The sequence below is a fragment of the Coturnix japonica genome, chromosome 24 (genome assembly GCF_054131305.1).
Source record: "Coturnix japonica strain WE chromosome 24, WE-NBRP24, whole genome shotgun sequence".
Classification (NCBI taxonomy): Eukaryota; Metazoa; Chordata; class Aves; order Galliformes; family Phasianidae; genus Coturnix; species Coturnix japonica.
This window is the reverse complement of record NC_140686.1, coordinates 7,525,440-7,789,002: the sequence shown is the minus strand read 5'-3', so window position 1 is coordinate 7,789,002 and position 263,563 is coordinate 7,525,440. Positions and strand designations below refer to the sequence as shown.

At 46.8% G+C, this 263,563-nt stretch overlaps 29 protein-coding genes and 23 pseudogenes across 48 annotated transcripts; 26 read left to right on the top strand and 26 right to left on the bottom strand.

The window, feature by feature from the left end:
* Positions 1 to 474: 474 nt before the first annotated feature.
* Positions 475 to 10,220, bottom strand: LOC107325031 (gametocyte-specific factor 1-like). Of its 2 annotated transcripts, none has more exons than XM_015885504.2 (7): positions 10,091 to 10,220; positions 5,619 to 5,710; positions 4,276 to 4,402; positions 3,268 to 3,354; positions 2,755 to 2,815; positions 1,821 to 1,909; positions 475 to 1,104 (listed from the first exon to the last, which is right to left on the bottom strand). In XM_015885504.2, coding segments are annotated over exons 1-7 (480 nt in total). In that variant the 5' UTR covers positions 10,113 to 10,220; the 3' UTR covers positions 475 to 1,102. The 2 variants fall into 2 exon arrangements, with proteins under 2 accessions (XP_015740990.1, XP_015740991.1); XM_015885505.2 differs by having other exon boundaries at positions 1,821 to 1,903.
* An 89-nt stretch (positions 10,221 to 10,309) lies between these two features.
* On the top strand, positions 10,310 to 30,652 carry LOC107325032 (feather keratin 1-like). Of its 2 annotated transcripts, none has more exons than XM_085523740.1 (2): positions 10,310 to 10,476; positions 29,618 to 30,648. In XM_085523740.1, exons 1-2 carry the CDS (start codon positions 10,438 to 10,440, stop codon positions 29,951 to 29,953), a joined length of 375 nt encoding a protein of 124 aa, XP_085379866.1. In that variant the 5' UTR covers positions 10,310 to 10,437; the 3' UTR covers positions 29,954 to 30,648. The 2 variants fall into 2 exon arrangements, with proteins under 2 accessions (XP_085379866.1, XP_085379867.1); XM_085523741.1 differs by lacking the exon at positions 10,310 to 10,476 and adding an exon at positions 26,649 to 29,254 and having other exon boundaries at positions 29,618 to 30,652.
* On the bottom strand, positions 14,179 to 16,320 carry LOC107325033 (feather keratin 1-like). Its single transcript, XM_085523743.1, has 2 exons — positions 16,305 to 16,320; positions 14,179 to 15,956 (listed from the first exon to the last, which is right to left on the bottom strand). Exon 2 carries the CDS (start codon positions 15,933 to 15,935, stop codon positions 15,630 to 15,632), a length of 306 nt encoding a protein of 101 aa, XP_085379869.1. The 5' UTR covers positions 15,936 to 15,956; positions 16,305 to 16,320; the 3' UTR covers positions 14,179 to 15,629.
* On the top strand, positions 16,456 to 23,241 carry LOC146757273 (feather keratin 1-like). The gene is made up of 2 exons (XM_085523742.1): positions 16,456 to 19,145; positions 19,490 to 23,241. Exon 2 carries the CDS (start codon positions 19,511 to 19,513, stop codon positions 19,814 to 19,816), a length of 306 nt encoding a protein of 101 aa, XP_085379868.1. The 5' UTR covers positions 16,456 to 19,145; positions 19,490 to 19,510; the 3' UTR covers positions 19,817 to 23,241.
* LOC107324987 (feather keratin 1-like) lies at positions 24,543 to 26,649 on the bottom strand. Its single transcript, XM_085523739.1, has 2 exons — positions 26,434 to 26,649; positions 24,543 to 26,097 (listed from the first exon to the last, which is right to left on the bottom strand). Exons 1-2 carry the CDS (start codon positions 26,614 to 26,616, stop codon positions 25,762 to 25,764), a joined length of 519 nt encoding a protein of 172 aa, XP_085379865.1. The 5' UTR covers positions 26,617 to 26,649; the 3' UTR covers positions 24,543 to 25,761.
* A 2,066-nt stretch (positions 30,653 to 32,718) lies between the features above and the next one.
* Positions 32,719 to 35,290, bottom strand: LOC107324998 (feather keratin 1-like). The gene is made up of 2 exons (XM_085523678.1): positions 34,320 to 35,290; positions 32,719 to 34,045 (listed from the first exon to the last, which is right to left on the bottom strand). The coding sequence occupies exons 1-2, from the start codon at positions 34,500 to 34,502 to the stop codon at positions 33,710 to 33,712; spliced, it is 519 nt and encodes a 172-aa protein (XP_085379804.1). The 5' UTR covers positions 34,503 to 35,290; the 3' UTR covers positions 32,719 to 33,709.
* Positions 35,291 to 37,090: 1,800 nt separating this feature from the next.
* On the top strand, positions 37,091 to 38,414 carry LOC107324997 (feather keratin 1-like). Its single transcript, XM_015885433.3, has 2 exons — positions 37,091 to 37,357; positions 37,721 to 38,414. The coding sequence occupies exons 1-2, from the start codon at positions 37,160 to 37,162 to the stop codon at positions 38,054 to 38,056; spliced, it is 534 nt and encodes a 177-aa protein (XP_015740919.2). The 5' UTR covers positions 37,091 to 37,159; the 3' UTR covers positions 38,057 to 38,414.
* Positions 38,415 to 42,811: 4,397 nt separating this feature from the next.
* On the bottom strand, positions 42,812 to 44,600 carry LOC146757272 (feather keratin 1-like). Its single transcript, XM_085523677.1, has 2 exons — positions 43,868 to 44,600; positions 42,812 to 43,593 (listed from the first exon to the last, which is right to left on the bottom strand). Exons 1-2 carry the CDS (start codon positions 44,048 to 44,050, stop codon positions 43,258 to 43,260), a joined length of 519 nt encoding a protein of 172 aa, XP_085379803.1. The 5' UTR covers positions 44,051 to 44,600; the 3' UTR covers positions 42,812 to 43,257.
* Positions 44,601 to 45,980: 1,380 nt separating this feature from the next.
* On the top strand, positions 45,981 to 47,943 carry LOC146757271 (feather keratin 1-like). The gene is made up of 2 exons (XM_085523676.1): positions 45,981 to 46,910; positions 47,256 to 47,943. The coding sequence occupies exons 1-2, from the start codon at positions 46,713 to 46,715 to the stop codon at positions 47,589 to 47,591; spliced, it is 534 nt and encodes a 177-aa protein (XP_085379802.1). The 5' UTR covers positions 45,981 to 46,712; the 3' UTR covers positions 47,592 to 47,943.
* A 1,722-nt stretch (positions 47,944 to 49,665) lies between these two features.
* Positions 49,666 to 50,733, bottom strand: LOC146757270 (feather keratin 1-like). Its single transcript, XM_085523675.1, has 2 exons — positions 50,717 to 50,733; positions 49,666 to 50,444 (listed from the first exon to the last, which is right to left on the bottom strand). The coding sequence occupies exon 2, from the start codon at positions 50,421 to 50,423 to the stop codon at positions 50,109 to 50,111; it is 315 nt and encodes a 104-aa protein (XP_085379801.1). The 5' UTR covers positions 50,424 to 50,444; positions 50,717 to 50,733; the 3' UTR covers positions 49,666 to 50,108.
* A 2,862-nt stretch (positions 50,734 to 53,595) lies between these two features.
* On the top strand, positions 53,596 to 54,713 carry LOC146757269 (feather keratin 1-like). The gene is made up of 2 exons (XM_085523674.1): positions 53,596 to 53,650; positions 54,014 to 54,713. The coding sequence occupies exon 2, from the start codon at positions 54,035 to 54,037 to the stop codon at positions 54,347 to 54,349; it is 315 nt and encodes a 104-aa protein (XP_085379800.1). The 5' UTR covers positions 53,596 to 53,650; positions 54,014 to 54,034; the 3' UTR covers positions 54,350 to 54,713.
* A 2,215-nt stretch (positions 54,714 to 56,928) lies between these two features.
* On the bottom strand, positions 56,929 to 57,682 carry LOC146757268 (feather keratin 3-like). The gene has a single exon (XM_085523672.1). It carries the CDS (start codon positions 57,663 to 57,665, stop codon positions 57,351 to 57,353), a length of 315 nt encoding a protein of 104 aa, XP_085379798.1. The 5' UTR covers positions 57,666 to 57,682; the 3' UTR covers positions 56,929 to 57,350.
* A 3,147-nt stretch (positions 57,683 to 60,829) lies between these two features.
* LOC107325002 (feather keratin 1-like) lies at positions 60,830 to 61,883 on the top strand. Its single transcript, XM_015885438.3, has 2 exons — positions 60,830 to 60,844; positions 61,190 to 61,883. The coding sequence occupies exon 2, from the start codon at positions 61,211 to 61,213 to the stop codon at positions 61,523 to 61,525; it is 315 nt and encodes a 104-aa protein (XP_015740924.1). The 5' UTR covers positions 60,830 to 60,844; positions 61,190 to 61,210; the 3' UTR covers positions 61,526 to 61,883.
* An 8,085-nt stretch (positions 61,884 to 69,968) lies between these two features.
* LOC146757267 (feather keratin 1-like) lies at positions 69,969 to 70,997 on the bottom strand. Its single transcript, XM_085523671.1, has one exon. The coding sequence runs from the start codon at positions 70,792 to 70,794 to the stop codon at positions 70,396 to 70,398; it is 399 nt and encodes a 132-aa protein (XP_085379797.1). The 5' UTR covers positions 70,795 to 70,997; the 3' UTR covers positions 69,969 to 70,395.
* A 3,908-nt stretch (positions 70,998 to 74,905) lies between these two features.
* LOC146757266 (feather keratin 1-like) lies at positions 74,906 to 75,630 on the top strand. Its single transcript, XM_085523670.1, has one exon. The coding sequence runs from the start codon at positions 74,930 to 74,932 to the stop codon at positions 75,242 to 75,244; it is 315 nt and encodes a 104-aa protein (XP_085379796.1). The 5' UTR covers positions 74,906 to 74,929; the 3' UTR covers positions 75,245 to 75,630.
* Positions 75,631 to 82,039: 6,409 nt separating this feature from the next.
* LOC146757265 (feather keratin 1-like) lies at positions 82,040 to 83,054 on the bottom strand. Its single transcript, XM_085523669.1, has 2 exons — positions 83,034 to 83,054; positions 82,040 to 82,665 (listed from the first exon to the last, which is right to left on the bottom strand). The coding sequence occupies exon 2, from the start codon at positions 82,642 to 82,644 to the stop codon at positions 82,330 to 82,332; it is 315 nt and encodes a 104-aa protein (XP_085379795.1). The 5' UTR covers positions 82,645 to 82,665; positions 83,034 to 83,054; the 3' UTR covers positions 82,040 to 82,329.
* Positions 83,055 to 84,633: 1,579 nt separating this feature from the next.
* Positions 84,634 to 85,648, top strand: LOC107324996 (feather keratin 1-like). The gene is made up of 2 exons (XM_015885432.3): positions 84,634 to 84,654; positions 85,023 to 85,648. Exon 2 carries the CDS (start codon positions 85,044 to 85,046, stop codon positions 85,356 to 85,358), a length of 315 nt encoding a protein of 104 aa, XP_015740918.1. The 5' UTR covers positions 84,634 to 84,654; positions 85,023 to 85,043; the 3' UTR covers positions 85,359 to 85,648.
* Positions 85,649 to 92,078: 6,430 nt separating this feature from the next.
* Positions 92,079 to 93,149, bottom strand: LOC107324994 (feather keratin 1-like). Its single transcript, XM_015885431.3, has 2 exons — positions 93,124 to 93,149; positions 92,079 to 92,779 (listed from the first exon to the last, which is right to left on the bottom strand). Exon 2 carries the CDS (start codon positions 92,756 to 92,758, stop codon positions 92,444 to 92,446), a length of 315 nt encoding a protein of 104 aa, XP_015740917.1. The 5' UTR covers positions 92,759 to 92,779; positions 93,124 to 93,149; the 3' UTR covers positions 92,079 to 92,443.
* Positions 93,150 to 96,690: 3,541 nt separating this feature from the next.
* LOC146757264 (feather keratin 1-like) lies at positions 96,691 to 97,607 on the top strand. The gene has a single exon (XM_085523667.1). It carries the CDS (start codon positions 96,894 to 96,896, stop codon positions 97,290 to 97,292), a length of 399 nt encoding a protein of 132 aa, XP_085379793.1. The 5' UTR covers positions 96,691 to 96,893; the 3' UTR covers positions 97,293 to 97,607.
* Positions 97,608 to 105,250: 7,643 nt separating this feature from the next.
* Positions 105,251 to 105,565, bottom strand: LOC107324999 (feather keratin 1-like; annotated as a pseudogene).
* A 1,137-nt stretch (positions 105,566 to 106,702) lies between these two features.
* LOC107324985 (feather keratin Cos1-1/Cos1-3/Cos2-1 pseudogene) lies at positions 106,703 to 107,800 on the bottom strand (annotated as a pseudogene). The gene is made up of 2 exons (XR_014937107.1): positions 107,788 to 107,800; positions 106,703 to 107,433 (listed from the first exon to the last, which is right to left on the bottom strand). The product of XR_014937107.1 is annotated as a feather keratin Cos1-1/Cos1-3/Cos2-1 pseudogene (transcript).
* Positions 107,801 to 120,793: 12,993 nt separating this feature from the next.
* LOC146757263 (feather keratin Cos2-3 pseudogene) lies at positions 120,794 to 122,011 on the bottom strand (annotated as a pseudogene). The gene is made up of 2 exons (XR_014937092.1): positions 121,847 to 122,011; positions 120,794 to 121,519 (listed from the first exon to the last, which is right to left on the bottom strand). The product of XR_014937092.1 is annotated as a feather keratin Cos2-3 pseudogene (transcript).
* A 10,914-nt stretch (positions 122,012 to 132,925) lies between these two features.
* Positions 132,926 to 137,838, bottom strand: LOC107324984 (uncharacterized; annotated as a pseudogene).
* A 1,458-nt stretch (positions 137,839 to 139,296) lies between these two features.
* LOC107324981 (feather keratin Cos1-2-like) lies at positions 139,297 to 140,549 on the top strand. Its single transcript, XM_015885421.3, has 2 exons — positions 139,297 to 139,407; positions 139,784 to 140,549. Exons 1-2 carry the CDS (start codon positions 139,309 to 139,311, stop codon positions 140,105 to 140,107), a joined length of 423 nt encoding a protein of 140 aa, XP_015740907.1. The 5' UTR covers positions 139,297 to 139,308; the 3' UTR covers positions 140,108 to 140,549.
* Positions 140,550 to 150,481: 9,932 nt separating this feature from the next.
* LOC107324980 (feather keratin Cos1-2) lies at positions 150,482 to 151,654 on the top strand. Its single transcript, XM_015885419.2, has 2 exons — positions 150,482 to 150,516; positions 150,888 to 151,654. Exon 2 carries the CDS (start codon positions 150,909 to 150,911, stop codon positions 151,209 to 151,211), a length of 303 nt encoding a protein of 100 aa, XP_015740905.1. The 5' UTR covers positions 150,482 to 150,516; positions 150,888 to 150,908; the 3' UTR covers positions 151,212 to 151,654.
* A 4,228-nt stretch (positions 151,655 to 155,882) lies between these two features.
* Positions 155,883 to 157,055, bottom strand: LOC107324982 (feather keratin Cos1-2 pseudogene; annotated as a pseudogene). The gene is made up of 2 exons (XR_014937106.1): positions 157,009 to 157,055; positions 155,883 to 156,633 (listed from the first exon to the last, which is right to left on the bottom strand). The product of XR_014937106.1 is annotated as a feather keratin Cos1-2 pseudogene (transcript).
* Positions 157,056 to 159,998: 2,943 nt separating this feature from the next.
* Positions 159,999 to 161,156, top strand: LOC146757262 (feather keratin Cos1-1/Cos1-3/Cos2-1 pseudogene; annotated as a pseudogene). Its single transcript, XR_014937105.1, has 2 exons — positions 159,999 to 160,020; positions 160,417 to 161,156. The product of XR_014937105.1 is annotated as a feather keratin Cos1-1/Cos1-3/Cos2-1 pseudogene (transcript).
* A 2,218-nt stretch (positions 161,157 to 163,374) lies between these two features.
* Positions 163,375 to 164,526, bottom strand: LOC146757261 (feather keratin Cos1-1/Cos1-3/Cos2-1 pseudogene; annotated as a pseudogene). The gene is made up of 2 exons (XR_014937104.1): positions 164,505 to 164,526; positions 163,375 to 164,129 (listed from the first exon to the last, which is right to left on the bottom strand). The product of XR_014937104.1 is annotated as a feather keratin Cos1-1/Cos1-3/Cos2-1 pseudogene (transcript).
* Positions 164,527 to 164,970: 444 nt separating this feature from the next.
* Positions 164,971 to 166,171, top strand: LOC146757260 (feather keratin Cos1-1/Cos1-3/Cos2-1-like). Of its 2 annotated transcripts, none has more exons than XM_085523665.1 (2): positions 164,971 to 165,063; positions 165,448 to 166,171. In XM_085523665.1, the coding sequence occupies exons 1-2, from the start codon at positions 164,971 to 164,973 to the stop codon at positions 165,772 to 165,774; spliced, it is 420 nt and encodes a 139-aa protein (XP_085379791.1). In that variant the 3' UTR covers positions 165,775 to 166,171. The 2 variants fall into 2 exon arrangements, with proteins under 2 accessions (XP_085379791.1, XP_085379790.1); XM_085523664.1 differs by having other exon boundaries at positions 164,971 to 165,090; positions 165,460 to 166,171.
* A 1,226-nt stretch (positions 166,172 to 167,397) lies between these two features.
* On the top strand, positions 167,398 to 169,318 carry LOC146757259 (uncharacterized; annotated as a pseudogene).
* Positions 169,319 to 170,509: 1,191 nt separating this feature from the next.
* Positions 170,510 to 171,355, bottom strand: LOC146757258 (feather keratin Cos1-1/Cos1-3/Cos2-1 pseudogene; annotated as a pseudogene).
* A 4,301-nt stretch (positions 171,356 to 175,656) lies between these two features.
* On the top strand, positions 175,657 to 177,029 carry LOC146757257 (feather keratin Cos1-1/Cos1-3/Cos2-1 pseudogene; annotated as a pseudogene). Its single transcript, XR_014937103.1, has 2 exons — positions 175,657 to 175,673; positions 176,062 to 177,029. The product of XR_014937103.1 is annotated as a feather keratin Cos1-1/Cos1-3/Cos2-1 pseudogene (transcript).
* A 3,188-nt stretch (positions 177,030 to 180,217) lies between these two features.
* LOC146757256 (feather keratin Cos1-2) lies at positions 180,218 to 181,407 on the bottom strand. The gene is made up of 2 exons (XM_085523663.1): positions 181,364 to 181,407; positions 180,218 to 180,989 (listed from the first exon to the last, which is right to left on the bottom strand). The coding sequence occupies exon 2, from the start codon at positions 180,966 to 180,968 to the stop codon at positions 180,663 to 180,665; it is 306 nt and encodes a 101-aa protein (XP_085379789.1). The 5' UTR covers positions 180,969 to 180,989; positions 181,364 to 181,407; the 3' UTR covers positions 180,218 to 180,662.
* Positions 181,408 to 185,156: 3,749 nt separating this feature from the next.
* Positions 185,157 to 185,854, top strand: LOC146757255 (feather keratin Cos1-1/Cos1-3/Cos2-1 pseudogene; annotated as a pseudogene). The gene has a single exon (XR_014937102.1). The product of XR_014937102.1 is annotated as a feather keratin Cos1-1/Cos1-3/Cos2-1 pseudogene (transcript).
* Positions 185,855 to 188,113: 2,259 nt separating this feature from the next.
* LOC146757254 (feather keratin Cos1-1/Cos1-3/Cos2-1 pseudogene) lies at positions 188,114 to 189,286 on the bottom strand (annotated as a pseudogene). Its single transcript, XR_014937101.1, has 2 exons — positions 189,242 to 189,286; positions 188,114 to 188,867 (listed from the first exon to the last, which is right to left on the bottom strand). The product of XR_014937101.1 is annotated as a feather keratin Cos1-1/Cos1-3/Cos2-1 pseudogene (transcript).
* A 421-nt stretch (positions 189,287 to 189,707) lies between these two features.
* Positions 189,708 to 190,906, top strand: LOC146757253 (feather keratin Cos1-1/Cos1-3/Cos2-1-like). 2 transcript variants are annotated; one of them, XM_085523660.1, is made up of 2 exons: positions 189,708 to 189,800; positions 190,184 to 190,906. In XM_085523660.1, the coding sequence occupies exons 1-2, from the start codon at positions 189,708 to 189,710 to the stop codon at positions 190,508 to 190,510; spliced, it is 420 nt and encodes a 139-aa protein (XP_085379786.1). In that variant the 3' UTR covers positions 190,511 to 190,906. The 2 variants fall into 2 exon arrangements, with proteins under 2 accessions (XP_085379786.1, XP_085379787.1); XM_085523661.1 differs by having other exon boundaries at positions 189,708 to 189,827; positions 190,196 to 190,906.
* A 4,942-nt stretch (positions 190,907 to 195,848) lies between these two features.
* On the bottom strand, positions 195,849 to 196,409 carry LOC146757252 (feather keratin Cos1-2 pseudogene; annotated as a pseudogene).
* A 4,730-nt stretch (positions 196,410 to 201,139) lies between these two features.
* Positions 201,140 to 202,191, top strand: LOC146757251 (feather keratin Cos1-1/Cos1-3/Cos2-1 pseudogene; annotated as a pseudogene).
* Positions 202,192 to 205,298: 3,107 nt separating this feature from the next.
* On the bottom strand, positions 205,299 to 206,428 carry LOC146757250 (feather keratin Cos1-2 pseudogene; annotated as a pseudogene). The gene is made up of 2 exons (XR_014937100.1): positions 206,407 to 206,428; positions 205,299 to 206,048 (listed from the first exon to the last, which is right to left on the bottom strand). The product of XR_014937100.1 is annotated as a feather keratin Cos1-2 pseudogene (transcript).
* Positions 206,429 to 216,725: 10,297 nt separating this feature from the next.
* Positions 216,726 to 217,463, top strand: LOC146757249 (feather keratin Cos1-1/Cos1-3/Cos2-1 pseudogene; annotated as a pseudogene).
* Positions 217,464 to 219,675: 2,212 nt separating this feature from the next.
* Positions 219,676 to 220,435, bottom strand: LOC146757248 (feather keratin Cos1-1/Cos1-3/Cos2-1 pseudogene; annotated as a pseudogene).
* Positions 220,436 to 221,275: 840 nt separating this feature from the next.
* Positions 221,276 to 222,647, top strand: LOC116654448 (feather keratin Cos1-1/Cos1-3/Cos2-1-like). Of its 2 annotated transcripts, XM_085523658.1 has the most exons (2): positions 221,276 to 221,395; positions 221,764 to 222,647. In XM_085523658.1, exons 1-2 carry the CDS (start codon positions 221,276 to 221,278, stop codon positions 222,076 to 222,078), a joined length of 435 nt encoding a protein of 144 aa, XP_085379784.1. In that variant the 3' UTR covers positions 222,079 to 222,647. The 2 variants fall into 2 exon arrangements, with proteins under 2 accessions (XP_085379784.1, XP_085379785.1); XM_085523659.1 differs by lacking the exon at positions 221,276 to 221,395 and having other exon boundaries at positions 221,757 to 222,646.
* A 3,258-nt stretch (positions 222,648 to 225,905) lies between these two features.
* Positions 225,906 to 227,046, bottom strand: LOC146757247 (feather keratin Cos1-2 pseudogene; annotated as a pseudogene). Its single transcript, XR_014937099.1, has 2 exons — positions 227,025 to 227,046; positions 225,906 to 226,666 (listed from the first exon to the last, which is right to left on the bottom strand). The product of XR_014937099.1 is annotated as a feather keratin Cos1-2 pseudogene (transcript).
* Positions 227,047 to 230,414: 3,368 nt separating this feature from the next.
* On the top strand, positions 230,415 to 231,554 carry LOC146757246 (feather keratin Cos1-1/Cos1-3/Cos2-1 pseudogene; annotated as a pseudogene). The gene is made up of 2 exons (XR_014937098.1): positions 230,415 to 230,437; positions 230,814 to 231,554. The product of XR_014937098.1 is annotated as a feather keratin Cos1-1/Cos1-3/Cos2-1 pseudogene (transcript).
* A 2,213-nt stretch (positions 231,555 to 233,767) lies between these two features.
* On the bottom strand, positions 233,768 to 234,943 carry LOC146757245 (feather keratin Cos1-1/Cos1-3/Cos2-1 pseudogene; annotated as a pseudogene). The gene is made up of 2 exons (XR_014937097.1): positions 234,902 to 234,943; positions 233,768 to 234,527 (listed from the first exon to the last, which is right to left on the bottom strand). The product of XR_014937097.1 is annotated as a feather keratin Cos1-1/Cos1-3/Cos2-1 pseudogene (transcript).
* A 424-nt stretch (positions 234,944 to 235,367) lies between these two features.
* LOC146757244 (feather keratin Cos1-1/Cos1-3/Cos2-1-like) lies at positions 235,368 to 236,586 on the top strand. The gene is made up of 2 exons (XM_085523656.1): positions 235,368 to 235,460; positions 235,851 to 236,586. The coding sequence occupies exons 1-2, from the start codon at positions 235,368 to 235,370 to the stop codon at positions 236,175 to 236,177; spliced, it is 420 nt and encodes a 139-aa protein (XP_085379782.1). The 3' UTR covers positions 236,178 to 236,586.
* Positions 236,587 to 239,477: 2,891 nt separating this feature from the next.
* Positions 239,478 to 240,232, top strand: LOC146757243 (uncharacterized). The gene is given in 3 exon segments (XM_085523647.1): positions 239,478 to 239,744; positions 239,746 to 240,093; positions 240,095 to 240,232. Coding segments are annotated over 3 exon segments (753 nt in total).
* A 1,609-nt stretch (positions 240,233 to 241,841) lies between these two features.
* LOC146757242 (feather keratin Cos1-1/Cos1-3/Cos2-1 pseudogene) lies at positions 241,842 to 242,589 on the bottom strand (annotated as a pseudogene).
* A 4,416-nt stretch (positions 242,590 to 247,005) lies between these two features.
* LOC146757241 (feather keratin Cos1-1/Cos1-3/Cos2-1 pseudogene) lies at positions 247,006 to 248,681 on the top strand (annotated as a pseudogene). The gene is made up of 2 exons (XR_014937096.1): positions 247,006 to 247,022; positions 247,411 to 248,681. The product of XR_014937096.1 is annotated as a feather keratin Cos1-1/Cos1-3/Cos2-1 pseudogene (transcript).
* A 3,096-nt stretch (positions 248,682 to 251,777) lies between these two features.
* LOC146757240 (feather keratin Cos1-1/Cos1-3/Cos2-1) lies at positions 251,778 to 252,609 on the bottom strand. The gene has a single exon (XM_085523654.1). It carries the CDS (start codon positions 252,518 to 252,520, stop codon positions 252,215 to 252,217), a length of 306 nt encoding a protein of 101 aa, XP_085379780.1. The 5' UTR covers positions 252,521 to 252,609; the 3' UTR covers positions 251,778 to 252,214.
* A 2,917-nt stretch (positions 252,610 to 255,526) lies between these two features.
* On the top strand, positions 255,527 to 256,663 carry LOC107324979 (feather keratin Cos1-1/Cos1-3/Cos2-1 pseudogene; annotated as a pseudogene). Its single transcript, XR_014937137.1, has 2 exons — positions 255,527 to 255,542; positions 255,931 to 256,663. The product of XR_014937137.1 is annotated as a feather keratin Cos1-1/Cos1-3/Cos2-1 pseudogene (transcript).
* A 6,050-nt stretch (positions 256,664 to 262,713) lies between these two features.
* On the top strand, positions 262,714 to 263,189 carry LOC107324976 (feather keratin Cos1-1/Cos1-3/Cos2-1-like). The gene has a single exon (XM_015885416.2). The coding sequence runs from the start codon at positions 262,735 to 262,737 to the stop codon at positions 263,038 to 263,040; it is 306 nt and encodes a 101-aa protein (XP_015740902.2). The 5' UTR covers positions 262,714 to 262,734; the 3' UTR covers positions 263,041 to 263,189.
* The last annotated feature ends 374 nt before the right edge of the window (positions 263,190 to 263,563 follow it).

The following is a 263,563-nucleotide window of genomic DNA, read 5'->3' as shown; positions in this document are numbered from 1 at the left end:
GACACGAAAGCCCTTGGCCCTGCCACTTCAGAATAGGTGTCATTTAACACACTTCTTAAATATTCCTTGCCCTGTGGTAAACACAAAATAATCAGAAAGAGCTTCATCCCAACAATCCATACTTAGATTTTAAATAATCTTAATGCTGGAGGTAAGGGAACCATGCTGTTTTATACCCTTACACAGCTAGTTAATCTTGCCTTCCCAAATCACTAGAGGGAGAGGGAAAATGACAGCTTTCCTGCTTGTTGTGGTTTAGGGTAAGGGAGTTACAGCACAAAGTACTGCCAGCCTTCCACCAAATGACAAATGAGCTCCTTTATCAAACAGAACACACATTAATGGGGATGAACTAGGGCATCTGTCTGTAAAATTACAGATGGCTTCCTGTGTAAATACCTGCTTACTCAACAGAACAAGAGTACAGCAAATACTACAGTTGCATTTTAGAAAGATAAAACAGATCCAAGGCCATGCGATTCAAAATCTTTTTATTATGAACTATCATTCTGAACAACAAGAGTATTAACAGAAGCAATCCTAATTTTGCACATTATGCTAGACAACATACATTATTTTACACTGGCAGTAATGCTAATGGTAAGAAGTCAGTATTTTTGAGGATCAACTTTTTCAAAACATCAGTGACATTAACTTTATTCTAGGCAAATACCTTGTGTTGTTTCTTACTTTTCTGTGCTTGTAATTTAGGTCTTATTTTGCACTTTGCATTCATTTTTTAGAAACATATTGTTTAATCCAAACAATTCCACAGTCCCAGATGTACTGATAGTGAATTAAAAGGAAAGAACTGTTACATTAGAGCTTTCAAACATGCTGTAAGCATTAGAAAACTTTTCTCTAAATAAGAACTGCAAAACCCCAATGGAAACTTGACAAGTACTTAAGCCTAGATTTCAGCTGTGTACGTGCATATTGTAAGGACTGCATAATTGCACGCTGTAAGGGTTGCATATTATAATTGCATGTTGTAAGGGGTTCACGGAGGATTTTCCATTACTGTATGAATTGAAGCACCATGCACCCACATGACGAAGTGACAGCTTATGGCTTGAAGATGCAATGACACGATCATGATGTTTTCTAGAAAGAATAAAACCCAGATTTATCCTTTGTGGACACAGTCAGATGCTGACAAGATAAAAAGCAGAAAGTGCATGCACAGAAATATACTTCTAGGTAAAGATCATTTGCATCAAACTACAGAATCACCAACCTTGGAAAAGACCTACAACATCATCCAGTCCAACCATCTTCCTATCATCAATAGTTCTCACTAAACCATGTCCTTCAACACAACATCCAAGCGTTCCTCGAACACCTCCAGGGCTGGTGACTCCACCACCTCCCAGGGCAGCCCATTCCACTGCCTGTCCACCCTTTCAGAGAAGTAGTATTTACTAACGTCCAGCCCCTGGCGCAGCTTGATCTTTATGCGGAGATGCAATAAGTCTCAGCCTCCTTCAAGGCCGAAGAAACTCCCACAACATACTTTATGTTTTGCTGGCTATTAAAGACCCTCAAATATGACTTCACTAACCACAGATCTTATGACTGCTGGTCATAAAATAAAAAAACATACAAAAAATAAAATAAAATATACAAAGGATGCTTCAGAGAAAGGATACAGAAGATAATCCAAACATCAGATTCCTTAGGAAAATTTCAAGAATAATATTATATAGTATCTCTCCTGTCCATGTAGTTGCCACAAAGAATTGCTAGCTATAGCCAGAAATTTTATTAGCTGTCACTGTCTACAGAAGTTACAGCACCCAAACCACATGCACTCTACTTACATTCTTTCCATGATGCAGTATATGGGAAGGACTCAGGAGCACGTACACTTGAAGGAAGGTAATTCTTCTGTCCAGAGGTGACACTGCAACTGAAAGAATTTAATTACTCCTCTTGACTAAAGTGCAAATTTATACACTTTAATAAAGTATGGACCAGAACAGGGACACAAGGAGATGGTACTTTGTCACCTGGCAGTGGTGACATTTAGAATATCTATATATGCTCTAAACACTAGAAAGTCTTCTGGAGATTGTTATGAGTGAAACTAGACAGCACTGTTGAAACCTTTTACGGGAGAACTATATCATGCTCGAGCCCATATATAACTGCAGGGCTGCCAGCTGGAAAACTGTTTCTGCACACTGTCTTAGACAAACCTTAAAACATAATTTAGCGAATCTGGTGCGGTAATCACACCTCATATACAGCCTGCAATAGCTATCTACTGTTGGCTCAATGATGCCAGGCAAGGCAGTTCCATCAAGTGCACAGCTGTCCACCACACTTCTTCATCTCAACCTATACTGTGATTACACTTTACAATGGGCAAGAGGCCATTTCTATTAACCCAAGGCCCTTATGCCAGCACATCTGCCAAGTACAGAGTGACAAGAGGTCACTCCTCCAAAGTGAGGCATCAGGCCACATTTCCAAGTCAACCTCTTGGCACATCTCTTATACATTGGCCAGATATCCAGCAGAACTGCACACTGGCCAGCCCCTCAGTGTCCTCATCTAAGGGCCAGTCAAAAGAAAGAAGGTAACAATGAACCAGCAGCATAAAAACATCCACTGTTAGTGTTTTCCCTCTTCCCTGGGTCTGTACACCAGCAAAGCCAGCAAATGTCCAGTAATCAAGGCTGGACTGGAAGTAGGCTGCAATATTTTTCTTTACAAAACACTGTTGTAACTTATGAAATATGCACTCCTTACCTGTTCATGCCAGAGTTGGTCATGCCCCAAACAAAAGGGGAATTTGGCTGCTCTAGCAACTCTGCAAAAGTAAACAGATGATGTGGCTCAGCACTAAGAAACTTTAGTAAGAAACAATTACATCAGATTGGGAGAGTCTTTGTCATTATTTTGACATGCTCAAGAGGGAATAGTAGTTGATCTTGGTAAGTGTTTGTTTCACTGTTATTTAATTGAGGAACATAAAAGTTATCATGCTTCCATTTTTATCATTGCAGAGAAGGTAGAATAGCTTTTATGGAAAAGGGTGGATGTTTGGAAATGTATCTCCAAGTCAATCACAGCAGGCATGCCTCCATGCCAAGAAAAGCCTGATAAGCCAAAAGATGAACATTTAACAGTAAAGAGCATAAGCAGAGTGTCGTACAAACAAAGCCTAAGTGAATGGCACCTTTGAACTCATGGTGTCCCAAGTAGGATGGAGGACAGAATCTGAAAGAAGGTCGTAGAGCGGAGGAGGAAGAAGTTCCCCACCTGTTTCCCAGTCTTCATCACATGGAGGCGCCTGCCATGTGCTTACAGCATTCACCTCATCTCTTTGTAAGCCAGAGGAACAACATGCTTCAGGAAGAGAGAAAAGATCAGTGACTGTAGTCTGTCCTGCTCCAGAAGTGTTAAGTACATTGGATCAAACTGCAAAATAGTTCTTCGCTTTACAGGAAACTCCATGTAATTCAAACAGGTAAGTTATGCCCAGGAGCCAAACGCTGATCTGATTTTTCAAAGAGCAAGAGATGGCTGCATTCCCTGGGAGTTGGCAGCAAGAATGCTTAAGTGGAGAGGAAACCTGTTAACATGAATGCTGGCATGACTGTTAGCCTCACTGCAACTCTACAGAAGGTGGAAAGCTAACTGCTTTTTAGTGTGACAAAAGCTGAAGAGGCACTGCAGAGAACTGAAAAGACACTGTGTAGCACACTATGCCATTCTAAATAATCTGGGACAGAGCCACCTGTGCTGTCTCACTTGGGCAGGAGACAGGAATTTTAATGTTATGGCAGACAAAGCAAATCAATAACAGAAAACCCTGGAAGAGGAGCAGACCAACCTCTCAGTGGGAATAAATGACTCAGGTTGCCCCAGCTGCAGGGATTTTCACAGCATCTATTTATGGAAATCTACTTTTCACCTGGCACCAGTACTCAAGCCTGAGTTACAGGAGATCATCTGTACTGTCCTTCTAGTAAGCAAAACATCACAGCTCCTGGCAGTGGTATGTCAATATGCAGTCTTGGACACAACCATTTTGTTCAAAAAGCCTGGGAACAAAATACATGCAAGGCCTATCTTGCACATCTGCAGTGTTGTAATGAACCTATTCAATAAACTCAATCAAGTAAGACTCAGGTTTCTGAAGGCTGCTATGCCTTGCAAAACTACAGACATTAAATGACTCTTAGTTTTGTTTATCATATGAAGCATCTGAACAAACAGGAGACCTTCAGTCCCTAAGGTGAACCTGCATCTCAAAATCTCTCTTACCTATATCATACTCAATGAACACTTTGTCCCTGCACTTCGATATGTGATCAGCGAGGTCGGCTTGAGGAACTAGATGGCGAGCATTGAACGGGCATGTGGCCAATAACTTTGCAACTTCTGGGTGGCTCTGGAGAAGGAAAAACAAAAATCATGTGCCAGATCAACCAAGTTCACTTTTCCTTGTGTTTTCCACAGATTAGCAAGAGACAGTGATTTGGTGGGTGGCAACCCTGCCCACGGCAGGCAGGTTGGAACTATATGATCCTTCCAACTTGAGCCATTTTATGATTCTACAATAACTAATGATGTTGCTTTAAAAAAAGACTAAACAAGGAATGGTAAAATACCAGCCAGATACTTACTATGACCGCAAGATGAAGCTGTCTAACAGACTTATTTAAAACACAGTTCATTAGAAAAAAACAACAAAGAGATCTGATTCAAATGAAAGTCACCCTCAGACACAGCCTACAATTTGCTGCAATGCTGGCAATAGGGCCACATGGTTTAAAGCACGGATGAAGCTATTTCAAAAATAACAGGGAGGAGATGTTAGGTAAATCTAAACCATTCAGATATTTCAAAGCAAGTCAGCACACAGCCAGAGAAATTCATTAACTCTTTCAAAACACGTATTCGTAGAATCACAGATTATCCTCAGTTGGAAGGGACCCACAGGAATTATTAAGTTCAGCTCCTGGCACCATACAAGATTACCCAATATTCTGAGAACGGAACATTCACCCTACAGCTGCATCCACTGGAGCACATAGCACTGCTATACTGCTTTGAAAAAAATACATTTGATAACTTTACTGGTAAGCTGAAAGAGGAACAATTCTCAGCAGAAACCAATGCTCAGATAGTAGCATTTGATAGGTTAAGTAAAACAAACCTTGAGGGTACAGAGGAAAATAAAAGATGGAATGCTTCCTATTACACAATTTGTATTCAAATTATATATAATAGATGGAGAGGTAAAAAAAAACCCAAACAACTCTCTCCCATACATGCTGAAATCAGGATGTCTAGTTTCTGCACATATGCACATTAAATACCTATTAGCAACATTAAAAAAAAGCTATACAGCAGCACTTCTATCACTTAACAAACTGCAACATCCAACCACTTCTAATGAGACAGATGAGGTGCACATAACTCAGCCTGAATTTTCTCTTGAACTTTAATAATAATAATAAAAAAATAAATATATAAACACTAAATGGGATTATTTGTAAAAAACTTACTCAAGTCATCCAGACAACACAATGAGTGAGAATAAGCATGCTGTTTTTACACGCACACAACCCCCATCTGGTGCTTTGTTCAGCAATTCAACTTACCCTCCTGCACTTTACAAGATGATAGGGAAATCGACAGGCTCTGATTTGATGCTGCTTGTCATATGGACACTGTATTAATCTCTCTGGATCATCTAATAGAATTGAAGAACAGAGAGGAAAAAAAAAAAAAAGAACAACTATTAATAAAGACAAGATGTAACATCAGTAACAGTGAAGCAGAAAAGACACACCACCACATCAGGGACGTCATTTCAGGAAGTTAAAGGAGTTGTTCTTTCTTTGAAACTCATTGTTAAGGCAGACGCCTGCTTTGTGTAATGAAACAAATCAATCTGCAAGTTTGGGGTGACTGGGACATTGTCAAAAAAAAAAGAGGTCATCAGGTACAGTGCATAACAGCTTCTTAAGATGCCTTATTAGCTAGGTAACCACAGGTACTCAAAATTAAAAAGACAACAGTACTTCTCCAGCGATCTTAGATGAGACTCTCTGAGATGATGACACACCCACCAGGGCCCTCAGGAACTTCTCAGCCAAGTCTTTTTTGATGAACGGCCAGATTTGCTGGAGGAAGGATTCCAGACAATTTAGTTTAATTTCTGAGGAAGCAGCATGCTTAATATAATGGAAGAGACTTTCAAGTGAAACTTCTCCCTAATCAAGGAGCTAAGAAGTTACCAAAACACCTAATACAGGCAATGAACAGGGAAGCATAAGTACATACATACTACTGCTGTTTAGCCTCTCTGCTGTCATCGTATCCTCTTCTGTCACACAATTGGTGTTCAGTTGTCTCAAGAGCCAGGTCAGGGAGCTGTTGTAGCCCACAGGCTGACAGCTTGTCAAGATGCTTTTCCCAAATCACACTGAGCTGACTTCATGTTCTGAGCCACTAGGAAAGAAGAACCTAATTCTTCTTTGCCAGCCAGCTGTGCAGCATTGCTTATGTCAGCACCTCACTGCCATTAGCACTTTAGGGTCATTACAAATGCTGAAAATCAAAGACTTCATCATTAAGATGCTCTGTCAAGCTTTATACTGGTTCAGATTTGCCTCAAATTATAGAATGGCTTGGGTAGGAAGCGACCTCAAAGAACATCTAGTTCCAACCTCTCTGCTGTGGGCTGGATGCTAACCACCACATCAGGTTGCCTCGGGGCCCATCCAGCCTGGCCTTAAACATCTCCAGGGATGGGGCATCCACACCTTCTCCGGGTAGTCTGTTCCAGCACCCAACCACTCTCTCAATGAAAAACTTCCCGACACCTCATCTAAATCTCCTTTCCTTTAGCTTTAAACAATTTCCCCTTGTCCTGTCACTACCTACCCATAGAGGCCCCAGATCTGGATGCAGTACTCCATACGGGGTCTCACAAGATCTGAGTGAAGGTGGACAATTACTCACCCGCTGTCACCTCCCCCATTGATGCAGCCCAGGATACTGTTGGCCTTTTGGGCTGCATGCACACACTGCTGGCTCATTCTAAGTTTTTTTCTGCTACCAGGATCCCTAAGTCCTTCTCTGCAGGGCTGCTCACAAGGAAATCCCCCAGTCTGTATATGCATCTGGGACTGCCCCAGCCCAGCACCTTACTCTTGGTGTTCTTGAACCTCATTAGGTTTACGTGGGCATTATCAGCACAAAGAAGAAAGCAAGGATGATTACCTGATGGAGAAGAAAGGGAGCCCTTACTACTACATCAAACAGCAACCACAAAAGTCACACAGCTGGACTGGCCAGGTAAAAAGATGCAGTTATTAATCCAAAGACTCCAGTAAACACGGGCTCTGGTTCATGGAAACCACGCAGAATGCCACCCTAGTAAGCACTGAGCTAATGGGATGCTCCTTGGCTCTGTTACTGCACAAGTCCAGTCTGAATAAAACCCATTAAGACCAATGTGGTATTAAGAAGCAGACATTCATTACAGAGATTATATACACACATGTAGATATTCAGTCAATTTCCACAAAGTACCCACCTAAAAATTGCTCATAACAGTCTCACAACAGCAGGATAGGGAACCCATCACACAACAAAGCATGTCTGTGGCACCAGAAGCTCATGATCCCTTTTACCAGACATCCTCCATATATATACCCATACCTCAAAGGCTGTTTGCCCTAGAGCTCCTGAGACTGGCTCCGGAGCCCAGCCACTGGGCTGCACTCCCATCCTGCAGATAAAAAAAATGGAGAAGCTGCTTGCAGAATCCAAGCTTTTTCTTATGTTGTAGTATCTTTCCACTAGTCTGTACATCCACTGACAACTTATATTTTGATTGCAAAACAAAGCAATGAGGTGAGTGGTTTTGAACCCATCAATGTGGTGACAGGAAGCAGCAGGACACTAATTCAACTTGGCAGTAAAAGATGAGGTTTTTTTCCCTCACATATCACAGAATGACCCAGGTTGGAAGGGACCTCAAGGATCATGAAGCTCCAACCCCCTTGCTGGCAGGGCATCACCCCATCATATCACCCCAAGAGCAGGATGTAAAACCATGGCTTTAGCTCTCAGCCGCCACTCACTCACCAGGACAGCATGGTGTGTGGCCCTGCTGCACCCCCACCCACCTTCCAGCTCCATCCTGCCACCTGCTTTCTGCAGATCTTTCAGGGCTAGGACACACTCTTCTCCCATGATTTCTGGACCCATTTTGGGCACTGATGATGAGGAGGGTCCATAATGGCATCACCTGAAGCACTGTGAAGTCAGGAAGTGTCACCAAAATCTGGGAATGAATCTCACCAGCCTGAATGCCAGGTTAGATAGCCAACAATACTTTATTGCAGTACTGGTGTACATGGGTTGCCCCATCTAATGTGCATACATAGGAGCCGAAGCACACAGATTGTATTACATTCAGCATGTCTGAATACTCATACAAAGTGCCCACCTGCTCCAAGAGTTGCTATACATATTAAAATCTCATACCACACACAGAAAAACCCTGTGTGCTGTCTAGGTTTCTAACACACTGATCTTGCTCTTGTTCCTATATCAGGCACATGTAACTCGTGGCAGTAGAGGACGGACCTTCCCACCACTATTCCATTACATTTGTTGCCATGTGACAGATGGCAGCGCAAATGCAAACTAACAAAATGGCACCTGACACGCACACGAAGCAAAGATGTGGAACAGAACTCCTCCATGCAGAAAAAATGTCACCCAATGACGTTCACACACACTTAAACGACATTAAAGGAGACCAAAAAGTGGATGTGAGCACAGTGAGGCAATGGCTGGTGCATTTCATAGAACCACAGAATCACCAAAGTTGGAAAGGATTTCCACCTAGTTCAATTGGCCACTTACTACCAATATTGTCCCACTAAATCATGCCCCTCAGTACAAAATCTAATATTTCTTGAACAGCACCAGGGATGGTGACTCCACCACCTCCCTGCGCAGCCCATTCCAGTGCCTGACCATTCTTTTAGAGAAGAAATTTTTCCTGAATCTCCTCTGGTGCAACTTGAGGCCATTCCATCTCATCCTACTGCTAGTTACACAGGAGAAGACACCAACCCCCACCTCACCACAACCTCCTTTCAAGAAGTTTTTGTCTAGACTAAACAATCCCAGTTCCCTGAGTCAACCACACAAGACTTGTGCTCTGGACCCCTCATAGCCCCACTGTCTTTCTCTGGACATGCTCCAGGACCTTGATGTGATTCTTGTAGTGAGGGGCTCAGAACAGAACACAGTACTTGAGTTGCTGCCTCACCAGAGCTGAGAATAGAGGAATCATTACTTACTTCTGTGCTCCTGCTAGCAACAGTACTTCTGATACAAGTGATGCAATTGGTGACGTGATTCTTTACACTGGAAGCAATGGTGAAAGCAACAGCGTGACACCTCTGTTGGCACAGAGTTTTGAGAAGCACAAATACACTGTTTTCTTTACTAGTGAAAATCCATAGCAAGTGGTGTTGACTATGTCCAAAATCAGGTTCTTTTTATAGCTGTGAACGTACACTATTGAACAGCGTTATTGTGCTCTTCGTATCCACTGTGGTTTCCAAGAAAATAAATAAGAGGCAACACTTTTGGTGCAACCTATGTATATGTGGCCCAGGCAAAACAAAAGGCGGGCCACCAGGCACCCGTATTACCAATCCTAGCAGGGTAGTGCACCTCACAGCCTGCAGGATGCTGAGACTCTGCTCCTAAGCTCCTGCTGATGTTCCCAGCATCCCAAATGCTCTGAATTAACTGCAGCAACAATGCAATTCACGGGCACAAAACAATCGCATGCAGCAAGCATTAGAGAAGCTGCAGATCTCCCTCTGCTCGATTCGCGGTGTCAGCTTAGTCACACAGAGACAGAACCAGCCTGTAACACCCCCTGTCAGCTCGCAGCAGGCCCAGCTCTCTGCTTTGGGATTCCGGACGGGACAAGGAGGGGAAGGAGAGCAGAGCAGGGTAGGCCGGACCGGGCCCAGACTGCAGCACCAAGCGACCGCCTCTCCCTGCCACCCGCCGACCCCACCTCGAGCCTCACCCAAGTCATCCTCTGCTTCCATAGCGGTGAAAGGCTGCGGTACCGGGCGAAACGGAGCCGAATCGAACCACCCCTCCTCACGGCCTCGGCCTAAAGCGACCCGCCGCTCTGCCACGCTGCCGTGCTACCCACTCCGCGCATGCGCGACGTCTCCTAGCAACCACTTCTCCCTCCCGCGCCTGCGCGGTGTCTCCTAGCAACAACCTCTGCTCCCTGTGCGACGCCATCTTGCCAGGCCTCGGCGCCGTCTTTGTGTCATCGGATGCCGTCTTTGTTCGCATGCTGCCGTTGGTACCTGTCAATAAATTGAGTTTTAAGTAAGTAATTCGAAGTATTGAAGGCAAGAGATGGGCGTGGCTGAACCAGAACCTACTGATCAAACTCAGGTACTTCCTTGGGCATGTCGTGACTTGTGTTCTGGTTTGATAAATCTCATACAGGTTATTCTTGCAATGTGTATAACAAAATATACATATATACACCTACATTCTGACTTTGTATTCCTGGGGAAGGTTCATCTAGAGAATAAGTGATGCAAACTATCAGAGTCTCTCCTCCCCCACCCAGTAAAGTAGAATGACTCCCAAAATGGCAGCGGAGACCATGAAATAATAATAATAATAAAACCTTATTCTAATGCAGAAACAGCATTTGATTCCCACAGGTACTCCATTTCCTTTGAGTGGATGGTTTGGAAGGTAGGCACTGGGTTAGCAATGTCCCTCCTTCTGTAAGCAAAGATCAGGAACCTGAACATCCACACATCTATGGGTCCTACTGAGATGTATCCCATAGGCCAACGTAGCAGCCAAGCCACTGTCAACGATATTTGAAAAGTCATGGCAGTCAGGTGAAATCCTTGGTGACTGGAAGTAAGGCAATATCATATCCATTTTTAGGAAGGGTAATGACCCAGGGAACTGCTGACCTGTCAGCCTCTGTACAGGGAAAGGTCATAAAGCAGATCCTCTTGGCCTCTGTGCTAAAGCACACAGAAGAGCGTGAAGTGGTACAAGAGAATCAGCATGACTTCACGAAGGACAGGTCTTGCCTGACCAACCTTGTGGCTTTTTATGATCTGGTAAGTGTCAGTGGTCAAGGGAAGAATGACTGGTATCATCTATTTGGACTTCAGCAAGACCTTTGACGTGGTCCCCCACAACATCCTTCTCTCTAATTTGGAAAAATATTGATTTGACAAGTGGACTGTTTGTTGGACGAAGATCTGGTTGCAAGATTGTACCCAGAGAGTGGTAATCAATGGTTCAATATCCCAGTGGAGATCAGTGACAAATGGTGTCCCTCGCAGGTCAGTAAAGAGACAGATGCTCTTTAATATCTTCATCAGTTACATTGATGGAGGGGTTGAATACAACTTCAGCACATCTGTGGATGTCACCAAGTAGTGTGGTGCCTTTCCAGGTCAAAAATTCTGAAGCCCTTAATGTTAACAAACACAAAATCAGGAAGATTAGACTAGACTTTTGTAAGAGCTGTTTTGCAGAAAAAAATACCACTGGCTTCACAGTCACACCTTATTCTCATCATTGCTTTTTGGAAGTATATATATTTGTGCAGTATTTTCAAGGACAAAGTATGGAAAGAGTAAAATTTCACCAAAAATCTCTGACTAGCACACTGAGCAGCTTCATGGCAGTTTCCTGGTAAAAACAGGAGGTAAAAACATAGCATGAGGATGCAAATGGGGCACTTGTTATTTTTTATTGTTTTGTTTTGGTTTTTTTGCTCTCTTTTTTATATCATAATAATTAAAAAAAAAAAAAAAAAAAAAAAAAAAAAAAGAGGTACTTATATAAGTTAATTATATTATATACTTCATATGTGGCTCCAGAAAATTCCTCCTCACTCAGTGAGGACAAGGAAAGTCAGAGGGTTGGACATCTGTGATTGAATGCATTCCAAAATGATGTTTGCTGTGTTGGCTGCCAGGGCATACTGACAGCTCATTCTGTACCTACTGCTGAGCAGCATGGCCAAATTCCTTTCTTCTGAGCTGCTCTCTAGTCAGTCATCTCCCAGTTTGTACCTTTGTCTGTCACTGATCTGTCCCATGTGCAAGTTCCAGCATCAACCTTTGTTGAACTTCTTTCCATTAATGACTACCCAATTCTCTAATATATCTAGATTCCCTTGTAAGGCCTCTTATCCCTCTTATCTTATCTTTGAGGGCAAAGAAAGGTGCATACAAGCTCTGGCACAAGGCCGTGTCACCTGGGAAGAATACAGAGATGCTGTCCAAGCTTGCAGATGTGGGATCAGGAAAGCCAAGGTGCAGGCAGAACTGAACTTGGTGAAGGACGTTAAAAACAATATGAAGAAATTCTACAGGTAAATTAGCCAGAAGAGACAGGCCAAAGTGAGTGTACCTCCTTTGGTAAATGTAAAAGGAGAACTGGCTTCAATGAATGAAGAGAAGGATGAGGAACTGAATGAGTTCTTCATCTCGATCTTCACTGGCAGGTAGGACTCTAGTATTTCTCGCATCCCTAAACCTCAAGGTGGGGAATAGGGGAGTAAATCCCCCCTCACTGTAAGGGCAGAGCAAGTCCGAGACCACCTCGTGTGACTGAATACGTACAAGTCTATGGGGCATGCATCCCAGGGATCTGAAGGAACTGGCTGATGTGTTTGCTGAGCTGCTATCCATGCATACCTGGAAAGCAGAATAGTATCTGGAGGAAGACAAATTCCGTTTCCTCCCATTTCCAACTGAATGTGTGGCTGAAAACCTCCAGTGCATCCAGCAGAATTGACTGCTTAATCAAGGCCAGCAGTGACCAAGCAAGATGCACTTTATGTCTGAGGGGACACATCAGAACAGAGAGGCAGCAAAGATGGGATTGAAATCCAGAGACACTGTGGGACTGTTGAGCAACATCCACATATGGGAATGATGGTGCTTTCCCACACAGAGGCAAAGGCTGGGATGCAGCAAAACTTTAATGAGTCAGAAGAGGGAAGTGAGATCACTGGGAGGGAAGGCTCTGCTGCAGAAAACATTTGGGACAGTTGATAGTCTGTGCTGCGTGACCATGATGGACATGCCACCAGCTGTCCATCTGCCCTTTGCGCAGAGGGAGAAGGGCCATCAGGTCCTCCCTATGCTAGCTTTGTGGGACTGACTGTCCAGGGGAGTGGATAGTGAGCAGCAATGGCACAGGATGGCAAAGAGAGAGTGGGAAAGGGGAAAGGCAAAAATGGACCATGTCTTCTGAGAGCACAGGCTGAACTCCAATGCTGTGTCTCAGTTCTGTTTCCAACTTCTGGGTCCCTGGGGTCTTTTTTCCAGGGTCATAACCATCAGCTTTAGCAGGGGAAGAACATGCTGCTGTAGTGGCTGCCAGAGCTGGAGAGGCCAAAGTCTCCAAAGGAGATGGGCATACCTCCAGAGCTGAGGAAGCCTTTTTTCTTGCCCTTAATGTCCTCTGCCAAACTGAATTCTGTCAGGCTTTTATCTTTCCCCACTTTATCCCTGTCTGCACGGACACTATGGCTGTATTCCTCTCAGGTTACCTGCCCTTGCTTCCATCCTCCAGAGACTTCATGTTTTTGTATTTGAGTTTGACCAAGACTTGTCTCCCCATGCAGGCCTCCTGACACTTTTATCTGATGTTCTCTTTCTTTTGATGCCTCACTCCTGACATTCCAGGAGTTGTGATCCTTGTGAATTAACCAGCTTCCTTGGGCTCCTCTTCCTTCCAGGGTCTTATCTCATGATAATCTATACAGTAGGTCCTTGAAAAGGACATTTTCTGCTCTCCTGAATTCCAGCACTGTGAGATTACTGTGTTCACTTTGCTGCCTTTAGGATATTCAGCACTACCATCTCATGGACACTGAGGCCAGTGCTGCCTTTCACATTCACATTCAGCACAAGACCCATACAGCACACTCCTCATTTGTCTGTCATCTGGAGAAAGAAGCTCCACAGAAAATGAATCTCCTCATTTGCTTATGGCCTGCTAAGTTGTTCCTCCAGCAGATACCGTGATGACTGGAGGTTTTCATCTTGTTGCACAATGGCCAGAGACTGTCAGATCTGAGAGAGAGGGAAGGAATAGAAACAATTATGTAGCATGTCTGTAAGGAAGAGAAGCCTTAGGCGTACAGCTGCAGATTTTAGTGCTGTGAGAAGTTGGTTCTATTTCTATTAAGAGAGTTGCCATCCATTCCTCCTCCAGAGACTCCCAAGCCATGCCCTGTCCGCTGACTGAACACAACTGCTCCTTCATTCTCTGCTCCTATTCTGTTGATGGTGATGTTGCTGTACTGGTATAACACTTGGGTCACTTACACCAACACTTGAAAGAAGTTACCTGGGCAAAGTAGACATGTCAGAAATGAAGAAATGAAATTGCTGAGTTGAGGGAGACAACACCACAACCTGAACCAGTAGGAAGGATTATGTGCATTTGAGATGATTCTCTTGGAAAATTACTGCCTTAGTGGAGCTATTATAGGCCTGAGGCAGTGGTGGAACAGCATAAAATTGTGTCCATCTCCTCATTCTCTCACCCATTCCTTGCTTCCATCTCCCTGTAAACGAGGTGAGTCCAAATCCCTTCCATCAACCTCTCATCCTCAGGTATTTCTCTATGTCTGCAAGTGCCTTCATCCAAGCACAAGGCTGCCTAGGCAGGCAGCTGTTGCAAATTGGGCAGTACCATTGGAAACAAGGGGAAGTAAAAAAAACCCTTGCCCAGGACTTGCCTGTAATTTTCAATCCTCAGCAAAATTTGAGGCAATAGTGCAAAAGCATGGCCTCTTACAGGCAGGGGCTTGGAACCTGATGATCTGTGTGGACTCTTCCAACTCAATCCATTATGTGATTGTATGATCTTGTGACAGAGAGGCAGCAGAGCTGGGCATGAATGCCAGGGAAACTGTAGGCCTGGAGGACCCTTCTTCAAGTGGTAGTGGCAGATTTCTCCAATGAGAGCTAATTGCTCTTTCATCCAGGTTATTCCTGATGGGGAAAAGGCGATGGGTGCACAAATGCCTCAAACTTTCTCTGAGGTCTCCAGAGAAGCTGATATCTGCTGGCAGCAGGACTGTTTGCAGAGTAGAGTGAGTGATGCTGAGGCACAGACTGAGATACAACACATCTTTATTGAGTCAAAAGAGGGGAACAGAATTGTTCCAAAGGGTGATAAACATGCAGGAAGAACCAGGGATAGAGTCGGCACTCTGGCCATGGTGGATGTCTGACCAGCTGTCCATCTGCACTTTCCACAGAGGGAGATGGGCCATCATGTCCTCCCTAGTCTGGATTCCTGGGTTTGACAGACCACAGGGGCACAGGTGACAAAGAAGGCATCAGGAGGAAAAGGACTGAGCAGAAGAGGGGAAGGGCAAACATGGACAAAGCTTCCCGAGAGATCATGCTGGACCTATTCCGTTGCAATTGCTGGTGGCATTGTTTGGACCCTGTAAAAACAAGATTCCAGTGCTCCGCTGCAGGACTACTACCAGCTTCTGCGTCCAGGGCAGTCTTTGTCCAAGGGCAATGCCAGCAGCTTTAGCAGGGGAAGAACCTCCTGCCACTGTAGCGGCTGCCTAAGCCAGAGAGGCCAAAGCCTCCAGAGGAGATGGGCACACCCTCAGAGCTGAGGATGCTGCCAACCGCAGCGGAGGTGGAGGATCCCACGGCGGTGTTCTGCGGGAAGGAGCTGAGGATGGGTCCGGGCAGGGTCACCACCACGGGAGAGGGCTGGATGAAGACGTTGGAGTCCTGGCACTGCCTGACACAGGGCTCATTGCAGCTGTTGGCCAGCGGAGTCGGGCCGCAGGGCTGGCAGGGCAGGCACTGGTTGTAGCAGGACATGTCTGCTGTCTGGAGGGGCACCTGTTGGGACAGAGGGTGATGGAAATGAAGGGGAGAGTGAGCAGCAGCCTGCCATCCCATCAGGAGAGAGCCAAAGCACAGAGTTGGCTGCGGATATGGAAGCTGTGTAAGGAAGTTAATTATCTTCTTCCCTATCTCGCCACTGTCCCTGAGAAGGGCAGACCAGTACATTCAGTTTCCTGCTTTGCCTGTGGCTCAGGAGACCTCCCTGACTACACACCTCACTTGCTGCCCTCTTCCCTCCCCCAGATCTTTCCGCCATGACAAGATGCAACATAGGATGAAGACTCTTGCATGAACAGAGAAATTATGGAGGAAGAGGGGCTGGTGAAAGGGCTGTGGACTCACCTTGTTCCCAGGGAGACAGAGGAGAGAGGAGTGGATGAGAGAGAGAGCAGATGGGCCCACTTTTATACTGCTTGTGCACTGCCTCGGGCCAGCAGTCACTCTAAGAAAGCAGTAATTTTCCAAGAGACACACCTCAAATGCAAATAATCCTTCCTAATGGCACAGGTGCCATCAACTCTGCCATTTCATTTCCTCATTTCTGTCATGACAATTTTGCCAGGGTAACTTCTTTCAAGTGCTTGTGTGAGAGATCCAGGAAATATTTGGCAACTCTTTTTTGTTAGGTGGGAAGCATCTCCTCTCAGCACTAAAATCTGAAGCCATACACCTGTGATTTCCTTTCACGTGGGCTACATGGTTCTGACTCCCATTCTTTCTTTCTAATCTCACATTGCCTGGCCATGTTGCAGTAAGATCCAAATGTCCAGCCACCATGATATCTGCTGGACCGACTACTTATCAGGGCATTCACAAACCAGGAGTTTTGTTGTCTTATTTGTCACTAGCTTCATTCTCTAAATGACAGAAGATCTCTGAAAAGGGTTGTTTTTCAGTACCCCATCCTCCCTTAGTAGGGCGGGCTTGCGTTGAATGTGAATGTGAAAGGCAGCACTGGCTTCAGTGTTTGTGAAATGCTGGTATTCAGTGTCCTGAAGGCAGCATGGAGAACACAGCAAGCTCAGAACCTTTGACTTCTGGAGAGCTACTCATGAAGTAGCTTTGGCTAATAGTCTGAGATAAGATCCTCGAGGGAAGAGGAGCCTGAGGAAGTTGGTTAATACTCAGGGATCACCTCCTGGAAGCTCATGAGTGATGTGTCCTGAGAAAAAGGCCTGTATTATGGAACAAAAAAATGCTTTACAATCTCAGTCTCAGGACTATGAAGCTTCTGGAGGATGGTTGATAATGTGTAATCTGAGTAGAAAACAGCCATAGTGTTTGCACATGGCTAGGGACATGAAGTGCAACAAAAAATTTTTCTACAAGGATCTTAATTTTTAAAGGAAAATAAAGGAATGTGTGAGTGTTCTCCCCATTGAAATGGGAGTCCCGCTTAATTGAGCACTGAAAATGCTGGTGCACTGATTGTCTTCTCTGTTTCTTTCTTAGCTAGCATGAGTGGTCTTTGGGAATCCCATGGCTCAGAGGTCAGGATAAAAAACTGGAGCTATCTATTTGTACCATTTGGACAAGGAAAGCTTGAGCAAACTGGATATTTTGTCCTATGATGAGATGCACCCACGAGTGCTGAGGAAGCTGCTCACTCTTGATAAACATATGTTGGTGACTGGGAGAAGTATCCCAGAGTCTGGGGGAAAAGTGAATGTCTGACCTGTTATGACCAAGCAGGAGCGAGAAAACTACAGGACTGTACGTCTCAGTCCTATGGAGCTGCTGTAGCTGTGCATCATGCAAATCATTTCCTGGCACATGAAAGTTGAATATATCAGATGCAGTAAACAGCATGGATTTACTGTGGAGAAGTCATGGTCTGATCAAGCTGGGAAGTGTCTACAAAAAATACAAAGCCTGGTGGACGGGATGAATGGTGGATCTTTCCTGGTGGAAGAGAATGGGATATGTTCTTGCTGGAGTTTAGTAAGGCTTTTGAGGCTGGCCTCAATAAGATGATCATTCTGGTCTGAATGTGCCTTTCTTAGCCTTGAGAAAATGCAGCTTTGTTGGAGCGATATGTGTCCTATCCTCTAATGAGTCGGGACTTCTGGGTACTGATGCTGTAGGTTAGCTGGGGATGTTCTTGGACTGGAGGTGATCAAGAAGGGTACATAGTGACAAGAGTTCTCCCTGACCCCAAGAAGCAGTCAAGTTATCCTTGCTGAATGAAGAAAACACTTTCCTGCCCTGCAGACATGGGGACAGCTGGGACATGTTCTGAAAGTGCAAGTAAATATCAATAGAAGCCAGGCATCATGAAGGGTATCTACTGAGAAATGTCAATTTTGAATCTGATTTTGGATTAGCCATGAGCCGCCATATTGGTATGAGGCTTCCCCAGCAGGCGTGTTGTTTGCAGGCCTGAAGACCACACTGGGAAGAATCCTACTCAAACATGGAAAATCCTTGCCTGAGAAGAGGAGAATTTAAGCTCTGTCCACAAAACCAACATGGCCATATACTGTAGAGACCAGTTTCCATGGGGCTTTTTGGGTAATAACAGGGCTCAGGAAGGCAATGTTCTACTTATGTCAAACAGCTGATGCCGTGGGCTGGCTGATGACCCCAGACACTGTTAAGAGATAGGAATCATCAAGCAAATATTCAAACATGCTCCCAGAACAATTGCCTTGGCGTGCAAAGACATTTGAAAGCAGCAGAACTGCCCACCTTCCTCTTCAGAGAGATGAGCAAGGAGGAAAAAAGTATTTCCAGAAAAAGAAGGCTCTGGACAGGGCTGCATTTACAGGAAGATATGCCGTCCTTGCTGATAAGGTTACTACAAAAAAGGTTATGACATTTTCTCTGATACATGTGTTGTGCCTGTAGCACAGAATCCCTCCAGCACTTGGGATGTGTCTTGAACTCATAGTGACGTGTTTCTGCAGGGAAACTCTTTGTAATTCTCATCATAGAACATGAAAGGTGTCCCCACGGCCGACTTGTGAAGGTCAGAAAGAAGGAAATGAAATGTCACAGTTGACAGAAATCAAAAACCCAACCTGTGACATTAGGAGTGAAAATATGCATTAGAGGTGTCATACATGTATAATTACAGTCTGTGCAGAGTGAGTGTGGGCCTGGGGCAGTACTGGAGTGGTATAAAAGCGGGTCCAATTCCTCACTGTCATTCACTCCACTTGCCTCCATCTCCCTGGGAACGAGGTGAGTCCAAAGCCCTTTCACAACCTCTTCTTCTTTTGGGATTTCTTTGCACATAGAAGTGCCTCCATGTTATGTTGTGCTTTGTGAGAGCAAGCCGTTCTGTTAGTGGGAAAGGGGAAGCACATGCATCTTGGAGAGTTGCTGGGTCTTGCCAGAGGTGTCTCCTGACCTGTTTGTGCCTGGCTATTCTGGTCTGTTTTTATGCAGTGGGGAAGGAGAAGACCATGGGCTTCCTCACAGAGCCTCCATATCCTCAGCCAGCATACTGCCTTGGCTCTCTCCTGCTGGGATGGCAGGCTGTTGCTCACTCCCTTCTCTGTCCTCCTGACCCACTGTCCCAACAGGTGCCCCTCCAAACACCAGAAATGTCCTGCTACGACCAGTGCCTGCCCTGCCAGCCCTGCGGCCCGACCCCGCTGGCCAACAGCTGCAATGAGCCCTGCGTCAGGCAGTGCCAGGACTCCAACGTCTTCATCCAGCCCTCTCCCGTGGTGGTGACCCTGCCTGGACCCATCCTCAGCTCCTTCCCGCAGAACACCGCCGTGGGATCCTCCACCTCCGCTGCTGTTGGCAGCATCCTTAGCTCTGAGGGTGTGCCCATCTCCTCTGGAGGCTTTGGTCTCTCTGGCTTAGGCAGCCGCTACAGTAGCAGGAGGTTCTTCCCCTGCTAAAGCTACTGCTGATGATCTTGGAGGATGATCCCCAGTGTTCACAAAGTCTTTGAGGGACTTGAAACAGAGCACTGGAACCATCTCAGTCACACTAACATCTTTGATCCATGACTGCCTTTCCCCTCTTCCATCTCATTTTTCCTTCCTTTGCCATTACTGCTCACCATCAGCTTTCCTGAGCAGTCATTCTTACAAAGCCTGTGTAGGCAGCACCTGCCTGTCCTTCTCCCTCTGTGGCAGCTGGACAGACAGCTATACATCTACCAGCTTCACACATTGCCAACTGTCATCTGTTGCTGGTGATTCCTGCATGAGCCACCACCATGTTTTTGCTTCATTAAATATGATTGCATCTTAATCAGTCTCTGTTTTCTCCATCCTCCTATAAAGACTGTGCGATGATATCTAAGCAGTGAGGTGTTTCTCTGTGGTTATTCTTGTAAGTGGTTCTGAGTGTTGTTTTGAACAATTGGTAAGACATCTCAGGAGTTTTTACATGTACCAACCACAACTTTTTGTCCTGTTTTTCACTGATGTGTAGTGTGGTTGAGTAACCCTCCACAAGGCTGATCATCACAATACAAAAAATCTAAAGATGTTCAGTGACTATGATTCTCTGTTCTTAATCCTTCCTGATCATCTCAGTAGTAGCAAGGAAGGTGGAGGCTGTAGATTCCAGGGAGGAAAACTCTTCCTGTTATGAGAGCACTGAAGAACTTGCTCTACGCGCTCAATGTCTTCCTTCTAAATGAGTCCACATCTGAGTACAGTGTTCCAAATTCTGTCATCTGAGAAGTGAGCAGATGCAGAATGCCGTAGCACCTGAATTCCTGAGTACACTCCTGCTCTTCTATTCCACGATGCTTTTTGTGTTTTTGTTGTCTTTCTATGTCAAAGAGAGTCACATTTTTTGGTAGAGGTTATCTTTATATTGGTTCTGTTTTTGGGTCTATTCTGTTATTGTACAAAAGATGTATGTGCCGTGAAGTCTGTGAGGCATCAAGCCAGCTGCCATGTGGACACTGGCAAAACATGTGTGATGTTATACAGCTGCTTCCTGTGACTATTCAGCAGCTCCTCTTCCTTGTTTGCAACTGTCTCTGCAGCCTTTGCTGATGGACACTGCACTTCCTTGGAGAGCTCCTGAATGGCCCTATAAGCCAGCACATGTCCCTGGTATGCAAAAAGGAACCCACCAGAGTCTTGGTCACTCCTCACCCTCTGTGATACAGAGATTACAATAGGGCTAGGACAAATGAGATGAACTCACATGTCAAGATGATCCCGAATAGAGTATCCATCACATAATCATGCAAATAGAAATAAGAAGTCCTTTCATTAGGAATAACTTAAGAACAGCCGTTCTACTCACTCTGTGGACCCACTCAATAGAAACTGGAATGTTCTGGTTACTAATTTTCAGTGCAGTTCTTGTGCTCTGACTTCTATTGCTGATGCAGATTATTCAGCCCACTGCCACATGTATTTCCTGTAGCCACACAGATGAAGCCATGTGCTCTACACCTGTGATACTCTGTTGTCATGGTTTTATGATTTTATGCCATTGACATCTGTCTCTTGCGCAGAAAAGCACTGTCTCATTACATAGCATACTGGTCTGTATAGGCAAAGAGGAATACTCGTTTTCTTTAAGGCTGGCAGCAGTTTATCAACACGTGAGATGCAAGCATGTGGGATGATACAGAGATTCTCTTCCTATGGCTGGATTTGAATGACCACTACGATCGCTGCTTGTATGGTGTACTTTCTGATTTATTTATATGATTTTCTTCTCCCAGTTTTACTGTCATGGCTCATTGGGTAGTGTAGCTCTTTCATTCCTCTGTCCAGCTTCCTTCATCAAATGAGCTGACTTCAACTTGCAGTGCTTTCTCTTGCCTCTACTGGTGAGAGATCCTGTTGAGAGCTGTCTCTCAGATTTAGCTTCCGTGTCTGTTATCTGGTCATCAAATCCTGAGATCTTTTCCTCCCCTTGATGATTCTTCATGGTGTTAACTATAATGTGTTTGGGGCAGGCCGGGTCCCTGTACTATGTGGAAAACTGGAACACTCTGGCATTGCTGCAAAAGTACCAAACGTGAATATTAGAGATGAAGCTTTGGAACAGGAAGTTTGCGTAGATTGTGGAGTTTCCTCTGCTGGGGATATTCCAGACCTGTCTGCACCTCTAGCAGTACTACCTGCTTTAAAGAACATGCTCACATGGGACAGCTGATCTTGATGCCCTCTAGTGGTCCCTTCCAATCTCTACAATGCTGTGGTAATATTATTCTGTGAATATCCTCATTCAGAAGGAGCCCAGCGTCACAGCATACTTCCTTCAACCATTCTATCAGTGTTCAAGGATTCCATACTTGTTTGGGGTGAAGTTCAAAACTATGGGAGGAGACAGCGGTGGCACACACCTGCCCATATCCTCCCACCCACCTTGCCATCTTCCACACTGCCCTGGGACTGGTTCTTGGGTGGTGCTCTTAACTAATTGTTTAACCATAGATAAATAAAGCAATACCTTCTTGAGAAGAAGCAACAGGTGAATGTTGGATTTCCAAGGATATTCAGAATAGTGAAAAGGAGTTGTAATTGGCCTAGATGGAAAGGTGGGGAAGTTACCATGCCTTCTGTTTTCTATTAATCAACTGCCAGAGGAGAAAAACAAGACTGTAGTTGTTAATGTACTCCAAGTGACGGTTCTGGAAATCCTTGCCGTATAGGATGCAAGAGACAAACTGGGTTCTGGACCGCTGCTGACGAAGACAGACACAAGCTCTCAGATTGGACACTTGGGAAATGAGAGAGAATGTGGAGCTGATCACAGAAAACTGGATGGTAGAGAACAATCTCAAGAGCAGGCCTACTCAGATTGTGATCAGCAACTGTTAAAGAAATGTGATATTTGTAATTTTCCCCTCTAGTGTGTACAAATCCATACTGATCTCAACCTACATCACAGCACAAACTGTGTTGTCGTGAGGAAAGTTAAGTCCATCCCAGTAAGATCGAAGCCTGCTCTGTGGGGTTGCAGAGTGGGAAACAGAGAGGGAACTGATGCTGTGCTAAAAGTGTGATGTGTTCCTGCAGCTGTTTCAGCCACAACTTTAGAAGGAAGATGGCACCATTTTGTCTCTGGTCTAGAAAATTATCTTTGGGTAAGACTGATACAGAGAAGTCTGAGGCAGTCTTAGAGTTCATTGCCTCAGTCCTCACCGGACAGAATTCTCATATTTCTGATGTCCCTGAGGCTCATAACCCTGGGCCTCTAGGTGGGAACTGGGGGAGTAATTCCCCTCTATCTGTAAGGGCAAAGCAAGTCCAAGAGCCCCTCATGAGAGTGAAGGTGTACAAGTCTATGTGACCAAATGACGTACATCTCAGGGTCCTAAAGGAGCTGTCTGATGTGGTTGCTGAGCCACTGTCCATCATACTTGAAAAGTATGCTTGATCACATAAAGAACGAGCATGTGATCCGAGACAGCCAGCATGGCTTCACCAGGGGAAGGTCATGCTTAACTAATCTTGTGGCCTTCTATGATGGAGTGACGGCGTTGGTGGATGAAGGGAAGGTGACCGATGTCATTTACCTGGACCTGAGCAAGGCCTTTGACATGGTCCCCCATCACATCCTCATCTCCAAATTGGAGGGAGGTGGATTTGATGGGTGGACAACTAGATGGATAAGCAATTGGTTGAAAGGCCGCAGACAGAGGGTGGTGGTCAATGGCTCTATGTCCAGGTGGAGGCCGGTAACGAGCGGTGTCCCTCAAGGGTCTGTCTTGGGACCGGTGCTCTTTAACATCTTTATTAATGACATCGATGAGGGAATGGAGTGCACCCTCAGCAAGTTTGCTGATGACACCAAGCTGAGTGGTGCAGTCGATACGGTGGAGGGAACGGATGCCATTCAGAGGGACCTTGACAGGCTGGAAAGCTGGGCTCGGGTGAACCTAATGAGGTTCAACACGGCAAAGTGCAAGGTTTTGCACTTGGGCTGGAAGAACCCCAGGCACCTGTACAGGCTGGGAGGAGTTGTCCTTGAGAGCAGCTCGGCAGAAAAAGACCTAGGGGTCCTGATAGATGAGAAACTTAACATGAGCCAGCAGTGCGCTCTGGCAGCCCGGAAAGCAAATGGGATCCTGGGCTCCATCAGGAGAGGGGTGGTCAGCAGGGATAGGGAGGTGATCGTCCCTCTCTACTCTGCTCTTGTGAGGCCCCATCTGGAGTACTGTGTCCAGGTGTGGAGCCCTCAGTACAAAAAAGATATGGAGATTTTGGAAAGGGTCCAGAGGAGGGCCACAAAGATGATCAGGGGGCTGGAGCACCTCCCCTATGAGGACAGGCTGAGGGAGTTGGGTTTGTTCAGCCTGGAGAAGAGAAGGTTGCGGGGTGACCTCATTGCAGCCTTTCAGTACCTGAAGGGAACTTACTCCCAGGAAGGGAGTAAACTCTTCGAAAGGGCTGATAATAGCAGGACTAGGGGAAATGGTTTTAAGTTGAAGGAGGGAAGATTTAGGTTGGATGTTAGGGGAAAGTTCTTTACTAGAAGAGTGGTTAGGTCCTGGAACAGGCTGCCCAGTGAGGTTGTGGATGCCCCATCCTTGGAGGTGTTCAAGGCCAGGTTGGACGGGGCCCTGGGCAACCTGATCTAGTAAAGGTGTATGTTTGGTGGCCCTGCTAGGCAGGGGGGTTGGAACTACATGATCCTTGAGGTCCCTTCCAACCCGGGTAATTCTGTGATTCTGTGTGATTCTGTGATTCTGTGTAAAAGTCATGGCTCTTGGGTGATGTCTCTCAGGACTGGAAAAAAGGAAACGTCACTCTCATTCACAAGAAAGTGAGGAAGGAGGACCCAGAGAAGAAAAGGCTGGTGAGCCTTACCTCTGTGCCTGGGAAGATTGTGGAATGGATCCTCGTGTAAGACATGTCAAGGTACATGAGGGATGTGCGAGTGATGTGAGACAGCCAACATGGCTTTAGCAAAGGAAAGTTGTGCCTGACCATTCTGGTGGCCTTCTGCGATGGAGTGATGATGTTGGTGGAGAAAGGGTGAGTGACTGATGTCATCTACTTGGGTTTGTGCACAGCATTTGACATGGTTCTTCACCATATCCTTCTCTCTAAATTGGAGAGATACAGACTTGTGTGGGGGACTGTTCAGTGGGTAAGGATCATGGAACAGATGCACCTATAAGACATGCAAAAATACATGAGCTGGAGGCAGATTGTTAGCAATGTCCCCCCTGGGCCTTCTTGGGACAGGTGCTCGTCAGCATCTTCATCATTGACAATTATGATGGGCTTGAGTGCATCCTAAGCAAGTTTGTCGATGGCACCAAGCCGAGTGTTGTAGCTGATATGTGAGAAGGAAGGAAAGAAATCCAGAGGGACTTTGACAAACTCAGACGATGGGCTCGCTATCTCTGAAGTCTCCAGAGCAGCTGATATCTGCTGGCAGCAGGACTGTTTGCAGAGTAGAGTGAGTGATGCTGAGGCACAGACTGAGATGCAACACATCTTTATTGAGTCAAAAGAGGGGAACAGAATTGTTCCAAAGGGTAGTCAACATGCAAGAATAGCCAGGGATGGAGTCAACACTATGGCCATGGTGGATGTCCCACCAGCTGTCCATCTGCATTTTCCACAGAGGGAGGTGTACCATCATGTCCTCCCTAGTCTGGATTCCTGGGGTTAAGAGACCACTTGGGCATGGTTGACAAAGAATGCACCAGGAAGAAAAGAAGTGAGAAGAAGAGGGGAAGGGCAAACAGAGACAAGACTTCCCAAGAGTTCGTGCTGGACCTTTTCTTTTGCAGGTGGTGCTGGCATTGCTTGGACCCTGTAAAAACAAGATTCCAGTGCTCTGCTGCAGGACTGCTACCAACTTCTGCATCCAGGGTGGTCTTTGTCCAAGGGCAATGCCAGCAGCTTTAGCAGGGGAAGAACCTCCTGCTACTGTAGCGGCTGCCTAAGCCAGAGAGGCCAAAGCCTCCAGAGGAGATGGGCACGCCCTCAGAGCTGAGGATGCTGCCAACAGCAGCGGAGGTGGAAGATCCCACGGCGGTGTTCTGTGGGAAGGAGCTGAGGATGGGTCCAGGCAGGGTCACCACCACAGGAGAGGGCTGGATGAAGACGTTGGAGTCCTGGCACTGCCTGACGCAGGGCTCATTGCAGCTGTTGGCCAGCGGGGTTGGGCCGCAGGGCTGGCAGGGCAGGCGGGGCAGGCACTGGTCGTAGCAGGACATGTCTAGTGTCTGGAGGGGCACCTGTTGGGATAGAGGGCCAGGAGGACACACAAGTGAATGAGCAACAGCCTGCCATCCCAGCGGGAGAGAGCCAAAGCACAGTGTTGACTGGGGATATGGGGGCTGTGTAAGGATGCCCATGATCTTCTTCCCTATCTTTCCACTGACCCTGAGAAGGGCAGACTAGCACATTCAGTTTCCTGCCTTGCCTGTGACTCAGACAAGACACCTCACTTGCTGCCTTCTTCTGTCCCCTAGTTCTTTCCGCCATGACAAGATGCAACATAGGATGAAGAATCTTGCCTGAGCAGAGAAATTGTGGAGGAAGAGTGGCTGGTGAAAGGGCTGTGGACTCACCTTGTTCCCAGGGAGACAAAGGAGAGAGGAGTGGATGAGAGAGAGAGCAGATGGGCCCACTTTTATACTGCTTGTGCACTGCCTCGGGCCAGCAGTCACTCTAAGAAAGCAGTAATTTTCCAAGAGACACACCTCAAATGCAAATAATCCTCCTAATGGCACAAATTCCATCAACTCTGCCATTTCATTTCCTCATTTCTGTCATGGCTGTTTTGCCTGGGTAACTTCAAGTGCTTGTGTGAGAGATCCAAGGAATGGTTGGTAACTCATTTTGTTAGATGGGAAGCAACTCCTCACAACACTAAAATCTGAAGCCATCTACCTGTGATTTCTCTTCCATTCACATGTGCTACATGTTTCTGATTCCCATTCTTTCTCTCTAATCCTACTGGCCATGATACTGGCCATGTTGCTGCAAGTTCAAATGTCTAGCCACCGTGGTATCTGCTGGACCAACTACTTGTCAGGGCATTAGCAAACGAGGAGTTTTGTTATCTGATTTGACACTAGCTCCCTTCTCTAAATGATAGAGGAGCTCCGAGAAGTGGTGTTTTTCAGAACCCCATCCACACTGAGTAGCGTGGGCTTCTGTTGAATTTGAATGTGATTGTGAAAGGCAGCACTGGCTTCAGTTTTTGTGAAATGCTGGCATTCAATGTCCTAAAGGCAGTAAAGAGAACACAGCTAGCTCTGAAACTTTGACTTCTGAGGAGCAGACTTTGGACTTTTCAGGAATTTACTTGGTTGAATATTCTGAGATAAGATCCTGGGGGGAAGAGGAACCCTAGGAAGCTGTTTAATACTCAGGGATCACCTCCTGAAAGCCAATGAGTGAGATATTTTGAGAAAGTGACCGTCAGGCAAAAGTGTCAGGAGGTCTAGAATAAAACACTTGATGAACAAAACACTTCAAAACGTGATCTCAAAATTAAGAAGCTTCTGAGGGATGGTAGCAGAGATGTGTATCAGACACTAGCCATAGTGTCTTCACATGGCTAGGGACATGAAGTGCAACAAAAATGTTTTCTACAAGGATTTATATGGTTAAAGGAAACTAAAAGAATGTGTGATTGTTCTCCCCACTGAAATGGGAGTCCTCCTTAATCAGACACTGAAAATGCTGAAGCCCTGATTGTCTTCTCTGTTTCCTTCTTAGTCAGCATGAGTGGTCTTTGGGAATGCCATGGCTCAGAAGCCAGGATGCGTCCATGAGTGCTGAGGGGGTTGCTCACTCTTGGTAAACGTAGGTAGGTGATTGGGAGAAGTGTCCCAAAGTCTGGGGGAAAAGTGTATGGCATTCCTGATTTTGATGACCAAGGAGGAGCAATGGAGCTACAGGACTATACATCTCAGTCCTATGGAGCTGCTGTAGCAGTGCATCATGAGAATCATTTCCTGGCACATGAAAGTTGAATGTACCAGATGCAGAAATCCGCATGAATTTACTATGGAGAATTCATGTTCTGATCAAGCTGACAAGTGTCTGCAATGAAATTGAAAGCCTGGTGGACGGTGAAGAGAATGGGATATATTCTTGTTGGAGTTCAGTATGGCTTTTGACACTGTCTTCATTAGGATGATCATAGTGAAGCTGTTAAAGAATGGTCGGAATGTACCTTCCTCAACCTTGTGAAAAAACATCACTGTTGGAGCAAGATGTGTCCTCTCATCAAATGAGTTGGGACTTCTGGGTCCTCACCATGTTGGGTAGCTGAGGCTGTTCTTGAACTGGAGGTGATCAAGAAGGACGTAGTCACAAAAGTTCTCTTCGACACCAATAATCAGGGAAAGCATCCTTGCTGCATGAAAAAAACATTGTCCTGCCCTGCAGACATGGGGGCAGCTGGGACATGTTCTGAAAGTGCAAGAAAATATACATAGAAGCCAGGCATCCTGAAGAATCTCTCCTGAGAAATGTCAATTCTGAATCTGATTTTGGATTGCCCTTGAGCCACAGGATTGGCGTGTGGCCTCCCCAGCAGGCATGTTGTTTGCAGGCCTGAAGACAACACTGGGAAGAATCCTACTCAAACATGGAAAATCCTTCCCTGAGAAGAGGAGAATCTAGGCTTGGTTCACAAAACCAGCACAGCCATCTACTGTAAAGACTGGATACCATGGGGTTTTTTGGGTAATAACAGGGCTCAGGAAGGCCGTGTGTAGTCGCATCAAATAGCTGATGGCATGGGTTGTTGATGACCCCAGACCCTGTTACGAGAGAGGAATCATCAGTCAATCAAACATTCAAACATGTTCCCAGAACAATGGCCTTTGTGTGCAAAGGCATTTGAAAGAAGCAGAACTGCCCACCTACCTCTTCAGAGAGATGAGCAAGGAGGAAAAAGGGCAGAATGGGTACCCAGACAAAGAAAGCTCTGAATGTCCTTTACAGGGCTGCAATGACAGGCAGATGTGCCTTCGTTGCTGATAAGATTGTTACAAATAAGGTCCTGTCATTTCCCCTGATACAAGTGCTGTGCCTGCAGCACAGAATCCCTCCAGCACTTGGGATGTGTCTTGAACTCATAGTGACGTGTTTCTGCAGGGAAACTCTTTGTAATTCTCATCATAGAACATGAAAGGTGTCTCCACAGCCAATTTGTGAAGGTCAGAAAGAAGGAAATGGAATGTCACAGTTGACAGAAATCAAAAACCCAACCTGTGACATTAGGAGTGAAAATTTGCATTAGAGGTGAGTCTCATGGATAATTACAGTCTGCATACAGTAACCGTGGGCTTGGGACAGTGCTGGATTTGTATAAAAGCAGGTCCAACTCCTCACTCAGTCATCCACTCCACTTGCCTTCATCCCCCTGGGAAGGTGAGTCCACAGCCCTTTCGCAGCCTGTTCTTCTTTTGGGATTTCTCTGCATGTACACGTGCCTCCATGTTATGTCGTTCTTTGGGAGATCAGGCAGTTCTGTTAGTGGGAAAGGGGCAGCACGTGTGTCATGGAGAGATGCTGGTTCTTGCCAGAGGTGTCTCCTGAGCAGTAGGCTAGGCACTGACCTGTTTGTGCCTGGCTTTTCTGGTCTGATTTTATGCAGTGGGGAAGGAGAAGACCATGGGTTTCCTCTCGGAGCCTCCACATCTTCAGCCAGCATACTGCCTTGGCTCTCTCCTGATGGGATGGCAGGCTGCTGCTCACTCATTTCTGTGTCCTCCTGGCCCTCTGTCCCAACAGGTGCCCCTCCAGACACCAGACATGTCCTGCCTTGACCAGTGCCTGCCCCGCCTGCCCTGCCAGCCCTGCGGCCCGACCCCGCTGGCCAACAGCTGCAACGAGCCCTGTGTCAGGCAGTGTCAGGACTCCAATGTCTTCATCCAGCCCTCTCCCGTGGTGGTGACCCTGCCCGGACCCATCCTCAGCTCCTTCCCGCAGAACACCGCCGTGGGATCCTCCACCTCCGCTGCGGTTGGCAGCATCCTCAGCTCGGAGGGTGTGCCCATCTCCTCTGGAGGCTTTGGTCTCTCTGGCTTAGGCAGCCGCTACAGTAGCAGGAGGTTCTTCCCGTGCTAAAGTTGCTGCCGAAGGCCTTGGAGGATGATCCCCAATCTGCACTAAGTCTTTGAGGGACTTGAGACAGGGCAATCCAACCAGCTCAATTACACCAACATCATTGATCCATGACTGCCTTTCCCCTCCTCCCTTTCGGTTTTCCTTCCTGTGCCATTAATGTTCATCATCATCTTTCCTGGACAGTTACACTCATAAAACTCGTGTAGACAGCACCTGTCTGTCCTTCTGCCTCTGTGGAAAGAGCAGCTGGACAGACAGCAGTCCATCTACCAGTTTCACACATTGCCGACTGTCATCTGTTGCTGGTGATTCCTGAATGAGCCACCACCATGTTCTTGGTTTATTAAATATGACTGCATCTAAATCATTGTCACTGTGTTGTCTATTCCCTTATATAGGCTGTGCCATGATATCTAGGGAGTGAGGTGTTTCTCTGCTGTTATTCTTGGAAGTGATTCTTAGTGATGTTTTGAACAAATGGTAAAATAGCTCAGGAGTGTTTACTTGAACCAACCACTGCTGTTTGTCCTGTTTTTTTTTAATCGTCTTGGGCAGTGGGGTTGAATAACCCTCCACAAGGCTCATTATTACAATACAGAAAATCTGAAGTTGTTCAGTGACTACGATTCACAGAATCGCAGAATCACAGAATTGTAGTGCTTGGAAGGGACCTCTCGAGATCATCAAGTCCAACCCCCCTGCCAAAGCAGGCTCCCTACACCATGTCGCAAAGGTAGGCGTCCAGGCACGTCTTGAATATCTCCAGAGAAGGAGACTCCACCACCTCCCTGGGCAGCCTGTTCCAGTGCTCCATCACCCGCACTATATAGAAGTTTTTCCGCTCATTCTTGTGGAACTTCCTATGCTGTAGTTTCATCCCATTACCCCTAGTCCTGTCCTGCACTACTGAAAAGAGACCAGCCTCACCACTATGGCTCCCACACCTCAGGGATTTGTAAACCTGGATCAAGTCCCCTCTCAGCCTTCTTTTCTCAAGGCTGAACAGACTCAGTTCCCTAAGTCTCTCCTCATAGGGGAGATGCTCCAGGCCCTTCACCATCTTAGTGGCACTCTGCTGGACTCTTTCCAAGAGATCCCTATCTATTTTGTACTGGGGAGCCCAGAACTGGACACAGTATTCCAGATGAGACCTCACCAGGGCAGAGTAGAGGGGGAGGATCATCTCCCTCGACCTGCTGGACATGCTCTTTTTAATGCACCCCAGGATGCCATTGGCTTTTTTGGCTACAAGGGCACACTGCTAGCTCATGGCCAATCTGTCGTCCACCAGGATGCCCAGGTCCCTCTCAGCAGAGCTCCTCTCCAGCAGCTCTCCCCCCAGCCTGTACTGGTGCATGCAATTATTTCTACCCAGGTGAAAGACTCTGTACTTGCTTTTGTAATTACCTGGGTCTTCCTTCTTGCCCTTTTTGAAGACCAGAGTGACATTGGACATCCTCCAGTCTTCAGGCACTTCCCCACTTCTCCAAGACCTCTGAAAGATTACAGAGAGCGGCTCAGCAATGACCTCTGCCAGCTCTCTCAGCACCCGTGGATGCACCCCATCAGGTCCCATGGATTTATGGACCTTAATGTTTCCTAGGCACTCACAGACCACCTCTTCCCTGACTAAAGGGAAATCTCCCATTCCCCAGACTGTCTCATCAACCTCCAGGGTCTGGGAATTCTGAGGGAGAGCCCTTTCAATAAAGACAGAAGCGAAGAAGGCATTCAGTATTTCCGCCTTCTCAGCATCCCCAGTTACCAGAACGCCCCCCTCACTTAGTATGGGATCCACATTCTACCTAGCCTTCCTTTTCCTGTTAATGTACTTAAAAAAGCCTTTTCTTTTATCCTTTATCTCCTTAGCTAGATTCACTTTGCAGTTCATAATCATTTCTGATCACCAGTAACAAGGAAGGTGCAGGCTGTAGCTTCTGAGGAGGAAAACTCTTCCTGTTATGAGAGCACTGCAGAACTTGCTATAATTGACTGATGTCTTTCTTCTAAAAGAGTCCACATCTGAGTACACTGTTCCAAATTCTGTCATCTGAGAAGTGAGCAGATGCAGAATGCCGTAGCACTTGAGCTCCTGGATACACTCCTGCTCTTCTATTCCAGGATGCTTTTTTTGTTTTTATTGTTTTTCCATTTCAAAGGGAGACACATTTTTTTTGGGAGGGGATATCTTTAGATTGATTCTTCTTTTGGGTCTATGCTGTTTAGGGTAGAGAAGCTGTATCAGCCCTGAGGTCATCAAGACAGCATCAAGCCAGCTGCCAAGTGGGCATTGGCAGAACCTGTGTGATGGTGGCCAGCTGCTTCCTGTGGCTATTCAGCAGCTCCCCTTCCATGTCTGCAAGTGTCTCTGCAGCCTTTGCTGATGGATGCTGCTCTTCCTTGTAGAGCTCCAGAATGGCCCTATAAGCCAGTGTAATGTCCCCGTTATCCAAACAAGATCCCTCGAGAGTCTTGGTAACTCCTCACCCTCTGTGATACAGAGATTACAATAGGGCTAGGAGAAATGAGAACTCACATGTCAAAATGGTTCTGATTAGAGCATCCATCACATAATCATGCAAATGGAAATATGAAGTCCCTTTGTTCGGATCAGACGTAAGAACAGGCCTTCTACTCACTCTGCAGACCCACCAAATCTAAATTGGAACCTTCTGGTTGCTAATTTTCAGTGCAGTTCCTGTGCTCTGACCTCCAGGGCTGATGCAGGTAATTCAGCCCACTGCCCCGTGTACTCCCTGTAGCCACACAGATGAAGCCATATTCTGTACACCTGTGGTTCTCTGTTGACATGGTTTCATGATTTTGGTTCACTGGCATCTGTCTCTTGTGCAGAAAGGCACTGTCTCATTACATGGCATACTGGTCTGTATAGGCAAGGAGGAAGACCCGTGTGATTCTGTGATTCTGTTTTCTTCAAGGTTTACAACAGTTTATCAACACATGAGATGCAAGTATGTGGGATGATAGAGAGGTTCTCTTCCTATTGTTGGATTTGAAAAATCCTACAGTCGCTGTTGGTATGGTGTACTTTCAGATTCATTTATATGGCTTTTGTGTCTTTTTTCTTCCAGTTCTACTTTCATTTTGATGGCTCATTGAGCACTGCAGCTCTTTCATTCCTCTGTCCTGAGATTCATTTGTGAAAAAACACTAATGGCATGGTTGCTGATCCCTCTTTTATTCTTTTTAATTTTTTTCCTGCCATCATAATATTCCTGGATGCTTGCATAAGAATCATGTGCAGCACCGCCTTGACTTGGCCGTCTTCCTCAGGATAAGCCCACACAAAGGAACACTTCTCGATCATTCATCTGCACCACAACTTTATTGAGTCAAAATAGAGAACAAGAATTATTCAAAAGGGTGGTCAACATGCAGGAATATCCAGGGATGGAGTCAACACTATGGCCATGGTGGATGACCCACTAGCTGTCCATCTGCATTTTCCACAGAGGGAGGTTTACCATCTTGTCCTCCCTAGTCTGGATTCCTGGGGTTAAGAGACCACTTGGGCATGGTTGACAAAGAATGCACCAGGAGGAAAAGAAGTGAGAAGAACAGGGGAAGGGCAAACAGAGACAAGACTTCCCGAGAGATCATGCTGGACCTATTCCGTTGCAATTGCTGGTGGCATTGTTTGGACCCTGTAAAAACAAGATTCCAATGGTCTGCTGCAGGACTGCTACCAACTTCTGCATCCAGGGTGGTCTTTGTCCAAGGGCAATGCCAGCAGCTTTAGCAGGGGAAGAAATTCCTGCTACTGTAGCGGCTGCCTAAGCCGGAGAGGCCAAAGCCTCCAGAGGAGATGGGCACACCCTCAGAGCTGAGGATGCTGCCAACAGCAGCAGAGGTGGAAGATCCCACGGCGGTGTTCTGCGGGAAGGAGCTGAGGATGGGTCCGGGCAGGGTCACCACCACGGGAGAGGGCTGGATGAAGACGTTGGAGTCCTGGCACTGCCTGACGCAGGGCTCGTTGCAGCTGTTGGCCAGCAGAGTCGGGCCGCAGGGCTGGCAGGGCAGGCGGGGCAGGCACTGGTCGTAGCAGGACATGTCTGCTGTCTGGAGGGGCACCTGTTGGGACAGAGGGTGATGCGAAGGAAGGGGAGAATGAGCAGCGGCCTGCCATCCCATCAGGAGAGAACCAAAGCACAGTGTTGGCTGCAGATATGGAAGCTGTGTAAGTTAGACTATGATCTTCTCCTTCCCTAACTAGCCACTGACCCTGACAAGGGCAGACCGGCACATTCAGTATCCTCCCTTGCCTGTGGCTCAGGGGACCTCTCAGCAAAGACACCTCAGAGGAATTGTGGAGGAAGAGAAGCTGGAGAAAGAACTGTGGACTCACCTTGTTCCCAGGGAGATGGAGCCGAGAGGAGTGGATGAGAGAGAGAGGAGATGGGCCCACTTTTATACTGCTTGTATGCTGCCTCAGGCCAGCAGTCACTCTAAGAAAGCAGTAATTTTCCAAGAGACACACCTCAAATGCAAATAATCCTCCTGATGGCACAAATTCCGTCAACTTTGCCATTTCATTTCCTTATTTCTGTCATGGCTGTTTTTCCAGGGTAACTTCTTTCAAGTGCTTGTGTGAGAGATTCATGGAATGGTTGGCCACTCATTTTGGTAGAAGGGTTGTACTTCCTCACAGCACTAAAATCTGAAACCATACAGCTGTGATTTCCTTTCATATTTGCTACATGGTTCTGATTCCCATCCTTTCTCTCTAACCCCACAATCAGTGGCCATGGTGCATCAATTTCCAAATGTCCATCCCCATGATATCTGCTGGACCAACTGCTTATCAGGGCATTAGCAAACCGGGAGTTTTGTTATCTGATTTGACACTAGCTTCCTTCTCCAAATAATAGAGGAGCTCTGTGAAGTGTTGTTTTTCAGTACCCCATCCACACTGAGTAGGGTGGGCTTACGTTAAATGTGAATGTTGAAGGCAGCATTGGCTTCAGTGTTTTTGAAATGCTGGCATTCAGTGTCCTAAAGGCAGCAAAGAAAACTCAGCTAGCTCATTACCTTTGACTTCTGGAGAGCAGGTATTGTCCTTTTCAGGAATTTGCTTTGTTGAATAGTCTCAGTTAAGGTCCTGGGGGGAAGAGGAGCCTGAAGAAGCTGGTTAATACTCAAGGATCACCTTTGGGAAGCTCATGAGTGAGATATCCTGAGAAAGTGGCCTTCAGGTGAAAGGGCCTGTATTGTAGAACAAAACACTACCAAATACACTCTCAAAATAATGTAGCCTTTTCAGGAATTTGGTTAGTTGAATATTCTGGGATGATCCTGGAGGGAAGAGGAGCCCAGAGAAGCTGGTTAATACTCAAGGATCACCTCCGGGAAGCTCATGAGTGAGGTATCCTGAGAAAGAGGCCTGTATTGTTGATGAAAAAACTGCTTTCCAATCTCATTGCCAGGACTATGAAGCTTCTGGAACATGGTAACAGAAGTGCTATCTGGGATGAAAACAGCCATAGTGTCTGCACATGGCTAAGGACATAAAGTGCAACAAAAAAAAAATTCTACAAGGATCTTAATGTGTTCTCCCTACGGAAATGGGAGTCCTAGTTCACTGAGCACTGAAAATGCTGATGCACTGATTGTTTTCTTTGTTTCTTCCTTAGCCAGCATGAGTGGTCTTTAGAACCCCGTTGCTCAGGGGCCAGGATGAAAAACTGGAGCTATCTATTTGTACCATTTGATAAGGAAATCATGAGGAAAATGAATATTTGTAACTCATTAGCCTTATTTGTCCTGTGACGAGATGCACCCACGAGTGCTGTGGGAACATTCCACTCTTGAAAAACGTATGTTGGTGGTTGGGAAAAGTGCCCCGAAGTCTGGGGGAAAAGTGCATGGCAGTCCTGTTTATGATGACCAAGGAGGAGCAGAGGAGCTACAGGACAGTACGTCTCAGTCCTATGGAGCTGCTGAAATAGTGCATTGTGAGAATTGTTTCCTGGCACATGAAGGCTGAGTGCATCAGACGCAGTAATCAGCATGGATTTACTGTGGACATATCATGGTCTGACTAAGCTGTGAAATGTCTACACCAAAATACATAGCCTTGTGGATGGGGAAGAGAATGGAAGAAATTCTTGCTGGAATTTAGTATGGCTTTTGACACTGTCCTCAATAAAATGATTATAGTGAAGCTGTTGAAGAACCGCCTGAATGTGCCTTCCTCAGCCTTGTGAAAAGCAGCACTGTTGCGGTAGTGTGCTCTCCTCTAATGAGCATGGAATGCTGGGTCCTGAAGCTGCTGGCTAGCTGGGGTTGTTCTTGGACTGTAGGTGATCAAGAAGGGCATAGTAACATAAGTTCTCCCTTTACACCAAGAAGTAGGCGAGGTATCCTGGCTGGATGAAGAAAACACTGTCCTGCCCTGCAAACATGGGGACAGCTGGGACATGTTCTGAAAGTGCAAGAAAATATCTATGGAAGCCAGGCATCATGAAGGATCTCTCCTGAGAAATGTCAATTTTGAATCTGATTTTGGATTGGCCATTAGCCACTGTATTGGCATGAGGCCTCCCCAGCAGGCGTATAGTTTGTAGGACTAAAGACCACACTGGGAAGAATCCTACTCAAACATGGAGAATCCTTCCCTGAGAAGAGGGGTACCTATGCTCTGTCCACAAAACCAGCACAGCCATCTACTGTAGAGACCAGATTCCATGGGGCTTTTTAGGTAATTACAGGGCTCGGGAAAAGTATGTTGTACTTGCATCAAATAGCTGATGGCATGAGTAGGTTAATGACCCCAGACCCTGTTACGAAAGGCATCATCAGTCAATCAAACATTCAAACATGTTCCCAGAACAATTGCCTTTGTGTGCAAAGGGATTTGAAAGCAGCAGAACAGTCCACCTTCCTTTTCACAGAGATGAGCAAGGAGGAAAAAAGAGTTTCCAGAAAAAGAAGACTCTGAATGTCCAGGACAGGGCTGCATTGACAGGAGGATATGGCTTCCTTGCTGATAAGATTGTTACAAATAAGGTCATGTCATTTCCCCTCATACGCGTGCTGTGCCTGCAGCGCAGAATCCCTCCAGCACTTTGGATGCATCTTAAACCCACGATGATGTGTTTCTGCAGGGAAACTCTTTGTACTTCTCATTGTGGAACATGAAAGGTGTCTCCACAGCCAATTTGTGAAGGTCAGAAAGAAGGAAATGAAATGTCACAGTTGACAGAAATCAAAAACCCAACCTGTGCCATTAGGAGTGAAAAATTTGCATTAGAGGTGAGTCTCATGGATAATTACAGACTGAGCAGAGTGAGTGTGGGCCTGGGGCAGTGTTGGATTCGTATAAAAGCAGGTCCAACTCCTCACTCAGTCATCCACTCCACTTGCTTCCAACTCCCTGGGAACAAGGTGAGTCTACAGCCCTTTCGTAGCCTGTCCTTGTTTTGGGATTTCTCTGCATGTACAAGTGCCACCATGTTATGTTGTGCATTGGGAGATCAGGCAGTTCTGTTAGTGGGAAAGGGGCAGCACGTGTGTCATGGAGAGATGCTGGTTCTTGCCAGAGGTGTCTCCTGATCAGTAGGCTAGGCACTGACCTGTTTGTGCCTGGCTTTTCTGGTCTGTTTTTATGCAGTGGGGAAGGAGAAGACCATGGGTTTTCTCACATAGCCTCCATATATTTAGCCAGAATAATGCCTTGACTCTCTCCTGCTGGGATGGCAGGCTGTTGCTCACTCACTTCTCTGTCCTCCTGACCATCTATCCCAACAGGTGCCCCTCCAGACACCAGACATGTCCTGCCTTGACCAGTGCCTGCCCCGCCTGCCCTGCCAGCCCTGCGGCCCGACCCCGCTGGCCAACAGCTGCAATGAGCCCTGCGTCAGGCAGTGCCAGGACTCCAACGTCTTCATCCAGCCCTCTCCCGTGGTGGTGACCCTGCCCGGACCCATCCTCAGCTCCTTCCCGCAGAACACCGCCGTGGGATCCTCCACCTCTGCTGCGGTTGGCAGCATCCTCAGCTCTGAGGGTGTGCCCATCTCCTCTGGAGGCTTTGGTCTCTCTGGCTTAGGCAGCCGCTACAGTAGCAGGAGGTTCTTCCCCTGCTAAAGCTGATGGCCCTGGAGGAAAATCCCCAGTGTTCACGAAGTCTTAGAGGGACTTGAGACAGAACACTGGAACCAGCTCAGTCACACCAACAGCTCTGATCCATGACTGCCATTTCCTTTTTCCATCTTGTTTTTCCTTCCTGTGTCATTACTGCTCACCATCTGCTTTCCAGGGCAGCCATTCTCTCAAAGCCCGTGTAGGCAGGTCCTGCTTGTCTTTCTCCCTCTGTGGAAAGAGCAGCTGGACAGACAGCAGTCCATCTACCAGCTTCACACATTGCCCTCTGTCATCTGTTGCTGGTGATTCCTGCATGAGCCACCACCATATTTTTTGTTTATTAAATATGACTGCATCTTAATCATTGTCTCTGTGTTCTCCATTCTCCTATGTTGGCTGTACCATGTTATCTAGGGAGTGAGAAGTTTCTCTACGGTTATTATTGGAAGTAGTTCTGAGTGTTGTTTTGAACAGTTCATAAGACAGCTCAGGAGTGTTTACTTGAACCTACCACTACTGGTGGAGGCTGTAGCTTCCTGGGAGTAAAACTCTTCCTGTTATGAAAGCACTGTAGAACTTACTATTAATGACTGATGTCTTTCTGATAAGAGAGTTCACATCTGAGTACATAGTTCCAAATTCTGTCATCTGAGAAGTGAGCAGATGCAGAATGCCGTAGCACTTGAGCTCCTGGATACACTCCTGCTCTTCTATTCCAGGATGCTTTTTGTGTTTTTGTTGTTTTTCCATTTCAAAGGGAGTCACCATTTTTTTTGGGAGGGGTTATCTTTAGATTGATTCTTCTTTTGGGACTCTGCTGTTGAGGGTACAAAAGCTGTATGTGCCGTGAGGTCTGTGCGTCATCAAGACAGCTTCTAAGTGGGCCCTGGCAGAACCTGTGTGATGGTGGCCAGCTGCTTCATAGTCTCGTGCGGGTTGGAAGGGACCTTAGAGATCATCGAGTCCAGCCCCCAGGATTCGAGCCTCTGTGTAGCAGAGCGGCACTTACACCACTTGCGCCACAGGGGTGATTCGAACTCCGGGCCCCAGTGTTGCAAGGCGGTGTCCTTAACCACTGCGCCACCAGGGCACACTGTGCTTCCCGTGTCTGTTCAGCAGCTCCACTTCCTTGTTTGCAAGTGTCTCTGCAGCCTTTGCTGATGGACGCTGCACTTCCTTGTAGAGCTCCTGAATGGCCCTATAAGCTAGTGCAATATCCCCATTATCCAAACAAGATCCCTCGAGAGTCTTGGTAACTCCTCACCCTCTATGATACAGAGATTACAATAGGGCTAGGTGAAATGAGACGAACCCACTTGTCAAAATGATCCCGATTAGAGTATCCATCACATAATCATGCAAATGGAAATATGAAGTCCCTTTGTTCGGATCAGACATAAGAACAGGCCTTCTACTCACTCTGTGGATCAGCTCAGTAGAAACTGAGAAACTGTGACCTTCTGGTTACTAATTTTCAGTGCAGTTCCAGTGCTCTGTCCTCTAGGGCTGATGCAGGTAATTCAGCCCACTGCCACATGTACTCCCTGTTGCCACACAGAGGAAGCCATGTGCTGTACATCTGTGGTTCTCTGTTGTCATGGTTTCATGATTTTGGGTCATTGGCATCTGTCTCTTGCACAGAAAGGCACTGTCTCATTACATGGCATACTGATCTGTGTAGGCAAGGAGGAAGACTTGTTTTCTTCAAGGTTGGCAACAGTTTATCAACACGTGAGATGCAAGCTTGTGGGATGACAGAGAGGTTCTCTTCCTATTGTTTGATTTGAAAGATCCTACAGTCGCTGTTGGTATGGTGCACTTTCAGATTCATTTATATGATTTTTGTGTCTTCTTCTTCCAGTTTTACTTTCATTTTGATGGCTTGTTGAGCAGTGTAGCTCATGCTATCCTCTGTCCTGAGATTCCTTATGTGGAAATCTGGCTTCCCTCTCCAAATGACCTGTTCTACTTGAACAGCTTTCTCTTGCCTCTTCTGGTGAGAGATCCTGTTGAGAGTTGCCTCTGAGGTTTAGTTTGTGTGTCTGTTATCATGGTGGTCATCAAATCCTGTTAAATTTTCCTCCTGTGGAGTGTGCAAAATGGTGTTAACATTCATTTGTTAGGTGCAGGCCAGGATCCTGCACAGTGTGGGAAACTGGAACTCTGGCATTGCTATGGAAGTACCAAAAGTATGAATATTGTTGATGAAGCTGTGGAACAGGCAGTTTGTGGAGGTTGTGGAGTCTCCTTCTGTGGAGTTATTCAAGACCTGTCTGCACATCTAGCTGTACTACCTGCTTTAGGGAACATGCTCACATGGGACAGTTGGTCTTGATGCTCTCTAAAGGTCCTTTCCAACCTCTACAATGCTGTGTTTCTGTGATTCTGTGAATATTCTTACGTAGAAGGAGTCCAGCGTCACACCTTCAACTATTCTATCAGTGTTCAAGGATTCCACGCTTTTTTGTGTTGATGTTTGAAACTATGGGAGGAGACAGTATTAGCATACACCTACCCATACCCTCCCACCCACCATGCCATCCTCCACACTGCCCTGGGACTGGTTCTAGGGTGTTGTTCTTAACTAATTGTTTAATCTTAGAAAAATAAAGCAGTACCTTCTTGAGAAGAAGCAACAGGTGAATGTTGGACTTCTAAGGATATTCAGAACACTGAAAAGAAGTTGTAATTGGCCCAGAGGGAAAGGAAGGGAAGTTACCACGCCTTCTATCTTCTATCAATCAACTGCCCGAGGAGAAAAACAAGACTGTAGTTGGTAATGTACTCGAATTGATGGTTCCAGAAATCCAAAGATGATAGCCATGTAGGACGCGAGAGCCGGACTGTGCTCAGGACTGCTGATGAGGAAGACAGACACAAGATCTCAGATTGGGCACATGGCAAGTGAGAGAGAATGTGGCGCAGATCACAGAAAGTAGGATGGTAGAGAACAATCTCAAGAGCAGGCCTACTCAGATTGTGATCAGCAACTGTTAAAGAAATGTGATATTTGTAATTTCCCCCTCTGGAGTTGTAATCAAATCTGTACTGACCTCAACCTACATCACAGCACAAACTGTGTTGTCGTGAGGAAAGTTAAGTCCATCCCAGTGAGATCGTAGCCTGCTCTGTGGGGTTGCAGAGTGGGAAACAGAGAGGGAACTGATGCTGCCCTGAAAGTTCTAAAAGTGTGATGTATTCCTGTGGCTGTTTCAGCCACAGCTTTCAAAAGAAGATGGCACCATATGGACTTTTGTCTAGAAAATTGTCGGAGACGGCGTGAGAAAAGCAAACTACCATACCTGTCATTGACATATGATCAGCTAATCTTGTTTATTGCTTCGGCTACGTGTACATTTATAATGCAGATAATTAGCTCATACATAGTGCAAAAGCAGAGCTCATAATTGGTTCCCAATTACATGCTACCCCAACTATCTTTGTAACTTGTAGTTATTATCCCGATAGCTACTCCCTTGCTGAGTTCCCAAAGCCCTGCCCAACTTCTCACCACCATCACACATCCCATTGTTCTCGTTGTCCTTGCAAGTGGCATGGCTGCTTGGTCAGCTGCACAATGTGTACGTGACCCTTCTCATCTAGGCAGTTGTCAATAAAACTCTCCACAGAAAATTATCTCTGGCTATGACTGATATGGAGAAGTCTGAGGCAGTTGTAGAGTTCATTGCCTCAGTCCTCACTGGTAGACAGGTTTCTCATATTTCTGAGGAAAGGTAGGAAGAAAGCAAGAACTGCGTAAAGCAGTGACAGTCACAACCCGGATGCAGCAGTGTCCCATCACATGTCATTCCATTGGTCCAAGGCAAAAGCACAGGGGAGAGCAGCAGCAGAAGGAACAGCAGAGTGGCTGTCCACAAGCAGCAAGCCGGTGCAGCGCAGAGCAGGTGGAGGAGGGAGAAGCAGAGTCTCACACAGCAGGCCTAGAAGAGTATGCTGGTAGCAGAGCTGCTGCGAAGGATCTGAAGCCAGATACCTTCTTGTTCTTCTTCAGCACACAAGCATCATGTTTTTTAGAATCTGATGGCAGAAACCTTTCTTGTTCTTCAGCAAGCAGACATCATCTTCACATGCAGGTGTCCGGTCATGAAGCATCTGATGTCAGAGACCCCTCTTGTTCATGATGTGAGGAATCTGATGTCAGGAAACCTAACTGCATGTTTGCTGACCCCTCTTTTATCCTCCTTTTTGCTGCCTATGTGACATTCCCGGTAAGAGTCATGTGAGACACACCACCGAAATGGCCATCTTAGGATAAGTCCACTCAAAAGACCAATTCACAGCCATTCATCTGCAGCTTCTCTCTCTCTCCTTGCCCCTGACCTTGTTCATCTGTGTCCCTCAGACAGAGGATTTCTCATCCCTTGCCCAGGACTTGCCTGGACTTGTCCATCCTGTGCAAACTTCGAGGCAATAGTGCAAAAGCATGACCTCTTAAGGGCAGGGGCTTGGAACCTGATGATGTGTGTGGACCCTTCCAACCCAATCTATTCTGAGATTGAATGATTCAGTGACATAGAGACAGCAGGGCTGGGCATGAATGCCAGGGAAACTGTAGGCTTCAAGGACACTTTCTTCAAGTGGTAGTAGCAGTTTCATCCCACAGGAGCCAACTGCTCTTTCTTCCAGGTTATTCCTGATGGGGAAATGAGATGGGTGCACAAATGGCTCACACTTTCTCTGAGGTCTCCAAAGCAGCTGATTTCTGCTGTGAGCTGGAGTGTTTGCAGAGTAGAGGGAGTGATGCTGAGGCACAGACTGAGATACAACACATCTTTATTGAGTCAAAAGAGGGGAACAGAATAGTTCCAAGGGGTTGACAGCACGCAGGAGTAAACAGGGATAGAGTCAACACTATGGCCATGGTGGATGCCCCACCAGCTTTCCATCTGCATTTTCCACAGAGGAAGATGGGCCATCATGTCCTCCCTAGTCTGGATTCCTGGGTTTGACAAAGCACAGGGGCGTGGGTGACAAAAAAGGCATCAGGAGGAAAAGAAGTGAGCAGAAGAGGGGAAGGGCAAACATGGACAAAGCATCCCGAGAGATCTGCTGGACCTGTTCATTTGCAATTGGTGCTGGCGTTGCTTGGACCCTGTAAAAACAAGATTCCAGTGCGCCTCTGCAGGACTGCTACCAACTTCTGAGTCCAGGGAGGTCTTTGTCCAAGGGCAATGCCAGCAACTTTAGCAGGGGAAGAACCTCCTGCTACTGTAGCGGCTGCCTAAGCCAGAGAGGCCAAAGCCTCCAGAGGAGATGGGCACACCCTCAGAGCTGAGGATGCTGCCAACAGCAGCGGAGGTGGAGGATCCCACGGCGGTGTTCTGCGGGAAGGAGCTGAGGATGGGTCCGGGCAGGGTCACCACCACGGGAGAGGGCTGGATGAAGACGTTGGAGTCCTGGCACTGCCTGACGCAGGGCTCATTGCAGCTGTTGGCCAGCGGAGTCGGGCCGCAGGGCTGGCAGGGCAGGCGAGGCAGGCACTGGTCGTAGCAGGACATGTCTGGTGTCTGGAGGGGCACCTGTTATGAGAGAGGGTGATGCAAAGGAAGCGGAGAATGAGCAGCAGCCTGCCATCCCATCAGGAGAGAGCCAAAGCACAGTGTTGGCTGCAGATATGGAAGCTGTATAAGTTAGACTATGATCTTCTCCTTCCCTAACTAGCCACTGACCCTGACAAGGGCAGACCGGCACATTCAGTATCCTCCCTTGCCTGTGGCTCAGGGGACCTCTCAGCAAAGACACCTCAGAGGAATTGTGGAGGAAGAGAAGCTGGAGAAAGAGCTGTGGACTCACCTTGTTCCCAGGGAGATGGAGCCGAGAGGAGTGGATGAGAGAGAGAGGAGATGGGCCCACTTTTATACTGCTTGTATGCTGCCTCAGGCCAGCAGTCACTCTAAGAAAGCAGTAATTTTCCAAGAGACACACCTCAAATGCAAATAATCCTCCTAATGGCACAAATTCCGTCAACTCTGCCATTTCATTTCCTCATTTCTGTCATGGCTGTTTTTCCAGGGTAACTTCTTTCAAGTGCTTGTGTGAGAGATTCATGGAATGGTTGGCCACTCATTTTGGTAGAAGGGTTGTACTTCCTCACAGCACTAAAATCTGAAACCATACAGCTGTGATTTCCTTTCATATTTGCTACATGGTTCTGATTCCCATCCTTTCTCTCTAACTCCACAATCAGTGGCCATGGCGCATCAATTTCCAAATGTCCATCCCCATGATATCTGCTGGACCAACTGCTTATCAGGGCATTAGCAAACCGGGAGTTTTGTTATCTGATTTGACACTAGCTTCCTTCTCCAAATAATAGAGGAGCTCTGTGAAGTGTTGTTTTTCAGTACCCCATCCACACTGAGTAGGGTGGGCTTACGTTAAATGTGAATGTTGAAGGCAGCATTGGCTTCAGTGTTTTTGAAATGCTGGCATTCAGTGTCCTAAAGGCAGCAAAGAAAACTCAGCTAGCTCATTACCTTTGACTTCTGGAGAGCAGGTATTGTCCTTTTCAGGAATTTGCTTTGTTGAATACTCTCAGTTAAGATCCTGGGGGGAAGAGGAGCCTGAAGAAGCTGGTTAATACTCAAGGATCACCTCGGGGAAGCTCATGAGTGAGATATCCTGAGAAAGTGGCCTTCAGGTGAAAGGGCCTGTACTATAGAACAAAACACTACCAAACACACTCTCAAAATAATGTAGCCTTTTCAGGAATTTGGTTAGTTGAATATTCTGGGATATGATCCTGGAGGGAAGAGGAGCCCAAAGAAGCTGGTTAATTCTCAAGGATCACCTCCGGGAAGCTCATGAGTGAGGTATCCTGAGAAAGAGGCCTGTATTGTTGATGAAAAAACTGCTTTCCAATCTCATTGCCAGGACTATGAAGCTTCTGGAACATGGTAACAGAAGTGCTATCTGGGATGAAAACAGCCATAGTGTCTGCACATGGCTAAGGACATAAAGTGCAACAAAAAAAATTCTACAAGGATCTTAATGTGTTCTCCCTATGAAAATGGGAGTCCTAGTTCACTGAGCACTGAAAATGCTGATGCACTGATTGTTTTCTTTGTTTCTTGCTTAGCCAGCATGAGTGGTCTTTAGAACCCCGTTGCTCAGGGGCCAGGATGAAAAACTGGAGCTATCTATTTGTACCATTTGATACGGAAAGCATGAGGAAAGTGAATATTTGTAACTCATTAGCCTTATTTGTCCTGTGATGAGATGTACCCACGAGTGCTGTGGGAACATTCCACTCTTGAAAAACGTATGTTGGTGGTTGGGAAAAGTGCCCCGAAGTCTGGGGGAAAAGTGCATGGCAGTCCCATTTATGATGACCGAGGTGGAGCAGAGGAACTACAGGACGGTACGTCTCAGACCTATGGAGCTGCTGAAACAGTGTATTGTGAGAATTGTTTCCTGGCACATGAAGGCTGAGTGCATCAGATGCAGTAATCAGCATGGATTTAGTGTGAAGAAGTCAAGGTCTGATCAAGTTGAGAAGTGTCCACAATAAAATACAAAGCCTTGATGACGGGGAAGAGAATGGGATATGTTCTTGCTGGAGTTCAGGCTTTTGACACTGTCCTCAATAATATGATCATAGTGAAGCTGTTGAAGAATGGCCTGAATGTGGCTTCTTAAGCCTTGTGAAAAAACAGCTCTTTTGGGGTGGCATGTGTCCTTTCCTCTATTGAGCATGGAATGCTGGGTCCTGAAGCTGCTGGCTAGCTGGGGATGTTCTTGGACTGGAAGTGATCAAGAAGGACATAGTGAAAAGAGTACTCCCTTTACACCAAGAAGCAGGCAAGATATCCTTGCTGTGTGAAGAAAACACTTTCCTGCCCAGCAGACAGGGAGGCAGCTGGGACATGTTCTGAAAGTGCAAGAAAATATCCATAGAAGCCAGGCATCCTGAAGGATCTCTCTTTAGAGATGGCAATTTTGAAACAACAAATTTTGGATTGGCCATGAGCCACTGTATTGGCGTGAGGCCTACCCAGCAGGCGTATAGTTTGTAGGACTAAAGACCACACTGGGAAGAATCCTACACAAACATGGAGAATCCTTCCCTGAGAAGAGGGGTACCTATGCTCTGTCCACAAAACCAGCACAGCCATCTACTGTAGAGACCAGATTCCATGGGGCTTTTTAGGTAATTACAGGGCTCGGGAAAAGTATGTTGTACTTGCATCAAATAGCTGATGGCATGAGTAGGTTAATGACCCCAGACCCTGTTACGAAAGGCATCATCAGTCAATCAAACATTCAAACATGTTCCCAGAACAATTGCCTTTGTGTGCAAAGGGATTTGAAAGCAGCAGAACAGTCCACCTTCCTTTTCACAGAGATGAGCAAGGAGGAAAAAAGAGTTTCCAGAAAAAGAAGACTCTGAATGTCCAGGACAGGGCTGCATTGACAGGAGGATATGGCTTCCTTGCTGATAAGATTGTTACAAATAAGGTCATGTCATTTCCCCTCATACGCGTGCTGTGCCTGCAGCGCAGAATCCCTCCAGCACTTTGGATGCGTCTTTCTAAGCATAGTGAGGTGTTTCTGCAGGGAAACTCTTTGTACTTCTCATTGTGGAACATGAAAGGTGTCTCCACAGCCAATTTGTGAAGGTCAGAAAGAAGGAAATGAAATGTCACAGTTGACAGAAATCAAAAACCCAACCTGTGCCATTAGGAGTGAAAAATTTGCATTAGAGGTGAGTCTCATGGACAATTACAGTCTGCATACAGTAACCGTGGGCTTGGGGCAGTGTTGGATTCGTATAAAAGCAGGTCCAACTCCTCACTCAGTCATCCACTCCACTTGCCTTCATCTCCCTGGGAAGAAGGTGAGTCCACAGCCCTTTCGCAGCCTGTCCTTGTTTTGGGATTTCTCTGCATGTACAAGTGCCACCATGTTATGTTGTGCATTGGGAGATCAGGCAGTTCTGTTAGTGGGAAAGGGGCAGCACGTGTGTCATGGAGAGATGCTGGTTCTTGCCAGAGGTGTCTCCTGATCAGTAGGCTAGGCACTGACCTGTTTGTGCCTGGCTATTCTGGTCTGTTTTTATGCAGTGGGGCTTCCTCACAGAGCCTCCGTATCTTTAGCCAAAATAATGCCTTGACTCTCTCCTGCTGGGATGGCAGGCTGTTGCTCATCACTTCTGTGTCCTCCTGGCCCTCTGTCCCAACAGGTGCCCCTCCAGACAGCAGACATGTCCTGCCTTGACCAGTGCCTGCCTCGCCTGCCCTGCCAGCCCTGCGGCCCAACCCCGCTGGCCAACAGCTGCAATGAGCCCTGCTTCAGGCAGTGCCAGGACTCCAATGTCTTCATCCAGCCCTCTCCTGTGGTGGTGACCCTGCCCGGACCCATCCTCAGCTCCTTCCCGCAGAACACCGCCGTGGGATCCTCCACCTCCGCTGCTGTTGGCAGCATCCTCAGCTCTGAGGGTGTGCCTATCTCCTCTGGGGGCTTTGGCCTCTCTGGCTTAGGCAGCCGCTATAGTAGCCGGAGGTTCTTCCCGTGCTAAAGTTTCTGCTGATGGCCCTGGAGGAAAATCCCCAGTATTCACGAAGTCTTTGTGGGACTTGAGACAGAGCACTGGAACCAGCTCAGTCACACCAAAATCACTGATCCATGAGTGGCCTCTTCCATTTCGCTTTTCCTTCCTGTGCCATTACTGCTCGCCATCTGCTTTCCTGGATAGTCATGATCACACAACTTGTGTTGGCAGAACCTTCTTGTCCTTCTGCCTCTGTGGAAAGGGCTGCTGGACAGACAGCAGTCCATCTACCAACTTCACACACTGATAACTGTCATCTGTTCCTGGTGATTTCTGCATGAGCCTCCACCATGTTCTTGTTTCATTAAATATGATTGCATCTTAATCATTGTCTCTGTGTTCTTCATTCCCCTATAAAGGCTGTGCCACGATATCTTTAGAGCGAGGTGTTTCTCAGCAGTTATTCTTAGAAGTTGTTCTTAGTCTTGTTTTGAACAGTTGGTAAGAGAGCTCAGGAATGTTTTCTTGAACCAACTACTGCTTTTTTTCTTATTTTTCAATGACATGGGTAGTGGAGTTGAGTAACCTTTCAAAAGACTGATTATCACAGTACAAAATATTCCCTAGTTGTTCAGTGACTATGATTCACTTTGCAGTTCTTAATCCTTTCTGATCATCTCAGCAGTAGCAAGGAAGGTGGAGGCTGTAGCTTCCGGGTAGGAAAACTCTTCCTGTTGAGAGAGCACTGCGGAACTTGCTCTAGATGATTTATGACTTTCTTGTAAAAGAGTCCACTACTGAGTACAGCATTCCAAATTCTTTCATCTGAGAAGTGAGCAGATTCAGAATGCCGTAGGACTTGAGCTCCTGGATACGCTACTGCTCTTCTATCCCAGGATGCTCTTTGTGTTTTTGTTGTTTTTCAATGTCAAAGGGCATCATATTTTTTGGGGGGAGGGGATATCATTACATCAGTTTCTCATTTGGGTCTCTGCTGTTGAGGGTACAAAAGCTGTATGTGCCATGAGTTCAAGCCAGCTGCCAAGTGGGAATTGGCAGAAACCGTGTGATGGTGGGCAGCTGCTTCCTGTGGCTATTCAGCAGCTCACTTCCTTGTTTGGAAGTGTCTCTGCAGCCTTTGCTGATGGACGCTGCACTTCCTTGTAGAGCTCCTGAATGACCCTATAAGCCAGTGCAATGTTCACAGTATGCGAAAAAGAACGCACCATAGTCTTGGTCACTCTCACCCCCTGTGATATAGAGATTACAATAGGTCTAGGACAAATGGGAAGAACTCACATGTCAAAATGGTCCTGATTATAGTATCCATCACATAATCATGAATATTGATATAAGAAGTCATTTCATTAAGAATGAAATATTAAAATATGAAATATTAAGAATATGAACAGGCTTTCCTACTCATTCTGTGGACCCACGCAATAGAAACTAGAACCTTCTGGTTACTAATTTTCCATGCAGTTCCTGTGCTTTGACCTCTAGGGCTGATGCAGATAATTCAGCCCACTGCCACATGTACTCCCTGTTGCCACACAGGTGAAGCCATGTTCTGTACACCTGTGGTTCTCTGTTGACATGGTTTCATTTTAGTTCACTGGCATCTGTCTCTTGCGCAGAAAAGCACGGTCTCATTACATGGCATACTGGTCTGTATAGGCAAGGAGGAAGACCCGTTTTCTTCAAGGTTTACAACAGTTTATCAACACATGGAATGCAAGTATGTGGGATGATAGAGAGGTTCTCTTCCTATGGTTGGATTTGAAAAATCCTACAGTCGCTGTTGGTATGGTGTACTTTCAGATTTGTGTATTTGATTTTTGTGTCTTCTTCTTACACCAGTTTTACTTTCATTTTGATGGCTCATTGAGTAGTGCAGCTCTTTTATTCCCCTGTCATGAGATTCCTTTGTGATGATAACCTATATGTGTGGTTGCTGATTCCTCTTTTATTTTTTTTTTTTTTTTTTTTTTTTTTTTTTTTTTTTTACTGCCAACATGACATTCCAGGTTACTTGGGTAAGAGTCTTGTGCAGCACCACCTTGAGATGACCATCTTCCTACGGAAAAGCCAACACAAAAGAACACTTCACGACCATTCATATACATCACAAATTTATTAAGTAATAAGAGGGGAAGAGAATAGTTCCAAGGGGGGGTCAACATGCAGGAATAACCAGGAATAGGGTCGGCACTATGGCCATGGTGGATGTCCCACCAGCTGTCCATCTGCATTTTCCAGAGAGCGAGATGGGCCATCATGTCCTCCCTAGTCTGGATTCCTGGGTTTAAGAGACCAATTGGGCACAGGTGACAAAGAATGCATCAGGAGGAAAAGAAGTGAGCAGAAGAGGGAAAGGGCAAACATAGACAAAGCTTCCCGAGAGATCATGCTGGACCTGTTCATTTGCAATTGGTGCTGGCGTTGCTTGGACCCTGTAAAAACAAGATTCCAGTGCTCCTCTGCAGGACTGCTACCAACTTCTGAGTCCAGGGAGGTCTTTGTCCAAGGGCAATGCCAGCAGCTCTAGCAGGGGAAGAACCTCCTGCTACTGTAGCGGCTGCCTAAGCCAGAGAGGCCAAAGCTTCCAGAGGAGATGGGCACACCCTCAGAGCTGAGGATGCTGCCAACAGCAGCGGAGGTGGAGGATCCCACGGCGGTGTTCTGCGGGAAGGAACTGAGGATGGGTCCGGGCAGGGTCACCACCACGGGAGAGGGCTGGATGAAGACATTGGAGTCCTGGCACTGCCTGAAGCAGGGCTCATTGCAGCTGTTGGCCAGCGGAGTCGGGCCGCAGGGCTGGCAGGGCAGGCGAGGCAGGCACTGGTCGTAGCAGGACATGTCTGGTGTCTGGAGGGGCACCTGTTATGAGAGAGGGTGATGCAAAGGAAGCGGAGAATGAGCAGCAGCCTGCCATCCCATCAGGAGGGAGCCAAAGCACAGTGTTGTCTATGGATATGGAAGCTGTATAAGTTAGACTATGATCTTCTCCTTCCCTAACTAGCCACTGACCCTGACAAGCGCAGACCGGCGCATTCAGTATACTCCCTTGCCTGTGGCTCAGGAGACCTTTCTGACTGGATTCCTCAAAAATTATGGAGGAAGCGGAGCTGGAGAAAGGGCTATGGACTCACCTTGTTCCCAGGAAGACAGAGCTTAGAGGAGTGGATGAGAGAGAGGAGATGGGCCCACTTTTATACTGCTTGTAAGCTGCCTCAGGCCAGCAGTCATTCTAAGCAAGTAGTAATTTTCCAAGAGACACGCCTCAAATGCAAATGGCACAAATTCTGTCAACTCTGCCATTTCATTTCCTCATTTCTGTCATGACTATTTTAACTTCTTTTCAAGTGCTTGTCTGAGAGATCCAAGGAATGGCTGGCATCTCATTTTGTTGGAAGGGAAGCATCCCCTCACAGCACTAATATCTGAAGCCACACACCTGTTATTTCTCTTCCTTTCACACGTGCTCCCATGTTTCTGACTGCTGTCCCTTTTCTCTAATCCCACACTCACTGGCCATGGTGTAGTGAGTTCCAAATGTCCAGCCACCATGGTATCTGCTGTGCCATCTATATGTCAGGCCATTAGCAAATGAGGAGTTTTGTTATCTGATTCGACATTAGCTTCCTTCTCAAAATGACAGAGGAGCTCTGATAAGTCGTGTTTTTAAGGATACCATCCTGCTGAGTAGGATGGGCTTATGTTGAATTTGAATGTGATTGTGAAAGGCAGCACTGGCTTCAGTGTTTGTGAAATGCTGGCATTCAATGTCCTAAAGGCAGCAATGCGAACACGGCAAGCTTGTTACCTTTGACTTCTGGAGAGCAGACTTTGGCCTTTCCAGGAATTTGCTTTGTTTAATATTCTGAGATAAGATCCTAGAGGGAAGAGGAGCCCAAGGATGCTGGTGAATACTCAAGGATCACCTCGGGGAAGCTCATGTGTGAGGTATGCTGAGAAAGCGGCCATGAGGTGAAAGGGTCAGGTGGCCTGTATTGTGGAAGAAAACACTGTTGGCCAAACACCGTCTCAATATTGTGAAGTCTCTGGGGTCAGGTAACAAAAATGTGTTATCTGAGGGGAATAGAGCTATTGTGTCTGCCCAGCCAGAGATGAAGTGAAGGGAGCTAAAAGCGTGATATAATTGAGTCTGGCAAAAGATATGAAGGAGAAAAACAAGGCTTCTGTAAGGATCTTAACGGTTAAAGGAAAATTAATAATGTGTGAGTGTTCTCCTCATAGAAACAGGAGACCTGCTTAATTGGGCACTGAAAATGTTGTGGCACTGATTATGTTTTGTTTCTTTCTTAGGCAGCATGAGTTGTCTTTGGAACCCCATTGCTCAGGGGCAAGGATGAAAAAATGGAGCTATCAAGATGTATTTTTTGGACCAGGAGATCTTGAGCAAACTGGATATTTCTAACTCATTAGGCTGATTTGTCCCATGATGAGATGAGCCCATTAGTGCATAGAGAAGGCTCAGTCTTGATAAACGTAGGTTGGTGATTGGGAAAAATGTTCCAAAGAATGGGGGAAAAGTGCATGAATGTCCTGTTTATGATGACCGAGGAGGAGCAGGGGAGCTGCAGGACGGTACATCTCAGACCTATGGAGCTGCTGAAACAGTGCATTGTGACAATTGTTTCCTGGCACATGAAGGCTGAGTGCATCAGATGCAGTAATCAGCATGGATTTAGTGTGAAGAAGTCAAGGTCTGATCAAGTTGAGAAGTGTCCACAATAAAATACAAAGCCTTGATGACAGGGAAGAGAATGGGATATGTTCTTGCTGGAGTTCAGGCTTTTGACACTGTCCTCAATAAAATGATCATAGTGAAGCTGTTGAAGAATGGCCTGAATGTGGCTTCTTCAGCCTTGTGAAAAAACAGCTCTTTTGGGGTGGCATGTGTCCTTTCCTCTATTGAGCATGGAATGCTGGGTCCTGAAGCTGCTGGCTAGCTGGGGATGTTCTTGGACTGGAAGTGATCAAGAAGGACATAGTGAAAAGAGTACTCCCTTTACACCAAGAAGCAGGCAAGATATCCTTGCTGTGTGAAGAAAACACTTTCCTGCCCTGCAGACAGGGAGGCAGCTGGGACATGTTCTGAAAGTGCAAGAAAATATCCATAGAAGCCAGGCATCCTGAAGGATCTCTCTTTAGAGATGGCAATTTTGAAACAACAAATTTTGGATTGGCCATGAGCCACTGTATTGGCGTGAGGCCTACCCAGCAGGCGTATAGTTTGTAGGACTAAAGACCACACTGGGAAGAATCCTACACAAACATGGAGAATCCTTCCCTGAGAAGAGGGGTACCTATGCTCTGTCCACAAAACCAGCACAGCCATCTACTGTAGAGACCAGATTCCATGGGGCTTTTTAGGTAATTACAGGGCTCGGGAAAAGTATGTTATACTTGCATCAAATAGCTGATGGCATGAGTAGGTTAATGACCCCAGACCCTGTTACGAAAGGCATCATCAGTCAATCAAACATTCAAACATGTTCCCAGAACAATTGCCTTTGTGTGCAAAGGGATTTGAAAGCAGCAGAACAGTCCACCTTCCTTTTCACAGAGATGAGCAAGGAGGAAAAAAGAGTTTCCAGAAAAAGAAGACTCTGAATGTCCAGGACAGGGCTGCATTGACAGGAGGATATGGCTTCCTTGCTGATAAGATTGTTACAAATAAGGTCATGTCATTTCCCCTCATACGCGTGCTGTGCCTGCAGCGCAGAATCCCTCCAGCACTTTGGATGCGTCTTTCTAAGCATAGTGAGGTGTTTCTGCAGGGAAACTCTTTGTACTTCTCATTGTGGAACATGAAAGGTGTCTCCACAGCCAATTTGTGAAGGTCAGAAAGAAGGAAATGAAATGTCACAGTTGACAGAAATCAAAAACCCAACCTGTGCCATTAGGAGTGAAAATTTGCATTAGAGGTGAGTCTCGTGGATAATTACAGTCTGTGCAGAGTGAGTGTGGGCTTGGGGCAGTGTTGGAATCATATAAAAGCAGGTCCAACTCCTCACTCAGTCATCCACTCCACTTGCCTCCATCTCCCTGGGAACGAGGTGAGTCCAAAGCCCTTTCACAACCTCTTCTTCTTTTGGGATTTCTCTGCATGTACAAGTGCCTCCATGTTATGCTGTGCATTGGGAGATCAGGCAGTTCTGTTAGTGGGATAGGGACAGCACATGCATCATGGAGAGATGCTGGGTCTTTCCAGAGGTGTCTCCTGAGCAGTAGGCTAGGCACTGACCTGCTTGTGCCTGGCTATTCTGATCTGTTTTTATGCAGTGGGGAAGGAGAATACCGTGGGCTTCCTCACATTGCCTCCACATCTGCAGACAGCATACATCCATGGCTCTCTCCTGCTGGGATGGCAGGCTGTTGCTCACTCACTTCTGTGTCCTCCTGACGCTCTGTCCCAACAGGTACCCCTCTAGACAGCAGACATGTCCTGCTACGACCAGTGCCTGCCCCGCCTGCCCTGCCAGCCCTGCGGCCCAACCCCGCTGGCCAACAGCTGCAATGAGCCCTGCTTCAGGCAGTGCCAGGACTCCAATGTCTTCATCCAGCCCTCTCCCGTGGTGGTGACCCTGCCCGGACCCATCCTCAGCTCCTTCCCGCAGAACACTGCCGTGGGATCCTCTACCTCCGCTGCCGTTGGCAGCATCCTCAGCTCTGAGGGTGTGCCCATCTCCTCTGGAGGCTTTGGCCTCTCCGGCTTAGGCAGCCGCTACAGTAGCAGGAGGTTCTTCCCGTGCTAAAGTTTCTGCTGATGGCCCTGGTGGGAAATCCATAGAGTTCACGAAGTCTTTGTGGGACTTGAGACAGAACACTGGAACCAGCTCAGTCACGCCAACACCTTTGTTCCATGACTGCCTTTCCCCTCTTCCATCTCTCTTTTCCTTCCTGTGTCATTACTGCTCACCATTTGCTTTCCTGGGAAGTCATGGTCATAAAGCTCAGGTTAGCAGGTTCTGCCTGTCCTTCTCCCTGTGTGGAAAGGGCGGCTTGACAGACAGCAGTCCATCTACCAACTTCGCACATTACCTGTTCTCATCTGTTCCTGGCGATTTCTGCATGTGCTACCACGATGTTTTTGCTTCATTAAATATGATTGCATCTGAATCATTGTCTCTGTGTTCTCCATTCCCCTATAAAGGCAGTGCCACGATATCTTTAGAGCGAAGTTTTTCACTGCAGTTATTCTTGTAGCTGTTTCTGAGTGCTGTTTAGAACAATTGGTATGACAGCTCAGGACTTGAACCAACCACTGCTATTTTTCCTATTTTTCACTATCATGGTCAGTGGGGTTGAGTGAACAACACAAGGCTGATTATCACAGTACAATGAAATATGAAGATGTTCAGGGACTACAAATCACTGTTCTTAATCCTTTCTGATCATCTCAGCAGTAGCAAGGAAGGTGGAGGCTGTAACTTCCAGGTAGGAAAACTCTTCCTGTTGAGAGAGCACTGCAGAACTTGCTCTAGATGATTTATGACTTTCTTGTAAAAGAGTCCACTACTGAGTACAGCATTCCAAATTCTTTCATCTGAGAAGTGAGCAGATTCAGAATGCTGTAGGACTTGTGCTCCTGGATACGCTACTGCTCTTCTATCCCAGGATGCTCTTTGTGTTTTTGTTGTTTTTCCATGTCAAAGGGCATCATATTTTTTGGGGGGAGGGGATATCATTACATCAGTTTCTCATTTGGGTCTCTGCTGTTGAGGGTACAAAAGCTGTATGTGCCATGAGTTCAAGCCAGCTGCCAAGTGGGAATTGGCAGAAACCGTGTGATGGTGGGCAGCTGCTTCCTGTGGCTATTCAGCAGCTCACTTCCTTGTTTGGAAGTGTCTCTGCAGCCTTTGCTGATGGACGCTGCACTTCCTTGTAGAGCTCCTGAATGACCCTATAAGCCAGTGCAATGTTCACAGTATGCGAAAAAGAACGCACCATAGTCTTGGTCACTCTCACCCCCTGTGATATAGAGATTACAATAGGTCTAGGACAAATGGGAAGAACTCACATGTCAAAATGGTCCTGATTATAGTATCCATCACATAATCATGAATATTGATATAAGAAGTCATTTCATTAAGAATGAAATATTAAAATATGAAATATTAAGAATATGAACAGGCTTTCCTACTCATTCTGTGGACCCACGCAATAGAAACTAGAACCTTCTGGTTACTAATTTTCCATGCAGTTCCTGTGCTCTGACCTCTAGGGCTGATGCAGATAATTCAGCCCACTGCCACATGTACTCCCTGTTGCCACACAGGTGAAGCCATGTTCTGTACACCTGTGGTTCTCTGTTGACATGGTTTCATGATTTTAGTTCACTGGCATCTGTCTCTTGCGCTGAAAAGCACTGTGTCATGGTTTAATAATTTTGTAATTTTGCTATCAGTATTCCACATCATAACATCATATATAGCATGAATAATTTTACTGAATCTGCAACTTACAGAAGAAGACTACATATCCCAGAGAACAACATGATAGGTCACGGGACCTGGACTCTATATTAACTCGGTTGCAGACTAGACTGAGGTCTTTCGAGTTCTGGCGTTCAGGGGAGTGTGTGGGAGCCTTCACCGTTTCGCCTAAATTTCACAGTAGGATTCTCGGTTACGGGACTCATACTCTCTCCTATTTTGCTTGATTTGTTAGCTCAATTTTCAATTATATTGTATTATATTGTGTTATCCTATATTTCGATATAGTATTTAGTAAATAAGTGTGCCTCCTTAGATCGTTGCCGCTGTTTTCTTTTCCTAATTAACTTTTTCCTTTCAGCCTAGGGCCCCTGCGGGGCCCACGGCCCCCTGTCACAGACATAGGTGGATTTTTTGTTCAAACCGTGACACACTGTCTCATTACATGGCATACTGGTCTGTATAGGCAAGGAGGAAGACCCTTTTTCTTCAAGGTTTACAACAGTTTCTCAACATGTGGGATGCAAGTATGTGGGATGATAGAGAGGTTCTCTTCCTATGGTTGGATTTGAAAAATCCTACAGTCGCTGTTGGTATGGTGTACTTTCAGATTTGTGTATTTGATATTTGTGTCTTCTTCTTACACCAGTTTTACTTTCATTTTGATAGCTCATTGAGCAGTGCAGCTCTTTCATTCCCCTGTCATGAGATTCCTTTGTGATGAAACCCTAACTGTATTGTTTTTGATTCCTCTTTTCTTCTTCTTTTTTTTTTTTTATTTTTTCCTGCCAACATAACATTCCAGGTTGCTTGCATAAAAGTCATGTGTAGCACCGCCTTGTGATGGCCATCTTCCTAAGGATAAGCCCACACAAAGGAACACTTCATGACCATTCATCTGCACCACAAATTTATTGAGTCAAAATAGGGAATGAGAATTATTCAAAAGGGTAGTCAACATGCAGGAATAACCAGGAATAGGGTCGGCACTATGGCCATGGTGGATGTCCCACCAGCTGTCCATCTGCATTTTCCACAGAGGGAGATGGGCCATCATGTTCTCCCTAGTCTGGATTCCTGTGTTTAACAGACCACAGGGCATGGTTGACAAAGAATGCATCAGGAAGAAAAGAAGTGAGAAGAAGAGGGGAATGGCAAACATGGACAGGGCGTCTTGAGAGTTCATGCTAGATCTGTTCCGTTACAAGTGGTGCTAGCATTGCTCGGACCCTGTAAAAACAAGATTCCAGTGCTCCTCTGCAGGACTGCTACCAACTTCTTAGTCCAGGGAGGTTTTTGTCCAAGGGCAATGCCAGCAGCTTTAGCAGGGGAAGAACCTCCTGCTACTGTAGCGGCTGCCTAAGCCGGAGAGGCCAAAGCCTCCAGAGGAGATGGGCACACCCTCAGAGCTGAGTATGCTGCCAACAGCAGCGGAGGTGGAGGATCCCACGGCGGTGTTCTGCGGGAAGGAGCTGAGGATGGGTCCGGGCAGGGTCACCACCACGGGAGAGGGCTGGATGAAGACGTTGGAGTCCTGGCACTGCCTGACGCAGGACTCATTGCAGCTGTTGGCCAGCGGGGTTGGGCCGCAGGGCTGGCAGGGCAGGCGAGGCAGGCACTGGTCGTAGCAGGACATGTCTGGTGTCTGGAGGGGCACCTGTTGTGAGAGAGGGTGATGCAAAGGAAATGGAGAGTGAGCAGCAGCAGGCGAGAGCCAAAGCACAGTGTTGGCTGCAGATATGGAAGCTGTATAAGTTAGACTATGATCTTCTCCTTCCCTATCTCGCCACTGGCCCTGACAATGGCAGACTGGCACATTCAGTATCCTCCCTTGCCTGTGGCTCAGGGAACCTCTCTGACAGGATACCTCAAAAATTGTGGAGGAAGCAGAGCTGGAGATAGGGCTGTGGACTCACCTTGTTCCCAGGGAGACAGAGCCGAGAGGAGTGGATGAGAGAGAGAGGAGATGGGCCCACTTTTATACTGCTTGTATGCTGCCTCAGGCCTGCAGTCACTCTAAGCAGGCATTAATTTTCCAAGAGACACACCTGAAATGCAAATAATCCTTCCTATTGACACAGGTTCCGTCAACTCTGCCATTTCATTTCCTCATTTCTGTCATGACTATTTTTCCAGGGTAAATTCTTTTCAAGTGCTTGTATTGGAGATTGAAGTAATGGTTGGCAACTCTTTTTTGTTAGATGGGAAGCATCTCCTCACAGCTCTAAAATCTGATGCCATACACCTGTGATTTCTTTTCCTTTCACATGTGCTAGATTCTGTCTACTTCCATCCTCCCTCTTTATTCCCACACTGCCTGGCCTGTATGCAGCAAGTTGTCCAGGCGCTATGGTATCTTCTGGACCAACAACTCATCAGGGCATTTGCAAACCAGGAGATACATTGTCTGATTTGACACTTGCTTCCTTCTCCAAATTATAGAGGAGCTCTGAGAAGTAGTGCTTTTTAGTACCCTGTCCTCACCGAGTTGTGTGGGCTTATATTGAAAGTGAATTTGAAAGGCAGCACTGGCTTCAGTGTTTGTGAAATTCTGGCATTTGGTATCCTAAAAGCAGTAAAGTGAACACAGGAAGCTCAGAACCTTTGACTTCTGGAGAGCAGACTTTGGCCTTTTCATGAATTTACTTGGTTGAATATTCTGCGATAAGTTCCTGGAGGGAAGAGGAGCCCAAGGAAACTGATTTATACTCAAGGATCACCTTCTGGAAGCTCATGAGAGAGGTATCCTGAGAAAGAGGCCATCAGGTGAAAGAGTCAGGAGGTCTGCACTGCGGAACAAAACACTGCTGGCCAAAAACTGTCTCAAGATTTTGAAGCCTCTGTGGGATGGTAGCAAAGATATGTAATCTGAGAGAAAAATAACCATAATTTCTACAGATGGCTAACGACACAGATTGCAACAAAAAAGGCTTCTAGAAGATTCTTGATGGTTAAAAGAAAATAAAAGAATGTGTGATTGTTCTCCCCATTGAAACGGGAGACCTGCTTAGTTGGACTTTTGTAATGCTGAGGCCCTGATTGTCTTCTCTATTTCCTTCTTAGCCAGCATGAGGGGTCTATGGGAACTCCATGGCTCACAGGCCAGGATGAAAAACTGGAGTATCAGTTTGTACCTTTAGGAAAGGAAACCTTGAGCAAACAGGGTATTTGTAACTCATTAGGCTTATTTGTCCCATGATGAGATGTGTCCATGATTGCTGAGGGAGCTGCTCACTCTTAATAAGTGTAGGTTAGTGACTGGGAGAAGTGTCCGAAACTCTGGGAGAAAAGTGTATGGCAGTCCTGATTATGAAGACCAAGGAGGAGTGAGGGAGCTACAGGACTGTACGTCTCAGTCTTATGGAGCTGCTGTAGCAGTGTATCTTGAAAATCATTACCTGGCACATGAAGGGTGAATGAATCAGATGCAGTAATCAGCATAGATTTACTGTGAAGAAGTTGAGGTATGATTAAGCTGCAATGAAATACAAAGCCTGGTGGACAGGGAAGAGAACGGGACATATTCTTGCTGGAGTTCAGTAAGGCATTTCACACTGTCCTCATTGAGATGATCAAAGTGAAGCTGTTGAAGAATGGTCTGAATGTGGCTTCCTCAGCCTTGTGAAAAAACAGGTTTGTTGGGGCTCCATGTTTCCACTCTTCTATTGAGCAAGGAATGCTGGGTCCTGAAGCTGCTGGCTAGCTGGGGATGTTCTTGGACTGGAAGTGATCAAGAAGGACATAGTCAAAAGATTGCTCCCTTTACACCAAGAAGCAGGCAAGATATCCTTGCTGTGTGAAGAAAACACTTTCCTGCCCTGCAGACATGGGGGCAGCTGGGACATGTTCTGAAAGTGCAAGAAAATATCCATAGAAGCCAGGAATCCTGAAGGATCTCTCTTTAGAGATGGCAATTTTGAAACAACGAATTTTGGATTGGCCATGAGCCGCTGTATTGGCATAAGGTGTCTCACCAGAAGGTGTGTAGTTTGTAGGACTAAAGACCACACTGGGAAGAATCCTACACAAACATGGAGAATCCTTCCCTGAGAAGAGGGTTACCTGTGCTCTGTCCACAAAACCAGCACAGCCATCTACTGTAGAGACCAGATTCCATGGGGCTTTTTAGGTAATTACAGGGCTCAGGAAAAGTATGTTGTACTTGCATCAAATAGCTGATGGCATGGGTTGGTTGATGACCCCAGACCCTGTTACGAGGGGCATCATCAGTCAATCAAACATTCAAACATGTTCCCAGAACAATTGCCTTTGTGTGCAAAGGCATTTGAAAGCAGCAGAACTGTCCACCTTCCTTTTCACAGAGATGAGCAAGGAGGAAAAAAGAGTTTCCAGAAAAAGAAGACTCTGAATGTCCAGGACATGGCTGCATTGACAGGAGGATATGGCTTCCTTGCTGATAAGATTGTTACAAATAAGGTCATGTCATTTCCCCTCATACGCGTGCTGTGCCTGCAGCGCAGAATCCCTCCAGCACTTTGGATGCGTCTTTCTAAGCATAGTGAGGTGTTTCTGCAGGGAAACTCTTTGTACTTCTCATTGTGGAACATGAAAGATGTCTCCACAGCCAATTTGTGAAGGTCAGAAAGAAGGAAATGAAATGTCACAGTTGACAGAAATCAAAAACCCAACCTGTGCCATTAGGAGTGAAAATTTGCATTAGAGGTGAGTCTCATGGATAATTACAGTCTGCATACAGTAACCGTGGGCTTGGGGCAGTGTTGGATTCGTATAAAAGCAGGTCCAACTTCTCACTCAGTCATCCACTCCACTTGCCTCCATCTCCCTGGGAAGAAGGTGAGTCCACAGCCCTTTCACAACCTCTTCTTCTTTTGGGATTTCTCTGCATGTGCAAGTGCCTCCATGTTATGTTGTGCATTGGGAGATCAGGCAGTTCTGTTAGTGGGAAAGGGGCAGCACGTGTGTCATGGAGAGATGCTGGTTCTTGCCAGAGGTGTCTCCTGATCAGTAGGCTAGGCACTGACCTGTTTGTGCCTGGCTATTCTGGTCTGTTTTTATGCAGTGGGGCTTCCTCACAGAGCCTCCGTATCTTTAGCCAGAATAATGCCTTGACTCTCTCCTGCTGGGATGGCAGGCTGTTGCTCATCACTTCTGTGTCCTCCTGGCCCTCTGTCCCAACAGGTGCCCCTCTAAACAGCAGACATGTCCTGCCTTGACCAGTGCCTGCCTCGCCTGCCCTGCCAGCCCTGCGGCCCAACCCCGCTGGCCAACAGCTGCAATGAGCCCTGCTTCAGGCAGTGCCAGGACTCCAATGTCTTCATCCAGCCCTCTCCCGTGGTGGTGACCCTGCCCGGACCCATCCTCAGCTCCTTCCCGCAGAACACCGCCGTGGGATCCTCCACCTCCGCTGCTGTTGGCAGCATCCTCAGCTCTGAGGGTGTGCCTATCTCCTCTGGGGGCTTTGGCCTCTCTGGCTTAGGCAGCCGCTATAGTAGCCGGAGGTTCTTCCCCTGCTAAAGCTACTGCTGGTGGCCCTGGAGGAAAATCCCCAGTATTCACGAAGTCTTTGTGGGACTTGAGACAGAACACTGGAACCAGCTCAATCACACCAACAGCTCTGATCCATGACTGATATTTCCCTTTTCCATCTTGTTTTTCCTTCCTGTGTCCTTACTGCTCACCATCTGCTTTCCAGGGCAGCCATTCTCTCAAAGTCCGTGTAGGCAGGTCCTGCTTGTCTTTCTCCCTCTGTGGAAAGAGCTGCTGGACAGACAGCCATACATCTACCAGGTTCAAACACTGCCTACTGTCATCTGTTGCTGGTGATTCCTGCATGAGCCACCACCGTATTCTTTGTTTATTAAATATGACTGCATCTTAATCATTGTCTCTGTGTTCTCCATTCTCCTATGTTGGCTGTGCCATGTTATCTAGAGAGTGAGACGTTACGGTTATTCTTGGAAGTAGTTCTGAGTGTTGTTTTGAACAGTTCATAAGACAGCTCAGGAGTGTTTACTTGAACCAACCACTGCTTTTTTTCTTGTTTTTCATTGTTGTGAGTAGGAGTTTTCAGTGAATCTCTACGAGGCTGATTATCACAGTAGAAAAAAAACCTGTAGTTTTTCAGTGACTACGATTCATTTTGCAGTTCTTAATCCTTTCTGATTATCTCAGCAGTAACAAGGAAGGTGGAGGCTGTAGCTTCCAGGGAGGAAAACTCTTCCTGTTGAGAGAGCACTGCGGAACTTGCTCTACATGCTCGATGTCTTCCTTTTGAAGGGGTCCACAACTGAGTACATTATTCCAAATTCTGTCATCTGAGAAGTGAGCAGATTCAGAATGCCGTAGCACTTGAGCTCCTGGATACACAACTGCTCTTCTATCCCAGGATGCTTTTTGTGTTTTTGTTGTTTTTCCATTTCAAATGGAGTCACATTTTTTTAGGGAGGGGATATCTTTAGATTGATTCTTCTTTTGGGTCTATGCTGTTTAGGGTAGAGAAGCTGTATCAGCCCTGAGGTCATTGCAGCATCAAGCCAGCTGTCAAGTGGGTACTGGCAGAACCTGTGTGATGGTGGCCAGCTGCTTCCTGTGGCTATTCAGCAGCTCCCGTTCCATGTCTGCAAGTGTCTCTGAAGCCTTTGCTGATGGACGCTGCACTTCCTTGTAGAGCTCCAGAATGGCCCTATAAGCCAGTGCATTGTCCCCGTTACCCAAATAAGATCCCTCCAGAGTCTTGGTAATTCCTCACCTTCTGTGATATAGAAATTACAGTAGGGCTAGGAGAAATGAGAACTCACATGTGAAAATGGTTCTAATTAGAGCATCCATCACATAATCACTTCCTTGGAGATCTTCTGAATGGCTCTATATTGAACACAATGACCCTTGCATGCACAGAAGTATTAACCATTTTCTTGGTTTCTTCCCACCCACTGTCATTTTCAGAAGTTACTAGGAAGTGGAAGAGTGAGAAGAATTCACATGTTGATATAAGTACACTGTAAGACGAGAAGGGAAATGTAACTGAGATAAGGTAGGAATGTGAAAAACACTTTGCAGATCCTAACATGAGACTGATGCTCAGCCAACCTGTCTCTCCCCCATTTAAATGTTGTGCACAATTTGACGTGGCCTGCAGAACTCCTAGATTTAATTCAGGTTGGCCTTTAATGCTTTGTCTCATCATAGTCTTCTGCCCATTGTGGTGGGTTCAGAATGATTGCCAACAAATTTTGACTACGCTGTGCTGTGTCTGATGCACGGACTCTGATGTGAATGATCCGTATAGTTTATTACAAGTTCTCACATTACTTACATACCTTCACAAGTTTTCTCAGCTTTCCCATTCTCCTTTACACGTCAGCAGAACATCCACAAGCATTTCTTCAACTGTTCATGTGGGCACTTATCCAATCAGAGCCACAAGCTGTTCTTTCTTCCTCTAGAGGTGTCCTTCGTTCTCATGTTGTTTATCTTGCTCCACAGCTGCTGCTCCATACAGTCCTTCTTGTATTTCCACAGTGCTGCTCTCTCACTCTCTCTTGAAAGGATCAAGGGACTAGGAAAAACTGATAGAAGGAAAGGATTAATGGGTTGAGATAGGATGATGATAATTAAATGAGAGTGAAAAAAGGAAAACAAGCAGAGGCTGCATAGAAGTACAGGGAGAGAAAACAAGCTTTGTCTACTTCCCATCACCAAGTGATATTCAGTCGTGTCTTGGGATGCAGGAAGTCCACAGTCATAGACGTCTGGGAGGATGGATATTTTCACAATGAGACTCCCTGGTCCTCCTTCCCTTCCCTTCCCTTCCCTTCCCTTCCCTTCCCTTCCCTTCCCTTCCCTTCCCTTCCCTTCCCTTCCCTTCCCTTCCCTTCCCTTCCCTTCCCTTCCCTTCCCTTCCCTTCCCTTCCCTTCCCTTCCCTTCCCTTCCCTTCCCTTCCCTTCCCTTCCCTTCCCTTCCCTTCCCTTCCCTTCCCTTCCCTTCCCTTCCCTTCCCTTCCCTTCCCTTCCCTTCCCTTCCCTTCCCTTCCCTTCCCTTCCCTTCCCTTCCCTTCCCTTCCCTTCCCTTCCCTTCCCTTCCCTTCCCTTCCCTTCCCTTCCCTCCCTCCCCTCCCCTCCCCTCCCCTCCCCTCCCCTCCCCTCCCCTCCCCTCCCCTCCTCTCCCCTCCCCTCCCCTCCCCTCCTCTCATCTTTTCTTGCTGAATGTAATGTCATATGGTCTAGAATATTCCTTGGGTCTCTTGGGGTCAGCTGTCCTGGTGATGTCTCCTCCCACAGCTTTCCTTCCACCAACATACAGGTTTTTATTGAAGAGGAGTTGGGAAGAGCCTTGATACAATATGATATCAATCACAGAATCACAGAATTGGAGGGGTTGGAGTGACTTTAACTTCCCTGACATATGCTGGGAGTATGACATGGCTGAGAAGGAGCAGTCTAGGAGGTTCCTGGAATGCATAGAGGATAGCTTCCTAATGCAGCTGGTGAGAGAGCCCACGAGAGGAGCTGCCCCGCTAGACCTGCTGTTCACAAACAGGGAAGGTCTGGTGGGAGATGTGGAGGTTGGAGGCTGTCTTGGTCAGAGTGATCATGAAATGGTAGAGTTCTTGATTCTAGGTGAAGCATGGAGGGAGAATAGCAAAACTGCCACCTTAGACTTCTGGAGGGCAGACTTTTATTTGTTCAGAAGACCAGTAGGGGCAGCCCCCTGGCGTTCAGTAATAGCGAACAAAGGGGTCCAAGATGGCTGGTTGCTCTTAAAGAAGGAAGTCTTGAAGGTGCAGGAGCAGGCAGTCCCCCTGAGCCACAAAATGAGCCGGCGGGGAAGAAGACCGGTGTGGATGAATAGGGAACTGTTCTTAAGGTTGCAGGAGAAGAAGAGAATCTACCACCTCTGGAAGGAGGGAAGAGCAACTCAGAATGACTGCAAAGAGGCTGTCAAGATGTGTAGAGGGAAAATCAGAGAGGCAAAAGCCCAGCTTGAATCTAAGCTGGGCGCTGGGGTGAAAACAAGCAAGAAACTCTTTTACAAACACATCAACTGTAAGAGGAGGACAAAGGGGAATCTCCATTCTTTACTGGATGAGGCTGGGAACATGATCACAGAGGATAAGGAAAAGGCAGAGGTTCTGAATGCCTTCTTCTGTCTTTAAAAGTCATCTTGGTTATTCCCAGGGCTCCCCGTGCTCTGACTTGGTAGTCTCGGCTGGGGAGCAGACTGAACCCCCTGTGATTCTTGAAGAAGAGGTCAGGGAATTACTACTCCAACTGGACTGTCACAAGTACATGGGTCCGGATGAGATTCACCCGAGAGTGCTGAAGGAACTGGTGGAGGTGATCGCTGAGCAGCTTTCTGTTATCTTTCAGAGCTCCCTGTTAACGGGTGAGGTCCCGGAAGACTGGAGGCTTGCCAATGTGACTTCCATTTACAAGAAAGGCTGTAAGGAGGATCCAGGGAACTACAGGCCTGTTAGCCTGACCTCGGTGCCAGGGAAGGTAATGGAACGGATTGTCTTGAGGGAGATCACGTGGCAGGTGTGGGATGAACAAGAGATCAGACCTAGACAGCATGGGTTCATGAAGGGCAGGTCCTGCTTGACCAATCTGATCTCCTTCTACAATCCTGTGACCCGTCTGATGGATGAAGGAAAGGCTGTTGATGTGGTCTACTTAGACTTCAGCAAAGTCTTCGACACTGTCTCCCATGTTATTCTACTGCAATAGCTGGCAGCCCATGGATGGATACACTCTCGGCTGGGTAAGGAGCTGGCTGGAGGGCTGGGCCCAGAGAGTGGTGGTAAATGGAGTTAAATCCAGTTGGAGACCAGTCATGAGTGGTGTTTCTCAGGGGTCGGTGCTGGGGCCTGTCCTCTTCAACATCTTTATTGATGACTTGGATGAGGGCATTGAGTGCACCCTCAGTAAGTTTGCAGATGACACCAAATTGGCAGGGAGTGTCGATCTGCCTGAGGGTAGCGAGGCTCTGCAGAGGGATCTGGATAGGCTGGAGAGCTGGGCTGAAGCCAATGGGATGAAGTTCAACAAGACCAAATGCCGGGTCCTGCACTTTGGCCACAACAACCCCAGGCGGTGCTATAGGCTTGGGGTGGAGTGGCTGGAGGATTGTGTGGAGGAAACGGACCTGGGATTATTGATTGGTGCTCGGCTGAACATGAGCCGACAGTCTGCCCGGATGGCCAAGAAAGCCAATGGCATCCTGGCTTGCATCAAAAACAGTGTTACTAGCAGGAACACGGAGGTTGTTGTCCCCCTGTACTCGGCATTGGTGCGGCCGCACCTCGAGTGCTGTGTTCAGTTTTGGGCCCCTCACTGCAAGAAAGACATTGAGGCCCTGGAACATGTTCAGAGGAGGGCTACAAAGGTGGTGAGGGTTCTGGAGCACAGGCCTTATGAGGAGAGGCTGAGGGAGCTAGGATTGTTCAGCCTGGAGAAGAGGAGGCTCAGGGGAGACCTTATTGCTCTCTATAACTTCCTGAAGGGAGGTTGTAGTGAGCTGGGGGTTGGCCTCTTCTCATAGTCTCATAGTCTCACAGTCTCGTGCGGGTTGGAAGGGACCTTAGAGATCATTGAGTCTAACCCCCCGGGATTTGAGCCTCCTGTGTAGCAGAGTGGCACTTCTACCACTTGCACCACAGGGGGGATTCAAACCCAGGGTCTCCGGTGTTGCAATGCGGCATTCCTACCACTTGCGCCACCGGGGCACACTCATGTAATCGATGATAGAACTAGAGGGAATGGTTTTAAGTTGCACCAGGGGAGATTCAGGCTGAACGTTAGGAAGTATTACTTCTCGGAAAGGGTAGTCAGGCATTGGAATGCACTGCCCGGGGAGGTGGTGGAGTCACCGACCATGGGAGTGTTCAAGAAACGTTTGGATGTTGTATTGATGAATATGATTTAACTGGGAAGTATTGGTAATGGTTGGACTAGATGATCTTCTAGGTCTTTTCCAACCTTGATAATTCTGTGATTCTGTGATTCTGTGAATTGTCATGTGGAGCAATATAGCAGAAGAAGTTTTGGAGAAAGAATTAAAAATAATCCAAACCCTTCTGCAAGTTGGTTTCACTATTAAGTGAAGCCAAGGCACCTGTCCAGGAAATCCAGTTCCTGGGAACAAAATGGCAAGATGAACGTTGTCACATCCTTATGGATGTGATCAACAAAATCACTACTACATCCCTGCCTACTAGTAAGAAAGAAATATTATCTAAGTGCAGTGGGTTTCTGAAGAATGCATGTCCCAGATTACAGTCTCATTGTGAGCCTTCTCCATCAAGTAACAAGAAAGATCACTTTTGTATGGTGCCATGAACAGAAACAAGTTTTGAGACAATGAAACAGGAGATAGCCCGTGCAGTAGTTCTGGGACCAGCCCATACAGAACACGATGTAAAAAACTTGTTCTATACTGCAGCCAGCTGGAATGACCCAACCTGGAGCTTTTGGCAAAAGAAAGTAGGGGAGGCTGGAGATCGACCCCTTGGGTTTGGGCATCAAGGATACAGAGGATCTAAAGAGTGCTACTCTTCAATTGAAAAGAACATAATAGCAGAATATGAGGGATATCATGCTACTTCATAAGTGATAGGTACTGAAGTGCAGCTCCTTTTAACACTTTGACTACCAGTACTAAATTTGATGTTTAAAGGGAAGGTCCCTTCCACACACCATGCTACTGATGATACTTGGAGTAAGTGGACTGTACTGATTACACAGCAGGCCCAGATAGGAAATCCCAGTCACTCAGGAATTTTAGATTTGATCGTGAACTGGCCTGAAGATAAAAATTTTGAAATATCACTGGGGGGAAGTAATGCCTGCTGAAGAGGCCCCACCATATATCAGATTATAAATAAATGGAAATAAACATGCCTTGTTCACTGATGCGTCCTATCTCATTGTGGGGAATTATTGGAGATGGAGGGCTTTTGTGTGAAGCCCTATGCAGCATGTTACAAAGGCCACCTAAGGAGAAGGAGAATTGAGACAATTTGCAGAGGTGAAGGATGTTCAACTGGATCTAGATGTTTCCATATAAGAGAAGTGGACAATGAATCTCAGAATCATAGAATCACCAAGGTTGGAAAAGACATCCAAGATCATCCAGTTCAGCCATCGACCTACCAATATTTCCCAATAAAACATGTTCCTTAGTACAACATTTAAATGTTGCTTGAACAACATCAGGGATAGTGACTCCACCCGCTCCCCAGTAAGCCTGTTCCAGCGCCCAACCACTCTTTCAAAGAATAAGATTTTCCTAACTTCCAACCTGAATCTCTCCTGGCACAACTTGAGGCCATTCCCTCTAGTATCATCTCTAGTTATGTGGGAGAAGAGGCCAATCCCCATATCACTGCAACATCCTTTCAGGTACCTGTAGAAAACAAAGTATCCCCTGAGCCTATTATTCTCCAGTCTAAACAATCCCAGTTCCTACAGCTACTCCTCATATGACTTGTGCTCCAGTGAAATCAAAGCAACTGGTAGCACGGAAGCAAAAAAAAAAAATTGGGACTGATGAATTGTAAAAAAAACATCGCTACCCAAGTAGTGAATATGGCCATCAAGGTGCATTATGTAGATGTTCATGTACTCAGGAGCCAGGACGCTGAACATAAAGGCAATTAGCAGGTAGGTGGGGCCTCTAGAATTGATATAGAATCATAGAATCATAGAATCACAAGGTTGGAAAGGACCTGCAAGATCATCTAGTCCAACCATCCTCCCTTAACATTGCCACCACAAGCTACTAAACCATATCTCATAGCTCCTCATCCAGATGCATATGGCACAGATGGCTCATCAATCCACATATGGCTCAGATAGATTTATACTAACAATATGACAGTGAGTTATTTGAAGCTCAATAGGCTCAGGTCACCAAAGAAGAGGTGCAACATATAAATGGGCTTGAGATCAAGGGGTGAACTTAATCGTGGATGACACTATTATGCAAATTATTCATGAACGTGAAACATGCTGCAATTAAGCAGTCCAAGTGAATGAAACCTCTCTGGTATGAAAAGTGGTAGAAAAAATATAAATATGGCGATGTCCCTGCCTATAGTAGGAGGGCTGGAACTAGATAATTTTAAAAGTCCCTTCCAATAAAAAACATTAAATGATTCTGTAATTCTATTATTCTATGATTCTTTGATTCTGTGATCATATTCCCAGTCCTGCACCAGCTTCCAGAAAATTTGAAAGACACAATAGATAGTTAAAAACTCTGTGGAAAGCAATGTGTGTTGGAACATTCAAGCATCAGGATAAATATCTAGCAGAAGCCACTGGATTAATCAGTACTTGGGGATCTGTAAATCAAGATGGCCTTGCGCAATCCAGTCTCTTTTGTACTGTAGAAGGGGATAAAATTTGTGTAGTACATATGAAAAAATGTACTAGGGAAAATGGTTAGGGTTATACCTGCCTTGGGCAAGGACTACAGTTCTCAGAATGCTTAGTGATAGAACAAGTGGGAATTACTTGAAACTAAAGGGAGTTTGAAACAAGATGATCCTTTTCAACCCAGGACACTGAATGATTCTATGATTCTATGACATTATGTGATAACTACAACCTAAAAGAACACAACTCCCAGATTGGTTTTAAGACATTAAAGACACAACATTGATCCTGGAATTCAAGAGCAGGAATACACACAGGAGGTCAAAGGGAATAGCTGACCCACTCCTCTTCATTCTAATATAACTAGGCCTGTTGGTCAAAGACACTGCAGGACTTGTGGACACAGCTCAGATGTGGGAGTGACAGTGCTCTGCCACGGGAGTCAGCAGTACCAGACTACCACTGATGGGGAAAAGGTGATGGGCCCTATGTGTCACACATACTTGCTGAAGTCTCCAGAGCAGCAGACATCCTGCTGGCACATGGAGTGTTTGCAGGGAAGGGATGCAGAGGCACAGACTGAGATGCACCACAATTTTATTGAGTCAAAAGAGGGAAAGAAAGTTGCTCTGAGGGGAGGAAACCAAGCAGAAAGCAGCAGGGACAGCATCTGCACTGTGTGGTCATGGCGGATATCCCAGCAGTTGTCCATCTGACATTCTTCCACAGAGGAAAAAGGCCATCAGCCTCTCCCTCAGCTGGCTGTCTAGGTCTGATGGACCAGAGGAGCAGAGGTAACAAACAAGGCATCGGGAGGAAAAGAGGAGAGTGGAAGAGGAGAATGGCAGACATGGCCTTGCATTCTGAGAGTCCATGCTGGCCCCATCTTTTTGCAAGACGTGTTGGTGTTGCTTGTTCCCTCTGAAAAGCTCCCAGTGCTCCCTCTCAGGGCCACTACCAACTTCTGGGCCCCGGGAGGTAATCCTCCAGGACCACGGCCAGCAGCTTTAGCAGGGGAAACACCGCCTGCCGCAGAAGCGGCTGCCGAAGCCGGAGAGGCCAAAGCCTCCAGAGGAGATGGGCACGCCCTCAGAGCTGAGGATGCTGCCAACGGCAGCGGAGGTGGAGGATCCCACGGCGGTGTTCTGCGGGAAGGAGCTGAGGATGGGTCCGGGCAGGGTCACCACCACGGGAGAGGGCTGGATGACGACGTGGGAGTCCTGGCACTGCCTGACGCAGGGCTCATTGCAGCTGTTGGCCAGCGGGGTCGGGCCGCAGGGCCGGCATTGCAGGCGAGGCAGGCACTGGTCGTAGCAGGACATGTCTGGTGTCTGGAGGGGCACCTGTTGGGAGAAAGGGCGGAGCAAAAGGAGGGTATAGTAAGAAGCAGCCTGCCTTCCCAGCATGTGAGTTTCAAGTCTCAGTGCTGGCTGGAGATATGGAGCCTGTGTAAGGAATCCTGTTGTCTTCTCCTTACATCTGGCCCCTCCAAGAGTGAGCAGGCACAGTGGTCACAGGTGCTGTCTAGCCCATAGTTCAGGAGACACCTCAGGCAAGACCTAGCATCTGTTGACACCACACCTGCTGCCCTCTTCCCTCTCCCCTCACAAGCTGCCTTCCCAAGACCCAACAGAGGATAAAGGCACTTGTAAATATAGAGAAATCCCAGAGGAGGACAGAGTGATGAAAGGGCTTCAGACTCACCTTGATCCTGGGGTGACAGAGGCAAGAGGAGTGGATGAGAGAGAGAGCAGATGGACCGACTTTTATACTGCATGGACATCACTCCAGGCTAACAGTCACTCCATGTGAGCAGCAATTTTCCTAGAGACTCACCTCAGATGCAAATTATGCTGGTCAGTGGTGCAGGTTGTGGTTTTGTTTCCCTCTGCTCATCCATTTCAATTCCTCATTTCTGAAATGCCAGTTCTGTCAGGCTGACCTCTTTCAGGTGTTGGTATGAGAAACCTAAGGATTACACCAGGACAACAGCACCAAAACGAACAGAAAAGGAAGAAGAAAATGCTGTTGGCCAAACTCAAGCACAGTAATAGGAAGCCTCTGGAGGATGGAAGCACAGACAGGTAATGTGAGAGGAATGCAGCCATAGTGTGTGTGCAGCCAGGAATCAAATGAAGAAAGCTAAAGGCCTGATAGAGTTCAGTCTGTCAAAGCACATCAAAGGCAACACGAAGGGCTTATACATGGATCTCAATGATAACTGGAAAATAAAAGTGTATGTGGGAATTCTCCTGAAGTGAACAAGAGACCTGATTACTTGGGACAGCAAAAATGTTGAGGTCCTGATTGTCTTGTTTGTTTCTTTCTGTCATGGGTTACCTAGATCTACCTGTGCCTGTGAAAGAGGGCAGCTGCCCCATAGGGTCCCAGGCCTGAAAGGGAAGGGAAAAGGTGAATGGAAAGAGAGAACAGCAGCGGCAATCTAAGGAGGAAAACTTATTTTACTAAATATGATATCAGAATACAAGATAACACAATATAATACAATATGATTGAGGCTAATAATTCGAACAAAACTGAGAGAGAATCCCCGAAAACTGAGAGGCCTACTGTGAACTCTAGGCAACATGGCTGGAACGCTTCCCACTCCCCAAGACTCTGAGAGAGAGAACTCCAGCCTGGGAGCAAGATTATATACGTCCTCCTCCCATGACTTATCTCTGACTGCAAAGTCCTCTGGGATACGTAGTTTTCTTATGAGAGCTGAGTATTTGGGACGTTGTTATTCCACAGAACTGGAGTGTGAAATTTTTAATGATCCATACTGCACATGATGTTATGATGTGGAATATTGACAGCAACATTACAAAACCATGACACTTCCTTATTCAACAAGTGTAGCTTTCAGAAATACCATGGCTCAGAGGCCAGGCTGAAAAGCTGGAGCTAACAAGATGTACTGTTGTGTCAGGGAAACCTTGAGAAAACTGGATGGTTGTAACACACTGCTCTTATTTGTTCCATGAAGCGATGCACCCATGAGTGCTGAGGGAGCTGTCCACTCTTAATCAAGAGTGGTGACTGGGAGAAGTGCTCCAAAACTGGGGGAATGTGCATGTTACTCCTGTTTAAGAAGAGCAAAAAGATGGAAGCAGGGAGCTAGAGTAGCAGGGGCTTCAGGTCATTTTCTTGGTAGGAGACATAACAGTGCATCCTTGAAAAAGCTAGACCCTAGAAACCATTTCCATGCTTGTGGAGGATGAAAATATCTACAGCATTGCACTCAGCATGGATTCACTATGGAAGAGCCATGTGTCGATGAAAATGATTCATCACAAAGAAATAACAATCCTGAAGGATGTGGGAAGAGGACTGTATACATTCTTGCTGGAGTTCAGCAAGTCTTTTGACATTGTCCTCCATGAGATGATCATAGTGAAGCTGTGGAAGTATGGGCTGAATGAGTGCTCCTTTGTGTGGAGAAGAAATACAGCTCAGCTGAAGAGGCAAGAAAGCTCCCCACAAATGAACGAGGGCTGGTGGGCCCCAGAACTGTCAGGTGGCTGGGGATGGTCATGAAATGGAAGTGAACAAGAAGGGCGTAGGCTTGCAAATTTCCCCCAGATACAATCAAAGAGAATGAATCCTTGCTGCATGAATAGAACACTCTGCCCTGCTAACATACAGGGAGTTGTCTTGTGGTGCAAAGGTGCTAGATAATATCTTTATTCCACTGCAAGCTTCCTGAGGAGATTCTCCCTGTGCATGGTAATTTACAATCTAATTTTGCGTTGGCCACGAGCCACACTTCAGGCATGGTTCCTCCCAGCTGTGTGTGCTTTCTTCAGGCCTGAGCATCACTCTCACCAGGTAATTCCATCCCATAGAGGAGGAGAAGCAAATCACTGTTTCAGACGTCAACTCAAAAAGAGGGACCTTATTCCATGGTGCTTGTTATGTAATAAGAGGGCTCAGGAAGGCAATACTCTCCTTCCACAAAACGGCTGATGGTATGAGATTGTTACTGTCCCTGGAGACTGTTACAAGAGTGGACAATGCCAAGTAAACATGGAAATGTCTTTCCAGAACAATAAGCTGTGGGTGAAGACGTTTGCAAGCAGCAGAACATCCCACCTGGCTTTTCAGGGAATGAACAGACTCATGGAGTAGCCTGAGAGACAAACCTCGAGGGAGAAGGAACAGGGAAATAATTGTCCCCCTGTACTCAGCACTGGTGAGGCCGCATCTTGAGTACTGTGTCCAGTTTTGGGACCCTCTCTGCAAGAAAGACATCAAGGCCCTGGATCAAAGAAGGGTAACAAAGCTGGTGAGGGGACTGGAGCACAGGCTTATGAGAAGCAGCTGAAGAAGCTGAGATTGTTCAGTCTGGTAAAGGGGAGGCTCGGGGGTAGCCCTCTATAGCTACCTGAAGGGAGGCAGTAGTGAGCTGGGAGTCGGCCTCTTCTCTTGTGTAACTGGTGATGGGACTAGAGGGAATGAGTTCAAACTGTGCCAGGGAAGGTTCAGGCTGGATGTTAGGAAATACTACTTCTCTGAAAGGGTGGTCAGGCAGTGGAATGGGCTTCCTAGGGAGGTAGTGGAGTCACTGACCCTGGAGGTGTTCAAGGACCATTCGTGTGTTGTGTTGAGGGACATGGTTTAGTGAGAACTATTGGTGATAGGTGGATGGTTGGACTGGGTGATTCTGTGGGTCTTTTCCAATCTTGGTGATTCTATGATTCTGTGACTCAATGAAAATGAGTCCCCAGGCAAAGAATGTCCAGGGTATTCAGAAGTAGGCCACACTGACACGAGGATATGCCTGCCTTGCTGCAAAGGTGGTTACAAATAAGGTCCTGACATTTCCCAAGACACACAAGCCATGCCTGAAGCACAGAATACGTCTTCTACCCGCACTGACGTATTCCTGAAAGGAAACTCCTTGTGCCTTTCATCCTGGAACTTGAAAGGTGCCTCTGTGGACAAATTGGGAAGGTCAGAAACGAGGAAATGAAATGACAGTGTTGACGGAGACTGAAACCTCAGCCTGCACCATTAGAAAGGATAATTTGCATTTGAGGTGAGTCTCTTGAAAAATTACTGCCTGTGTACCAGTGACTGTGGGCCTGCGGCAGTGCACAAGCAGTATAAAAGAAGGCCTGTCTCCTCTCTCTCAGTCATCCACTCCTCTTGCCTTCATCTCCCTGAGAATAAGGTGAGTCTGAAGCACTTCAACCATCATCTACTTCTCTTGGGTTTGTCTGCATGTACATGTGCCTTTATCCTTGGTTGTATCTTGAGGAAGCAGGTAGCCGAGAGATAGAAGGGGGCAGACAGTGTGGCATGATGCTGGACATTACATGGGCTATCTCCTGAGCTATGAACTAGTCAAGGACATAGCTGTGCCTGGTCACTCTTTGCAGGATGGGGTCAAATGGAAGGAGAAAACCATGGGCTTCCTGACACATCCCTAGTCAGCACTGTGCCTTGGCTCTCTCCTGCTGGGATGGCAGGCTGCTCCTCACTTACTTCTCATCTCCCAACTCTCTGTCCCAACAGGTGCCCCTCCAGACAACAGACATGTCCTGCTATGACCAGTGCCTGCCCCGCCTGCAATGCCAGCCCTGCGGCCCAACCCCGCTGGCCAACAGCTGCAATGAGCCCTGCGTCAGGCAGTGCCAGGACTCCCACGTTGTCATCCAGCCCTCTCCCGTGGTGGTGACCCTGCCCGGACCCATCCTCAGCTCCTTCCCGCAGAACACCGCCGTGGGATCCTCCACCTCCGCTGCTGTTGGCAGCATCCTCAGCTCTGAGGGTGTGCCCATCTCCTCTGGAGGCTTTGGCCTCTCTGGCTTTGGCAGCCGCTTCTGCGGCAGGCGGTGTTTCCCCTGCTAGATCTGTTGCCATGGTCCCGGAGAAACACCTCCAGAGTCTGTGAAGTTTGAAGCAGACCTGAGAGAGAGCACTGGGGCCAATCTCATCTCTCAGAAAATGTGTTCCATGAGTTGTTTTCCCCTCTTCCATCATTTTTTTAAAATTTTTTCCTGTGTCCTTCCTGCTCACCATCAGCTTTCCTGTACTGTGAGTCCCACCAAATCAGCCTTAGAGAGGACCGACTAGCCCTGTGCTGCGTGTACAGAGGGCAGATATACAGCTGGAGGCATGGCTGCCATGGCCATGTTGTGCGGACTCTCTGCCCCTGGTGCTTCTGGCACCTGGGCCTCCCCTTGCACTGAGCTTGTTTCCAAATTTCCACTCATTAAATATCTAATGCATTTGAATCTGCACCTCTGTGTTATCCTTTCCTTTACAAAGGCTGCCCAGTGGAGGGTGGGGGAGAGATGTTCCTGAATGTTGGTTTGGGGAAAGGGTTCCTTAATTGCTAAGCTTATTGGAAAAAAGGAAATAGTGTGTACAGCAAAATGGATAGCAATCACTGAACTGCACTGGATACCTTTATGCAGCCATAATTTGTCTCCTAGTTGTACAGCCAATCCCACTGTTCATGGCTCTGAGAAACTTGGGAAAAAGCAGTGGTGAAAATACAGACAGGTGAGATTTCTCACTATTTATTCAGAAAACCTTTCAGAAGCACCTCCCAAAACCCCTGCTGAGAAACATTTCTCTCCTCACTCTTCATCGAAGAGCCTTTGAGAGGGAAGGAATAACACAGAGTTGTGTTGTGGTGAAAAGGTGCTAGATAATATCTTTATTCCACTTCAAACTTCCTGAAGAGACTCCATGTGCATGGCAGTTTACAATCTAATTTTGCATTGCCCGCAAGCCACACTTTTGGCATGGGTCCTCCCCAACTGTGCGTGCTTTCTGCAGGCCTGAGCATCACTCTCACCAGTTAATTCCATCCCTGAGAGGAGGAGGAGCAATGCACTGTAAAAAAAAAAAACAAAACAGCACAACCATCAATTCAAGAGGTCTGACCTTATTCTATGGGACTTTAGAGTTAATGTTAGGGATCAGGAAATTAGTGTTGTCCTTCCACAGAACAGTGGATGGTGTGAGGTCGTTACTGTCCCCAGAGACTATTATGAGTGTGGACATTGCCAAATAAGCATAGAAATACCTTTCCAGAACATTAACCACCAGAGAGAGTTAGATGTAATACAATGGAGTCCTGGCTCTGCCTGACACAGGGCTTGTTGCAGCTGTTGGCCTGAGTGGTTGGGCTGCAGGGCTGACACGACTAGCATGGCAGGCACTTGTTTTAGTAGGATATGTCTTGCATTTGGAGGGGCAACTGTTGGTAGAGAGCACTGGGAGGAGCACTGGGCTTAGTGAAGAGCAGCATTCCATCCTCGCATAGGAGTATGAAGACACTTACTAGCTGGGAAGACTAGACTTTGTAATTTTTACTAGACTTTGTAATTCTATCCACAAGAGTTCTCCTTTCCTCTCATCCCAGTTTTCCCTAACAATAGTTGCTAGTCCCAACTATTTGTCCTCTTTGGTCATAGCTCAGGAGAAACCTCACAAATTGCCAGGATCTCTCCATGACACACCTAATGGCCCCTTCTCTCTCCCAATACTAGCAGGCACCTCAGTACCCAAAGGAAGATTGAGGCTGAAGGATGAGCTAAAAACCAAGAGGAGAACATTCTTCAGACTCATCTCTTCCCAAGAGAGATGGAATTAAGGAAATGGATGAGACTGTGAGAAGACTGGCCTGCTTTAAAACTGTCCTGGGCCCAAAATAACTTTTTGAAGGCAGTGATTTTCCAAAAGATTTACCTGAAATGCAAATTATGCTTCATAGTGACACAGGTTGTGTTCTACTTTCGGATCATCTCTGCCGTTTTATTTTTTCTGACCTGCTCTTTGAGAGTCAGGTGCTCCTTTCGTGTTCCAAGATGAGAGGTGCAAAAATTGAATGAGTAGGGACAAGCCAGTATGGGCAGAGCATGTGTTCTAAGTGCTGGAAAAAAAACCCTGCAGGAATGAAACATATCTGGGAAATGCAAGACCTGTCTTAGCAGCTTCCTTTGAAGATACATAGCTTTCAGCTACTGTAGTTCCCATCTATATGCTAAAAATCTCTTGTGCTCATGAACAAGACAAGTTCTCTTTCCCCAATTGACTTCCAGCTTGCTCCTCCAGACAATGCTTATCTGCACAGGCAGGTGTGCTGCTGTGTTCATACATGTTCACCCAAGGCTTCCCCTTCTAGGGGGAAACTGCCTGTTTGTCTGACCTCATCCCATCTTGTTGAAACTTTGAGTTCATTTGACAATTCATACTGTGAGCTGTTTTTTGAAAGGTTAATGTTGTCATCCAAAATCCATTGAATAATCATAGAATCATAGAAAGGTTTGTAAGGGACTTTTAAGATTATCTAGTTCCAGCCCCCTGCTATAGGCAAGGACATCTCCCTCTAGACAAGGTCGCTGAAAGCTCCATCCAGCGTGGCCTTGAATGTCCCCAGGGAGGGGGAATCCACAACCTCACTGGGCAACTTGTTCCAGTGTCTCATCACCCCCACAATGAAGAAATTGTATTAGTTAAGTTTTTTCAATAATTTCCATGCCTGATCCTGCTCTACCTAGAGCAGTTTTCCTTGCTCCAGATTTGCAGTGTTTTGAGGAGCTTGTCTTCTTCCTACAAAAGAAGTCACCAGATATTACCCTATAGCCCACTAAGCCCTTCCCTGTTTCCTGCTTTAATGCAACCATCCCAATACCTGAGGCTCCTTTTTGTGCTGATACTTGTAGGATTGTGATGTGTACTTCCTGCGTTTCTCATGACATCACTAGAAAGAAAATAGCATAGCCAGATAGGCATGTTAGAAATGAGGAAACGAAATGGCAGAAGTGATGAAAAACAGAAAAAAATTGAAAACCCCACAACAATGACACTGTGCCATTAGGAAGGATAATTTGGAGCTGAGGTGTGCTGGAAAATAATGTCAGTGTAGAGTGACTCTGGGACTGGGGTGGTGCCAGAGTGGCAAAGATGGCAAAGGTGGTTACAATTTAGGTCATGACATTTCCCTAGGCAAATGTCCCCTGCCTGCAGCACAGAACCCCTATAGCACTTGGGAAATGTCTTCTACCCATACTAACTTGCTTCTGTAAGGAAAGTCCTTGCACTTCTCATTCTGAAACTTGAAATGAGTCGTTGTGGCCAATCTGGGAAGGTCAGAAATAAGAAAAAGAAATGGCAGGATTGACAGAATCAAAAACCAAACAAACCTGTGCCACTAGGAAGGACAGTCTGTATTTGAGATGATTCTCCTGGAAAACTACTTCTTGTGTGGAGTGACTGTAGGCCTGGGATGGTGCTGGGGTGGTATAAAAGTGGGCCCATTTCCCTATTCTTTCTTTCACTGTTCTTGCCTCCATCTCCCTGTGAACAAGGCGAGTCTGAAGCCTTTTCACCAGCCACTCCCCCCCTAAGATTATCTGCACTTATGAAACCCTATGAATAGTCTTGGAATTATAGCTTGCCCTGTTAGAGGGAAGAAGTCAGCTGTTGTGTGGCATCAAGTGATTCTGGATCTTGCATGAGGTGTTTCCTGTGCCTGGTTGTTCTTGGCAGGGTCAATGGAGCCAAAGGGAAGGAGAATACCATGGGATTCCTTACACAGCCTCCATATCCCCATCCAGCACAGTGCCTTGGCTTTCTCCTGCTGAGATGGCAGGATGTTCCTCACTCTCCCCTTCCTTGGCATGGCCCTCTATCCTAACAGGTGCCTCACCAGACACAAGACACGTCCTGCTATGACCAGTGCCCACCGTGCAGGCCATTCTGGCCCTCCTCCTCTGCTGCTGTTGGCAGCATCCTCAGCTCTGAGGGCGTGCCCATCTCTTCTGGAGGCTTTGTACTCTCTTGCTTTGGTTTCTCCAGATTCAGTAGCCTCAGCTGTGGCAGGGGATGCTTTCCCTGCTAAAACTGTTGGCAACTGCTCCCAGTAAAGTTCCCCCATGGTCCCGGAAGTTGGTAGAGGACTGGGGCCAAAGCTTTGGAATCTTGTTTTCTGTGGGTTTGTTGATACATAGCACCCCTTGCAATAGGAAAAGGATAGGTCTAAGTCTGAGCTAGGAAGAAGCAACTGGCCTTTCTCCTTCTGTGGACTGGGCAGGTGAATAGCTGGCTATATAGCTCAGGCTCTTACCATTCTGTGGTGCCTCTCTCACTGGGGTCTCTGAACACAGGAAAAGTTTTACTTCTTTCAGTTAATTAAACTTCTGCTGCATATTACCCCGGGCGTCAGTATTTATTTTTCCCCTTTAAGACACTCCCTTACTTAAGCCTGTGGAAAAACAGATTATTTTTCAGTAGTTCTGGAAGTGGGCTGATGGCACTGGTTTTGCTGAGCAATAGTTAACACAAACTTGCATTGAGTGTGCTTAGTCATGCATACACTTTACTCTCCTTTTTTCCTAAAAATGACTTCCAATGCAGATATCACATGTGTCAGTATTGGGACCAATAAATTTCATAATATTTGTCAGTGACATCACTGGATTAAGCGTACATTTCACCAAATCTATAGATGCAAACCTCTTTGGAACTTTTGTTGCTGGAGTTTGTACTATTTGGGAGAGCTCCTGGATGCCCCATTGACACTGACCCTGTACCTCCTCCTGCCTATAGACTCTTCCTTCCCTCCTCTGCCCATAGTTTTTGCTAGGATGCCCAGGCAGAGATGGAAGTAGCAGGACATGAATTCTCAAAATGATTCAAACAGCCTTAGCTGAGAAGCAAGTGGTATATCAGTATAAAGAAGACTGGGCAGAGTTTTGAGAAACATTGCCTAGTAGCTAGGACTGACCTTAGCTGCACAACATCATGCTCCCATTGCATATAGAAGTCTAGTAATCCCTGAATCCATTCCTTTCCATAATTGACTACCTGTCTACATCCTTGAAGAGGCACACAATTTCTTGGGAACAGTAAATAATGCATACACTTGGTGCCTTGTAGCTGTAATGCAGTCTCAGTTACAGATCTCAGAGTGACTGGTTTAGAAGATGAGGGAACACTAGATAATAGATGCCAATGTGTTTGCACAGAGGAGGTAAGCTGAAGTGAGGCATCTGCTAAACTGAGCGTTACTCAGGAGTAATTATTGCCAGTTCGTCAGAGGTGTCAGAGGCATCAGAGACCTGTTGACAGCTTGATGTGTGCTGGCTAATAGCTCTTGTGGAACAAGGATGTTGCTAGGGAAGTTTCCTTTACTGATACAAGAAGTACCTCACTGTTTGGGATTTAGCATCGATGTGCCAAGCAGCGTCCGTGAAATACTTCTCTCCTTCAAAGCCCTGTTGCCTCCTCACACACACACAAGGCTTTCTCTCAACCTCTGTCCTGAATATGTTCCTCCTCATTCTCCTCACTTTTCCCTTCTCTCTTGAAAGTTAAAAGAATTAATCTTGCTGCATTTTACCTCTGATACAAAAACCAGAGTGGGAGGTAACATGGAAAGCAAGCTTAAACCAGCTCTGCAGTGAGACCTAAGAACAGGGCTTTTTTGCCAGGCCAAAGTTTATCTCACATCATTTGGTGTGAGTAGCAATTGCATAACTTCAAGGTATGATGGCAAGCTAAACTCTGTTCTCTCACTCCCCCTCCCAGCTTCCCCATTATTATGATAAGGATAGTTCAATTAAAGGAAAATAAAAACAAACAAAATATTTGTTAAGAATTTTTTTTTTTTAAATAAATAAATAAATAAATAAATTGGCCACACAGAAGTAAAGGAAGAAAGAAGTCATTTTCTACTTACCTTTAGAAGAGCATCTCTCCTACAAATAAAGGCTGAGGCAGCTGTGCTTGTTCAGTATGTAGAAGAGAAGCCTACAGGAAGATGTCAGTGCAACTTCCCAGGACTTGTGGAGAGATTACAAACAGGAAAGATACTGATTTCTTACATGGTCTGAAAGTAATGAGACCGTAGGGAATTTTTACTTAAAAAAAGTAAAAGAGGGAAGATTTAGATTAGATATTAGGAGGAAAATCTTCAGTCAGGGGGTGATGAGACACTGGAACAGGTAGCTCATACAGCATCCGTGCTGTATGTCCTCTAAGTCCCTTTCTGACCCTTACTCTGCTCTGTTTGGGTGCAGGATGGGGAGCAGAAAAGGCCTTCATGCTGTGCTAAAACTTCATTATGTTACCTCTACTGTTTAACTACGCCTTTGTAACACAACATCACATGGGCCGTGGTGAAGAAAAATGTCTCTATCTCAGCCTGTCCCAGTACTGCCCAGTTCACAGACTCCCCCTACTGAGACCATTTTCTGCCCAGCACCACTGCGTCCAGAGCAGAGGGAACTGCTGCTCCTGCTCTGCTCTCTCTCCTGCTGTCCCCTTCAGCAAGCTTGTGGAGCTGCTGCACTCCCAGTTTCTCCTGCAGCTCTGGCTATACAGTCAAGGCCAACAGTGAACACCTTCTGCATGGTGTACATCGTGGCTGAGGAGGCATGACAGGACAGAGAAGCAAAAAGGTAGTTCTGAAGGCCAGGGATGCTACCGGATTCATGGGCACCCCCCTCATGAGTAAGCAACAGTGATTTCCTAAGGGATCAACCAGCAGTGTTGCAACCTTCAGGAAAAGTGCAGTGTTCCAACGTGCAAGGACACCTGCTGAAATCCATAGAGCAACACCTTTCCTCCAGGCAGTTGTTGTCTGGAGTGTCCCATGGGGAAGGACAACGCAGAGGCACAGGCTGGAATGCAATAAAACTTTAATGAGAAAAAAGAAGGAAACCAGGTCACTCTGAGGGGAGGTCCTGGTGGAGGAAGCAGCAGGGACAGATGACAGTCTGCACTGTGTGGCATGACAAACGTGCTGACAGTTGTCCATCTGCCCCTTCCACGGAGACAGAAGGACCACTAGGTCCTTTTTGAAACAGATGCTCACATTGCTTGGCCCTCTGGGAAACAAGATCGAAATGCTCTGTTCCCGGGATGTTACCGCCTTCTCAGTCTCTGGGAATCTTCCCCCAGAACCACGGCCAGCAGCTTTAGCAGGGGAAGCACCGCCTGCCGCAGAAGCGGCTGCCGAAGCCGGAGAGGCCAAAGCCTCCAGAGGAGATGGGCACACCCTCAGAGCTGAGGATGCTGCCAACGGCAGCGGAGGTGGAGGATCCCACGGCGGTGTTCTGCGGGAAGGAGCTGAGGATGGGTCCGGGCAGGGTCACCACCACGGGAGAGGGCTGGATGACGACGTGGGAGTCCTGGCACTGCCTGACGCAGGGCTCATTGCAGCTGTTGGCCAGCGGGGTCGGGCCGCAGGGCCGGCATTGCAGGCGAGGCAGGCACTGGTCAAGGCAGGACATGTCTGGTGTCTGGAGGGGCACCTGTTGGGAGAGGGATCCAGGGGAAGCCTGGAGCTGAATGAGGAGTAATCTGCCAGCCCTCAGTCAGAGAGTTAAGGCACATGTTAACTGTGGAACTGGTGGCCATGAAAGGATGCCAGCAGGTCTTCTCCTACACTTCAGTTCTCATTGTCTTGGCCTATATCTATCGCTTCCAGGTAGGTTTCCTTCTAGACCATAGGTCAGGAGACACTCCAGTGTTTCTCCGTGACACACCTGCTGCCCCCTCCTTCTCCTCTACTTAGTTGCCACCCCAATACCCAAAGTGAGATCAAGGCACAAGAGTGTGCTGAGAAATCCCCAGGGATCATGGTGAGTAGAAAGAGGAGGAGTATGGCCTTCAGACTCACCTGGTTCCCAGATCAGTGGAGGCAAGTGGAGTGGATGTGAGAGGAAGAAGGGCCTGCTTTTATACTGTTCTGATACTGCCTCATGTCTGGAGTCACATTACGTGGGTAGTAATTTTCCAAAAGACTCACCTCAAATGCAAATTATTTTTCCTAATGGCGTAGTCTTTTCATTGCTTTTCTGACGACTTTGTCATTTCATTTCCTCATTTCTGACCTGCTCATTTGTACACAGAGAATCCTTTCAAGTTCTAGGATGAAAAGTGCACGGGTTTACCAGGCAGCAACACACCAATCTGGGCACATCTCATAACCCAAGCCTTTAGAGTGTTCCCTTGCTGGTGTTAGATGTCTGTGGAAATATCTGGCACACATTCTCTGGTCCATTTATAGTAGTCTGTTCTGGATACTCAAGGGCTTCTTTTGGGGATTTGAGGCTCTGTGTAGCAGAGCGGCACTTCTACCACTTTGGCCAGGTTGAGTTCACTAAGGGCTCTTGCCTTTCTGATCTTCTCTCTGCGCATCTTAACAGCTATTCTGTATTCTTTCTGAGTCGCCTATCCCTTCTTCCGCAGGAGGTAGATTCACTTTTTCTCCCTGAGCCTCAAGAATTGCTCCCTATTCATCCACGCTGGTCTTCTTCCCTGCCGGCTCATTTTGCAACTCATGGGGACAGCCTGCTTTTGTGCCTTTAAATCTTCCTTCTTGAAGAGTGACGAGTCATCTTGGACCTCTTTACTTGCTAAGAATGAATCCCAGGGGACTCCCCCTGCTAGTCTTGAATGTCAGAGTGAGGGATCTGGACAGGCTGGAGAGCTGGGCTGAAGCCAATGGGATGAGGTTCAACAAGACCATAAGCTGCTTCCTGAACTTTGGCCACAACAGGCTCACGCAATGCTACCAGCTTGGGGCAGAGTGTCTGGAAGACAGTGTAGAGGAAACAGACCTGGGGGTATTGATTGATGATTGATACTCAGCTGAACATGAATCAGCAGTTAAGCAGTTTGCTCAGGTGGCCAAGATAGCCAAAAAAAAAGCCCTTGAGTATCCAGAACAGACCACTATACATGGACCATGTACTGTGCCCCGGTGGTGCAGGTGGTAGGAATGCCGCATTGCAACACCGGAGGCCCTGGGTTCGAATCTCCCCTGTGGCGCAAGTGGTAGAAGTGCCGCTCTGCTACACAGAGCCTCAAATCCCCAAAAGAAGCCCTTGAGTATCCAGAACAGACTACTATAAATGGACCAGAGAATGTGTGCCAGATATTTCCACAGACATCTAACACCAGCAAGGGAACACTCTAAAGGCTTGGGTTATGAGATGTGCCCAGATTGGTGTGTTGCTGCCTGGTAAACCCGTGCACTTTTCATCCTAGAACTTGAAAGGATTCTCTGTGTACAAATGAGCAGGTCAGAAATGAGGAAATGAAATGACAAAGTCGTCAGAAAAGCAATGAAAAGACTACGCCATTAGGAAAAATAATTTGCATTTGAGGTGAGTCTTTTGGAAAATTACTACCCACGTAATGTGACTCCAGACATGAGGCAGTATCAGAACAGTATAAAAGCAGGCCCTTCTTCCTCTCACATCCACTCCACTTGCCTCCACTGATCTGGGAACCAGGTGAGTCTGAAGGCCATACTCCTCCTCTTTCTACTCACCATGATCCCTGGGGATTTCTCAGCACACTCTTGTGCCTTGATCTCACTTTGGGTATTGGGGTGGCAACTAAGTAGAGGAGAAGGAGGGGGCAGCAGGTGTGTCACGGAGAAACACTGGAGTGTCTCCTGACCTATGGTCTAGAAGGAAACCTACCTGGAAGCGATAGATATAGGCCAAGACAATGAGAACTGAAGTGTAGGAGAAGACCTGCTGGCATCCTTTCATGGCCACCAGTTCCACAGTTAACATGTGCCTTAACTCTCTGACTGAGGGCTGGCAGATTACTCCTCATTCAGCTCCAGGCTTCCCCTGGATCCCTCTCCCAACAGGTGCCCCTCCAGACACCAGACATGTCCTGCCTTGACCAGTGCCTGCCTCGCCTGCAATGCCGGCCCTGCGGCCCGACCCCGCTGGCCAACAGCTGCAATGAGCCCTGCGTCAGGCAGTGCCAGGACTCCCACGTCGTCATCCAGCCCTCTCCCGTGGTGGTGACCCTGCCCGGACCCATCCTCAGCTCCTTCCCGCAGAACACCGCCGTGGGATCCTCCACCTCCGCTGCCGTTGGCAGCATCCTCAGCTCTGAGGGTGTGCCCATCTCCTCTGGAGGCTTTGGCCTCTCCGGCTTCGGCAGCCGCTTCTGCGGCAGGCGGTGCTTCCCCTGCTAAAGCTGCTGGCCGTGGTTCTGGGGGAAGATTCCCAGAGACTGAGAAGGCGGTAACATCCCGGGAACAGAGCATTTCGATCTTGTTTCCCAGAGGGCCAAGCAATGTGAGCATCTGTTTCAAAAAGGACCTAGTGGTCCTTCTGTCTCCGTGGAAGGGGCAGATGGACAACTGTCAGCACGTTTGTCATGCCACACAGTGCAGACTGTCATCTGTCCCTGCTGCTTCCTCCACCAGGACCTCCCCTCAGAGTGACCTGGTTTCCTTCTTTTTTCTCATTAAAGTTTTATTGCATTCCAGCCTGTGCCTCTGCGTTGTCCTTCCCCATGGGACACTCCAGACAACAACTGCCTGGAGGAAAGGTGTTGCTCTATGGATTTCAGCAGGTGTCCTTGCACGTTGGAACACTGCACTTTTCCTGAAGGTTGCAACACTGCTGGTTGATCCCTTAGGAAATCACTGTTGCTTACTCATGAGGGGGGTGCCCATGAATCCGGTAGCATCCCTGGCCTTCAGAACTACCTTTTTGCTTCTCTGTCCTGTCATGCCTCCTCAGCCACGATGTACACCATGCAGAAGGTGTTCACTGTTGGCCTTGACTGTATAGCCAGAGCTGCAGGAGAAACTGGGAGTGCAGCAGCTCCACAAGCTTGCTGAAGGGGACAGCAGGAGAGAGAGCAGAGCAGGAGCAGCAGTTCCCTCTGCTCTGGACGCAGTGGTGCTGGGCAGAAAATGGTCTCAGTAGGGGGAGTCTGTGAACTGGGCAGTACTGGGACAGGCTGAGATAGAGACATTTTTCTTCACCACGGCCCATGTGATGTTGTGTTACAAAGGCGTAGTTAAACAGTAGAGGTAACATAATGAAGTTTTAGCACAGCATGAAGGCCTTTTCTGCTCCCCATCCTGCACCCAAACAGAGCAGAGTAAGGGTCAGAAAGGGACTTAGAGGACATACAGCACGGATGCTGTATGAGCTACCTGTTCCAGTGTCTCATCACCCCCTGACTGAAGATTTTCCTCCTAATATCTAATCTAAATCTTCCCTCTTTTACTTTTTTTAAGTAAAAATTCCCTACGGTCTCATTACTTTCAGACCATGTAAGAAATCAGTATCTTTCCTGTTTGTAATCTCTCCACAAGTCCTGGGAAGTTGCACTGACATCTTCCTGTAGGCTTCTCTTCTACATACTGAACAAGCACAGCTGCCTCAGCCTTTATTTGTAGGAGAGATGCTCTTCTAAAGGTAAGTAGAAAATGACTTCTTTCTTCCTTTACTTCTGTGTGGCCAATTTATTTATTTATTTATTTATTTAAAAAAAAAAAATTCTTAACAAATATTTTGTTTGTTTTTATTTTCCTTTAATTGAACTATCCTTATCATAATAATGGGGAAGCTGGGAGGGGGAGTGAGAGAACAGAGTTTAGCTTGCCATCATACCTTGAAGTTATGCAATTGCTACTCACACCAAATGATGTGAGATAAACTTTGGCCTGGCAAAAAAGCCCTGTTCTTAGGTCTCACTGCAGAGCTGGTTTAAGCTTGCTTTCCATGTTACCTCCCACTCTGGTTTTTGTATCAGAGGTAAAATGCAGCAAGATTAATTCTTTTAACTTTCAAGAGAGAAGGGAAAAGTGAGGAGAATGAGGAGGAACATATTCAGGACAGAGGTTGAGAGAAAGCCTTGTGTGTGTGTGAGGAGGCAACAGGGCTTTGAAGGAGAGAAGTATTTCACGGACGCTGCTTGGCACATCGATGCTAAATCCCAAACAGTGAGGTACTTCTTGTATCAGTAAAGGAAACTTCCCTAGCAACATCCTTGTTCCACAAGAGCTATTAGCCAGCACACATCAAGCTGTCAACAGGTCTCTGATGCCTCTGACACCTCTGACGAACTGGCAATAATTACTCCTGAGTAACGCTCAGTTTAGCAGATGCCTCACTTCAGCTTACCTCCTCTGTGCAAACACATTGGCATCTATTATCTAGTGTTCCCTCATCTTCTAAACCAGTCACTCTGAGATCTGTAACTGAGACTGCATTACAGCTACAAGGCACCAAGTGTATGCATTATTTACTGTTCCCAAGAAATTGTGTGCCTCTTCAAGGATGTAGACAGGTAGTCAATTATGGAAAGGAATGGATTCAGGGATTACTAGACTTCTATATGCAATGGGAGCATGATGTTGTGCAGCTAAGGTCAGTCCTAGCTACTAGGCAATGTTTCTCAAAACTCTGCCCAGTCTTCTTTATACTGATATACCACTTGCTTCTCAGCTAAGGCTGTTTGAATCATTTTGAGAATTCATGTCCTGCTACTTCCATCTCTGCCTGGGCATCCTAGCAAAAACTATGGGCAGAGGAGGGAAGGAAGAGTCTATAGGCAGGAGGAGGTACAGGGTCAGTGTCAATGGGGCATCCAGGAGCTCTCCCAAATAGTACAAACTCCAGCAACAAAAGTTCCAAAGAGGTTTGCATCTATAGATTTGGTGAAATGTACGCTTAATCCAGTGATGTCACTGACAAATATTATGAAATTTATTGGTCCCAATACTGACACATGTGATATCTGCATTGGAAGTCATTTTTAGGAAAAAAGGAGAGTAAAGTGTATGCATGACTAAGCACACTCAATGCAAGTTTGTGTTAACTATTGCTCAGCAAAACCAGTGCCATCAGCCCACTTCCAGAACTACTGAAAAATAATCTGTTTTTCCACAGGCTTAAGTAAGGGAGTGTCTTAAAGGGGAAAAATAAATACTGACGCCCGGGGTAATATGCAGCAGAAGTTTAATTAACTGAAAGAAGTAAAACTTTTCCTGTGTTCAGAGACCCCAGTGAGAGAGGCACCACAGAATGGTAAGAGCCTGAGCTATATAGCCAGCTATTCACCTGCCCAGTCCACAGAAGGAGAAAGGCCAGTTGCTTCTTCCTAGCTCAGACTTAGACCTATCCTTTTCCTATTGCAAGGGGTGCTATGTATCAACAAACCCACAGAAAACAAGATTCCAAAGCTTTGGCCCCAGTCCTCTACCAACTTCCGGGACCATGGGGGAACTTTACTGGGAGCAGTTGCCAACAGTTTTAGCAGGGAAAGCATCCCCTGCCACAGCTGAGGCTACTGAATCTGGAGAAACCAAAGCAAGAGAGTACAAAGCCTCCAGAAGAGATGGGCACGCCCTCAGAGCTGAGGATGCTGCCAACAGCAGCAGAGGAGGAGGGCCAGAATGGCCTGCACGGTGGGCACTGGTCATAGCAGGACGTGTCTTGTGTCTGGTGAGGCACCTGTTAGGATAGAGGGCCATGCCAAGGAAGGGGAGAGTGAGGAACATCCTGCCATCTCAGCAGGAGAAAGCCAAGGCACTGTGCTGGATGGGGATATGGAGGCTGTGTAAGGAATCCCATGGTATTCTCCTTCCCTTTGGCTCCATTGACCCTGCCAAGAACAACCAGGCACAGGAAACACCTCATGCAAGATCCAGAATCACTTGATGCCACACAACAGCTGACTTCTTCCCTCTAACAGGGCAAGCTATAATTCCAAGACTATTCATAGGGTTTCATAAGTGCAGATAATCTTAGGGGGGGAGTGGCTGGTGAAAAGGCTTCAGACTCGCCTTGTTCACAGGGAGATGGAGGCAAGAACAGTGAAAGAAAGAATAGGGAAATGGGCCCACTTTTATACCACCCCAGCACCATCCCAGGCCTACAGTCACTCCACACAAGAAGTAGTTTTCCAGGAGAATCATCTCAAATACAGACTGTCCTTCCTAGTGGCACAGGTTTGTTTGGTTTTTGATTCTGTCAATCCTGCCATTTCTTTTTCTTATTTCTGACCTTCCCAGATTGGCCACAACGACTCATTTCAAGTTTCAGAATGAGAAGTGCAAGGACTTTCCTTACAGAAGCAAGTTAGTATGGGTAGAAGACATTTCCCAAGTGCTATAGGGGTTCTGTGCTGCAGGCAGGGGACATTTGCCTGGGGAAATGTCATGACCTAAATTGTAACCACCTTTGCCATCTTTGCCACTCTGGCACCACCCCAGTCCCAGAGTCACTCTACACTGACATTATTTTCCAGCACACCTCAGCTCCAAATTATCCTTCCTAATGGCACAGTGTCATTGTTGTGGGGTTTTCAATTTTTTTCTGTTTTTCATCACTTCTGCCATTTCGTTTCCTCATTTCTAACATGCCTATCTGGCTATGCTATTTTCTTTCTAGTGATGTCATGAGAAACGCAGGAAGTACACATCACAATCCTACAAGTATCAGCACAAAAAGGAGCCTCAGGTATTGGGATGGTTGCATTAAAGCAGGAAACAGGGAAGGGCTTAGTGGGCTATAGGGTAATATCTGGTGACTTCTTTTGTAGGAAGAAGACAAGCTCCTCAAAACACTGCAAATCTGGAGCAAGGAAAACTGCTCTAGGTAGAGCAGGATCATGCATGGAAATTATTGAAAAAACTTAACTAATACAATTTCTTCATTGTGGGGGTGATGAGACACTGGAACAAGTTGCCCAGTGAGGTTGTGGATTCCCCCTCCCTGGGGACATTCAAGGCCAGGCTGGATGGAGCTTTCAGCAACCTTGTCTAGAGGGAGATGTCCTTGCCAATAGCAGGGGGCTGGAACTAGATAATCTTAAAAGTCCCTTACAAACCTTTCTATGATTCTATGATTATTCACTGGATTTTGGATGACAACATTAACCTTTCAAAAAACAGCTCACAGTATGAATTGTCAAATGAACTCAAAGTTTCAACAAGATGGGATGAGGTCAGACAAACAGGCAGTTTCCCCCTAGAAGGGGAAGCCTTGGGTGAACATGTATGAACACAGCAGCACACCTGCCTGTGCAGATAAGCATTGTCTGGAGGAGCAAGCTGGAAGTCAATTGGGGAAAGAGAACTTGTCTTGTTCATGAGCACAAGAGATTTTTAGCATATAGATGGGAACTACAGTAGCTGAAAGCTATGTATCTTCAAAGGAAGCTGCTAAGACAGGTCTTGCATTTCCCAGATATGTTTCATTCCTGCAGGGTTTTTTTTCCAGCACTTAGAACACATGCTCTGCCCATAATGGCTTGTCCCTACTCATTCAATTTTTGCACCTCTCATCTTGGAACACGAAAGGAGCACCTGACTCTCAAAGAGCAGGTCAGAAAAAATAAAACGGCAGAGATGATCCGAAAGTAGAACACAACCTGTGTCACTATGAAGCATAATTTGCATTTCAGGTAAATCTTTTGGAAAATCACTGCCTTCAAAAAGTTATTTTGGGCCCAGGACAGTTTTAAAGCAGGCCAGTCTTCTCACAGTCTCATCCATTTCCTTAATTCCATCTCTCTTGGGAAGAGATGAGTCTGAAGAATGTTCTCCTCTTGGTTTTTAGCTCATCCTTCAGCCTCAATCTTCCTTTGGGTACTGAGGTGCCTGCTAGTATTGGGAGAGAGAAGGGGCCATTAGGTGTGTCATGGAGAGATCCTGGCAATTTGTGAAGTTTCTCCTGAGCTATGACCAAAGAGGACAAATTGTTGGGACTAGCAACTATTGTTAGGGAAAACTGGGATGAGAGGAAAGGAGAACTCTTGTGGATAGAATTACAAAGTCTAGTAAAAATTACAAAGTCTAGTCTTCCCAGCTAGTAAGTGTCTTCATACTCCTATGCGAGGATGGAATGCTGCTCTTCACTAAGCCCAGTGCTCCTCCCAGTGCTCTCTACCAACAGTTGCCCCTCCAAATGCAAGACATATCCTACTAAAACAAGTGCCTGCCATGCTAGTCGTGTCAGCCCTGCAGCCCAACCACTCAGGCCAACAGCTGCAACAAGCCCTGTGTCAGGCAGAGCCAGGACTCCATTGTATTACATCTAACTCTCTCTGGTAGTTAATGTTCTGGAAAGGTATTTCTATGCTTATTTGGCAATGTCCACACTCATAATAGTCTCTGGGGACAGTAACGACCTCACACCATCCACTGTTCTGTGGAAGGACAACACTAATTTCCTGATCCCTAACATTAACTCTAAAGTCCCATAGAATAAGGTCAGACCTCTTGAATTGATGGTTGTGCTGGTTTGTTTTTTTTTTTTACAGTGCATTGCTCCTCCTCCTCTCAGGGATGGAATTAACTGGTGAGAGTGATGCTCAGGCCTGCAGAAAGCACGCACAGTTGGGGAGGACCCATGCCAAAAGTGTGGCTTGCGGGCAATGCAAAATTAGATTGTAAACTGCCATGCACATGGAGTCTCTTCAGGAAGTTTGAAGTGGAATAAAGATATTATCTAGCACCTTTTCACCACAACACAACTCTGTGTTATTCCTTCCCTCTCAAAGGCTCTTCGATGAAGAGTGAGGAGAGAAATGTTTCTCAGCAGGGGTTTTGGGAGGTGCTTCTGAAAGGTTTTCTGAATAAATAGTGAGAAATCTCACCTGTCTGTATTTTCACCACTGCTTTTTCCCAAGTTTCTCAGAGCCATGAACAGTGGGATTGGCTGTACCATTAGGAGACAAATTATGGCTGCATAAAGGTATCCAGTGCAGTTCAGTGATTGCTATCCATTTTGCTGTACACACTATTTCCTTTTTTCCAATAAGCTTAGCAATTAAGGAACCCTTTCCCCAAACCAACATTCAGGAACATCTCTCCCCCACCCTCCACTGGGCAGCCTTTGTAAAGGAAAGGATAACACAGAGGTGCAGATTCAAATGCATTAGATATTTAATGAGTGGAAATTTGGAAACAAGCTCAGTGCAAGGGGAGGCCCAGGTGCCAGAAGCACCAGGGGCAGAGAGTCCGCACAACATGGCCATGGCAGCCATGCCTCCAGGTGTATATCTGCCCTCTGTACACGCAGCACAGGGCTAGTCGGTCCTCTCTAAGGCTGATTTGGTGGGACTCACAGTACAGGAAAGCTGATGGTGAGCAGGAAGGACACAGGAAAAAATTTTTAAAAAATGATGGAAGAGGGGAAAACAACTCATGGAACACATTTTCTGAGAGATGAGATTGGCCCCAGTGCTCTCTCTCAGGTCTGCTTCAAACTTCACAGACTCTGGAGGTGTTTCTCCGGGACCATGGCAACAGATCTAGCAGGGGAAACACCGCCTGCCGCAGAAGCGGCTGCCAAAGCCAGAGAGGCCAAAGCCTCCAGAGGAGATGGGCACACCCTCAGAGCTGAGGATGCTGCCAACGGCAGCGGAGGTGGAGGATCCCACGGCGGTGTTCTGCGGGAAGGAGCTGAGGATGGGTCCGGGCAGGGTCACCACCACGGGAGAGGGCTGGATGACAACGTGGGAGTCCTGGCACTGCCTGACGCAGGGCTCATTGCAGCTGTTGGCCAGCGGGGTTGGGCCGCAGGGCTGGCATTGCAGGCGGGGCAGGCACTGGTCATAGCAGGACATGTCTGGTGTCTGGAGGGGCACCTGTTGGGACAGAGAGTTGGGAGATCAGAAGTAAGTGAGGAGCAGCCTGCCATCCCAGCAGGAGAGAGCCAAGGCACAGTGCTGACTAGGGATGTGTCAGGAAGCCCATGGTTTTCTCCTTCCATTTGACCCCATCCTGCAAAGAGTGACCAGGCACAGCTATGTCCTTGACTAGTTCATAGCTCAGGAGATAGCCCATGTAATGTCCAGCATCATGCCACACTGTCTGCCCCCTTCTATCTCTCGGCTACCTGCTTCCTCAAGATACAACCAAGGATAAAGGCACATGTACATGCAGACAAACCCAAGAGAAGTAGATGATGGTTGAAGTGCTTCAGACTCACCTTATTCTCAGGGAGATGAAGGCAAGAGGAGTGGATGACTGAGAGAGAGGAGACAGGCCTTCTTTTATACTGCTTGTGCACTGCCGCAGGCCCACAGTCACTGGTACACAGGCAGTAATTTTTCAAGAGACTCACCTCAAATGCAAATTATCCTTTCTAATGGTGCAGGCTGAGGTTTCAGTCTCCGTCAACACTGTCATTTCATTTCCTCGTTTCTGACCTTCCCAATTTGTCCACAGAGGCACCTTTCAAGTTCCAGGATGAAAGGCACAAGGAGTTTCCTTTCAGGAATACGTCAGTGCGGGTAGAAGACGTATTCTGTGCTTCAGGCATGGCTTGTGTGTCTTGGGAAATGTCAGGACCTTATTTGTAATCACCTTTGCAGCAAGGCAGGCATATCCTCGTGTCAGTGTGGCCTACTTCTGAATACCCTGGACATTCTTTGCCTGGGGACTCATTTTCATTGAGTCACAGAATCATAGAATCACCAAGATTGGAAAAGACCCACAGAATCACCCAGTCCAACCATCCACCTATCACCAATAGTTCTCACTAAACCATGTCCCTCAACACAACACACGAATGGTCCTTGAACACCTCCAGGGTCAGTGACTCCACTACCTCCCTAGGAAGCCCATTCCACTGCCTGACCACCCTTTCAGAGAAGTAGTATTTCCTAACATCCAGCCTGAACCTTCCCTGGCACAGTTTGAACTCATTCCCTCTAGTCCCATCACCAGTTACACAAGAGAAGAGGCCGACTCCCAGCTCACTACTGCCTCCCTTCAGGTAGCTATAGAGGGCTACCCCCGAGCCTCCCCTTTACCAGACTGAACAATCTCAGCTTCTTCAGCTGCTTCTCATAAGCCTGTGCTCCAGTCCCCTCACCAGCTTTGTTACCCTTCTTTGATCCAGGGCCTTGATGTCTTTCTTGCAGAGAGGGTCCCAAAACTGGACACAGTACTCAAGATGTGGCCTCACCAGTGCTGAGTACAGGGGGACAATTATTTCCCTGTTCCTTCTCCCTCGAGGTTTGTCTCTCAGGCTACTCCATGAGTCTGTTCATTCCCTGAAAAGCCAGGTGGGATGTTCTGCTGCTTGCAAACGTCTTCACCCACAGCTTATTGTTCTGGAAAGACATTTCCATGTTTACTTGGCATTGTCCACTCTTGTAACAGTCTCCAGGGACAGTAACAATCTCATACCATCAGCCGTTTTGTGGAAGGAGAGTATTGCCTTCCTGAGCCCTCTTATTACATAACAAGCACCATGGAATAAGGTCCCTCTTTTTGAGTTGACGTCTGAAACAGTGATTTGCTTCTCCTCCTCTATGGGATGGAATTACCTGGTGAGAGTGATGCTCAGGCCTGAAGAAAGCACACACAGCTGGGAGGAACCATGCCTGAAGTGTGGCTCGTGGCCAACGCAAAATTAGATTGTAAATTACCATGCACAGGGAGAATCTCCTCAGGAAGCTTGCAGTGGAATAAAGATATTATCTAGCACCTTTGCACCACAAGACAACTCCCTGTATGTTAGCAGGGCAGAGTGTTCTATTCATGCAGCAAGGATTCATTCTCTTTGATTGTATCTAGGGGAAATTTGCAAGCCTACGCCCTTCTTGTTCACTTCCATTTCATGACCATCCCCAGCCACCTGACAGTTCTGGGGCCCACCAGCCCTTGTTCATTTGTGGGGAGCTTTCTTGCCTCTTCAGCTGAGCTGTATTTCTTCTCCACACAAAGGAGCACTCATTCAGCCCATACTTCCACAGCTTCACTATGATCATCTCATGGAGGACAATGTCAAAAGACTTGCTGAACTCCAGCAAGAATGTATACAGTCCTCTTCCCACATCCTTCAGGATTGTTATTTCTTTGTGATGAATCATTTTCATTGACACATGGCTCTTCCATAGTGAATCCATGCTGAGTGCAATGCTGTAGATATTTTCATCCTCCACAAGCATGGAAATGGTTTCTAGGGTCTAGCTTTTTCAAGGATGCACTGTTATGTCTCCTACCAAGAAAATGACCTGAAGCCCCTGCTACTCTAGCTCCCTGCTTCCATCTTTTTGCTCTTCTTAAACAGGAGTAACATGCACATTCCCCCAGTTTTGGAGCACTTCTCCCAGTCACCACTCTTGATTAAGAGTGGACAGCTCCCTCAGCACTCATGGGTGCATCACTTCATGGAACAAATAAGAGCAGTGTGTTACAACCATCCAGTTTTCTCAAGGTTTCCCTGACACAACAGTACATCTTGTTAGCTCCAGCTTTTCAGCCTGGCCTCTGAGCCATGGTATTTCTGAAAGCTACACTTGTTGAATAAGGAAGTGTCATGGTTTTGTAATGTTGCTGTCAATATTCCACATCATAACATCATGTGCAGTATGGATCATTAAAAATTTCATACTCCAGTTCTGTGGAATAACAATGTCCCAAATACTCAGCTCTCATAAGAAAACTAAGTATCCCAGAGGACTTTGCAGTCAGAGATAAGTCATGGGAGGAGGACGTATATAATCTTGTTCCCAGGCTGGAGTTCTCTCTCTCAGAGTCTTGGGGAGTGGGAAGCGTTCCAGCCATGTTGCCTAGAGTTCACAGTAGGCCTCTCAGTTTTCGGGGATTCTCTCTCAGTTTTGTTCGAATTATTAGCCTCAATCATATTGTATTATATTGTGTTATCTTGTATTCTGATATCATATTTAGTAAAATAAGTTTTCCTCCTTAGATTGCCGCTGCTGTTCTCTCTTCCCATTCACCCTTTCCCTTCCCTTTCAGGCCTGGGACCCTATGGGGCAGCTGCCCTCTTTCACAGGCACAGGTAGATCTAGGTAACCCATGACAGAAAGAAACAAACAAGACAATCAGGACCTCAACATTTTTGCTGTCCCAAGTAATCAGGTCTCTTGTTCACTTCCGGAGAATTCCCACATACACTTTTATTTTCCAGTTATCATTGAGATCCATGTATAAGCCCTTCGTGTTGCCTTTGATGTGCTTTGACAGACTGAACTCTATCAGGCCTTTAGCTTTCTTCATTTGATTCCTGGCTGCACACACACTATGGCTTCATTCCTCTCACATTACCTGTCTGTGCTTCCATCCTCCAGAGGCTTCCTATTACTGTGCTTGAGTTTGGCCAACAGCATTTTCTTCTTCCTTTTCTGTTCGTTTTGGTGCTGTTGTCCTGGTGTAATCCTTAGGTTTCTCATACCAACACCTGAAAGAGGTCAGCCTGACAGAACTGGCATTTCAGAAATGAGGAATTGAAATGGATGAGCAGAGGGAAACAAAACCACAACCTGCACCACTGACCAGCATAATTTGCATCTGAGGTGAGTCTCTAGGAAAATTGCTGCTCACATGGAGTGACTGTTAGCCTGGAGTGATGTCCATGCAGTATAAAAGTCGGTCCATCTGCTCTCTCTCTCATCCACTCCTCTTGCCTCTGTCACCCCAGGATCAAGGTGAGTCTGAAGCCCTTTCATCACTCTGTCCTCCTCTGGGATTTCTCTATATTTACAAGTGCCTTTATCCTCTGTTGGGTCTTGGGAAGGCAGCTTGTGAGGGGAGAGGGAAGAGGGCAGCAGGTGTGGTGTCAACAGATGCTAGGTCTTGCCTGAGGTGTCTCCTGAACTATGGGCTAGACAGCACCTGTGACCACTGTGCCTGCTCACTCTTGGAGGGGCCAGATGTAAGGAGAAGACAACAGGATTCCTTACACAGGCTCCATATCTCCAGCCAGCACTGAGACTTGAAACTCACATGCTGGGAAGGCAGGCTGCTTCTTACTATACCCTCCTTTTGCTCCGCCCTTTCTCCCAACAGGTGCCCCTCCAGACACCAGACATGTCCTGCTACGACCAGTGCCTGCCTCGCCTGCAATGCCGGCCCTGCGGCCCGACCCCGCTGGCCAACAGCTGCAATGAGCCCTGCGTCAGGCAGTGCCAGGACTCCCACGTCGTCATCCAGCCCTCTCCCGTGGTGGTGACCCTGCCCGGACCCATCCTCAGCTCCTTCCCGCAGAACACCGCCGTGGGATCCTCCACCTCCGCTGCCGTTGGCAGCATCCTCAGCTCTGAGGGCGTGCCCATCTCCTCTGGAGGCTTTGGCCTCTCCGGCTTCGGCAGCCGCTTCTGCGGCAGGCGGTGTTTCCCCTGCTAAAGCTGCTGGCCGTGGTCCTGGAGGATTACCTCCCGGGGCCCAGAAGTTGGTAGTGGCCCTGAGAGGGAGCACTGGGAGCTTTTCAGAGGGAACAAGCAACACCAACACGTCTTGCAAAAAGATGGGGCCAGCATGGACTCTCAGAATGCAAGGCCATGTTTGCCATTCTCCTCTTCCACTCTCCTCTTTTCCTCCCGATGCCTTGTTTGTTACCTCTGCTCCTCTGGTCCATCAAACCTAGACAGCCAGCTGAGGGAGAGGCTGATGGCCTTTTTTCCTCTGTGGAAGAATGTCAGATGGACAACTGCTGGGATATCCGCCATGACCACACAGTGCAGATGCTGTCCCTGCTGCTTTCTGCTTGGTTTCCTCCCCTCAGAGCAACTTTCTTTCCCTCTTTTGACTCAATAAAATTGTGGTGCATCTCAGTCTGTGCCTCTGCATCCCTTCCCTGCAAACACTCCATGTGCCAGCAGGATGTCTGCTGCTCTGGAGACTTCAGCAAGTATGTGTGACACATAGGGCCCATCACCTTTTCCCCATCAGTGGTAGTCTGGTACTGCTGACTCCTGTGGCAGAGCACTGTCACTCCCACATCTGAGCTGTGTCCACAAGTCCTGCAGTGTCTTTGACCAACAGGCCTAGTTATATTAGAATGAAGAGGAGTGGGTCAGCTATTCCCTTTTACCTCCTGTGTGTATTCCTGCTCTTGAATTCCAGGATCAATGTTGTGTCTTTAATGTCTTAAAACCAATCTGGGAGTTGTGTTCTTTTAGGTTGTAGTTATCACATAATGTCATAGAATCATAGAATCATTCAGTGTCCTGGGTTGAAAAGGATCATCTTGTTTCAAACTCCCTTTAGTTTCAAGTAATTCCCACTTGTTCTATCACTAAGCATTCTGAGAACTGTAGTCCTTGCCCAAGGCAGGTATAACCCTAACCATTTTCCCTAGTACATTTTTTCATATGTACTACACAAATTTTATCCCCTTCTACAGTACAAAAGAGACTGGATTGGGCAAGGCCATCTTGATTTACAGATCCCCAAGTACTGATTAACCCAGTGGCTTCTGCTAGATATTTATCCTGATGCTTGAATGTTCCAACACACATTGCTTTCCACAGAGTTTTTAACTATCTATTGTGTCTTTCAAATTTTCTGGAAACTGGTGCAGGACTGGGAATATGATCACAGAATCAAAGAATCATAGAATAATAGAATTACAGAATCATTTAATGTTTTTTATTGGAAGGGACTTTTAAAATTATCTAGTTCCAGCCCTCCTACTATAGGCAGGGACATCGCCATATTTATATTTTTTCTACCACTTTTCATACCAGAGAGGTTTCATTCACTTGGACTGCTTAATTGCAGCGTGTTTCACGTTCATGAATAATTTGCATAATAGTGTCATCCACGATTAAGTTCACCCCTTGATCTCAAGCCCATTTATATGTTGCACCTCTTCTTTGGTGACCTGAGCCTACTGAGCTTCAAATAACTCACTGTCATATTGTTAGTATAAATCTATCTGAGCCATATGTGGATTGATGAGCCATCTGTGCCATATGCATCTGGATGAGGAGCTATGAGATATGGTTTAGTAGCTTGTGGTGGCAATGTTAAGGGAGGATGGTTGGACTAGATGATCTTGCAGGTCCTTTCCAACCTTGTGATTCTATGATTCTATGATTCTATATCAATTCTAGAGGCCCCACCTACCTGCTAATTGCCTTTATGTTCAGCATCCTGGCTCCTGAGTACATGAACATCTACATAATGCACCTTGATGGCCATATTCACTACTTGGGTAGCGATGTTTTTTTTACAATTCATCAGTCCCAATTTTTTTTTTTGCTTCCGTGCTACCAGTTGCTTTGATTTCACTGGAGCACAAGTCATATGAGGAGTAGCTGTAGGAACTGGGATTGTTTAGACTGGAGAATAATAGGCTCAGGGGATACTTTGTTTTCTACAGGTACCTGAAAGGATGTTGCAGTGATATGGGGATTGGCCTCTTCTCTCACATAACTAGAGATGATACTAGAGGGAATGGCCTCAAGTTGTGCCAGGAGAGATTCAGGTTGGAAGTTAGGAAAATCTTATTCTTTGAAAGAGTGGTTGGGCGCTGGAACAGGCTTACTGGGGAGCGGGTGGAGTCACTATCCCTGATGTTGTTCAAGCAACATTTAAATGTTGTACTAAGGAACATGTTTTATTGGGAAATATTGGTAGGTCGATGGCTGAACTGGATGATCTTGGATGTCTTTTCCAACCTTGGTGATTCTATGATTCTGAGATTCATTGTTCACTTCTCTTATATGGAAACATCTAGATCCAGTTGAACATCCTTCACCTCTGCAAATTGTCTCAATTCTCCTTCTCCTTAGGTGGCCTTTGTAACATGCTGCATAGGGCTTCACACAAAAGCCCTCCATCTCCAATAATTCCCCACAATGAGATAGGACACATCAGTGAACAAGGCATGTTTATTTCCATTTATTTATAATCTGATATATGGTGGGGCCTCTTCAGCAGGCATTACTTCCCCCCAGTGATGTTTCAAAATTTTTATCTTCAGGCCAGTTCACAATCAAATCTAAAATTCCTGAGTGACTGGGATTTCCTATCTGGGCCTGCTGTGTAATCAGTACAGTCCACTTACTCCAAGTATCATCAGTAGCATGGTGTGTGGAAGGGACCTTCCCTTTAAACATCCAATTTAGTACTGGTAGTCAAAGTGTTAAAAGGAGCTGCACTTCAGTACCTATCACTTATGAAGTAGCATGATATCCCTCATATTCTGCTATTATGTTCTTTTCAATTGAAGAGTAGCACTCTTTAGATCCTCTGTATCCTTGATGCCCATACCCAAGGGGTCGATCTCCAGCCTCCCCTACTTTCCTTTGCCAAAAGCTCCAGGTTGGGTCATTCCAGCTGGCTGCAGTATAGAACAAGTTTTTTACATCGTGTTCTGTATGGGCTGGTCCCAGAACTACTGCACGGGCTATCTCCTGTTTCATTGTCTCAAAACTTGTTTCTGTTCATGGCCCCATACAAAAGTGATCTTTCTTGTTACTTGATGGAGAAGGCTCACAATGAGACTGTAATCTGGGACATGCATTCTTCAGAAACCCACTGCACTTAGATAATATTTCTTTCTTACTAGTAGGCAGGGATGTAGTAGTGATTTTGTTGATCACATCCATAAGGATGTGACAACGTTCATCTTGCCATTTTGTTCCCAGGAACTGGATTTCCTGGACAGGTGCCTTGGCTTCACTTAATAGTGAAACCAACTTGCAGAAGGGTTTGGATTATTTTTAATTCTTTCTCCAAAACTTCTTCTGCTATATTGCTCCACATGACAATTCACAGAATCACAGAATCACAGAATTATCAAGGTTGGAAAAGACCTAGAAGATCATCTAGTCCAACCATTACCAATACTTCCCAGTTAAATCATATTCATCAATACAACATCCAAACGTTTCTTGAACACTCCCATGGTCGGTGACTCCACCACCTCCCCGGGCAGTGCATTCCAATGCCTGACTACCCTTTCCGAGAAGTAATACTTCCTAACGTTCAGCCTGAATCTCCCCTGGTGCAACTTAAAACCATGCCCTCTAGTTCTATCATCGATTACATGAGTGTGCCCCGGTGGCGCAAGTGGTAGGAATGCCGCATTGCAACACCGGAGACCCTGGGTTTGAATCCCCCCTGTGGTGCAAGTGGTAGAAGTGCCGCTCTGCTACACAGGAGGCTCAAATCCCGGGGGGTTGGACTCAATGATCTCTAAGGTCCCTTCCAACCCGCACGAGACTGTGAGACTATGAGACTATGAGAAGAGGCCAACCCCCAGCTCACTACAACCTCACTTCAGGAAGTTATAGAGAGCAATAAGGTCTCCCCTGAGCCTCCTCTTCTCCAGGCTGAACAATCCTAGCTCCCTCAGCCTCTCCTCATAAGGCCTGTGCTCCAGAACCCTCACCACCTTTGTAGCCCTCCTCTGAACATGTTCCAGGGCCTCAATGTCTTTCTTGCAGTGAGGGGCCCAAAACTGAACACAGCACTCGAGGTGCGGCCGCACCAATGCCGAGTACAGAGGGACAACAACCTCCGTGTTCCTGCTAGTAACACTGTTTTTGATGCAAGCCAGGATGCCATTGGCTTTCTTGGCCATCCGGGCACACTGTCGGCTCATGTTCAGCCGAGCACCAATCAATAATCCCAGGTCTGTTTCCTCCACACAATCCTCCAGCCACTCCGCCCCAAGCCTATAGCACCGCCTGGGGTTGTTGTGGCCAAAGTGCAGGACCTGGCATTTTGTCTTGTTGAACTTCATCCCATTGGCTTCAGCCCAGCTCTCCAGCCTATCCAGATCCCTCTGCAGAGCCTCGCTACCCTCAGGCAGATCGACACTCCCTGCCAATTTGGTGTCATCTGCAAACTTACTGAGGGTGCACTCAATGCCCTCATCCAAGTCATCAATAAAGATGTTGAAGAGGACAGGCCCCAGCACCGACCCCTGAGAAACACCACTCATGACTGGTCTCCAACTGGATTTAACTCCATTTACCACCACTCTCTGGGCCCAGCCCTCCAGCCAGCTCCTTACCCAGCCGAGAGTGTATCCATCCAAGCCATGGGCTGCCAGCTATTGCAGTAGAATAACATGGGAGACAGTGTCGAAGACTTTGCTGAAGTCTAAGTAGACCACATCAACAGCCTTTCCTTCATCCATCAGACGGGTCACAGGATTGTAGAAGGAGATCAGATTGGTCAAGCAGGACCTGCCCTTCATGAACCCATGCTGTCTAGGTCTGATCTCTTGTTCATCCCACACCTGCCACGTGATCTCCCTCAAGACAATCCGTTCCATTACCTTCCCTGGCACTGAGGTCAGGCTAACAGGCCTGTAGTTCCCTGGATCCTCCTTACAGCCTTTCTTGTAAATGGAAGTCACATTGGCAAGCCTCCAGTCTTCCGGGACCTCACCCGTTAACAGGGAGCTCTGAAAGATAACAGAAAGCTGCTCAGCGATCACCTCCACCAGTTCCTTCAGCACTCTCGGGTGAATCTCATCCGGACCCATGTACTTGTGACAGTCCAGTTGGAGTAGTAATTCCCTGACCTCTTCTTCAAGAATCACAGGGGGTTCAGTCTGCTCCCTAGCCGAGACTACCAAGTCAGAGCACGGGGAGCCCTGGGAATAACCAAGATGACTTTTAAAGACGGAAGTAAAGAAGGCATTCAGAACCTCTGCCTTTTCCTTATCCTCTGTGATCATGTTCCCAGCCTCATCCAGTAAAGAATGGAGATTCCCCTTTGTCCTCCTCTTACAGTTGATGTGTTTGTAAAAGAGTTTCTTGCTTGTTTTCACCCCAGCGCCCAGCTTAGATTCAAGCTGGGCTTTTGCCTCTCTGATTTTCCCTCTACACATCTTGACAGCCTCTTTGCAGTCATTCTGAGTTGCTCTTCCCTCCTTCCACAGGTGGTAGATTCTCTTCTTCTCCTGCAACCTTAAGAACAGTTCCCTATTCATCCACACCGGTCTTCTTCCCCGCCGGCTCATTTTGTGGCTCAGGGGGACCGCCTGCTCCTGCACCTTCAAGACTTCCTTCTTTAAGAGCAACCAGCCATCTTGGACCCCTTTGTTCGCTATTACTGAATGCCAGGGGGCTGCCCCTACTGGTCTTCTGAACAAATCAAAGTCTGCCCTCCGGAAGTCTAAGGTGGCAGTTTTGCTATTCTCCCTCCATGCTTCACCTAGAATCAAGAACTCTACCATTTCATGATCACTCTGACCAAGACAGCCTCCAACCTCCACATCTCCCACCAGACCTTCCCTGTTTGTGAACAGCAGGTCTAGCGGGGCAGCTCCTCTCGTGGGCTCTCTCACCAGCTGCATTAGGAAGCTATCCTCTATGCATTCCAGGAACCTCCTAGACTGCTCCTTCTCAGCCATGTCATACTCCCAGCATATGTCAGGGAAGTTAAAGTCACTCCAACCCCTCCCAGGGAAGGGAAGGGAAGGGAAGGGAAGGGAAGGGAAGGGAAGGGAAGGGAAGGGAAGGGAAGGGAAGGGAAGGGAAGGGAAGGGAAGGGAAGGGAAGGGAAGGGAAGGGAAGGGAAGGGAAGGGAAGGAGGACCAGGGAGTCTCATTGTGAAAATATCCATCCTCCCAGACATCTACGACTATGAACTCCCTGCATCCCAAGACACGACTGAATATCACTTGGTGATGGGAAGTAGACAAAGCTTGTTTTCTCTCCCTGTACTTCTATGCAGCCTCTGCTTGTTTTCCTTTTTTCACTCTCATTTAATTATCATCATCCTATCTCAACCCATTAATCCTTTTCTTCTATCAGTTTTTCCTAGTTCCCTGATCCTTTCAAGAGAGAGTGAGAGAGCAGCACTGTGGAAATACAAGAAGGACTGTATGGAGCAGCAGCTGTGGAGCAAGATAAACAACATGAGAACGAAGGACACCTCTAGAGGAAGAAAGAACAGCTTGTGGCTCTGATTGGATAAGTGCCCAGATGAACAGTTGAAGAAATGCTTGTGGATGTTCTGCTGACGTGTAAAGGAGAATGGGAAAGCTGAGAAAACTTGTGAAGGTATGTAAGTAATGTGAGAACTTGTAATAAACTATATGGATCATTCACACCAGAGTCCGTGCATCAGACACAGCACAGCGTAGTCAAAATTTGTTGGCAATCATTCTGAACCCACCACAATGGGCAGAAGACTATGACGAGACAAAGCATTGAAGGCCAACCTGAATTAAATCTAGGAGTTCTGCAGGCCACGTCAAATTGTGCACAACATTTAAATGGGGGAGAGACAGGTTGGCTGAGCATCAGTCTCATGTTAGGATCTGCAAAGTGTTTTTCACATTCCTACCTTATCTCAGTTACATTTCCCTTCTCGTCTTACAGTGTACTTATATCAACATGTGAATTCTTTTCATTCTTCCACTTCCTAGTAACTTCTGAAAATGACAGTGGGTGGGAAGAAACCAAGAAAATGGTTAATACTTCTGTGCATGCAAGGGTCATTGTGTTCAATATAGAGCCATTCAGAAGATCTCCAAGGAAGTGATTATGTGATGGATGCTCTAATTAGAACCATTTTCACATGTGAGTTCTCATTTCTCCTAGCCCTATTGTAATTTCTATATCACAGAAGGTGAGGAATTACCAAGACTCTGGAGGGATCTTATTTGGGTAACGGGGACAATGCACTGGCTTATAGGGCCATTCTGGAGCTCTACAAGGAAGTGCAGCGTCCATCAGCAAAGGCTTCAGAGACACTTGCAGACATGGAAGGGGTCCTGCTGAATAGCCACAGGAAGCAGCTGGCCACCATCACACAGGTTCTGCCAGTACCCACTTGACAGCTGGCTTGATGCTGCAATGACCTCAGGGCTGATACAGCTTCTCTACCCTAAACAGCATAGACCCAAAAGAAGAATCAATCTAAAGATATCCCCTCCCTAATAAAATGGGACTCCCTTTGAAATGGAAAAACAACAAAAACACAAAAAGCATCCTGGGATAGAAGAGCAGTTGTGTATCCAGGAGCTCAAGTGCTACGGCATTCTGAATCTGCTCACTTCTCAGATGACAGAATTTGGAATAATGTACTCAGTTGTGGACTCTTTCAAAAGGAAGACATCGAGCATGTAGAGCAAGTTCCGCAGTGCTCTCTCAACAGGAAGAGTTTTCCTCCCTGGAAGCTACAGCCTCCACCTTCCTTGTTACTGCTGAGATAATCAGAAAGGATTAAGAACTGCAAAATGAATCGTAGTCACTGAAAAACTACAGGTTTTTTTTCTACTGTGATAATCAGCCTCGTAGAGATTCACTGAAAACTCCTACTCACAACAATGAAAAACAAGAAAAAAAGCAGTGGTTGGGGATTTTCCTCCAGGGCCATCAGCAGCAGCTTTAGCAGGGGAAGAACCTCCTGCTACTATAGCGGCTGCCTAAGCCAGAGAGGCCAAAGCCTCCAGAGGAGATAGGCACACCCTCAGAGCTGAGGATGCTGCCAACGGCAGCAGAGGTGGAGGATCCCACGGCGGTGTTCTGCGGGAAGGAGCTGAGGATGGGTCCAGGCAGGGTCACCACCACGGGAGAGGGCTGGATGAAGACATTGGAGTCCTGGCAATGCCTGAAGCAGGGCTCATTGCAGCTGTTGGCCAGTGGGGTTGGGCCGCAGGGCTGTCAGGGCAGGCGAGGCAGGCACTGGTCAAGGCAGGACATGTCTGGTGTCTGGAGGGGCACCTGTTGTGAGAGAGGGTGATGCAAAGGAAAGGGAGAGTGAGCAGTAGCAGGAGAGAGCCAAAGCAAGTATATGCATTATTTACTGTTCCCAAGAAATTGTGTGCCTCTTCAAGGATGTAGACAGGTAGTCAATTATGGAAAGGAATGGATTCAGGGATTACTAGACTTCTATATGCAATGGGAGCATGATGTTGTGCAGCTAAGGTCAGTCCTAGCTACTAGGCAATGTTTCTCAAAACTCTGCCCAGTCTTCTTTATACTGATATACCACTTGCTTCTCAGCTAAGGCTGTTGCAGTCATTAATTTGAGAAACGGAAAAATAATAAAATTCAGTCTGGAATCATCTAGGTCTGCCTGCTCAGATCTAATCAACACCTGACAGTCACACCTGGGCTGCCCTGAAGAGCCATGCTCCAATGTGGCCTGCAGAGGGTGCCAAGTCATCTTCCAGAAAGGGGAAGTGAAGTTTGCGAGTTTCCATCTTCTCTTTTGGCATTCAACTTCAAGTAATTTTGAAACCTCAATCCCAAAGGTGGAACAAAACCATCTTCTTGCTACTCAGTCAGAGCTACTGGGACTCACTGTACTCTGCGTTTATGTGGCTTCACCTCAAGTACTGCGTGCAGTTTTGGTCAGGATAGTGAAAGGTCTACAGGAGAAGTTGAATGTGGAGTGATTGAGGCCGCTTGCCTTAATTATTAACTATTAGAGAAAGCTGAGACATGACTTCATTGCAGTCTACAGCTTCTCCATGAGGGCAAATTATGATGGAGCTTCTGCTCTCTTCCCTCTTGTGACCAGCAATAGGAACTGAGAGAACAATGTAAATCTGCACTGGGAAGATTCAGTCTGGATATTAGGAGAACATTCTTCATTGAAAGGGTGTTGTAGGATCAGAAAGAGGAGCTGCTGACAGAGATCAGTGAGGACACCTGACATTAACACCACCTGCTTGCACCCCAACAATTTGGTCACTACCCATTGGTACCATCTGTTCCTGGTCTGACCACCCCAGTTGACAGCACCAGTTGTCCAAGGCACAAAACTGGCTGAAACTCCACCAGGGTGGCTCTTGGTGGCAGAATACAGTGGGAAGAAACAGCAAAAGTCCAAAGTGATATGCAGAAATCTTTAATGAGTGTTCAAAGAGGAAAATGAAGTCAATCTAAACAGAGGTTCCACAGTACAGGATTCACCTGATCCCATGGTAAATTTCCTGCTGGGCATGTGCCTGGCTTTCCAGCAGAGCATTGGGTGCCTCAGAGTAGTCCCAACACCCAGAGGAACATGGAGAGGGTGGGGTGTGGGGGGGGAGGGGGTAGAGGAAGAGAAAATGGAAAGAGGTAGATGGGGGAATGGAAGAAGAGACATGAGACCGGCTTTTTAAAAAGCCATGTTTTCTTCTTCCTGCCAGCATTTGCTAGAATAGTTGAGGGTGGTCAGGAAAGCAGTAGCCTGAAAATTCCTCCTTTATCTGGTAGTTTTTGGAAGAACTTTCCCAGAACCATGGTCAGCATCTTTAGCAAGGCTAGCGCCTTCTGCTGCAGTAGCGGCTTCCAAAGCCAGACAAGTCAAAGCCTCCTGAGGTGATGGGCACACCCTCTGAGCTGAGGATACTGCCAACAGCAGCAGAGGTGGAGGATCCTACAACAGTGTTCTGTGGGAAGGAGCTGAGGATGGGTCCAGGCAGGGTCACCACCACAGGAGAGGGCTCAATGACAACATTGGAGTTCTGGCACTGCCTGACACAGGGCTCATTGCAGCTGCTGGCCAGAGGGGTTGGGCCGCAGGGCCGGCATGGCACACACTGGGAGTAGCAGGACATGTCTTGGTACTGGAGGTAAACCTAGGAGAGAGTTAGGAGGAAACACAGTACATGACTATGTGAAGAGCAGCTGGATACCCTCTCACAAAGGAGCCAAGGCAGCTACTATGGGTAGAGATGAAGACTGTGACAGCATGTCACTTCCCTTCATTGTGCCAGGGCACTACAAAGAGCAGCCTGACCCAGAGAGGCTCTCACAGAGTGCATAAATCATAAGCCATGTGAGCCATGTCCCAGCCTCTCTCTGCAGACCATATCCGCCTCCCATAGCAAGGAGCCCCAATCCCCAGCATAGGACAGAATAACTATCTGAGAACAAGGCCACTGAAGCAAAATCTTGCTTAGCAAGAGGAGGAGAGAGGGCTTTACACTTACCCGGTTCCCAAGGAGAGCGAGGCAAGAGAAGTTGATGGGAGAGCTGGGAATTGGGCTGCCTTTTATACTGGTCCTTCGTTGCTGAAGGCCCAGAGGTACCCTTAGCAGAGGTAATAATTTTATGGCAAGCTCACATTGAATGCAAGACATCCCTGCTAATGATATGAGTTGTGCTTTGGTTTCCTGCAGTGCTGCCTTTTCATTTCCAGATTTATGCCATGCCCATCCTCTAATGAAGGCTTTTTTGAGTGCTGAGATGAAAGGCCCAAGGATTTTTAGGGCAGGATTGCATTAATGAGACAGAAAACAGCTCAAATGATGGACCAGTCCTAAGCACGTAAGTGTCATCAGCTTGGTTTACTGCAGAGGGGTAGTTTGAAGTTCCATCCTCAGGATACTTTCCAGCAAGTATCATCTGGATACCCAAGTCTTCCTGTGCATGAGAACGTGTCATGTCCTTTTTATTTATTTATTTTTTCCCCCCTGTCTCCTCATCTTGCTTTGATGGCCGTTTTTTTTTTTTTTTTACCTTCCCATAGGTGTAGGTTTCCTGCTGTTTTTTTACCTCATCCCATGTAACACTCTGGAAAAGAGTTCTTGACTCTTTTGACTTGTCCCCTCTTTATGCTATCTGTGAATTCACAAAAAAATCCCACAGAATCATAGAAGAGTTTTGGATGGAAGGGATCTGAAAGATCTCTAGTTCCAACCACCTCCATAAGCAGGGATACTTTCCTCAAGATCACGTAGCTCAGTCCTATACAGCACGACCCTAAATATTGCTAGGGATGTGGCATCCAAAGCTACTCTGGGCAACCTGTTTCAGTGAAGAACGTACTCCTAATATCTAACCTAAATCTACTATTTTTTACTTTAAAAATATTATACACCTTCCCCTATCATTACATAAACTGATACCACACTGCACTTATAGAAGAGAGGCTATATTTATGGATATAATATAGATAAAATATAAATATAAAATATAGTGATTTAATAGAGCTTTGTTGTAACTAAGGCAGCAACTTAACAAGACTCGAGATGGCAGAATGCACTTAATTATTTACTGCACAGAGTGTGTTCAAAACACATGTACATCTATCTGTGAACAGTGCTTTTGTCATACTAAATCCTATTAGTGCTGCAAAGAGTTGGCTCTGGAAACAACTGTTCTGGAAGCTGACTCAATTAGTCATTATGGCTTCTAAGATGTTTTAACTGAGTTTTTCATTCTGCTGGAGTGAAAATCTAGTGGAGAGGTATGGATTTGAAGGATGGACTGTTCAAAGGATTAGGAATTGGTTGGCTGGATGCAGCCAAAGTGTTGTGATTAATGGTTCTGTGTCAGGGTGGAGGCCAGTCACAAGCGGTGTCCCTCAGGGGTTGGTCTTACAACCAGTGCTCTTCAATGGACAACAGAGAGAGGGAGGTGCTTGTACCCCTCTACTCAGCTACTGTGAGGCCCCATCTGGAGTACTGCGTCCAGGCCTGGAGCCCCCAGTATAGGAAAGATATGAAGCTCTTGGAATGAGTCCAGAGGAGGGCCAGATTATCAGAGGACTGGAGCACCTCTCCTATGAAGAAAGATTGAGGGAAGTGGGCTTGTTTAGCTTAGAAAAGAGAAGGCTCTTTGTGGCTCTCCAATTCTTGAAGAGAGTGTATAAACAGGAGTGGGAATGGCTTTTTACGAGGATGGATAGTGATAAGACAAGGGAGAATGGTTTTAAACTGAGGCAAGGGAAGTTTAGATAAGATATTAGGAGGAAGTTTTTCACTCAGAGGGTGGTGACACACTGGAACAGATTGCCCAAGGAGGGGCAATGCCCCGTCCCTGGAGGCATTTGAGGCCAGACCGGATGTGGCTCTGGGCAGCCTGGTCTAGACGTTGGCAACCCTGCCAATAGCAGGGGGGTTGAAACTAGATGATCACTGTGATCCTTTTCAACCCAGGCCATTCTATGATTCTATAATTCTATCATAGTGAAGGTACATCAGAAGAAGGGACAGAGCAAGGGAACATCAGAAGGAAAAGTGATTGAAGAAAGGGGATTGTCTGTTCCTGAGAGGGATGAGAAGGTGGAAAAGTAGTTCCATTCAAAGTTCAAGCTGTTTTGGGGGCCACTGGGAGGAGGATTTTAGTTTTGTCCTCATGCTTGAAAATTAACAGATGTGTAAGAGAAGGTTCAAGGATTTGAGAAAAGCAGGAAATATAGTAGACAAAAATATATGTTTGTTGGTTTGTAGATACACTACTAAGTCATTCCAAAATGATGAGTTTTTATTTTTCTAGCTGTGTTACATACTGATAGTGACTATCTGTGAGATTAATCTTTACCTCTTCCTTCATGTTTGTTACATCCCAGGTGTCCCAAAAAACAAATGCCATTACTTAGGTTGCTAAAGACTGGGAGACCCACTGAAGACCTAGCTGTCACTAAGGGTGAAGACAAAGGGTCTACATTATCCTTCTCTTTAAAAGGCTTACATCTAATGTGCTTCCATGTCTACTCTTACAGCTGGAAAGTTGGATATATGTAGTGTCTGCAGAGAAGTTAGGTTGTTTTTTTTTTCCACATGGCCATCTGCAGGTTCCCAGAACTCCAAGGTGTCCTCCATAAAGAAGCTCATAGTGTTGTTGACTGAGGGACCAAAATTAGTCACTGCCAGAGCAGGCAGAACCAGAGGGGGAGTGTCTGAGGTATAAACTTTTATCTTTCCCATTTCTTTCTTAGCAAGGGTAACCTCCTTGCTAAGTCATTTCCAGCAACTCTTCTCTTGAGGAAGGTGGATTTCTTTCTCTCTCATATACCAACAGTTGAATTGGTCTCAGCCTTCACCTCAGATCATTGTTGAGTCCACCCATCACGTCAGAAGGGAACTGTGCTATGGACTCAATCCCAATTCTGTATTTTACCACTGCCCAGAGCCCCCCCAAACAGCTTGTAGTGTTTGGACCTCACATGCTAAAATCAAGACACATCCAGAGGGATGAGGGACACTATAGGAAAGTAACATTCCACATTCAGTTCCCTGCCATCTCAGACGGATAGTTTCTTTGTCCCTGAATACACACTTTGGGACTCTGACTTCCTTCTGTACATCTTAGCATTTTAATCAGCAAAGCTTATCGTGGGGATATATTTCCTAAATTAGTGGCACAGATTTACTCTCCATTATCTTGACACAGATACTGTGACTGTGAGTTCTGCTGGAGAACAAATTCCCCATGGAATAAAACTCCATTATCCCAGAAAAAGTGAGAAGATGGAGATTTTCTCACTCTGGCAAATTCCCCAGTGCCAGTTCTGCAGTCTCAGTCTCAGTGAAATCTTTGTCTCTAAGAACAGAAAAATGGTGCCCAGGGCCTAGAGAGTTGAGTAGAGATGGTGGCTTTTATCTGAACCATAGCAGAAGGAGTGTGAGGGGAGCATTGCCTAGTGCATGGGATCCTGCATGCCTGAGCTCTTATTTCAAATTCAGCAGTGCCTTCAGGAATTCCTTCTCTGCACTGAAATTGGTGGTTCCCTTAGGATGACAAACATTTTAATCACTACCTTGGAAGCAAATTAGTATGATTGAAGAGAATACTAAAATGTTGATGCTAATAATGAAGCTGTATGTCTTTCATACAAACTCAGGGAAGATGAAAATGAGAAGACAGAAGTCATGAAGCTGCAGAAAGCAGTGGGTTGTTTTGGGGTACCACTTGGGCTATAATTCTCCCAGAGAACAACATGTAAACTGACCAAAAAGTGGGGATTTCTTGCAGGGATGCACAGGGAACAGGTGCTTTGTGCAGCTTAGGACATGCAAAGCTGTGATAGATCCTAAAATTATGGTACTACAGGGTATATAGGTTCAGTGCCTTGACCTCTTCATTGCCCTGCCTCACCACTGTGCAATTTGAGGTCACCTGCATTTCACAAAACAGGTTTAGCAAAGCCAAGATGTAGTACATGGGTATCCAAAATTTTGGCTCGTCTGGGCCATACTGAATGAAGAAGAATCATCTTGAACTGCACATAGAAGACATAATAGAGTTAATGTTATAAGTAACAAAATTATTTTTGTATATTTTTTTCTTAAAATAAAAAAGAGGGCAACAAAAACATAAAACCGGTGGGAATTTGATCTCATTTTCATGAAACTAATGCATAAATGTCTGGTTCTATGGAAATGGCTGCAGTTCTTAGTGAGTTCTCAAGGTGCTTATCAGAGAATTTTGATCTTATTTTACTCTTCCTGTTCTCCATCCTTGACAATAGTTGCTCACAAATACATGTACTGCCAAAAAGTGGTGACATTAATGAAGTGAGGGATATTTCCCTTTGGTAAGACAGGACTTATAAAAGTCTAGTAAAGATACATGATCAAATTTTTGAGTTGAATATCTGATTGTAACTCTAAACATTCCATTTGAAAATTTGTATGTTTATGTTGACTGAAGATGGAGTTGCAAATATACAAGAAAAACTGATTATTTTTTGTCTGTCTTGAAACCTATTCACAAATTCCTTTATCAAAATGGGAAGTGAGGCAATTATAAATTAATAATAAAATGAGAAAACCTACATTTCTGCTTAATAACAAAAACATATCTTCACAGACACACGTGTGTAAGTCAATTGAAATATTATTATCACAGTGTTTTACTCACTAAGTGGCATTAGAGCATATAACATATAATACACGTGGGTTTTGATTTGACTGAATGTTTGTGGTGAGTGCAAGAGGTGGAGTTAATACTGCACTGCACCTCTCCTCACTGCATTCTGCTGCCATCTATGTAATCCATACTCAAGCTATGGGCAATCAACACATAAAAATGGGTTTTGTTTTTTCCTCTAGTGAGTCCCAGAACTCTCAATGTGTGTGTGTGCCTCAGTGGTCGTTCCTAGGCAAAACCTCTGATATGCCCAGGAATCAGCCCAGATGGTGCCCACAAACACCAGCCATTGTAAGAGTGACCCAGCAGAGAGTAGGGTTTATCCGGCCAGAGAAGCAGCTCAGCAAAGGGAAAGACCTTTTTGTCTATTGCCTATTGACTGCGGAATAACCAGGGATATCCTTCTGGACTTGAATGAACAGAGCACAAAAGACAGTCCACTGCAGTGTGTCCCTTATTTTGGGAATAATGAAGAGTCCCCTTGTACACCTAAACTATTCCTCTCTAAAAAGCTGAATTGTTTTTCTGAGTAGATTTGCCACATAGGGAATTAGGATTGAGGGAAAAGAGTTGGAGGAAAGACAACTTTAATGAGTCTAAATATGGAAAGAAGATGTACTGTAGGCAGCAGCTAGTGTGGTGGTATTCCTGCAGGGTGTCCATCTGCCTTCCTTACACAGAGAGGGAGGTCGTCAGTTCTCTTCCTAGGGTGGTGCTGGGAGGTGGAAACAGTAGAGGAAGGAGAGAAAGAAAAGAGCAGAGGGAAACTTAGACACTGACCATGTTTTCAGAGAGCCCAGACTGGTCAGTTTCTGCAATCCTTTGCAGGTGAATCCAGGAATGAATATCTATTCTAAATACAGTGCTCTAAAGCTCTATCTTCTGTCATTGATCACTTTCTGGATTCCTGATGTTCCTTCTCTGGGATCTCCTCCAGCAGCTTTAGCAGGGGAGGCATTTTTTGCTACAGTAGCAGCTACCAAAGCAGGAGAGACTGTAGCAAAACTGACATAGCTGCCACTTGTTTGAGCAGGACATGTCTGGTTTCTGGAGGTGCACCTGGGACAAAGAAGGGGGAAGCATATGAGAGGCTAAGCCATGGGAGAAGAGATGGCACCTACTGGTTTAGCATGCACTGCCTAGCTCAAAGCCCAGGATCCATCTCAGATAATTCCTAACCTCATACTGTAGAATACCTTCTCTCCTCTTCCCTGTTCCGTGTGAGGAAGATGCCATTTCCCGGCTAGGACAGCTGGTATCAGGTTAGACATTCATTAGGAGAGTGGTGATCTTGAAGGAGGAGTAGAAATAGCATCACATATGCCTCATCTCCAAGGAGAAGGAGGCAAGAGAATTGGATGAGACTAGAGAGGAGCCAGCTTTTATAGCAGTCCTGTACTGCCCCAGGCATAGAGTCACTCTTTGTAGAGGTAATTATTTTCTGAGTCTCATGTCAAATGTGAAACAGCTAATGATATGGGTTGAGTTTTGGTTTCCGGCATTGTAACCTCTTCATTTCCTGGCTTATGCCACATGCTTTCACATAAGAAGACTTTTATAAATGAAAGAGAAAAGGCCCGAGGACTTCTGGCACAGAAACACATCAATGCAGGCAGCTCAAGTGCTGATGATAACAAAATTACAGAGATCATAATCAGCTCCATCTTCTCAATGCTGAATTGCTAAATTTACTTTAAAATATTCTACAAAGGGCAATGACTGTGTGTTTGGAGTATTTTTTCTACATCTTAAATTGTCAATAATAATGCTATTTCTTTTGATATCATTCAGAATTTTCTTTTAGAATTCTTTACTGAAGCCTGAACTGCTTCTTTTATGTCATTAAAAATAAAATAAAATACAATAAAATAAAATAAAATAAAATAAAATAAAATAAAATAAAATAAAATAAAATAAAATAAAATAAATTCTACCTAGTTTTGCTTCCTAATCCATTGAACCACTATACTGGGTTCATATTGTAAGTTTTCTGCAGCAGCTTCAGGGATGGCCTCTGTGAAAACAATCCAGGGGCTGCCCCTATTTCAGAAAGAACTAGTTACAACTGATTCCAAACAAACAAGCTGCTGGTATCTGGCAGATACTGGGATAGCTAGAGTCCTTCCTGAGAACCAGGGATTGTGATCATGAGGCTACTTTCATTTGCCTACAGAAGGCTTCATTGACTCCCCCTTCCTGATTAGGTGGCCTATACTACACACCTGTAACACTATCACCTATGTCAACCTGCCCTAAATCTTTACCCACAAGCTTTCAATTCACTCTTCATCTACCCTTAGGCAGAACTCAATACATTGCAGTTGCTCTGTCACATGAAAACAACTTAATCCCCTTGCCTTCCAGGCTTGTCTTTCCTGAAAAGCACACAGCCATCTCTGACAGCATTCCAGTCATGCAAGCCATCCCACCATGTCTCTGTAATTGAGAATGAGATCATAGACCTGTGACTGCATACAGATCTCTAATTCTTCCTGTTTATTCCTCATGCTGTGTGTGTTGGTGTACAGGCATTTCAGAGATGTAAATGAACATGCAGGTTTGCCCATAGCATTGAAAGATCTTCCACAGCTGTGCCCTATATGCATTTCTTTGTCTGCTTGCACCTGCTGGAAGCAACCCAGTTTAAGCTGTATTTTGCTGACTACATATGTCTCTACATATCCTTCCCCCACCTTTCCTAGTACCGCTCTTCTTTCCAGGCTGGCCAACCTGTTGGCTAAGACACATGTGCTCTGCTTAGAAAGGTAGATCTCATCTCTCTCCATCAGGTGTCAGTTTTCCAGCGGGGCCCCCTGGTCATAGAAACCAAAATCCTGTTGCCAACACCTTGTGTTTCCAACATACAACAAATGCCAACAACCATTAGTTAACTTGGAAAATCCTCCTCCTCCTCCCATCCTTCCTCCTTACAGAAAGGACTAAGTAGAAAATTACTTGAACTCCTGAATCCTTGGTTGTCTTATTTTCTCTTTCCGTCCTGTTGAGGTTTAGTGAGAGAGGTGGATATATGGCAATCAGACAAGGTCAGATCACCACAGTGACTTCTCCATTTCTCTTTGTATTTGCAATGACTATGATAAGTAAAATTTCCATGGGTATCTGTGACTTAAATTCTTTACTGTGTTTTATATCTGTGCTACCAGGAGTAGTCTCTTTCTTTCAAAGCTGTTCCCCTTTGAGCTTTTTTATACGGGTGCTAGTAGCCCATTTACAGCCACAGGCAGAGCACAGCCCAACCTTCTTCCATAGCCTCAAATAAGCAAGGATGACATCAGATCCATGCAGAAAGAAAGCTGTAAATGGGAGCTGCTATGCTGATAACCTTTCTTCAGCTCTTCCTGGCACTGTTAGAAAAGATCATGCGTGAGATCTGGCAACAGAGAAGAAACATTTACTCTCTTGATGACCTCCGACCCTTCACCAGAATTTCTTTCCCTAGTTCTCCAACCCTCATTGTCTCTTTTATATACTGACAATCCCCAGTGCTTCACAGGTAAACCACCAGAGAAAATATTGGCTGTTTTCAGTCTTTGCAAACCTAAATAACAGGATTTTTAAAGTGAATTTCTCAATCTCTATCCTGTCTAGCTCATGTAATACTGCATGCCATAGACACCCATTTTCACCTCTATATTAGCACTGTGTCATGTTTTAACCCTTGTAAGGGAATAACCACCCTAGTGCTGGTGCTATTTTCATATATTAGTACTACTGCAGTTAACACATTTATCAGTAACAATCCCAAACCAATTATGTGTATTGCTTCAATAAATCATCTTTCTTTTTAAATGTTTTTCTATCGGTCCAGTGAAAGCCCTTGTGTCTGGGGAGCTCTGTAAGGTAAAGTCAAACTACACTTGTAACATGGTAATTATAAACATTATTTTCCTTGAAAATCTGAAACAACACCATTCCAGCCACTATGAAGAAAAGTAACTCTATTCCAGCCAGGTTGGGATGTTATCTCTGTAATAACATCCACTGACATGTAGCATAGGCCAGTAAAGGCTGTTTCAGTGTTCCCTCACATTCCCTTACAGTGGTACTCATACAATTTTAGGAGCTTCTCAGCCTCTAATTGTAAAGCCTGAAGGAATAGACATGGGTTACACAAGCCCACTAATTCCTTGAGTACGGTAGTTTTTGCCAAGTTCCCAATATTGCACAGACTATTTTTCCACTGAATTTCTTGATACTTCCTTTTTCCTCTGTTCTCAGGAACAGGTCACAGCCAGGTAGGGTGTGTACAGCCAAGAAGATGTTGTTGTTAGCTCAGAAGATCTATGATCTGCACCCTGAGAGAGGGACTGAGTGAGGAGCAGAAAAAGACTGTGGCATGGCATGAGGCTTATTTCCAAGGGTCCATGTTGCTGTCACTGTTAAGTTGGTCCTCATTGCTGGTAGAAGATTTGGAACCTGAGATTTGATCACACCAGGTGTACTGACAACACCCTTTCCCCCCTTTTTGTTGAAGCAATTTTTACTTTTGCTCACTTCCTATGAATTCCCAATTGTCCTTATCCTGATATCTCCGTTGGTGGCAGACAACCTCCCATTGCTCTTTCTCCAAATTTTTCTTGCAGTAAGTCCACATCAATGTCTTCCTTTCTTTCCAACTCACCTGTAAGGAAGGGGACAGCACTTGTATAAAGTGTAGCCAAAACACCATGTCTGCAGCCACAGTGATAGGAACAGCCCCTTCTTTTTTGGATTGTTCTGGAAAGTAAATTTGTTGCAAATATAACCTATACTGGCTTCCTAGAAATGATTGAAAGACTTCAGGTGTTATCTGACTTATCTGAGGCATCTCCTCAGATACCTACCGTGGTAATCTCAAAGCATACCTACTGTGGATTTACAGGTCTGGAGCCAAGTTTGTTCTTTTGAGGCTGCTTCAGTGCTTGTGTTGGGCTGGCCCTGGCTGGCAGCTATGTGACAACACAGCCACTTGCTCACCCAGTGGGACAGGAGAGAAAATAATTAGCACAAGAGCAAGCAAACTTGTGGGCTCAAATAAAGTCAGGGAAATCAGCAGTTATTGCTGCAGTCAGAATAAACTTGACCTGGGAAATCTAACATTAAATACTTAGATATTGATTGGGAAACAAAGATGACAATCATGTACGCACTCAAGAGAAAAACATCTTGCATTCTTGCAAGAAACAACTTCACTTCCACCTGACTAGTATCCTTTGCCCTTGTTAGCACCACACGTTATGCTCAGTCCCTATGATTAGGGAATAGGCAACGCAGGGGGCTGGGTTCCAGCCATTAGAGATTATTTTTTACTCTGCTTGTTCTTTTATCTTTTATTCTTCAGTTTCTTCCTTCATGTTTCCTTGGCTCTAGCATGAGTTCTGCACAGAATGCAGTCCCTTCAGGGAACTACACCCTCCAGTGATTGGTTACTCATGACGCACAGTCCTCTGGGAACTGTAACCAGCTATGCTATCAGTCTCCCTTTATTGACTGCTCTGTCTTTGTTGTTCCTTCTCTATATTTATGATCTTGTCATAAATATATTTTCTCATTTTCTCCACAAACCCTGTTTGAGTCAGAGGTGTTACCAGCTTCCCTGAATGACTCAGTTGAACAAACATAGCTTAGGACTGGAATATGTGAATATGGAGCTCCCAGCTGATTGTGAAGAACAAAAGAAATTACAAGGAAGGTGGAATAAGGAGCAGGTTGTCTGAGAGTAGTACAGTGGCACTATGTGCACATGTGGGAATTGGATAAGAAATGCGAGTGATCTGTCAGTGTTGAAACTATCAAGGGAGTTGAGGGACAAAAACAGAGATGTCTTCATGTCCTTTGGCAGCAGAAAGAAAGCTAAAGAGAGTGTGGACCCATTGCTCTGAGGGTAAGGGCACAAAGTGGTAAGGGATGGGGAAAAAGCTGATATACTCAATGCTTATCATTTTTCTTGGTTTTCATTAGCAAAAGTTTGTCCTCAGACCTCCACATCCCTGAGCCTGTCAGCAGTGTGTCTGGAAATAAAACTGCACTCACAAGAGAGGAAGAAAGAACTAAGGAAACATTAACAAAGTGTGGAGACACATGAGTCCATAGAACCAGGTGAAAGGCATCCAGTCATTTCATGGTCATTCTATTCTCTTTGAAAAATAAAAGGAATAAGTTTCTGAAGATTGTAAAATTGCCTCCACATTTGTAAGTGCAGAGAAGAGGGATGAAGTGCAGGCCAGTCATCCACCCCTCAGTTCCTGGAAATGCTAAGGAGTAAATGACTCCAGGAAAATATTTCTGAACACATAATAGACAAGAAGGTAATTGGGAGCAGTCAGTGAGTGTTTAATGAGGTCAAACCATTCCTGATCAACTTCATTGCCTCCTGTGATGAGCTGACTGTCACTGCAAACAATGGGAGGACAGTGAATGTTGTGTACCTTTATTTTAGCAAGTTCTTCAGTGCTATCTCCTGTAGCAGTTTATCGACAAATTATTGAGATATAGCTGGCGAAATGGATGATATGCTGAGGACTGCCATGCTCAAAGAGCCATGACAAGTGATGCAAATTTTACCTGGTAGGTAGTAATTAGCGTGGCACTTCAGTGATCAATAATGAGGTCACTACTGTTTAACATTTATATTAACACTGGGAAAAATGGAATGTAATGCACTTTTGGCAAATTAGTGGAGAACACCAAATTAAGGGGAGGAGGCAGTATGTTTTAGTACAGGTCTGTTAGTTAGAGGGACCTAAATAGACTGAAGAAATGGGCTGATTAGAACCTCAACAAGTTCAATAAATGCAGTGCTAAGCTCTTGGACCTTGGGAGGAACAAATCCATGCACCAAAGCTGACTGAGGGCCAACTATCTTGGAAGAAGGTCAACAGAAAAATATGTGGAGTCCTAGTGGACAAGCTGAACTGGAGTAAGGAATGTGCCCTTGCTGCAGAGAATGCGTACTATATCATAAGTTATATTAGTCAGAGTGTAGCCAGAATGCTGTGAGAAGTGATCTTCTCCTTTTGTCTGGGACTTATGACACTGCATCTGGAGTACTGCATCAATTTGAGGGCTTTCCAGTACAAGAATATTCTTGACAGACTGCAGCAGAGGCATCTGTGAGAGGTTCAGGGGTGAAGAACATGAAGTGCAGGCAGGCTGATAAGGCTTGCTCATTCTGGGGAAGAGAAGGCTGAGGATTTACAACTGCCTTATCAGAAAAGAAAAAAAAGACAGACAAGGTATCTGAAAGTTCTAAAAAGAGAATTATATGCAATGAAATATAATCTAGCTCATGAGGAAAACATCCTCAGACATACTGGGGGAATTCTTGCATTGATTTCCACCTGATCCATTTGTCCTGGACTACTCTCACTTGGGTATAAAAAGGGCTGGGTGACCCTGTCAGATTTGGAGGACGGGGGTCCCTGCAAATCTTGAAGTTAATGGCCCATGTTAACACAGGCCCATGTTCCTCAAGATCACAAACTTGACCAGGGCATGGTCACTGCAGCCCAGGATGCCTCAGATCTTAACCTCTTTAATGATCTCTTCCACACTGGTGAGTACCAGGTCCAGCAGCACTTCACCTCTTGTCAGTCTGTCCAGTATGTGGACCAGAAAGTTGTCAGTGGACTCCAGGAGTCTTCTGGGTTGCTTGCAGCTCACCATATTGTTTTCCCAGCAGATATCTGGGTGTCCAAAATCTCCCATCAGGATGAGAACCTGTGAGCATGACACCTCTTGCAACTCTAACATCAACAGGCTCCCTTTGATTGGGCAGTCTGTAGCAAACCCTGACCACCAGATGTTCTTTATTGGTCCAGTCCCTAATTGTAATCCATGAACTCTCAAAATGTTTGTAACTGTTTATCAGAGACTGCTTTTTGTAGTCTATCCCCTTCTTAACACAGAGGAAATCTCCTTCACCTCTCCTACCTTGCCTATTCCTTCTAAACCGTATAGCCCTAAATCATGGTCTTCCAATTATATGAATCATTCAGCCATGTTTCTGTGATAGCAATAAGATAGTTCTCCAGTCCTTGGACTCCTCATCTGCACATCATGCTCTGATTTCAGGGAAATATTTCTGGGCCCAAATGCAGCAAGGGAAAGGTGATTGTCACTGGCAATAAATAGCCTGAAGTACCATCCTCAGCTCTAAGGAACAGTGCCATAAAGGGATTGAATGCACTAAGTCCCATCATTTTCCTCAAGGAATGATGAAGAGGTGCCTTTGTGACCCTTTTTACCTCTCCCAAAGTAATTCCTTTCTACTTGGACAGCTTCAGAGAGTGCCCACAGATGCAAGGATCACACAAAGCAACAGTCTGTGATGCAGCAGAGTTTAATGAGTCTAGTGGGAAAAGCGATGTCTCCAAGGGGAACCCTCAGAAAAAAAGGTTGCCATGGACAGGTGAGAGAAAAAGGAGTTCCCACAGGATAGCCAGCTGGCATCCCTGCAGAAAGAGGGAACCTCATGGCCAGAGGAGCAGTAAACAATGAAATAAAAGGAGGGAAAAAAGAGAGTAAGGGAAAGAGAGGCACTGGCCATATTTTCAGAGAGCCCAGGCTCATTCTTCTTAATGAACGGCCACCATCTGTAGAAAGAGCAGGGGATAATCGGCCTCTCTTGAAAGCAATGACCAACATCTCAGTTGTCAATCAGGCATCATCTTCTGGGTTCCTTGTATGTAGGTGTCCTTCTCTGAGTTACCAGTCATGGCTTTAGCAGGGAGGGCACCTTCTGCCATGGTAGCAGCTGGTAATAGAGGAGAGGTCACAGCATCCAGAGTTGATGGGGACTCCGTCACAGCTGAGGATGCTGCCTACAGCAGCAGAAGTGGAGGATCCCACAACAGTATTCTGTGGGAAGGAGGTGAGAATGGGGCCAGGGAAAATCACCACCACAGTAGGGGGCTCGAGAACAACAGTAGAAGACTGGCACTGTCTGACACAGGGCTCATTGCAACTGCTGGCAAGAGAGGTTGGGCCACAGCTCAGACATGGCTGACAGGGCTCACATGGCTGGCACTTGTCAGAGCAGGACATGTCCTGGGACTGGAGGTACACCTGAGGATGAAGGAAGAGAATAAACAGAGCGCAGGATTACTTAAGGAACAGATTGCAACCTACAGCAGTTAGAGAGGAAAGGTAAAGACTGAGCAGCATGGCATGAGGGTTTCTTTGTCTGAGCCCACCACAGTCCTTCATATAGCAATGAGGCCCAGGAACGTTTCTGCCCAGAATCAGCCTTTTTACTCTACAGGTGCTCTCTTGTCTTCCCTCTCCCCTGACCAGGATCTCAGAGCACTAACAGAAGATCAAGGATCAGCTATTGCCTAAGATGTCCTTGAAGGCTAGAGAAGGAGGTGAAGGACAAAGGAGATTCCAACTCACCTGGTTCTGAAGGAGAAGGAGGTGAGAGAAGTGGTTGAGAGAATAAAGAGCTGGGCTAGCTTTTATACTGGTCCTGCACTGCCTCAGGCCCAAAGGCAGTCTTTGCATAAGTGACAATTTTGTAATACGCTCATAATGAACGGAAAACTTCTCAGTTAATGACATGGAATGTGCTGCTGTTTCCCTCTATGCTGCCTTTGCATTTCCTGGTTTATGTCATGCCCATTCCTTCATGCACAATGAGAAGCACAAGGATTTCCGGGACATGGATGCGTCAGTGTCGTCACTGTAGTCAGAAGACATGGACTGAACACTAAAGATGTCCAGAGATGTTTGGTCTCTGGTAGGGCTATTTGCTATTCTGTTCACAGTAAAGAGTCCAGATGGTCCCAGCCCTGCAATGATCATTTGGTCACATGAGAAATTACACTGGTTCCAAATCAGAACCAGAGCATAAAAAAGAAATAACACTTTCTGCATTACTTTTTATGGTTTCAAACACTTTTTCATGTGTTATTTTTACATCATTCTTTAGAGAAAGAGACAACTTCTATGGAAGAGATCCTACTGTGTTCAGACCTTATATCCCAAAATAATTAAATGAGTTTTAGATAGGTAGGAGGGAACAAATCCTTCTAAGTCATGCAAAGAAGTCTAGGTCATTGTAAAGATAGATGAAATACTGCAGAAGGCCCAGGAAGGAATTATGGAGAAAATATTTTATAAGAAGCATAAGAAGGAGAAGCATGAAAACTTACCCCTCCTTCATATGAAAAACTGGCTGCTATACTCTATCAGTAGCAGATGTAGAGATAACCGATGGAGTAAATGACTGCTGAGACACGGCTGAAAGCAGTATAAACTGGCAGACAGTTGTATGAGTTTTGACACAAGACTACAATACATGTCATGGATCAGATTTTTTTATTTTTTTATTTTTTTTTTTTAGATTATAAGAAGTGAGATGGACGGTGGGGAAAGGGAAGAGCTGATAAAGAGGGGGATGTATAGTCAAGCAGTGTAAATATGAGTTTCTGGCTTCTCATATCATGCACAGAAATAGTCCCATTCTCAACACAGTCATCTTGGGGTGACTACATAAATGATGCAATTAAACTTCTCCAGCAACAGCTCCAGTCCCTGTTCTAATGACGCATGTTCTGATACACCTGAGTCCGCCAGGTACCTGGGCCCCTTAAGTACTATTGCTGGTGGATAGCCACCAATCCAGATTCAGATCTAGGGTTGGATTTAGTGAGGTACTTCTTCACACTGTCTGCAGAGAACGCCATGTTACTTCCCTATGTGGAGGATGCCAAGTTCCAATTTAACACTGTCTGTCTCTGTAAGATGAGCCCACATAATTGCCTGTAGCATGTAACACAAGGGTACCTTGGGAGTGGTTATGTCTCTGCTTGACTGACTGTATCTCTGGTGAGTCTGGATCTCTGCATCCCACCCTGTGCAGCAGAGAGATCTATCATTAAGAACACCCCATGTGACTTTCACAGCTGAAATAAGACTTGAAGTCTGGGGAAACGAGCAGAATGATCCAGCAAAACTGGCATGGGTTCAAAATGAGATTGAATATGGGGAAACTGATGATTAGTGCTGGAGAAGAGGGTCCTTGGTAGGAGATATGTTAGTGTTTGTACTTTCCATCCTTCATATTCCAACCTTCTCAACATAACCCAAGGAGGGGAAATATCTTCCTGGACCTGCATGGGAGGATGAACTAAATCCTCAGCAGATGAGTAAGACCCATGAGCCAAAGAGGTGAGAAGATTCTCTGCTGAAACCCTGGAGCTATTACATATCTCTCCTCCAGCTCTGGGTAATCACCATTTCTTTGTGGGAAGATTTCCTGTGTTCTTGACTTCTGCCCAAGAAAAAACAGATGGTTGCCCAGAGGACCATTTATATTTCTCTCTCCACACAGCTCCTGTGTTGCAATGCCTACTTCGGGAACTGAAGAGCTATCCCTGGAGAGCAGCTGTGGTGGAAGCTGAGAAATCCAAACATGGTCCCTGAAAATTTTTCTTCCCTGAGGGAATAGATATGAAAGTATTTACAGTGAGACATTCTGAGATGAGGTATACCTATTTGTGCTGAGGATGGTGTGAGTATTGGGGAGAAATGTCAGAAGGAAAAACAAGACATTCAAATACAGAAGCAAGCAAAGCATGAAAAGAAGAAAGAGGGTCTGTGCCTATGGGGGATGAGACTCATAGAATCACCAAAGGTTTGAAAAGATCTAAAAAATCATCCAATCCAACCATCCACTGATCACCAATAGCTCCCACTAAACCATGTCCCTCAACACATCTAGTCTTTCCTTGAACACCCTCAGGGTTGGTGACTCCACCACCTCCCTGGGCAGTCCATTCCAGTGCCTGACTACCCTTTCTGAGAAGTAATACTTCCTAATGTCCAGCCTGAATCTCCCCTGCCATAGCTTGAAAACATTTGAGAAGGTGGACAAAGTGAGAAAATGAACATTTGCATCTTAGTGGGATGTTAATTTTGGTTCTTTCCTTGTGCTTGGGAAACACAAGAAGACAACAAGACATCAGGATTCAGAGTTTTCAAAGAAAAGCCAACTCAATGGTATATAAACTGGAATATGTGGGCAATGCTAATCCTCAGTATGATGATACTTTTTATAGTTCCAATGCTTCTTGTACTCAGAGTACCTGTGATTAAGAATTGTGGAAGATGTTTATCTTTCCCTGTTCATTGACCCTTATAATTTCCTGAATAAATAAATGCCTTAGTACTACTGAAGATTTTAGTGGGAGACCACTCAATGGCTTTTCAGTCATGGAGTACTGTGGGAAAAAGGTATGGAAGAACCTGCTCAGTTAACATGCTCATTGTTTCTGTTTGCCACAGTTGGGCTGGAGAGCTGGAACAATCTTGCAGCTAAACGAAACTCAAAGATGAGTTCTTTGTGAGCACATGAACGTGACTGCTGCCACAAGTTGCCGTGAATGGATTATCTTGCCAGATTAGCAGTGAAAATTGCTGACCAGAGGTCAATGGCTAGAATTTTTGTCAACATATGATTTTGAATAAAGTGGGAGACTGCTCAACACAGTGCTATCCTCTGAAGGTCTGACTCAAGAGACATGATTTTCTCTGGGGATGGTTACCTTTCATCTTTTGCAGCTGCTTTAGGCAGCAGGAGAAGAGGAATTGAAGACAGCACTCCTTGAGAAGTATTCCTGTGGGAGGTAATGGGTATCATTTTATTATGGATCTATGCTAATCTTTAGTCTCAGACTTCCAAAGAAACCAACACTGCTTTGCTGTTTCCATTCCCGGGACTTTTGCTGTAAACCAAAGATCCAGGATCTTTCTCTTTCACCACCTTGTATCTCCTCTTGATTTCCCTGCACAGGTGTTAAATTAGGTTTTTTCCAAGGTGCCGTGGAGTTGAACATCACCACCCAGCAAGAAGGACAAATTATAGTAGAGGGACACCTTTCATACCATCTGTACCTATCAGCTCTCTAACATTAATAACTTGCTCAGAAGGCTTCCAACGGGTCCTGCAGTTTGAATGAATAGTTTATAATAATAACATCTTTTTGGATGTTTGTAGGTGTGCAAAGGACAAATACTTGTCAGACATTGGAGTTTTAATCCTGACTGGACCAGTGTGTGAATGCACCAGACCTGACTGGAATGTCTGGGGAGCATCTCTTTCCTCAGAAGCAGATCTCAGCTGAGCAGGGCTTTTGTTACCATGGAAATTTTACTGACAACTCAAAAGTGATGTAGAGGGCAGCATGGCTGGATGAGGAGCTGTAGAGTATTCTGTGCATGCAGGGAAGTTTCCCAGGAAGTACCTTCCTTCACTTACTCCCAAGCTTGTCCTTCAAGTTGCTGGGGAACTAGTGATCTGATCCTTGAATATCCCTAGAAAGGAACTGCTCCCTTGCACTGTCTGCAGAGAAGCTTAGCCCTTCTCCTACTGAAGCCCCTATTTTCACCTTTATCTTGCCACAAGGGCTTTTGTTAACACCATGGGTTATGTGGCTAACCAGCTCTGGGAGGTGATGAGCAATGCAGGAGGTAGGGGTCATGTATATGATGATTACTCTATGCTTCTCATTACTTTCTGATTTCCCCTGCTGCAGTGTTTTTGCATGTTTTCTTACTGGTGTGTCTCCCGGCATATCTGTTCCATTATGCCACTCAAAGGTGACACTTAACAGGAATACAAAAATCAAAAAGAACCTGCAGTACTCCTCCCTGGAATTACCTAGTTACAAAAACTTGGGTTAATTCTCCATATCAACATGTGGGCTGCTACTGCATGGCCATGTGCTGGGAGGGTGTTTTTTTCTCCTGCCCTGCCTCCTGGGGCTCCCCCAGCTCTGCCTCACTTCTTTTGCAGAGACACCAGTCTGTATGACTCTATCAAGGACCTCAGCGGGGGGTCAGATGACCTGGTAGAGACTGACCACAGGCCCACAGAAGAAAAGAGCTGGATTCAGGGAAACTGCTTCATGCCTGGGAAAAGCCAGACACCATAGGTCATCCATGATGGAGTTCAGAGAAGCACAGAATAACAGAATTGTAGGGATTGGAAAGGTCCTTTAGAGATCATCAGGTCCACCCCTCCTGACAGAGCATTTTCCCTACAGTAGGTCACACAGGAAAGTGTCCAGACAGGTCCTGAGTCTCCAGAGAAGGAGAGTCCACAGCCTCTCTGGGTAGCTTCTCCCAGTGCTCTGTCACTCTCACAGTAAGAAAGTTCTTCCTTGTGTGGCTTGAGCCTTGGATACTGTCTTGGATGGCCCTGTCTGATAGGAGCTGGGTGTGTGCAAGGGGAGTGAAGGCCCTGTGTGTAATCTGGATGGCTAATTTCAATGTCAGTCTGTGAGTCCTTTATGCTCTGCAACACTAATTGACTTCTGGGCTGTGCAGGGTACACTTTGGGGTTTGGAGGGTACATTGAATCATAAAATCACGTAGAACTGTAGAATGGCTTGAGTTGAAATTTACCTTAAATATTATCTAGTTCTAACCCTCCTGTCATGGGCAGGGTCTAGATCAGGTTGCCCAGGACCCCAGTTACCTTGGCCTTGAACACCTCTATGGATGGAACATCCACAGTTTCTCTCAGAAATCTCTTCCAGTGTTTCACCACCATCTGACACTATCCCTTCCTTCCTTGCTCTCAGGTGCAAACCGTGCCTCCTGATTCTGCATAGGTACTGGAGGATGAGGAGAAGTTAGAGACCATTGTAAATGCTGTCTCTCATGCCTTCTACAATCCTGGATCATATGATGCTGTATTATGACCTAGTCTGTCTCCCCAGCACAATGCTGTTTAGAGCAGAATTCCCTTCTGCACAAGCTTGTGATCTGCTGATCTCTCAGAGCCTTCAGCAGCATTAGGCTCTCCACATGAGGTTAGCAGAGGTTGAGCTCACTCTCTTCAGGATATGGGTCTACAAGCCAGGGGTCTTTATCCAGGCAGAGAAGCCTGAAGTCAAGTCCTTGTCACCACTGGCTCTGGTGGAGCTGGAGAAGTCTTCCTGAGCTCCAAAGGACAGTGGTTGAAAGGGTTCTACTGCCATGTGTCCCACTGCTGTATACCTCCAGGAATCATAGAACTGTAAAACAGTTTGTGTTGGAAAGGAAAACACATTACCATGGGTACGGAAACCTTCCTCTAGATCATGCTGCTTAAGGAGCGCCTCTTAAACCAGTCAAGGTTCTTCTGAGTGGCAGCCTTTCTCTCTAGCATATCAATGATACCACAAAGATTGGTGTTGTCAGCAGTCTTGCTGGAGCTGCCCTCCATCCCCACAGTCCAGTCCCACTGACAAGTAGTTAAATAACACCAGTCCCAGAATAGGCAGCTGTGGAACACCACTTGTCACTTCTTTCCACCTGGATATTAAGTTGTTTATCACATTTTGAGTGCAACCATCTATCCAGTTCCTTATCCACAGAGTGGCTCATCTGTTAAATCCAAGTCCCTTCAATTTAGAGATGAGGATGTTGCATAAGACACAAATGCTTTGCACAGCATAAAAGACCTCCTTGTATTCTCACCTTGCCCCCTGCCAGAAAGAACATCTTTCGTTTCTGGTAACTTGAGGCCACCATTAAAGGGTGACTGAGGCTGAGGCTGGGGCACAAAAATTTAGTGATAGTGAGAAAGGAAATGAGTTCACTTCAAGAAGGTGGCTGTCAGTACAGGCAGCACTGAGGGGGGACAAAACTGCACCAACCACACATGGTGGAGATGCCACGGATCATCCATCTTCCTGCTCCACAGAAAGAGACAGCAGATCTCTCAGGTTGCATCTGGGAGCCTTACAGTATGGAAGTACAGAAGACAGAAGAGACTGGAGACAGTAACAGATACAGAGACAAGCTTAGGCTGTGATTACACAGAGTTCAGTCTTCCCTCCTTTGGAAAGGGAACACTGGAAGTTCAGCCTTTCTGATCAATGACCAGGATCTCAGTCCTCAGTCCAGCATGAGCTTCTAGGTTCCTGAGGTTCCTTGTTTGGGCTATCCCCTGTAGTTTCAGTGTAGGAAAGACCTTCCTAACTGCAGGTTGGGGATGACCTACTGGAGAGGAATTCTGTGGAGAAGGACCTGGTGGTCTTGCTGGATAACAGGTTGTCCATGAGCCAGCAGTGTGCCCTTGTGGCCAAGAAAGCCAGTGGTATCCTGGGGTGCATTAAAAGGAGTGTGGCCAGCAGGTCAAGAGAGGTGATCCTCTCCTCCATACTCAGCTCTGGTCAGGCCTTACCTGGAGTATTGCATCCAGTTCTGGGCTCCCCAGTACAAAAAAGAGGGATCTCCTGGAAAGAGTCCAGTGGAGGGCCACAAAGATGATAAAGGGCATGGAGTATCTCCCTGTGAGGAAAGGCTGGGTGGCCTGAATCTGTCCAGCCCTGCGAAAAGAATACTCAGAGGGGGATCTTATTAATGTTTATAAATATCTTAAGTGTGGGAAACAAAGGGACATGGCCAACCTCTTTTCAGTGGTCTGTGGGTACAGGGCAAGGGGGAAAGGCCATAAACCGGGGCATAGGAATTTCCTGACCAATATGTGAAAGAACTTCTTCATGGTGAGGGTGATGGAGCACAAGGCTCACTGCAGCTTCTGGCCAGCAGGCTTTGGCGCTGGTTGTGGCAAGACATATCTTGAGAATGGTGTTGCATTTAGGAGGGAGAGAAGGGAGAAAGCAGAGCATAGGGATATGTATGGAACTGTTCCTCAACTTGCCAAGTCACATCCCAGAACAGCAAATCTAATCTGTACAGAGAGGCAAAAGGGTGTTTTTTGTGTTTTTTTTTTTTTTTTTTTGCTTTATCCAGACATGACTCTAACAGAGAGGCTAGGTTTAACAAGGCTGCTACCTCTCTTTAGTGGATATCTCATGCTGGCATACCCCCAGACACTCTGAGTCAGACCTTCTCCCTCCTCCCCCTACCATTAAACATAGCACCAGGATCCAGCATGGCAAGAAAAGGATAAGGGGAAAGGCCTTCAGACACACATGGTTCCCAAAAAGAATGAGGTAAGAGAAGCAGATTAGAGAGGGTTGAAGACTTGGCATGGATTTTTTAGTGACCCTGCTCTGCCCCAGCCCAGAGTTAGCCTCTACAGAAGTGACAATTTTCCAGGCAGCTCAAGATGAATAGAAAACATCTCAGCTAATGACATAGACTATGTGGTTCTTTTCCCTTACACTGACACTTCATTTCCTGACTTATGCTGCACTCATTCCCTCATGGAGGCTTCTTCTGAGTGTGGGGATTGAGAAGCCCTAGGAATTCTGGGCAAGGAATGAGTCAGTGATGGCAGAGGACTCAGCTGCAGGGAATGAATCAGTGATGGCAGAGGACTCAGCTGCAGTGTCAGATGGGTCCAACAAAAGCAAGTAATGCTGGCCTTGGGGCACTCTGGAGGCATTGTTTCTGGCCACAATAACAGCAAGGGCCCAGCAGCTCCCAGCCCTGCAATCCCTGACTTAACACATAGGAGCTTCCCTGCATTCTGTTGTGCCATAACTGTTTTCACCTCCCTCCCAACTTGCTCTAGGAATCACCTGTGGACCTGTGGTTGGCTTCCCAGGCAGTTGGGTGGACTCTTGGTGTTCATTTCTCTTCCTCCTCCAGTTGCCCTCTGGAGAAATTGCTTGTCATCCTTGGACTCCTCTGAGCAGTCCCTACACTTTCACAAACTATATTGTCAGTTCACCTGGAGGCTTGTCCTGCTCAGAGCATTGCAGACTTGCCTTGACTGAAAGGTACCCAGTATTTACTCAGTCAGCTCCCAATGGTGTCCATCCATTCCTGTGAGTGCTTATGCGTACCTTATGTGTGTAGGTGTGCACATGCATGAGGTCATGTTTCTGTGCACACATTGTTTACATATGCATTTGTGAGTGCGTTGATGTAACTACACCTGCATGCAGGCACAGGTGTATTTTGTACTGCCTGTGTATCTGAGTGTGCAATGTATATGCACACACAGTATGTGCTAGTGCACATGTGCACAGAATTACCTTGATCCTCTGCCCAGCACAAGACCCGGGACCTGCACTGTCACCTCTCTGTGCTGGTGTCAGGTGCTGGTGCAAACTCAGCCTCTCTTAGTTTGACAGGATGGAAGAAAGGTTGGAGTGTTTAGATTTCATCTAGCCTTTCTCTGGTGCCCTTCCAGCAGTTTCCAGAAGCTAATCTGTTTCCATGAGTCCACCCCAGCTCCTGGCAGATCTGAAAGGACTTTTCTACAAGATTCTGCTGGTTCCCAGAGGTGTAGTAGCTTTGAGGTTCAGAGGGCCCTTTGTCAGGGAATTCAGCAATTAGGAGAAAAGGGAATGCCTAGAGAGACAAACAGGAGGGAGGTGGTGACACTGCATCTGGGATCAATGGCTTCAAAGTAACAGCAGTGACGCTGTAAATGTCCTGAGACAACTCTAACTGCAAAACCATCCAAATCCAGGACTACCATCATCCCCCAAATGCAACCTCATAAAAGTCTTTCCAGTGGAAGGCTTTCCCCATTGTTCAGTCTTGGGTGAAGAGGAGGAAATCTGGCTGCAGGATCCTACTGCCCAAGGGAAAGAAAGGGAATTCAGTATCAGTTTACATCACCCCACAGGAAGAAACATACATATGCTGTACTTTGAAAAGATTTCATTAAAAAAAAAGAAGTATTGAGACAAAATGATTTGATGTTTGCCTCATTTAATATTTCCTTTGAGAACACTGTGTTTTCTATATCCAATGTGATCCACTACTAAGACCAGTTAGCTTTTACCAAGTGTGTTTGGAAAAATTTCAGTTTCTCTGTGAAGTGTAGATCTGGGCAGAACTGCAGAAAATCTCTTCTACACAAACCTGTGATCAGCTGCTCTCAGGCCTAAGCTGAGAGGTGAGAATGGGGCACAAACCAAGGGCAAACCCTGAAGTGACCTGGCTAGATTCAGCGACTGTCCCAAACTACCAAGGAGCCTGGCAAGGCCCTGTGGACAACAGGAGACCTCCAAACTAAAAGGAACACATGCAGCAGGTCTGCAGCAAGGCTGCTCTAGATATGGCCTTGACTGAAGGATGAATGTCTACAGGGTGCCCCACTCTCCAGTGCATAGGAGAGAGATGGATTTGTGCTAATTCCCACCAAAGCAAGAGTTTTCTCATGGAATCATAGAATAACCAAGGTTGGAAAAGACCTAAAAGGTCATCCAGTCCAACCATCCACTGATCACCAATATCTCCCACTAAACCATGTTCCTCAACACAACATCCAATCGTTCCTTGAACACCTCCAGGGTTGGTGACTCCACCACCTCCCTGGGCAGTCCATTCTAGTGCCTGACCACCCTTTCTGAGAAGTAATACTTCCTAATGTCCAACTTGAATCTCCCCTGCTGCAGCTTGAAACCATTCCCTCTGGTCCAATCACTAATGACACATGAGAGAAGAGGCCGATCCCCAGCTCACTACAACCTCCTTTCAGGAAGTTGTAGAGAGCAATAAGGTCTCCCCTGAGTCTCCTCTTCTCCAAGCTGAGCATTCCCAGCTCCTTCAGCCTCTCCTCATACGGCCTGTGCTCCAGACCCCTCACCAGCTTTGTTTCAGCTCTTCTGAACACGTTCCAGGGCCTCGACATCTTTCTTGCAGTGAGGGGCCAAAAACTGGACACAGTACTCAAGGTGCGGCCTCACCAGTGCTGAGTACAGGGGGACAATTACCTCTCTGCTCCTGCTGGCTACACTGTTTCTGATGCAAGCCAGGATGCCGTTGGTCTTCTTGGCCACCTGGGCACACTGTTGGCTCATGTTCAGCGGAGCATCAATCAATACCACCAGATCCATTTCCTCTGGACTGTCTTCCAACCACTCCACCCCAAGCCTGTTGCATCACCTGGGGTTGTTGTAGCCGAAGTGCAGGACTCGACATTTGGTCTTGTTGAACCTCATCCCATTGGCTTCAGCTCAGCTCTCCAGCCTATCCAGATCCCTCTGTAGGGCCTTGCTACCCCCAGGCAGATCCACTATCCCAGCCAATTTGGTGTCATCTGAAGCCTTACTGAGGGTGCACTCAATGCCTTCATCCAGACTATCAATATAGATATTGAAGAGCACAGGCCCCGGTACAGACCCCTGGGGAACACCACTCGTGACCGGTCATCAGCTGGATTTAAGTCTATTCACTACCACTCTCCGAGCCCAGCCCTCCAGCCAGCTTCTTACCCAGCCAATAGTACCTGTTCAAGCCACGGGCTGCCAGTGTCTGCAGAATACTGTGGAAGACAGTGTCAAAGGCTTTGCTGAAGTCTAGGTAGATCACATCAACAGCCTTTCCCTCATCCACCACATGGGTCACTAGATCATAGAAGGAGATCAGGCTGGTCAAACAGGACCAGCCCTTCATGAGCCCATGCTGGCTAGGCTTATTCTCCAGTCATCCTGCACATGCCACGTGATCTCACTCAAGACAGTCTGTTCATCTGAGCATAGTAAACAGAAGTACAAAAAGTCATAAAGAGACACAACGAATGATGCAGCAATGGTTTATTGAATCAAAGGAGGGAAATGATGTCACTCCAAGTGGAGGCCCAGAATGTGGGAAGCAGTAGGGGCAGACAAGAATCTGTTCACCCTTTGCTATGGCAGAGTTGCCACACAACAGCCATCTAAGTGCTCATTAAAGGAGAGAGGCTGGCAGATCACTCATGTGGTTTCTGGGACCTTCACAGAGTTTTGTGGAGAGCAGAAGACAGCAAAGAGAAGAGTGAGAAAAAGTGAGTGGAAGAGAGTATTGGTTGACAATGGCCATGTAGTCAGAAAAGCCAGTCTGTCCCTTTCTGTCAGTCCTTACAGGGCAAGCCAGACATGGTCATCTACTCTGAAAACAGCAGCACAAAGTCTGTTCCTCTGTCCGGAGCCATGCTCTGAGATCGTGGGGGTCCTTGTCTGGGATCAGTGTCTAGCACCTTTAGCAGGGGCACCTTCTGCCACAGTAGCGGTTGGAAATGCAGGAGAGATCAAAGCCCCCAGAGGTGATGGGCACTCCCTGACAGCTGAGGATGCTGCCAACAGCAGCGGAGGTGGAGGATCCCACAACAGTATTCTGTGGGAAGGAGCTGAGGATGGGTCCAGGCAGGATCACGACCACAGGAGAGGGCTCAATGGCGATGATGGAGTCCTGGCATTGCCTGACACAGGGCTCATTGCAGCTGCTGGCCAGAGGAGTAGGGCCACAGGGCTGGCATGGCACACATGGGTTGCAGCAGGACATGTCTTGGAGCTGGATGTGCACCTGTTGGGAGAAGGGACCAAACAGAGGAAGAGTGTGGAGCAACCTGTCATCCTACTTTGAGGGAACCAAGGCACATGCAGTGCAGGGAACTGAAGCCATTCTAGAGAGGGCCAAGGTTATCTTGGCCTCCTCTTGTCAAGACCCAGATAGACCGTCCATTGTCTATTCAGCTACTACCGAAACCCTAGCCCAGAAACCCCCTGAATGCAGGCCCAGGCACCCTCCATGTCAAACTTTCTCCCATCTTCCCTCCTCAGTGACAAGCAGCTCCAAGGTTTCTCCCAGAACAATCCTGATAACAAATAAAAGGTCCCCTGAGCTCAGGCCTCTATATGGAAAGCATGAGAGACAGGAAGGAACTTGACACTCACCTGATTCTAAAGCAGTTGAAAAGTGTAGTGGATGAGATGGCGAAGAGCTGGGCTCCCTTTTATACTGGACCTAAGATGTCCTATATCCAGAGGCAGTGCTTATAATAGTGATTATTTTCTGACAAGTTCTTCTTTAATGCAGATCATCTTGGGTAATGATATGGGCTGTATGTTTTCTTCCTTTGCTGCTGTGTTTCATTTCCAGCTTTAGATCATGCCCATTCCACACTGAAAGCATTCATTGAGTAGAATGTAGGGAGGCCCAAGCATTTCCGCACAACAAATATCAGTGTGGGCAACAGACACAGCAAACGTGCTGGAAGAGTCCATTAAAGGCAAATGATGTCAGCCTGGGTCACTCCTTAGGGACTCTTAGTTTCCTTTCTGGCAAGAATTGTAGCAGGTCCTGGGTGTGACTCTAACCTACTTGTCACTTCTCAGTGGATTATTTTTCTGCCCAGCTGTTTTTCCACTTGTTTTACTTCAGTGATCTTAGTATGAGGCAAGAATTTGTGCAGATTCTTTTCCACATCTCAAAAGAAAGGCCCAACAACAAATGGTTTAACAAAAGGGCTGTTTTAGTAAGAAAGCTGATCCAAGCCAGCCATCACTGCTTCATTAAGAACAGACCATTTCTGTCCAAGAAAGAAGAAGAATATCCAGAATATTAGTTAGAATACCCTAACCAGCTTATCTTACATTCCTGTAGGTAAGAGTGAGTCTGGTGCAAAGATGATTTCCTCATGTTTGAGAGATTTCAGAGATCATCTAGGCAAAATTAATGTGCACAAGCCCATGGACCCCAATGGAATTCATCCATTAGCGATGGAGTGAACCTTCCAGCTCTCTAGAGCTGGTAGTTTGCAAAACTACTTTCTATCATCTTTGAAACGTCTTGGAGAATGGAAGAGGTGCCTGAAAACTGGAGAATAGCCAGTGGCACTCCAGACTTCAAGTCAAGAAGGACAATTCAGTGAACTGTGGATAAATTAGCTTCATTCACGTCCATCCTTGAAGATGATAATAGAGCAACTTGTTCTTGTCATATCTGAGCAACTGAAAGAAAGGAAGCACTTGATGTCCTGGGCATGCAAGATTTTTACTCAACTATGTGGGACCACCCATGCTACTATCCTAGCAGCTCTTTTTTTCTTCCTTGCCCTTCTTGAAACAATCTGCTCATGCAGTTTTGTGGACTGTGATCTCAGAAGGATTTACTTTCCTAAACTCTTCAATGTTTGATTCCTCCTAGACATTACCAAGCTATCCCAAGCAAGACATATTTTGCCCTTTTAGTAATATAGGCATAGTCAAGCATGGAAATGCTGAGTGAGAGAACTAGGAACATGGTTGGGCCTAATCAGGGTACATTAACCTTTCCTTTTCAGAAGCAGAATACTGAAATTTATGTTGGAAAATCTAACAAATAGACAAAAAGGAACCCAAAGATGAACATTATCACTCTGAATGAAGAGATACATGTTTAAAACCATTGTCCCATCCTTCCATCCCAGCCTTCCAGCAACCCAATTCAGTAATAGCTGAACTGAGAAAAAGAATAAAAGTTGTAGCTTAATCCAATATGCAGTTGAACGAATGTTTGTATTTCCATCTGTATGGAAGAAGAGAGAGAGAATGAGAGAAGACAGATGGAAAATGAGACAGGCAGCAGTCAACAGAGACTGTGGGAAAAGAGATACAGGACAGACAAGGGCTTCATCTTTAAAGCTTACTGGTGCCTTTATTGCAGTACTAATCCTTGCTCTGACACCGTCCCTTTCTGAAATCTTGGACCCATGGCAAATTAGAGCAAGACGTTTGTATCTGAATTCATACTCCTGGTCTTAATGGAACATTCCAGGTGGCACATGGTCCTGTTTGTCATTACGTTCTCCAGATCTCTCCTAATCTTGATGGAACTTGCCTCACCTTTATAACTGTAGGAAGGTACCAAATGATCTCAGTGTATTTCTTTTTTGATGTGTAAAGAGTCAGTACCAGGTACATCACTGACCATTTCTGTTTTGATTCTGAGCCTCTTCTAGCCTGGCATGCAGAGGCAGAGTGCTGACTGAAGTCCTTGACTTTATGGTATCTGTTCACAGTATCACAGTCTCGTGCGGGTTAGAAGGGACCTTAGAGATCATCGAGTCCAACCCCCAGGATTTGAGCCTCCCGTGTAGCAGAGCGGCACTTCTACCACTTGCACCACAGGGGGGATTCGAACCTGGGCCTCTGGTGTTGCAAGTGGTGTTCCTCCCACTGCGCCACCGGAGGCGCCCTAAACCCACGCCTCCATTCGGAAACCAGAATGTTCTTATCATCTAGAGTATTCTGCCATGTGTAGCTTCCTACACATGCATTATTTCCACAATTCTTGTTCCCTCACTTTTCACTCACCAGAAGGTGATTATTCCTCCCAGTTCACCTCAGTTCACATTTTCTAAGGATTTTTCAGGAAATACGAGCTGGATAACATGTTACGTACCATCTTGCCTATCTGTGTTTTACTCACATTGGCCTAAGTCAGTGGTTGCTATGAGTGCTGCAGTCTTTACACTAGAGAGTTCACAGAGGTGCACCCTAGTCAGGATGGAATTTGGCTGCACTGGATGTAGAATTCCTCTGAAGGCCCAGACAGGACTGTGCTGCTACCAACAGCCACTCTGCTGGAACTAGCACCTCCTTGGAGCCTTTAAGGTCACTCATGAGGAATGCAAGGCCTTGATGTTGGAGCTGACAGTACCAGTGGATGTAATTACTGGACTGTATGTTGGGAAGTGAGTAGGTGATACTGATGCCACTGCCCTCACTGGTCTTGGCTGGCAGCTCCCACTGCACTTGGGCTTAGTTCACAGCAACTGCTGAGAAGACAAGGCTTCTCTTTGTAAGGTCCAAGCATGACAAAAGGATAAGACTTAGTGTCACAGTCTCCACCTCCTTCTTAAAAAGATGCCATGGCTCCCTTAGGAAAGAATTCCAGGATTCTCTGCACATACCCATCTGCTCTGTTTCCTCCTAACACTCTCTCTTAGGCAACAAACAATGGTGTAGTGCTCTGGATCTCTGGATGCTCATGACATGGGTCAGAGCAGGATAATTCAGAATGACACAGGTCACCCAGCACTACTCTAAGTGCCGAAACTCAATCACAGGAATGGGTTCTATGCTATGGCCCATGACACAGTGCACCTTCTCATGTGCTTATGAAGGGAATAATTAAAAAACCTGCACCCACAGACATGTGCACAAATTCAGCACACAGAAAATGTGAATGCATGCTAATGACCCCATATATGTTAATGTGCTTATACGACTAGAGTGATATTGGCTGTCCTCCAAAGTTTAGGCACCTATCCCATTCTCCAAGACCTTTCAAGGGTGATAAAGAGCAAGTTACCATTCACTCCTGCCAGTTCTCTAATCCCTCATGGGGCCCATGGATTAGTGTGTATTGATTTTGCTGAGATGATTTCTGAGCAGCTCCTCCTCATCTATGGGGAAAGCATCCCTTCTCCAGACTGTCTCTTACCTCCATGGTCTGGAATGTCCAAGGGGCAGTCTTAGAAGTGAAGACTGAAGCAAAGTAAGTATTCATCATCTCCACCTTCTCAGCATCCCCTGTTACCAGGGCACTCACCTTGTTAAGCAGAGGACCCACATTTTCTCTCATCTTTCTATTGCTGTTGACATACTTGAATAAGCCTTTTGTATTTTCTACCTCACCAGATTTAATTCTATGTGGACCTTAACCTTCATCACTGTATCCTTGCCGTCCCTGATACCATTCATACTTTTGCCCAGGTTGCCCATATTGCTCCCATGTCCATACTGCATAGACTTTCGTATTCTCCCAGTGTTTCTCCATGAGCTTCTTTTTCATCCATGCAGATCTCCTGCCATTTTTGCTCAATTTCTTAATGAAGCTGGATTGAAATGTGACTGCTGGGCAAATCTGCACAGCCAGTGCTTTGTCTGCTGTAAGCTGTATTCTTCCCACCATGCAGCACATTTTGGGTTACAGCTATGTGTGTAGACAGCTGGAGGATTATTGCAGAATTCCTTTGGCAGAACTGAAGGCATCTGAGCATCTGCAGCATTCCCAACAAAGAGGGGCTGGAAGGACAGAAGAGAGAAAGAATAAGATGGGATGAGGTGGTGTTGCTGAGCCCTGGTCCCTTGATTGTGCCTGATGTGGGTGAGAGTACAGTGAGCTGCCATGCAGGCCACTTGGCACTACAGCAGACCTGGAAAATCAGTGGCAATAAGTCATGTGATGCAGCCTGGGACATGGGGCACCTGCTCATGCCCACGAGGAAGGAATCATGCTAAAATCTGCACTCGCAGACATTTGCACAAATCCAACACAGAGAAGGCACAAGTGTATGCTAATATCCCTATATCTGTTAATGAAATTGCATGGTACTCAGAGACTGAACAGAGAGGAAAGGTGCACTGGCAGACCTGAAGAAGACGCTGAAGCCACTGATAAGACAAGACAGGTTTGCTCTATTGGGCCATCCATTTGAGCTGTGCTTACCTGTGTTGAGTACTGCTGGGAATAATTACAGAAATAAGTTAAGGAAAATATGTACAGTATATTCTTGTACAAAAAATAAAAGGCACCATGATATGGAAATAAAGAAGGAGCTCTTTGTGGATGTGTTACACTATATAGAGTAATTTCAGAAAAATCCACTTCCTCCTGCACAATTGCTCACAAAGTCAGCGTTCCCATCCCCAGACAGGATATAAGATTCACCCACTGGGTGTATGGCTCCTCTTACTCTTTCATATTGAAGCAGGCCCTTTGTTATGCCATTTATTGTTGGGTTATTCTTAAAAAACTGGAAAGAGTACTGCAAAACTATTCTTGCCTAATACCAAGAGCTCAGAGACTAAAAGAGAGGAAAGAAAAGAGGAAAGCAGAATATTCCACAAAGCCCTGTCAAGTCGGATAGAGTCACACCCAGTACCTGCTACAATTCTTTCCAGAAAGGAAACTAAGAATCCCTAAGGAGTGACCCAGGCTGACATCATTTGCCTTTGATGGACTCTTCCAGCAGGTTCCCTGAGTCTGTTGCCCACACTGATATTTGTTGTGCGGAAATGCTTGGGCCTCCCTACAAGCTATAAGTGGATGCCTTCAGTGTGGGATGGGCAAAGTCTGAAGCTGGTAATGAAACACAGCAGCACAGGAAGAAAACACAGGGCCCATATCATTATCTGGGATGATCATGCATTCAGGAGGAGCTTGTCAGAAAATAATCACTGCTATAATTGATGCTTCAGGATATAGGGCATTATAAGTCCATTATAAAAGGCAGTCCAGCTCCTTGCTTTCTCACCCACTACTCTAGCCACCTTCTTCTTCAGAACCAGGTGAGTATGAGTCCCCTTCTTGTCTTTCTTATTCTCCAGAAGGAGGCATGAGCCCTGTGAACCTCTCATCTGATGTCAGCTGTCTTCCAAGACAGATCATGGAGCTGCTTGTCCCTGAGGAAGGAAGAGGGAAAGAAGTTTTTCTGGGAGAGACCCTGGGCTTGCATTCAAGGGGTTTCTGGGCTAGGGCCTCGGAAGTAGCTGAATGGGCAGTGGAGGGTCAATCTGGGTCTTGACAGGAGGAGGTCAAGAGAGCCTTGGCCCTCTCTAGAATGGCTTCAGATCCCTGTACTGAATGTGCCTTGGTTCCCTCAAAGTGGGATGACGGATTGCTCCACGCTCTTCACTTTCTTTGCCCAACCCTCCTTCCCAACAGGTGCACGTTCATCCCCAAGACATGTCCTGCTGCAACCCGTGTGTGCCATGCCAGCCCTGTGGCCCTACTCCTCTGGCCAGCAGCTGCAATGAGCCCTGTGTCAGGCAATGCCAGGACTCAACCATCGCCATCGAGCCCTCTCCCGTGGTGGTGATCCTGCCTGGACCCATCCTCAGCTCCTTCCCACAGAACACTGTTGTGGGATCCTCCACCTCCGCTGCTGTTGGCAGTATCCTCAGCTGTCAGGGAGTGCCCATCACCTCTGGGGGCTTTGACCTCTCCTGCATTTCCAACCGCTACTGTGGCAGAAGGTGCCCCTGCTAAAGGTTCTGGACACTGCCCCAGACAAGGATCCCCACGATCTCAGAACATGGTCCTGGACAGAGGAACAGACTTTGTGCTGCTGTTTTCAGAGTAGATGACCATGTCTGGCTTGCCCTGTCAGGACTGACAGGATGGGACAGCCTGGCTTCTCTGACTACATGGCCAATGTCAACCAATACTCTCTTCCACTCACTTTTTCTCACTCTTCTCTTTGTTGTCTTCTGCTCTCCACAAAACTCTCTGCGAAGGTCCCAGAAACCACATGAGTGACCTGCCATCCTCTCTCCTTTAATGAGCACTTAGATGGCTGTTGTGTGGCAACTCTGCCATAGCAAAGGGTGAACAGATTCTTGTCTGCCCCTGCTGCTTCCCACATTCTGGGCCTCCACTTGGAGTGACATCATTTCCCTCCTTTGATTCAATAAACCATTGCTGCATCATTCGTTGTGTCTCTTTATGACTTTTTGTAATTCTGTTTACTATGGTTCTATGAGAAAACTCTTTCTTTGGTGGGAATTAGCACAAATCCATCTCTCCCCTATGCACTGGAGAGTGGGGCACCCTGTAGACGTTCATCCTTCAGTCAAGGCCATATCTAGAGCAGCCTTGCTGCAGACCTGCTGCATGTGTTCCTTTTAGTTTGGAGGTCTCCTGTTGTCCACAAGGCCTTGCCAGGCTCCTTGAGCATTTTCTGAATGGAGAATTCAGCTTCATCACTACACAGTCTGCCTTTGATTGCGGCCTAGTCCAGGCTCTCACCATGGATCTGAGTCAAACTACATATAACACACATCCTGCCTTCACTGCAGCAGTAATTGACAGATGCTTCTCATATGGAATTAATTATTCTTGTCCACGCTTGACAGAAAGAATTCTCAGTGGGCCTTAGCATTCCTCATTACATCCCTTCAGACCTTGTCACTATTCATATTCTTCTCCCAAATGTGTAGGTTTTATTTCCACCTTTTATGGACCTTCTTACCTTTCAATTTATCCACAAACTCCCTGGTGTGTGCCCCGGTGGCGCAGTGGTTAAAGATGCCGCCTTGCAACACTGGGGCCCGGAGTTCGAATCCCCCCTGTGGCGCAAGTGGTAGAAGTGCCGCTCTGCTACACAGAGGCTCGAATCCCGGGGGCTGGACTCGATGATCTAAGGTCCCTTCCAACCCGCACGAAACTATGAAACTCCTTGCTCGTCCATGCATGTCTCCTGCCATTTTTGCTCAATTTCTTAAAAAAGCTGGACTGGGTTGTGCAGCTGGTCACCTGTTTTCTCCTCAGATTAAAGACCTGTTGCAGCCATTCCCCAGCTCTCCATGCACAAGGGCTGTATCTCAAACTGTGCTGCCAGATGAGAAGAGCACATCTCACAGTAGACAATGTTGTACCTGGAAAGCGGAGCTCAGTACTCACACTCCAGTCCAGCTTCTGCTGTCTTCTGCTGCGCTGCTGTTTAGACTCCCTCAGCACAACTTCCCTGATTCTCAAGCCCTGATGAGAAAGGACCAGGACTGGCCAGGGACTTCCGTCTTCACCCACCATGCAGAACATTCTATTTGACCCTCAGGATCAAGACAAAGGCTTGGAAGAACTGCTGTGGTAGATGTGTATACAGCTGCAGGAAGTTCTCTCAGTATAAGCCTATGATCTGACCACTCAGATCCTTCTCTTGGCCTTTGCTTCTGCTCCACATATTCTGTGGGCACGAGCACATGTGCATGCGTTCATCTCTTTCATCAACATGGAGAAGGACAAATAACACCTTAATCCATCTCTATCGTTCACGTTCTATCGTGATTTTCCCTGTAGCTCTAGCTCAAAGTCCCATGTCTCATTCGGAGAGCTTCGGGGGACTAGACATCTGCACAGGAATGTCTGAGCTTGTGTTCAGATTGTAGCATTGTTAGTATTGCACAGGAGCATGATGCATGAACTTGCATCTCCTGTCCTTTCCCTGCTCTGCTGCCAAGCACTGGATGAATCATGAAAGGTTTCAGCATAACTGCTAAATATTTCAGGTCTCCCATACCACTACCATAGCAGGTATTTCTGCTAGAACACCTCCATTGTAATTGAGCACACTCCCATGGTGGTGACCTTGCCTGGAATACTGCAGTGGGATCCTCCACCTCCGCTGCTGTTGGCAGCATCCTCAGTTGTCAGGGAGTGCCCATCACCTCAGGGGGCTTTGACCTCTCCTGCATTTCTAACCTCTACTGTGGCAGAAGGTGCAAACCCTGCTAGACGTGCTGGACACTGATCCCAGGCTAGGTCCCCCTGGAAATCACAACATGGCACAGGACAGTAGGACAAATGTTGTGCTGCTCTTTTTGCCCTGCAAGACAAAGGGTCACATGGGCTTTGCTGACAAGATGGAGAAAGTCTACCAGAATTCTTTTTAGCTCTCTCTTCCTATCTAATATCTTGGTTGTTTTTTTGCCTCAGAGATCTTTGATAGTACCCTCAAAACCAGCCACAAGTGACATGAAAGCCTCTTTAAGCCTCTCATACTTTCTTGGCCAGTATGCATGGGCCTTCTGGCAATGCTGTTGTAGGACTGGGGAACAGAGTAATCTCTGTACCTGCTGCTCACTACACTTGCCATCTGCATTTCCAGTGATATCATGTTCTTCATCCGATTCATTATATACTTGCTGCATCCTTTACTGTGTCCTTCAGTGTTTCTATTCTCGTCATTTGCTCACAGATGTCTAAAGGAGTGGTTGTTGTGCGAATCAGCTGGGGAGACTCCATCACTGTTCGAGATGTTAGAGGCCAGTGCACATCTCAGAGATGTCATCTTTCAGGCACTGTCTTCTGAAGCTGAGGCAAGCACCCTGAGTTACTTCATAAGCAATGACTGTCCATGCTTGCCTTGATGTATCTCTGCTTAGACATGTCTTCTAGAGCCTGATGCATGTCATGTGAATGGGAATCTTGACCAATGACAGCCTGAGTCTGGCCTGGCCTTCTGTTGACCTCCTGGCTTGGCCAGGATCCCTGCTGGTCCACTGTGGTTACTGGGTGCAGCCTTCAGCCAAGTCCCTCTTGGGTCTGGCCTTGTCCTGGATGCCAGCTCCTGCTCTCACCCATCTACACATTACAAGCAACGTGGGCTTGTAGCCCAGAAGACCAACAGTACCTTGGGTTGCAACAAAAAAGGGGTGGCCAGCCGAGCAAAAGAGTTGATTCTCATACTCTGCCCTTCTGAGACCCCACCTGGAGTACTGCATCCAGACTAGGATCCCCAACACAAGAAGGGTATGGAGCTGTTTCAGTGAGTCCAGAAGAAGACCAAGAAGGTCTGGATGGGCATTGGTAGTGGATTAACATCTAGGAATATCTTCCTGTGCTTCGAGAGACAGTATCTGAAAGACGAAAATTTACAGTGTGAACTGGCCTCCTCTCCAAGGAGCAAATAAATACTAACTCCCTCGAGGTGCTAGAAACCCCATATTTGTGTGGTATTGAGTAGAACCAGTGGAATTTGCTCAAGTCACACTGTGCAGACCATTTCCATAGAGAGCTCTTTCCTCCCCCATCGTAGAAACTGATGGCTGAGGTCATGACACCAACAAGTATGGTTAAATCCTGCCAACTTTATTACCCCAAAAGCCATACTTTTATAGCAAACAGACAAGGGTGTTGAAAAATCATACACACTTATTGGTGAAAAGCTTCTACAATAACAACCCTGAGCCACCCTCTCCATAGCCGCAAGTCATTCTTTCTTCTCCTAGAGGTATCCTTGGTTCCATGCTATTTATCCTGCTCCACAGCTGCTGCCTTGTAAAATCCCTCTTGTACTTCCACACTCCCCCCCAAAAAACAACAAAATATTGTATCTATGTTCTCCTTATAAGATGAAGTTGAGAATCTCCAAACTGAGAGAGTCTCCAAGCTGAGAAAGAAGGTCTCCAAGTCATAAAGGAAGAATACCCCTTCAAAGATGATCTGGCTAATTTGATGGGCTAATGTAAGGGCTTCTTAATTCTAAAGTACAAGAGCAGACTTGTCTAGCCAAGGTCACCAGCTCTAGTATCTTCTGCAAGGCTCCCAGTACACTTCTCCTCTCTTCTCAGTTTCTCTGGGTACCACACAGTGACAGGAGCACACTTAGGGCATCATCTTTGAAATTTCCCCCTTATCTCTGCCAAAGAGATTTCTCCATTGAGTGCACCATATGCCATGTTTCTGCATGTGTTCCCTGCCTGTGTGCCCTTTGCTGTGTTGTATCTGTCAGGAATTCATTCTCCTCTGAAGGAGGAGATCATATGCTCATCCTCCATGAAAAGGATTAATGATGAGAAGGAAAATAGAAATGGCTGAAATGCTTCCTTTTCCTCGCATCTCATGGATAAGGCTTGCCCCCAGGCCTCCCTGGTCCCTGAGTCTCTTCATAGAATTCTGGGGAGTGAAATCCTACACCCTATAAAGGAAAAATCCTTATGGAACACTTAATCCAGTTGGACATACTAGCATCTATGAGATGAGATGGGATGCATCCAAGGGTTTTAGGTTAGGTGATGTCATTGTGAGGTTGTTCTGTCATCTCTCAAGGGTCATGGCACTTGAAGGATGGCCTCTAGGTAAGTATCACACCCATTTTCAGAAGGAGAAAGGAAGAGGATCCAGGGAACTACAGGCCATCTGTACTCCCTTTGCTCCTTCCTGAGCTGCTTCAAAGCAAATGTCTTCAGATGTCTCTGTTAATCATACAAAAGATAGCACAGTGATCAGCAGCAGCCAGCCTGCTTATACAGAGGGCAAATCATGCCTGACTAACAGCACTGCCTCTTCTACAAGACTGCAGATATGGAGAAAAACTGAGGGTACTGAATGTAGTGTACATAGATTTTAGTGAGACCTTTCCCACTGTCTGTTGCATAGTCCCCTTGCAACCAAATGGTTGAATTATGTGATGAGTAAGTGGACTGTATGGTAGGTGGAAAACTAGATTATTTGCTGGGCTCTAAGTGTCGTGACCAGCTATTCAAATTACAGCCGGGGACTGGAATCTATAAAATGATCTCTCAGGAGTAATTACTTAATAGCATTTAATGTTTCCACTTATGTCCTTATGATGGGATGGAGTGCGTTCACAGCATGTGTGTGGAAGACCCTTAATTGGGTAGAACAGTCAGGACCCTGAAGGGCAGGGCTGCTAGTCATAGAGACCAGGAAAAGCTGGAGAAACCAGCTTAACAAAACCACAGATAGTTCAACAGGAGCAGGAGCAAGGTCTAGCATCTGGGGAGAAATAATGACAGGAAAGCATAACAGCTGAAGGCTGTCTTCCTCAGAAGCAGCTCAGAAGAAAATAATGAATCTAGGCTATGCAGGCCAAGCCTCTTCCTGTTGTGTGCATAGAAATGGTGCTGGGACTGTGCTAGCTCCCCAAGGGTGCAATGTAGGAGCTGCAACAGCTGCTTCTTTCCTGGACCCACAGGCTTCCCACTTCATGGAGTGTAAGCTTGGGCTCATAGTCCCAAGCTGAGCTTGTGGGGAGTTTGCAGGGGTCAGTGTTCTCCTCCCTTGGGCTTTCCCTGCTCTAAAATGCCAGCAGTGGCTGGTCTGGGAGAGAGCACAGGGAAGCTGAAGGATTGTAGTATGAACTAATTTCTGATTTACCCTCCTAGCAGAAGGAAAATACGTTCCTAAGTTTCACACCTTTTCAATTTAAACTGTTATTGCTTTTTTTTTTTCTTTTTCCTTTTTTTTCTTTTTTTTTTTATTTTTCCTTTTTTTTTTTTTTTTTTTTTTCTTTTCTTTGCTTTGCTGTATAACTCTGCCTTCAAGACCATACTGCTTTCTGCTCTTGATCCTCATGGAGGAGTTGGGGGCAGCAATAATCACTGCATCCACAGCATTTTACTTTTTGACTTTTACCTTCACCCTCATCATTTCTTTCTCATGCACATGAAAGGGAGCAGATTGAGGAGGCTATGTGGGGGTATGGAATTTTGTCAGTGGGGTTATATGAACAGGAACTTCATCAAATGGGATAAAAGAAAAGGGGAGGCAATCAGAAAGCATGCATAGACAGACACTGAATGAATACATGGAGAATCTGAGAAGAAACAAGCAGCATAATTCACAACATTTGATAGGCTATCAATAAATCATAGGGCCACTTCCTTGAAGACCAGCCTGGACTTTTGAACTGATATGATTGTGAACTAGGACACAGTCTGGGATCTGTGTGGAACAGACCTATACAAATCCACAATGAGACATTCAGGGAAAGGGGAGCAAGATGAGAGGAGGCAGAGAGGTGTGTAGAAGGGGACTCTCATTTCTCATGTCTGGCTGAGCCATGCTTCTTATCACCACAGCCTGTCTTGTCTTCTTAATAAGTCTTTTCTTAACTCTGCACCATCACACTCTGATCTGTGCACATGTGCTGCGAGGACAAAATGCCAGTTACTTACTGTATCAGCATGAGTGGTTTTGATGCCAGCTGCTGGAGTCAGACTGGGGCTGAAGATGTCCCTGGCCTATGCTGTCAGCTGCTGAAGCCAAGGGACTCTCTGTGCAACAGCAGGAGCAGGGGAGGGCCTTGGCCTTCAGCCTCAAGTAGCAGGGGCAGGCATTGTCTGCAAAACCAGCTCAGCTACTTGGAATATCATGGTATCATAGAATGGCTTAGCTTGGAAGGGACTTTAAAGATCACCTAGTTCCAGCTCCTCTGCCATGGGAAGGGTTACCAATTATTATTAGGTCAGACTGCCCAGGGCCCCATCCAACCAGGTGCTGAAAACCTCCAGAGATGCGGCATCTACAGCTTCTCTGGGTAGCCTACTTCCAGTGCCTCACCACACTCTGAGTAAAGAATTTCTTCCTGACATTTAACTTAAATTTCCCCTCTTTTAATTCAGAGCCATTCCCCCTTCTCCTATCACCATCAGATGGTATAAAATATCAACCCCCCTCCTGCTTATAAGCAGTCATCAAGTCCTGGAGTGTTGCAGAAAGATCTCCTCAGAGACTTCTCCAATCTGAATAAGTCCAGCTCTCAATCCTTCTTAATAAGGGATCTGACAAAATAATTTGTGCCTTCTCAGATTTACCTGAGCAGCAACATCCTTGTCTCAGCTGTGCTGTACGCTGGTGGGTGTAATGACAGAAATAGAATTCCATCTTATGAGGAGAACATATATGTAATATTTTGTTGGTTTTTCTGTGGGAGGAAAGAGCGCTCTATGGAAATGGTCTGCACAGTGTGACTTGGGCAAATTCCACTGGTTCTAGTCAATACCGCACATGGTGTTTCTCAACCCCACCTCAAGAGTGTTAGTATTTATTTGCTCCTTGGAGGGGAGGCCAGTTCACACTGTAAACTTTCATCTTTCAGGTACTGTCACTTGAAGCACAGGAAGATATTCCTAGACATTAATCCACTACCAGTCCTTGGCCATCAGTCCTTACCTTGCTGTGTGCCTTCTTACACATACCTCCTTCACCCTGGAGCAAGTCACATGAACTGGAATCTTGACAGATGACATTCTCAGTAGAGGATCTCTGTGCATGAGGGAGGCCCACAGAAGTCAGCAATACCACGGACTCTTAAGGAAGAGTAATTTTCTTGGTTTGACTGGAAATGTGTTGAGAAAGGATGCTTAGACAAAGATGTTCCCAAAGGTCACATCTGTACTGCGGTTGGCCCTCTGTCTCTACTCTGTTTTCCCATCCCTTCAGTCCCCCGGTTCAGGGACCACAGCCAGTATGCCTGTGTATGAAGTGGGGTTACATCTTTCCTGTGGGTTTGTAGCACCCTTCTACAGAGCTTCTGCCTGGCCCAGCTTTTGACAAGTTGCCTACAGCTGAGGGGATCTACAAATGAGTATTGCTACCAGATACAGCAGGCCAGACATGTGAGCCCCCCATCTCTGTGATCTCAAAACTCTCTTGGGTGCAGGAAGCCCAGGATAGTGACTAATGGTGAAACACTTATGGCTTCATAGAGATGCCTTAGCCCAGGAGCTGGCATTACCAGTGTATACATTCATAAGACTACATGTTGGCACATAAGCAGATGATGTTGGTGCTGGTGCCCTCACTGGTCTCTACCAACAGCTCCTGCTGCACCTGAGCTCTGCTCACAGCCACTGCCAAGATGCAAACAAGAAGCAAACTCAGAAAACCCCTTTCCTCCCATAGAAAATGTCACATGAGCTCTGACCCAGGAGAAGAAGGGAGTAAGGGCAAAAGGCTGTATGGCAGGAAGCAGTGAGGGGAGGGATTTCTAACGGAATGGATTAGGGAAGGGAGAAAGGCTGGATGGGAGGGCATGGTAGGCTGAGCTCATGGCATCAGAATGGACTGAACATAGCAGGGAGGAGAGAGGGGCACAGGGTCCAAAAGAAGCTGGAGAACCAGAGCTGAGGGTGGCCTTTGCTGATCCAAGGAGCTGGCCCCGTATGCAAGTGCTTGGTGCCTTAGCATGGATTACAGGGACTGGGCTGTTGCAAGCTGGGCTCTGTGTGTCCTGCAGTGCATCTTGGGGCATGGCCACATGCACAGAGAGCTAGAGTCTATATGCCTTAACTTATTCACAGAACTGTAGAATCATGGGATGGCTCAGGTTGGAAGGGACCTCAAAGATCATCATTTCAACCCCTCTACTACAATCAGGGGTTACATCAAACACTAGGTCACTTTGCTCAGAGCCCCGTTTCAGCCTGACCTTGAATACCTCCAGAGATGGGGCATCCATAACCACTCCAGCAGCCTGTTCCAGCCCCTCATGAATCTCTCACTGAAAAACTTCCCCAGCATCTAATCTAGATCTTCCCTTCTTTAGTTTAAAATAATTCCCCCTTGTCCTGTCACAGTCTATCCATGTAAAGTATTTCCCTCCTGTTTATAATCTCCACTCAGGTACTAGAAGGCCACAGTGAGGTCTCCCAAGAGCCTTAGCATCTGCATACTGAACAAGCCCAGATACCTCAGTTTGTCTTCATAGGAGAGGTGATTCAGTCCTCTGATCATCCTTATTGTCCTGATCTGGAGCCATTACAAAAATTCCACATCTTTCTGGTGCTAGGAACCCCAGACTTGGATGCAGTATCCCAGAGAGATCCTTATGAGGGCAGAGTAGAGATAGATAATCTCACCCTCACTGTGCTGCCACTCCAATTTTGATGCAAAACAGAGTACTGTTGGCCTTCTGGACTGCAAATGTATGCTGCTCACTCATGTTAAGATTTTCCTCTACAAGGAGTTCAAAAGTCTTCTTATGCAGGTCTCCCCTCAAGGAATTATTCTCTCAAATGCATAAACACATCTGGGATTTCCCCAACCAAACGCACTGCACTTGGTTTTGTTGAAGCTCATTAAGCTGACAAAGGCCGATCATTCATGTTTGTCAAGGTTCCTTTCAGTGGCATCCCTTCCTTCTGTCAAACTGACTGCACAGCTCAGTTTGGTATAATCCATAAATCTGTTGAGTCAGAACTTGATTTCATCATCTGTGTCATTTGCAAAGATGTTAAAGAGTATCTCCCCCAAGATGAACTCCTGGGGGGCAGCGTTTGTCAGTGGCTTTCACCTGGCCATGGAACCATTTATGTTAACACTCTGGCTGTGACGGTCCAACAAATTCCTTACCCACTGAATAGTTCACCATATGATGCCATATCTCCATTTAGAGATAAGGATGTGTTGTGAGATCATGTCAAAGGCCTTGCAAAAGTCTAGGTAAATATTATCACCTGCTTTTCCTCTGTTCTCTCATACTGTCTCTACATGATAGAAAGTCAATGGATTGGTCAGGCACAGTCTGCCCTTGATGAAGCTGTGCTGGCTGCCTCAGGTCATCCTATTAATACAGAAATTTTGTTACACCATTTGTTTGGTTATCTCTTTTGAGATCTGGAAAGGACTCTGCACAAATTCTTGCCCCATATCAAGATAGCTGAGGCAAAACAGGAGAAGACAAAACAGGGCAGCAAAATTTTAGAGAGTAGTGTCAGTTGGGATAGGGTCACTCATCTCTTGTGAGAAGAACCCATAAGAAACCCTAAGAAATGACCCAGGCTGACATCATTTACTTCTACTTTACTGCACACATCTAGCACATGAAATGACTCTGTTGCCCACACTTCTGTTTGTTGTGCGGAAATATTTGGGTATCCCTTCATGCCACTCAAAAGATGCCTTCAGTGTGGAATGGGAATTATATAAAGCTGGAAATATAACACTGATGCACAGGAAACCAACACACGAGAAATGTCATTTTCTGGGATGGCCTGCATTCAAGAGGAACATGTCAGAAAATAATCACTATTATAAATAATGCCTCTGGATATGGGGCAGTGTATATATATTGTAAAAGACAGCCCAGGTCCTTACTCTCTCATCCACAGCTCTTGCCTCCAGGTCAGCCCAGGTTGCCTCCAGAGAACCAGGTGAGTGCCTCTTATTGTCTCTCTCACTCTCCATGAGAAGGCCCGAGCCCTGTGAACCTCTAATCTGCTGCCAACTCTCTTCCATGCCACTCTTTGGAGTTGCTCATCACTGATAAGGAAGGAAGGGAAAAATTTTGTCCTGGATGGAGGGTGGACCTGTACTCAGAGGGCTTCCGGGTTAGGATCTCTGCAGCCACATAGGCACTGGTAGCTCTTTATGGATTCTTCTTTCTGGAGGAGATCAAAAACCCCATGACAATCTCTACAAAGCCTCAAACTCCCTACACTGCACATGCTTTTGCTCCTTCATAGTGCTTTGGCAGACTGCCCCTCACTTTCCACATTCTACACTCAGTCCTATCTCTCAACAGGTGCGTTGCCGACCCCAAAACATGTCCTGCTGCAACCCGTGTGTGCCATGCCAGCCCTGTGGCCCTACTCCTCTGGCCAGCAGCTGCAATGAGCCCTGTGTCAGGCAGTGCCAGGACTCAACCATTGCCATTGAGCCCTCTCCTGTGGTGGTGATCCTGCCTGGACCCATCCTCAGCTCCTTCCCTCAGAATACTGTTGTGGGATCCTCCACCTCTGCTGCTGTTGGCAGCATCCTCAGCTGTCAGGGAGTGCCCATCACCTCTGGGGGCTTTGACCTCTCCTGCATTTCCAACCGCTACTGTGGCAGAAGGTGCCCCTGCTAAAGGTGCTGGACACTGATCCCAGACAAAGACCACCACAATCTCAGAACATGGTGCTGGACAGAGGAACAGACTTTGTGCTGCTGTTTTCAGAGTAGATGACCATGTCTGGCTTGCCCTGTCAGGACTGACAGGACGGGACAGCCTGGCTTCTCTGACTACATGGCCAATGTCAACCAATACTCTCTTCCACTCACTCTTTATCACTCTTCTCTTTGATGTCTTCTGCTCTCCACAAAACTCTCTGCGAAGGTCCCAGAAACCACATGAGTGACCTGCCATCCTCTCTCCTTTAATGAGCACTTAGATGGCTGTTGTGTGGCAACTCTGCCATAGCAAAGGGTGAACAGATTCTTGTCTGCCCCTGCTGCTTCCCACATTCTGGGCCTCCACTTGGAGTGACATCATTTCCCTCCTTTGATTCAATAAACCATTGCTGCATCATTCGTTGTGTCTCTTTATGACTTTTTGTAATTCTGTTTACTATGGTTCTATGAGAAAACTCTTTCTTTGGTGGGAATTAGCACAAATCCATCTCTCCCCTATGCACTGGAGAGTGGGGCACACTGTAGACATTCATCCTTCAGTCAAGGCCATATCTAGAGCAGCCTTGCTGCAGACCTGCTGCATGTGTTCCTTTTAGTTTGGAGGCCTCCTGTTGTCCACAAGGCTTTGCCAGGCTCCTTGGTAGTTTGGGACAGTCACTGAATCTAGCCGAGTCAATTCAGGGTTTGCCCTTGGTTTGTGTGCAAGATGGGATCTGGGCTCAAGGAAACAAACAGAGCAGCAGCAACAATCTAAGGAGGAAAACTTATTTTACCAACTATGATATTAGAATGCAAGATAACACAATATAATACAATCTACTTGAATTTGAGGCTAATGAATCAAGTAAAATAAGAGAGAGAGAGAGTTTTCTGAAGACTGAAAAGCCTACTTTGAAATTGAAGGAACACCTACACCCGCTGCCAGGCACTGGGAGAGAGAGAGCGAGCGTCGCTTCCAAGATGAATTTTCTTCTTTGACCATGAGATCCTCTGGGTTGCGTAGTTCTTTTCTGTGCTCCACATGATGTTATTGATGTAGAATACCAGTAGCAAAAAGTACAAAACCATGACACCAGCACACAGAAGTCAAAGCATATGCTAACAGTCCTATATGTGTTAACAGAATACTGTGGTATACAGGAATGCTGCACAGTGAGGGAAGATACACTGAGAGACTTGAAGAAGACATTGCAGCCACTGATACTGACAAGATGTGTTTGCTCTACTGGGCCTCCCATTTAAAACATGAGGAGCCCATTTGTTATCCTGAGGAGTGTAGAAAGGGAATCAGATGGAGTGTGCTGTGCACACCAGTGGTGAGAATTTATTAATGTAATGACAGAAATGAGCTTCCCACATGGAAAGGAATATATATATGATTTTTTCAGCAGTTCATCCCCAAAATAAAAGACATAACAATATGGAAAGGTAGTAGGAGCCCTATATGGAAAAGATCTACCCTGAAAGTAATGGGAAAAATCCAACAGATTTTGTGTGATTATGCACAAAATTCACATTCCCATCATATGAAGAGATATAAGATTTACTCAATGGATATATAGCTCTTGTTATTCCTTCTTACTAAAGGAACCCTGCTGTTACACCACTTGCCAAGTTGGGCCTCACTTGTGACATCTGGAAAGAACTCTGTACATCTTTTTGCCCCATACCACAATCAGTGAGACAAAACAGGAGGAAAACAAACAGCGCAGCAGGATTTTTGTGGAAAGAAGAGTCAATTGGGGTACGTTCACACTCAGGAGATGGCACACCTCATCCCAGAAGGGTCCATAAGAAACCTTAAGGAATCAACTAGGCTGACATCATTTGCCTTTGTTGGATTCTTCTAGCACATGAAATGAGACTGTTGGCCACACTAATCAATGTTGTGCAAAAAATCTTGGTTTTCAGGCTCTTTCCTATGGTGTACTGCAATAGAACAAGGGGCAATAGAACAGTGTCTCACTCCAATTTATAGGAAGGAGGCAAGGTTCTCAGATATGTGTATACCTGGCATGAGATTAAGAAGCAACAGTTCAAATGTTGGTCCAACCAGTTTATTAAAGTCCTAGCCATTTTTAGGGAGATGGGGAAGGGAAGGTAGGCAATAGGAAAGGTAGGAAATATAAGCAAGGAGTCTCTGCAGAGAGCATAAGAGATAGTCACCACCGTGGGTCCAGCGAGGTACACAATAGATCCGTTGATCTCAGGAACTCATCTGATCACCGCAGGGGATGGGAGATAGCCAGGGAGCTCCACAGCAAGCTGACCTCGGGGGACGAGGTTTTCCCCTCAGGGAATTCTCCATCAAAAGTGTCTTTGGGAGTTTGTCTCCAAAGTCCCCAGTTTAGTGAGGGCCTTTTATCCCCCATTTCTGTGGGGTTGTTTTTCTGAGGCTTGAGGATTACAGCTCAGCATTTTTGGGAACATATCTCAAGCAAACACTGAACTTCCAAACAAGCAGGTGAACACTCTTTGTAATAGAGTTTAAAACCAGCTTTTGTGACATTCCTGGCCCACAGATAAGCCGCCTCTGTTGCCAGACACAAGCATTATCACCTTTTGCAGTGGTCAGCTCCTTCGAGCAACACCCCTGAAGAAGACTGCTTGTACTGCTTCTGCTTATCTTTGCAATCATAAGCAGGCACAATAACACCCACCATTCACCCTCCTAGATAGTTAGCAGTCGCCAGTCAGTCTTCTCATCAGAAAGGCCTCATGAAGCAAGCTCTGAGACAACAAAAGAAAAACAGTTCTGTCCTTCACAAACAGAAACTGAAACTTTGGAAGTTCCTAGAGGATAATATCCTCCGAAGATGGTAACTAAAAATCCATTTCAATCCCTGCAAATCTGTGATTCTGTGATCCTGCTGGCATTTCTAGGGTTTCTATCTTAAATGCCTTGGATCAGTATCTACACAGTGAAATATGGGAAAAATCCTTGTAGTCCTGTGTGATTCTTCCCTAAATCAGCATTCCCAGTACCTGGGTAGATATATGATTTACCTGCTGTCTGAATGGCTCCCCCTATTTTTTCTTTTTTAAAATTTTTTTTTACCAAAGCTGCCCTCCTTTTACAACATTTCTCTTGAGTCTCTTTTTGAGGTCTAGAGAGGACTCTGCACAATGTTGTGCCACATTGCATGTTCAGTGAGACAGAAAGGTTGGGGACAAAACAGGGCAGCAGAATTTTTTAGAGAGAAGGGTCAGTCAGTAGGGAATCACACTCTGGAGCTGGTACACCTCTTCACAGAGGGCCCCATCTTGGACAGCATATGCAGTGAACCCTGTGTCAGGCAGCGTCAGGACTTCACCATCATCATTGAGCCTTCATCTGGGCTGGTGACCTTGCCAGGACCAATCCTCAAAACAATCCCACAAAACACCACTGTTCATGGAATTGGGCCAAACCAGCCCATAAACTGTTGACAGGGATCTTCAACCTCTTCTCCTGTATGGAATCCCTCAGCTTGGTACCTCTCTGCTCTGGCCCCAGTGTAATGAGGCCAAGATTGGACACAGGCTCCCATCCCCTCCTACCATACAGAACATCCTATTGCCCCCAGGATGTTGGAACACACTTCAGGATCCTTGGGGAATCTTGGGAAAGAATCAGGTTCTCTAGGCTGGACAGGACAGGGCAGAACTGACAGAACTCCATTTTCTGTGAGCCAATGAGCTCCTGATCTCTTAAATACTTCTCTTTGCCTTTGCACCTGCTCCTCTGGGAATTACTGGGAATGGGCCTGTGTGCGTACGCTCATCTGTTCCATCAGCATGGAGAAGGACAGAATGCAGCCTTATTGCAAAGTATTCTGTCATGACCTGCCCAGTAGGTCTTGCGCAAAGCGTCATGCCACATTCCTGGACTGATTCATGGTCCCTGACATCTGTACAGGAAAGTCTGAGTAGGTGTTTAGGAGGAAGATTCTGGCATTACTGATATTTCTCGGGAGCGTGACGTATAAACCTCCACCTTCTGTACTTATTCTTCCCTAATACTGCCACCATGCACTGATATCCTGGACACGGAATGTTTCCTGACAACTGTTCATAGTCTGCGATCATCCAAACTTTGCAGGTCTTTCCTTCTTTGTTAATCTTTGGGAGTGATCTGTTTCTCAGTTCTGTGGCACCTAGAAACATTAGGTCACTATCAAGTGAAGAGAAAACATCAAAGGGTGAGTCTGCCAATACATGTCAGACTTTCAACTTGGATCTGAGTAAATGCTATCTGAGAAGCATCTATCATTTATTGTTGCAGTGCAGGCAGGAGATGCGTCATGTGAAGCTCATCTCAGAGCTGAGGTGAGAAGTAGGACTAGGACTTAAGTCCAGGCAAGACCCGTCAGTTATGTGGATGAATAATCCATTCAGCAACTGTCCACAACTATCATGGAGCAGCCAGACCACAAGGACAACAGGAGGCCTGCAAAGCTGTACACATGCAGCTGAGCTGCGATAGGGTTGCTTTCGATGTGGCCATGACTGAAGGATGAATATCTAAGGCTGCCCACCCATCTTGCAAATAAGGAAATTATATATCTATGATCTTTCCCATCAAAGGAAGAGACTTCTCATCTCAACATATTAAAAAGGACGTATGATACAGAGGCACAAAGAAGGTTGCAGCAAATGTTTAATGAGTCTAAGGAGGAAACTGATGTCAGACCAAGCGAAGATTCCAAGTGCAGGGAGCAGCAGGAACAGAGAAGAATCTGTTGCCCTCTTCCCATTACAGAGATGCCACAGAACACTCATATAGATGCCCATCAGAGAGAGGCTAGCTGGTCACTCAGCGGGTTTCTGGGGCCTTCAGAGAGAATTTTGTGGAGAGCAGAAGACAAAAGAGAAAGAAAGAATGGGTGGAAGAGAGAACTGGTAGACAATGGCCATGTAATCAAAGAAGCCAGGATGGCCACTTCTATCTGTCCTGAGAGTGTAAGGCAGTCGTGGTCATCTACTCTGAAAACAGCAATACAAAGTCTGTTCTCCTGTCCAGCACCATGATCTGAGATTGTGGGGGTCTTTGTCTGGGTCAGTGTCCAGCACCTTTAGCAGGGGCACCTTCTGCCACAGTAGCGGTTGGAAATGCAGGAGAGGTCAAAGCCTCCAGAAGTGATGGGCACTCCCTGACAGCTGAGGATGCTGCCAACAGCAGCGGAGGTGGAGGATCCCACAACAGTATTCTGAGGGAAGGAGCTGAGGATGGGTCCGGGCAGGATCACCACCACGGGAGAGGGCTCGATGGCGATGGTTGAGTCCTGGCACTGCCTGACACAGGGCTCATTGCAGCTGCTGGCCAGAGGAGTAGGGCCACAGGGCTGGCATGGCACACACGGGTTGCAGCAGGACATGTTTTGGGGTCGGCAACGCACCTGTTGAGAGATAGGACTGAGTGTAGAATGTGGAGAGTCAGGATTTGTCTACCATCCTGTCAAGAGGGAACCAGGCACGTGCAGTATCGGGATTTGGAGGCTGTGCAGGGATGATCATCAGCTTCCTGGTCTCTTCCTACCAGGACTCAGATAGTGCCGCCCAGTGCCTATCAACCTATTTCTTAGACCCTAGCCCAGAATCACTGGAGTGCAGTCCCAACATCCCTCCAAAACAAAACTGCTGCCTGCTTCCCTTTACCATGACCAGCAGCTCCAAATTTTGTCATGAAACAGAGCTGCTAGCTGATGAGAGGTCTACTGATGTCTGGCCACCTGATGAAGACAGAAAAAGAAAAGAAGGGGGCTCATGCTCACCTGGTTTCCAAGAAGAATGAGGCAAGAGTGGCGAATGTGAGACTAAGGAACTGGGCTGCCTTTTATAATCGACTGAAGCTGTCCCATACCCAGAGGCATCACTTACAGTAGTGATTATTTTCTGACAAGAACCTCTTGAATGCCAAACATCCTAGCTAATGATATGGACTGTGGAAGTTGACTTCCTGCTCAGTACTGTTATGTTTTCAGCTTTGTGTAATTTCCATTCCCACACCGAAGGCATCTTTTGTGTGTCATGAAGGGAGGCCCAAGCATTCCCACACAAGAAGGACCAGTGTGGGAATCAGACTCATTTAATGTGTTAGAATAGTCCAATAAGTGGAAATGATGTCAGCTGGGTCACTGCTTCGGGTTTCTTCGGAGCCTATCTTGCAAGAGATGTACCACCACCTCATGAGAAGACACCTCATGTTTCTGGAAAATTCTGCCCTCCTGGCTTGTCTCCTCATATTTTGCCTTGGGTGTCTTGGAACGGGCTGAAAGGTTGTATGGAGTACTCTCCACGTCTCACAAGAAAGACAGAACAGCAAATGGTGTATCAGTAGGGTTTTTCAGTAAGAAAGATTATGAAGAGCTATAAAGACAGTAAGTGAATATTCATGTGCAGACTAATGGGGAGTCAACAGTTTTTTCCCAGTGTGTCACTCTGGAGATCCCATCCTTGGAGAGCTCCTTCTTCCTTTCCGTATTGTGGTGTCTTTTATTTTCTGGATTATCAAATGGAAAAAATCTTACATATTTTCCTTTCCATGATAGAAGCTCATTTCTGCCATTCTGTGCATAAATTCTCAGCCCTGGTGGGCACTGCACAGTGAGTACCATTCCCTTTCTGGCACACCTCAAGGTTGAGAAATAGGCTTCTTAGGTCTTACATAGAAGAACCAATAGAACACACGTATCATCATCAGTGGCTCCAGTGCCATTTCCAAGTCCAAATCTGTGTGCCACCGCAAAGGATCTTTTCGTGTGACTGGGGTTCAGGAGCTTTGGCAGTACCAGGTTACCTGTGTGACATCTTGTCCTGCGCTCTGACTCGTGTCATGCTTACGCAGGGGACTCGGGTCATTCTGTCCCATCCCATCCAGTCTTGTCCCATCCTATCCTGCTCTGTCTTGCTACCCTCTTGCCTGTTCCCTTTGCCTGGGGTTGCTGCAGGGAAGCAGCTGCTTTCTCCTCTGCTCAAGGAGTTTTGCAGCCACTTTCTGGCTAACCGCACAAATGGCTGTAAACCAAAATGTGCGGCACATTGGGAAGAGCACTGACAACAACCTGCTCATGTGATGTGCCTTGCGGACACACTCTGATCCAGTTTCTTTTACAAATCAAGCATTAAGGGCAGGAGACCAGCATGGACAAGCAAGGCACTTGTGGAGAAACTACAGCGGAAAATGATTGTCTATGCTTTGTGTGAAATGAGCTTGTCCATTTCGGAGGAATATATAGATATTGTGTCAGAGTCTGTAAGGATGCAACATGGAACACTAATACCCAGGTAGAATTAAATTTGTTGAAAGAGATCAAGGATAACATGGAAGTCTTCTTTAAGTATATTGTTGGAACAAGAAAGAAGAGAGAAAATGGGATTCCTCTGCTTAATGAGGTGAGTGCCCTCAGAGCAGGAGACACTGAGAAGGCAGAGATGTGAAAAACCAACTTTCCTTTGGTCTTTAGTGCTCAGTCTGCCCTTTGGATCTTCCAGATCCTACAGGTTAGAGACAGAAGATGACTTCCCAGTAGTGGAAAAGGATCTGCACAGAGATGGTCTAGGCAAAATAAATGCACTCAGATCCACAGCCCTGATGGGATTCACCCTTGAGGAATTAGGGGGCTGGCAAGAGTGCTTTCCAAATTACCTTTATTTTATTAGAAAAAACCTGCTGAGTGGGATAGGTGACTGAGGACTGGAGGGTAGCCAGTGTCACAAAAGTCTTCAATAAAAGCAAGAAGGAAGACCCAGGAAACTAGAGGGCAGTCAGCCTCACCTCCATCCATGGAACAGGAGATGGAGGAACTTGTCACAGAATCACATGCCTGGTTTAGAAGAGACATCAGGGATCAAGAGTCTCCAACCTCCTGCCAGGAGTGCCGCCAACCTCGCCATTAACTAGACGAAGTTGCCCAGGGCCCATCTAACCTGGCCCTGAACACCTTCAGAAACAGGGCATCAAAACCTCTCAGGGCAGCCTGTTCCAACACACCACCACTCTAGCATCCCTCCAACATCCAACCAAAACCCTGATGTCTTGGATCAAGATCTACACGGTGAAGCATGGGAAAAATTCTCATAGTACTGTGTCGTTCTACTCTAAATCACCATTCTCATCACCCAGGTGAGTAACCCAGGTGAGTATCTACCTGCTGCCTGTATGCCTCCCTCTATTATGTTTTTTTATTTTTTTAATGAAAACATCCTTTTTACAACGTTTGCTCTTGTGTCTTTATTATTTGGCATCTGGAGACCTATCTGCACTAGATTGTGCCCATTCCATGATTACAGAGAGAGAAGAGCAGGGGGCAAATCAGGGCAGCAGAATTTAACAGAGAGAAGAGTCAATCAGGAGTGCGTCACAATCTGGATCTGGTACACATCTTCACAGAAGATCCCCTAAGAAAACTTATGGAATGACCTAGACTGACATCTTCTGCCTTTGCTGGACTCTCTTAGCACATGAAATGAGTGCGCTGCCCACACCGGTGTTTGTTGTGCGGAAATGCTTGGGCTTCCCTTCATCATGCCTCTTAAAAGGTGCCTTCAGTCAGGAAGTGACATGGCATAAAGCCAGAAATGAAACTGAATTGCACAGGAAGCTGGCAGACCACCCATATCATTATCTGGGATGATTTGCATTCTGGACAAGTACAGCATGACAGATAATAACCACCACTGTAAGCAATGCCTTTGGATATAGGTCATCTTCGCTCCATTATAAAAGGGACCCCAGCTCATTGCTCCCTCATCCACAGTTCTTACCACCTCTGCTTTGGAACCAGGTAAGTGTGAGTCCCTTCCTGTCCCTGTTGTTCAAATAAAGGAGGTCTCAGCCCTGTGAGTATCTGAGTGAATAACAGAGATGCCTCTGTTCCATGCCAAATCGTGGGACTGCTTGTTCTGGGGTGAGAAGTGATGATTTATCTAGGACTCTGAGCCTGTGTGTAGGTAGCTATTGGACTCCAATTTAGGAACTAACTGGATAGACATGGGATGGGTACCTGCCAGGAATCCCCCACAGAGAGCTCAATATCTGGGGTCCGAGAAAACCTTGCCTACCGCTTCACGTCCTCCAGATGCACAGAGTGCATGGGCATTGGTTCATTCATCACTTGATGGAAATCTGTTCCTCATAAATACCCCCCATTATGTTTCCTTCCTGTTCTCTCTCCCAACAGGTGCATCTCCAGACCCGAGTCATGTCCTGCTGCAACCCATGTGAGCCATGCCAGCCATGCGGCCCAACCCCTCTGGCTAGCAGCTGCAATGAGCCCTGTGTCAGGCAGTGCCAGAACTCCACCATTGTCATTGAACCCTCTCCCGTGGTGGTGACCCTGCCCGGACCCATCCTCAGCTCCTTCCCGCAGAACACCGCCGTTGGATCCTCCACCTCCGCTGCTGTTGGCAGCATCCTCAGCTGTCAGGGAGTGCCCATCACCTCGGGGGGCTTTGACCTCTCCTGCATTTCCAACCGCTACTGTGGCAGAAGATGCAACCCCTGCTAAAGGTGCTGGACACTGATCCCAGCAAGGTCCCCCTGGAAATCATAATATGGCACTGGACAGTAGGACAAATGTTGTGCTGCTGTTTTTGCCCTGCAAGACAGAAAGGACGGGGCCAGCTGGGCTTTGCTGACAACATGGAGAAATTAGACCAGAATTCTCTTTTTCTTCCTCTTCCTATCTATTATCTAGGTTGTCTTTTTGCCTCAGAGATCTCTGGTACTATTGGAAAGCCAGAACTGAGTGACCTCCAACCTCTCTTCATTTCTTGGCCACTATGTGTGGGTGTGGTGGCAGCACTGTTGGAGGACTGGTGAGCAGATTCATCTCATCACCTGCTGCTCACCAAGTTTGCCGTCTGCATTTCCAGAGATATCATTTCCCCCCTCTGACTCATTAAACACTTGCTGCATCCTTTTCTGTGTCCATCTGAGTTTCTGTTTTTTGTTGTTTGCACACAGAATTCCAAAGGGGAAAGCCATGGCTTTAGTGGGAATCAGCTGGGGAGACTCCATCACTGTTCTAGAGGCCAGTGCACACCGTAATGATTTCATATTTCTGGCCCCTTCTTTCGAAGCTTAAAAAATAATCCGTGAATACTCTTTAACCAGTTTCTGCTACTCCTTGCTTTGATGTGTCTTTGCTTAGACATGCTCCCAAGAGCCTGGAGCACATCATGAGAATAGGTATCTTGAGCAGTGACAGCCTGTGTCTGGCCTGGCATTCTGTTACCTCCTGGCTTGGTGAGGGTCAGTGGTGCTCCACTACAGTCAGTGTGTGGAGCCTTCAGTAAGGCCCCTCTTGGGTCTGGCCTTAGCCTGGATGCCCACTCCTGCTCTGTCCATAAAACCAACTAGACGAAACATACATGTTGTCTACATTTTACAAGTACTCTATATGTGTATCCGGTCTAGTGTCTTCTGCCATTTACAAATGAAATCTCTGGTGTATCAACAGAATCAGCTTTTGGTTGTGTTCCCCCTACTCTTGATAATGGCAAAATCCTCAGTGAATAAGTTAGATTATTGATCTCACCTCTCCTATTCCCTGCCTGCCTCCTGTGCCCCGGGAGACTATCCTTAGGAACACGGGAACTGAGCAGAGCAGGTAGTCCTTCAAGGACACCTTTCTGAGATCACAAGAGCACTCTATCCCATAGTATATGAAATGATGCAGAGCAGAAGGGAAAGCAGTCTGACTGAGCAAGAACTTGATGGTCAAACAAGGGGATTATGAGGAAAGGTATAGGCAGAGGAAGCAGGGATGGGTGGCCTAGGAAGAATACAGGCTTGCTGTCCAGATGTGCAGAGGTGCAGTCAGGATAGCCAGGGCACAGGTGGGAGTGAATTTGCCTAGGTGTATCATAGATGAATAACAAGATGAGATACCACAGGTTCCATGGTCAGAAGACATGGGCAAACAAAGACCATCCCCTCTCTGAAAAATGGGTATTTTGAAAAGAGTTCATGAGACCTTGCTGAGGCTGACACAATCAACCAGTTCTTTGCCCCAGTCTTCATTGGTAGTCAAGCATCCTATTTCTCCTATGAACTTGAATGTGTAGGTGGGGGTCAGAGGAGCAAAATAACTCTGACATAGAGCAGAGCACATTGAAGACAACCTGATGAGACTGAAAGTGTATCACATTACAGGACTGGTCAGAAAAATTTTTAGTTGGGATGGAGATAGTGTGATTGAATGAGTGTAGCTGAATTATAATCCCCTATATATCATCATCATCCTGCACTAATTCAGTGCTAGTATGGGAAGGCAATAAGCGCGTATCGTGCTGTAATGGGGCAAGGCTTTACTGAACATGGGGAGGGGGAGATGTTGGAGTAGGTGTTAGTGAGGACATGGGATATGACGCGGCAGGACCTCCCCCACTCTGTCCCACTCTGTGATGTAAATTTGACACACGCTTTTGACACAGCCTTAAGGGGTGTAGACAATGCAAGTAGTGTATTTAAGGTGCGAGTTGCACTGCAATAAACTCCATTTGCTGCAACCACACGTTGAAGTCAGTGTTGCGATGGTCCTGGCAAGGGTAGATAGCTAGTTACCTGGTGGAATGTGCCACAGACATGGGAATGACTGCTACTACAACTGGGACAAAATTAATCCCAGAAGAACTGTGACAGTGTTGGGAGTTGGCTGAGAGAACAGGGAGGACATGAAAACTTCAAGGGTATTATGCCCTCATATGAAAGCTTAATGAACAGGAGAAGCAGAAAAACAAGAACTAGGCCATGGCAAGGGTCATGAGTTGTCTGAGTGTCAGGATGTTATTAGACCGTGTATTTGGGAGAAGGCAAACAACTGTATGTTACACCGTATAGTACTTACAGTCTTTTTATGACACAATTGCATGTAGTAAATAAAAGCTGGCTTGCACAGTAATAAATCTGTACTCAGCTGCTAATTCATACTTAGTTGTCTCTGAGTTCCAGAGATCGACATCTGCAGGAGAGGGCTGCTCTAGATGTGGCCTTGACTGAAGGATGAACATCTAGTGTTGTCTCGCCATCTGGCAATATGGTAGTTAAATATTTGTGATCATTTCTATCAAAGAAAGAGACTTCTCATCTGACCATTTTAAAATTAAAACACACTAACACAGAGGCACAATGAAGGGTGCAGCAAATGTTTAATGAGTCCAATGAGGAAACTAATGTCAGATCAAGTGAAGATTCCAAGTGCAGGGAGCAAGAGGAACAGAGAAGAATCTGTTGCCCTCTTCACATGGCAGAGCTGCCACAGGACACCCATCTAAATGCCCATCAAAGGAGAGAGGCTAGCTCGTAGCTCAGTGGGTTTCTGGGGCCTTCAGAGAGAATTTTGTGGAGAGAAAAAGACAAAAGAGAAAGAAAGAATGGTAGGAGGTGGGAGCAAGCAGACATTGGCCACGTAGTCAAAGAAGACAGGATGGCCTCTTCTGTCAGTCCTGACAGCGTAAGCCAGTCATAGTCATCTACTCTGAAAACAGCAATACAAAGTCTGTTCTTCTGTCCAGTGCCAAGCTCTGAGACTGTGGGGATCCTTGTCTGGGTCAGTGTCCAGCACCTTTAGCAGGGGCATCTTCTACCACAGTAGCGGTTGGAAATGCAGGAGAGGTCAAAGCCCCCCGAGGTGATGGGCACTCCCTGACAGCTGAGGATGCTGCCAACAGCAGCGGAGGTGGAGGATCCAACGGCAGTGTTCTGCGGGAAGGAGCTGAGGATGGGTCCGGGCAGGGTCACCACCACGGGAGAGGGTTCAATGACAATGGTGGAGTCCTGGCACTGCCTGACACAGGGCTCATTGCAGCTGCTAGCCAGTGGGGTAGGGCCGCACGGCTGGCATGGCACACACGGGTTGCAGCAGGACATGTCTGTAGTTCGGCAACACACCTGTTGGGAGAGAGGATTGAATGGAAAAAATGGAGAGTCACGATGAGTCTACCATCCTATCAAGAGGGAACCACGCACATGCAGTATCGGAAGTTGGAGGATGTGCATGGATGATTGTTGACTTACTGGTCTATTCCTACCAGGACCCAGACAGAGCCGCCCAGTGCCTATCCAGCTACTTCTTAGAACCTACCCCAGAAGCCCCTGAGGGCAGTCCCAACATCCCTCCAGAAGAAAACTTCTGCCTGCTTCCCTTTACCATGACCAGCAGCTCCAAGTTTTGTCATGAAACAGAGCTGCTGGCTGATGAGAGATCTGTTGGTGTCTAGCCACCCGATGAAGACAGAAAGAGACAAGAATGGGACTCACACTCACCTGGTTCCCAAGAAGAAAGAGGCAAGAGTGGCGAATGTGAGACTAAGGAACTGGGCTGCCTTTTATAATCGACTGAAGCTGTCCCATACCCAGAGGCGTCACTTAAAGTAGCAATTATTTTCTGACAAGAGCCTCTTGAATGCCAAACATCCTAGGTAATGATATGGACTGTGTGTTGGCTTCCTGCTCTGCACTTTTATGTATTCAGAAATCTTCTGCCTTGGCTGGACTCTTGTTGCACATGAAAGGAGCGTTTTGCCCACACCGGTGTTTGTTGTGTGGAAATGCTTGGGCTTCTCTTCATCATGCCTCTTATAAGGTGCTTTCAGTCAGGAAGTGACATGGCATAAAGCTAGAAATGAAACTGAATTGCACAGGAAGCTGGCAGACTACCCATATCATTATCTGGGATTATTTGCATTCTGTGCAGCTACAGCATGACAGAAAATAATCACCATTGTAAGCAATGCCTTTGGATATAGGTCATCTCATGTCCATTATAAAAGGGACCCCAGCACCTTGCTCTCTCATCCACCGTTCTTACGACCTTAGGAACCTGGTGAGTGAGAATCTCCTTCCCTTCCCTGTTGTCCAAATATAGGAGGACTAAGTACAGTGAGTATCTGAGTGAATAACAGAGATGCCTCTTTTCCATGGTAAATCCTGAGACTGCTTGTCATGAGGCAGAGAAGTGAAGATTTATCTAGAACTTTAAGCCTGTGAAGCTTGTGGACTCCAATTTAGGAACTAGCTTGATAGGTACGGGGGGGCATTTCTGCCCTGCAGAAAGCTAGATATCTGGGGTCCGCGAAAACCTTGCCTACCACTTCACATCCTCCAGATGCACAGAGTGCATGGGCATTGGTTCATTCATCACTTGATGGAAATCTGTTCCTCATAAATACCCCCCATTATGTTTCCTTCCTGTTCTCTCTCCCAACAGGTGCATCTCCAGACCCGAGTCATGTCCTGCTGCAACCCATGTGAGCCATGCCAGCCGTGCGGCCCAACCCCTCTGGCCAGCAGCTGCAATGAATCCTGTGTCAGGCAGTGCCAGAACTCCACCATTGTCATTGAGCCCTCTCCCGTGGTGGTGACCCTGCCCGGACCCATCCTCAGCTCCTTCCCGCAGAACACCGCCGTTGGATCCTCCACCTCCGCTGCTGTTGGCAGCATCCTCAGCTGTCAGGGAGTGCCCATCACCTCGGGGGGCTTTGACCTCTCCTGCATTTCCAACCGCTACTGTGGAAGAAGATGCAACCCCTGCTAAAGGTGCTGGACACTGATCCCAGGCAAGGTCCCCCTGGAAATCACAACATGGCAATGGACAGTAGGAGAAACTGTGTGCTGCTGTTTTTGCACTGCAAGACAGAAAGGACAGGGCCAGCTGGGCTTTGCTGATGACATGGAGAAAGTCTACCGGAATTCTCTTTTGCTCCTTCTTCCTATCTAGTATCTTGGTTGTCTTTTTGCCTCAAAGATCACTAATAGTATCTGAAAGGCAGAACTGAGTGACCTCCAACCTCTCTTCATTTCTTGGCCACTATGTGTGGGTGTGGTGGCAGCACTGTTGGAGGACTGGTGAGCAGATTCATCTCATCACCTGCTGCTCACCACGCTTGCTGTCTGCATTTCCAGAGATATCATTTCCCCCCTCTGACTCATTAAACACATGCTGCATACTCTCCTGTGTCTATCTGATTTTCTGTTTTTAGTTGAATACACACAGAATCCTAAAGGGGAAAGCCGTGGATTTAGTGGGATCAGCTGGGGAGACTCCATCACTGTTCTAGAGGCCAGTGCACACCGTAATGATTTCATATTTCTGGCACCTTCTTTTGAAGTTGAGGACGTAATCTGTGATTACTCTTTAACCAGTTGCTTTTCCTACTTCCTTTGATGTTTCTCTGCTTATACATGTGCCCAAGGGCCTGGACATCATAATGTGGATGGGTATCTTGACCAGTGACAGCCTGTGCCTAGCTTGGCATTCTGTTACCTCCTGGCTTGTCGAGGGTCCCTGCTAATCCACTGCAGTCAGTGTGTGGAGCCTTCAGCCAGGCCCCTCTTGGGTCTGCCTCAGTCTGGATGCCCACTCCTACTCTGTCCATATAACCAACTAGATGAAACATACGTGTTGTCTCCTTTTGGAAATACTTTATAGATGCATCTGGAGTATTCTGCCATTTACAAATGAAATCGGTGGTGCTTCAATTGGATCACGTTCTGGTTGGTCCTCCCTTCTATTGGGAGAACCAACCTAGCCCTTCTCTGGGCTTGTTCAGCCTGGAGAAAAGAAGGCTGCAGGGTGACCTCATTGCAGCCTTTCAGTACCTGAAGGGAACCTATAATTCGCTGGGGAGTAAACTCTTTGAAAGGGCGAATAATAGCTGGACAGGTGGAAATGGTTGTAGTTGAAAGAGGGAAGATTAAAGTTTGGTGTTCAAGAGAGTTGTGAGGTCCTGGAACGGGCTGCCCAGGGAGGTTGTGGATGACCTGTCCCTGAAAGTGTTCAAGGCCAGGTTGGATGGGGCCATGGGCATTCTGATCTAGTAAACATGGAAGTTTGGTGGCACTGCCAGGCAGAGGGGTTGGAGCTTCATGATCCTTGAGGTCCCTTGCAACTCGGGTCATTGTGTGATTCTGTGATTGATAATGGCAAAAGCCTCCTAGGGATTAAGTTAGATTATTGATGTCACCTCTCCTATTCCCTGCCTGCATCCTGTGCTGACTGATGTGCCCCAGGAGTCTGTCTTTAAATGTCTAAAAATGACCAGAGCAGGAGGAAACCTAAACTTCAAGGAAATGTTTCTGAGATCAGAAGAGCTCTTCATCCCACAGTATAAGAAAGCGCAGAGCAGATGGTAAACCCATCTGACTGAGCAAGAGCTTGATGGTCATACTAGAGGACTTTGAGGAGAGGTATAGGCAGTGGAAGCTGGGATGGGTGGCCTAGGAAGAATACAGACGTGTTGTCCAGATGTGCAGAGATGCAGACAGGATAACCAGGGCACAGGTGGAAGTGAATTTGTCAAGTGGTTTGATGAATAACATGATGAGATAACACAGATTCAATGGTCAGAAGACACGGGCAAAGAAAGAACGTCTCCCCTCTGATAAATCGGTATTTTGAAAAGACTTCAACAGCACTTGTTGAGGCTGACACGCTCAACCAGTTCTTTACCCAGTCTTTGTTGGTAGTCAGGCATACCAGGTCTCCCATGTCCTTGAACGTGTTGGCAGGGGTCAGTGCAGCCAAATCACTCTGTAAGAGCAGGGCACGCTGGAGACCACCTAATGACACTGCAAGTATACCACACTTCTTCAGGACTGGTCAGATCAGCTTTTAGCAGGGATGGAGCTTATGTGATTGATTTTATCCTCAGCAATGGACATGATAACTTCAAGGATATTTCAGCCGATGAGATTTTAGATCCTCAGAAATGGGATGAGATTACCTTGGTATGTATGAGAGCCCAGAAGGGTGCCAAACTTAAAACGTGGGGCCTAATGTTGGGGACGCTTAAGGCAGTGAAGGAGGAAGGGAAGGCAATGAGCGCAGCCGGATATCTTTTTGGCTCCCTGTCCCAGCTAAGGCAGCCACTAAGAGAACCTTGCAGGGTCAGAGGGGTGCCAATCAAATGCTCCTGATCCACAGGGGAGTTAGGAGTGGGGTGGATGTAATATCGTTTGCAGATGTTTGGAGGTGATAAGACCGCCACTGAAGCTGCCACCACTCCACACTGCCAGTCTGCTGCCGACCTCACATGAGCCTGAAGGATCAACAGTCCTAACCAAACCCAGTGGAGGTGAAAAACTACAAGATGGTGGCGGCTGTTCTCTGACTCATCCCCCACCACTTTACCTGGATCCACAGGGCCAGCCCACATATCCTTTCAAGGAACTGAGATCATGTGCGACTACTGTTACACAACCTGCACTGCAGGGACAAAAGGAACTGGGCAGAAGAAAAATGCAGAAGCCGCAACGTCCTTGTGTGCTTGGGGACGTTAGTGAGGGGGAGGAGGAGGCGAACTCTCATTGGGGAACTAGGGGGCACACATTAATGGATTGGGGAAAGGTTAGGGCTAGTCTATTAGGGGACGGCAAGGTACCAGAGGCCTTCCCAGTAATACTTACTAATACCGAGGGTCCAGAATGGGTACCCCTTGATCCTAAAGGCATCACCCACCTGATCAATTGTGCAAAGAAACGAGGGTTGAAATCAGCCCTTTCACTTAATGCTCCAGAAACCCTGACAATGCCAGGTCCCCTTCTACCTTACAGTGTTACAGTCTTGATGTGCATGGTTCTCAAGCCTGTGCAGTACACTCTGTGGGTGTTGGAATGGATGTCAGAGTTACAGGCAATATCAGAAGCTGCTGAGGTTGATCCGCATCATCCAGTGCACGGAACAACCTTACAGTGGCTTGCAGGAAAAGCTAGGGGCTTGACTTCCCCCCAAGGACAGGTAGCTAACTTGAGACTGGGGGATCTTATAGCAACCACAGATGCGATGATTCAAGCATTTAAAAGACTAGTACGGGACACTGAGTCCTTGGTCCCCTGGAGAAAATTTGTTCAGGTGCCTGCTGAATCATTTCAGAGCTTTGCAGACAGACTCTTGCAAGCTGTCGAAGGGTCAGACCTTCCTAAGGCGGCCCAAGGCCCGGCCCATATTGGATTGTCTGAAGCAAAAGTCACATGCTGATATTAAAGCCCTATTGAGAGCCACCCTTGATAATCTACAGACCCCAGGAGAGGTGATCAAATATGTCCTAGATAGGACAAAAGGCAGCACCCTTTACTATTGAGGAGTTGGTGGCAGCAATACAAGATGGAATAGTGGGGGCTGTTGTTGCCGCAGTAGGAGCACAGGCTCCCCAAGGGCCCTGCTATAAGTGCACGGCTGGGATAGCACTAGCCGGCTTCACTGACTTCAGGGAGAAGTTGGACAAGGGATAACAGTGGGATGTCGGATGACTAATTGGGAGGGGATGTGTATGCATGAGGACTTCTTGCGATTCCATACTCATAGGTAGTGTTAAAAGGGACACCAGTAACCTTTCAAGTATCTGTGTTTGCACATTTACCAGCATTATAGGGTGTGATTTCAATTATTCAGTTCCAGTTACTACATATCAGTTGTTACAGTCTAATTACACAATGGTTCTAGATCTATTACCTGCTCCTATTTGAATGAATCTTGCTTTAGTATGTAAACAATTCCAACATGACGACCTGTACCACTTGCTCAAACGCATTCAAGACAATGGACAGAAAACATTATTTACTGTTCACCATGATGCAGAGGAAAAGCAAGTAGTGTACTTAAGGTGCTAGTTGCACTGCAATATAAGCCATTTGCTGCAATCCCACATTGAGGTCAGTGTTGCGGTTGTCCTGGCAAGGGCAGATAGCTAGTTCCCTGGCAGAATGTGCCACAGATATGGGAATGACTGCTACTACAACTGAGACAAAATCAATCCCAGCAGAGCTGTGAGTGTTGGGAGTTGGTTGAGAGAACAGGGAGGACATGATAACTTCAAGGATATTACGGTCTCATAAGAAAGCTTAATGAACAAGAGAAGAAGAAAAACAAGAACTAGGCCGTGGTGAGGGTCACGAGTTGTCACAGTGTCAGGGTGTTATTAGACAGTGTATCTGGGAGAAGGCAACAAACAATATGTTGTGCCGTATAGTAATTACCCAATCTTCTTATGTCACGACTGTATCTAGTGAATAAAATCTAGTTTGCACAGTAATAAATATGTATTCAGATGCTAACTCATACTGAGTCATCTCTGAGTTCCACAGTCCAAACTCTGCAGGAGAGGGCTGCTCTCGATGTGGCCTTGACTGAAGGATCAATGCCGGCAGTTGCCTCCGTATCTTGCAAATAAGGAAGTTACATGTTTGCACTCTTTTTCATCAAAGAAAGAGACTTCCCATCTGACCGTTTTAAAAAGGAGACTGATGCATGATACAGAGGCACAAAGAAGGTTGCAGTAAAAGTTTAATGAGTCTAAGGAGGAAAGGGAAGTCAGACCAAGTGAAGATTCCAAGTGCAGGGAGCAGCAAGAACAGAATAGAATCTGTTGCCCTCTTCACATGGCATAGCTGCCACAGGACACCCATTAAAGGAGAGAGGCTAGCTGGTAGCTCAGCAGTTTTCTGGGGCCTTCAGAGAGAATTTTGTGGAGAGAAGAAGACAAAAGAGAAAGAAAGAATGGTAGGAGGTGGGAGCAAGCAGACATTGGCCACGTAGTCAAAGAAGACAGGATGGCCTCTTCTGTCAGTCCTGACAGCGTAAGCCAGTCATAGTCATCTACTCTGAAAACAGCAACACAAAGTCTGTTCTTCTGTCCAGTGCCATGCTCTGAGACTGTGGGGATCCTTGTATGCGTCAGTGTCCAGCACCTTCAGCAGGGGCATCTTCTGCCACAGTAGCGGTTGGAAATGCAGGAGAGGTCAAAGCCCCCCGAGGTGATGGGCACTCCCTGACAGCTGAGGATGCTGCCAACTGCGGCAGAGGTGGAGGATCCAACGGCGGTGTTCTGTGGGAAGGAACTGAGGATGGGTCCGGGCAGGGTCACCACCACGGGAGAGGGTTCAATGACAATGGTGGAGTCCTGGCACTGCCTGACACAGGGCTCATTGCAGCTGCTGGCCAGTGGGGTTGGGCCGCACGGCTGGCATGGCACACATGGGTTGCAGCAGGACATCTCTTTGGTTCGGCAACACACCTGTTGGGAGAGATGATGGAGTGGAGAAAGTGGAGAGTCACGATGAGTCTACCATCCCAACAAGAGGGAACAACGCACATGCAGTATCAGGAATTGGAGGCTGTGCAGAGATGATCATCGGCTTACTGGTCTCTTCCTACCAGGACCCAGACGGAGCCGCCCAGTGCCTATCAAGCTACTTCTTAGACCTTACCCCAGAATCACTGGAGTGCAGTCCCAACATCCCTCCAGAAGAAAACTTCTGCCTGCTTCCCTTTACCATGACCAGCAGCTCCAAGTTTCGTCATGAAACAGAGCTGATAGCTGATGAGAGGTCTATGATGTCTGGCTGCCCGATGAAGACTGAAAGAGACAAGAATGGGACTCACACTCACCTGGTTCCCAAGAAGAAAGAGGCAAGAGTGGAGAATGTGAGACTAAGGAACTGGGCTGCCTTTTATAGTGAACTGAAGCTATCCCATACCCAGAGACGTCACTTAAAGTAGTGATTATTTTCTGACAAGAACCTCTTGAATGCCAAACATCCTAGGTAATGATATGGACTGTGTGTTGGCTTCCTGCTCTGCACTCTTGTTTTCAGCTTTGTGTGCTTTCCATTCCACACCAAAGACATCTTTTGTGTGTCATGAAGGGAGGCCCAAGCATTCCCACACAAGAAGGAACAGTGTGGGAATCAGACTCATTTCATATATAGAAGAGTTCAGAAAGTGGAAATGATGTCAGCTGATTCACTCCTTAGGGTTTTGTAGGAGCCTATCTTGCAAGAGATGTAACATTTCCCGCATGCGCTCTGGTCCCACTTGACACCTCATGTTTCTGCAAAATTCTTCCCTCCTGGCTTGTCTCCTCATGTTTTCCCTTGGGGTCCATGGAACGGGCTAAAAGGTTGTGTGGAGTACTTTCCACGTCTCACAAGAGAGACCGAACAGCTAATGGTGTATCAATAGGGTTTTTTCAGTAAGAAGTAATAAGAAGAGCAATAAAGACAGCAAGTGAATCTTATGTGCAAACTAACGGGGAATAAACTGGATTTTCCCCATGTTTCTCTCTGGAGCTCATGCCCTTGGTGAGCTCCTTCTTCATTTCTGTATTGTAGTGTCTTTTGTTTTCAAGATGATCTACTGGAAAAAATCTTACATATTTTCCTTTCCACAACAGAAACTCATTTCTTTTAATTCTGAGCATAAATTCTCAGCGCTGGTGGGAACCGAACTGTGCATCTGATTCCCCTTCTGTGAAACTCCTTCTTTGCTTTGGTCTGTACTGCTCAGACTGCCGTTAGGATCTTCCAGACCCTCCAGGTTGGAGACAAAAGATGACTTCCCAGTGGTGGAGAAGGATCTGCACAGAGATGGTCTAGGCAAAATAAATGCACTCAGATCCACAGTCCTGATGGGATTCACCCTTGAGGAATTAGGGAGCTGGTAAGAGTGCTTCACAAATTGCTCTTTATTTTCTTAGAAAAAAATTGCAGAGTGGGATAGATACCTGAAGACTGGAGGGTAGCCAGTGTCACACCAGTCTTCAATAAAAGCAAGAAGGATGACATAGGAAACTAGAGGGCAGTCAGCCTTATCTCTATCCCTGGTAAACGAGATGGAGCAACTTGCTGTGGATGCTATGCACAAGCAGTTGGAAAAAAGAAATCTATAAGAAGTAGTCAACATGGATTCTCAAAAGAGAAAATGATGTTTGAGCAGCGTCATAGGCTTCTGGGACGTCATCACTCACTGGGTCGATGAGAGGAGAGTAGCGAATGTGGTGTAACTTGACTCCAGTAAGGCATTTGACACAGTTTACCACTGTATCCTTGTAACAAATCGTGGGAAGTGTGGGATAGGTGAGAGCACAGTGAGTTGGACAGAAAACAGACTGATCAGCTGATTTCAGTGTAACAATGAATGGGTATAAATCTAGTTGCAGGTGCATAAGTTATTGGGTTCCCTAGGAGATGGTGCTGGGTCCTGTTGAACGTCATCATCAGTGACCGAGACAAAAACATCAAGTCCCCCCTCCGCACATTTTCTGCCAGTGTGAAATTGGGATGAGTGGCTGACACACCAGAGAGCTGTTTTGTCATTCAGAAAGACCTGGGAGAACTGGAGAGCTGGGTGGAGAGGAACCTGATGAACTTCAAGAGAAGCAAATGTGAAGTCCTGCACCACCGGAGGCATCACTGCCTGCACCAGTACAGGCAGGGTTGTGACTTACCATGAGCCAGCAGTGTGCCCTTGTAGCCAAAAAAGCCAATGGCATACTGGGGTGTATTGAAAAGAGTGTGTCCAGCAGGTCGAAGGAGGTGATCCTCCCACTCTAGTTTGCCCTGGTGAGGCCTCATCTGGAATATTGTATCCAGTTCTAGGCTCCCCAGTACAAAAAAGACAGGGATCTCTTGGAAAGAGTCCAGCGGAGGGCCACTAAGATGGTGAAGGGCCTGGAGCATCTCCCCTATGAGAAGAGACTGAGGGAACTGGGTCTGTTTAGCCTTGAAAAAAGAAGGCTGAGAGGGGACTTGATCCAGGTTTACAAATACCTGAGGTGTGGGAGCCATAGTGGTGAGGCAGGTCTCTTTTCAGTAGTGCATGGGGATAGGACTAGGGGTAATGGGATGAAAGTACAGCATAGGAAGTTCCGCACGAATGTGCGGAAGAACTTCTTTACAGTGAGGGTGACGGAGCACTGGAACAGGCTGCCCAGGGAGGTGGTGGAGTCTCCTTTTCTGGAGACGTTCAAGACCCGCCTGGACGCCTACCTTAGCGACATTATGTAGGGAGCCTACTTTGGCAGGGGGGTTGGACTCGATGACCTCTAGAGGTCCCTTCCAACGACTGCCATTCTGTGATTCTGTGACTTGTTGGTAATGAGCGCTGAAAAGATGGATGTTTCAAAGCAAGGGGATAAGAGCCTGGCCATAAGTCTGCTGCATGCCCTGGTGGACTGGCAGACCAGAGGTGCCCTGGTTTACATCCATAAGTGCATGGCCAGCAGGTCAAGCAAGGCCAATTTCCCCACCTGCTCAGTCCTGAAGAATTCACATCTAGAATACTGTGTCTAGTTCTGGGCTCCTCAGTTCAACGCAGACATGAATCTTCTAGAGAGAGTTCAGAAGGGAACAGCAAAGATGATCGGGTTCCTGGAGCATGTACCTTCTGAAGAAAGGCTGAGAGTCCTGAGACTCATCAGGCTGGAGAACTGAAGGCCAAGAGCTTGTCTCATAGGTGTTTACAAATATCTGTAGTGCGTGATATCTGGCAAGGGTTTTAAGATTCTCATCTATGGCGTACTGCAATACAGCTAGGGGCAGCAGAACAGAAACTGGAACATAGGATGTTCCTAGATGATAAGGTCCTCTGAAGATGATCACTAGAGGTCCATTCCAATTCCTGCAACTCTGTGACTCTGTGGTCCTGCTGCTTTTTGCAGAGCTTCTGTTTAAACTCCCTCAGAATCAAAGAATCAAGGATGGCCTGGGTTGGAAGGGATATCAGGGATCAAGAATCTCCAAGCCTCTGCCAGGCAGCGCCACCAACCTCACCATTAACTAAACCAGGTTGCCCAGGGCCCATCTAACCTGGCCTTGAACACCTCCAGGGACGGGGCATCAAAACCTATAAGGGCAGCCTGTTCCAACTCCACATCACTCTAATATTAATGAACTTCCCCCCAATACGCAACCTAAACCCTGATAACTAGGATCAGGATCTACACGGTGAAGCGTAGGAAAAATTCTCATTATACGGTATCATTCTACTCTAAATCACTGTTCTCATCACTCAGGTGGGTATCTACCAGCTGCCCCTATGCCTCCCTCTATTATACATTATTTATTTTTTTTACGAAATAAGATCTCCTCTTACAATATTTGCTCTTGTGTCTTTTTTATTTGAAGACCACTCTGCACTAGACTGTGCCCCATTCCTTTATCAGAGAGAGAGAAGAGCTGGAGACAAATCAGGGCAGCAGAATTTAACAGAGAGAAGGGTCAGCTGAGAGTGCATCACAGTCTGGATTTGGTACACCTCTTCACAAAAATTCCCGTAAGAAACCAGATGGAATGACCTAAGCTGATGTCTTCTGCCTTTGCTGGAACCTCTTAGCTCATGAAATTAGTGTGTTGCCCACACCGGTGTTTGTTGTGCGGAAATGCTTGGGCTTCCCTTCATCATGCCTCTTAAAAGGTGCCTTCAGTCATGAAGTGACATGACATAAAGCCAAAAATGAAACTGAATTGCACAGGAAGCTGGCAGACTACCCATATCATTATTTGGGATGATTTGCATTCTGGACAAGAACAGCTCATCAGAAAATAATCACCACTGGAAGCAATGCCTTTGGATATAGGTCATCTTATGTCCATTATAAAAGGGGTCCCAGTTCCTTGCTCTCACATACACCGTTCTTACCACTTCTGCTTTGGATCCAGGTGAGTGGCAGTCTCCTCCCTGTCCCTGTCATTCAGGTAAGGAGGTCTCAGCTCAGTGAGTATCTGAGTGAATAACAGAGATGATTCTGTTCCATGCTAAATCCTGGGACTGCTTGTCATGGGGGAGAGAACTGAAGACTTATCTAGGACTCTGAGCCTGTGTGTAGGTAGCTTGTGGACTCCAATTTAGGAACTAGCTGGATAGGCACCGGAGGGCATTTCTGCCCAGCAGACAGCTAGAAATCTGGGATCCGAGAACACCTTGCCTACCGCTTCACATCCTCCAGATGCACAAAGTGAATGGGCATTGGATACTTCACAGCTTGCTGTAAATCTGCTTCTCATATATCCCCACATTCTGCTTCCTTCCTGTTCTATATCCCTGCAGGTGTACCCCCAGACCGCAGACATGTCCTGCTGCAACCCATGTGAGCCATGCCAGCCATGCGGCCCAACCCCTCTGGCCAGCAGCTGCAATGAACCCTGTGTCAGGCAGTGCCAGAACTCCACCATTGTCATTGAGCCTTCTCCCGTGGTGGTGACCCTGCCTGGACCCATCCTCAGCTCCTTCCCTCAGAACACCGCTGTTGGATCCTCCACCTCCGCTGCTGTTGGCAGCATCCTCAGCTGTCAGGGAGTGCCCATCACCTCGGGGGGCTTTGACCTCTCCTGCATTTCCAACCGCTACTGTGGCAGAAGATGCAACCCCTGCTAAAGGTGCTGGACACTGATCCCAGGCAAGGTCCCCCTGGAAATCGTAACATGGCACTGGACAGTAGGACAAATGTTGTGCTGCTGTTTTTGCACTGCAAGACAGAAAGGACAGGGCCAGCTGGGCTTTGCTGATGACATGGAGAAAGTCTACCGGAATTCTCTTTTACTCCCTCTTCCTATCTAGTATCTTGGTTGTCTTTTTGCCTCAAAGATCACTAATAATATCTGAAAGGCAGAACTGAGTGACCTCCAACCTCTCTTTATTTCATGGCCACTATTTGTGGGCCTGCTGTCAAATCTGCCGTAGGACTGGTGAGCAGCTTATTCTCATTACCTGCTGCTCACCACGCTTGACGTCTGCATTTCCAATAATATTATTCCATCCTCTGACTCATTAAACACTTGCTGCATCCTCTTCTGTGTCCATCTGAGTTTTTGGTTTTTCTTATTTGCACACAGAAGACCAAAGCGGAAAGCCACGGCTTTAGTGGGAATCAGCAGCGGAGACTCCACCACTGTTCTAGAGGCCAGTGCGCACTGCAGAGATTTCATTTTTCTGGCACCTTCGTTTGAAGTTTAAAGAGTAATCCTTGATTACTCTATAACCAGCTGCTGATTCTCCTTGTTTTGATGTGTCTTTGCTTAGACATGCACCCAAGAGCCTGAAAAATATCATGTGAATGTGAATCTTGACCAGTGACAGCCTGTGTCTGGCCTGGCATTCTGTTACCTCCTGGCTTGGTGAGGGTCAGTGGTGCTCCACTGCAGTCAGTGTGTGGAGCCTTCAGCCAGGCCCCTCTTGGGTCTGGCTTCAGCCTGAATGCCCACTCCTGTTCTGGCCGTGAAATCTTCTATGCATAACATACATGTGGCCTACTTTTGGGAAATGCCCTATAGGTGTATCTGAACTGAAGTCATCTGTTATTGACAAATGAAATCTGTAGTACATGAACAGGATCATCTTCTGGTTGTGTTCCCCCTACTCTTGATAATGGAAAAATCTTCTCAGTGAATAAGTTAGATTATTGATCTCACCTCTCCTATTCCCTGCCTGCCTCCTGTGCCGACTGATGTGCCTCGGGAGACTATCCTTAGGAACATGGGAATGACCAGAGCAGGTAGTCCTTCAAGGACACCTTTCTGAGATCACACTCTATCCTATAGTGTAAGAAATGATGCAGAGCAGAAGGGAAAGCAGTCTGACTGAGCAAGAACTTGATGGTCAAACTAGAGGATTATGAGGAAAAGTATAGGCAGTGGAAGCAGGGATGGGTGGCCTAGGAAGAATACAGGCCTGCTGTCCAGATGTGCAGAGGTGCAGTCATGATAGCCAGGGCATAGGTGGGAGTGAATTTGCCTAGGTGTATCATAGATGAATAACAAGATGAGATACCACAGGTTCCATGGTCAGAAGACATGGGCAAACAAAGACCATCCCCTCTCTGAAAAATGGGTATTTTGAAAAGACTTCAATAGCCCTTGTTGAAGCTGACACACTCAACCAGTTCTTTACCCAGTCCTCATTGGTAGTCAAGCATCCCAGGTCTCCCATGTCCTCGAACGTGTTTGTGGTGGTTGGGGAATCAAAATCCCTCCGACTGTAAGAGCAGAGCACATTGAAGACCACCTGATGAGACTGAAAGTGTACCACATTACAGGACTGGCCAGAACAGCTTTTAGTATAGACGGAGATAGTGTGATTGATTGTATCCTCAGCAAATAAGCCAAGTAGACTAAGATGAACGGGGCATGTAATGCGTCAGAGGTAACTGTTAGCATCTAAAGGGATCATGACTAGCTTAAAAATATGCCCATTTGAAATTCATGTAGGTCTTCTGCAAGGGGCTACGTTTGGGTGATTGCAATCCCCTGTTTGTCCACAGTGTGAGAGAACACACTGAGAGTAGGCTTGTGGAGAAGGTTTGCCAGTACCTGAAAATGACTCATAAGCAGGATGGTGTACTAATGGTTTCAGTATATTTTGTCTTGTCTGTAGCTCTACATACTTCTTATTGCACGGGACATTTCTGGTCACTAGATCTCAGAAGAGAAAAATGGACTATAACTTCTCAAAGACTTCACTTTTCCATTTCTGTTTTCCACTTGGTGGAGGGAAAGTTAAAACTGATTGCCAGTCACAAAGCTGCCCTCTTTCCTCTCACTGCTCCCTTGTTTTCTAGCCTACAGTACTGGAGAAAATGCTTTGGTTTTGAAATCTCACTCTCATTTCATTTGGTTGAATAGCCTTGGTATTTTATTGCATAATCTAAAGGTCTGCATTTATATTTAGTGAGCAAAGTGTTCCCCTACATTGTTGCTCTGCTGTATTTTTTTCATCTGTGCCCATCTCCCTGCATTTTCTTTCCCATCTTTCCCCCTCTTCCCTGTCCTGTTTACGTGGCTCTCTTAACTTCCTTCTCAGGGATCTAGCCTGAACAAGGACATACAGTGACATTAATTATTCTAGCTTTCAGAGTTTGGTAAGAAGACCATTAAGGGAACATCGCAGCGGGAAGAGTTGTAAGATTCAGTGATGCAGTGTTCTGTGTCCTGTCTAACCCATTCCCCAGCAGGTGCATGTCCAGACTAATGTTTAGACCTGCTGTAACCAGGGCCAGTCATGCCAGCCCTGCAGCCAGAATACTCTGGACAGCATCTGCAGTGAGCTCTATGTCAGGCAGTGCCAGGACTCCACCACCATCACTGAACCCTCCTCGTGGTTGGGGACCTTGCTTGGACCTGTTCTGAATACCATCCCACATAAAACCATTGAGAGACCTACAACTTCAACACCCGTATGGAATCCCTCAGCTTGGTACCTCTGTACTCTGGCCCCAACGCAATGCGGCCAAGACTGGACACGGTCTTCCATCCCCTCCTGCCATACAAAACATCCTATTGCCCCCAGGAAGCTGGAACACTCCTCAGGATCTTTGGGGAGTCTTGGAGGAGAATCAGGTTCTCTAGGACGGACAGATCAATGCAGTGCTGATGTAACTCCCTTTTGCGTGAGCCCATGAGCTCCTGATCTCTCAAATCATTCTCTTGGCCTTTGCACCTACTCCACTGGGAATTACTGGGAACTGGCTTGTGTGTGTACGTTCATCTGTTCCATCTGCATGGAGAAGGACAGAATGCAGCCTTATTGCAAAGAGTTCTGTCATGACTTGCCCAGCAGCTCTTGCTCAAAGCACCATGCCTCATTCCTGGAGAGATTCACGGCCCCTGACATCTGTACAGGAAAGTCTGAGTAGGTGTTCAGGAGGCAGATTCTGGCATTACTGATATTTCTCGGGAGCATCATGTATAACCTCCATCTGCTCTCCATCTTCTTCGCTAATTCTGATACCAAGCATGGGTGTCCTGGACATGGAGTGTTTCCTGACAACTGTTCATAGACTGTGGTCATCCAAACCAAGCAGGTCTTAATGAACAACTGAAGCAGAAAAACAAGAACTAGGCTGTGGCGAGGGTCACAAGTTGTCACTTTGTCTGGATTTTATTGGACTGTGTAGTTGGGAGAAGGCAACCAACCATATGTTGCACCGTATCCTATTTACCCAATCGTCTTATGCCATGATTGTAATTAGTGTATAAAACCTAGCTTGCAGAGTAATAAATCTGCACTCAGCTGCTAACTCATATTAATTTGTCTCTGACTTTCACAAACCCACGCCTGCAGGACAGGGCAGCTCTAGATGTGGCCCTGACTGAAAGGTGAATGTCTATGGTTGCCTCCCCATCTGGCAAATATGGTAATTCCATATTTGTGATCATTTCCATCAAAGAAAGATACTTCTCATCTGACTGTTTGAAAAAGGAGACTGACGCATGATACTGAGGCACAAAGAAGGTTGCAGCAAAAGTTTAATGAGTCTAAGTAGGAAAGGGAAGTCAGACCAAGCGAAGATTCCAAGTGCAGGGATCAGCAGGAACAGAGAAAAACCTGTTGCCCTCTTCCCATGGCAAAGCTGCCGCAGGACACCCATCTAAATGCCCATCAAAGGAGAGAGGCTAGCTGGTCACTCAGCAAGTTTCAGAGAGAATTTTGTGGAGAGCAGAAGACAAAAGAGAAAGAAAGAATGGGTGGAAGAGAGAATGGGTAGACAATGGCCATGTAGACAAAGAAGCTAGGATGGCCCCTTCTGTCAGTCCTGTCAGCGTAAGCCAGTCATGGTCATCTACTCTGAAAACAGCAACACAAAGTCTGTTCTTCTGTCCAGTGCCAAGCTCTGAGATTGTGGGGATCCTTGTCTGGGTCAGTGTCCAGCAAATTTAGCAGGGGTTGCATCTTCTGCCACAGTAGCGGTTGGAAATGCAGGAGAGGTCAAAGCCCCCCGAGGTGATGGGCACTCCCTGACAGCTGAGGATGCTGCCAACTGCGGCAGAGGTGGAGGATCCCACAACAGTGTTCTGTGGGAAGGAGCTGAGGATGGGTCCGGGCAGGATCACCACCACGGGAGAGGGCTCGATGGCAATTGTTGAGTCCTGGCACTGCCTGACACAGGGCTCATTGCAGCTGCTGGCCAGAGGGGTCGGGCCGCACGGCTGGCATGGCACACACGGGTTGCAGCAGGACATGTCTTTGGTTTGGCAACACACCTGTTGGGAGAGAGGATTGAATGGAGAAATGGAGAGTCACGATGAGTCTACCATCCTATCAAGAGGGAACCACGCACATGCAGTATCGGGAGTTGGAGGCTGTGCATGGATGATTGTTGGCTTCCTGGTCTATTCCTACCAGGACCCAGACAGAGCTGCCCAGTGCCTATCATGCTACTTCTTAGACCCTACCCCAGAAGCCCCTGAAGGCAGTCCCAACATCCCTCCAGAAGAAAACTTCTGCCTGCTTCCCTTTACCATGACCAGCAGCTCCAAGTTTTGTCATGAAACAGAGCTGCTAGCTGATGAGAGATCTGTTGGTGTCTGGCCGCCCGATGAAGACAGAAAGAGACAAGGAAGGGGATCACGCTCACCTGGTTCCCAAGAAGAAAGAGGCAAGAGTGGCGAATGTGAGACTAAGGAACTGGGCTGCCTTTTATAATCGACTGAAGCTGTCCCATACCCGGAGGCGTCACTTACAGTAGTGGTTATTTTCTGACAAGAACCTCTTGAATGCCAAACATCCTAGGTAATGATATGGACTGTGTGTTGGCTTCCTGCTCTGCCCTGTTATGTTTCCAGCTTTGTGTAATTTCCATTCCACACCAAAGACATCTTTTGTGTGTCATGAAGGGAGGCCCAAGCATTCCCACACAAGAAGGACCAGTGTGGGAATCAGACTCATTTCATATATGGAAGAGTCCAGCAAGTGGAATTGATGTCAGCTGGGTCACTGCTTAGGGTTTCTTAGGAGCCTATCATGCAAGAGATGTACCATCTCCCCAGTGAGATCTGGTCCCACTTGACACCTCATTTTTCTTCAGAATTCTGCCCACATGGCTTGTCTCCTCATGTTTTCCCCTGGGGATCTTGGAATAGGTTAAAAGTACTTTCCACGTCTCACAAGAAAGACCAAACAGCAAATGGTGTATCACTTGGGTTTTTTCAGTAAGAAGGAATTAGAAGAGCAATAAAGACAGCAAGTGAATCTTATGTGCAGACTAATGGGGAATCAGCTGGACATTCCCCATGTTTCTCTCTGGAGCTCCTGCCCTTGGAGTGCTCCTTCTTGCTTTCTGTATTGTGCTGTCTTTAATTTTATGGATAATCAACTGGGAAAAATCTTACATATTTTCCTTTTCATGACAGAAGCTAATTTTTGCCATGAATAGCATAAATTCTCAGCACTGGTAGGAACCGCTCAGTGCATCCGATTCCCTTTCTGTGAAACTCCTTCTTTGCTTCAGTCTGTACTGCTCAGACTGCTCGTTGGACATTCCAGACCCTCCAGGTCTGAGACAAGGGATGACTTCCCAGTGGTGGAGGAGGAACTTCTCAGAGATGGTCACCCTGTGCCCCGGTGGCGCAGTGGTAGGAATGCCGCCTACACCATACACCATATGGAATGACCTAAGCTGACATCTTCTGCCTTTGCTGGACTCTCGTAGCACATTAAATGAGTGGTAGGAATGCCGCCTTGCAAAATTGGGGCCCGGGGTTTGAATGCCCCCTGTGGCGAAAGTGGTAGAAGTGCCGCTCTGCTACACAGATGCTCAAATCCCGGGGGTTGGACTCGGTGATCTCTAAGGTCCCTTCCAACCCGCACAAGACTATGATACTATGAGACTATGCTGATACCCTTGATTCACCCTTGAGAAATTTTGGAGCTGGTAAGAGTGCTTCACAAATTGCTATTTATTTTCTTAGAAAAATCTTGCTGAGTGGGATAGGTGCCTGAAGACTGGAGGGTAGCCAGCGTCACACCAGTCTTCAATAAAAGCAAGAAGGATGGTCCGGGAAACTAGAGGGCAGTCAGCCTCAATTCCATCCCTGGTAAAGGAGATGGAGCAACTTGCTGTGGATGCTATGCACTAGCAGTTGGAAAAAAGAAATCTATCAGAAGTAGTCAACATGGCTTCTCAAAAGAGAAAATGATCCTTGACCAACATCATAGGCTTCTGGGACGTCATCACTCACTGGGTCGATGAGAGGAGAGCAGTGAATCTGGTGTAACCTGACTCCAGAGGGTATTTGACACAGTCTACCACAGCATTCTTGAAACAAAGCATGGGAAGTGTGGGATAGGTGAGAGCACAGTGAGCTGGACTGAGAACACACTGATTATCTGAAATCAGTTTCACAATGAATGGGTCCAAATTGAGTTGCATGTGCTTAGGTTGTGGTGTTCCCTAGGAGATTGTGCTGGGTCTGGTCCTGTTGAATGTCATCATCAATGACCGAGACAAAAACATCAAGTCCCCCCTCCGCACATTTTCTGCCAGTGTGAAACTGGGATGAGTGGCTGACACACCAGAGTGCTCTTTTGTCATTCAGAAAGACCTGGAAGAACTGGAGAGCTAGGTGGAGAGGAACCTGATGAACTTCAAGAGAAGCAAATGTGGGGTCCTGCACCACCGGAGGCATCACTGCCTGCACCAGTACAGGCTGCGGAGTGACTTGTTGGAAATGAGCTCTGAGGAAATGGACTTTGCAGTGCAGAAGGATAAAGCCTGGCCAGATGTGGGTTGTGTGGCCTTGTGGACACAAAGGCAAATGGTGTCCAGGTGTACAGGAGGAAGTGCATGGCCAGCAGGTCAAGCAAGGTCATCCTCCCCACCTACTCTGTCCTGAAGAATTCATATCTAGAATACTGTGTCTAGTTCTGGGCTCCTCAGATCAATGCAGACATGGAACTTCCAGAGAATGTTCAGATGGGGACAGCAAAGATGATCGGGTGCCTGGAGCATCTCCCTTCTGAAGAAAGGCTGAGAGTCCTGAGACTCGTCAGGCAGGAGAACTGAAGGCTGAGAGCGTGTCTCCTCAGAGTTTACAAATATCTATAGTGTGTGATATCTGGCAGTGGTTTTCAGACTCTCTTTTGTGGTGTACTGCAAAAGAACAAGGGGTAATGGAGCAGAAATTGAAACTCAGATTATTCCTAGTTGATAAGTCCCTCTGAAGATGATCACTAGAGGTTCCATGGAATCCCTTCAACTCTGTGAAGACTCAGTGGTCCTGCTGCTATTTGCGGGACTTCTCTTAGAACTCCCTCAGCCCTGGTGCATTGGATCAGGATCTACATGGTGAAGCATGGGAAAAATCCTCATAGACCTGTGTGAATCTTCTCTAAAACACTACGTCAACTGTGTGGGTATTTACCTGAACTCTGAATGCCTCTCTTCATTTTTTTACTAAAACAGCACTTGCATTACAGCGTTTGCTCGAGTGTTGTATTTTTTTTTAGGTCAGGAGACCAAATTGCAAAAGTTTGTGCCCCATTCCATGATCAGAGACATAGTAAGGTAGAGGATAAAACAGGGCAGCAGTATATTGCAGAGAGAAGGGTCAATTGGGAGTGTGTCACAGTCTGGATCTGGTACACCTCTTCACAAAAGTTCCCGTAAGAAACCATATGGAATGACCTAAGCTGACATCTTCTGCCTTTGCTGGACTCTCGTAGCACATGGAAGGAGTGTGTTGCCCACAAGGGTGTTTGTTGTGCGGAAATGCTTGGGCTTCTCTTCATCATGCCTCTTAAAAGGTGCCTTCAGTCAGGAAGTGACATGGTATAAAGCCAAAAATGAAACTGAATTGCACAGGAAGCTGGCAGACCACCCATATCATTATCTGGGATGATTTGCATTCTGGACAAGAAAAGCCAATCAGAAAATAATCACCACTGTAAGCAGTGCCTTTGGATATAGGTCATCTTATGTCCATTATAAAAGGGACCCAAGTCCCTTGCACTCTCATCCACCGTTCTTACCACCTTCTCCTTTGGAACCAGGTGAGTGTGAGTCTCCCCCCCCCGTCGTTCAAATAAAGGAGGTCTCAGCTCAGTGAATATCTGAGATGCTGCCGCCTCTGTTCCATGCCAAATCCTGGGACTGCTTGTCATGGGTGAGAAGAGAAAATTTATCTAGGACTCTGAGCCTGTGTGTAGGTAGCTATTGGACTCCAATTTAGGAACTAGCTTGATAGGCACCGGGGGGAATTTCTGCCCTACAGAAAGCTAGATATCTGGGGTCCGAGAACACCTTGCCTACCACTTCACATCCTCCAGATGCACATAGTGCATGGGTGTTAATTCATTCATGGCTTGCTGGTATTCAGTTCCTCGTAAATCCCCCCGTTCTGCTTTCTTCCTGTCCTATACCCTTACAGGTGCACTCCCAGACCGCAGACATGTCCTGCTGCAACCCATGTGAGCCATGCCAGCCGTGCGGCCCAACCCCTCTGGCCAGCAGCTGCAATGAGCCCTGTGTCAGGCAGTGCCAGAACTCCACCATTGTCATTGAGCCCTCTCCCGTGGTGGTGACCCTGCCCGGACCCATCCTCAGCTCCTTCCCGCAGAACACCGCCGTTGGATCCTCCACCTCCGCTGCTGTTGGCAGCATCCTCAGCTGTCAGGGAGTGCCCATCACCTCGGGGGGCTTTGACCTCTCCTGCATTTCCAACCGCTACTGTGGCAGAAGATGCAACCCCTGCTAAAGGTGCTGGACACTAATGCAAGGCAAGGTCACCCTGGAAATCATAACACGGCACTGGACAGAAGGACAAAAGTTGTGCTGCTGTTTTTGCCCTGCAAGACAGAAAGGGTGGGGCCAGCTGGACTTTGCTGACAACATGCAGAAATTAGACCAGAATTCTCTTTTTCTTCCTCTTCCTATCTAGTGTCTTGGTTGTCTTTTTGCCTCAGAGATCTCTGATACTATTGGAAAGCCAGAATTGAGTGACCTGCAACCTCTCTTCATTTCTTGGCCACTATGTGTGGGCCTGCTGTCAAATCTGCCGTAGGACTGGTGAGCAGCTTAATCTCATTACCTGCTGCTCACCACACTTGACGTCTGCATTTCCAATAATATTATTTCCATCCTCTGACTCATTAAACACTTGCTGCATCTTCTTCTGTGTCCATCTGAGTTTCTGTTTTTTGTTGTTTGCACACAGAAGACCTAAGGGAAAAGCCACGGCTTTAGTGGGAATCAGCTGGGGAGACTCCATCACTGTTCTAGAGGCCAGTGCACACTGTAATGATTTCATATTTCTGGCACCTTCTTTTGAAGTTTAAAGAGTAATCCGTGTTTAAACATCTGCTGCTTCTTCTTGCTTTGATGTGTGTTTGCTTAGACATGCACCCAAGAGCCTGGAACACATCATGAGAATAGGTATCTTGTCCAGTGACAGCCTGTGTCTGGCCTGGCATTCTGTTACCTCCTGGCTTGGTGAGGGTCAGTGGTGCTCCACTGCAGTCAGTGTGTGGAGCCTTCAGCCAGGCCCCTCTTGGGTCTGGCTTCAGCCTGAATGCCCACTCCTGCTCTGGCCATGAAATCTTCTATGCATAACATACATGTGGCCTACTTTTGGGAAACGCCCTATAGGTGTATCTGAACTGAAGTCATCTGTTATTTACAAATGAAATCTGCAGTACATCAACAGGATCATCTTCTGGTTGTGTTCCCCCTTCTCTTGATAATGGCAAAATCCTCAGTGAATAAGTTAGATTATTGATCTCACTTCTCCTATTCCCTGCCTGCCTCCTGTGCTGACTGATGTGCCCCGGGAGACTATCCTTAGGAACACAGGAACTGACCACAGCAGTTAGTCCTTCAAGGACACCTTTCTGAGATCACAAGAGCACTCTATCCCATAGTGTAAGAAATAATGCAGAGCAGAAGGGAAAGCAGTCTGACTGAGCAAGAACTTGATGGTCAAACAAGGGGATTATGAGGAAAGGTATAAGCAGAGGAAGCAGGGATGGGTGGCCTAGGAAGAATACAGACCTGTTGTCCAGATGTGCAGAGATGCAGTCAGGATATCCAGGGCACAGGTGGGAGTCAATTTGTCAAGGGTTTTGATGAATAACAAGATGAGATACCACAAGTTCCATGGTCTGAAGACACAGGCAAACAAAGAACATTCCCTTACTGAAAAATGGGTATTTTGAAAAGAGTTCATGAGACCTTGCTGAGGCTGACACAATCAACCAGTTCTTTGCCCCAGTCTTTGTGGGTAGTCAAGCATCCTGTTTCTCCTATGAACTTGAATGTGTAGGTGGGGGTCAGAGGAGCAAAATAACTCTGACTTATAGAGCAGAGCACATTGAAGACCACCTGATGAGACTGAAAGTGTATCACATTACAGGACTGGTCAGAAAAATTTTTAGTTGGGATGGAGATAGTGTGATTGATTGAGTGTAGCTCGATTATAATCCCCTATATATCATCCTGCACTAATTCAGTGCTAGTATGGGAAGGCAATAAGCGCGTATCGTGCTGTAATGGAGCAAGGCTTTACTGAGCATGGTGAGGGGGAGAAGTTGGAGTAGGTGTTAGTGAGGACACGGGATATGACATGGCAGGAACTCCCCCACTCTGTCCCACTCTCTGTGATTTAAATTTGACACACGCTTTTGACACAGCCTTAAGGGGTGTAGACAATGCAAGTAGTGTATTTAAGGTGCGAGTTGCACTGCAATAAATGTCATTTGCTGCAACTGCACGTTGAAGTCAGTGTTGCGATAATCCTGGCATGGGCAGATAGCTAGTTACCTGGTGGAATGTGCCACAGACACGGGAACGACCGCTACTACAAATGAGAGAAAATTAATCCTAGAAGAACTGTGACAGTGTTGGGAGTTGGCTGAGAGAACAGGGAGGACATGAAAACTTCAAGGATATTACGCCCTCATATGAAAGCTTAATGAACAGGAGAAGCAGAAAAACAAGAACTAGGCCATGGCGAGGGTCACGAGTTGTCTGAGTGTCAGGATGTTATTAGACCGTGTATTTGGGAGAAGGCAAACAACTGTATGTTACACCGTATAGTAATTACACAGTCTTTTTATGACACAATTGTATGTAATGAATAAAAGCTGGCTTGCACAGTAATAAATCTGTACTCAGCTGCTAATTCATACTTAGTTGTCTCTGAGTTCCAGAGATCGACCTCTGCAGGAGAGGGCTGCTCTAGATGTGGCCTTGCTGAAGGATGAACATCTACTCTTGTCTCGCCATCTGGCAATATGGTACTTACATATTTGTGATCATTTCCATCAAAGAAAGAGACTTCTCATCTGACCATTTTAAAATTAAGAACACACTGATACAGAGGCATAATTAAAGGTGCAGCAAATGTTTAATGAGTCTAAATAGGATACTAATGTCATATCAAGTGAAGATTCCAAGTGCAGGGAGCAAAAGGGACAGAGAAGAATCTGTTGCCCTCTTCACATGGCAGAGCTGCCACGAGACACCAACTAAATGCCAATCAAAGGAGAGAGGCTAGCACTTTGCTCAACCACTTTCAGGGGCCTTCAAAGAGAATTTTGTGGAGAGAAGAAGACAAAAGAGAAAGAAAGAATGGGAGGAGGTGGGAGCAAGCAGACATTGGCCATGTAGTCAAAGAAGCCAGGATGGCCCCTTCTGTCAGTCCTGACAGCGTAAGCCAGTCACGGTCATCTACTCTGAAAACAGCAACACAAAGTCTGTTCTTCTGTCCAGTGCCAAGCTCTGAGATTGTGGGGATCCTTGTCTGGGTCAGTGTCCAGCACCTTTAGCAGGGGCATCTTCTGCCACAGTAGCGGTTGGAAATGCAGGAGAGGTCAAAGCCCCCCGAGGTGATGGGCACTCCCTGACAGCTGAGGATGCTGCCAACTGTGGCAGAGGTGGAGGATCCCACGGCAGTGTTCTGCGGGAAGGAGCTGAGGATGGGTCCGGGCAGGGTCACCACCACGGGAGAGGGCTCAATGACAATGGTGGAGTCCTGGCACTGCCTGACACAGGGCTCATTGCAGCTGCTAGCCAGAGGGGTTGGGCCGCACGGCTGGCATGGCACACATGGGTTGCAGCAGGACATGTCTTTGGTTTGGCAACAAACCTGTTGGGAGAGAGGATTGAATGGAGAAATGGAGAGTCACGATGAGTCTACCATCCTATCAAGATGGAACCACGCACATACAGTATCGGGAGTTGGAGGCTGTGCATGTATGATTGTTGGCTTCCTGGTCTATTCCTACCAGGACCCAGACAGAGCCGCCCAGTGCCTATCATGCTACTTCTTAGACCCTACCCCAGAAGCCCCTGAAGGCAGTCCCAACATCCCTCCAGAAGAAAACTTCTGCCTGCTTCCCTTTACCATGACCAGCAGCTCCAAGTTTTGTCATGAAACAGAGCTGCTGGCTGATGAGAGATCTGTTGGTGTCTGGCCGCCTGATGAAGACAGAAAGAGACAAGAATGGGTCTCACACTCACCTGGTTCCCAAGAAGAAAGAGGCAAGAGTGGCGAATGTGAGACTAAGGAACTGGGCTGCCTTTTATAATCGACTGAAGCTGTCCCATACCCGGAGGCGTCACTTACAGTAGTGATTATTTTCTGACAAGAACCTCTTGAATGCCAAACATCCTAGGTAATGATATGGACTGTGTGTTGGCTTCCTGCTCTGCACTTTTATGTATTCAGAAATCTTCTGCCTTGGCTGGACTCTTGTTGCACATGAAAGGAGCATTTAGCCCACACCGGTGTTTGTTGTGCGGAAATGCTTGGGCTTCTCTTCATCATGCCTCTTAAAAGGTGCTTTCAGTCAGGAAGTGACATGGCATAAAGCCAGAAACGAAACTGAATTGCACAGGAAGCTGGCAGACCACCCATATCATTATCTGGGATGATTTGCATTCTGTGCAAGTACAGCATGACAGAAAATAATCACCATTGTAAGCAATGCCTTTGGATATAGGTCATCTCATGTCCATTATAAAAGGGACCCCAGCACCTTGCTCTCTCATCCACCGTTCTTACGACCTTAGGAACCTGGTGAGTGAGAATCTCCTTCCCTTCCCTGTTGTCCAAATATAGGAGGACTAAGTACAGTGAGTATCTGAGTGAATAACAGAGATGCCTCTGTTCCATGGTAAATCCTGAGTCTGCTTGTCATGGGGCAGAGAAGTGAAGATTTATCTAGGACTTTGAGCCTGTGAAGCTTGTGGACTCCAATTTAGGAACTAGCTTGATAGGTACGGGAGGGCATTTCTGCCCTGCCGAAAGCTAGATATCTGGGGTCCAAGAACACCTTGCCTACCACTTCACATTCTCCAGATGCACAGAGTGCATGGGTGTTGATTCATTCATGGCTTGCTGGTATTCAGTTCCTCGTAAATCCTCCCGTTCTGCTTTCATCCTGTCCTATACCCTTACAGGTGCACTCCCAGACCGCAGACATGTCCTGCTGCAACCCATGTGAGCCATGCCAGCCGTGCGGCCCAACCCCTCTGGCCAGCAGCTGCAATGAGCCCTGTGTCAGGCAGTGCCAGAACTCCACCATTGTCATTGAGCCCTCTCCCGTGGTGGTGACCCTGCCCGGACCCATCCTCAGCTCCTTCCCGCAGAACACCGCCGTTGGATCCTCCACCTCCGCTGCTGTTGGCAGCATCCTCAGCTGTCAGGGAGTGCCCATCACCTCGGGGGGCTCTGACCTCTCCTGCATTTCCAACCGCTACTGTGGCAGAAGATGCAACCCCTGCTAAAGGTGCTGGACACTAATCCCAGGCAAGGTCCCCCTGGAAATCGTAACATGGCACTGGACAGAAGAACAGAATTTGTGCTGCTGTTTTTGCCCTGCAAGACAGAAAGGGTGGAGCCAGCTGGACTTTGCTGACAACATGCAGAAATTAGACCAGAATTCTCTTTTCTTCCTCTTCTTATCTAGTGTCTTGGTTGTCTTTTTGCATCAGAGATCTTTGATACTATTGGAAAGCCAGAATTGAGTGACCTGCAACCTCTCTTCATTACTTGGCCACTATGTGTGGGTGTGGTGGCAGCGCTGTTGTAGGACTGGTGAGCAGATTCATCTCATCACCTGTTGCTCACCACGCTTGCTGTCTGCATTTCCAGAGATATCTTTTCCCCCTCTGACTCATTAAACATCTGCTGCATACTCTCCTGTGTCTATCTGATTTTCTGATTTCAGTTGATTGCACACAGAATTCTTAGGGGGAAAGCCATGAATTTAGTGGGAATCAGCTGGGGAGACTCCATCACTGTTCTAGAGGCCAGTGCACACTGTAATGATTTCATATTTCTGGCACCTTCTTTTGAAGTTGAGGAAGTAATCTGTGATTACTCTTTAACCAGTTGCTTTTTCTACTTTCTTTGATGTTTCTCTGCTTATACATGTGCCCAAGGTCCTGGAGATCATAATGTGGATGGGTATCTTGACCAGAGCCAGCCTGCGCCTGGCTTGGCATTCTCTTACCTCCTGGCTTGTTGAGGGTCCCTGCTGATCCACTGCAGTCATTGTGTGGAGCCTTCAGCCAGGCCCCTCTTGGGTCTGCCTCAGTCTGGATGCCCACTCCTACTCTGTCCATATAACCAACTAGATGAAGCATACGTGTTGTCTACGTTTTGGAAATACTTTATAGATGCATCTGGAGTATCCTGCCATTTACAAATGAAATCGGTGGTGCTTCAATTGGATCACGTTCTGGTTGGTCCTCCCTTCTATTGGGAGAACAAACCTAGCCCTTCTCTAGGCTTGTTCAGCCTGGAGAAAAGAAGGCTGCAGGGTGACCTCATTGCAGCTTTTCAGTACCTGAAGGGAACCTATAATTCTCTGGGGTGTAAACTCTTTGAAAGGGCGAATAATAGCTGGACAAGTGGAAATGGAAGGTTAAAGAGGGAAGATTTGGTGTCAGGAGAGTTGTGAGGTCCTGGAGCGGGCTGCCCAGGGAGGTTGTGGATGACCTTTCCCTGAAAGTGTTCAAGGCCAGGTTGGATGGGGCCATGGGCATCCTGATCTAGTAAACATGGAAGTTTGGTGGCACTGCCAGGCAGAGGGGTTGGAGCTTCATGATCCTTGAGGTCCCTTGCAACTCGGGTCATTGTGTGATTCTGTGATTGATAATGGCAAAAGCCTCCTAGGGATTAAGTTAGATTATTGATGTCACCTCTCCTATTCCCTGCCTGCATCCTGTGCTGACTGATGTGCCCCAGGAGTCTGTCTTTAAATGTCTAAAAATGACCAGAGCAGGAGGAAACCTAAACTTCAAGGAAATGTTTCTGAGATCAGAAGAGCTCTTCATCCCACAGTATAAGAAAGCGCAGAGCAGATGGTAAACCCATCTGACTGAGCAAGAGCTTGATGGTCATACTAGAGGACTTTGAGGAGAGGTATAGGCAGTGGAAGCTGGGATGGGCGGCCTAGGAAGAATACAGACGTGCTGTCCAGATGTGCAGAGATGCAGTCAGGATAACCAGGGCACAGGTGGAAGTGAATTTGTCAAGTGGTTTGATGAATAACATGATGAGATAACACAGGTTCAATGGTCAGAAGACACGGGCAAAGAAAGAATGTCTCCCCTCTGATAAACTGCTATTTTGAAAAGACTTCAACAGCACTTGTTGAGGCTGACACGCTCAACCAGTTCTTTACCCAGTCTTTGTTGGTAGACAGGCATTCCAGGTCTCCCATGTTCTTGAACGTGTTGGCAGGGGTCAGTGCAGCCAAATCACTCTGTAAGAGCAGGGCACGCTGAAGACCACCTGATGACACTGCAAGTATACCACACTTCTTCAGAACTGGTCAGATCAGCTTTTAGCAGGGACGGAGATTATGTGATTGATTTTATCCTCAGCAATGGACATGATAACTTCAAGGATATTTCAGCCGATGAGATTTTAGATCCTCAGAAGTGAGATGAGATTACCTTGGTATGTATGAGAGCCCAGAAGGGTGCCAAACTTAAAACATGGGGCCTAATGTTGGGGGCGCTTAAGGCAGCAAAGGAAGAAGGGAAGGCAATGAGCGCAGCCAGACAGCTTTTTGGGCTCCCTCTCCCAGCTAAGGCAGCCGCTAAAAGAACCTAGCAGGGTCAGAGGGGGTGCCAATCAAATGCTCCTGATCCCCAGGGGAGTTAGGAGTGGGGTGGACGTAATATCGTTTGCAGATGTTTGGAGGTCATAAGACTGCCACTGAAGCTGCCACCACTCCACACCGCCAGTCTGCTGCCGACCTTACATGAGCCTGATGGATCAACAGTCCTATCCGAACCCAGTGGAGGTGAAAATCTACAAGATGATGGCAGCTGTTCTCTGACTCATCCCCTGCCACTGTACCTGGACCCACACGGCCAGCCCACATATCCTTTCAAGGAACTGAGATCATGTGCGACTACTGTTACACAACCTGCACTGCAGGGACAAAAGGAACTGGGCGGAAGAAAAATACAGAAGCCGCAACGTCCTTGTGTGGTTGGGGACGATAGTGAGGGGGAGGAGGAGGCGAACTCTCATTGGGGAACTAGGGGGCACACATTAATGGATTGGGGAAAGGTTAGGGCTAGTCTATTAGGGGACGGCAAGGTACCAGAGGCCTTCCCAGTAATACTTACTAATACCGAGGGTCCAGAATGGGTACCCCTTGATCCTAAAGGCATCACCCACCTGATCAATTGTGCAAAGAAACGAGGGTTGAAATCAGCCCTTTCACTTAATGCTCCAGAAGCCCTGACAACGCCAGGTCCCCTTCTACCTTACAGTGTTACAGTCTTGATGCGCATGGTTCGCAAGCTGTGCAGTGCACTCTGTACACTGTGGGTGTTGGAATGGATGTCAGAGTTACAGGCAATATCAGAAGCTGCTGAGGTTGATCCGCATCATCCAGTGCACGGAACAACCTTACAGCGGCTTGCAGGAAAAGCTAGGGGCTTGACTTCCCCCCAAGGACAGGTAGCTAACTTGGGACTGGGGGATCTTATAGCAACCACAGATGCGATGATTCAAGCATTTAAAAGACTAGCACGGGACACTGAGTCCTTGGTCCCCTGGAGAAATTTTGCTCAGGGGCCAACTGAATCATTTCAGAGCTTTGCAGACAGACTCTTGCAAGCTGTCGAAGGGTCAGACCTTCCTAAGGTGGCCCAAGGCCCGGCCCATATTGGATTGTCTGAAGTAAAAGTCACATGCTGATATTAAAGCCCTATTGAGAGCCACCCTTGATAATTTACAGACCCCAGGAGAGGTGATCAAATATGTCCTAGATAGGACAAAAGGCAGCACCCTTTACTATTGAGGAGTTGGTGGCAGCAATACAAAATGGAATAGTGGGGGCTGTTGTTGCCGCAGTAGGAGCACAGGGTCCCCAAGGGCCGTGCTATAAGTGCGCGGCTGGGATATCACTAGCTGGCTTCACTGACTTCAGGGAGAAGTTGGACAAGGGATAACAGTGGGATGTCGGATGACTAATAGGGAGGGGATGTGTACTCATGAGGACTTCTTGCGATTCCATACTCATAGGTAGTGTTAAAAGGGATACCAGTAACCTTTCAAGTATCTGTGTTTGCACCTTTACCAGCATTATAGGGTGTGATTTCAATTATTCAGTTCCAGTTACTAAATATCAGTTGTTACAGTCTAATTACACAATGGTTCAAGATCTATTACCTGCTCCTATTTGAATGAATCTTGCTTTAGTATGTAAACAATTCCAACATGACGACCTGTACCACTTGCTCAAACGCATTCAAGACAATGGACGGAAAACAATAATTACTGTTCACCATGATGCAGAGGAGATACATCATGTCCTAGAAAGAGTGAAGACGAATGGAGAACACCATTGGTGGGAAGTGCTTCTTGGATGGTCCCTGACTGCGAGAGGACTATTTAATTTTATGCTCCGTCTGTACATGGTGCTGCTTTTCTTGATGCTGTTGTGCCTTATGCTATTGATTGTATTGTATATTAAGGTTTGGCAAACGCTTAGACATGTATCTCATTTAGAATCCCCTAAATATCATCCTGCTTGAATAGGTAGGCGATAAGTGCGTATTGTGCTGTAACGGGGCAAGGCTTTACTGAGTAACGGGAGGGGGAGATGTTGTAGTAGGCGTTAGCGAGGACACGGGATGTGACATGGCAAGACCTCCCCGGCTCTGTCCCCCTATTTGTAATGTAAATTTGAAACACGCTTTTGACACAGCCTTAAGGGGCATAGACAAAGCAAGTAGTGTACTTAAGGTGCTAGTTGCACTGCAATATATGCCAATTGCTGCAACCCCACATTGAGGTCAGTGTTGCGGTTGTCCTGGCAAGGGCAGATAGCAGGCTCCCTGGCAGAATGTGCCACAGATATGGGAATGACTGCTACTACAACTGAGACAAAATCAATCCCAGCAGAGCTGTGAGTGTTGGGAGCTTGTTGAGAGAACAGGGAGGACATGATAACTTCAAGGATATTACGGTCTCATAAGAAAGCTTAATGAACAAGAGAAGAAGAAAAACAAGAACTAGGCCATGGTGAGGGTCACGAGTTGTCACAGTGTCAGGGTGTTATTAGACCATGTATTTGGGAGAAGGCAACGAACAATATGTTGTGCCTTATAGTAATTACCCAATCTTCTTATGCCACGATTGTATCTAGTGAATAAAACCTAGCTTGCACAGTAATAAATATGTATTCAGATGCAAACTCATACTGAGTCATCTCTGAGTTCCACAGTCCAAACTCTGCAGGAGAGGGCTGCTCTCAATATGGCCTTGACTGAAGGATCAGTGCTGGCAGTTGCCTCCGCATCTTGCAAATAAGGAAGGTACATGTTTGCACGCCTTTTCATGAAAGAAAGAGACTTCTCATCTGACCGTTTTAAAAAGGAGACTGATGCATGATACAGAGGCACAAAGAAGGTTGCAGTAAATGTTTAATGAGTCTAAGGAGGAAAGGGAAGTCAGACCAAGTGAAGATTCCAAGGGCAGGGAGCAGCTGGAACAGAAAATAATCTTTTGCCCTCTTCACATGGCAAAGCTGCCGCAGGACAGCCATTAAAGGAGAGAGGCTAGCACTTTGCTCAACCACTTTCAGGGGCCTTCAAAGAGAATTTTTTGGAGAGAAGAAGACAAAAGAGAAAGAAAGAATGGTAGGAGGTGGGAGCAAGCAGACATTGGCCCCGTAGTCAAAGAAGCCAGGATGGCCCCTTCAGTCAGCCCTGACAGCGTAAGCCAGTCATGGTCACCTACTCTGAAAACAGCAACACAAAGTCTGTTCTTCTGTCCAGTGCCATGCTCTGAGACTGTGGGGATCCTTGCCTGGGTCAGTGTCCAGCACCTTTAGCAGGGGCATCTTCTGCCACAGTAGCGGTTGGAAATGCAGGAGAGGTCAAAGCCCCCCGAGGTGATGGGCACTCCCTGACAGCTGAGGATGCTGCCAACTGTGGCAGAGGTGGAGGATCCCACGGCAGTGTTCTGCGGGAAGGAGCTGAGGATGGGTCCGGGCAGGGTCACCACCACGGGAGAGGGCTCGATGGCGATTGTTGAGTCCTGGCACTGCCTGACACAGGGCTCATTGCAGCTGCTAGCCAGAGGGGTTGGGCCGCACGGCTGGCATGGCACACATGGGTTGCAGCAGGACATGTCTTTGGTTTGGCAACACACCTGTTGGGAGAGAGGATTGAATGGAGTAATGGAGAGTCACGATGAGTCTACCATCCTACCAAGAGGGAACCACGCACATGCAGTATCGGGAGTTGGAGGCGGTGCATGGATGATTGTTGGCTTCCTGGTCCCTTCCTACAAGGACCAGATAAAGCCGCCCAGTGCCTATCAAGCAACTTCTTGGACCCTACCCCAGAATCCCCTGAAGGCAGTCCCAACATCCCTCCAGAAGAAAACTTCTGCCTGCTTCCCTTTACCATGACCAGCAGCTCCAAGTTTTGTCATGAAACAGAGCTGCTGGCTGATGAGAGATCTGTTGGTGTCTGGCCACCCGATGAAGACAGAAAGAGACAAGAATGGGACTCACACTCACCTGGTTCCCAAGAAGAAAGAGGCAAGAGTGGCGAATGTGAGACTAAGGAACTGGGCTGCCTTTTATAATCGACTGAAGCTGTCCCATACCCAGAGGTGTCACTTAAAGTTGCGATTATTTTCTGACAAGAACCTCTTGAATGCCAGACATCCTAGGTAATGACATAGACTGTGTGTTTGCTTCCTGCTCTGCACTCTTGTTTTCAGCTTTGTGTGCTTTCCATTCCACACCAAAGACATCTTTTGTGTGTCATGAAGGGAGGCCTAAGCATTCCCACACAAGAAGGAACAGTGTGGGAATCAGACTCATTCCATGTGTTAGAAGAGTTCAGCAAGTGGATATAATGTCAGCTGATTCACTCCTTAGGGTTTCGTAGGAACCTATCTTGCAAGAGATGAAGCATTTCGCATGTGTGATCTAGACCCACTTGACACCTCATGTTTCTGCAAAATTCTTCCCTCCTGGCTTGTCTCCTCATGTTTTTCCTTGTGGTCCATGGAACGGGGTAAAAGGTTGTGTGGAGTACTTTCCACATCTCACAAGAAAGACCGAACAGCCAATGGTGTATCAATAGGGTTTTTTCAGTAAGAAGTAGTTAGAAAAGCAATAAAGACAGCAAGTGAATCTTATGTGCAGACTAACGGGGAATAAACTGGATTTTCCCCATGTTTCTCTCTGGAGCTCCTGCCCTCATAGAGCTCCTTCTTCATTTCCTTATTGTAGTGTCTTTTGTTTTCAAGATGATCTACTGGAAAAAATCGTACATATTTTCCTTTCCATATCAGAAACTCATTTCTTTTAATTCTGAGCATAAATTCTCAGCACTGGTGGGAACCGAACTGTGCATCTGATTCCCCTTCTGTGAAACTCCTTCTTTGCTTTGGTGTGTACTGCTCAGACTGCCGTTAGGATCTTCCAGACCCTTCAGGTTGAAGACAAAAGAGAACTTCCCAGTGGTGGAGGAGGATCTGCTCAGAGATGGTCATGGCAAAATAAATGCACTCAGATCCACAGTCCTGATCGGATTCATCCTTGAGGAATTAGGGAGCTGGTAAGAGTGCTTCACAAATTGCTCTTTATTTTCTTAGAAAAAACTTGCCGAGTGGGATAGGTACCTGAAGACTTGAGGGTAGCCAGGGTCACAGAAGTCTTCAATAAAAGAAAGAAGGATGACCCAGGAAACTGGAGGGCAGTCAGCCTCACCTCCATCCCTGGTAAACAAGATGGAGAAACCTGGTGTGGATGCTATTCAATGGCTGTTGGAAAAAAACAAATTTACCGGAAGTAGTCAACATGGCTTCTCAAAAGAGAAAATGATGCTTGAACAACTCATAGACTTCTGGATGTCATCACTCACTGGGTCGATGAGAGGAAAGTAGCGAATGTGGTGACTTGACTCCAACAAGGCATTTGACACAGTTTACCACTGTATCCTTGTAACAAATTCTGGGAAGTGGAATCTTCCCTAGGAGATTGTGCTGGGTCCTGTTGAAATGTCATAATTAGTGACCGAGACAAAAACATCAAGTCTTCCCTCCGCACATTGTCTGTCAGTGTGAAATTGGGATGAGTGGCTGACACACCAGAGTGCTGTTTGGTCATTCAGAAAGACCTGGAAGAACTGGAGAGCTGGGTGGAGAGGAACCTGATGAACTTCAAGAGAAGCAAATGTGAAGTCCTGCACCACCAGAGGCATCACTGCCTGCACCAGTACAGGCAGGGTTGTGACTTACCATGAACCAGCAGTGTGCACCATGAGCCAGCAGTGTGCCCTTGTAGCCAAAAAAGCCAATGGCATACTGGGGTGTATTAAAAAGAGTGTGTCCAGCAGGTCGAAGGAGGTGATCCTCCCACTCTAGTCTGCCCTGGTGAGGCCTCATCTGGAATATTGTGTCCAGTTCTGGGCTCCCCAGTACAAATAAGACAGGGATCTCTTGGAAAGAGTCCAGCGGAGGGCCACTAAGATGGTGAAGAGCCTGGAGCATCTCCCCTATGAGAAGAGACTGAGGGAACTGGGTCTGTTTAGCCTTGAAAAAAGAAGGCTGAGAAGGGACTTGATCCAGGTTTATAAATACCTGAGGTGTGGGAGCCATAGTGGTGAGGCTGGTCTCTTTTCAGTAGTGCATGGGGATAGGACTAGGGGTAATAGGATGAAAGTACAGCATAGGAAGTTCCGCACGAATGTGCGGAAGAACTTCTTTACAGTGAGGGTGACGGAGCACTGGAACAGGCTACCCAGGGAGGTGGTGGAGTCTCCTTCTCTGGAGATATTCAAGACCTGCCTGGACGCCTACCTTAGCAACATGGTGTAGGGAGCCTACTTTGGCAGGGGGGTTGGCCTCGATGATCTCTAGAGGTCCCTTCCAACCACTACCATTCTGTGATTCTGTGACTTATGGTAATGAGCTCTGAAAAGATGGATGTTTCAAAGCAAGGGGATAAGAGCCTGGCCATAAGTCTGCTGCATGTCCTGGTGGACTGGCAGACCAGAGGTGCCCTGGTTTACATCCGTAAGTGCATGGCCAGCAGGTCAAGCAAGGCCAATTTCCCCACCTGCTCAGTCCTGAAGAATTCACATCTAGAATACTGTGTCTAGTTCTGGGCTCCTCAGTTCAACGCAGACATGGATCTTCTAGAGAGAGTTCAGAAGGGAACAGCAAAGATGATCGGGTTCCTGGAGCATGTACCTTCTGAAGAAAGGCTGAGAGTCCTGAGACTCATCAGGCTGGAGAACTGAAGGCCAAGAGCTTGTCTCATAGGTGTTTACAAATATCTGTAGTGCGTGATATCTGGCAAGGGTTTTAAGATTCTCTTCTATGGCATACTGCAATACAGCTAGGGGCAGCAGAACAGAAACTGGAACATAGGATGTTCCTAGATGATAAGGTCCTCTGAAGATGATCACTAGAGGTCCATTCCAATTCCTGCAACTCTGTGACTCTGTGGTCCTGCTGCTTTTTGCAGAGCTTCTGTTTAAACTCCCTCAGAATCAAAGAATCAAGGATGGCCTGGGCTGGAAGGGGCATCAGGGATCAAGAATCTCCAATCCTCTGCCAGGCAGCGCCACCAACCTCACCATTAACTAAACCAGGTTGCCCAGGGCCCATCTAACCTGGCCTTGAACACCTCCAGGGACGGGGCATCAAAACCTATAAGGGCAGCCTGTTCCAACTCCACATCACTCTAATATTAATGAACTTCCCTCCAACACACAACGTAAACCCTGATGCCTAGGATCAGGATCTACACGGTGAAGCGTAGGAAAAATTCTCATTATACGGTATCATTCTACTCTAAATCACTGTTCTCATCACTCAGGTGGGTATCTACCAGCTGCCTCGATGCCTCCCTCTATTATACATTATTTATTTTTTTTACGAAAACAGATCTCCTCTTACAATGTTTGCTCTTGTGTCTTTTTTATTTGAAGACCACTCTGCACTAGACTGTGCCCCATTCCTTGATCAGAGAGAGAGAAGAGCTGGAGACAAATCATGGCAGCAGAATTTAACAGAGAGAAGGGTCAGCTGAGAGTGCATCACAGTCTGGATCTGGAACACCTCTTCCCAAAAGTTCCCGTAAGAAACCAGATGGAATGACCTAAGCTGACATCTTCTGCCTTTGCTGGACCCTCTTAGCTCATGAAATGAGTGTGTTGCCCACACCGGTGTTTGTTGTGCGGAAATGCTTGGGCTTCCCTTCATCATGTCTCTTAAAAGGTGCCTTCAGTCATGAAGTGACATGGTATAAAGCCAAAAATGAAACTGAATTGCACAGGAAGCTGGCAGACTACCCATATCATTATCTGGGATGATTTGCATTCCGGACAAGAACAGCTCATCAGAAAATAATCACCACTGGAAGCAATGCCTTTGGAGATAGGTCATCTTATGTCCATTATAAAAGGGGTCCCAGTTCCTTGCTCTCACATACACCGTTCTTACCACTTCTGCTTTGGATCCAGGTGAGTTGGAGTCTCCTACCTGTCACTGTCATTCAGCAAAGGAGGTCTTAGCCCAGTGAGTATCTGAGTGAATAACAGAGATGATTCTGTTCCATGCTAAATCCTGGGACTGCTTGTCATGGGGGAGAGAACTGAAGACTTATCTAGGACTCTGAGCCTGTGTGTAGGTAGCTTGTGGACTCCAACTTAGGAACTAGCTTGATAGGCACCGGGGGGAATTTCTGCCCTGCAGAAAGCTAGATATCTGGGATCCGAGAACACCTTGCCTACCGCTTCACATCCTCCAGATGCACAGAGTGAATGGGCATTGGATACTTCACAGCTTGCTGTAAATCTGCTTCTCATATATCCCCACATTCTGCTTCCTTCCTGTTCTATATCCCTGCAGGTGTACCCCGAGACCTGAGACATGTCCTGCTGCAACCCATGTGAGCCATGCCAGCCGTGCGGCCCAACCCCTCTGGCCAGCAGCTGCAATGAACCCTGTGTCAGGCAGTGCCAGAACTCCACCATTGTCATTGAGCCCTCTCCCGTGGTGGTGACCCTGCCCGGACCCATCCTCAGCTCCTTCCCACAGAACACCGCCGTTGGATCCTCCACCTCCGCTGCTGTTGGCAGCATCCTCAGCTGTCAGGGAGTGCCCATCACCTCGGGGGGCTTTGACCTCTCCTGCATTTCCAACCGCTACTGTGGCAGAAGATGCAACCCCTGCTAAAGGTGCTGGACACTGATCCCAGGCAAGGTCCCCCTGGAAATCACAACATGGCAATGGACAGTAGGAGAAACTGTGTGCTGCTGTTTTTGCACTGCAAGACAGAAAGGACAGGGCCAGCTGGGCTTTGCTGATGACATGGAGAAAGTCTACCGGAATTCTCTTTTGCTCCTTCTTCCTATCTAGTATCTTGGTTGTCTTTTTGCCTCAAAGATCACTAATAGTATCTGAAAGGCAGAACTGAGTGACCTCCAACCTCTCTTCATTTCTTGGCCACTATGTGTGGGCCTGCTGTCAAATCTGCCGTAGGACTGGTGAGCAGCTTATTCTCATCACCTGCTGCTCACCACGCTTGACGTCTGCATTTCCAATAATATTTCCATCCTCTGACTCATTAAACACTTGCTGCATACTCTCCTGTGTCCATCTGAGTTTCTCTTTTTGTTGTTTGCACACAGAAGACCTAAGGGGAAAGCCACGGATTTAGTGGGAATCAGCAGCAGAGACTCCACCACTGTTCTAGAGGCCAGTGCAGACCGTAATGATTTCATATTTCTGGCACCTTCTTTTGAAGCTTAAAAAGTAATCCGTGTTTACTCTTTAACCAGCTGCTGATTCTCCTTGCTTTGATGTGTCATTGCTTAGACATGCACCCAAGAGCCTGGAGCACAACATGAGGATTGGTATCTTGAGCACTGACAGCCTGTGTCAGGCCTGGCATTCTGTTACCTCCTGGCTTGGTGAGGGTCAGTGGTGCTCCACTGCAGTCAGTGTGTGGAGCCTTCAGCCAGGCCTCTCTTGGGTCGGGCCTCAGCCTGGATGCCCACTCCTGCTCTGGCCGTGAAATCTTCTACACATAACATACATTTGGCTTACTTTTGGGAAATTTGGGAAATTCAGTGTATCTGAACTGAAGTTATCTGTTATTGACAAATGAAATCTGTAGTACATCAACAGGATCATCTTTTTGTTGTGTTCCCCCTACTCTTGATAATGGCAAAATCCTCAGTGAATAAGTTAGATTATTGATCTCACCTCTCCTATTCCCTGCCTGCCTCCTGTGCCGACTGATGTGCCTCGGGAGACTATCCTTAGGAACATGGGAATGACCAGAGCAGGTAGTCCTTCAAGGACACCTTTCTGAGATCACACTCTATCCCAAAGTGTAAGAAATGATGCAGAGCAGAAGGGAAAGCAGTCTGACTGAGCAAGAGCTTGATGGTCAAACTAGAGAATTATGAGGAAAAGTATAGGCAGTGGAAGCAGGGATGGGTGGCCTAGGAAGAATACAGGCCTGCTGTCCAGATGTGCAGAGGTGCAGTCAGGATAGCCAGGGCACAGGTTGGAGTGAATTTGAGTATCATAGATGAATAACAAGATGAGATACCACAGGTTCAATGGTCAGAAGACATGGGCAAACAAAGACCATCCCCTCTCTGAAAAATGTGTATTTTGAAAAGTCTTCAATAGCCCTTGTTGAAGCTGACACACTCAACCAGTTCTTTACCCAGTCCTCGTTGGTAGTCAAGCATCCCAGGTCTCCCATGTCCTCGAACGTGTTTGTGGTGGTTGGGGAATCAAAATCCCTCCGACTGTAAGAGCAGAGCACATTGAAGACCACCTGATGAGACTGAAAGTGTACCACATTACAGGACTGGCCAGAACAGCTTTTAGTATAGACGGAGATAGTGTGATCGATTGTATCCTCAGCAAATAAGCCAAGTAGACTAAGATGAATGGGGCATGTGATGCGTCAGAGGTAACTGTTAGCATCTAAAGGGATCATGACTAGCTTAAAAATATGCCCATTTGAAATTCATGTAGGTCTTCTGCAAGGGGCTATGTTTGGGTGATTGCAATCCCCTGTTTGTCCACAGTGTGAGAGAACACACTGAGAGTAGGCTTGTGGAGAAGGTTTGCCAGTACCTGAAAATGACTCATAAGCAGGATGGTGTACTAATGGTTTCAGTATTTTTTGTCTTGTCTGTTGCTCTACATACTTCTGATTGCACGGGACATTTCTGGTCACTAGATCTCAGAAGAGAAAAATGGACTATACCTTGTCAAAGACTTCACTTTTCCATTTCTGTTTTCCACTTGGTGGAGGGAAAGTTAAAACTGATTGCCAGTCACAAAGCTGCCCTCTTTCCTCTCACTGCTCCCTTGTTTTCTAGCCTACAGTACTGGAGAAAATGCTTTGGTTTTGAAATCTCACTCTCATTTCATTTGGTTGAATAGCCTTGGTATTATATTGCATAATCTAAAGGTCTGCATTTATATTTAGTAAGAAAAGTGTTCCCCTACATTGTTGCTGTGTTGTATTTTTTTCATCTGGGCCAATCTCCCTGCATTTTCTTTCCCATCTTTCCCCCTCTTCCCTGTCCTGTTTACGTGGCTCTCTTAACTTCCTTCTCAGGGATCTAGCCTGAACAAGGACATACAGTGACATTAATTATTCTAGCTTTCAGAGTTTGGTAAGACCATTAAGGAAACATCGCAGCGGGAAGAGTTGTAAGATTCAGTGATGCAGTGTTCTGTGTCCTGTCTAATCCCTTCCCCAGCAGGTGCATGTCCAGACTAATGTTTAGACCTGCTGTAACCAGGGCCAGTCATGCCAGCCCTGCAGCCAGAATACTCTGGACAGCATCTGCAGTGAGCTCTATGTCAGGCAGTGCCAGGACTCCACCACCATCACTGAACCCTCCTCGTGGTTGGGGACCTTGCTTGGACCTGTTCTGAATACCATCCCACATAAAACCATTGAGAGACTTACAACTTCAACACCCGTATGGAATCCCTCAGCTTGGTACCTCTGTACTCTGGCCCCAACGCAATGCGGCCAAGACTGGACACGGTCTTCCATCCCCTCCTACCATACAAAACATCCTATTGCCCCCAGGAAGCTGGAACACTCCTCAGGATCTTTGGGGAGTCTTGGAGGAGAATCAGGTTCTCTAGGACGGACAGATCAATGCAGTGCTGATGTAACTCCCTTTTGCGTGAGCCCATGAGCTCCTGATCTCTCAAATCATTCTCTTGGCCTTTGCACCTACTCCACTGGGAATTACTGGGAACTGGCTTGTGTGTGTACGTTCATCTGTTCCATCTGCATGGAGAAGGACAGAATGCAGCCTTATTGCAAAGAGTTCTGTCATGACTTGCCCAGCAGCTCTTGCTCAAAGCACCATGCCTCATTCCTGGAGAGATTCACGGCCCCTGACATCTGTACAGGAAAGTCTGAGTAGGTGTTCAGGAGGCAGATTCTGGCATTACTGATATTTCTCGGGAGCATCATGTATAACCTCCATCTGCTCTCCATCTTCTTCGCTAATTCTGATACCAAGCACGGGTGTCCTGGACATGGAGTGTTTCCTGACAACTGTTCATAGATTGTGGTCATCCAAACCAAGCAGGTCTTAATGAACAACTGAAGCAGAAAAACAAGAACTAGGCCGTGGCGAGGGTCACAAGTTGTCACTTTGTCTGGATTTTATTGGACTGTGTAGTTGGGAGAAGGCAACCAACCATATGTTGCACCGTATCCTATTTACCCAATCGTCTTATGCCATGATTGTAATTAGTGTATAAAACCTAGCTTGCAGAGTAATAAATCTGCACTCAGCTGCTAACTCATATTAATTTGTCTCTGACTTTCACAAACCCACGCCTGCAGGACAGGGCAGCTCTAGATGTGGCCCTGACTGAAGGATGAATGTCTATGGTTGCCTCCCCATCTGGCAAATATGGTAATTCCATATTTGTGATCATTTCCATCAAAGAAAGATACTTCTCATCTGACTGTTTGAAAAAGGAGACTGACGCATGATACTGAGGCACAAAGAAGGTTGCAGCAAAAGTTTAATGAGTCTAAGTAGGAAAGGGAAGTCAGACCAAGCGAAGATTCCAAGTGCCGGGATCAGCAGCAACAGAGAAAAACCTGTTGCCCTCTTCCCATGGCAAAGCTGCTGCAGGACACCCATCTAAATGCCCATCAAAGGAGAGAGGCTAGCTGGTCACTCAGCAAGTTTCAGAGAGAGTTTTGTGGAGAGCAGAGGACAAAAGAGAAAGAAAGAATGGGTGGAAGAGAGAATGGGTAGACAATGGCCACGTAGTCAAAGAAGCCAGGATGGCCCCTTCTGTCAGTCCTGTCAGCGTAAGCCAGTCATGGTCACCTACTCTGAAAACAGCAGCACAAAGTCTGTTCTTCTGTCCAGTGCCAAGCTCTGAGATTGTGGGGATCCTTGTCTGGGTCAGTGTCCAGCACCTTTAGCAGGGGCATCTTCTGCCACAGTAGCGGTTGGAAATGCAGGAGAGGTCAAAGCCCCCAGAGGTGATGGGCACTCCCTGACAGCTGAGGATGCTGCCAACTGCGGCAGAGGTGGAGGATCCCACAACAGTGTTCTGTGGGAAGGAGCTGAGGATGGGTCCGGGCAGGATCACCACCACGGGAGAGGGCTCGATGGCGATTGTTGAGTCCTGGCACTGCCTGACACAGGGCTCATTGCAGCTGCTGGCCAGAGGGGTTGGGCCACACGGCTGGCATGGCACACACGGGTTGCAGCAGGACATGTCTTTGGTTTGGCAACACACCTGTTGGGAGAGAGGATTGAATGGAGAAAATGGAGAGTCACGATGAGTCTACCATCCCATCAAGAGGGAACCATGCACATGCAGTATTGGGAGTCGGAGTCAGTACAGGGATGATCGTTGGCTTCCCGGACTCTTTGCCAGTACTCAGATACAGCCGCCCAGTGCCTATCAAGCTACTTCTTAGACCCTAGCACACAAGCCCCATCTTCCCTCCAAAACAAAACGTCTGCCTGCTTCCCTTTACCATGACCAGCAGCTCCAAGTTTTGTCATGAAACAGAGCTGCTAGCTGATGAGAGGTCTGTTGGTGTCAGAGCTATCGAAGATCAAAAAGAGACAAGAAGGGGGCTCACACTCACCCGGTTCCCAAGTAGAAAGAGGCAAGAGTGGCGAATGTGAGACTAAGGAACTGGGCTGCCTTTTATAATCGACTGAAGCTGTCCCATACCCGGAGGCGTCACTTACAGTAGTGGTTATTTTCTGACAAGAACCTCTTGAATGCCAAACATCCTAGGTAATGATATGGACTGTGTGTTGGCTTCCTGCTCTGCCCTGTTATGTTTCCAGCTTTGTGTAATTTCCATTCCACACCAAAGACATCTTTTGTGTGTCATGAAGGGAGGCCCAAGCATTCCCACACAAGAAGGACCAGTGTGGGAATCAGACTCATTTCATATATGGAAGAGTCCAGTAAGTGGAATTGATGTCAGCTGGGTTACTCCTTAGGGTTTCTTAGGAGCCTATCATGCAAGAGATGTACCATCTCCCCAGTGAGATCTGGTCCCACTTGACACCTCATTTTTCTTCAGAATTCTGCCCACATGGCTTGTCTCCTCATGTTTTCCCCTGGGGATCTTGGAATAGGTTAAAAGTACTTTCCACGTCTCACAAGAAAGACCAAACAGCAAATGGTGTATCACTTGGGTTTTTTCAGTAAGAAGGAATTAGAAGAGCAATAAAGACAGCAAGTGAATCTTATGTGCAGACTAATGGGGAATCAGCTGGACTTTCCCCATGTTTCTCTCTGGAGCTCCTGCCCTTGGAGTGCTCCTTCTTGCTTTCTGTATTGTGCTGTCTTTAATTTTATGGATAATCAACTGGGAAAAATTTTACATATTTTCCTTTTCATGACAGAAGCTAATTTTTGCCATGAATAGCATAAATTCTCAGCACTGGTAGGAACCGCTCAGTGCATCCGATTCCCTTTCTGTGAAACTCCTTCTTTGCTTCAGTCTGTACTGCTCAGACTGCTCGTTGGACATTCCAGACCCTCCAGGTCTGAGACAAGGGATGACTTCCCAGTGGTGGAGGAGGAACTTCTCAGAGATGGTCACCCTGTGCCCCAGTGGCGCAGTGGTAGGAATGCCGCCTACACCATACACCATATGGAATGACCTAAGCTGACATCTTCTGCCTTTGCTGGACTCTCGTAGCACATTAAATGAGTGGTAGGAATGCCGCCTTGCAAAATTGGGGCCCGGGGTTTGAATGCCCCCTGTGGCGAAAGTGGTAGAAGTGCCACTCTGCTACACAGATGCTCAAATCCCGGGGGTTGGACTCGGTGATCTCTAAGGTCCCTTCCAACCCGCACAAGACTATGATACTATGAGACTATGCTGATACCCTTGATTCACCCTTGAGAAATTTTGGAGCTGGTAAGAGTGCTTCACAAATTGCTATTTATTTTCTTAGAAAAATCTTGCTGAGTGGGATAGGTGCCTGAAGACTGGAGGGTAGCCAGCGTCACACCAGTCTTCAATAAAAGCAAGAAGGATGGTCCGGGAAACTAGAGGGCAGTCAGCCTCAATTCCATCCCTGGTAAAGGAGATGGAGCAACTTGCTGTGGATGCTATGCACTAGCAGTTGGAAAAAAGAAATCTATCAGAAGTAGTCAACATGGCTTCTGTCACGGGTTACTTAGATTTACCTATGCCCGTGACAGGGGAAGCCACCCCGTGGGCCCCCCTCCCGGGGCCCGGAAAGGAGGGGGAAAAAGGGAGTGGGATAAAACAGTGACAATCTAAGGAGGAAAAACTTATTTTACTAAATATGATACCGAAATACAAGATAACACAATATAATATAATTGAGGCTAACAAATTGAACGAAACAGAGAGAGAGAGTCCCCGAAAACCGAGAGGCCTACTGTGAACTCTAGGCGACACGGCTGGAACGCTTCCCACTCTCCGAGAAGTTCGAGAGAAGAAGGAGGGCACTCCAGCCTGGGAACGAGATTATATAGAGTCCTGGTCCCGTGACTTATCATTACCCCTGTTGTTCTCTGGGATATGTAGTCTTCTTCTGTGGACTGCACATTCAATAGAAGTATCCATACTTTACATGATGTTATGATGTGGAATACTGATACTGATAGCAAAATTACAAAACCATGACATTCCACCCCTTATTCTACATTATTACATCATGGTAAATATATATATACATATATATACACGTATGTAAAATTATGATAGCTAAACAGTAGAATTACATGTAACATAACTAAATGTACAACTATAATAACTAAAATACACTACACATGCAAACATATATACATATAAATACATAAAATTATTGACTGCACTCCCCCAGCATCAAATTCCCTTGTGGTACACATTGAACATCCCCATCCTTCTGCATTACCCACCAAGTGCACCCAGGTCCCTGGGCAAAGACAGTTCCACGGATAGGTTTGCCCTTTCCAGAAGCTGGAAGGACCCAAACAGCTTTTCCCAACATGTTCTTTACATGTACAACAGGGACCTTATCTCCTTCTACAGTGTGTAGGGGGCTAGATTGACTAGGACCATCACGATTGACAGATCCTCTAGTATTCACCAACCAAGTGGCTTCTGCCAGATTCTTCTCCCAGTGCTTAAATGTTCCGCCACCCATTGCTTTCAACATAGTTTTCAACAACCCATTATATCGTTCAATTTTACCAGAAGCTGGTGCATGGTAGGGAATATGATAAATCCACTCAATGCCATGATCTTTGGCCCAAGTATTTATAAGGGAATTTTTAAAATGTGTCCCATTATCAGATTCAATTCTTTCTGGGGTGCCATGTCGCCACAGGACTTGTTTCTCAAGACCTAATATGGTGTTTCGAGCAGTTGCATGGGGTACTGCGTATGTTTCAAGCCACCCAGTGGTTGCCTCTACCATGGTGAGTACATAACACTTACCACTGCGAGATCGTGGCAAGGTGATATAATCAACCTGCCACGCCTCCCCATATTTATACTTTTGCCACCGCCCTTCCTCCCAGAGAGGTTTCATCCTTTTGGCTTGTTTAATTATGGCACATGTTTCACAATCATGAATAATCTGCGCAATAGCGTCCATGGTTAAGTCCACCCCTCGGTCTCTGGCCCACTTATATGTCGCGTCTCTTCCTTGATGACCTGAGGTCTCATGAGCCCATCGAGCTAGAAATAATTCACCCTTATTCTGCCAGTCCAAGTCAATTTGAGCCACCTCAATTTTGGCAGCTTTATCTACCTGATGGTTGTTTTGTTGTTCTTCAGTAGCCCGACTTTTGGGCACATGTGCATCCACATGACGCACCTTTACAACCATATTCTTTGTTCGGGAAGCAATGTCCTTCCATAATTCAGCGGCCCAAACAGATTTACCCTTCCGTTGCCAGTTGTTTTGTTCCCACCTCTGTAACCACCCCCATAAGGCATTTGCCACCATCCATGAGTCAGTATAAAGATACAGCATTGGCCACCTCTCCCGTTCAGCAACATCTAAGGCCAGCTGGACAGCTTTTACCTCTGCAAACTGACTTGATTCTCCCTTACCTTCGGTGGCCTCTGCAACCTGTCGTGTGGGGCTCCACACAGCAGCTTTCCATTTGCGATGCTTCCCTACAATGCGACATGATCCGTCTGTGAATAGGGCATATTTCTTTTCATTTTCTGGTAATTCGTTGTATGGTGGGGCCTCTTTAGCACGTGCTACCTCTTCTGCTGGTGATGTTCCAAACCTTTTATCTTCAGGCCAGTCCATGATTACCTCTAGGATTCCTGGACGATTGAGGTTTCCCATTCGCGCTCGCTGTGTAATCAGCGTAATCCACTTGCTCCAGGTGACATCGGTAGCATGATGAGTGGAGGGAACCTGTCCTTTGAACATCCAGTTCAGCACTGGCAGTCGAGGTGCCAAAAGGAGCTGTGTTTCAGTCCCGACTACTTCGGAAGCAGCCCGAACCCCCTCATACGCGGCTAAGATCTCCTTCTCAGTTGGAGTGTAGCACTCTTCAGACCCCTTATATGATCGACTCCAGAATCCCAGGGGTCGGCCTCGGGTCTCTCCTGAGGCTCTTTGCCACAAACTCCAAGTGGGGCCTTTCTCTCCAGCAGCAGTATAGAGGATGTTCTTTACATCCTGTCCAGTCCGTACTGGCCCCAGAGCTACAGCTCGGGCTATCTCTTGTTTAATCTGTTCAAAAGCCTGCTGCTGCTCAGGGCCCCATGCAAAATCGTTCTTCTTCCGCGTCACCTGATAAAGGGGGCTTACAATGAGGCTGTAGTTTGGAATGTGCATCCTCCAGAAGCCTACTGCACCCAGGAAAGATTGTGTCTCTTTCTTGCTAGTTGGTGGAGACATGGCAGTGATTTTGTCGATCACATCTGTTGGGATGTGACGACGTCCATCCTGCCACTTTATACCTAAGAACTGAATTTCCTGGGCAGGTCCTTTTACTTTGCTTCGCTTAATAGCAAAGCCGGCTTGTAGAAGAATTTGGATGATCTGCTCTCCTTTTGTGAAAACCTCTTCTGCTGTATCACCCCACACAACAATGTCATCAATGTACTGCAGGTGTTCAGGAGCACCACCTTGTTCCAGTACAGTTTGGACCAACCCATGGCAAATGGTTGGGCTGTGTTTCCACCCCTGGGGCAAACGGTTCCAAGTATACTGAATGCCCCTCCAGGTGAAGGCAAACTGTGGCTTACATTCTGCAGCCAAAGGAATAGAGAAGAAGGCATTGGCAATGTCAATGGTGGCATACCATTTGGCTGCTTTTGACTCCAGCTCGTACTGGAGTTCCAACATGTCCGGCACAGCAGCGCTCAATGGGGGTGTGACCTCATTCAGGCCACGGTAGTCTACTGTCAGCCTCCATTCTCCACTGGCTTTACGCACTGGCCATATGGGACTGTTAAAAGGTGAGTGAGTTTTACTGATCACTCCCTGATTCTCCAACTGGCGAATCAAATCATGAATGGGGAGCAAGGAATCCCTGTTGGTGCGATACTGCCGTCTGTGCACTGTCTTTGTAGCAATTGGTACCTGCTGCTCTTTTACTCGTAGCAGCCCCACAACAGACGGGTCCTCTGACAGGCCAGGCAAAACAGACAGCTGCTTAATGTTGTCCATATCTACAGCAGCTATCCCAAAGGCCCATCGATACCCCTTAGGATCCTTGAAATGCCCCCTTCTGAGGTAATCAATACCCAGTATACAGGGAGCCCCTGGGCCAGTCACAATAGGATGTTTTTGCCAGTCTTTGCCAGTGAGGCTTATTTCAGCCTCCAGCACAGACAATTCTTGAGAGCCCCCAGTCACTCCAGAAATATGGATTGATTCTGTCCCTTCATGACTGGAGGGCATTAGGGTGCACTGTGCACCGGTATCCACCAGCGCCTTATATTCCTGTGGTTCTGATGTGCCAGGCCATCGAATCCACACAGTCCAATAAACTCTATTATCCCTTTCCCTCCCCTGACTGAGGGCAGGGCCCCTCTATTGGTTACCTGTGATGACTGGAGCAACTCCACTGGTGGTTGGTATGTCTAGTAGTTCTTTCACCCGTGCTCGTAGTGCAGAAGTGGGCTGATCATGCCACTTCCTCATGTCTTCTCCACGGTCACGTAGGTAGCGCCACATGGAAACACGCGGTGCAATCGTACTGTTGTTCTTTGCTCGAGCTGGGAAGCGTGTGCGTTTAACAGCTGAGACTTTTGATGATGCAGGTGAGGAGTAGGACTGGAATACTTTGATCAGATCCTTCATTAGACCTGGTGGCCCGTACGAGGATTGACCTTCATCAGTTGTTTCTGATACTATTACGGGATCATCATTACGATTAGTTGATGGAAACAATTTCTTGCACATTTCATCTACTCGGTTTTCTAGCCGTGAGATGGCAGAAACTGCGGCATGCAGTTGAGGGAGCTGCTGATCGGTGGTTTGAAGCATTATAATCAGCTCAACAACTCGGGGCCATCTGTCCACGAACCCTTTAGAACCTGTTACCAATGACTGTGCCATTCTCTCTGGTGCTGTACTTGTGATTTTCTGCCACATGTCAGGATCGGCCCTCACTCTCTCAGGGTCAAGTTCGCTTGGATCAGGGCTGTACAACATTTTCGCCATGGCCAATTCCCTCAGGCGCTGAATACCTTTTTGGACGGTATTCCAACTATCAAATTTAGGCTTCAAAGCATCCTTATAGGGGTACCTTTCTCTCACGGCTTCTAACAGCCGCAACCAGAGAGTGGCAGCTCCATCCGAACATCTGCTAATCCCTCTGTCGATACCTGCATCTTGGGCAATGTTTCCTAGTTGGCGAGCTTCATTACCATCTAGAGACAAGCTGTTGGCCCCGTTGTCCCAGCAGCGAAGCAACCAAGCAAGGATACCTTCATCTTGACGCCGTGTGAACTCCTTTCTTGAGCCTTGGATTTCAGTCAGCTTCAGAGGTCGACAATAGGTGATTTCCTCCTCATCATCAGTCTCTTCTTCATGCCTCTTGGTTTTTGCCTTTGCTTTTTTCGGTACTGCTCCATGCCCGGCACCTGGGTCTTCTGCAGCCCCCCCCTGTGCTTCTCCTTCTTTTCGTTCTAGACGCGTGGACACCCGTTTCCATTTCTTGCCTTCCACAGGGGCAACTGATATTGCTACTGATGCCTCCTGTGACTGATCAGAATTAACTTGGGCTTGAATCTCAGATCGGAAACTCTCTCTCTCCAGAATAGTATGATACAAAGCACGGTATGCATAAGCCAAACCCCACATAAGGTTTACCTCCTTAGATCTCTGACCCAAATACTCACTTAATTTCTTAGGGTCCCTTAGGTGTTCAAGAGTGAAATCCCATGACACTGCGGGTCCCCATGCTTCTAAGACTTTTCCTAAACCTTTCCATATTCCCTGCCAGTCATCATTCTCTGGTTCTGGAGGAGACTTCCGCATAGAACGAATGCATTGGAACATATATGCATTCATTAATAGTGATAACATGGATGCAAGTATGAACCCTATCTCAGTTATTGAAAGGCGTGTGGAAATCTGAGAGTACAACCTAAATAAAAAGGGTTTTTTTAGCCTGTACAATGAATTAAACATGGTGGTGTTTGTAAAATTGCCTGTTCCATCTGGGATGCAAGTACTTGTAAGATTCGCAATTCCATCTGGGATGCAAGTGTTTGTAAGATTCACAATTCCATCTGGGATGTAGGTGCCAAAATTCTGACCATACCACATCTCATAAAAGTACCAGGCAGGTGTCTCCATCAGTATCCACCTTATTAGGCTATATACCTGCACAATTCCACAACACCAAATTATGGTGTTAATAGTTGACCAATACTTTAAGAAGATCATAATTGCTTTCAATCCCTTAAACAGAGCAACTGGGATGAAGAGTGGATTCATAGCTGGCAGGCTCTGTAAAAGTCAGAGTTAGCTAGCTTTGCTCTAAGGGAGAAAGAAATCCCTTTGTTTTCTACACAAAAGTTAGATAGCAGTGCTGAGAATGTACAGCAGCCCTTAATGTTGACAATTTGTCTGGTATTTCAAGGTCACGTTCTCAGTGAGCAGCTACGAAAAGATAACACTCCCCTAACGAAGCTCTTTAAGAGTAAAGAGAGAGTTGTTCTAAAAGCTAAAAAGCTCTATGCCCGCATTCTCCACCAAAATCTGTCACGGGTTACTTAGATTTACCTATGCCCGTGACAGGGGAAGCCACCCCGTGGGCCCCCCTCCCGGGGCCCGGAAAGGAGGGGGAAAAAGGGAGTGGGATAAAACAGTGACAATCTAAGGAGGAAAAACTTATTTTACTAAATATGATACCGAAATACAAGATAACACAATATAATATAATTGAGGCTAACAAATTGAACGAAACAGAGAGAGAGAGTCCCCGAAAACCGAGAGGCCTACTGTGAACTCTAGGCGACACGGCTGGAACGCTTCCCACTCTCCGAGAAGTTCGAGAGAAGAAGGAGGGCACTCCAGCCTGGGAACGAGATTATATAGAGTCCTGGTCCCGTGACTTATCATTACCCCTGTTGTTCTCTGGGATATGTAGTCTTCTTCTGTGGACTGCACATTCAATAGAAGTATCCATACTTTACATGATGTTATGATGTGGAATACTGATACTGATAGCAAAATTACAAAACCATGACACTTCTCAAAAGAGAAAATGATCCTTGACCAACATCATAGGCTTCTGGGACGTCATCACTCACTGGGTCGATGAGAGGAGAGCAGTGAATCTGGTGTAACCTGACTCCAGAGGGTATTTGACACAGTCTACCACAGCATTCTTGAAACAAAGCATGGGAAGTGTGGGATAGGTGAGAGCACAGTGAGCTGGACTGAGAACACACTGATTATCTGAAATCAGTTTCACAATGAATGGGTCCAAATTGAGTTGCATGTGCTTAGGTTGTGGTGTTCCCTAGGAGATTGTGCTGGGTCTGGTCCTGTTGAATGTCATCATCAATGACCGAGACAAAAACATCAAGTCCCCCCTCCGCACATTTTCTGCCAGTGTGAAACTGGGATGAGTGGCTGACACACCAGAGTGCTCTTTTGTCATTCAGAAAGACCTGGAAGAACTGGAGAGCTAGGTGGAGAGGAACCTGATGAACTTCAAGAGAAGCAAATGTGGGGTCCTGCACCACCGGAGGCATCACTGCCTGCACCAGTACAGGCTGCGGAGTGACTTGTTGGAAATGAGCTCTGAGGAAATGGACTTTGCAGTGCAGAAGGATAAAGCCTGGCCAGATGTGGGTTGTGTGGCCTTGTGGACACAAAGGCAAATGGTGTCCAGGTGTACAGGAGGAAGTGCATGGCCAGCAGGTCAAGCAAGGTCATCCTCCCCACCTACTCTGTCCTGAAGAATTCATATCTAGAATACTGTGTCTAGTTCTGGGCTCCTCAGATCAATGCAGACATGGAACTTCCAGAGAATGTTCAGATGGGGACAGCAAAGATGATCGGGTGCCTGGAGCATCTCCCTTCTGAAGAAAGGCTGAGAGTCCTGAGACTCGTCAGGCAGGAGAACTGAAGGCTGAGAGCGTGTCTCCTCAGAGTTTACAAATATCTATAGTGTGTGATATCTGGCAGTGGTTTTCAGACTCTCTTTTGTGGTGTACTGCAAAAGAACAAGGGGTAATGGAGCAGAAATTGAAACTCAGATTATTCCTAGTTGATAAGTCCCTCTGAAGATGATCACTAGAGGTTCCATGGAATCCCTTCAACTCTGTGAAGACTCAGTGGTCCTGCTGCTATTTGCGGGACTTCTCTTAGAACTCCCTCAGCCCTGGTGCATTGGATCAGGATCTACATGGTGAAGCATGGGAAAAATCCTCATAGACCTGTGTGAATCTTCTCTAAAACACTACGTCAACTGTGTGGGTATTTACCTGAACTCTGAATGCCTCTCTTCATTTTTTTACTAAAACAGCACTTGTATTACAGCGTTTGCTCGAGTGTTGTATTTTTTTTTAGGTCAGGAGACCAAATTGCAAAAGTCTGTGCCCCATTCCATGATCAGAGACATAGTAAGGTAGAGGATAAAACAGGGCAGCAGTATATTGCAGAGAGAAGGGTCAATTGGGAGTGTGTCACAGTCTGGATCTGGTACACCTCTTCACAAAAGTTCCCGTAAGAAACCATATGGAATGACCTAAGCTGACATCTTCTGCCTTTGCTGGATTCTCGTAGCACATGAAAGGAGTGTGTTGCCCACAAGGGTGTTTGTTGTGCGGAAATGCTTGGGCTTCTCTTCATCATGCCTCTTAAAAGGTGCCTTCAGTCAGGAAGTGACATGGTATAAAGCCAAAAATGAAACTGAATTGCACAGGAAGCTGGCAGACCACCCATATCATTATCTGGGATGATTTGCATTCTGGACAAGAAAAGCCAATCAGAAAATAATCACCACTGTAAGCAGTGCCTTTGGATATAGGTCATCTTATGTCCATTATAAAAGGGACCCAAGTCCCTTGCACTCTCATCCACCGTTCTTACCACCTTCTCCTTTGGAACCAGGTGAGTGTGAGTCTCCCCCCCCGTCGTTCAAATAAAGGAGGTCTCAGCTCGGTGAATATCTGAGATGCTGCCGCCTCTGTTCCATGCCAAATCCTGGGACTGCTTGTCATGGGTGAGAAGGGAAATTTTATCTAGGACACTGAGCCTGTGTGTAGGTAGCTATTGGACTCCAATTTAGGAACTAGCTTGATAGGCACCGGGGGGAATTTCTGCCCTACAGAAAGCTAGATATCTGGGGTCCGAGAACACCTTGCCTACCACTTCACATCCTCCAGATGCACATAGTGCATGGGTGTTGATTCATTCATGGCTTGCTGGTATTTAGTTCCTCGTAAATCCCCCCGTTCTGCTTTCTTCCTGTCCTATACCCTTACAGGTGCACTCCCAGACCGCAGACATGTCCTGCTGCAACCCATGTGAGCCATGCCAGCCGTGCGGCCCAACCCCTCTGGCCAGCAGCTGCAATGAACCATGTGTCAGGCAGTGCCAGAACTCCACCATTGTCATTGAGCCCTCTCCCGTGGTGGTGACCCTGCCCGGACCCATCCTCAGCTCCTTCCCGCAGAACACCGCCGTTGGATCCTCCACCTCCGCTGCTGTTGGCAGCATCCTCAGCTGTCAGGGAGTGCCCATCAGCTCGGGGGGCTTTGACCTCTCCTGCATTTCCAACCGCTACTGTGGCAGAAGATGCAACCCCTGCTAAAGGTGCTGGACACTGATCCCAGGCAAGGTCCCCCTGGAAATCATAACACGGCACTGGACAGTAGGACGAACTGTGTGCTGCTGTTTTTGCCCTGCAAGACAGAAAGTGTGGGGCCAGCTGGACTTTGCTGACAACATGGAGAAATTAGACCAGAGTTCTCTTTTTCTTCCTCTTCTTATCTAGTGTCTTGGTTGTCTTTTTGCCTCAGATATCTCTGATAATCTCTGAAAGCCAGAATTGAGTGACGTGCAACCTCTCTTCATTTCTTGGCCACTGTGTGTAGGCCTGCTGTCAAATCTGCCGTAGGACTGGTGAGCAGCTTAATCTCATTACCTGCTGCTCACCACACTTGACGTCTGCATTTCCAATAATATTATTTCCATCCTCTGACTCATTAAACACTTGCTGCATCTTCTTCTGTGTCCATCTGAGTTTCTGTTTTTTGTTGTTTGCACACAGAAGACCTAAGGGGAAAGCCACGGATTTAGTGGGAATCAGCTGGGGAGATTCCATCACTGTTCTAGAGGCCAGTGCACACCATAATGATTTCATATTTCTGGCACCTTCTTTTGAAGCTTAAAAAGTAATCCGTGTTTAAACATCTGCTGCTTCTTCTTGCTTTGACGTGTGTTTGCTTAGACATGCACCCAAGAACCTGGAACACATCATGAGAATAGGTATCTTCACCAGTGACAGTCTGTGTCTGGCCTGGCATTCTGTTACCTCCTGGCTTGGTGAGGGTCAGTGGTGCTCCACTGCAGTCAGTGTGTGGAGCCTTCAGCCAGGCCCCTCTTGGGTCTGGCTTCAGCCTGAATGCCCACTCCTGCTCTGGCCGTGAATTCTTCTATGCATAACATACATGTGGCCTAATTTTGGGAAATGCCCTATAGGTGTATCTGAACTGAAGTCATCTGTTATTTACAAATGAAATCTGTAGTACATCAACAGGATTATCTTTTGGTTGTGTTCCCCTACTCTTGATAATGGCAAAATCCTCAGTGAATAAGTTAGATTATTGATCTCACCTCTCCTATTCCCTGCCTGCCTCCTGTGCCGACTGATATGCCCCAGGAGACTATCCTTAGGAACACGGGAACTGACCATAGCAGTTAGTCCTTCAAGGACACCTTTCTGAGATCACAAGAGCACTCTATCCCATAGTGTAAGAAATGATGCAGAGCAGAAGGGAAAGCAGTCTGACTGAGCAAGAACTTGATGGTCAAACAAGGGGATTATGAGGAAAGGTATAAGCAGAGGAAGCAGGGATGGGTGGCCTAGGAAGAATACAGACCTGTTGTCCAGATGTGCAGAGATGCAGTCAGGATATCCAGGGCACAGGTGGGAGTCAATTTGTCAAGGGTTTTGATGAATAACAAGATGAGATACCACAAGTTCCATGGTCTGAAGACACAGGCAAACAAAGAACATTCCCTTACTGAAAAACGGGTATTTTGAAAAGAGTTCATGAGACCTTGCTGAGGCTGACACAATCAACCAGTTCTTTGCCCCAGTCTTTGTGGGTAGTCAAGCATCCTGTTTCTCCTATGAACTTGAATGTGTAGGTGGGGGTCAGAGGAGCAAAATAACTCTGACTTATAGAGCAGAGCACATTGAAGACCACCTGATGAGACTAAAAGTGTATCACATTACAGGACTGGTCAGAAAAATTTTTAGTTGGGATGGAGATAGTGTGATTGATTGAGTGTAGCTCAATTATAATCCCCTATATATCATCCTGCACTAATTCAGTGCTAGTATGGGAAGGCAATAAGCGCGTATCGTGCTGTAATGGAGCAAGGCTTTACTGAGCATGGGGAGGGGGAGAAGTTGGAGTAGGTGTTAGTGAGGACACGGGATATGACATGGCAGGAACTCCCCCACTCTGTCCCACTCTCTGTGATTTAAATTTGACACACGCTTTTGACACAGCCTTAAGGGGTGTAGACAATGCAAGTAGTGTATTTAAGGTGCGAGTTGCACTGCAATAAACGTCATTTGCTGCAACCGCACGTTGAAGTCAGTGTTGCGATGGTCCTGGCATGGGCAGATAGCTAGTTACCTGGTGGAATGTGCCACAGACACGGGAATGACCGCTACTACAACTGAGAGAAAATTAATCCTAGAAGAACTGTGACAGTGTTGGGAGTTGGCTGAGAGAACAGGGAGGACATGAAAACTTCAAGGATATCACGCCCTCATATGAAAGCTTAATGAACAGGAGAAGCAGAAAAACAAGAACTAGGCCATGGCGAGGGTCATGAGTTGTCTGAGTGTCAGGATGTTATTAGACCGTGTATTTGGGAGAAGGCAAACAACTGTATGTTACACCGTATAGTAATTACACAGTCTTTTTATGACACAATTGTATGTAGTGAATAAAAGCTGGCTTACACAGTAATAAATCTGTACTCAGCTGCTAATTCATACTTAGTTGTCTCTGAGTTCCAGAGATCGACATCTGCAGGAGAGGGCTGCTCTAGATGTGGCCTTGCTGAAGGATGAACATCTACTCTTGTCTCGCCATCTGGCAATATGGTACTTACATATTTGTGATCATTTCCATCAAAGAAAGAGACTTCTCATCTGACCATTTTAAAATTAAGAACACACTGATACAGAGGCATAATTAAAGGTGCAGCAAATGTTTAATGAGTCTAAATAGGAAACTAATGTCATATCAAGTGAAGATTCCAAGTGCAGGGAGCAAAAGGGACAGAGAAGAATCTGTTGCCCTCTTCACATGGCAGAGCTGCCACAAGACACCAACTAAATGCCCATCGAAGGAGAGAGGCTAGCACTTTGCTCAACCACTTTCAGGGGCCTTCAAAGAGAATTTTGTGGAGAGAAGAAGACAAAAGAGAAAGAAAGAATGGGAGGAGGTGGGAGCAAGCAGACATTGGCCACGTAGTCAAAGAAGCCAGGATGGCCCCTTCTGTCAGTCCTGACAGCGTAAGCCAGTCATGGTCACCTACACTGAAAACAGCAGCACAATGTCTGTTCTTCTGTCCAGTGCCAAGCTCTGAGATTGTGGGGATCCTTGTCTGGGTCAGTGTCCAGCACCTTTAGCAGGGGCATCTTCTGCCACAGTAGCGGTTGGAAATGCAGGAGAGGTCAAAGCCCCCCGAGGTGATGGGCACTCCCTGACAGCTGAGGATGCTGCCAACTGCGGCAGAGGTGGAGGATCCAACGGCAGTGTTCTGCGGGAAGGAGCTGAGGATGGGTCCGGGCAGGGTCACCACCACGGGAGAGGGCTCAATGACAATGGTGGAGTCCTGGCACTGCCTGACACAAGGCTCATTGCAGCTGCTAGCCAGAGGGGTCGGGCCACACGGCTGGCATGGCACACACGGGTTGCAGCAGGACATGTCTTTGGTTTGGCAACACACCTGTTGGGAGAGAGGATTGAATGGAGAAATGGAGAGTCACGATGAGTCTACCATCCTATCAAGAGGGAACCACGCACATGCAGTATCGGGAGTTGGAGGCTGTGCATGGATGATTGTTGGCTTCCTGGTCTATTCCTACCAGGACCCAGACAGAGCTGCCCAGTGCCTATCATGCTACTTCTTAGACCCTACCCCAGAAGCCCCTGAAGGCAGTCCCAACATCCCTCCAGAAGAAAACTTCTGCCTGCTTCCCTTTACCATGACCAGCAGCTCCAAGTTTTGTCATGAAACAGAGCTGCTGGCTGATGAGAGATCTGTTGGTGTCTGGCCGCCTGATGAAGACAGAAAGAGACAAGAATGGGTCTCACACTCACCTGGTTCCCAAGAAGAAAGAGGCAAGAGTGGCGAATGTGAGACTAAGGAACTGGGCTGCCTTTTATAATCGACTGAAGCTGTCCCATACATGGAGGCGTCATTTACAGTAGTGATTATTTTCTGACAAGAACCTCTTGAATGCCAAACATCCTAGGTAATGATATGGACTGTGTGTTGGCTTCCTGCTCTGCACTTTTATGTATTCAGAAATCTTCTGCCTTGGCTGGACTCTTGTTGCACATGAAAGGAGCATTTAGCCCACACCGGTGTTTGTTGTGCGGAAATGCTTGGGCTTCTCTTCATCATGCCTCTTAAAAGGTGCTTTCAGTCAGGAAGTGACATGGCATAAAGCCAGAAACGAAACTGAATTGCACAGGAAGCTGGCAGACCACCCATATCATTATCTGGGATGATTTGCATTCTGTGCAAGTACAGCATGACAGAAAATAATCACCATTGTAAGCAATGCCTTTGGATATAGGTCATCTCATGTCCATTATAAAAGGGACCCCAGCACCTTGCTCTCTCATCCACCGTTCTTACGACCTTAGGAACCTGGTGAGTGAGAATCTCCTTCCCTTCCCTGTTGTCCAAATATAGGAGGACTAAGTACAGTGAGTATCTGAGTGAATAACAGAGATGCCTCTGTTCCATGGTAAATCCTGAGTCTGCTTGTCATGGGGCAGAGAAGTGAAGATTTATCTAGGACTTTGAGCCTGTGAAGCTTGTGGACTCCAATTTAGGAACTAGCTTGATAGGTACGGGAGGGCATTTCTGCCCTGCCGAAAGCTAGATATCTGGGGTCCAAGAACACCTTGCCTACCACTTCACATTCTCCAGATGCACAGAGTGCATGGGTGTTGATTCATTCATGGCTTGCTGGTATTCAGTTCCTCGTAAATCCTCCCGTTCTGCTTTCATCCTGTCCTATACCCTTACAGGTGCACTCCCAGACCGCAGACATGTCCTGCTGCAACCCATGTGAGCCATGCCAGCCGTGCGGCCCAACCTCTCTGGCCAGCAGCTGCAATGAGCCCTGTGTCAGGCAGTGCCAGAACTCCACCATTGTCATTGAGCCCTCTCCCGTGGTGGTGACCCTGCCCGGACCCATCCTCAGCTCCTTCCCTCAGAACACCGCCGTTGGATCCTCCACCTCCGCTGCTGTTGGCAGCATCCTCAGCTGTCAGGGAGTGCCCATCACCTCGGGGGGCTTTGACCTCTCCTGCATTTCCAACCGCTACTGTGGCAGAAGATGCAACCCCTGCTAAAGGTGCTGGACACTAATCCCAGGCAAGGTCCCCCTGGAAATCGTAACATGGCACTGGACAGAAGAACAGAATTTGTGCTGCTGTTTTTGCCCTGCAAGACAGAAAGGGTGGAGCCAGCTGGACTTTGCTGACAACATGCAGAAATTAGACCAGAATTCTCTTTTCTTCCTCTTCTTATCTAGTGTCTTGGTTGTCTTTTTGCATCAGAGATCTTTGATACTATTGGAAAGCCAGAATTGAGTGACCTGCAACCTCTCTTCATTACTTGGCCACTATGTGTGGGTGTGGTGGCAGCGCTGTTGTAGGACTGGTGAGCAGATTCATCTCATCACCTGCTGCTCACCACGCTTGCTGTCTGCATTTCCAGAGATATCTTTTCCCCCTCTGACTCATTAAACACTTGCTGCATACTCTCCTGTGTCCATCTGAGTTTCTCTTTTTGTTGTTTGCACACAGAAGACCTAAGGGGAAAGCCACGGATTTAGTGGGAATCAGCAGCAGAGACTCCACCACTGTTCTAGAGGCCAGTGCAGACCGTAATGATTTCATATTTCTGGCACCTTCTTTTGAAGCTTAAAAAGTAATCCGTGTTTACTCTTTAACCAGCTGCTGATTCTCCTTGCTTTGATGTGTCATTGCTTAGACATGCACCCAAGAGCCTGGAGCACAACATGAGGATTGGTATCTTGAGCACTGACAGCCTGTGTCAGGCTTGGCATTCTGTTACCTCCTGGCTTGGTGAAGGTCAGTGGTGCTCCACTGCAGTCAGTGTGTGGAGCCTTCAGCCAGGCCTCTCTTGGGTCGGGCCTCAGCCTGGATGCCCACTCCTGCTCTGGCCGTGAAATCTTCTACACATAACATACATTTGGCTTACTTTTGGGAAATTTGGGAAATTCAGTGTATCTGAACTGAAGTTATCTGTTATTGACAAATGAAATCTGTAGTACATCAACAGGATCATCTTTTTGTTGTGTTCCCCCTACTCTTGATAATGGCAAAATCCTCAGTGAATAAGTTAGATTATTGATCTCACCTCTCCTATTCCCTGCCTGCCTCCTGTGCCGACTGATGTGCCTCGGGAGACTATCCTTAGGAACATGGGAATGACCAGAGCAGGTAGTCCTTCAAGGACACCTTTCTGAGATCACACTCTATCCCAAAGTGTAAGAAATGATGCAGAGCAGAAGGGAAAGCAGTCTGACTGAGCAAGAGCTTGATGGTCAAACTAGAGAATTATGAGGAAAAGTATAGGCAGTGGAAGCAGGGATGGGTGGCCTAGGAAGAATACAGGCCTGCTGTCCAGATGTGCAGAGGTGCAGTCAGGATAGCCAGGGCACAGGTTGGAGTGAATTTGAGTATCATAGATGAATAACAAGATGAGATACCACAGGTTCAATGGTCAGAAGACATGGGCAAACAAAGACCATCCCCTCTCTGAAAAATGTGTATTTTGAAAAGTCTTCAATAGCCCTTGTTGAAGCTGACACACTCAACCAGTTCTTTACCCAGTCCTCGTTGGTAGTCAAGCATCCCAGGTCTCCCATGTCCTCGAACGTGTTTGTGGTGGTTGGGGAATCAAAATCCCTCCGACTGTAAGAGCAGAGCACATTGAAGACCACCTGATGAGACTGAAAGTGTACCACATTACAGGACTGGCCAGAACAGCTTTTAGTATAGACGGAGATAGTGTGATCGATTGTATCCTCAGCAAATAAGCCAAGTAGACTAAGATGAATGGGGCATGTGATGCGTCAGAGGTAACTGTTAGCATCTAAAGGGATCATGACTAGCTTAAAAATATGCCCATTTGAAATTCATGTAGGTCTTCTGCAAGGGGCTATGTTTGGGTGATTGCAATCCCCTGTTTGTCCACAGTGTGAGAGAACACACTGAGAGTAGGCTTGTGGAGAAGGTTTGCCAGTACCTGAAAATCACTCATAAGCAGGATGGTGTACTAATGGTTTCAGTATTTTTTGTCTTGTCTGTTGCTCTACATACTTCTGATTGCACGGGACATTTCTGGTCACTAGATCTCAGAAGAGAAAAATGGACTATACCTTCTCAAAGACTTCACTTTTCCATTTCTGTTTTCCACTTGGTGGAGGGAAAGTTAAAACTGATTGCCAGTCACAAAGCTGCCCTCTTTCCTCTCACTGCTCCCTTGTTTTCTAGCCTACAGTACTGGAGAAAATGCTTTGGTTTTGAAATCTCACTCTCATTTCATTTGGTTGAATAGCCTTGGTATTATATTGCATAATCTAAAGGTCTGCATTTATATTTAGTAAGAAAAGTGTTCCCCTACATTGTTGCTGTGTTGTATTTTTTTCATCTGGGCCAATCTCCCTGCATTTTCTTTCCCATCTTTCCCCCTCTTCCCTGTCCTGTTTACGTGGCTCTCTTAACTTCCTTCTCAGGGATCTAGCCTGAACAAGGACATACAGTGACATTAATTATTCTAGCTTTCAGAGTTTGGTAAGACCATTAAGGAAACATCGCAGCGGGAAGAGTTGTAAGATTCAGTGATGCAGTGTTCTGTGTCCTGTCTAATCCCTTCCCCAGCAGGTGCATGTCCAGACTAATGTTTAGACCTGCTGTAACCAGGGCCAGTCATGCCAGCCCTGCAGCCAGAATACTCTGGACAGCATCTGCAGTGAGCTCTATGTCAGGCAGTGCCAGGACTCCACCACCATCACTGAACCCTCCTCGTGGTTGGGGACCTTGCTTGGACCTGTTCTGAATACCATCCCACATAAAACCATTGAGAGACTTACAACTTCAACACCCGTATGGAATCCCTCAGCTTGGTACCTCTGTACTCTGGCCCCAACGCAATGCGGCCAAGACTGGACACGGTATTCCATCCCCTCCTACCATACAAAACATCCTATTGCCCCCAGGAAGCTAGAACACTCCTCAGGATCTTTGGGGAGTCTTGGAGGAGAATCAGGTTCTCTAGGACGGACAGATCAATGCAGTGCTGATGTAACTCCCTTTTGCGTGAGCCCATGAGCTCCTGATCTCTCAAATCATTCTCTTGGCCTTTGCACCTACTCCACTGGGAATTACTGGGAACTGGCTTGTGTGTGTACGTTCATCTGTTCCATCTGCATGGAGAAGGACAGAATGCAGCCTTATTGCAAAGAGTTCTGTCATGACTTGCCCAGCAGCTCTTGCTCAAAGCACCATGCCTCATTCCTGGAGAGATTCACGGCCCCTGACATCTGTACAGGAAAGTCTGAGTAGGTGTTCAGGAGGCAGATTCTGGCATTACTGATATTTCTCGGGAGCATCATGTATAACCTCCATCTGCTCTCCATCTTCTTCGCTAATTCTGATACCAAGCACGGGTGTCCTGGACATGGAGTGTTTCCTGACAACTGTTCATAGATTGTGGTCATCCAAACCAAGCAGGTCTTAATGAACAACTGAAGCAGAAAAACAAGAACTAGGCCGTGGCGAGGGTCACAAGTTGTCACTTTGTCTGGATTTTATTGGACTGTGTAGTTGGGAGAAGGCAACCAACCATATGTTGCACCGTATCCTATTTACCCAATCGTCTTATGCCATGATTGTAATTAGTGTATAAAACCTAGCTTGCAGAGTAATAAATCTGCACTCAGCTGCTAACTCATATTAATTTGTCTCTGACTTTCACAAACCCACGCCTGCAGGACAGGGCAGCTCTAGATGTGGCCCTGACTGAAGGATGAATGTCTATGGTTGCCTCCCCATCTGGCAAATATGGTAATTCCATATTTGTGATCATTTCCATCAAAGAAAGATACTTCTCATCTGACTGTTTGAAAAAGGAGACTGACGCATGATACTGAGGCACAAAGAAGGTTGCAGCAAAAGTTTAATGAGTCTAAGTAGGAAAGGGAAGTCAGACCAAGCGAAGATTCCAAGTGCCGGGATCAGCAGCAACAGAGAAAAACCTGTTGCCCTCTTCCCATGGCAAAGCTGCCGCAGGACACCCATCTAAATGCCCATCAAAGGAGAGAGGCTAGCTGGTCACTCAGCAAGTTTCAGAGAGAGTTTTGTGGAGAGCAGAAGACAAAAGAGAAAGAAAGAATGGGTGGAAGAGAGAATGGGTAGACAATGGCCACGTAGTCAAAGAAGCCAGGATGGCCCCTTCTGTCAGTCCTGTCAGCGTAAGCCAGTCATGGTCACCTACTCTGAAAACAGCAGCACAAAGTCTGTTCTTCTGTCCAGTGCCAAGCTCTGAGATTGTGGGGATCCTTGTCTGGGTCAGTGTCCAGCACCTTTAGCAGGGGCATCTTCTGCCACAGTAGCGGTTGGAAATGCAGGAGAGGTCAAAGCCCCCAGAGGTGATGGGCACTCCCTGACAGCTGAGGATGCTGCCAACTGCGGCAGAGGTGGAGGATCCCACAACAGTGTTCTGTGGGAAGGAGCTGAGGATGGGTCCGGGCAGGATCACCACCACGGGAGAGGGCTCGATGGCGATTGTTGAGTCCTGGCACTGCCTGACACAGGGCTCATTGCAGCTGCTGGCCAGAGGGGTTGGGCCACACGGCTGGCATGGCACACACGGGTTGCAGCAGGACATGTCTTTGGTTTGGCAACACACCTGTTGGGAGAGAGGATTGAATGGAGAAAATGGAGAGTCACGATGAGTCTACCATCCCATCAAGAGGGAACCATGCACATGCAGTATCGGGAGTCGGAGTCAGTACAGGGATGATCGTTGGCTTCCCGGACTCTTTGCCAGTACTCAGATACAGCCGCCCAGTGCCTATCAAGCTACTTCTTAGACCCTAGCACACAAGCCCCATCTTCCCTCCAAAACAAAACGTCTGCCTGCTTCCCTTTACCATGACCAGCAGCTCCAAGTTCTGTCATGAAACAGAGCTGCTAGCTGATGAGAGGTCTGTTGGTGTCAGAGCTATCGAAGATCAAAAAGAGACAAGAAGGGGGCTCACACTCACCCGGTTCCCAAGTAGAAAGAGGCAAGAGTGGCGAATGTGAGACTAAGGAACTGGGCTGCCTTTTATAATCGACTGAAGCTGTCCCATACCCGGAGGCGTCACTTACAGTAGTGGTTATTTTCTGACAAGAACCTCTTGAATGCCAAACATCCTAGGTAATGATATGGACTGTGTGTTGGCTTCCTGCTCTGCCCTGTTATGTTTCCAGCTTTGTGTAATTTCCATTCCACACCAAAGACATCTTTTGTGTGTCATGAAGGGAGGCCCAAGCATTCCCACACAAGAAGGACCAGTGTGGGAATCAGACTCATTTCATATATGGAAGAGTCCAGTAAGTGGAATTGATGTCAGCTGGGTTACTCCTTAGGGTTTCTTAGGAGCCTATCATGCAAGAGATGTACCATCTCCCCAGTGAGATCTGGTCCCACTTGACACCTCATTTTTCTTCAGAATTCTGCCCACATGGCTTGTCTCCTCATGTTTTCCCCTGGGGATCTTGGAATAGGTTAAAAGTACTTTCCACGTCTCACAAGAAAGACCAAACAGCAAATGGTGTATCACTTGGGTTTTTTCAGTAAGAAGGAATTAGAAGAGCAATAAAGACAGCAAGTGAATCTTATGTGCAGACTAATGGGGAATCAGCTGGACTTTCCCCATGTTTCTCTCTGGAGCTCCTGCCCTTGGAGTGCTCCTTCTTGCTTTCTGTATTGTGCTGTCTTTAATTTTATGGATAATCAACTGGGAAAAATTTTACATATTTTCCTTTTCATGACAGAAGCTAATTTTTGCCATGAATAGCATAAATTCTCAGCACTGGTAGGAACCGCTCAGTGCATCCGATTCCCTTTCTGTGAAACTCCTTCTTTGCTTCAGTCTGTACTGCTCAGACTGCTCGTTGGACATTCCAGACCCTCCAGGTCTGAGACAAGGGATGACTTCCCAGTGGTGGAGGAGGAACTTCTCAGAGATGGTCACCCTGTGCCCCAGTGGCGCAGTGGTAGGAATGCCGCCTACACCATACACCATATGGAATGACCTAAGCTGACATCTTCTGCCTTTGCTGGACTCTCGTAGCACATTAAATGAGTGGTAGGAATGCCGCCTTGCAAAATTGGGGCCCGGGGTTTGAATGCCCCCTGTGGCGAAAGTGGTAGAAGTGCCGCTCTGCTACACAGATGCTCAAATCCCGGGGGTTGGACTCGGTGATCTCTAAGGTCCCTTCCAACCCGCACAAGACTATGATACTATGAGACTATGCTGATACCCTTGATTCACCCTTGAGAAATTTTGGAGCTGGTAAGAGTGCTTCACAAATTGCTATTTATTTTCTTAGAAAAATCTTGCTGAGTGGGATAGGTGCCTGAAGACTGGAGGGTAGCCAGCGTCACACCAGTCTTCAATAAAAGCAAGAAGGATGGTCCGGGAAACTAGAGGGCAGTCAGCCTCAATTCCATCCCTGGTAAAGGAGATGGAGCAACTTGCTGTGGATGCTATGCACTAGCAGTTGGAAAAAAGAAATCTATCAGAAGTAGTCAACATGGCTTCTCAAAAGAGAAAATGATCCTTGACCAACATCATAGGCTTCTGGGACGTCATCACTCACTGGGTCGATGAGAGGAGAGCAGTGAATCTGGTGTAACCTGACTCCAGAGGGTATTTGACACAGTCTACCACAGCATTCTTGAAACAAAGCATGGGAAGTGTGGGATAGGTGAGAGCACAGTGAGCTGGACTGAGAACACACTGATTATCTGAAATCAGTTTCACAATGAATGGGTCCAAATTGAGTTGCATGTGCTTAGGTTGTGGTGTTCCCTAGGAGATTGTGCTGGGTCTGGTCCTGTTGAATGTCATCATCAATGACCGAGACAAAAACATCAAGTCCCCCCTCCGCACATTTTCTGCCAGTGTGAAACTGGGATGAGTGGCTGACACACCAGAGTGCTCTTTTGTCATTCAGAAAGACCTGGAAGAACTGGAGAGCTAGGTGGAGAGGAACCTGATGAACTTCAAGAGAAGCAAATGTGGGGTCCTGCACCACCGGAGGCATCACTGCCTGCACCAGTACAGGCTGCGGAGTGACTTGTTGGAAATGAGCTCTGAGGAAATGGACTTTGCAGTGCAGAAGGATAAAGCCTGGCCAGATGTGGGTTGTGTGGCCTTGTGGACACAAAGGCAAATGGTGTCCAGGTGTACAGGAGGAAGTGCATGGCCAGCAGGTCAAGCAAGGTCATCCTCCCCACCTACTCTGTCCTGAAGAATTCATATCTAGAATACTGTGTCTAGTTCTGGGCTCCTCAGATCAATGCAGACATGGAACTTCCAGAGAATGTTCAGATGGGGACAGCAAAGATGATCGGGTGCCTGGAGCATCTCCCTTCTGAAGAAAGGCTGAGAGTCCTGAGACTCGTCAGGCAGGAGAACTGAAGGCTGAGAGCGTGTCTCCTCAGAGTTTACAAATATCTATAGTGTGTGATATCTGGCAGTGGTTTTCAGACTCTCTTTTGTGGTGTACTGCAAAAGAACAAGGGGTAATGGAGCAGAAATTGAAACTCAGATTATTCCTAGTTGATAAGTCCCTCTGAAGATGATCACTAGAGGTTCCATGGAATCCCTTCAACTCTGTGAAGACTCAGTGGTCCTGCTGCTATTTGCGGGACTTCTCTTAGAACTCCCTCAGCCCTGGTGCATTGGATCAGGATCTACATGGTGAAGCATGGGAAAAATCCTCATAGACCTGTGTGAATCTTCTCTAAAACACTACGTCAACTGTGTGGGTATTTACCTGAACTCTGAATGCCTCTCTTCATTTTTTTACTAAAACAGCACTTGTATTACAGCGTTTGCTCGAGTGTTGTATTTTTTTTTAGGTCAGGAGACCAAATTGCAAAAGTCTGTGCCCCATTCCATGATCAGAGACATAGTAAGGTAGAGGATAAAACAGGGCAGCAGTATATTGCAGAGAGAAGGGTCAATTGGGAGTGTGTCACAGTCTGGATCTGGTACACCTCTTCACAAAAGTTCCCGTAAGAAACCATATGGAATGACCTAAGCTGACATCTTCTGCCTTTGCTGGATTCTCGTAGCACATGAAAGGAGTGTGTTGCCCACAAGGGTGTTTGTTGTGCGGAAATGCTTGGGCTTCTCTTCATCATGCCTCTTAAAAGGTGCCTTCAGTCAGGAAGTGACATGGTATAAAGCCAAAAATGAAACTGAATTGCACAGGAAGCTGGCAGACCACCCATATCATTATCTGGGATGATTTGCATTCTGGACAAGAAAAGCCAATCAGAAAATAATCACCACTGTAAGCAGTGCCTTTGGATATAGGTCATCTTATGTCCATTATAAAAGGGACCCAAGTCCCTTGCACTCTCATCCACCGTTCTTACCACCTTCTCCTTTGGAACCAGGTGAGTGTGAGTCTCCCCCCCCGTCGTTCAAATAAAGGAGGTCTCAGCTCGGTGAATATCTGAGATGCTGCCGCCTCTGTTCCATGCCAAATCCTGGGACTGCTTGTCATGGGTGAGAAGGGAAATTTTATCTAGGACACTGAGCCTGTGTGTAGGTAGCTATTGGACTCCAATTTAGGAACTAGCTTGATAGGCACCGGGGGGAATTTCTGCCCTACAGAAAGCTAGATATCTGGGGTCCGAGAACACCTTGCCTACCACTTCACATCCTCCAGATGCACATAGTGCATGGGTGTTGATTCATTCATGGCTTGCTGGTATTTAGTTCCTCGTAAATCCCCCCGTTCTGCTTTCTTCCTGTCCTATACCCTTACAGGTGCACTCCCAGACCGCAGACATGTCCTGCTGCAACCCATGTGAGCCATGCCAGCCGTGCGGCCCAACCCCTCTGGCCAGCAGCTGCAATGAACCATGTGTCAGGCAGTGCCAGAACTCCACCATTGTCATTGAGCCCTCTCCCGTGGTAGTGACCCTGCCCGGACCCATCCTCAGCTCCTTCCCGCAGAACACCGCCGTTGGATCCTCCACCTCTGCTGCTGTTGGCAGCATCCTCAGCTGTCAGGGAGTGCCCATCACCTCGGGGGGCTTTGACCTCTCCTGCATTTCCAACCGCTACTGTGGCAGAAGATGCAACCCCTGCTAAAGGTGCTGGACACTGATCCCAGGCAAGGTCCCCCTGGAAATCATAACACGGCACTGGACAGTAGGACGAACTGTGTGCTGCTGTTTTTGCCCTGCAAGACAGAAAGTGTGGGGCCAGCTGGACTTTGCTGACAACATGGAGAAATTAGACCAGAGTTCTCTTTTTCTTCCTCTTCTTATCTAGTGTCTTGGTTGTCTTTTTGCCTCAGATATCTCTGATAATCTCTGAAAGCCAGAATTGAGTGACGTGCAACCTCTCTTCATTTCTTGGCCACTGTGTGTAGGCCTGCTGTCAAATCTGCCGTAGGACTGGTGAGCAGCTTAATCTCATTACCTGCTGCTCACCACACTTGACGTCTGCATTTCCAATAATATTATTTCCATCCTCTGACTCATTAAACACTTGCTGCATCTTCTTCTGTGTCCATCTGAGTTTCTGTTTTTTGTTGTTTGCACACAGAAGACCTAAGGGGAAAGCCACGGATTTAGTGGGAATCAGCTGGGGAGATTCCATCACTGTTCTAGAGGCCAGTGCACACCATAATGATTTCATATTTCTGGCACCTTCTTTTGAAGCTTAAAAAGTAATCCGTGTTTAAACATCTGCTGCTTCTTCTTGCTTTGACGTGTGTTTGCTTAGACATGCACCCAAGAACCTGGAACACATCATGAGAATAGGTATCTTCACCAGTGACAGTCTGTGTCTGGCCTGGCATTCTGTTACCTCCTGGCTTGGTGAGGGTCAGTGGTGCTCCACTGCAGTCAGTGTGTGGAGCCTTCAGCCAGGCCTCTCTTGGGTCTGGCTTCAGCCTGAATGCCCACTCCTGCTCTGGCCGTGAATTCTTCTATGCATAACATACATGTGGCCTAATTTTGGGAAATGCCCTATAGGTGTATCTGAACTGAAGTAATCTGTTATTTACAAATGAAATCTGTAGTACATCAACAGGATTATCTTTTGGTTGTGTTCCCCCTACTCTTGATAATGGCAAAATCCTCAGTGAATAAGTTGGATTATTGATCTCACCTCTCCTATTCCCTGCCTGCCTCCTGTGCCGACTGATGTGCCCCAGGAGACTATCCTTAGGAACACGGGAACTGACCATAGCAGTTAGTCCTTCAAGGACACCTTTCTGAGATCACAAGAGCACTCTATCCCATAGTGTAAGAAATGATGCAGAGCAGAAGGGAAAGCAGTCTGACTGAGCAAGAACTTGATGGTCAAACAAGGGGATTATGAGGAAAGGTATAAGCAGAGGAAGCAGGGATGGGTGGCCTAGGAAGAATACAGACCTGTTGTCCAGATGTGCAGAGATGCAGTCAGGATATCCAGGGCACAGGTGGGAGTCAATTTGTCAAGGGTTTTGATGAATAACAAGATGAGATACCACAAGTTCCATGGTCTGAAGACACAGGCAAACAAAGAACATTCCCTTACTGAAAAACGGGTATTTTGAAAAGAGTTCATGAGACCTTGCTGAGGCTGACACAATCAACCAGTTCTTTGCCCCAGTCTTTGTGGGTAGTCAAGCATCCTGTTCCTCCTATGAACTTGAATGTGTAGGTGGGGGTCAGAGGAGCAAAATAACTCTGACTTATAGAGCAGAGCACATTGAAGACCACCTGATGAGACTAAAAGTGTATCACATTACAGGACTGGTCAGAAAAATTTTTAGTTGGGATGGAGATAGTGTGATTGATTGAGTGTAGCTCAATTATAATCCCCTATATATCATCCTGCACTAATTCAGTGCTAGTATGGGAAGGCAATAAGCGCGTATCGTGCTGTAATGGAGCAAGGCTTTACTGAGCATGGGGAGGGGGAGAAGTTGGAGTAGGTGTTAGTGAGGACACGGGATATGACATGGCAGGAACTCCCCCACTCTGTCCCACTCTCTGTGATTTAAATTTGACACACGCTTTTGACACAGCCTTAAGGGGTGTAGACAATGCAAGTAGTGTATTTAAGGTGCGAGTTGCACTGCAATAAACGTCATTTGCTGCAACCGCACGTTGAAGTCAGTGTTGCGATGGTCCTGGCATGGGCAGATAGCTAGTTACCTGGTGGAATGTGCCACAGACACGGGAACGACCGCTACTACAACTGAGAGAAAATTAATCCTAGAAGAACTGTGACAGTGTTGGGAGTTGGCTGAGAGAACAGGGAGGACATGAAAACTTCAAGGATATTACGCCCTCATATGAAAGCTTAATGAACAGGAGAAGCAGAAAAACAAGAACTAGGCCATGGCGAGGGTCATGAGTTGTCTGAGTGTCAGGATGTTATTAGACCGTGTATTTGGGAGAAGGCAAACAACTGTATGTTACACCGTATAGTAATTACACAGTCTTTTTATGACACAATTGTATGTAGTGAATAAAAGCTGGCTTACACAGTAATAAATCTGTACTCAGCTGCTAATTCATACTTAGTTGTCTCTGAGTTCCAGAGATCGACATCTGCAGGAGAGGGCTGCTCTAGATGTGGCCTTGCTGAAGGATGAACATCTACTCCTGTCTCGCCATCTGGCAATATGGTACTTACATATTTGTGATCATTTCCATCAAAGAAAGAGACTTCTCATCTGACCATTTTAAAATTAAGAACACACTGATACAGAGGCATAATTAAAGGTGCAGCAAATGTTTAATGAGTCTAAATAGGAAACTAATGTCATATCAAGTGAAGATTCCAAGTGCAGGGAGCAAAAGGGACAGAGAAGAATCTGTTGCCCTCTTCACATGGCAGAGCTGCCACAAGACACCAACTAAATGCCCATCGAAGGAGAGAGGCTAGCACTTTGCTCAACCACTTTCAGGGGCCTTCAAAGAGAATTCTGTGGATAGAAGAAGACAAAAGAGAAAGAAAGAATGGGAGGAGGTGGGAGCAAGCAGACATTGGCCACGTAGTCAAAGAAGCCAGGATGGCCCCTTCTGTCAGTCCTGACAGCGTAAGCCAGTCATGGTCACCTACACTGAAAACAGCAGCACAATGTCTGTTCTTCTGTCCAGTGCCAAGCTCTGAGATTGTGGGGATCCTTGTCTGGGTCAGTGTCCAGCACCTTTAGCAGGGGCATCTTCTGCCACAGTAGCGGTTGGAAATGCAGGAGAGGTCAAAGCCCCCCGAGGTGATGGGCACTCCCTGACAGCTGAGGATGCTGCCAACTGCGGCAGAGGTGGAGGATCCAACGGCAGTGTTCTGCGGGAAGGAGCTGAGGATGGGTCCGGGCAGGGTCACCACCACGGGAGAGGGCTCAATGACAATGGTGGAGTCCTGGCACTGCCTGACACAAGGCTCATTGCAGCTGCTAGCCAGAGGGGTCGGGCCGCACGGCTGGCATGGCACACACGGGTTGCAGCAGGACATGTCTTTGGTTTGGCAACACACCTGTTGGGAGAGAGGATTGAATGGAGAAATGGAGAGTCACGATGAGTCTACCATCCTATCAAGAGGGAACCACGCACATGCAGTATCGGGAGTTGGAGGCTGTGCATGGATGATTGTTGGCTTCCTGGTCTATTCCTACCAGGACCCAGACAGAGCTGCCCAGTGCCTATCATGCTACTTCTTAGACCCTACCCCAGAAACCCCTGAAGGCAGTCCCAACATCCCTCCAGAAGAAAACTTCTGCCTGCTTCCCTTTACCATGACCAGCAGCTCCAAGTTTTGTCATGAAACAGAGCTGCTAGCTGATGAGAGATCTGTTGGTGTCTGGCCGCCCGATGAAGACAGAAAGAGACAAGGAAGGGGATCACGCTCACCTGGTTCCCAAGAAGAAAGAGGCAAGAGTGGCGAATGTGAGACTAAGGAACTGGGCTGCCTTTTATAATCGACTGAAGCTGTCCCATACCCGGAGGCGTCACTTACAGTAGTGATTATTTTCTGACAAGAACCTCTTGAATGCCAAACATCCTAGGTAATGATATGGACTGTGTGTTGGCTTCCTGCTCTGAATTTTTATGTATTCAGAAATCTTCTGCCTTGGCTGGACTCTTGTTGCACATGAAAGGAGCGTTTTGCCCACACCGGTGTTTGTTGTGCGGAAATGCTTGGGCTTCTCTTCATCATGCCTCTTACAGGGTGCTTTCAGTCAGGAAGTGACATGGCATAAAGCCAGAAATGAAACTGAATTGCACAGGAAGCTGGCAGACCACCCATATCATTATCTGGGATGATTTGCATTCTGTGCAAGTACAGCATGACAGAAAATAATCACCATTGTAAGCAATGCCTTTGGATATAGGTCATCTCATGTCCATTATAAAAGGGACCCCAGCACCTTGCTCTCTCATCCACCGTTCTTACGACCTTAGGAACCTGGTGAGTGAGAATCTCCTTCCCTTCCCTGTTGTCCAAATATAGGAGGACTAAGTACAGTGAGTATCTGAGTGAATAACAGAGATGCCTCTGTTCCATGGTAAATCCTGAGTCTGCTTGTCATGGGGCAGAGAAGTGAAGATTTATCTAGGACTTTGAGCCTGTGAAGCTTGTGGACTCCAATTTAGGAACTAGCTTGATAGGTACGGGAGGGCATTTCTGCCCTGCCGAAAGCTAGATATCTTGGGTCCAAGAACACCTTGCCTACCACTTCACATTCTCCAGATGCACAGAGTGCATGGGTGTTGATTCATTCATGGCTTGCTGGTATTCAGTTCCTGTTCTGAGTATTCTATTCCCGTTCTGCTTTCATCCTGTCCTATACCCTTACAGGTGCACTCCCAGACCGCAGACATGTCCTGCTGCAACCCATGTGAGCCATGCCAGCCGTGCGGCCCGACTCCTCTGGCCAGCAGCTGCAATGAGCCCTGTGTCAGGCAGTGCCAGAACTCCACCATTGTCATTGAGCCCTCTCCCGTGGTGGTGACCCTGCCCGGACCCATCCTCAGCTCCTTCCCGCAGAACACCGCCGTTGGATCCTCCACCTCTGCTGCTGTTGGCAGCATCCTCAGCTGTCAGGGAGTGCCCATCACCTCGGGGGGCTTTGACCTCTCCTGCATTTCCAACCGCTACTGTGGCAGAAGATGCAACCCCTGCTAAAGGTGCTGGACACTGATCCCAGGCAAGGTCCCCCTGGAAATCGTAACATGGCACTGGACAGAAGAACAGAATTTGTGCTGCTGTTTTTGCCCTGCAAGACAGAAAGGACGGGGCCAGCTGGGCTTTGCTGACAACATGGAGAAATTAGACCAGAATTCTCTTTTTCTTCCTCTTCCTATCTATTATCTAGGTTGTCTTTTTGCCTCAGAGATCTCTGGTACTATTGGAAAGCCAGAACTGAGTGACCTCCAACCTCTCTTCATTTCTTGGCCACTATGTGTGGGTGTGGTGGCAGCACTGTTGGAGGACTGGTGAGCAGATTCATCTCATCACCTGCTGCTCACCAAGTTTGCCGTCTGCATTTCCAGAGATATCATTTCCCCCCTCTGACTCATTAAACACTTGCTGCATCCTTTTCTGTGTCCATCTGAGTTTCTGTTTTTTGTTGTTTGCACACAGAATTCCAAAGGGGAAAGCCATGGCTTTAGTGGGAATCAGCTGGGGAGACTCCATCACTGTTCTAGAGGCCAGTGCACACCGTAATGATTTCATATTTCTGGCACCTTCTTTTGAAGTTGAGGAAGTAATCTGTGATTACTCTTTAATCAGTTTCTTTTTCTACTTCCTTTGATGTTTCTCTGCTTATACATGTGCCCAAGGTCCTGGAGATCATAATGTGGATGGGTATCTTGACCAGAGCCAGCCTGCGCCTGGCTTGGCATTCTCTTACCTCCTGGCTTGTTGAGGGTCCCTGCTGATCCACTGCAGTCAGTGTGTGGAGACTTCAGCCAGGCCCCTCTTGGGTCTGCCTCAGTCTGGATGCCCACTCTTACTCTGTCCATATAACCAACTAGATGAAACATATGTGTTGTCTACTTTTTGCAAATACTTTATAGATGCATCTGGAGTATTCTGCCATTTACAAATGAAATCTGTGGTGCATCAATTGGATCACGTTCTTTTTGGTCCTCCCTTCCATTGGGAGAACCAACCTAGCCCTTCTCTGGGCTTGCTTAACCTGGAGAAGAGAAGGCTGCAGAGTGACCTCATTGCAGCCTTTCAGTACCTGAAGGGAACCTATAATTCGCTGGGGTGTAAACTCTTTGAAAGGGCGAATAATAGCTGGACAGGTGGAAATGGTTTTTAGTTGAAAGAGGGAAGATTAAAGTTTGGTGTCAGGCCAGTTGTGAGGTCCTGGAACGGGCTGCCCAGCGAGGTTGTGGATGACCTGTTCCTGAAAGTGTTCAAGGTCAGGTTGGATGGGGCCATGGGCATCCTGATCTAGTAAACATGGAAGTTTGGTGGCACTGCCAGGCAGAGGGGTTGGAGCTTCATGATCCTTGAGGTCCCTTGCAACTCGGGTCATTGTGTGATTCTGTGATTGATAATGGCAAAAGCCTCCTAGGGATTAAGTTAGATTATTGATGTCACCTCTCCTATTCCCTGCCTGCATCCTGTGCTGACTGATGTGCCCCAGGAGTCTGTCTTTAAATGTCTGGAAATGACCAGAGCAGGAGGAAACCTAAACTTCAAGGAAATGTTTCTGAGATCAGAAGAGCTCTTCATCCCACAGTGTAAGAAAGCGCAGAGCAAATGGTAAACCCATCTGACTGAGCAAGAGCTTGATGGTCATACTAGAGGACTTTGAGGAGAGGTATAGGCAGTGGAAGCTGGGATGGGCGGCCTAGGAAGAATACAGACATGCTGTCCAGATGTGCAGAGATGCAGTCAGGATAACCAGGGCACAGGTGGGAGTGAATTTGTCAAGTGGTTTGATGAATAACAAGATGAGATACCACAGGTTCAATGGTCTGATGACACGGGCAAAGAATGAACGTCTCCCCTCTGATAAACTGGTATTTTGAAAAGACTTCAACAGCACTTGTTGAGGCTGACACACTCAACCAGTTCTTTACCCAGTCTTTGTTGGTAGACAGGCATACCAGGTCCTTGAACGCGTTGGCAGGGGTCAGTGCAGCCAAATCACTCTGTAAGAGCAGGGCACGCTGAAGACCACCTGTTGACACTTCAGGTATACCACACTTCTTCAGAACTGGTGTCATGGTTTAATAATTTTGTAATTTTGCTATCAGTATTCCACATCATAACATCATATAAAGCATGAATAATTTTACTGAATCTGCAACTTACAGAAGAAGACTACATCTCCCAGAGAGCAACACGATAGGTCACGGGACCTGGACTCTATATTAACTCTGTCGCAGACTAGACTGACGTCTTTCGAGTTCTGGCGTTCAGGGGAGTGTGTGGGAGCCTTCAGCCGTTCGCCTAGATTTCACAGTAGGCCTCTCGGTTACGGGACTCATTCTCTCTCCTATTTTGCTTGATTCGTTAGCTCAATTTTCAATTTTCAATTATATTGTATTATATTGTGTTATCCGGTATTTCGATATAGTATTTAGTAAATAAGTGTGCCTCCTTAGATCGTTGCCGCTGTTTTCTTTTCCTAATTAACTTTTTCCTTTCGGCGTAGGGCCACTCCAGGGCCCACGGCCCCTGTCACGGACGCAGGTGGATTTTTTGTTCAAACCGTGACAACTGGTCAGGTCAGCTTTTAGCAGGGACGGAGATTATGTGATTGATTTTATCCTCAGCAATGGACATGATAACTTCAAGGATATTTCAGCCGATGAGATTTTAGATCCTCAGAAGTGAGATGAGATTACCTTGGTATGTATGAGAGCCCAGAAGGGTGCCAAACTTAAAACGTGGGGCCTAATGTTGGGGGCACTTAAGGCAGCAAAGGAGGAAGGGAAGGCAATGAGCGCAGCCGGACAGCTTTTTGGGCTCCCTCTCCCAGCTAAGGCAGCCGCTAAAAGAACCTAGCAGGGTCAGAGGGGGTGCCAATCAAATGCTCCTGATCCCCAGGGGAGTTAGGAGTGGGGTGGATGTAATATCGTTTGCAGATGTTTGGAGGTGATAAGACCGCCACTGAAGCTGCCACCACTCCACACTGCCAGTCTGCTGCTGACCCCACATGAGCCTGATGGATCAACAGTCCTATCCGAACCCAGTGGAGGTGAAAATCTACAAGATGGTGGCAGCTGTTCTCTGACTCATCCCCTGCCACGGTACCTGGACCCACACGGCCAGCCCACATATCCTTTCAAGGAACTGAGATTATGTGCGACTACTGTTACACAACCTGCACTGCAGGGACAATAGGAACTGGGCAGAAGAAAAATGCAGAAGCCGCAACGTCCTTGTGTGGTTGGGGACGATGATAGCGTCTGGGAGGAGGAGGTGAACTCTCATTAGGGAACTAGGGGGCACACATTAATGGACTGGGGAAACGTTAGGTCTAGTCTATTAGGGGACGGCAAGGTACCAGAGGCCTTCCCAGTAATACTTACTAATACCGAGGGTCCAGAATGGGTACCCCTTGATCCTAAAGGCATCACCCACCTGATCAATTGTGCAAAGAAACGAGGGTTGAAATCAGCCCTTTCACTTAATGTTCCAGAAGCCCTGACAGCGCCAGGAACCCTTCTCCCTTACAATGTTACAAACTTGAGGCGCATGTTTCTCAAGCCTGTGCAGTGCACTCTGTACACTGTGGGTGTTGGAATGGATGTCAGAGTTACAGGCAATATCAGAAGCTGCTGAGGTCCATCCACATCATCCAGTGCACGGAACAACCTTACAGCGGCTTGCAGGAAAAGCTAGGGGCTTGACTTCCCCCCAAGGACAGGTAGCTAACTTGAGACTGGGGGATCTTATAGCAACCACAGATGCGATGATTCAAGCATTTAAAAGACTAGTACGGGACACTGAGTCCTTGGTCCCCTGGAGAAATTTTGTTCAGGGGCCAACTGAATCATTTCAGAGCTTTGCAGACAGACTCTTGCAAGCTGTCGAAGGGTCAGACCTTCCTAAGGCGGCCCAAGGCCCGGCCCATATTGGATTGTCTGAAGCAAAAGTCACATGCTGATATTAAAGCCCTATTGAGAGCCACCCTTGATAATCTACAGACCCCAGGAGAGGTGATCAAATATGTCCTAGATAGGACAAAAGGCAGCACCCTTTACTATTGAGGAGTTGGTGGCAGCAATACAAGATGGAATAGTGGGGGCTGTTGTTGCCGCAGTAGGAGCACAGGCTCCCCAAGGGCCCTGCTATAAGTGCGCGGCTGGGATATCACTAGCTGGCTTCACTGACTTCAGGGAGAAGTTGGACAAGGGATAACAGTGGGATGTCGGATGACTAATTGGGAGGGGATGTGTTTGCATGAGGACTTCTTGCGATTCCATACTCATAGGTAGTGTTAAAAGGGATACCAGTAACCTTTCAAGTATCTGTGTTTGCACCTTTACCAGCATTATAGGGTGTGATTTCAATTATTCAGTTCCAGTTACTACATATCAGTTGTTACAGTCTAATTACACAATGGTTCAAGATCTATTACCTGCTCCTATTTGAATGAATCTTGCTTTAGTATGTAAACAATTCCAACATGACGACCTGTACCACTTGCTCAAACGCATTCAAGACAATGGACAGAAAACATTATTTACTGTTCACCATGATACAGAGGAGATACATCATGTCCTAGAAAGAGTGAAGAAGAATGGAGAACACCATTGGTGGGAAGTGCTTCTTGGATGGTCCCTGACTGCGAGAGGACTATTTAATTTTATGCTCCGTCTGTACATGGTGCTGCTTTTCTTGATGCTGTTGTGCCTTATGCTATTGATTGTATTGTATATTAAGGTTTGGCAAACGCTTAGACATGTATCTCATTTAGAATCCCCTAAATATCATCCTGCTTGAATAGGTAGGCGATAAGTGCGTATTGTGCTGTAACGGGGCAAGGCTTTACTGAGTAACGGGAGGGGGAGATGTTGTAGTAGGCGTTAGCGAGGACACGGGATGTGACATGGCAAGACCTCCCCGGCTCTGTCCCCCTCTTTGTAATGTAAATTTGAAACACGCTTTTGACACAGCCTTAAGGGGCATAGACAAAGCAAGTAGTGTACTTAAGGTGCTAGTTGCACTGCAATATATGCCAATTGCTGCAACCCCACATTGAGGTCAGTGTTGCGGTTGTCCTGGCAAGGGCAGATAGCAGGCTCCCTGGCAGAATGTGCCACAGATATGGGAATGACTGCTACTACAACTGAGACAAAATCAATCCCAGCAGAGCTGTGAGTGTTGGGAGCTTGTTGAGAGAACAGGGAGGACATGATAACTTCAAGGATATTACGGTCTCATAAGAAAGCTTAATGAACAAGAGAAGAAGAAAAACAAGAACTAGGCCGTGGTGAGGGTCACGAGTTGTCACAGTGTCAGGGTGTTATTAGACCATGTATTTGGGAGAAGGCAACGAACAATATGTTGTGCCTTATAGTAATTACCCAATCTTCTTATGCCACGATTGTATCTAGTGAATAAAACCTAGCTTGCACAGTAATAAATATGTATTCAGATGCAAACTCATACTGAGTCATCTCTGAGTTCCACAGTCCAAACTCTGCAGGAGAGGGCTGCTCTCAATATGGCCTTGACTGAAGGATCAGTGCTGGCAGTTGCCTCCACATCTTGCAAATAAGGAAGTTACATGTTTGCACGCTTTTTCATGAAAGAAAGAGACTTCTCATCTGACCGTTTGAAAAAGGAGACTGACGCATGATACAGAGGCACAAAGAAGGTTGCAGTAAATGTTTAATGAGTCTAAGGAGGAAAGGGAAGTCAGACCAAGTGAAGATTCCAAGGGCAGGGAGCAGCAGGAACAGAAAATAATCTTTTGCCCTCTTCACATGGCAAAGCTGCCACAGGACACCCATTAAAGGAGAGAGGCTAGCTGGTAGCTCAGCAGTTTTCTGGGGCCTTCAGAGAGAATTCTGTGGAGAGAAGAAGACAAAAGAGAAAGAAAGAATGGTAGGAGGTGGGAGCAAGCAGAAATTGGCCACGTAGTCAAAGACGCCAGGATGGCCCCTTCAGTCAGTCCTGACAGCGTAAGCCAGTCATAGTCATCTACTCTGAAAACAGCAACACAAAGTCTGTTCTTCTGTCCAGTGCCAAGCTCTGAGACTGTGGAGATCCTTGTCTAGGTCAGTGTCCAGCAGCTTTAGCAGGGGCATCTTCTGCCACAGTAGCGGTTGGAAATGCAGGAGAGGTCAAAGCCCCCTGAGGTGATGGGCACTCCCTGACAGCTGAGGATGCTGCCAACAGCAGCGGAGGTGGAGGATCCAACGGCGGTGTTCTGCGGGAAGGAGCTGAGGATGGGTCCGGGCAGGGTCACTACCACGGGAGAGGGCTCAATGACAATGGTGGAATCCTGGCACTGCCTGACACAGGGCTCATTGCAGCTGCTGGCCAGAGGGGTTGGGCCGCACGGCTGGCATGGCACACACGGGTTGCAGCAGGACATGTCTTTGGTTTGGCAACACACCTGTTGGGAGAGAGGATTGAGTGGAGAAATGGAGAGTCACGATGAGTCTACCATCCTATCAAGAGGGAACCACGCACATGCAGTATCGGGCGTTGGAAGCTGTACAGGGATGATCATCAGCTTCCTGGTCTTTTCCTACCAGGAACCAGACAGAGCCGCCCAGTGCCTATCAAGCTACTTCTTGGACCCTAGCACACAAGCCCCGGAGTGCAATTCCGTCTTCCCTCCAGAAGAAAACTTCTGCCTGCTTCCCTTTACCATGACAAGCAGCTCCAAGTTTTGTCATGAAACAGAGCTGCTAGCTGATGAGAGGTCTATGATGTCTGCCTGCTCAATGAAGACTGAAAGAGACCAGGAGGGGGATCATGCTCACCTGGTTCCCAAGAAGAAAGAGGCAAGAGTGGAGAATGTGAGACTAAGGAACTGGGCTGCCTTTTATAATCGACTGAAGCTGTCCCATACCTGGAGGCGTCATTACAGTAGTGATTATTTTCTGACAAGAACTTCTTGAATGCCAGACATCCTAGGTAATGATATGGACTGTGTGTTTGCTTCCTGTGCAGCGCTGTTATTTTTGCAGCTTTGTGTAATTTCCATTCCACACCAAAGACATCTTTTTTGTGTCATGAAGGGAGGCCCAAGCATTCCCACACAAGAAGAAACAGTGTGGGAATCAGACTCATTCCATATGTTAGAAGAGTTCAGCAAGTGGAAATGATGTCAGCTGATTCACTCCTTAGGGTTTTGTAGGAGCCTATCTTGCAAGAGATGTAACATTTCCCATGTGTGATCTGGTCCAACTTGACACCTCATGTTTCTGCAAAATTCTGCCCACATGGCTTGTCTCCTCATGTTTTCCCTTGGGGTCCATCGAACGGGCTAAAAGGTTGTGTGGAGTACTTTCCACGTCTCACAAGAAAGACCGAACAGCCAATGGTGTATCAATAGGGTTTTTTCAGTAAGAAGTAGTTAGAAAAGCAATAAAGACAGCAAGTGAAACTTACGTGCAGACTTACGGGGAAGAAACTGGATTTTCCCCATGTTTCTCTCTGGAGCTCCTGCCCTCATAGAGCTCCTTCTTCATTTCCTTATTGTAGTGTCTTTTGTTTTCAAGATGATCTACTGGAAAAAATCTTACATATTTTCCTTTCCACAACAAAAACTCTTTTCTTTTAATTCTGAGCATAAATTCTCAGCGCTGGTGGGAACCAAACTGTGCATCTGATTCCCCTTCTGTGAAACTCCTTCTTTGCTTTGGTCTGTACTGCTCAGACTGCCCTTTGAATCTTATAGACCCTCCAGGTTGGAGACAAAAGATGACTTCCCAGTGGTGGAGGAGGATCTGCTCAGAGATGGTCATGGCAAAATAAATGCACTCAGATCCACAGTCCTGATGGGATTCACCCTTGAGGAATTAGGGAGCTGGTAAGAGTGTTTCACAAATTGCTCTTTATTTTCTTAGAAAAAAATTGCAGAGTGGGATAGGTACCTGAAGACTGGAGGGTAGCCAGTGTCACACCAGTCTTCAATAAAAGCAAGAAGGATGACATAGGAAACTAGAGGGCAGTCAGCCTCATCTCTATCCCTGGTAAACGAGATGGAGCAACCTGCTGTGGATGCTATGCACAAGCAGTTGGAAAAAAGAAATTTATCGAAAGTAGTCAACATGGATTCTCAAAAGAGAAAATGATGCTTAACAACCTCATAGACTTCTGGTACGTCATCACTCGCTAGGTAGCTGAGAGGAAAGCAGCGAATGTGGTGTAACTTGACTCCAACAAGGCATTTGACACATTTTACCACTGTATCCTTGTAACAAATCGTGGGAAGTGTGGGTTAGGTAGGAGCACAGTGAGTTGGACTGAAAACAGATTGATCAGCTGAGTTCAGTGTAAGGATGAATGGGTCCAAATCTAGTTGCAGCTGCATAAGTCATTATCTTCCCTAGGAGATTGTGCTGGGTCCTGTTGAATGTCATCATCAATGACCGAGACATCAAGTACCCCGCCGCACATATTCTGTCAGTGTGAAATTGGGATGAGTGGCTGACACACCAGAGTGCTGTTTTGTCATTCAGAAAGACCTGAAAGAACTGGAGAGCTGGGTGGAAGGAGCCTGATGAACTTCAAGAGAAGCAAATGTGGGGTCCTGCACCACCGGAGGTATCACTGTCTGCACCAGTACAGGCAGGGTTGTGACTTACCATGAACCAGCAGTGTGCACCATGAGCCAGCAGTGTGCCCTTGTAGCCAAAAAAGCCAATGGCATACTGGGGTGTATTTAAAGAGTGTGTCCAGCAGGTCGAAGGAGGTGATCCTCCCCCTCTAGTCTGCTCTGGTGAGGCCTCATCTGGAATATTGTGTCCAGTTCTGGGCTCCCCAGTACAAATAAGACAGGGATCTCTTGGAAAGAGTCCAGCGGAGGGCCACTAAGATGGTGAAGAGCCTGGAGCATCTCCCCTATGAGAAGAGACTGAGGGAACTGGGTCTGTTTAGCCTTGAATAAAGAAGGCTGAGCGGGGACTTGATCCAGGTTTATAAATACCTGAGGTGTGGGAGCCATAGTGGTGAGGCTGGTCTCTTTTCAGTAGTGCATGGGGATAGGACTAGGGGTAATAGGATGAAAGTACAGCATAGGAAGTTCCGCACGAATGTGCGGAAGAACTTCTTTACAGTGAGGGTGACGGAGCACTGGAACAGGCTACCCAGGGAGGTGGTGGAGTCTCCTTCTCTGGAGATATTCAAGACCTGCCTGGACGCCTACCTTAGCAACATGGTGTAGGGAGCCTGCTTTGGCAGGGGGGTTGGCCTCGATGATCTCTAGAGGTCCCTTCCAACCACTACCATTCTGTGATTCTGTGACTTATGGTAATGAGCTCTGAAAAGATGGATGTTTCAAAGCAAGGGGATAAGAGCCTGGCCATAAGTCTGCTGCATGTCCTGGTGGACTGGCAGACCAGAGGTGCCCTGGTTTACATCCGTAAGTGCATGGCCAGCAGGTCAAGCAAGGCCAATTTCCCCACCTGCTCAGTCCTGAAGAATTCACATCTAGAATACTGTGTCTAGTTCTGGGCTCCTCAGTTCAACGCAGACATGGATCTTCTAGAGAGAGTTCAGAAGGGAACAGCAAAGATGATCGGGTTCCTGGAGCATGTACCTTCTGAAGAAAGGCTGAGAGTCCTGAGACTCATCAGGCTGGAGAACTGAAGGCCAAGAGCTTGTCTCATAGGTGTTTACAAATATCTGTAGTGCGTGATATCTGGCAAGGGTTTTAAGATTCTCTTCTATGGCGTACTGCAATACAGCTAGGGGCAGCAGAACAGAAACTGGAACATAGGATGTTCCTAGATGATAAGGTCCTCTGAAGATGATCACTAGAGGTCCATTCCAATTCCTGCAACTCTGTGACTCTGTGGTCCTGCTGCTTTTTGCAGAGCTTCTGTTTAAACTCCCTCAGAATCAAAGAATCAAGGATGGCCTGGGCTGGAAGGGACATCAGGGATCAAGAATCTCCAAGCCTCTGCCAGGCAGTGCCACCAACCTCACCATTAACTAAACCAGGTTGCCCAGGGCCCATCTAACCTGGCCTTGAACACCTCCAGGGACGGGGCATCAAAACCTATAAGGGCAGCCTGTTCCAACTCCACATCACTCTAATATTAATGAACTTCCCTCCAACACACAACGTAAACCCTGATGCCTAGGATCAGGATCTACACGGTGAAGCGTAGGAAAAATTCTCATTATACGGTATCATTCTACTCTAAATCACTGTTCTCATCACTCAGGTGGGTATCTACCAGCTGCCTCGATGCCTCCCTCTATTATACATTATTTATTTTTTTTACGAAAACAGATCTCCTCTTACAATGTTTGCTCTTGTGTCTTTTTTATTTGAAGACCACTCTGCACTAGACTGTGCCCCATTCCTTGATCAGAGAGAGAGAAGAGCTGGAGACAAATCATGGCAGCAGAATTTAACAGAGAGAAGGGTCAGCTGAGAGTGCATCACAGTCTGGATCTGGAACACCTCTTCCCAAAAGTTCCCGTAAGAAACCAGATGGAATGACCTAAGCTGACATCTTCTGCCTTTGCTGGACCCTCTTAGCTCATGAAATGAGTGTGTTGCCCACACCGGTGTTTGTTGTACGGAAATGCTTGGGCTTCCCTTCATCATGTCTCTTAAAAGGTGCCTTCAGTCATGAAGTGACATGGTATAAAGCCAAAAATGAAACTGAATTGCACAGGAAGCTGGCAGACTACCCATATCATTATCTGGGATGATTTGCATTCCGGACAAGAACAGCTCATCAGAAAATAATCACCACTGGAAGCAATGCCTTTGGAGATAGGTCATCTTATGTCCATTATAAAAGGGGTCCCAGTTCCTTGCTCTCACATACACCGTTCTTACCACTTCTGCTTTGGATCCAGGTGAGTTGGAGTCTCCTACCTGTCACTGTCATTCAGCAAAGGAGGTCTTAGCCCAGTGAGTATCTGAGTGAATAACAGAGATGATTCTGTTCCATGCTAAATCCTGGGACTGCTTGTCATGGGGGAGAGAAGTGAAGACTTATCTAGGACTCTGAGCCTGTGTGTAGGTAGCTTGTGGACTCCAACTTAGGAACTAGCTTGATAGGCACCGGGGGGAATTTCTGCCCTGCGGAAAGCTAGATATCTGGGATCCGAGAACACCTTGCCTACTGCTTCATATCCTCCAGATGCACAAAGTGAATGGGCATTGGTTCCTTCACAGCTTGCTGGAAATCTGTTCCTCATAAATCCCCCCGTTCTGCTTTCTTCCTGTCCTATATCCTTACAGGTGTACCCCCAGACCGCAGACATGTCCTGCTGCAACCCATGTGAGCCATGCCAGCCGTGCGGCCCAACCCCTCTGGCCAGTAGCTGCAATGAGCCCTGTGTCAGGCAGTGCCAGAACTCCACCATTGTCATTGAGCCCTCTCCCGTGGTGGTGACCCTGCCCGGACCCATCCTCAGCTCCTTCCCGCAGAACACTGCCGTGGGATCCTCCACCTCCGCTGCTGTTGGCAGCATCCTCAGCTGTCAGGGAGTGCCCATCACCTCGGGGGGCTTTGACCTCTCCTGCATTTCCAACCGCTACTGTGGAAGAAGGTGCAACCCCTGCTAAGTGTGCTGGACTCTGGTCCCAGGCAAGCTCCCCTTGGAAATCAAAACATGGCATTGGACAGTAGGACAAACTGTGTGCTGCTGTTTATGCCCTGCAAGACAGAAAGGACGGAGCCACCTGCGCTTTGCTGACAACATGGAGAATGTCTACCGGAATTCTCTTTTGCTCCTTCTTCCTATCTAGTATCTTGATTGTCTTTTTGCCTCAGATATCTCTGATAATCTCTGAAAGCCAGAATTGAGTGACGTGCAACCTCTCTTCATTTCTTGGCCACTATGTGTGGGCCTGCTGTCAAATCTGCCGTAGGACTGGTGAGCAGCTTAATCTCATTACCTGCTGCTCACCACGCTTGACGTCTGCATTTCCAATAATATTTCCATCCTCTGACTCATTAAACACTTGCTGCATACTCTCCTGTGTCCATCTGAGTTTCTCTTTTTGTTGTTTGCACACAGAAGACCTAAGGGGAAAGCCACGGATTTAGTGGGAATCAGCAGCAGAGACTCCACCACTGTTCTAGAGGCCAGTGCAGACCGTAATGATTTCATATTTCTGGCACCTTCTTTTGAAGCTTAAAAAGTAATCCGTGTTTACTCTTTAACCAGCTGCTGATTCTCCTTGCTTTGATGTGTCATTGCTTAGACATGCACCCAAGAGCCTGGAGCACAACATGAGGATTGGTATCTTGAGCACTGACAGCCTGTGTCAGGCCTGGCATTCTGTTACCTCCTGGCTTGGTGAGGGTCAGTGGTGCTCCACTGCAGTCAGTGTGTGGAGCCTTCAGCCAGGCCTCTCTTGGGTCGGGCCTCAGCCTGGATGCCCACTCCTGCTCTGGCCGTGAAATCTTCTACACATAACATACATTTGGCTTACTTTTGGGAAATGCCCTATAGGTGTATCTGAACTGAAGTCATCTGTTATTGACAAATGAAATCTGTAGTACATCAACAGGATCATCTTTTTGTTGTGTTCCCCCTACTCTTGATAATGGCAAAATCCTCAGTGAATAAGTTAGATTATTGATCTCACCTCTCCTATTCCCTGCCTGCCTCCTGTGCCGACTGATGTGCCTCGGGAGACTATCCTTAGGAACATGGGAATGACCAGAGCAGGTAGTCCTTCAAGGACACCTTTCTGAGATCACACTCTATCCCATAGTGTAAGAAATGATGCAGAGCAGAAGGGAAAGCAGTCTGACTGAGCAAGAGCTTGATGGTCAAACTAGAGAATTATGAGGAAAAGTATAGGCAGTGGAAGCAGGGATGGGTGGCCTAGGAAGAATACAGGCCTGCTGTCCAGATGTGCAGAGGTGCAGTCAGGATAGCCAGGGCACAGGTTGGAGTGAATTTGAGTATCATAGATGAATAACAAGATGAGATACCACAGGTTCAATGGTCAGAAGACATGGGCAAACAAAGACCATCCCCTCTCTGAAAAATGTGTATTTTGAAAAGTCTTCAATAGCCCTTGTTGAAGCTGACACACTCAACCAGTTCTTTACCCAGTCCTCGTTGGTAGTCAAGCATCCCAGGTCTCCCATGTCCTCGAACGTGTTTGTGGTGGTTTCATAGTTTCATAGTCTCGTGCGGGTTGGAAGGGACCTTAGAGATCATCGAGTCCAACCCCCGGGATTCGAGCCTCTGTGTAGCAGTGCGGCACTTCTACCACTTGCGCCACAGGGGGGATTCGAACTCCGGGCCCCAGTGTTGCAAGGCGGTGTCCTTAACCACTGCGCCACCGGGGCACACTAACCGGGGCGCCACCGGGTTGGGGAATCAAAATCCCTCTGACTGTAAGAGCAGAGCACATTGAAGACCACCTGATGAGACTGAAAGTGTACCACATTACAGGACTGGCCAGAACAGCTTTTAGTATAGACGGAGATAGTGTGATCGATTGTATCCTCAGCAAATAAGCCAAGTAGACTAAGATGAATGGGGCATGTGATGCGTCAGAGGTAACTGTTAGCATCTAAAGGGATCATGACTAGCTTAAAAATATGCCCATTTGAAATTCATGTAGGTCTTCTGCAAGGGGCTATGTTTGGGTGATTGCAATCCCCTGTTTGTCCACAGTGTGAGAGAACACACTGAGAGTAGGCTTGTGGAGAAGGTTTGCCAGTACCTGAAAATGACTCATAAGCAGGATGGTGTACTAATGGTTTCAGTATTTTTTGTCTTGTCTGTTGCTCTACATACTTCTGATTGCACGGGACATTTCTGGTCACTAGATCTCAGAAGAGAAAAATGGACTATACCTTCTCAAAGACTTCACTTTTCCATTTCTGTTTTCCACTTGGTGGAGGGAAAGTTAAAACTGATTGCCAGTCACAAAGCTGCCCTCTTTCCTCTCACTGCTCCCTTGTTTTCTAGCCTACAGTACTGGAGAAAATGCTTTGGTTTTGAAATCTCACTCTCATTTCATTTGGTTGAATAGCCTTTGTATTATATTGCATAATCCAAAGGTCTGCATTTATATTTAGTAAGCAAAGTGTTCCCCTGCATTGTTGCTGTGTTTTTTTCAGTATTTTTTTCATCTGGGCCCATCTCCCTGCATTTTCTTTCCCATCTTTCCCCCTCTTCCCTGTCCTGTTTACGTGGCTCTCTTAACTTCCTTCTCAGGGATCTAGCCTGAACAAGGACATACAGTGACATTAATTATTCTAGCTTTCAGAGTTTGGTAAGAAGACCATTAAGGGAACATCGCAACGGGAAGAGTTGTAAGATTCAGTGATGCAGTGTTCTGTGTCCTGTCTAACCCCTTCCCCAGCAGGTGCATGTCCAGACTAATGTTTAGACCTGCTGTAACCAGGGCCAGTCATGCCAGCCCTGCAGCCAGAATACTCTGGACAGCATCTGCAGTGAGCTCTATGTCAGGCAGTGCCAGGACTCCACCACCATCACTGAACCCTCCTCGTGGTTGGGGACCTTGCTTGGACCTGTTCTGAATACCATCCCACATAAAACCATTGAGAGACCTACAACTTCAACACCCGTATGGAATCCCTCAGCTTGGTACCTCTGTACTCTGGCCCCAACGCAATGCGGCCAAGACTGGACACGGTCTTCCATCCCCTCCTACCATACAAAACATCCTATTGCCCCCAGGAAGCTGGAACACTCCTCAGGATCTTTGGGGAGTCTTGGAGGAGAATCAGGTTCTCTAGGACGGACAGTTCAATGCAGTGCTGATGTAACTCCCTTTTGCGTGAGCCCATGAGCTCCTGATCTCTCAAATCATTCTCTTGGCCTTTGCACCTACTCCACTGGGAATTACTGGGAACTGGCTTGTGTGTGTACATTCATCTGTTCCATCTGCATGGAGAAGGACAGAATGCAGCCTTATTGCAAAGAGTTCTGTCATGACTTGCCCAGCAGCTCTTGCTCAAAGCACCATGCCTCATTCCTGGAGAGATTCACGGCCCCTGACATCTGTACAGGAAAGTCTGAGTAGGTGTTCAGGAGGCAGATTCTGGCATTACTGATATTTCTCGGGAGCATCATGTATAACCTCCATCTGCTCTCCATCTTCTTCGCTAATTCTGATACCAAGCACGGGTGTCCTGGACATGGAGTGTTTCCTGACAACTGTTCATAGATTGTGGTCATCCAAACCAAGCAGGTCTTAATGAACAACTGAAGCAGAAAAACAAGAACTAGGCCGTGGCGAGGGTCACAAGTTGTCACTTTGTCTGGATTTTATTGGACTGTGTAGTTGGGAGAAGGCAACCAACCATATGTTGCACCGTATCCTATTTACCCAATCGTCTTATGCCATGATTGTAATTAGTGTATAAAACCTAGCTTGCAGAGTAATAAATCTGCACTCAGCTGCTAACTCATATTAATTTGTCTCTGACTTTCACAAACCCACGCCTGCAGGACAGGGCAGCTCTAGATGTGGCCCTGACTGAAGGATGAATGTCTATGGTTGCCTCCCCATCTGGCAAATATGGTAATTCCATATTTGTGATCATTTCCATCAAAGAAAGATACTTCTCATCTGACTGTTTGAAAAAGGAGACTGACGCATGATACTGAGGCACAAAGAAGGTTGCAGCAAAAGTTTAATGAGTCTAAGTAGGAAAGGGAAGTCAGACCAAGCGAAGATTCCAAGTGCCGGGATCAGCAGCAACAGAGAAAAACCTGTTGCTCTCTTCCCATGGCAAAGCTGCCCCAGGACACCCATCTAGAAGCCCATCAAAGGAGAGAGGCTAGCTGGTCACTCAGCAAGTTTCAGAGAGAGTTTTGTGGAGAGCAGAAGACAAAAGAGAAAAAAAGAATGGGTGGAGGAGAGAACGGATAGACTACAATGGCCACGTAGTCAAAGAAGCCAGGATGGCCCCTTCTGTCAGTCCTGTCAGTGTAAGCCAGTCATGGTCACCTACTCTGAAAACAGCAGCACAAAGTCTGTTCTTCTGTCCAGTGCCAAGCTCTGAGATTGTGGGGATCCTTGTCTGGGTCAGTGTCCAGCACCTTTAGCAGGGGTTGCATCTTCTGCCACAGTAGCGGTTGGAAATGCAGGAGAGGTCAAAGCCCCCTGAGGTGATGGGCACTCCCTGACAGCTGAGGATGCTGCCAACAGCAGCGGAGGTGGAGGATCCAATGGCGGTGTTCTGCGGGAAGGAGCTGAGGATGGGTCCGGGCAGGGTCACCACCACGGGAGAGGGCTCAATGACAATGGTGGAGTTCTGGCACTGCCTGACACAGGGCTCATTGCAGCTGCTAGCCAGAGGGGTCGGGCCGCACGGCTGGCATGGCACACACGGGTTGCAGCAGGACATGTCTTTGGTTCGGCAACACACCTGTTGGGAGAGAGGATTGAATGGAGAAATGAAGAGTCACGATGAGTCCATCCCATCAAGAGCGAACTACGCACATGCAGTATCGAGAGTTGGAAGCTGTACAGGGATGATCATCAGCTTCCTGGTCTTTTCCTACCAGGAACCAGACAGAGCCGCCCAGTGCCTATCAAGCTACTTCTTGGACCCTAGCACACAAGCCCCAGAGTGCAATTCCATCTTCCCTCCAGAAGAAAACTTCTGCCTGCTTCCCTTTACCATGACAAGCAGCTCCAAGTTTCGTCATGAAACAGAGCCGCTAGCTGATGAGAGGTCTATGATGTCTGCCTGCTCAATGAAGACTGAAAGAGACAAGGAGGGGGATCACGCTCACCTGGTTCCCAAGAAGAAAGAGGCAAGAGTGGAGAATGTGAGACTAAGGAACTGGGCTGCCTTTTATAATCGACTGAAGGTGTCCCATACCCGGAGGTGTCACTTAAAGTTGCGATTATTTTCTGACAAGAACTTCTTGAATGCCAAACATCCTAGGTAATGATATGGACTGTGTGTTTGCTTCCTGTGCAGCGCTGTTATGTTTGCAGCTTTGTGTAATTTCCATTCCACTCCAAAGACATCTTTTGTGTGTCATGAAGGGAGGCCCAGCATTCCCACACAAGAAGGAACAGTGTGGGAACCAGATTCATTCCATGTGTTAGAGGAGTTCAGCAAGTGGAAATGATGTCAGCTGATTCACTCCTTAGGGTTTTGCAGGAGCCTATCTTGAAAGAGATGTAACATTTCCCGCGTGTGATCTGGTCCCTCTTGACAGTTCATGTTTCTGCAAAATTCTGCCCACATGGCTTGTCTCCTCATGTTTTCCCTTGGGGACCATGGAACGGGCTAAAAGGTTGTGTGGAGTACTTTCCACGTCTCACAAGAAAGACCGAACAGCCAATGGTGTATCAATAGGGTTTTTTCAGTAAGAACTAGTAAGAAGAGCAATAAAGACAGCAAGTGAATCTTATGTGCAGACTAACGGAATAAACTGGATTTTCCCAATGTTTCTCTCTGGAGCTCCTGCCCTTGGAGAGCTCTTTCTTCATTTGTGTATTGTGCTGTCTTTTGTTTTTCGGATGATCTACTGGAAAAAATCTTACATATTTTCCATGACAGAAGCTCATTTCTGCCACGCCGAGCATAAATTCTCATCCATAGTGGGATCCACTCAGTGTATCTGATTCCCTTTATGTGAAACACCTTCTTTGCTTCAGTCTGTAATGCTCAGACAGCCCTTTGGATCTTCCAGACCCTGTAGGTTGGAGACAAAAGATGACTTCCCAGTGGTGGAGGAGGAATTGCTCAGAGTTGGCCGTTGCAAAATAAATGCACTCAGATCCAAGGCCCCGATAGGATTCACCCTTGAGGAATTAGGGAGCTGGTAATTCACAAATTGCTCTTTATTTTCTTAGGAAAAACTTGCAGAGTGGGATAGGTACCTGAAGACTGGAGGGTAGCCAGCGTTACACCAGTCTTCAATAAAAGAAGGAAGGATGACCCAGGAAACTAGAGGGCAGTCAGCCTCAACTTCATTCCTGGTAAAGGAGATAGAGCAACCTGCTGTAGATGTTATGCACAAGCAGTTGGAAAAAAAAAAAAAAAAAATTATCGGAAGTAGTCAACATGGATTCTCAAAAGAGAAAATGATGCTTGAACAACTTAATAGACTTCTGGGACGTCATCACTCGCTAGGTAGATGAGAGGGAGCAGTGAATCTGGTGTAACTTGACTCCAACAGGGCATTTGACACAGTCTACCACAGCATCCTTTTAACAAAGCGTGGGAAGTGTGGGATAGGTGAGAGCAAAGTTAGTTGTACTGAGAACAGTCTGATCAGCTGAGATCCATGTCAGAATGAATGGGTCCGAATCTAGTTGCAGGTGCATAACTTGTGATGTTCCCTAGGAGTCTGTACTGGGTCCTGTTGAATGTCATCATCAATGACCGAGACAAAAACATAAAGTCCCCCCTCCGCACATTTTCGGCCAGTGTGAAACTGGGATGAGTGGCTGACACACCAGAGTGCTATTTTGTCATTCAGAAAGACCTGGAAGAACTGGAGAGCTGGGTGGAGAGGAACCTGATGAACTTCAAGAGAAGCAAATGTGGAGTCCTGCACCACCAGAGGCATCACTGCCTGCACCAGTACAGGCTGGGGAGTGTCTTGTTGGAAATGAGCTCTGAGGAGATGGACGTTGTAAAGCGAGGGCATAAGTGTCTGGCCATAAGTCCGCTGCATGCACTGGTGGACTGGAAGGCCAATGGTGTCCAGGTCTACATCCATAATTTCATGGCCAGCAAGTCAAGCAAGGTCAACCTCCCCACCTACTCTGCTGCCTCTATGCCTCCCTCTATTATATGTTTTTTATGTTTCTTACGAAATCAGTCCTCCTTTTACTATGTTTGCTCTTGTGCCTTTTTTATTTGAAGTCTGGAGACCACTCTGCACTAGATTGTGACCCGTTCCATGATCAGAGAAAGAGAAGAGCTGGAGACAAATCAGGGCAGCAGTATATTGCAGTGAGAAGGGTGAATCTGGAGTGCGTCAAAATCTGGATCTCGTACTACTCTTCACAGATGTTCCCCTAAGAAACAATAAGGAATGACCTAGGCTGACATCTGCCTTTGCTGGACACTCGTAGCACATGAAATGAGTGTGTTGCCCACACCAGTGCTTGCTGTGCGGAAATGCTTGGGGTTCCCTTCATCATGCCTCTTAAAAGGTGCCTTCAGTCAGGAAGTGACATGGCATAAAGCCAAAAATGAAACTGAATTGCACAGGAAGCTGGCAGACTACCCATATCATTATCTGGGATGATTTGCATTCTGGACACCAAAAGCTCATCAGAAAATAATCACCACTGGAAGCAATGCCTTTGGATATAGGTCATCTTATGTCCATTATAAAGGGGGTCCCAGTTCCTTGCTCTCACATACACCGTTCTTACCACTTCTGCTTTGGATCCAGGTGAGTGGCAGTCTCCTACTTGTCCCTGTCATTCAGCTAAGGAGGACACAGTTCAGTGAGTATCTGAGTGAATAACAGAGATGCCTCTGTTCCATGCTAAATCCTGGGACTGCTTGTCATGGGGGAGAGAAGTGAAGACTTATCTAGGACTCTGAGCCTGTGTGTAGGTAGCTTGTGGACTCCAATTTAGGAACTAGCTTGATAGGCACCGGGGGGAATTTCTGCCCTGCAGAAAGCTAGATATCTGGGATCCGAGAACACCTTGCCTACCGCTTCATATCCTCCAGATGCACAAAGTGAATGGGCATTGGTTCCTTCACAGCTTGCTGGAAATCTGTTCCTCATAAATCCCCCCGTTCTGCTTTCTTCCTGTCCTATATCCTTACAGGTGTACCCCCAGACCGCAGACATGTCCTGCTGCAACCCATGTGAGCCATGCCAGCCGTGCGGCCCAACCCCTCTGGCCAGCAGCTGCAATGAGCCCTGTGTCAGGCAGTGCCAGAACTCCACCATTGTCATTGAGCCCTCTCCCGTGGTGGTGACCCTGCCCGGACCCATCCTCAGCTCCTTCCCGCAGAACACCGCCATTGGATCCTCCACCTCCGCTGCTGTTGGCAGCATCCTCAGCTGTCAGGGAGTGCCCATCACCTCGGGGGGCTTTGACCTCTCCTGCATTTCCAACCGCTACTGTGGAAGAAGGTGCAACCCCTGCTAAGTGTGCTGGACTCTGGTCCCAGGCAAGCTCCCCTTGGAAATCAAAACATGGCATTGGACAGTAGGACAAACTTTGTGCTGCTGTTTATGCCCTGCAAGACAGAAAGGACAGAGCCACCTGCGCTTTGCTGACAACATGGAGAATGTCTACCGGAATTCTCTTTTGCTCCTTCTTCCTATCTAGTATCTTGGTTGTCTTTTTGCCTCAGATATCTCTGATAATCTCTGAAAGGCAGAATTGAGTGACATGCAACCTCTCTTCATTTCTTGGCCACTATGTGTGGGCCTGCTGTCAAATCTGCCGTAGGACTGGTGAGCAGCTTATTCTCATTACCTGCTGCTCACCACACTTGACGTCTGCATTTCCAATAATATTATTCCATCCTCTGACTCATTAAACACTTGCTGCATCCTCTTCTGTGTCCATCTGAGTTTTTGGTTTTTCTTATTTGCACAGAGAAGACCAAAGCGGAAAGCCACGGCTTTAGTGGGAATCAGCAGCGGAGACTCCACCACTGTTCTAGAGGCCAGTGCGCACTGCAGAGATTTCATTTTTCTGGCACCTTCGTTTGAAGTTTAAAGAGTAATCCTTGATTACTCTATAACCAGCTGCTGATTCTCCTTGCTTTGATGTGTCTTTGCTTAGACATGCACCCAAGAGCCTGAAAAATATCATGTGAATGGGTATCTTGACCAGTGGCAGCCTGTGTCAGGCCTGGCATTCTGTTACCTCCTGGCTTGGTGAGGGTCAGTGGTGCTCCACTGCAGTCAGTGTGTGGAGCCTTCAGCCAGGCTCTTCTTGGGTCTAGCCTCAGCCTGGTTGCCCACTCCTGCTCTGGCCGTGAAATCTTCTACACATAACATACATGTGGCCTACTTTTGGGAAATGCCCTATAGTTGCATCCGGGCTAGATTCATCTGCTGTTTAAAAATGAAATCTGTAGTGCATCAACAGGATCATCTTTTGGTTGTGCTCCTCCTGGGGAATAAGTTAGATTATTGATGTCACCTCTCCCATTCCCTGCCTTCCTCTTGTGCCAACTGATGTGCCCCAGGAGACTATTCTTAGGGACACGGGAACTGACCAGAGCAGGCAGTCCTTCAAGGAAACCTTTCTCAGATCACAAGAGGTAGATCCTGGCAACCACAGGTCAGAGAGCCTCGTGTTTGTGCCTAGGAAGATCATGGAGTAGATCCTCCTGGAGTACATTTTAAGTCACATACAAAATGAGGCAATCTGAGAAAGCTAGCATGGCTTCAGCAAGGGAAGATCATGACTGACCAATCTGGTGACCTTGCATGACAAATTGATAACACCAGGTGACCAAGGATGTCATTTGCCTGGCCTTGTGTGAGGCCTTTGCTGTGGTCCCGTACCATATCCTTATTTCTGTGTAGAAGAAATATGGATTGAAGGCTGGATTATTCAGTGGATAAGGAGTTGGTTGGGTGGTTTCAGCCAGAAAGCTGTGGACAATGTCTCTGTGTCCAGATGGAGGCTAACAATGAGTGGTGTTCTCCAGGGGTCTGTTGTTGGATCGATGTTCTTCCAGATCTTTTATTGGTGCGGAATCAAATGTACCCTCCAAAAGTTTGCTGGTGACACTAGCTGAGTGGTGCACTTAAAGCAACAAAATGAAGGGATGACATCCAGAGGAACCAGGAGAAGCTTGAAAACTGGGCCCATGAGAATTCAGCACCTTTCCAACTGGGAGACGAACTCACTGAGAGCAGCGCTGAAGAATTGGACTTGGGGGGAGTCCTAGTGCTCAAAAAGCAGGACATGAGGCAGCAATGCGGCCTGTATCCCAGAAGGGCAACAGTATCCTGGCCTGCATCAGAACAGGGTGTCTAGCAGAGAGTGGGATAATCCTCTCTGTCTCTGCTCTGGTGAGGCCACACCTTAAGTACTCTGTCCAGGCCTGGGGCCCCCAGCAAATGAAGGATGTGGAGCTGTTTGTGTGGGTTTAGAGGAGGGCCATGAAGATGATCAGAGGGCTGCAGCACCTCTTCTATGAAGAAATGCTGAGAGTGTTGGTCTTATTTCTCCTGGAGAAGAGAAAGTTCTGTGGAGACCTCACTGTAGCACTCCAGTACCAGAAGAGACCTTACAAGCAGGAAGGGGACCAACTTTATATATGATCTGATAGTGATAGGATAATGGGGAATGGCTTTAATTTAAAAGAGCAGAAATCTAAGTTAGATATTAAAATGAAATTATTTACTCATACTGTGATGAGGCCCTGGAGTAGGTTGCCCAGTGAAGCTGTGTATGGCCCAAGTCTGAAAGCATTCAAGGCCAGGGTGGATGGGGTCCTGATCAGCCTGAACTATTTACTGGAACCTTGCCCATGTCAAGAGGGCTTGGAACTAGATGATCTGTAAGGTCCTCTCCAGCATTTTTGATTGTATGATTGTCTCTGCTGTTACATATATGACAAAGTCCATTGCTTTGGTTCTCAAATCTAACTACTCCTGATGCAATCTGAAGTGATAATAGTTATGATTACGATACTGGAGAATATAAAAACTGAACTGATGCGGATGCTCTTTGCTCGTAACCTACTACTTAAAGATTACGGAGGTTATGAGGAGTATGGAATTCTCAAATAAGGGATATGAAACTTCCAAAGAAGGAAAACTGGTACTTAATTGACAATTATTTAATATTTTTGTCTGGCTGAGAAAGTTTGTTTAAGTTGAATACCCTTACTTTAAGTTCCAGATGTCCACCTTAACTAAGTTAAAACAACCTTCCTGAATGTTTCTCCTCAAAGACTCCAGATGGCCATGCATTAAAAATTACAAGGACAGTCAGACTGAATTTCCAGGTTCTTGCTCCTGCCAGGAGGGCATCATAAGCTGAACTCCAGCACACACCAGAGAATTGTAGTTGTAGGTATATTAATCAGTGGTGGCCAATGTATACTCTGGAAGATCAAGCAAAGTGGCTAGTAGATGATACTTGAAATTATAGTGCAATTTTGTAATTAATGTAATTTTGTAGAAGGACAGGCAATGGATTTTTAGGTCCTTCCCTAATACCACAGTTAGAATAGATTTTAAGGTCCTTATGCCAATTTTTAACAGAAGGCCTAGTGAGGCCAAAAGCAACATGATGTCTTTGAGCAGGTGAAGCTAGCAGTAAAACAGGTACAGGCATTGGGCATTTTTTACCCCTGCTGAGTTAGATACACATGTAATTGGAAGGTCCCTTCCAACCTGCACAAGACTGTGAGACTGTGAGACTGTAATTCATGTGGGGTTTGAGTGGTAGTTGTTGCAATGACTGAGTTCTATTCACATTCCTGTAGTTTTGGTCCCAGATCTGGCATAGAGCAGGGAAAAAAAAGTAACATGATAAAGAGAGAGAGAGAGAGAGAATATCATCATAGTATCATAGTCTCGTGCGGGTTGGAAGGGACCTTAGAGATCATCGAGTCCAGCCCCCGGGATTCGAGCCTCTGTGTAGCAGAGCGGCACTTCTACCACTTGCGCAACAGGGGGGATTCGAACTCCGGGCCCCAGTGTTGCAAGGCGGCGTCCTTAACCACTGCGCCACCAGGGCACACAATATCCCCATATTCTGCATTACAAGCAATGGAGCCAATAATACTGACAGCTGAAGTTATAGTAAAAAAGACACTATCTATCCGAAGGTACGTGAAAGACATGACATGTATTCCTAAGACAGGGGTAGCCCAATCTCAAACAGTAGCATGCTGGGTTACTATTTGAATCAACATAGTTCTTTGCCCTTTTCTCCATAAAAAGAAGAATTAGAGAAAATATTAGGTCCAGTAATTTATCACAGCCATTTGCCAAAATCTACTACAGTTACATCATCAGGAGGAAGTACAAGAAGGCAAATACCCTGTTCCAGTGGGTGCATGGCATACTGACAAAGCTAGCAGACGACACCCACACCTGCAGCATGTAGTTGCATAACCAACCATTTACTGAAGCAATCAGGTTTGGAATAGGAAATGGACGAAGTAGCTGGTAGGCTGTTACAAGCAAAATGGATGATTACCAAGCAAGAAGAAGTTGATGGTATTTTGTATGTTTGCATGGGTAGCTTGGCAGTCTATTGAAGGATCTCACTAGGGATTGTGGGCTGGCCACCCAGAACTAGACTATTTGTGCACAACTGATAAGGGATTGTGACATACAGTAAGATATTTGAAACATAGTTGTGCACAGAAGTGTATGCGTTCCATGATTCTGGACATCAGCCATTGCAATTACCAGGCAATGAAGAAGCAGACTCAACCACACCCAATACCCAAAACAACAGCCCCTCTTTCCAGAGGATGAAGTCTATCACAGTGATGAAAAATCAACTACAGAGGCTCTCTGCCCCAGTCTGAGGGGGCAAAATATACCTTGACATATATTGATGTTGTAAGTGGAGTTCTACAGGTCTACCTAGTTCCACAAGCTGATTAAGTCAACAATACGGCATTGTACATCACCCCACATGGAAAGTTGTGGGGATAGAAGAAGGACTGTACAGAGCAGCAACTGTGGAGCAAGATAAACAGCATGAGAACCAAGGACACCTCCAGAAGAAGAAAGAACAGCTCACAGCTCTGATTGGATGAGTGCCCACATGAGCAGTTGAAGAGTGTTTGTGGAATGCTCTGCTGATGTGTAGGGGCAAATGGGAAAGCTAGAAAAAGAAAACTTGTGAAGGTATATAAAAAATGTGAGAACTTGTAATAAAGGATTTGGATTGTTCACATCTGAGTCTGTGCATCAGATACTGCAGAAAGTAATCAAGAAACACAATTTAATGTAAGTTTTGTACAGAAATGGGCCAAAGATAATAACATTTAATGGCAGTTCTAACTACCATACAATCTCACCAGAGCAGGTCTTACAGAATATTATAATGGCATATTGGAAACTGTGCTTTGGGCTGATAGTCTATGAAGGGGTGGACAACATAACTACATGAGGTACTAAGAGACATAAAAGAAAAACCTTGAGGTGCCTGAGCCAGTGCTTTATATGTGCTACTTACTATCTGGGCTTCTCTGCTAGTACACAGACAAGGGAACAGAAAAACATGTAAAGCTGCACACTGGTATCATGAATATCTTTCTGCCCCCTGTGCCAGTTGGGCTTGTAACCAAGTAACCACATGGGAGGATGGCCCTACTTCATGCAGTAACAGCCAAAATAGTGTGGCACCCTTGCTTCCTTGGGGACATGGTGAAAAAGAGAGGTTTTGTAACCTCTCAGGTGATCAGTAATTTGCTCACTAAAATACTTGACACACTGATTTTTATTGTACAAGAAAGTCTTCAGTGGAATAGGTCTGTAAGCAAAAAATGACTGAAATGGCTGCCAAAATAAGGGATGAAGTCTGAATGGGGAATTGTGCATTACTTTGCCACCCTGTTAACAGACTGTCACCATATATGGAATAATGTAGATTGGCTCTCACCTCTGACAGTGAGGATAAAACATCAGAAACCATATTGATCTCTTATAGAGGAGCTAATGTGTGAGTAGGATGTTTACTCAAAAGCTGGTGTGAGAACATTACCTTGCCCAAATCCTAGAATAAGAATCCATGTAAATCTTTTGTCAATATGGCTGACAACACCTACCTTTTAACTGGACTGGACAGTGCTCAAGGAAGGACATCTTGCTGGCCTGTCACCATAGTTATCTGCTGGGAGAAAACCACAGAGTAGACACAATACTAGCCAGCCTTCCCAGTAATGTGAATTTCTATTTAACAAATGAATATTAACTTAGCTCCATGTACATTCTTAGAGATAGGTAAAGCATATGCAGTAGTGCTGGCTCTTTTGCATTGCAACCTTTAATCACAGCATACCAAAGAAGCCTTCATTAGATAATGTGCATGGCATAAATCTGGAAATGAGAAGGTAGGAAGGAAATGAAAACATAGCCCATATCATTAGCAGGGATGGCTTGTATTAAAGATGAGCTTGTCTGAAAATTAATACCTGTATCAATGGTGCATCTGGGCCTGCAGCAATGAGGGATGAGTATAAAAGGCATCCCAATTCCCAGCTCTCCCATCCACTTCTCTTGCTTCCTTCTCGCTGGGAACCAGGTAAGTGTGAAGCCCTTTCTCCTTCTCTTGCAAAGTGAGATTTTGCCTCAGTGGGCATCTTATTTGATAGTAACTCTGTCCTGTGTTGGGGATTGGAGCTCCTTGCTATTGGGAGAGTATGGTGGGGATAAGGTCTGCTCAGAGAGGCTGGAGCATGGCTAAAATGGACTGTGATTTATCCACTCAAAGAGAAACTCCTTGGACCAGGCTACTCTCTGTAGGGCTCTGGCATAACAAAGGGATATGACCTCCAGTCACAGCCTCCACCTGTGTTCTTAGTAGTTGCCTTGGCTCCTTTGGGAGAGGCTATCCAGGCTGCCCCTCACACAGCCATATGCTCTTCTTCTTAACCCTCTTTCCTAGGTATACCTGCAGTCCCAAGTCATGTCCTGCTACACCCAGTGCCAGCCATGCCGGCCCTGCGGCCCGACTCCTCTGGCCAGCAGCTGCAATGAGCCCTGTGTCAGGCAGTGCCAGAACTCCAATGTTGTCATTGAGCCCTCTCCCGTGGTGGTGACCCTGCCCGGACCCATCCTCAGCTCCTTCCCGCAGAACACTGTTGTAGGATCCTCCACCTCTGCTGCTGTTGGCAGCATCCTCAGCTCTGAGGGAGTGCCCATCACCTCGGGGGGATTTAACCTCTCCAGCTTCGGTAGCCGCTACTGTGGCAGAAGGTGCAACCCCTGCTAAATATTCTGGCCATAGTCCTGGAGAAATTCTTCCAGAAGCTAGAAACACGGCGATGGATAAAGAAGAAATCTTCAAGCCACTGCTTTCAGAATACCTGACCATCCTCAGCTACTCTAGCAAGTGCCGGCAGGAAGGGGAAGCCTGATCTTTCTGTAAACCTCACTCATGTCTCTTCCGTTTCTCTACATCTCTCTTTCTAAATCTACTTTTTTCTCTCTTTCTTTTTTCTCTATGCTCCTCTGGGCTTTGAGGCTTTTCAGAGGCATCCCATCTTCTTCCAGAAAGTCAGGCACATGCCTTGCATGAACTCAAACATAGATCAGTCAAATCCTGCACTGTATTTAGCGTGAACTCGTTTTACTCTCCAAGCAATCAGTAAAGATTTCTGCATATCAGTTTGGTCTTTTGGTGTTACTTACCACAGTGAATGTACTTCAGAGCTGCCCAGGGAAAATGACTTTGCTCCTGGTGTGTACGAGATGATTGTTTAAAAACACCCTTCTCCACTCCTGAAAGAATGGGA

Coding starts and splice junctions, on each gene's coding strand:
- LOC107325031 (XM_015885504.2), bottom strand. CDS start 10,112: ATGGAAGCAGAGGATGACTTGG. Junction 3,355..4,275: donor GTTCATTGAGTATGATATAG/GTAAGAGAGATT, acceptor CTCTTCCTGAAG/CATGTTGTTCCTCTGGCTTA. Junction 1,910..2,754: donor ACCAACTCTGGCATGAACAG/GTAAGGAGTGCA, acceptor AAATTCTTTCAG/TTGCAGTGTCACCTCTGGAC.
- LOC107325033 (XM_085523743.1), bottom strand. CDS start 15,935: ATGTCCTGCTACAACCAGTGCCTGCCCTGCCAGCCCTGCGGCCCGACT.
- LOC146757273 (XM_085523742.1), top strand. CDS start 19,511: ATGTCCTGCTACGACCAGTGCCTGCCCTGCCAGCCCTGCGGCCCGACC.
- LOC107324987 (XM_085523739.1), bottom strand. CDS start 26,616: ATGGCAGAGTTGATGGAATTTGTGCCATTAGGAGGATTATTTGCATTT. Junction 26,098..26,433: donor TTTGTCTCCCTGGGAACAAG/GTGAGTCCACAG, acceptor CTATCCCAACAG/GTGCCCCTCCAGACACTAGA.
- LOC107325032 (XM_085523741.1), top strand. CDS start 29,135: ATGGATAATTACAGTCTGCATACAGTAACCGTGGGCTTGGGACAGTGC. Junction 29,255..29,617: donor GCCTTCATCCCCCTGGGAAG/GTGAGTCCACAG, acceptor CTGTCCCAACAG/GTGCCCCTCCAGACACCAGA.
- LOC107324998 (XM_085523678.1), bottom strand. CDS start 34,502: ATGGCAAAGTTGACGGAATTTGTGCCATCAGGAGGATTATTTGCATTT. Junction 34,046..34,319: donor TCCATCTCCCTGGGAACAAG/GTGAGTCCACAG, acceptor CTGTCCCAACAG/GTGCCCCTCCAGACAGCAGA.
- LOC107324997 (XM_015885433.3), top strand. CDS start 37,160: ATGTCACAGTTGACAGAAATCAAAAACCCAACCTGTGCCATTAGGAGT. Junction 37,358..37,720: donor TCCAACTCCCTGGGAACAAG/GTGAGTCTACAG, acceptor CTATCCCAACAG/GTGCCCCTCCAGACACCAGA.
- LOC146757272 (XM_085523677.1), bottom strand. CDS start 44,050: ATGGCAGAGTTGACGGAATTTGTGCCATTAGGAGGATTATTTGCATTT. Junction 43,594..43,867: donor TCCATCTCCCTGGGAACAAG/GTGAGTCCACAG, acceptor CTCTCATAACAG/GTGCCCCTCCAGACACCAGA.
- LOC146757271 (XM_085523676.1), top strand. CDS start 46,713: ATGTCACAGTTGACAGAAATCAAAAACCCAACCTGTGCCATTAGGAGT. Junction 46,911..47,255: donor TTCATCTCCCTGGGAAGAAG/GTGAGTCCACAG, acceptor CTGTCCCAACAG/GTGCCCCTCCAGACAGCAGA.
- LOC146757270 (XM_085523675.1), bottom strand. CDS start 50,423: ATGTCCTGCTACGACCAGTGCCTGCCTCGCCTGCCCTGCCAGCCCTGC.
- LOC146757269 (XM_085523674.1), top strand. CDS start 54,035: ATGTCCTGCTACGACCAGTGCCTGCCCCGCCTGCCCTGCCAGCCCTGC.
- LOC146757268 (XM_085523672.1), bottom strand. CDS start 57,665: ATGTCCTGCTACGACCAGTGCCTGCCTCGCCTGCCCTGCCAGCCCTGC.
- LOC107325002 (XM_015885438.3), top strand. CDS start 61,211: ATGTCCTGCCTTGACCAGTGCCTGCCTCGCCTGCCCTGCCAGCCCTGC.
- LOC146757267 (XM_085523671.1), bottom strand. CDS start 70,794: ATGCTGGGAAGGCAGGCTGCTTCTTACTATACCCTCCTTTTGCTCCGC.
- LOC146757266 (XM_085523670.1), top strand. CDS start 74,930: ATGTCCTGCTATGACCAGTGCCTGCCCCGCCTGCAATGCCAGCCCTGC.
- LOC146757265 (XM_085523669.1), bottom strand. CDS start 82,644: ATGTCCTGCCTTGACCAGTGCCTGCCTCGCCTGCAATGCCGGCCCTGC.
- LOC107324996 (XM_015885432.3), top strand. CDS start 85,044: ATGTCCTGCCTTGACCAGTGCCTGCCTCGCCTGCAATGCCGGCCCTGC.
- LOC107324994 (XM_015885431.3), bottom strand. CDS start 92,758: ATGTCCTGCTATGACCAGTGCCTGCCCCGCCTGCAATGCCAGCCCTGC.
- LOC146757264 (XM_085523667.1), top strand. CDS start 96,894: ATGCTGGGAAGGCAGGCTGCTTCTTACTATACCCTCCTTTTGCTCCGC.
- LOC107324981 (XM_015885421.3), top strand. CDS start 139,309: ATGCTTCAGGATATAGGGCATTATAAGTCCATTATAAAAGGCAGTCCA. Junction 139,408..139,783: donor ACCTTCTTCTTCAGAACCAG/GTGAGTATGAGT, acceptor CCTTCCCAACAG/GTGCACGTTCATCCCCAAGA.
- LOC107324980 (XM_015885419.2), top strand. CDS start 150,909: ATGTCCTGCTGCAACCCGTGTGTGCCATGCCAGCCCTGTGGCCCTACT.
- LOC146757260 (XM_085523664.1), top strand. CDS start 164,971: ATGCCTTTGGATATAGGTCATCTCATGTCCATTATAAAAGGGACCCCA. Junction 165,091..165,459: donor AGAATCTCCTTCCCTTCCCT/GTTGTCCAAATA, acceptor GTGCATCTCCAG/ACCCGAGTCATGTCCTGCTG.
- LOC146757256 (XM_085523663.1), bottom strand. CDS start 180,968: ATGTCCTGCTGCAACCCGTGTGTGCCATGCCAGCCGTGCGGCCCGACC.
- LOC146757253 (XM_085523661.1), top strand. CDS start 189,708: ATGCCTTTGGATATAGGTCATCTCATGTCCATTATAAAAGGGACCCCA. Junction 189,828..190,195: donor AGAATCTCCTTCCCTTCCCT/GTTGTCCAAATA, acceptor GTGCACTCCCAG/ACCGCAGACATGTCCTGCTG.
- LOC116654448 (XM_085523658.1), top strand. CDS start 221,276: ATGCCTTTGGATATAGGTCATCTCATGTCCATTATAAAAGGGACCCCA. Junction 221,396..221,763: donor AGAATCTCCTTCCCTTCCCT/GTTGTCCAAATA, acceptor GTGCACTCCCAG/ACCGCAGACATGTCCTGCTG.
- LOC146757244 (XM_085523656.1), top strand. CDS start 235,368: ATGCCTTTGGATATAGGTCATCTCATGTCCATTATAAAAGGGACCCCA. Junction 235,461..235,850: donor CTTACGACCTTAGGAACCTG/GTGAGTGAGAAT, acceptor ATACCCTTACAG/GTGCACTCCCAGACCGCAGA.
- LOC146757240 (XM_085523654.1), bottom strand. CDS start 252,520: ATGTCCTGCTGCAACCCGTGTGTGCCATGCCAGCCGTGCGGCCCGACC.
- LOC107324976 (XM_015885416.2), top strand. CDS start 262,735: ATGTCCTGCTACACCCAGTGCCAGCCATGCCGGCCCTGCGGCCCGACT.